Raw genomic sequence first — 271,678 nt, forward strand, 5'->3', positions numbered from 1 at the left:
GAACTAAGAATTCTGGTCCTCCCAATGAAACTTTCCTTTCCTCATAACTTCAATTGAGCATTTAGAAATACAGTTTACCCATCCAAAGAAAAGGAGCCGGCAGTGTTAAAGGAATGCCAACATAGCAAATATGATCTTTCTGGGTGTAGTTATTGTCTGAAATTTGGGGTCCAAAGCAACATTTCATTTGGAGCGAAGAATACTTATGTAAAGACAGTAGTGGTCTTTATCAACTGAGTGAAAAATAGTGGTTAAAACCATTAACACTGAGAGTTTTAGAATTTTAAATTCTCAAATGATACATACCTTCCAGCATTTCACAGATGACAACTGGAACATATAGTCAAGGAACATCAGAGTGTGGTTAAGATTTAAAAGGTATTATTGGGAGAGCCTGCAGCCTATTGTTTCTGACTAAGCCTATTGGAAAAAAGGCAAGATGCCACCCTCTTTTCTCCTCTCCTTCTCCCCCTTCTTCTGCTGGATCAACTGAGTGCAAGTTGAATTTCCATTTTGAACTCATTTTGCAGCAGTTGGAAACTGAAGGCAGAGGGAGAAAGTAAGAAGAGGAAAAAGAAACTGCTGAAAACAAGTGAGAGGAGAGAGGATTAATTGGGACCGTCCTTGGCAAATCAGGACAGTTGGAGGATGTGGTAACAGAACTGCAAAGTCCACAGTTCTGATGTTAGCTCTGGTGTGTTGATCTGAAACATCAGATCGGGCCATCTGTTAGGGGTGCTTTGAATGTGATTTTCCTGCTTCTTGGATGGCCCACAAGGTCTTTTCCAACTCTATGATTCTGCGATTCTATGATTATGAAGACACCTCTATATTGTTGTCTGTTTACCTTCAAAAGGTGACACCCATTTCCCTTGTTGTTGTTCATTCATTCAGTCACTTCCGACTCTTCGTGACCTCATGAACCAGCCCACGCCAGAGCTCCCTCTCGGCTGTCACCACCCCCAGCTCCTTCAAGGTCAAGCCAGTCACTTCAAGGATGCCATCCATCCATCTTGCCCTTGGTCACCCCCTCTCCCCTTTTCCTTCCATTTTCCCCAGTACTCATTTCCCTATTGGACTGGATAAAAATATTTTTCAGTGTCATTGATATGAAAACTCAATGCAGCTTAACTATAACAACACTTCCATCAAGAGTCCTAAATGAACCTTTGCTGTACCATAGTATCTGGATGTGTTACACTTGATGTAGGTAGCACATTTCCAAAGGAATAATTTTGCTTATGGGATGAGGTGCCATTAATAAGTAATTGAGAAAGCTCTAGCCCAGTGCAAAGCATGTCATTAAATGGAGCCCATAAAGCACCCTTTGGAAACTTTAGGAGACCTTAAACTGAAAAATATTAATTACAGTTCAGCTTTATTGAGCAAGTGGGCAAGCTTAAATAAAATCAGAAAATTAAAATTAATTTGAAAATAATTAAAAAGAAAGACACACCTCATGTGTTTCCAATGCTTTGAAATATTAACAGAGCCAGGCAAAGAAATGTAAAGAAATTTACTGGAAGCAGGTGTTGGAAATAAATGGAATAGGGAAATTTTTTGCTAAGAACATAAATGTCATTTCTAGAACTGTGTTCTAGTCAATCTGTTCATAAATATATGCACGCAAAACCATCCATTCAAAACATATGGATCTACTGGAAGGACATTTTGAACATAATTTTCCTTTCTTCCATCGTGTGCATTTGATGCAATTGAAATGGTTTTTTGTTCCACCTTAGCAGTGAATAACACCCCCAAGAAAAGAAAGATTTTGATATCTGCATGGCTAAGATGAGGCACATATCTAACAGTGAGACAAATGTTAATGAGGCATCCGGAGAACAATTCATTGAAGGGAGTACAGAAATATAAGGATTGTATAGCAATGGAAGTGATCATAGCAGTGCTGTGGCATTAAGGATCTCAGGAAAGGCATGTAACAAAAGGGAGCTAGATAGGGAAACAGTAAGGAACATAATATTTGAGGAGCACAGGTGAGGTATTCTAATAAGAAGTGAACATTATAGAAAGATAGGCAATGAAAGTGACTAATTCACCAGCATTTACATGAGCCTGTTCTTTTCCAATATTATTGAATGGCAGAATCCATATTTGTCAATTCACTTACCAGTGCATGGGAGGAAAATGTCTCTCTCTAGAAAATTTTGATGCTCTCCAAGTGTTTCTATGGTATATTCCCCTGGAAGGTACAGTAGACTTGCCTTGGAGGACCTAGCAAATTCTTAGTAGGTATACCTCTTTAGAAATTTCTAGGTTTTCCAATGTAATTTGATGATGCTGGGACTTGATGTCAGGCAATTCAATGATGTTCTGTCATATCTATAGTTTCACATAACTATGGTTTGATCAGGAAATTTTCCTCCGCACGTAGACACATTGCTTCTGGAATCAGACAAGAAGGCTAGATCCCATCCTAGTCTATGAGAATAATGTTGGTGGGAGGAATAGGCTTAGAATGAGGTGACCAGGACAAATTCTAGCCCTAAGGGAAACAGTAGCTTCTTCAGATGTAGAAAATGCCAAAAGTTTATCACTGAGTTATGAATAGCACCTCAGCAGCTGAACACCAATCTTAGTGCTGCAAAACCCATGACTTTCCTGACTGTCAGACTCTTACTGCTGTTCCTTGTATTCTGTAATCTTTGTTTGACTAAAATTGGCCTGTTGTTCAATTCATGGCTAGAATCTTTCCCAAATTTTCTATGCTTTGAGCTATAGACACTTATAGACATGGTTGTTCTTGCTGCTGTTCACTAAAAAACATGGCATATGGATTGTTGGGAGAAAACAGGACCCAATTCACTGATGCTTAAATAAGCAGCTGTTTGTTTCATTTGGAACCATTGTTATTATTTTGGTCCAATATATTTGATTCTTATTTCAAATAGTTTTCATTGAGATAGCTGGATTTTGGTAAGGTATAACCAGTTAATTTGCCATACACTATAGATAATTGTCTGCCTTGGAGATCTTCATTTGCTTTCAACAAGTCAATGAGCAATGCAACCAACTAGGAGTAAACAATAATATACTAAGGACCTCATTACATGGAGCCTTGATGTGGAGAACAGTGGGCAGATCTGTGGGGCAGTGAGGTGAATTCGTCTAGGACCTCATCACATGGGGAAAATTCCCCATCATAGAACACTTTGCCCACACAGACAACACAGAGCCCAAAATGTTCTATGATGGGGAATTTTCCCCATGTGATGAGGTCCTAAGTATGGTGTAATACAGTTGATACTAGCTAAGTTTATATCACTGTTTCAAATCAAGCTATGTTTTCAGATTCCTAAGAACTCAAAATGGTTTCAGGGTGTATATTTTTTCCTACAAACAAACCAAAGTAAGATGATGAGAACAGTTTGCATCATGCAACAAAAGCTGAATTCAGCTGAACAAAGTAATCTGATTTCAGCTGCTAGTGTTTAACATCTGATACTCCATTATGGTGACTGCTCAGATATTTTAACAAACCAATGTTCATTACCCAAAAATGTCTAGATACTTTTGCAGACAATAACTCATTCATATAATAAATAATAATTGCTTGTGATTCATTCACTGTAGCGGAATCAGGGATGTGATTCTGTTAGGGTTTCTTTGGTACTCAAACTAGAGCAGATGTCAGCTGGTTTTTCAAAACTAGGAGTCCTCTCTTGGCATTTTATCCACTGAATTCTATCTGACTATTTATATGTTCATAAAATATTCATGGCAGTATTTAACATCTAACGACACTTATTTTCGATTTTCAACAGGCAGCTTATGATATATTATGTTTTGAAGAGATATAAACAAGATAAAAGCAGATTTGAGGAAAACTTTCACATGGAAAACTCGAATCTTTAATCTGAAATCTAACTGAAATCAAATACACATTAAACAGCAGACCTTTACATAAACAAAGTTGTCATTTATTCTACAATAATCTGTGTACATAATTGCTATATTTTAAACAATAACAAAGAGTGTCTTAATCTATAAAACAATGCATTTATTACATAAGCATCCACACATTTCAGAGTCCTAAATCTATTTATGCCATTCTCACCCCCCAAAAAACTCTGCAACACGGAACAAGTACTAAGTGCCAAGGTCTGTGTTTGCAATGTGTAAAACAAAACTTAAAGCAGACCTGAGCATCATATTTACAGTTTATTACCTCAATGCATATCCATTCTAGTACTATAAACAGGTAGTAAATTGTTGATCTATAAGCCTTCATGGAAGGTGAAATAATCAGCCTAAATCCAGGGTTCTCAAAGCAGGAGATGGGATTCCTTTAAGACTGGGCTAATTGGTAAAGGGGTCTCAATAATTTTCCTCAGACTCCTTCTGTTCTCAATACATTATAGATAACTCCTAATTTCCAGTCATTCCTTGGATAGATGCCCAAGTCTGATGGTAGAGTTTGCACAATTCCCTCAATTCCAAGAATCACCTAGCCAATGTAATAACTTTTCCAAGTTGTGTTTTAATCCTGGTTAAAAAATCTTTTAAAAGTCTTTTTGGACTTTAATATTTGTACAATTTCAATACATATGCATATCTTTCATGTTAAGTGATTGCTATAGACAAGAGCTATTTATCCGTTGTCTCCTTGTTAGTGTCTTTATTAATAAATATTGGAGGAAAACTTATTTCTCACTTTGAGAACCTCTGGTCTAAATGTTCCTACTGTTGAATGCAATGTTAATCCAAATGTACATGGTATATAAAACACAACACCACTTTATTGTCAATGAACATGTGTTAAGAATCAGTATCCTTTCTCCCTGAGGGCAAACTGCTTTGTTTAAAAACCAGCATTTACAACACTTCTGGGAGCCATTTGTAACGAATATCTTCTGAATTTGAACTGAAAGCTTTTGTTTATTTGTCTCGTAGATGTATTTCTTAGGGCCAAAAGTCCTAACAAATAAAGATATTAGGTCTAGTTGGCATCAAGGGAATGATGGCACATATTTGTATTGTGCCATCAATGCTAGTTATTAACTAGCATTTAGTTTTTTAAATCTTTTGACAAAAACATGGGCCATAAATAAGTAATGATGATGCTGATGATGACTAATTTATTAACCACTTCCCTGTGGCTCAAAATAAATAGAATTATCTCCACCACCACCTCTACTGTATGTATCACACATCTTAGTATCTATCTTCTAGCTTTTCATAACTGAAAACTGAGACACATGTGGCTAAACAACACCAGAATGTGATCAAGATAGGAAGAACAGATAAGCTAAGAGGGGCTGCAGGAAGGACATGATTCTGGCTTTTTCTGAACTCTCCTCCCTACTCAGTTAATTGAGCGCAAAGTACTAAGTCTGCAGCCATTAAAATAAGATGAAGACAAAGGGGAGAAGTTGGGTAGATAAGTCACAACATTGGACAATTTTAAAGTGTCTGAAGAAATGGAGGCTTATTTGGGACTATCCCTGCCAAACCAGGGCAACTGGGTGATATATTAGTGAAGGAAAGATGGATAAAAATGTAACCATAGAATCATAGAATCAAAGAGTTGGAAGAGACCTCATGGGCCATCCAGTCCAACCCCCTGCCAAGAAGCAGGAATATTGCATTCAATAAACCAATAAAAACTAAATAAATAAATGTGGGCATGCATTAATACAATGGCAATTATCATGAGGGAACAAAAGCCTAAATCCAATTCTTAGGACCTTATCACATAGGGGGGCAGTGGAGCAAATCGTGGGGCAGTGGGGTAAATATGTTGCCCAGGGCCCCGCATAACTTGCATCACTCACTTGTCCATCACATGCCAGAAAGCGCACCTTTCCAGCGTGCTCCCGAATTATCCTCATTATTTCTTATCTGAACTTGGGTAGTCTCCCATGTTCAGATTTCTCTCTTGTAGTCTACTTTGTCAACACAACCGGCACGGAGCTCACCAGAAGCATATGTGCATCATGTGATGGGATTTGGCTGGCTCTATGCCATTTGTCTGGGCAAAGTGTTCTACGAAGGGGAATTTCCCCCATGTGATGAGGTCCTTAGTCTTAAATATTAACAAAATGACATGTAAATAAGCATTAAACTACCAGTCAGCAAATGATCTAATGATCATTTGCTTTTGTTAAGACAAAAAGTATATGTACAATACAATATGCCTAAATACCCTAAAGGCACCAAATCCTGATCTTGGAAGTAAACTAGGGGCAGCCCTAGTTAGTACTTAGAGGGGAGACTGCCAGTGAATACCAGGTGGTTTTGGTTATATTTCGGATGAAAAACTGACAAAAACAACTGTTGCATATTCATTGCTTAAGAAAGCACTAGGAAATTATTCGGATCAACATATGTTGACAAATGACTTGAAGGAAGATATGTATACGCTTAAGTAAGGACTGTAAAGTGATTGTGATCTAACAATTTCTAAAATATACACAATATACAGCAGTTTGCATTTATGCCTCTGGACATTTTCTAGTTATTTTAGGATTCTGAATCTTGACACATTTCCCTCATATTCATATCTTAACAAAAACTATTCCATACTGTTCCCACACTGAAAAAAACCGAACAATAGCTGTAGTCACTTCTGCTCATCTGTGAATATACAGCCAAATGTAGTAACTACAGCTTATAAAGTGCTCTTCAGACCCAACCTGCTCTCTGTCATCGTCATTCACAATTTTCCACAAATTTCAAAGCAAAACAGCAAAAAACCCATAAAAAACAAAAACACATATATACTGTCACACCCAATCAGCTTGATAAACCTAATAGAAAATGAGAAGTAAATAGATTCTGAAATGCAAGACCAAACCAAAAATTACAAACAATGATGACTATAGTATATTAGTTATAAAATTTAAAAGTCAGCTACAGTTAACCACATGCCATTCCAAATGCAATAAATATTGGCCAAGATCCTGTTGGGACATTGTATACTCATGAGTGGACTTGTGTGTGAGAGAAAAAGAATAGTGAAGATGTGTAACAGCTGTATCTGAAGACTGACATTTTGTACCTCTGTGGAGCAGCAGGCAAAAGGATTGATATGCAAAGGGACAGACACTAACTGGGACCGATTTGCTGCAGTCCAAAATGTGAATTGGGGTTTTATTCCCACTGAGAACCCTCTACATATTTGGGTGGTGGGATAACTCATGTATCAGGCACTTTTTTCAGTGTCCTTTTATGCATCTTTGCAATTTGGTAACCAGGTTTTGGCGGTGTATGTGGAAATAGTCAGGAATCTTGTTGCCTCTGCTGCATACAAATTGAGTGAATAGTCCTATAGGATTCTGACCCTTGAATAATATCTTATATCCCAGCAAGCCACAGTTTTCTACATCAAGTATTACTACAATCCGAAACCTTGAAATCAGAAAAGGGAAGATGCTTTGAACATGACACCCTAGTGAAAATAAACACTTTGACACTGTGGCAAGGGTCAGTATTATGTGCACGGAGTCTTTCGTACTACTTTCAACACAATCCACAATGTACTTCATGACAAAAAGTGCACTTATTCACAATCGACTATAAGACCAATTGTGAAGTACCTGTCTGTCTTATTAATGGATAGCTGGATCTAACTACTGCCAAGATTACTACAAGCTTTTGAGGGATTCCCCACTGCTGCTTCTTTTAAAAGGAGTATTTCAAACACAAAAATGTTGTGACAGTTGTGCCTATTTAGAGAATGACATATCTGTAAAGTCTGTCCCTCCAGACAGTCTCAATCCTCCACTTCTATTCTTCCAGTTTTATGCTGATCCATCTCATTTATTTTACAAAACGAATTCCATGCATATTGTTGTGTGTATTTTTTCAAATGAATGTATAACAAAAGCCTGCTCTTACTCTTTTAATAACATATGGTGTGTGTGTGTAATTGTTGTGAATTCCCTCCCATCGCAAACACTGACATTTTGTCAATCATAGTTTGTTTCCTTTCACTGAACACAGATAGCTATCCTGGTCACAAATTGCATATAGTTCCATTGATTCAGTTAGGTAAGTGCAGAATCAGGTCTAAAATGCTTGATAGAACCAATTTTGCACACATCCCTTCATTTGCAGTGAATAGTAAGTGGAAACTCAGCTGGTTGGTGCACTGCTGATACAACCTTTTTCAGATCAAGAGGGCAAAGTATTTTGAGGACTGCAATCTGAACATACTATCATCAGCAAACATCAGCATTTGTTCAAATCTCTGTGTGTCTTCTGATATGTTCACCTTGTTATCTTTTGATAACAAGGTCCAATGCACCCTCACATGAAAATAAGTCTCACCTTTTTAGAAAAACTATATTAATGTATTAGTGAGTCAGCATGCATAGGATTACACCATTAAAAGGAAACAATATACAGTTGTTTCATTCTACTGAAGTTCATGGAGACTGAGTGGAGGAATGACCAGGGACACATCAGCTATTTTCCTGTAGGAAGACACACTAGAGCAGGTATCTGCAGACACCATCTGAGGGCCTTGTGAGCTGTCTAGAAATAATACCTTTTCAGTACATTCAGTTGCATGAAAATAGTTGGATCCATCCCTAGTCATCCCCCCATTCCCAAACAACAAAGAATGGCTATGTTAAGGAGGGCTGCGTTGGTCGCTTGAGATATTTCATTTGTTGCATAATTGGAACCAAATTCCAATCTATTCAACAACCGTAAGAGTGTATTGTAATGATGTAAGCCCCACAAGGTTGTTGTGTGCCTTCAAGCCATATTCAACATATAGAGATCCTAAGATCAACCTATTAAGGGGTTTTTGTAGCAAAACTTGCCTTCCTCTAAGAGAATGACCTGATCAAGGTCTCTTTTGTGTGTGTGGTGATGGTTGTTTTCATAGCTGAGCAGGAATTAGAACCCTGGTTTCCAGCATTGTAGATCTACACTAAAGCCACTGTAACTGACTCACAACATCATAATTCACTAACAGAATGCTACCCTTGGAATCAGTGAACCATAATTGAGTATCTTGAGTGCATACTCCAATTCCCAGGGTTGCTACAAAATGGTTACAAGAATAGAACTGGAAAGCATCTTGTTTCAGGATTTGTTCAAGGTTAGAGTTGCAGAACATCTATCCTGTACCTTGACAACCCTAGCACATATACACAGAAATATTTCATGATAATGGATCCTCCAGTAATTAGCAAACTTTTATACTGGAGTAGTTCAAGGCCTAATCATTGTTTACAGGGTAATCTAGAAATCTGTGTGGGTGACATGTTGTGATGGATTTCAAGCTCTCTCTCTCTAAATGTATATATAGGAACAGATCCATAAATTTTCCAAGGGAAAGAAAACATTGTGTCTCAATTGGTTGACTATTATAAGCAAGGGATTGAATTCTGAAGACATGGATCAATCACATTCTGATTTTCTGGAAAGATCCAGGTCACTCCCTCTCCAGTGCCCCATCTCGGACCAAAATAGTGGTTAGAATGCTACAATCACACAGTTAGGTATATAAGTACATGCAGCTTATTCGTATGATGCAGAGAGGAAAATAAACATTCTTAATACTGGCACTAAAGTCTACACTGAAACCTAGTTCCACATTCAGCCTGCAGTTTTAGCTAGAGGAGAGATTAATATTTCAGAAAGTGTTGCACTTCTAGTAGAATAGCTGCTTAACACATCACTAACAGAGCTGGTAGCCTTCATAGTCATATGAAAAATATTGTGTCCATAATAATTGTTTTGTTATATCCTAATTAAACCAAATAATGGCTACATGTAGTATGAAAGAAGAACTCTGCCTTCCATTCCTAAAGAGTTTGATAGAAAAATGGTAGCGTTGCTTCCTTTTGCAATCATCAAGAAACTTTTCCATTTGTTCAGTCTTGACCATGAAGAGATTTTAGTAAAATCTTCAATTTCACAAAAAGATGTAAAATTCCATCCCATTTGCACTGGCAAAAATCAGTACTGCTATGGGATGGAGGTGGCGTTATCACTATTTGCCATCTCTGCATTGAAGATAAGAGGTCACTAAAAAGAGAGAGAATTCAACAGTGTGATGGTTAAATATTCAGGGAATCAAACCTATTTTTGAAGATCAAATTTCAAGGTCTAGATGGACAATTCCCTTACATTCATACTGCCCAAATGTAAATTCTTTTCTCCCAAATTTGCAAAATATGTTAAGTTTGGTAAAGTCTTATAAAAATGTAATTGAAACGAATCAACCTTTTGCCAAACAAATCAGGGCTCACTGAAAATGTAAAAGGGAATATTTTGTATCTAGATTTTATACAGGAAAATCTTATTTCAAGAGCCTACATGAGGGATTTCTTCATGACTCATGGTAGGGAAGTTTCATGATACATGATTTCTAAGCATATAATAATACGGCTAAATTCATTCCCTTGACAAGACATTGCTCCTACCCTATTTATTTTGATATATGACCCTTATGACCCATGTAGAATAACATCTTAAAGTCAATTGGCTCATCCTTATTGAGCACATCGATTATATCATGTAAAAGAAAAGGGTCAGTTTTAGTAGCTTGTTGGGCCATAGTGTTCCTTCTTATGAACCCAGTAGGGTTCACCACTTGATGAGGAGCCATGGTGGTACAACGGGTTAAATTTTTGTGCCACCTGAACTGCTGACCTGAAGGTCAGTGATTTGAATTCAGAGATGGGGTGAGCTCCCATCTGTCACCTCCAGCTTCCCATGAGGGGACATGAAAGAAGACTCCCACAGTCTGGTAACACATCTGGGTGTCCCCTGGGCAACGTCTCTGCAGACGGCCAATTTTCTTACACCAGAAGCGACTTGCAGTTTCTCAAATCACTTCTGACACAATGAAAAAAACAAAAATACTTTTTTGGTTGTGTTAATATTTTAAGGGCCAATATTTTAAATGTATTTTAATGTATTTTACTGTTGTTGACCGGTTTGTGGTAATTGTTGTGCTTTAACTGTTTCTTTGTCGGCATCTAATGATTGCCAATCGTAAACTGCCCTGAGTTCCCCTTCGGGGGTAGAGAAGGACGGGGTACAAATGCTTTAAACAAACAAACAAATAAATAATAAATTGATGACCAAATGTCAGAAGCACAGTGGCAAAAGGCACTGCATTTTAACTTTTAACCAATGTACATAGAGTGCACCAACTTCTAACCTAAATTGTATCCCTTTGCCACACAAACAAAATGCAGCAGTGGCAGAAGGATCACAGAGGATGTATGGGGATTACAAACAATGTCATGGGACTGCATTTGATTTATGGTCCACATGTGACCAAACACTGACATTAATGATTTCCAGCATTTACAAAGGACATTTTACATTTGCAAAGCCTATTATTTCATCGATTCTTACAAACAGGTACAACGTACTTCAGTTTTGTTTTCTGAATACTGAGATGAGGGACTAAGGCTGAGAGATAGTAGCATTTCTATGGCCACCAAACAACTGTGAACCAGGTATCTGTTATGAACCCACTAGGGTTCATATGTTTCACCGCCTGATGAGGAGCAGGAGTCCACTCTTTTAAACACGACATTATGCTACCCCTCTAATTCCAGGGGGCTATTTTGAATTTCTTAGCAACTTGCATTTCTTTTCCCACAACATTTGCACATTTGGAAGGGAAGACCAAAACACCTTCTTGTAAATTGCCTAAACTAACACATCTGAATTAAAACGATAGGGTTGTGCTACGTTGGGAGCACAGAAAAGGCATTTCAGGATGATTTGAAAGGAAGATTCCACTCAAAAGCATGGATCAGTTCCTTTTCTGGATTACAATTCTCACAGTTCATGCCAGCTGTGAGATTGTAAAAGTTGTAGACCAAAATGATTCATTTTCCCAAGCTCTGATTTGTTTGTGCCATTCACTGCTGTAGGAGATTGATTGGTTACCTTGGCAATCAAAAGCTGAAAAAGCACACATATTTTCCTCATGAGCTACCAGCTTGTTTTCAATGTGTTTCTTCAAAAGCAGCCATCTTCAAATCAAATTCAAGCTCTACTTGCTGAGCCGAGAAAGAGATTTGATTGCCTAAAAGGAAGTCCCTCCATTCTTTCAACAGCTGTCTGGAAAACCAGATATATCGGGCTGAATGACAATGATATGACATCGAACACACATGAATTCAGCCTTCAAATAGCAACACCTCCTTGGAGCATCCATTGAAAAGTGAGAGAAAGCAGGGGAGGAACGCAGTTCAATATGGCTGGGGTGCAATCCTGCAGCTCAAGTGGTGTTGGTCCACTGAGTAAAAGCCTCAGGTTCTCAAGGGAAGAAGGGGAGCGGATATCAAAGCACCAGAACTGCTGAATTGTATTTCCAAACATCATCGCAGTAGTGACCACACAGCATCTTCTGCAAATGAAAGAGGACAAAAAGTGGTTCAAGGAGCAGTACATTTCATAGCACTGCCATTCTACTGAATTTATTACAAAATCTGCAGTTGCCGTATTTGGATATCAGGTAAAATCATAGTTTGCTATTATAGTAACAAGTCTAATTTCTATCCTGAATTGTGAATAAATTGGAAACTTTCACCTCCATTTCAGAATAACTATAGTTAAGAACATCGCTCCAATTCAAAGCAGGACTTACTTTTTAGTTTGGCTAGTGAGACAAACTAGCTCCCTAAACTATGGCATTTTCCACTAACCAGAATTAAGATTCACTAGGATTGTCTACAATGGAATGATTTTGCAAACAAAAATTCAAATTTTCCTTTTTTTTATGCCCAATCTGCAGGTAGTGGTACAATTAATGATAGTCCTTGATCCCCAAAAGCAAGGCCTCAGTTAACAATCTAGGCAACAGGAAATGGTGAAGGAATGGCGAACAACCCTGGCATCATCACCGGAACCACTGTAGATAGGGCAAGATTCACTAGTCTGATAGAGTGAAGAAATTATAAGTAGAGTTAAGTCTTTGAAAAGCAGCTGTGAATGAACTAGGTAAGATTCTCAGATGTAAACATTTACCACTGAATACCAAAGTCATGATTTCCCAAGCCAGCATATTTCTAATTTCAGTATATGTATCTGAAAGCTGGATGAAACTTGCATTGTTGTGTACCAATACCTGCTCCAGTATCATATGTGGTACTGGAGTAGATTAATTACAGGGTCTCTTGGAGGGTTGTCCTTCATAAGCAGCCATAAGTCAAAGCCAACTTGATACCATCACCAGACCCTATTCTAAAAGCCTTGTTGTTGTAACATCTCCTGTACTCCATCACTTAATAATGATTGCACCAAAATCCGTTTTGGACCCAGCATGGTTTAACCAAAACATTTTTTGCGCCCAAATAATTATATATACATCTATCCCCTTAGAGTACCTTTATTTCACAGTAATACAGTTAGACTATTAGAAGTCAGAGGTAGCCAGAAATCTTAATGATTTGGGTTATTGAATCCACACTTGGTTTTAGGAGAACTAGGTAAAGGTTTTCCCTAGACATTAAGTCTAGTTGTGTCTGACTCTGGAGGGTGGTGCTCATCTCCATTTCTTAGTCGAAGAGCTGGCATTGTCTGTAAACACCTCCTAGGTCATGTGGCTGGCATGACTGCATGGAGCGCCGTTATCTTCCTGCAGAACCAGAACCTATTGATCTTACTCACATTTGCATGTTTTCGAACTGCTATGTTGGCAGAAGCTGGGGCTAACAGCGGGAGCTCACCCCACTCCCCAGATTCAAATTGCAATCCTTTCCGTCAGCAAGTTCAGCAGCTCAGCGGTTTAACCCACTGCTCAACCAGGGCGTAACTAGTCCATTTTGATAGAAGTTATCTAAGGTGCTGAAGCAAATTCTCAAATAAGTTCAGCATTTTGGACAGTTCCTATAAAACCCATAAAACTTAGCATGAAATCATCAACTTGAAGGACTATAGCTATTGATAATATCAATGATTGCTTTCTCTTGGCTCAGTTTTGTTTTTATATGACACTAGCCATCCCCTGCCACACATTGCTGTGGCCCAGTCTGTGTAAATGTGTTTTGTGTGTGTGTGTATATGTGTGTATATGTGTGGTTCTGCACATGCGTTGTAATGTATTTTTTTTTTTACTTTTTGGCTTTTTAAGTCTCTTCTGCTGTGTTTTTCTGAGTGATGGTCACTTGTTGGCCTGATAGGTGTATTGTGTCCAAATTTGGTGTCAATTTGCCCAGTGGTTTTTGAGTTATGTTAATCCCACAAACGAACATTACATTTTTATTTATATAAATTTAGGCTGGAAAAATGTTGGCATGCTACTAGGGAATTCGATGGTACTAAAAAAACACAGTGTTATATTGTGATACTTTCATTTTTAAAAGTACAATGACACAACTAGGCATGATTTTTCACAGGGAGATTCTTAAACCATCCAAACGTTTGACTTGAGGGATTGTCTCTTTTGCCATCTGTGTTCATAGGATTTATCCCTGCTAGCTTTTCTAAAGTGGCAATAAGATTCAAGACCTTGTAAAGTTGGAATCATTGCCTTGTTCTTGTCTGGAAAAAACAATGTTGTCTCTTCCCACAAATTTGAGTCAGTACATGGTTGCCGTGGTTTGGAACAATGTGGTTTTGGTGGCTTAGACATAGAGACATGGATGCAACTTACGGGAACTCATTACAAAGCAGAGGCCTTGGAGCTCTGCTAAGCAGTCTTTACAAAGCAAAGCTTGAGTTACAAACCACCCAATTATATTGGTTACCACACCATGTAAACTGTACATTTCCGCATGGACTAAACCTTGGTTCAAAATTAGCACTCAAATGAAAAATGGCATATTTCATATCTTCGGTCCCAGAGTTAATATTCAGGCTATGTAAAAACCACCAGATGCAGCTATTCTGAGTGTTTGCAAAATTCAGAAGGAGCTTTCTATAGATATTCCCTCAAGTCCCCTGAACTAGTTCCCACGGTGCTTTATTTAAAAAGAAAACACCCCTTCAATTTCTGTGGTAAAACAGGCTGTGCCAGCATTGATGAAGCAGTTTATGAGTCTGCCCCGAGGAAGAGTCCTGGTTAGTTGATCCAACATATTTCTGCTTCCTAAGTTGTAGAAAAGTCATCCATCTGAATTATTCTGATGGGATTGAAAACATGTTTGGTTTTGTGTTGTTGAAGGCTTTCATGGCCGGAATCGCTGGGTTGCTGTGAGTTTTCCGGGCTGTATGGAGCCCTCGGGTTGAACAGCTGACAAAAAGTTTGGTGGTTCAAATCTAGGGAGCGGGGTGAGCTCCCGCTGTTAGCTCCTGATTCTGCCAACCTAGCAGTTTGAAAACATGCAAGTGTGAAAGACCAATAGGTACCGCTTTGGTGGGTAGGTAAGGGTGCTCCATGCAGTCATGCTGGCCACATGACCTTGGAGGCATCTACGGACAACGCCCACTCTTTGGCTTAGAAATGGAGATGAGCACCACCCCTCAGAGTCAGACACGACTAGACTTAATGTCAAGGGGAAACCTTTACCTTATACTGTGGCCATGTTCCAGAAGCATTCTCTCCTAATGTTTCGTCCACATCTATGGCAGGCAACCTCAGAGGTTGTGACATTTGTTGGTATTAGGCAAGTGAGGTTTATATAGCTGTGGAATGTCCAGGGTTGGAGAAAGGCAAGTGTGATTGTTGCAGTTGGCCACACTGATTAGCATTTAATGGCCTTGTGAGAAAGGCAAGTGTGAATGTTGCAATTGGCCACCTTGATTGCAACATTAATGGCCTTGTAAATTCAAAGCCTGGCATGCCTCCTACGTGGGGGAATCCTTTGTGGGAGGTGTTAGCTGGCACTGATTAATTCTTGTCTGGAATTCCACTGTTTTTTTTTTTAGTGTTGCTTTTTCTTTACTGTCCTGATTTTAGAGGGTTTTTTTTTAAATACTGGTAGCCAAATTTTGTTCATTCTCATGATTTCCTCCTTTCTGTTGAAACTGTCCACATGATTATGGATTTCAATGGCTTCTCTGTGTAATCTGACATGGTGGTTGTGAGAGTGGTCCAGCATTCCTGTGTTCTCAAATAATATGCTGTGTCCAGGTTTGTTCATCAGGTGCTCTGCTATGGCTGACTTCTCTGGTTGAAGTAGTCTGCAGTGCCTTTCATGTTCTTTGATGCGTGTTTGGGCAATGCTGTATTTGGTGGTCCTTATGTAGACTTGTCCACAGCTGCATGGTATACGGTAGACTCCTGCAGAGGTTAGAGGATCCCTCTTCTCCTTTGTTGAACATCGCATTTGCTTTTACGTTGTGTTTTTTCATCAGCTTCCCTATGTTACAACCTACAATCTACAAAATATCTACAGCCCCACAAAGAAAATTCAACAAAGGCAGACTAATTCAAACTGAAAAGTCAGCCATAGCAGAGCACATTTGCATAGCTGTCTATCATACAAGGGAGACTTCCCAGGGTAGTGGTGGTGGTGGGGAAGGGGGTAAGAGTCACCTACAATTCAATATGTTTGCATATGTAAATACACTGGAATTTGAAAGGAGTTAAGCCTCAAAACTGGATCCAGATGGATAACTGAATCTGTTAATTTAATTTTCTCATGTAATAGTTTTTTTTCCTATTCGAGGTCATGTCCTTATTAGGTAGAAAATTGTGAATGCTAATAAATGTTCTGAACTTGAAGCAATTTTAAGGGTTATCAATATAGCAGCTACGATATGTGCTGCTATACTTAGTAATTAATATTTTTCATAGCTATGTTAGATCTGGGTACCAACCTTCCATTTCTCAGTGTTATGGAGCTTCGAGTGCCTGAGATGTGGAGGAAATTTTAGCCTTCTTCTGTAACAGAAAAAGAGATAAGGCAATGTCATAAGAATTGGATCCCAATGCCACTTTACATTCAAAACACCAAATACCTACAGGAGCATCACCATATAGGTGGGTATTTCTGCTTGGATGGACAAGATCACATATGACTATCATGCATTTTCTCTCTATATAAGAGAAATAGGTGTATTTCCTTTTCTCCTTCAAATGCTATTAAGAGGACCATATGGATGAAAGATCCTATGCATGCATAATTATTGCCATTATTTTCTCACCAAATAAGGAGAGATCATATGAATGGAGAATTGCATGATTAGATAGTAATGTTATTTATTTATTTATTTATTTATTTAAGATACTTTTACCCCACCTTTCTCCACCACGCGGACTCAAGGTGGCTTACAAAAGATAAACCATACAATGCAAAGGCTAAAAACATAGTTAAAATCACAAGTACATCGACCTCTTACCAGCTCCCCTTTCTGATCCCCATAATGATGTACAGATGACTGACCCGTTAAAACTAGTTAAACTTGTTAAAACTCAACCCAGCCCTGACACATTCCATTCCATTTTTAGTTAAAAGCTTTCTGAAATAGGAAGGTCTTCCGGTAACGTAGTAGGCAGCTCTTAGTTCTTCCGTAAAGAAGTTCCAACATGCCAGTGCCCGCCCTGAGAAGTAGCCTTCCCTGGTCCTGCTTAAGCACATCTTTAAAAGAGCCTACGTGGAGATAAGGGTCTCCCCATTTGACTTCAATGCTTGCCGCAATATATATAGGGGGACACGGTGCTCCACATATATAATATAAAGAATCCCTGTAATAAATGTGAAAGAGACATTCACATCTCCACTGTTAAAACCCCCTGCTGTCTGGGCACATGCCTGGGAAGCAAACTGTAAATTCCCCATTCATTTTTGTTTGTTTGGGTGATATATATCTCATAACCATAATTTACAAAAAACATATTGTATCTTCATTAATCACAGGTTCCCAGGTAAAGATGATTTTGGATTTCTGTCAGGAAAAAATCCATACACACTTCTTTATTGATTCTAAATTCATAGAAGTCTGTTTCTTAAATATATGGTCTCAGTGACTTTACAGTGTAATCATACTGAATAACTTATATATATGAATAATCTTAAACAGAGCTTTGAAAGATTCATTTTTTGCAACTCTCAAAATGCCTCACCTAGTGTGGTCAGTGGGAATTCTGGAAAATGTCATCTATCTAACTGTCTGTTTATCTATAACAAGGGTCCTCAAACTTTTTAAACAGAGGGCTAGGTCACAGTCCCTCAAACTGTTGGAGGGCCAGATTATAATTTGAAAAAAATGAATGAATTCCTATGGACACTGCACACATCTTATTTATAGTGCAAAACCCACTTTAAAACAATACAATAATTAAAATGAACAATTTTACCAAATATAAACTTATTAGTATTTCAATGGGAAGTATGGAGCTGCTTTTGGCTGATGAGATAGGATTGTTGTTGTGTGCTTTCAAGTCATTTCAGACTTAGGTTGACCCTGAGCAAGGGCCAGGTAAATGATCTTGGAGGGCCGTATCTGGCCCCCGGGCCTTAGTTTGAGGATCCCTGATCTATAACATTTGCAAGCTCTGACTATAAGATAGGAATATTAGAATGACAACTCTCTTCCCTGGAGTGTGGTGGAGGCTCCTTCTTTAGAAGCTTTCAAACAGAGGTTGAATGGCCATCTGTCAGGGGTGCTTTGAATGCAATTTTCCTGCTTCTTGGCAGGGGGTTGGACTGGATGGCCCATGAGGCCTCTTCCAACTCTATGATTCTATGACTCTATAAATGTGTAGCCCAAAGGACTGAGCAGTAGCACACTTTTTGAGATGACAACAATATTTTAAATAATTCAAAAAAGTGAATGAAAAATGTGTTTCTCAAGAGTCAGGAAACCTTACTTTGATGAGAATTATTGCTCCTATGACCTATTCTGCACTAAATTTGTATGTGATTTTTTGTGTAAAAAAAAAACCCACAGAATTTTCCTAACATAATATTTATGTGCATAAATTATTTTTTTCTGCGCAAAATTTGAATTTTGCACTGAATAGGTCTTGAGCTGCAGTCCTTGAAGACTTCATTAAAATGATAAACCTGTTAAAATTACTCATTGTTTCCTTTGAGAATAACATTGATGAAAAAAATTACAGTTCTAGTTGACCTAGGAAGAAGAGAAGAGGAAATTTTGTTTAGATCTACAGACCTGAGCGAGAAGTCTACTATGGAGTTTTTGGTCAGATAGCCAGGGATGCTTTAATGCTGCAGTTGCGCTTATCCTCCAACTAAAGGGAAGATATCAGACAGTTAGAATATGACATATTGACAGTGAATTGAGCACTGAAAGAGATAATGTGTTTGAAATGCACAAGTGATAAGTGAAAAAAGCAATGGACACCAACAGTCTGAGCTTGTAAATCAGCAAAGAACCCAATGGTTGATTATAGTGAATTAGTAGGACATGTTATCTTTCATGTCAGGGCAAAATCATACATTGCATTATCTCTCCAATATTTTGTAAAACAAAATTCCAATATTTAGTTGTATTTTGAAGGAATTTGTCTACACCACAAATTTGCTCTCCCCTGGCTGCTATAACCCTCTGAATATGCCAGTTATAGTGTTGAATTCTCATCTTTTAGAGAATTCAAAGAATAGTCATGTAAAGTGCTTTGAGACTAAAAACTTGAATAGAAGGCAGGGAAGAGTGTAGTGACACCTTTAAGAGTTTTTTGAGTTTCAATTTCAAGTATATTAATGGAATACGTATTCACATCCTTGGTATATAAACATGGGAACGTGTGAAATGCAACACAGAAAGACACAAAGATGACATTGGTCATAAACTCCAAAAAGGATGTGCGAGGAACAGCTAGTATGCTCTCTAGCTTATTACCTGTTCCTGAGATGGCAAAGAAACACATCTCTGTACTGAAGGCTTAATTAAATAAAGGGTTTTTATGAGAAGGGTTTTGAGTTTGTTGATGTTGTTGGAGCCCAACTATCTTCTGGAAAAGTGTTCCTCTTCCAGTATTACCACCTTGGCCCCAGGTTTTCTTCTGGAGGCCAAAGAATGGATGAGATGTTTTTTATGATTAAAAACAGTAAATATGTTACTATAGTGGGGATGGGAAAGTATCTATAAATAAAATATAAATTAATGGATTATATTATCTAATGCCCACATAGTTATAGACAACAGCATATTAATTTTGTCCTACTTCTCCTACACTGAATTATATAAAATTTCAATATTCTTAAGTTTGGGCATATTATACGTCTGTATGTTTGTTATCAGAGGTATGTTTTAAAAATCTTCATGTGGGTCTAGGGATCTTATATAGCAATATGTATAATAGTCCATCACCTGACATGTCCTTGTAAAAAGGAAATATTGGATAACAACCTTGGTTTGGAAAGTATAGTAAATGCAAAAAATAAAATAAATAAAAATATTCTCATGTGGTTACCCCTTTTCTTTGATAAGAAGCTTAGAGATAAAGTCCTTGGCGTCTTCAGATACTTTTGCAAATTCTTCATCGTCAAAGTCCCATCTGCAAGCAAGGATATTGTTCAAAGTCTCATTGTCATCTTCACCCAAAAAAGGAGATAATCCACTAAGCCTGTAGAAAAAAAAGAGATCAAATATATGTGCAATATAAGAAAATCATTCAAAAAAATTTGAGGGTCAACTTGAGCAGTTATCTAAGGATATGTAACATCTGGATATTGTACTTTCAAAAAATGGAGGAGAAATAATCATTGGCAGTCAAAAAATAAACTATAGCTTTATCCTTGGGGTTTATGAATATACAACAAGTTGTAATTTCAATAAAATAAGAGGCTGATCACAAGTAAAATGTTTTAATAATAATTGGAAATACTTTTTGGAATATATAAAAAGAACATATCAATTACATATAAAATATGGTTCTATGTACTAGAAGTTGTATTTATATGAAGTCAGTAACTTGCTGATCATATTAACTCTACATATTTATGTATAATTTAGAAATTTTAGTTTTTTAAAAAATTAACCAAAAAAAATGGGGCAACTTTTTCAAGGGTCAATATGAGTACTGTAGCTTAACTTCCATAGGCGAGTGGAAATCAGAATCTTGTCTCCAGAGTTGCAGTCTGGCACTCAAATCACACTGGCACTCTAACATTTGTTTATATATTTAAATTTGATTATTAAATAGTTTGTTTTTTAAAAGAAGCATTTATGTTTATTGTGTCACCTATGGGCTATCCAGATAAAAGAATGCTTTAAAAACGGATTTAGGGACTCTGATCAAATGAGCATCAGTTGTGAAAGTAATACTGCTAACATTTAGATCAGGGGTCCTCAAACTAAGGCCCGGGGGCTGGATATGGCCCTCCAAGGTCATTTACCCGGCCCTCACTCAGGGTCAACCTAAGTCTGAAATGACTTGAAAGCTCACAACAACAACAACAACAACAACAACAATCCTATCTTATTAGCCAAAAGCAGGCCCACACTTCCCATTGAAATACTAATAAGTTTATATTCGTTCAAATTGTTCTTCATTTTAATTATTGTATTGTTTTAAGGGTTTTTTGCACTACAAATCAGATATGTGCAACATGCATAGAAATTTATTCAATTTTTTTCCAAATTACAATCCGGTCCTCCAACAGTTTAAAGGACTGTTGGAGGACCTAGCCCTCTGTTTAAAAAGTTTGTGGACCCCTGGTTTAGACTTTAGCCCTACTTACAGCATGTAGGCAATGACGCCTACACTCCACATGTCTGTAGGAAAGGAGACAAAGTCATAGTTCACAACTTCAGGAGCAAGGAATTCTGGAGTGCCAAAATTGACCCTCAGCTTCTCCCTTGGTTTATATCTAATAAAGAACAAAAACAACATATATCAAAAAACATGACAATACCACCCAGAGTAATACCTTAAATCAGAGCTTTCCAAACTGTGTATCACGACACACTAGTTTGTGGTTTTTAGTCCCTTGGTGTGTTACATGGAAAATGCTCAGTCCAAAACAAAGACTGCCTGATTAGAATGGAGGGTGAGGGGAAAATGGCAGCAGGAGCAACCACATCAGTGGACATTTGGGTGGTGCTGAGCCCTAGCCTGAGCCTCCACTATCCTTCTTCTTGTCCTTAGCTCTATGCCTTACCCACAATAGCAGTGGCCCAAATAGTGGCCATGGTCACAGTGGGCGGGGGGGGGGGGCAGAAGGAAGAAGAGGAAGAGAGTGAGGATGAATAGGGGCTCAGAGGAGGGTGTTATGGCGGGAGAAGTGTAAATGAAAAATGTATATGAAACTATTATATTATGTAATATATAACATATATGTTATAGGATATATAGAGAGTATGAAACTCATATAAGGGTTTGGTTTAACCTATGGTTTTCAAGTAAAACTGAATTACCATATTGCAAAAGAATGTACGTCTGAAAAACATGTCACCAACATGAAAGGTTTGGAAAGCTCTGCCTTAAATGGTCACCTCTAGCACGTTTCAGGAAGGAAACAATAAAATTTAGGGAAATGGATATCTGTTTGGATGTTGTCAGGAATGACAACTATGGAATTTTCCAGGATATTATGGAGGGAAGAACTTGTTAAGAGACTGCTATTTAATGTGTATCCACCAAGGTGTAGTATGGTACTTCCCTTAAGGCATCATGAAAGACAAGGGAAAGCTTCCAAAGCTTTCATTTAGGCTACATGTTAAAGGGCATGTGGATGTTCTGAGAGCAACCCCAACAAAATGCAAGATAAATAGGAGAGCAATATCATCTATTATGACAGTCAGATGGTTTCAACACTTGAGGCAGCAACTTAAAAAAACACAAAACAATGATAGACATATATGTCTGTCTGTGCCTTTATGTTACCTGCTGACTTATGGCAGCCCACAAATTTCAGACAGTTTCCTTAGACAAGGCATATTCAGAGGTGGCTTTGCCAATATCGGCTTCTGAAGATAGCCTATAGCACCTGGTTTTTGGTGGTGGTTTCCCATTCAAGTACGAACTAGGGCTACCACTGCTAAGCTTCAAAGATCAGATGGGACCTCGTGCCATGATAAGATAAGCACATAATGAGAGGACAGGAAAGCTTGGAGAAGACAATGATGCTGGAGAAAATGGAAGGAAAAAGGAAGAGGGGCAAAATGGATGGATGGTATCCTCGAAGTGACTGGTTTGACTTTGAAGGAGTTGGGATTGGCCACGGCCAACAGGGAGCTCTGGCATGGGCTGGTCCATGAGGTCACGAAGAGTTGGAAGCGACTGAACAAATAAACAACAAAGGTAAGCAGAGCTTGGAGAAGAAGTTTCTGCTTTGCACTTCAACTCCCAGAGTTCCACAAGTAGCATGGCTGAGCTGTGGAAATATTCTTGACACAATCAGTCCATTGAATATGCTGAAAATCAATATATTATTTGGAGCCCCCGGTGACGCAGTGGGTTAAACCCCTGTGCTGGCAGGACTGAAGACCAACAGGTCACAGGTTCGAATCCGGGGAGAGGCGGATGAGCTCCCTCTATCAGCTCCAGCTCCTCATGCGGGGATTTGAGAGAAGCCTCCCACAAGGATGATAAAACATCAAAATCATCCAGGCGTCCCCTGGGCAATGTCCTTGTAGACGGCCAATTCTCTCACACCAGAAGCGACTTGCAGTTTCTCAAGTCGCTCCTGACATGACAAAAAAAATAATTATTTGGAAGGCTACCTTGCCTCTAATGATTTTTAACAGTCTATTCACATCTTCCACTGAAATCTTTGGAAAGAAGCAGAACTCCCTACCTAGATCATTCTTCTGCTACGTTAAGACATAGTAAGCCTTTTCAGTCTTTTATGAAGCCTAAAACTTCAAAACCTTTGGCCAAGACTCATGCTTCCAGAGTCATCCATACTTTTCAAGGCCATTCCTACCATGAGGCAGTGCCTTGCAAATTTCTGTTGTCATGAAAGGGTGGCAATTTTTTAGCTATTTTAACAAGAATGAGGAGAGGTGTTTGGGGGAATTTCTGCCCCATATGCCAAAATAACATGCCTGGATTCAATTACTCACAGGAATGGTGCCATTCGTTGCTGCACCTGACGCAGCAAAATGCCGAGGTCCAGCCGGGGGTGTAGTTACAAGGAAAAGGGAGAAATGAATAAATCCGTCCTCCCAAAGGAAATTTTCCTTCAATCCCTACATTTCTAGCACTTCAATAACATAATATTGCAGCTGAGCATTTGAAAATAGAGTGTAGGCATGTGAAGAAAAGGGTCAGGTGAAGTTACCAAGGGAATGCAAATATACATAGGAAATATAAGAGTTCTAGGTGTGAAAAAATGTTTAGTGCCTCATTCGCTGCAATGCTAAATACTGTATTTAGAGGCTGAAGGAAAATGTGGGGAGGCAATGTCCTTCCCCCCCAGCCCACTATGGCTATGCCCCTAGGTCGAGCCCGGAACAGACAGAAACTGCTTGTGTATCCATATCGAGTTCTGCCTACTGAGCCCCCAATAGACTTGTTATTCACCCATTTCTCCCAGTATAGTATCAGATTAATGTGCACTGTAAGCATGATTAAAACTACCTACCTTCTTGCCAGCCCAAAGTCAATAATCTTTATTTGATTTGCCTCTCTGTTCACACACAGAATATTCTCAGGCTGCCAGAAGAAAAAAAAGAGTACACATTTATGAAACATGGGGAATGAGCAGCAGTAGAATCAGCAAAAAAAAAAAAAATTACAACAGAGCTTAAAAATATTCATCTTGATGCCAGTGTCTCCAAGCACGTTCAACTTTGTGGCCATCTCAGACTATAATCATGTGGTCTCCATAGCTGGGAACACTTTGCCAATACAGCTTTTCCCTCACTGTGCCATTTCTGTTTGACATAATGCAGTGACTCAAGATAAAGAACTCATTAGTGGGGTTTCAGAAAGGAAATGCAGAGACTCTGACTGGACTTCAGGAAGTCAATGTTGTGATTTGCCGCCCATTAGGAGCTGACATGGGGAGATTTAAGAAAAGGCATTTTCACTGTTCTTTGAAATTTATCTTTCAACTTTAGGCACCATCGTTCACTGTTCTTCTCAATCTAGTGTCAGATATTCGAATGTCAGACCAATCAGCCGCACTAAGTGGAAAGACCTATAGGTTAAATACATCTAGATTACCAAAAGACAGCTTAGCCATGTTCTACTTGATGAGTTCTGCTGGGTAGAGTAATAAGGAATTCAAACTTCCTACAGCACAGCATCAACTGAGGTCATTTATTTAAATCAGAAGTGATAAACATGTCAACTTCCAAGATGTTGCTGGACTTCAGATCTACCTAACACAGCCAACGGTTTTGAATGAGTGGAAAACAATTCTCACATCCAACTTAAAACTTTTTGATAGGAAACACCAAACGTATCAACCAAGTTCCAAAGGGCATTCATGATGATTTTTGAAGTACATAATAATGTCACATTTATTATATCAGTGGTATTTTAAAAGCACAAACAACTAGCAAGATGTAGTGGTTTGAACCCAGTCAGGGACTCTGGGAGACCAGGATTTGAATCATTGCTTGGCCCTGGAAACCCACTGGATGACTTTCTAATTCAGAGGAAAGCAATGGCAAATTACCTCTGAATAAATCATGTTAAAAAAAAACCATTAAGAAAAACTGCAATATTTTTGCTATGGTTCATCTGAGCAGGGCAGACTATATACTGACATAGTTAGTTTAGCAAGGCATGTGGACAGTTCTATGTTAAGATATATCACTGAGCTAGGAAAAAACACAGATACAGCCTTCTTTTAAAACTCTCCAAGGTGGTCCACGCTCTTGTTACATCTCAAATAGACTACTGCAATACACTCTATGTGGGGTTGCCTTTGAAAACTGTTCGGAATCTTCAAGTGGTCCAATGGGTGGCAGCCAGACTACTCACCAGAGCAGTGTACAGGGACCATGCAACCCCCCTGTTATGTCAGATTCAATGGCTGCCAGTCTGCTTCTGAGCACAATTCAAAATGCTGGCTTTAGCCTATAAAGCCCTAAACAGTTCTGGCCCAGCTTACTTATCCGAACATATCTCCTTCTATGATCCACCTCAGAGGTTAAGATCGTCGAGAGAGGCCCTGCTCTCAGTCCCTCCTCTTTCCCAGGTGAGATTGGTGGGGACGAGAGACAGGACCTTCTAAGTGGTGGCCCCTCATGTATGGAACTCCCTTCCCAGTGAAATCAGATCAGCCCTTCACTCCTGACCTTCAGGAAAAAACTAAAAATGTGGCTATGGGACCAAGTCTTTGGACAGTAACTTTGAGCAGTGTAATAAGAGATTACGAAATAAAACAATGATGAAAGGAATAGCCCTGGCATATGATTTGGATTGCATGTTTTTAATTGATGGTTTAATAATTGATGGATTTAACTATTTTGAATTTTAATGTAATTGTTTATTTTATTGATATTTTATTGATATGTATATATGTGGGATCATACTGTTGCTTTTGTTAGGCTTCTCTGAGTCTTCTTTAGGGTTAGAAGGGTGTGGTACCAGTATGGTAAATAAATAAATAAAATAAATAGCCCATTTTGACTATGATCTCTTCTACCACTTAAAGTGGCAGAGGAGGTTATGGACATAACTAAAAGATGGAAACCTGGAAAGTCATTGGGTATAGATGGCTTCTCCTTTGAATTTATTCAAGTGTTTTGTTAAAAACTTAATTATCCACACGCAATTCTTTTAAAATAATGTCCTTAGTAGTGGAAACATTCCTAACTCGTGGCTCAAACCAAGAATTATTACAGTACAGAAACCTAAGCAAGTCTACACCCAGTCTTCCTCATGCACAGAATTAATTAAAAATAAAAATAAAATTATGACGGCAATAATTTCACTAGAAAACTGGTAAATCCTTTGATTTTAATATTTATTTTGAGGTTTTATTATTTCTCAAAATAAATATTAAATATTATGTACAAACATGCTGAAAACATATGTCTTTGAAACAAAAAATAAAACAAGGGAAGCAAGGCAAGCAAGCTACATGATAGATTACCCTTAAGGTTGCCATAAGTCAGAAAGAACTTGAAAGTACACAAACACAACAACAAAGTAATGCACACTACCTTCAGGTCTAAGTGAAGAATGTACATTTGATGCATATACTGAATGCCTTCACAAATTTGCTTTGTGAACAAAATGGTGTCGATCTCTGTCAAGTTGCAGTTCTCATCGATAATTCGATCAAACAACTCTCCTCCCTGCACACTGTGAAGAAAAACATTGTAATTGAAAATTCATTTTGCTGCAAATTTTCACAGTCAAGCATATATATATATACACACACACACACACACACACACAATGTACACACATACACCCTTCACAAATGTAGAGGTTTGTAACCTGTCCAGACTATTACATAAAGGTACCATGTCAGGTATAAAACCCGCAAACCTGCTTCCAAGACACAGGTACAACAGGAACATGGAAGATGCAGGCCATTGTTTATTTTTTAGAGGTTGGGTATGGACTGAAGGTATTCAGAAGAAGTCATTTTTCACCTGCATCCTTCCTACTCCCTTACTATCTATACTTTTGGGTTTTGTGGTACTGGGCACCAGAGCCGTAGCCAGGGAAAAAAATGGGGGGGGGGGTGAAACTTTTTTTAGCAAATCATGTAGTTCGATAACACAACAACAGCATTTTTAATACAGCCCAAAGACTCTTATTGCTCCATAAAAGGTATAAGATACAAGGTATGCAAGGTTAGTAAGGCCAAAAATAGCCCAAAAAGTTGTGTTTTTTTAACCTGAAAATTTTCAGGGGGAGGGTTGAACCCCTAACCCCCCCCCCCCCTCCCGGCTACAGGCCTGCCGGGCACATAACTACCACAGTAGGGAAGGGAGAGGATTGCAGCAAGTCTACTAGTAGAGAGACAGACAAGAAAAGGATGCAGAAAGAACATTTAGATGGATACATACTATTCCATGACAAGGACAATGTCGTTTTTTGATTCAAAAGCATCGTACAGCTGAATGAGGTTCACATGATCCAACTGATTCATTACATTGATCTCATTCTTTACTTCATCCTGTGAAGTATACAAAAAAACAGTGTCAAATACAGGATGAAATGTGAGTACTGATTAATATGAGTGCAGCTCCTTCATGATTTGATATGAAATGTTCTATTTTTTGTAAGACACTGGGATTTGGTATCTTCTTATAGCAGAAAAGAGGAGGGAGAAGCTCCTTCTTTCTCCGCTCCCTTCTCTTGTGTGAATACTCCATGTGCTGATTGGTGATCAGTGCCATTTTTATGCCTGGCAGGCATCTCAACTGCCAAGTTGACGGAGGCAAGATAAATAGGTTCTGATGGCACGTGGTCATGTGGTTGCCATTGGGTTACTGGGCTGGTTCAGGGCTAACCATTGCAGCCACCACCCAGCTTCCAAACCAGCTGCAGTTTAGCCTCTAGTGATGCTGGAGTGAGTACTACACTCCAGATCAGCATTGCTGTTTCTGGCCAGTGAAGATGCACCCTGAGTCTCCCCTCCCCTACCCAAATATTATTAACAGAAAGAAGATAGAACTAATCAAGTTATTTTGTTACCCCAGTTTCACAGGCAATGTAGTTATGTGCTATTGACCTCATGACATTGGAATTCAAAAAAGTACAAATGGGGGAAAAAACTCAGTGTTGTCATTGTATTGTCGAAGTCTTCCATGGCTGGAATCACTGAGTTGTTGTAGGTTTTTGAGGCTATATGGCCATGTTCTAGAAGCATTCTCTTCTAATGTTTTGCCTGCATCTATGGCAGGCATCCTCAGAGGTTGTGAAGACCTCACAACCTCTGAGGATAACTGCCATAGATGCAGGCGAAACATCAGGAGGTGCTTCTAGAACATGGCCATATAGCCCGAAAAACTTACAACGACCCAATGTTGTCATTGTTGTGTGCACAGATAGGCTGTCACCATTAACCAAGCTATTCTGTAGCTGAAAAATCTCTCAATCCATTCAGTGTAATAACATTCTAAGTGCTGCTTAAACAAGCAAGCAAACAAACAAACAATAATTAGTTTGCTTCTTTGTTTATATGACATCTTTCTCCCAAAGCAGCCACTTACATATTTGTTTTTTCATGTCAGGAGTGACTTGAGAAACTGTAAGTCGCTTCTAGTGTGAGATAATTGGCCATCTGCAAGGATGTTGCCCAGGGAATGCCCAGATGCTTGATGTTTACTATCCTTGTGGGGGGCTTCTCTCATGTCCCCGCATGAGAAGCTGGAGCTGACAGAGGGAGCTTATCCGCACTCTCCCCAGATTTGAACCTCCGACCTATTGGTCTTCAGTCCTGCTGGCAAAAGGGTTTAACCCATTGCGCCACTGGGGGTAATTTAGCTTACAGATAAAATTAATTAAAACAATATACTTTAAAAATTGAAAAGCAGGAAAAAAGGTTTGAAATAGATACAAAAATTTAAAACAGAAAAACCCCAGAGGGTGATTACATATTAAAAGCTTTACTTTATGTTATTTTCCTGCCACCTGAAACTGCTGACACAGTCAGAACAAAAGGTCTGGATAACTAAACCTCTCATGCAGGGATTCACTGCAAACTTTTCTTCACATTTTAGTTAACCTTACCTTCTCCTTTATATTTCTGGCTTTTATGATTTTAGCAGCTAATTGTATGCCTGTTGATTTTTCTTCACATTTATGCACTTGACCAAATCGTCCCCTGAACAGAGAAAAAAAAGAGAAATGTTGCTGAAGACTGATTTCACTTTTCACTGTTTTCAACAGACCTCACAACCTCTGAGGATGCCTGCCATAAATGCAGGCAAAATGTCAGGAGAGAATGCTTCTAGAACATGGCCACACAGCCCGAAAAACCCACTATTGCCATAGTTTGTAAGCAGCCCTGAGTCCCCTTCTGGGGGTGAGAAAAGTCAGGCATAAGTACAGTAAATATTCTTTTGTTTTTGATAAACATTATTTGTGTGGTCTCTTCTCTAGAAGGATTTTTTTCTGCATCAGGGCAAATAACATTCATGGTTCACCTTTAGGATAGAAGAAACACCCTCTTTTTGTATTATTGTTTAACTTGATTTAGTTGATCAAGGCTTCTGGAGAGAGGAAATCCCTTGTAAAACTATAGCTTCCAGGATTCTATAGCATTGAGCTTTGGCAGTTAAAGCGGTGTCAACCTGCATTCATTCTACAATGTAAATACACCCTGAGTCTAACTTTTACAGTGATGATATGATAATTATTGCATTGGAAATTAAATAATGATATTTCTTAGCTCTGGTTTAAACATTTTTCCTAGCACTGCTTTCAACAATACATGGAAGTTGCAATCAAAAGACAATTGTCCAGACTCTGTTTCAAACAGAAAAGCCCAAATATTTCCCAACTGTAATATTCTTGCTAGGAAGGATGCAAATTATACTCCTACATTTTTTATGCAAATGGATACTCTCAACAGATTGCAATACATTGGCCTCATTAAGATTCTAAGAAAGGTTTCCAACATGCTTCTAGTCTGAATTCAAAATGCAGATGATGACTTTCAAAGTTTAGGGTAGATTTCTTAATTGTTCCATCCTAGCTGTATAACTGCCTAATGTGAAAGACTTGGTTGCTTTCATTTCCCCACCTTCCACTGTTTGATGAAATTTCTCATTTGCTAACTATGGCTTTTATTGAACTTACCCTCCCAAAACTTCACCCTTGTAAACATGATAATAGCTATTGATCCCCATCCTTTTCGCTGAGACAATTCTATGGTCAAAAGGGGCTGGAGGTGGAGGGCTATCATCTGAAAATAAAAAGACAGAGAGGTTGTTATGGACACATATGGCACTAACAATTTCATTATGCGCCATCTTTAAAGATTTAAAGATGGGGTCAAAGTCAACCTTAAAAACTGTGGCATAGACACAGAGAATTGGGAAGCTCTGGCCTTTGAGCACTCTAGCTGGAGGTCAGCTGTGACCAGCAGTGCTGTAGAATTTGAAGAGGCATGAAAGGAGGGTGAAAGAGAGAACCGTGCCAAGAGGAAGGCGCATTAAGCCAACCCAGACCAGGACTGCCTTCCGTCTGGAAACCGATGCCCTCACTGCGGGAGAACAATCTTACTTAGTCAACGAGGGATTGCCTAAGTAAGTAAGTAAAGCACAATCTCCCCAATCCCCAACAGCAAAACAACACAGTCTTGGTTTTTAAAGAAATAATATTAATTTTGTCATGTAGATTAAGACCAGGAGTCAATTAGAATGATGATTCTCTATCTAGGTTCACTCTAGAAATGCTTCCCCACACTTGGTTGTTGTCGTCTGCCTTTAAGCCATTTCTGACTTTTGGTGACCCTATGGCAAACCTATCATAACATATGCTTGGCAAGATAAGTTCAGAAGGGGCTTGGCATTGCCGACTTCTAAGGCCAAGAGAATGTGATTTGCTCAAAGTCACCCAGTTGATTTCCACGGGTGAACCCATAGTCCTAATACTACAACCACTACATGGTGCCGACTCAAAAAAAAAAAATCAGCAATCCCTACACTTGAACTGATGAGAAAATGGTAGGCACTATAGAACTGCAGAGGCAAATTCTGGTTCTGTTTTAGTAATATTTTAATCAGTTGGGACTTGTATGGATGCAGGAATGAAAACATTTCATCACAACATGTTACCCATGCGGATAAATCTAAAAGGAGTTTATTAATAGTTTTATCAGGAGTTTGGGATCTAGCTCACTAGGTTATCTACAGGAAAACTGAGTGACCCACCCAACCATAACACACAAACAAACAAAAAGTCTTCTTTCTAGTAAACTACCATGCTATACCATAGATGCATGTTGTAAGTCACATGCGACTGTTTTAAAAATGCATTTGTTTTGCCAGGAGTTTTTATGTACATGCATTTTTAAAACCATTTTGTACCTATTATACAAGTCTCTTCTATGGATGTTTCTTGATGCTGTTCCTTCATCTTGGATTCAGAACCACACTCCCCTTTTTTGTCTGACACACTAGGCTCTACCTTACATGGTTTAATTGCTTCTTTTGGTTTGTGTCCGCCACTGATTTTTGTCATATCTACCCTGCTCTTTTTGTTGATATCTTTGGCAATTTTGTCATCATTCACACGACGCTTACTGCTAATGCTTTGTTCATCCTTCAGAAGAAATGAGGTCTTCCCACAGTCTTTATGCCTATAAGAAATAATGTACATTATTTTAGTGCCACATTTAGAAGAAAAGTGGTATGCACAAGAGAAAGGAGTCACTTGTGGTAAAACAGGGGAGTTCATGATTTTTAAAGAATTAATCCCATGATGGAAGGTCTTATGACCTTCATTGTACGGCTAGGACCTTTTTGAAAATAACTGGAAGCCTTAGGAACAAATGGATAGCATCTTTAGTGGTTTTTTTCATCCTCACTAGATATGCTATAGCCCCCTACACACATACCTACAGTGGAGTGTAAAATGCATTCCAGCTTCCGTAATCCTGTTTGGGGGCATGCACTAGGGAGGGCAAAGTATGGGTAGGGAGGGGTGATTTACATATTGGTATGGTTACTAGACAATGCAATCTGTGTTAATTGAGTGTGAAAGGAAAGGGGAGTGAGGATGATGTGTTTCCATTTTCACAGATTATTATTAAATGCTATTAGACCATGGTAAAATAATATCTTAGGCCTCCATCATGAAAGGCCGAACAGGGCATAGGGTTACAGCCTGTGTTGGATGGGGTTACACTCCCCCTGACGCCGCAGGTTCGCAGCTTGGGAGTGATCCTGGATTCATCGCTGAGCCTGGAACTGCAGATTTCGGCAGTGGCCGGGAGAGCTTTTACACAACTCAAACTTATGCACCAGCTGTGCCCATACCTTGGGAAGTCTGATCTGGCCACAATGGTCCATGCTCTTGTTACATCCCGAATAGATACTGCAATGCGCTCTATGTGGGGTTGCCTTTGAAGACTGTTCGGAAACTTCAACTAGTCCAATGGGTAGCAGCTAGATTACTTACTGGAGCAGAATACAGGGAGCATATCACCCCCCTGTTATGTCAGCTCCACTGGCTTCCGGTCCAGTTCCAAGCACAATTCACAGCGCTTGTCTTGACCTATAAAGTCCTATACAGTTTTGGCCCAGCTTACTTGTCCGAACGCATCTCCCCCTATCTCCCACCTCAAAGTTTATGATCTTCCGGGGAGGCCCTGCTCGCAATCCTGCCTCTGTCACAAACGTGCTTGGCGGGGACGAGAGAAAGGGCCCCCTTGCCTGTGGAACTCATTCCCCAGCTAAATTAGGTCAACTGCTTCCCTCCTGTCCTTCAGGAAAAAGTTGAAAACATGGCTATGGGACCCGGAATTTGGATAGTAGGTTGATAAATGATGAAATGCTATGGTAAATGGACTGTGGACAGGCTTCGGACTAAGTTGTTCATCATAGAACTCAGATTTAGATTTGGCCAACTAATTCAATTTACACTATTTTAAATGGTTTTAATTTAAATTAACATTTTACTTGTTTTATAACTGCTGTTTTATCTGTTTGTATATGGGGGCATTGAATTGTTGCTAGCTGTAAGCCACCCTGAGCCCCCCTTCAGTGGTAGAAAAGGGTGGGGTACAAATATTTGAAGTAAATAAATAATTTTATGATCAACTTCCACTACTGTTTCTACCAGATAATGCACAGAACACTCTTATAAAACACTTTTTTGAGGCATTGTTAAGTCATCCTGCATGTTTCTATGGTATTGCTTTGTTAGAAGTCCAAGAAATCATTTATTTCAGTAAGAAAAATAGGATTCCAAATTATGAAATAACTGTATTATGCAAGGAGTTCCTGACTGGATCCCTTGCATAATATGTTAGCCTCCTGTAAATAACAATCAATGTATAAAATCCTGTGGACAAATATGAAGTCATATGGTCTATTATATAAAACGTACTCCACATCTTGATCCTGGCTCTTTGATGGACCAACAGCTTCTGATGCATCTTCACTTTCAGGTGTAGTTTCCAGTGCTTTCCTTTCTTTATCGCTGCTGCTATCTGTTCCTTCAACATCTTTTCCCAATCCTTCTGAGCTTCCTCCACACTCTTCAGTCTTCTTTCCAATGCCCTTTGTATCATGGCCACTTTGTTTATTATGAGTTTCCTTAGAATTATCTTCTGCCTGGCTTTTTTCTGTGGTCTTCTGAAGAGGGGGTTTCCAGTGGCTTGCCACTGACTTTTCCTTTAATTCATGACTAAGAGATTTGGAGGAACCTCTCTGAACAAAAAATGGACTGGCCTTTTCAGCATTCTCTTTGTTGAGCTTATGAATCTTTTCTGTGTCATCAGATTCTTCTGGAACCAAAGAGAAAATACCAATGATCATGCAGCACCATTTTTGTAACTTATAGAATAGCTACCCTGTTTTCCCTCTGGAAAGCCAGGGACTTTCCAACCAAAACTATATTCTACGTCTGACCTAAACTGTCTGGTCAACCAAAAGTTCTATACATTAGGAGCCTAACAACATGTTATGTTAATGCATTTTTGTTGCCACTCTCTGTCTCTCCCTTTTTCCTGTTCATGGTTAGCTACATAACATTAAGGATGCAAAATGATTGCTTTCTGAATTGTTTTACTTTTTTCTTTTATTTTATAACTTTTGCTATCAGATTGTGGTGAAATTCTGAGCACAATCTCACATTTTGCATTTTTTGTTTTGTTTTGTTTTTTTGCTAACAGTGCAAAGCAGTATTTATATAGGTTAAGCATTCCTTCTCCAAAATTCTGACATCTGAATTGCTCCAAAATTCCAAATTGTCCAAAATCTGGAGTGTTGTGTGATGTCTGGGATCTAAGGCCATGTTCTAGCAGCATTTTCACCTGATGTTTCGCTTGCATCTATGACTGGAATCAACTGCCTTGAGACATCTTTTGTCTGGGTGGTGTTCACTAGCCCTTGAAAGGGAACGAAGGCCAGGCTACTTCTATGCAGATGCACTCACTAATTGACTAGGCTATCTTCGTGGTTACGCACATGCTAATGGGTGGTTCCCACTCAAATCTAACTTACGAAGCGCACCCTTTACACTTATTCAACAGAAAATGGTTCTTTTCTCCCATCATGGACATTCTACAGATATATAAACTCCACTTGTTTTACTACCATCAGATCCTCTGAAGATACAAGCCACAGATGCAAGTAAAACATCAGGAGAAAATGCTGCTAGAACATGGCCATTCAGCCCAGAAACCATACAACACCCCAGTGGGTCTGTCTGTGAAAGCCTTTGACAATACATTGTCCAAAATCTAATAGCAAAAGAAATGGAAGTGATACCTTTGATTTCTGGTGGTTCGTTGCATATAATTAGAATTCTTAAAATATTGTTTAACATTAACTTCATGTTCTATGTATAAGGTGCATATGAAACATAAACATAATCCACTTTGAATCTCCTTGTGGAGAGAAAACGTGGGGTATAAATAAACATAATACTGGCATTAACATAATAATAATAAGTGTATTTCATATTGAGCTTTGGGTCCCATCTCCAAGGTATCATTATGTACATATATGAAAATACAGATATTCCGAAATCCAAAAACAAAATCCAAAATACCTCTGATTTCATTCATTTTGGATAAAGGAGATTTACCTTGTACCTAGTTCAGGAGTGAGCAACTACGGGGAGCTGGGAGATTACACCAGGAGGTGTGCACCTACCAAAGGTATCCAACTTTTTTGCTTTAAGTCCCCCTAGAACATTTTAGGCCTAGGAGAGGTGTGTGTGTGTATCCATTCAAAAGCTCAGAATATATTCACATTTTGTCAAATTATAAATAAAAGCAGTTTCTCCGCATTTGCTTTTTTCAAATTATGAATTAACTAACTGTAAAGATGATTCTACATTCTCCCAACCTTCTGTAAATGCCACAATTTTTTAAAAAGAGGATTGCATGCACTACCTTGTTTCATTGTTGACTCATAATACAATTGTTCTAGGACCTTCTTTGAAGTGAACAAAACTAAGAGCCCTTCTACACAGCCATATAACCCAAAATATCAGGGGAGAAAATTGCACAATATCTGCTTTGAACTGGGTTATCTGAGTCCACATTGCCATATATTCCAGTTCAAAGGAGAAAATGTGAGATTTTATTCAGCTGTGTGGAAGGGGTCTATGTTACCCAAAGTATGCAAACAAACACAAGTTATGTCAACAGATAATTATGGCCAATCTGTGTAATTCCATCTCATATATTTAAATACTGATTGTGGACATTTCTAATGTGGTAAGTGGCTGATCTATATATAGGAATACATGGAGACATTGATTGCATAAGTATGGCTTATAATACAATGAGATGGTTTAGAGGTGTAGACTTGCCACAGATCCCATGGACAAAAGGCCAAGACTTAAAAAATCCATCCCAGAACGGCCCATGGTCAATAAAATCTACCACAAACAATAACAAACAACACACACACACTTTAGATGAGTCTAGTTTCTGTCTCTAGCAACAATATTGCATTATTGAAGGTAAAGATATTAGTTTATTGGTAGTTGAAGACACATAAAACTGACCTGAGGAATCAGGAGGTTTCTTCTTTTTGCTTATAGGTTTTATTCCCTTTGCAGTCAGACACGACTTTTCCTATGGGAAGAAAAACATACATTTTAGGTTTAAGATTTCATAACCAATAGCATTTGTATAATCTTACATTTTCTTCTACACATTGTTTTTCATTATATCGGATCAAAAGTTTGACTTGTACAATATCTACAGTGATATCATATTTTTATCACCATGATAGAATTCTGAAATTACCTCTTTGAATTGATAGGCATCCCTTTAAGACAGGTATATCCATGCATTTTTAGTTCCAAAAATGAGCAGCTATTGGATGGGAAAGTATGTCATGATTCCCATAAACTGTTACTTTTGTGGTCAATAACTTTATTCATTATTTATTGTACTGCTCTCTGTATTCCTCACCACAATGAAGATTTGGATAAAATTCTCAATGGAACATGTATTCTTGAGTAGCCTAAGAAACTCTGTTTTTACTGATTTTGTGTAATCAGAGGGATAAGTAAATTTTATGGTTTTGCTGTTGTGGCATAAAAACACATAATGAAGGAATCAGAAATAAATATGCTGCAAAAATTAAACTAATTTAAATTGAAAATATTTTGATATCTAACTTTGGTATTTTTTTAGCTAATCTGCTAATCTCTTAAAATATGTTGTAATGGCCAAATAGTGAACATTTTAATTTAATGCAAACTATGAATGGCTTCTACAGTAGGAGCAGCAGACAAAGAACAAAACTGCTCTGTTATAGTCAGTTGTGAAGTGCAGATGGTATAAAGCAGGGTATTTGCTTTAAACAACATTATTATCCACATATCCAATGTATGTTCACTTGAAAATAAAATTCAATAGGCACAACTCACAGGCAATAAAAAGTCTGGTTGGTTCTTTGAAATCAGTGTGTGAAACTTCAGTCGAAACTCTTTTTTTCTTTTGAATCCTCACAGTGATAGACAGTGGTTTCTAATTTAATGGGGTCATAGTGATCCCTGTCCTGTTATTTGGGGGATATGGCTCAGCACCTTGGATAGCTCTTTTAACACTGGCCTAAATATCCTAAAGGCACTAGATCCTATCTATTTTGGAAGCTAAACAGGTCATCCCTAGTTAGTACTTGGATACAGGGCTATCAATGGAAACCAAGTGCTGTAAGCTATATTTCAAAGTAAGGAACTGACAAAATCACTTCTGAGTAGTTCTTGCCTAATCAAATCTTATGAAAATTATTGGGTATGTATTGATAGCTTTCTCTCTCTCTCTCTCTCTCTCTCTCACACACACACACACACGCTCTATAACAGGGGTCCTCAAACTTTTTAAACAGGGGGCCAGGTCACAGTTGGAGGGCCGGATTATAATTTGAAAAAAAAAATGAACGAATTCCTATGCACACTGCACATTTCTTATTTGTAGTGCAAAAAACACTTAAAAACAATACCATAATTAAAATGAAGAACAATTTTAACAAATATAAACTTATTAGTATTTCAATGTGAAGTTTGGGCCTACTTTTGGCTGATGAGATAGGATTGTTGTTGTCGTGTGCTTTCAAGACTTAGGTTGACCCTGAGCGAGGGCCGGGTAAATGACCTTGGAGGGCCACATCCGGCCCCCGGGCCTTAGTTTGAGGACTCCTGCTCTATAACTGAGTTTGCCCAAAATTCCCCAGTTCTGGAGTGAAGCAATAATACTACTTCCATTACAGGTTCACTTTATTATGGTCAATGACCAGCTCAAGAGGAAAGGTCTAAGAGTCGAGAAACTTACTTCCATTATATATCTCATTTTGCCCATAGTGCCCAAGGTACTTTATTTAAGATTGTTGTATCATAACACATCATTCTGTTTATTTAACCTTTTAAAAACTCTAGTTTTTAGCGCTATCAGGCTCATTGAGAGTCAGTATGTTGTTGTGGATTGAGCATGACTCAGGAGACCAAGATCCAATGGAAATTGGAAACCCACTGGGTGACCATGGGGAAGTCACATTCTCTTGACCTCAGAGGAAGGCAAAGGCAACCCTCCTGAACATATCTTGCCTTACGGTCAGTATCAGTCAGAAAGAACTTGAAGGCACATAACAAGAACAATCTGTGACACCATTACAAAAATATAAATCAATATCCCTTCTATCTGTTTATTTCTTATTTGGATAGTATGCCATATATTTAATGTTCTAAACACAATCTGTCTTCCAGAATAACTAATAAACTTTCCAATGTTTTGCTTCACTTCCACCAAAAGAATAAAATCATTTGCAAAACCTTGAGATAGTCTGGGTTCCTGCTAATTTACAACAACAAAATTGATGCCCCAAATATGCAATTATAGATATCCCTCATGACCAGAATAATGAGAGCAGAATATAACAGCGAGCTTTTTTTCAATATTCCTAGCATTACAGATCTTCTGACAAGTTTCAGTTAGCTATATGGTCATGACTGGTAGGCATTCAAAAACAGTAACACATTTTAAAAGCTATAACCTACTGTTATAAAACATTGATGAAACATTACTCAGAGTTCTGAGTAAATTCATATGCCATGCTCGGTGGCACTACTTTTTCTACAATGTCACAGTGACACCTACAGGAAGCTTTTACTAATGGGCTGCTCACAGAAAAGCAGAACAAATATCGTAATGTTCTGAAGAGCTAGATAATACATCAAACATTTTAATAGATGTGTCTGTAAACAGAGAAAATACAAGTACCAGTCACTGAGATTAGAATTGCATGCATAACGAAACCGATTGGACTTAATATGATTTGATTCTGAGTAAAACATTTGGTTTCATGAAAATGCTTGCTTAAAAATAGGTTGAACTTAAATTTGTAGGAAAGAGGTAGCATTGAAATCAGTACTTGTAAGAATGTATGGCTTAGTAATGCTGTCATTGTAAAAATTTGCAAATTTTATGAATAATTTTATTGTTTTTTCTCCTCCTTGAGAAAGTTATAGAAAACTGGTATATTTTCAAAAATTATTCAAGTTTAGGATTTATACTGCACAAAAGAAATGCAAAAAGGTTTTTCTTTGAAGATAAAGCTACATTTTTGAACAGGCAACATTCTTTATTGTACAAAACTCTTTCTCAAAGTTAGTAAGTGTTTTTTTTTCACAGAAAGCTTATTTTCTGTTAACAAAATTCTGTTTTCTGTGTAAAAATGCTTTCTTTTTCTACAATGAGAATGCCTATGTTGCGACTTTACACATACACAACATTTACAATTCCCACTACCACCACCACCACCACTACCACAAGGATTATTTTATTTCACATATTAATCCTTTTTGAGGCAATCCTTTTACATACTATATAATATTTGTATCCTGTTTCTTATGGCCTGATTCATAATATAATTCTTGACCCGGTTCCATCTTTCTTCAACTTCTCGCATTCTATTTCCATTACCTTTTGAATCATTTAATTTTACATCCATAATTTTTGAATTACATTTGGTCCATCATATACTGATACATACTGCCCACTTTGATTTGTCTTTCCATCCCAATACTATAATTGCTTGTGTGCACTCAATTATTGCTTCCTTTATTTCCTATCCCTTTCTTTGTATTAAGACTGCCATTTCTTTTGTTACCACCCAATCAGTTCCTAATATTTGGTTTGACACATTTTGTATTGTCTGCCAGAAGTATTGTACTTGTTCATATTCCTACATCATGTGCATAAACCACGCTTTCTGTTTACATCCATGCCAGCACTGACTGCTCCCCTTTTTATAATAGTATACTAATTGACAGGGTGTACAATACCATTTATGTAATATTTTCCTCCTCATTTCTTCTTTTGTATCATCCCTATTGTCTCTACCACTTGTCTCATTTCTTGTTCTGTAATTTGAAACTCTGTTTCCCACATACTTTTCAACTCCCGTATTGTCAGAAAAACCTCACATGGCTATTTCATTCAGTAAAAGTTCTCCTATGTCAGGTCTTTGGTTAGGAACCGGAATCAAAATGCCAAGCACCAGTAGTGAGGGAGGACACTAGTGGAAGTACTCTCAGAGAAAATGACAGAGGCAAATAGCCAAGATTTAGTAATGCTGTGCAAAAGGAAGCCTGATAAACTCCATTTGAGTGTCTTTTACATCATAATTTGTTGGACCATTTATTGGTGGGACCACTTCCCCTCCAGTTTCATAAATGGTACAGTACCAATTTAATGGTACAGTACCAAGGTTTGTAATTCACTTGCTGTTTAAGAGCACCGTACCTTTGATTAATTCAGGCTTTCCTGACTTTAGTTCCCAGGCTCCTGCTGGTTTACTATCATCCCCAGCTGCCCATGGCCGGTGGTTTGAGATAATGAGAGTTATGGTCCAACAGTACTGGGGACTCAAGACTGGGAAAAGCTCCAGTCAAACCCAGCAAAATATTTGCTTTTAATTACTACTTTCTCAAAAGCATCCAGAGCACAGTGTATTTGGCAGCAGCAGAGCAGGTTGAATTCAAAGGGGAATGGGGGTTGTACTGTGCTTTGCAGAACAGAGTCTTCTTTCTCTAAGATCTCTGGCGGTTCCTTCCAGAACATAATATTTGCCTAAATTCTTGCTAGGGCAATATGTTCTTGGAGCTGCTTAGTCAGAAGAACTGTCTTTAATTTTGCTCATAATCAGTTTCCGACCTGGGCTGCCACAACCTTATCCAATGCTTGGAGGACATGTTTCAAAGATTATAGAATTTAAAGAAAAAGCAAAAATATGACATTAAGACATACATACTAGAAACATTGTAAGATTCAGATGAATATTAAGTGGGAGTTTTTTTATGAACACCTGACTTCTTTCATAAAAAGAAGTATTGAATTCCTTCTTTATGCCACACCAGGACTAACCTGGCAAGGTTTCTAATATTCATCTTTTGCTCTCCCACCCTTTTTCACCCAATAAAACCCTTTGATTTTCTTCCCATGCCAGAAGCTCTATAATAAAGGTTTTCATGGAGCTGCCTGAAGCATTTACTCTTTATCATCCCATCAGGTTGAATCTGGTGCCAAATGGAACTGTTTGATGGATTCAGTTCAACTGCACTTAACAGGAAAAATTATGTATGGAGTATATTATATACTACATATGGAAATGTGCGTTTGTGAACACTATATTATCTGCACACAAGTGTTTATATAGAGGTCTGCCTTGAAAATGCCCTGAGAAATTGATTAGGCTCAGATATCTCACATTAAGCGTTGTGGCTGAGTTACTTAGCCTGAATGTTGATGCTAAGCACTTCAGCATATCACTCCCAGCCAAACTAACTTCATAGATGGTGATATATAGCACCAAGAGTTGGGGGTTGTGTGTGTGTGTGTGTGTTTTCTGACACAAATCTTGTATAACAGTATCAAAATTTCAATATACTGATTAATAAAAAAAGAACTCAAAACATTACTAGAGTAAATATTCTTAGAAGAACAGCTGCTAAGGTCCTAATTTACCAAATTCCTTGTATCATTTGGCAGTTTCATTATTTTGTTTTGTTGTTGTTGACAGCCTTCAAAGTGATTTCAACAATATTCAAGCTCAAGGCTTCTTTTTTCCCCACTGCCTTCTATCTTAGCAATACATCTTCTGTGGTGAGTCATCTCATCTCAAAATATGGCCAAAGTATGACAGTCCCAGTTTATTCATTGTGACCTTTATGGAGAGTGAAGGCTTGATTTGTTCTTGGACCCATTTATTTATCTTTTTAGCAGTTCCTGGTATCCACAGAATGCTTTCCAGCATTACATCTCAAATGAGTTGGTTTTCTTCCTTCACAATCATACATAGAAATAAGGAATAGGATGGTATGGATCATTCTAACTTGAACACTCAATGAAATCTTTCTGCACTTCAGGATCTTATCTAGTTCCTTCATAGCTATCATTCCATGTCCTAGTCTTATGCTGATTTCTTGATTCCAGTCACTATGCTGAGTAATATTTCATTGTTTTCACTGTCTGCTTCAAAATTACATAAATTGCCTGTGGTCATTATTTGAAAATTTGAAAACAGTATTTATATGCCCAATACATATTTACATCTCTAGTAATTGACTTCATTAGATCTAATCTGACCATGTCTAAGTTTATATCAAAGCCACTGAAAAGAGATAAATGACCAGAAATCTTATCCCTCCTTCCAAATCAACCAAAACATGAGTGTCATCTATTGTTTCCATTTTTTGTGTAGAAAAGTTAAATGCAAGAGTTTGAATGGTTGTTGTTATTGTTGTTGTTGTTGTTATTATTATTAAATACTTGGGACAGTTTTATATAACATACAGTAAGTATTGGGAATATATCAATGTCTAACTACAATCCAACCAGGAACATGACTTAGATTTATAAGTAGTTCTGTTTTGTTTTGTTTTTGTTTGGTTTTTTTTTGTCTCCCAGTGGATAGGATGATGAGATTATAATTGCCAATTGTACTCAGAACAATGATAAATATCAGACCTAACATGATAGGATGTTTCAACAAAAGCAATAAATTAGTTCAGCTGAAGTTTTAACCAAGAGCATCTTTTGTTCCTTGTTCAGAAAGACTTGAAATATAACCAAGTTGCATCATACAGATGCATACTTGGCTTACTGAAAAGAGTTAATGCTGTACCTTTTTAAAAGAACAGTTGGATTAGTTCTGGAGTTTGTTGAAAACTGTATACTTCTGCCTGAGGAGTGGAGAACTTGTAACTTTCCGAATGCCACAGTAGCTCTATCAGCCTCAACTATCACACAAAGTGTGAAGTGTTATTATTGTTCATTGTATGTTTTCTCTTTCCCCATTCCCTTCCTTCCAGAAGGAAGCCCAACAACTAATAACAACACCACAAAAATAATGTCTAAAACACCTACATATCCAAAACATGGGTGGACAAGCTCCAGAGCCTAGAGAAATATATACCTAGATTTTTGGCTCTCTGCAACTTTAAATGACTCAAGTTGTGCTGTTTTGGTTGCCATTTTCTGTGATTCAAAAAGTAGGTTGCATACACTTTCTCGTTAATACATTTTCTCAACACTCTGATGTTGATTGGTGATATGTGTCCCAACTTTCACCTATGAAATCTTGGAGGGCATGCTTGGACTTCTTAGGGGCAGCTGGCTATTTCAGAATTGGCAGCACCCTTCCACCACAGAATGAAATAGACCTAAAAAGGATATGTTCTGCACTTTACACAAGGGTACAGGGAGGCAAAAAACACATATTTGGGACAAAGATGGGGATCATTTTGTTAGGGAAAACTACCCAAAAATATAGCAGAGCATCCAAAATATAAACAGGATACTTATAGTTGAGTAATCAGCTCACAGCAAGCAGAGCATGAAGTGCTGTTGGTTGTGGCTGTAAAGAATTTAGAGTTTAGGAGGCAAACATGCAGAGTCCAATCTTAAAAATCTTTAAAAACCTATCTCTTCTGAGATTCAAAGAGAGGGGGAAATCCCAATCACTACATCTCTCCTGACACACAAGCAGAGAGAGATCTCAAAGCACACAGCATACACAAAGATGTAAAAGTAGAAGTAAGAAGTAAAGGCTTGCAGTAAAAAAATATCCTTTCTACACAACCAATCAGAATGAGAGTAGAAACAGAGAGGAGAGAAGAAATAGATACATTCCAACTGTCATACAGGAGACATGGGGGGCTAAGTAACTTGTTCCTCATTCAGGACTAGAGATTTGGGCAGTGTGGGGTTGAATTCCAACACATTTGAGATTTGATTTAGATCTTACCAAAGGCCACGTTCACTCTTCCCATAATCTAAGACAACAAATTAAACAAGAGACCAAGGCATACCTAAGAAATGATTTAATAACCAATTTGCTATAATGAAATAATCTTTTATTTGTTGCATTGCTTTTAAAATGGTAAGCTGAGTTGAGTCCCAATTTTAGGAGAAAGTGGCATATAAATATAATAAGAATTACTATTATAGCAACAAGAAGAGTAAACAATTTTTAAAGTCTCGCTCTTAAGAATTTGGAGACTTATTTGGGGGCAATGTCCTCATCCTTCACCCACATCTAAAGACTAATTCCTGTTCGAGGCCCTGTGGTCCACTTTTTTGCCTTCTATCCATGAGCATAACCTACATCACCAACTTTTCAGTATCTTCACTCTTTTATTTGCATTTTTAGAATGGGAAGCAATGCAGACAGAAAGTAGGAAGAGGATAAAAATGTTTAAGAGGGTGCTATAGTTTTAATGGTTTTTAACCGGGATTTTTAAAATGCTGGTTATATTTAATCCTGTTTTAATGTTCTTATATTTGTATATTTTTAAATTGTTATGCTGGTGCTTTGTTGTTAAGCTGCTTTGAGTCCCCTTCAGGGGAGATGAAGCCAGGTATAAATAAATACAATAAAACAACAACAACAACAAAATGGGAGATGCTAAAGTATGTGAATGGTGTTACTGCAGAAACATGGACTCAGCAATTACCCAGTGATGTCTGCTATTGATATCAGACTTGCTAAATTTACAGCATCATAAATGCTCCCTCTTTTCACATCGTTCTCTGCTCACCAAGTCACTCAGCCAAGACTCCATTTTGCTATGCCTTAATGCATATAATACTGACAGTGGCTACTGAGATTAAAACCCAACATCCACAGATATATTAGGCACACTCAACCAAGATTTACCACTATTGATTTTCTTGAAAGAAGAATATATTATTTTTCTTTAAAAAGTAATTAAAACTTTTCACAAATGGCATGTAACAAAGATCAACTACAAGAGCACAGTTAAGAGATAAAAGCATTCTTGTCTCATGGTTAAATCAATGGGATATTATTCCAAATTAATTCAACAGTGGCTTCTATAAAAGTAGATGTGACCATTAAGCCATTGATGTATGTGAATTTATCATATGGTTTCCTGAGGTTGAAAATGTATTATTTGCCCAGTAACCCAGTGGGCTTTCATGGTCAAGAAGATCCTGATATCTGCAAGCACCTTATAAGCAAATGCTTTCCAAGGCTTCATTAAATGTTATATGTCATTTTTTCTATTCAGTTATTTTTAATTGACATGGTGCTTGCAAAGACATCCAGACACATGATGGAACCATGGGCTAAATTACTGAAAGGAAACACTTCATAAGCTGAATCCTTGCTGCTGACCCAACTGTCTTGGCCTTTATTGGGTTACATATGTTTACTCCAGTCATGTTTTCTGTAAGAAGAAAGTGAGGTTGTCTAAGGATAATGGTTTTGTAAAATGTTTGGCTCAATGGATTATATTTTAAATAAAGACTAGTCAATTTGATAGTGCCCAAGAGGATGATCTATGAGGCATCCAAGTCCTTATTCAAGTTTTCTCTCACCAGGAAAGCGGACCACTGTTGACTCAGTCCCAACATGACTAGAATGGAGATGACAATGAAGGCTCCCCCATAGAAATGTTTTACAGATTAGTGAGATAATGGCCAGCATCCAACGATAGATTCTACAGCAGGAATCCTCAAACCTTTTAAGCTGATGGCCTCAGACTGTTTGGGGTGGGGTGGGGGGACTATAGTTTTTTTAAAACTATAGTCCATGACTATAGTTTGCACATGACTTGTTTGTAGTGCAAAAAACCATGGAAGAACAATACAATATTTAAAATGAAGAACAATTTCAGCAAACATAAATTTGCCAGCATTTCAATGGGAAGTGTGGGTCTGCTTTTGGTTGGTAAGATATTCAAGTGAATTAGGATTGTTATTATTGTGTGCCTTCAAGTTGTTTCAGACTTAGAGTGATCCTAAGTCTAAAGTTTAGGGCAGGGTGAGTAGATGACCTTGGAGGGTCCCATCTGGCCCACAGACCTTAGTTTGAGGACCCCTGTTCTACAGCTTCGGTCAGCAGAAAATTCTCTCGGGCACCCTCATATGTGCCTTAAAAGTCACTTGGCAAGGCTAGATCCCCCTTGGAATAGTTTTTTTGAACCATGGAAAACAGCAGCTGGATGAAGAAGGGAAGAACCTACAGGAGAAAACAAGGGAGCCTACAGAATTACAGCACTGGATCCTAGCCTATGCATGTAGGTCTTCTGGGGCTCTTTCAAACTACATAATAATAGCACTATCGCCGCACTTTAATTGCCATAGCAACCCCCTATGAAAGCCCTGAAATTTAAAGTTTAGGAAGCAATATTTAAAATTTTCTTCCAGAGATGTTCAGTTCCTCAAAAGAATACAAGTTCCCAAAAATCCTATAGATTAAGCCATATAGTTTAAAGTGGAATCATAGTGCTAATACTGTGATGAGTGACACCTTGTCTGGAACACTTTACACATGATATAGAAATGTTAAATAGTACTGTGATTATCACTTCTCATTTCAGGCAATTATTGGTTCAGGTCACCAGTTTAAGGTGATCCATTTCATCATTGTCTCATTTCAGAGCCCATCTGAAGATGAAACGGCTCTAAAAAGATCCCAATGGCACATCCATGGTTTAGGGTTTTGTGCTAATTACGCCATTAGCAAGCAGTTATAATATAATTATAATAATTGACATTGCCCAGCACAAACAAATTACAGAAAGTGACTGCATAACTGGTTTCTGGTAAAAAACAAAAACAAAAAAAAACACCAACAACATGGAATTGGATTGGGAATTCTGCAACAAGTGCTACTTAGTGTTTGGTTAGAACTCATTTCGATTGAAATGGATGGAATTTTGTACAAGAAAGGTAACAAAACTGTTCCTGTAGTTATGCTTTTTTTAAAAAGTGCATTACAAATGGAACATTAAGAAAAAGACAACAGGTATCATTTCTTGAATATGACTTTTCATTGGTTACAAATTCTAATTTTGTGCATTCCTCTCCACCCAGATGCAAATCTGAATACAATGTCCACTGAGGTCAATAGAGAAAAAGCACTAATAGCAAGGCTGGGCTCACCTTTTCATTCCATTTGCAGAACAAGCTTTCTTTTTTGTCTGAGAATGTCTGCATGCGGAAAAGATTCCCCGATTTATCTTTTCTCAAATAACCACCAACTCTTAGGAGCTTACGAGGAGATTCATTTCTGCGCATTAGATCCACAATTGAAGAAGTCTTTAATTTTTCTACCAAAGAACCAAGAAGCTGATGCACACCCATCACAACATGCTCCAGTCCATCCAACCTTTTGGCTTGTTGTTCTGCATTCTTCGTCATATCAGAGAGCTTTTCATTAATTTCTATGCACAATACATTCACATCTAATTTTTCGGGTGTTGCAGTGGATACTCCAGAGTTTTTGTCTTTTCCCTTCAAGAGGTCAATGTTATTTCCCATTGAAGATATTTCTTGAGAAACACAATCCAGCTTCTGAAGAACATTGTCCTGCACTGTCAACAATATGTTTATCTTCTGATCCAAGGAAGCAACCTTCGCATCCAGCCCACTCATGTTTTCAGGGCTATTGACATCCTCCCTTATTAATGGGCAAGCAGGAGAGGGTTCCTCTTCATTAGGAAGACGCTGGCTCTGTAAAGCATTTGGGTCAAATATTTTGGCCAAGGAGTTTACCACTGATGTCTTCTTGTTGGAGGTAGTCATTGTGCCTGTTTATGTAGATGCACTGACAGTGGAAGAAAAGCACATCTTCAGATTCTTCTTCATCCAGTTTCCTAAGGGATTGGATGCCTTGCTTGCTAAATCTGTCTCATTCCATTCCAACAAAATTCCAGACAGTGGGAAAACAACCAGAACCATTGGTAAGATATATGGTAAAATATAATGAAAGTCCAGGGACACATTTGCAGGGCATCCTAAATGCACTTGTAGTTGGTGACGTCAGGTGTCAGGGGATGGCAGAAGAGGTATTTGCACCCAAGGGGAATTTGACACCATAAAGACTACGGGACATCTGAGAAACCAAAGAAGCAAGAGACACTTTGACAGCAGTGCGGCCACTTGTAAGAAATATGTATTTGGTATTCAATTGGATCCTATGTCTGAACAAAATAGGAACACCTAAAGGGGAAGCTAAATTTGGTTGCTTGAAATTTTTACAGCTTAATACTAATTGTTTGGATTAAAGTGCCAGTTGCCTTGCAAAACTTTTGTACACAGAGATGTGGTTCCCCACCATCACCACTAGCAAACATATTCTATGCAAATAGCTTTTATGTTTGGAAAGCCATCTGCATGTATACAGCGTCTACCCTTGTGGTTAACAAAATAAGAACTTCACTCTAAGTAACAGTGTCAAATCAATGCAAAAAGATGAATACAAGGATAGAATGATAGCACATATAGTTTGACAGAATGATAGCTCCTTTTAGCCTCGCTTTCTTTTGCAATTGGCAGCTGTCATTGTGGCACAGCTGTTAAAATCTTCTGAGTATAAAACAGCAATTATTCTTCACAAAACTTTCCATGTCCCATTTAACCCATGAAGTAAAGATAGAAACTCAGAGAAGAGATGACCCAGCTCTGTGTGTCCTCGGGGTTGCACACCACTGTCCCATGCACTCAGGATCCCCACTGACTATATATAGATTCCCCTGATACAGAAATAAATGGGGCAGCCATAGGGTTTTTAATTACGTGTTTTGAAATGAAAGCACAGACACACCCAGGTATATAAACTGAGTGGAAAAGGAGGATTAGCCAAGAAACACATAATTTCAAAAACTCATAAATCCTTATAAAATTATTATGAGGCCTGATTTAATTGAATGCCAATCTGGTGTAGTGGTTTAGCTGTTGGTCTAGGACTTTGGGAGATCAGGGTTCAAACCTCTGCTTGGGTGTGGAAACCACTGTATGGCCACTCTCAATATCAGAGGAAAGCAAGGCTCCCGCGGAATAAATATTGCCCTGAAAACCACATGATAAGTTCACCTTAGAGTTTCCATAGCTCAGAAGGTGTTTGAAGGCACACACCAAAAACCACAGCAGCAACTGATTTAAATGTGATAACAGGTTTGCTCTTTCCAGCAGTAGCTCTTCTAACCAAAGGTGACATCTTCTAACTGAAGGTGTCACATTTACAAGGTGGTCAGAACTTGTTATGAGCATGATCAGAATGCTATAGTACAGTGGTGGAGAACCTATGGCATGCTTGCCAGAAGGAGGATGCAGCACCCTTTCTTTTGGCATGTGCACCATCACCTGCTAGTCATCCAACTCTTGCTTGGCTGCCTGCTTGCTTGCTCGTTTGCCTGCCCCCCTTGCTCAATTGCTTGTCCACCACTCGCCCACCCACTCGCCCGCCCGCCCCCCACTTGTCCGCTTGCTCCCCCTTCTTGCTGGCTTGCGCATTTCTCACCCCCTTGCTTGCTCACCCTCCCCTACTTGCCCTCCCACCCCTGCTTGCAGTCCCACCCCTGCTCACCCCCCCCCCTGTCTCGCTTGCTTGCTCTTGTTTGTTGTGATGACGTTGACTACTAGCATGACAATTCAAATAAAAATTAACGTACTGAAAATGCATAATGGCTAATATTTTTCTTTGCTAAAATCTAGCCTGTATTAGTATGAATATAGTATCCAGATAAATCTGGAGCAAATCTGCTCCTCAGACTACAGTAAGAAATAATAGATTAAAATTACAAGAATAGAGACTACATCTAAACATAAGAAGAAAAAAACATCTTTACTACAATAACTGTTCAACATTGGAATAGAGTGCTTCAGTGGTTGGCGGATTCGTCTTTTTTTGACGATCTGTAATTAGAGGACCAATGGGCATCTTTCCTGAGTGCTTTAGCTGTAGAGAGGTTGCCAGTTTAACTTCTCTTGGGGGCAGCCACTGAGACAGCTCATTCCAATGTTCAGGGAGAATGTAATCCTGTAAAGTGCAGAGTGAATCCCTATTCCCTAACCAGCCTTTTGACAGACCAGGAACGCCTTCATCTTGTTTGGATTACATTTCCATTTGTTTGCTACCATCCAGTCCACTGTTGATGACAGGCCTCAGTTTAGGACCTATACAGCTTCCTTGGATTGGGGTAGAAAGGAGTAATAGAGGCACTGAAACCCAAAACCTCAGATGATCTTTTTCAGTGTATATGTTTTATGTACATGTTAAAAAGCATCAAGGCAGAACTAAGCCATACAAGACCCTCACAAACAGAAAGGTCAAATTGGAGTTCATCAGCACCCACTATTGGGTTTGCTCCTTCAGGAATGAATGGAGCCACTGTAAAATAGTGGTTGTCATAGAAGACATAAAGTCCTGAGCTGCCCCTGACAGGGCAATCTAAAGCATGTGTATTGAAATTCTGTAGTACTGCAAGATAGGCGAATTCCAACACCAGCTTTTCAGCTTGCTTGGGGAGACTGTTGAGCAGCAGGGTGGACATTACACCAACACAATCTATAATCTTTCCTGGAGACCCAGCTGCAGGTAAACACACTTGAACTCTGTAAACTGCAGGGAAGGGCACCTGGTCAGGGGGTGAAATTTCAATGGACTACTGCAACAGCACCTCCCTGACCCCTCAAGTCTCAGCAGTACTGAACAGGAATATTAAAATCCACAGCCTCATCAAACCAGGGTTCTGTAATACAAGTCAGGTCTGCATATGGTGGTGTGCAAAACAGGGATATAGGTTTTTTTCGTATGTGATTTATTTATTTATCGTGTCAGGAGCGAACTAAACAGTTGTATTGTATTTTTAAAAACCCACAAAGTTTGCAAACTTGGCATTCTATTAAATCTCCTTTGAGCAGTAGCTGGCCAATTGTAGTGCCTCTGGTGTTGCTATAAGAAGGTCCTCCATTGTGCTTGTGACAGAGCTCAGGTTGCACTGTAGTAGGTGGTCTGTGGTTTGCTCTTCTCCACACTCGCATGTCATGGATTCCCCATTTCTTAAGGTTGGCTCTGCAACTCGTGGTGCCAGAGTGCAGTCTGTTCAATGCCTTCCAAGTCACCAGTTTTCTGTATGCCCAGGAGGGAATCTCTCATTTAGTATCAGACATGGATTGAGGCGCTGGGTTTTAGCCTGCCACTTTTGGACTCTCGCTTGCTGAGGTGTTCCAGTGAGTGTCTCTGTAGATCTTAGAAAACTATTTCTTGGTTTAAATCGATGGCGTGCTGGCTGATATCCAAACAGGGGATGCGCTGGAGATGTCATTGCCTTGGTCCTTTCACTATTGGTTGCTACTTCCCGGCGGATGTCAGGTATCATATGTGATGATCCAATACATAATGGGAGTTTTTACTTTTGGGCAGAAGCTTGGAAGTACCTCTGTCCCCTCATCAATTTTTCAGATATCACAATGATCCTGATTATTCAGTTATTTTTAATGTCCTCAAAGTTAAATATTGTTATCTGTCCGATAGACTTGTAGTGCTCTTTTTGAATGTTCAAGACATTCCTTGCACTAGGTTTTCATTTGAATTATGGCAAAAAGTTTTGAAATGTACTCTTTCACACGGGCTGTTAAAGATACCTCTATGTTTCAGTCCTGATTAGCCTCATATTATATTGTTTTGTCTAATTCAGCCCATTTATTCATTTTTACTCCTATATTTTTAGTCCTACTTGAAAAAGAGTGTTTCTCAGAGCCCTGGTGAACCTAGCTCTGTGTGTCCTTTTAGTGCTGACAATTCATTGAGAACCAAATGTTTCTTCATACAGCAGTGGCTGAAAATAAAATTCAGATTGTGAGCCATGCACAGCTGTGACCTTCCTGGATTATGATTTTTTTTTCTGTACAAAACTGCAAGATTTAACACACAAATATACTTCAGCGATGCATTTGTGATACTAATTTAAATAAGTTTGATTTAAAAGCAAGCAAGTGAAAGAATGGAATGGAGGAGGTCCAGAGTTCAGGGGTCCCTATTTCAGTGAAAGAATAATACAAAAGGAATCTCTGAAAAGACCACAAAAACCAGAAGCAGGGAAGTTTCAGCAAGGAAGAGTTATGTTTAAAAACACTTGGGAATGTCTAAGCTGTGTCTGCTAAAAGAATAGCTAAATCCTCTTGATACTCTGGACATCTGCAAAAACAGCAAAGAACCGAGAGAGGTGTTTGCACCATCTGTAAAACAAGACAATTCTACAGAAACACTTATCTCTGAGGCATTTGGCGGCTCAGAAAGGATATGAGTGAAATAGGGCCACACATAATTCTAACACAGTCTCTTCCTCACTCTGCTTCTACATACCAGAGAACAAAATCTTTTCATACGTCAATGGGTCATGATGAAGGCATAGTAGACTACATGATTGAACAAGGCACAACTTTTTGATGGGAACATAATGAGAACAGGTAGTGCAGTGGGTTAAACCACTGAACTGCTGACCAAAAGGTTGGTGGTTCGAATTTGGGGAGTGGTGTGAGCTCCCACTGTTAGCCCCAGCTTCTACCAACCTAGCAGTTTGAAAACATGCAAATGTGAGTAAATCAATAGGTTCCTCTGGTGGGAAGGCAATGGTGCTCCATGCAGTCATGCTGGCCACATGACCTTGGAGGCATCTACAGATAATGCTGGCTCTTCGGTTTAGAAATGGAGATGAGCACCATTCCCCAGAGTCAAGGGGAAACCTTGACATTAAGTCTAGTTGGAACTCCCTTCCACTGGAGATCAGAACTGCCCCTTCTATCTTAACGTTCAGGAAACAGGTGAAAACTTGGCTTTGGGGACTGGCATTCGATGAATGAGCCATGATCCTGTGACATGGATGGATGACGACGAATAATGATTTTTGATGACAACTGACCACTGTAATTATATGATTGTATTTTGCTATTTTAATGTTTTAGTGTGATTTAGAATATGATGTTTTAATGACTGTCTGTAATATTGATGTTGGAAACCAGCCTGAGTCCCTCGAACGGAGATGAGAAGATCAGTATACAAAACTGCTAAATAAATATATAATATAATATAATATAATATAATATAATATAATATAATGAGAACCTTAGAAGATACAGGCACTAGATTCTGCCAACATTCTCTTTGTCCTAGCCTTTTGAGTCGCACATTTCAATTTATTGAAGAGAGATGTGAGAACCAACTGCTAACCAGCAACCTGGGACCAGATGCATAGTTTTAAGTAAGAACGGACAATGAGATTTTGTCTCCTGAGGTGTACAGCAAGATGACAGCTTTCATTTTCCATCTACATGTGCCAGCTGGGTTGGCAGTAGAATCTTTCTTTAGCATTATGATGGGACAGTGTCCTTCCTTACATGTGAGGAACATCCTGAAAAGGGCTCTTTGCCACAAGAGGAGAAAGCAGGTGGGGATTGTCTTCTTTGCATGGCATTTCATGGGGTTCTGTCTTTTAAAAGGATGGAGAATGTATTCACCCTCATCATACAGAATTACTTCCTCCCCTTTCTAGCTCAATCATCTCAAGGATACAGGCATCCTTTTTGAAACACCATTTTCCATAGACTCGTTTCCCTTAAGCTCCTACACTACAGGAGACAGGTATCCTTTCCTTTTGGAAACACCACTTTCCATGGGTCTGTTCCCCTTAAACCCCCACACTAAAGGAGACAGGCACTTCTTTCAGTGGGACCCACCAATGGAAACAGAAGGATCTTTAGCAGACTGCCTATATGAACACCCACACTGAAACATCACAAAGTAATCAGACAAATCCATCACTTACCATCACAAGTTTTTCTATGCACAGGAAAAGGAGCAGAATTGATTTCTTCCCATATTTGAAATCTTCCTGTTTCTACATGCTGCACAGATGGAGTCCTACGAGTAACTACCAGACGGAGTACTGTGTCATTTGATGGGCTCCCTGTCATATCAACCACTTCACTTCGACTAATGTTAGGTCTAGACTTCCTTTAGATTTTTCAGCTTCACCCTCCTATTTCTTTTCTGGCCTTGTGAATCACTTGTGTTTTCTACCAGCTTTGATAACTTTGATCACTGTAGCTAGTGGGTTAACCAGTTCTTCATTCTGATACCAAGCCCAAAATCTTAGCCTTCAGGGTAAACACTAGAGCTTGTACTTCTGCTCATATTAAAAATGGATTGATAAGTGGCTATTTATTTAAGAACTGCCAACTTATGATTAGCTTGGAATCCTATTATGAGAGAAGTAAATAGCAATCACAGTACAATAACAGCAGGATGTATCACATGACATTGTTCCACTTCTGTTGTTTTCCTAGGGGGAGACCATTTGAAGACAAGTCTCTTATAAAAGGAGGAGGTTAACAGATTATTTGTGTATGTATAAAAATATGCTTTCCAAATGATCTACTGCCAGGAGGAAAATAGAAGAAGTGCAATATCATGTGGTATGTCCCAGCCATCGATATTCTTCTGCAATTGCAATATACCCGCCTTGTGTGATTATTATTGGTCAAATCCTGGTGAAAGGATGCCCTAATGAACAGGCCACAAAAACAGCCTAATTTACCATGCATTGCAGTTGATCATTTGTAAGTCAGGGACCACTTTCTCATTAGGTAGACTGAGTCTGCTTAATGTTGTGAGAGTGCAGCAAGATATGAACTATTTAGTTTTGTACTACTATATTGTCACTACAAAAAGGGAAGAAATCCTTGTGTATTTTTATATCTCAACTACCTATAATAAAACAAAATAACAAACTATAATAAAACAAAAACATTGTTTAAAATTGACAATAGAATGAAAGAAAGATACAGTAAATAAATAAGAAAAAAGAGGAAAGATACAACAAGAAATAAAGAAATGGAAGATAGTTACACCCTGTGTAAGTTTGACTGGTAAGTGATGCTATTTATCGATGTTCTTATGTTTTAATGATATCTATTGCTCTGTTTTATTGTTTATTGTTTTAATTATTGGAATGCAATGTATTTTAATTGTGTTATATCTTACTTCTGTTTTTACTGGGCTTGGTCCCCATGTAAGCTGCCCTGAGTCCCTTCGAGAAGATGGTGGCGGGATATAAGAATAAAGTTGTTGTTGTTGTTGTTGTTTTTAAGTGAAAGTAGTGCATTTAAAACATTGTCCTCTTTACTTGGTAGTTTTCAAATTTCCTACATAGTTTTTTAAAATAACAATTATAATTTATGTTAAATCTGTTTTGTTATAATCTGAGGAGATCCTATGATAGATAATTGTCTCTAATCTGTACATAAAATAAAATAATGTACGGTATGAATACTGGATAATCTAAGGGTTTTGTTGCTGTTGTGTGCTTTCAACTTTTTTCCTGACTTATGGTGATCCTATGTCAATTCTATCACAGGATCTTCTTCAAGCTTTTTTCAGAGGGGGGCTGCCTTTGTCTTGAGGTTGGGAGAGGTTACCCTGTAGATTTCCATGGCTGAGCGAAAATTTGAACTCTGGTCTCCAGACTTGTAGTCCAGTGCTCAACCCAGTATACCATGCAGGATCTCTATTTGAGTTTTACCGCTAGCTAATTTGATACATAGATTTTAAATGGATTATTTATTATTATTTATTTTGGACATTTGTATCCTGTCCTATATCGACCTCTGCAGAGGGACTCTGGATGGCTAACAACCAGCACACCATGGTGCCCACAACCAAAAGCATAAATATACAATTTAAATAAAAACAATATAAAAACAGTATAAAAACATGCAAACAGTCGCTGATTTAAGGATGGTTGAACAAATGGATTCATTTATTCAACCATCTATCAGTTCTATACACCTTGACTACAAGATGAGGACCACAAATTATGATTTTGTCTCAGTAAACAAATTGTCATAGAACATACATTAGAAAAAAAACCTCTATAGCAATACTCTATCACCATCTCTAATTAGAGATTCCACACTTTTCATTAAAGAAGTGTCATGTTTGCTGTAATCCAACTAACTACAGATTACTTGGGAAGATACCACAAGTTTGTATCAGCAGAAAGCACAAACTGGATCTCCATTTTCCAAGACCTCTTGATTGTTGTTTTATTTTTTTACATTACAGTCCCGGTTGACCAACAAATTATTTTGGAGTACTTATTTGCTGAAGGCTCAGACTGAGCTTCTTATAATTTATGATCGCTGGCATCAAACATGACAAACAAGAGCTCAAACAGAAATATTCCAGTAGTAAATTCCAGCTCTGGCAGCGTGCCACATTTCAGAATACCCTACCATTCACAGACATGACCACTGTTTCACGCTATCATCAATGGCCCCCAAGTCATTGTGTATCATAATTCCTGAAAGGTTAATCTTTTCAGTTTCCTTTATCATTCTAGATTATTTATTCCTTTTATTACTTCCCCAGTTCCTTGTTAAAACCTCTACAACCCCTTGTAAAACAGCAGCACCTGCCTTGCAAGAATTCAGTCTGCACATCATGCTGAAGAAGTATATTGCTCTATCTTTTAATACTTGGAGAAGAACTATACTATAAATAGAAAACTGTTATACCAAACATATTCTTCTGAGATGTGTAGTTTTAAAAGGATGCTAGGAACTGTCTGCTAGAAATTGTTACCCTGTTTTCCCTCCAACTCCACCCCGCATCATGTAGCAGTTCTGAATAGACTGACATGTTAGACTGTTGTAAAAAAAAAAAAGGCAGTTTCTCTGGGGCATCCTAAAGATATATTCATAAATGCCATGGATCTCTGTGAACTATGTCCCACTGCTTCAGTTACATTGGCCTAAATCCAATATGGCCCTGGGCTTCCTGGACAAGCAAGATGGAAATGCTTTCTACTCCTCATCCCATCTTGTACCCCTTGAGATGCCTGAAAACAGTTTGAAAGAATTCACCAGGGAATATTTTAAGATGCATGAAGGGATAGCTGTGGGGATGTCCTTGTAGCCAGAGTTCAGTGTTGAATCCCATCCAAGAAGTGTTATACAGAATTTCAGCTATATACTGTCTACTTTCTATATCCATGGATTCAACTAATCCTAGCTTGATTTTTTTTAAATCTACAAATCAAACCTTTATTATGCCATTAGTCCAGCAGTGTTATGCTGATGTGTAGTAGCCTCCAGTTATTTCACAGATCCTGAGGCCCTCTCCAGCACTTGAGTTGTTCACCATTTTGTTTATGGGAAGCCATTTTTATTACGTCATCAGATGTAATGGGACTTTAGCATCCACAGTGGGTCCTGGAAATAAGCCCCAGTGGCGAACTATATATAGAATAGATCCAGCATATTGTAGTGGTCTGAGTATTGGACTATGTCTCCAGGAGACCAGGACTCAAATCATGGAAAGTGACTTTGGACCAGACACATTATTTCAGACTTAGAGGAAGACAATGGCCAACCTCCTCTGAATAAATCATGCTAATAAAACCCTACAATAATGTTGCCATAAGTCAGAGTTGACCTGAAGGCACATAACAGCAAATGAGCAGCAGCAATAGTGTGTCTCCAACCATACGTCTAGTGACTATCACCTCCTCCCAGGATGAATTATGACTGCAAAAGTCTTTTAAGCAAATGAAATCATTATTAACCTAGTTTGCAAAATTTAGAAATTAAATTTAATTAATTAATTAATATATGTATAAGTGTGTTGTGTAGAGACCTAGTGTGGTGTAGAGGTTTGAATGTTGGATTGTGACTCTGGAGACTAGGATCTGATTCCCTGTTCAACCATGGAAACCCAGTGTCAGTCACACACTCTGAACCTCAGAAAATCCCATAATGTATGTCAGAGAGGACTGGAAGGCACGCAACTGTTGTGTAGATATAATCTAATCCTGCACCCTAATTTTAATTCCACATAATCAAATGTCTAATTATATTCCCCAGCTATGCTCTTCTTTAACTCACTGAAACACTCCTTCTCCTGGGTCCATATTTCCATCTTTAAATAGTTATTGAAAAGGCATTCAGTAACTACAGCATTTTTCAGCAGAAGTACCATTTAACCACCTCCCTGCCCTATGATCAAAAGTCCAGTTTCCAAGACAGGAAGCCTGTAGGCAAGGGAGCTACTGTTCTTCACTGGCCATCTGCCTAAATACACAAAGAAGCAAATACTAAGGCCAGCTCCAAAGAGTTTATTTCAGTCACAAGAAATTCTTGATTGGAATAATCCAATGTTTCCAGTACAGTTATGTGATATTTTGTAGGCATTAACTAAAACAAGGGGTAGGGAGGGAGCACTAGCGGTGCCAAGTAGCTATGAAATAGCTACTGCTATTATCTTTGGTTTCATCCCCCACAGATCCAGGGGTCATAACATATTTTTATCAAACTTTAGTACTGATGTACAAACACATGCATACACGTTTATTTCAGAGGTGCAGCCAGGTGGCTCTACTACTCTACTACTTAGACAGTTTGGCCGAAGTTATAGTTATGCAGTTCTTGAGTAATTAGTCACTTAAATCCACTATCTACTGTAAACAGGTTTAACCAGTTGAGTGTGACCATTCTTGATACCTTATCTAAGCAACATTTCATCAGAAGAACAACAAATAAATATTTGTATTTCCCCTTTGGGTTCATTTTCATGGACACATTGTGTTTGGTCAAGATTTGCTATCATCAAATGTCCACTGTCTATCATATTGGCAATCCACAAGGCACATGCCTAGGATAAATGCTCTAATGTATTCTAAGATTTGCATACAACTATATTTCCTCAGTGATCCGCAACACAAAGCTGAAGGTAGAATAAGGATGTTATAGTATTTTGGGCCAGGACATCTCTTGTTGTCAGTTTTCAGTAATAAGATTTCTTTTTAGAAGAGGAAAACAGAAACTCTGTGTTGAAGATACAATATCTCACTGCCAGACAACTGTATAAAACCTAAAGAAGGTAAGATACTGTGTTTTATATGACATATAACTGCGGTGTCCTTAGGGTCATCCCAAAAAGTCATCTGGAACTCCATTCAGCTCTTTCTTATCTGCCCAAAGGAAATGACAACACGTAGAGTACACACAGAGAGATCGTTCTGGACACATACTCAATGAGGCGGGGATAAGGAATTTATGGCACCAATACGGTTTCTGTGCACAATGATTTTACCACCTGTTAATCAATTATGAATCCTGACCTCCCATACTAGAAGCTAACTGGCAACAAGGTGTTCTGCAAATCCCTTTAGTAATCAATCATGACAGGACACCTAATGTTCAATTACCATCATGTGTCTGGTGTAGTCTTTTGATAACATTTTCTCTGTCATGCAAAGCAGAGAAGAAGAGAGAGAGAGCCCATTGTGACTCATTATAAGTGGCACAACAGTTACAAGACCTTTATTGGATCACGTTTTCTTCCAAATGCAGGTGCAATGCTGTGTATTAAAAGATGTTCTTAGACAACTCCTCTCGAAAAGCAATTCAACCACTTCTTCTCGTTTCTTACAAAATTTTAAAGTAATGCCCTATAGCATGTGCCAACTGACTGAAATTACCCATGTTCCAGCAGGACCGATGGCTGACAGGTCAGCAGTTTGAATCCAGGGAAAGCAGGTTGAGCTCCTTCTGTCAGCACCAGCTTCCTATGCAGGAACATGAGAGAAGCCTCCCACAAGGATGCTAAAAAACATCAAACATCCAGGCGAACTCTGGGCAACATCCTTGCAGTTGGCCAATTCTCTCACACCAGAAGCAACTTGCAGTTTTTCAAGTGGTTCCTGACACACACACACACACACACAAAACCAAAAACTGATCCGCAAATGTTGGCAATCATGTATAGAACTGTGCAGTACATTTCTTTGTTGTTGTTTATTCATTCAGTCGCTTCTGACTCTTTGTGACCTCATGGACCAGCCCATGCTAGAGCTCCCTGTCAGCCATCACCACCCCCAGCTCCTTCAGAGTCAAGCCAGTCACTTCAAGGATACCATCCATCCATCTTGCTCTTGGTCAGCCTCTCTTCCTTTTTCCTTCAATTTTCCCAAGCATCCCAAGCATAAATTCCTAGCCCTAATGAAACAAAGGCTGGCTACACAACTGCTGCTCACATGCCACTCCTATTATCCTTGCTTTACATTTCAGTCTCCATGCTCTCTTTCATGTGATTGACAAGTACCACAGGATGAGGGATAATAGAGATATAAATTTCCATATATTTCATTCCAGCACCTCTGGATATCTATGCCCAAGGTCCCTTCCACACTTTCTCTATATCCCAGATGAACGTCTTATCTCAAATTATCTGGCAGTGGAGACTCATATAATCCAGTTTAAAGTAGATAATCAGGGATCAGATCCTGGGATATAGGGCAGTGTAGAAGGGGCCTAAGAAAACTCTATGACATTCATGTGGTCACTATTAATCGACAAGGGACTTGAAGGTACATGCTCAAACACACATGGACCAACTAATTTTTATATATTTTTCCCACCAACATAAGGAAGTATTTGAAAATTACACAGATTTCAATTATTATTCTTTCCCAACACCAATTCTGGATGTATTCTCACCAAAAAATTATCACATTTCAAAAAAATAAAACTGCATTTTCTTTGAGGAATGTCATAATCTGTGTAGAAAGCTTGTGTCCTTTGCAGAAAATAGCTTTCCGGGGCAGAAAATGGAACTCCTGTTAGTTGAAAAAGCTTTTTTCCCACTGATAAAACTTAAAGTAGTCCTTTCCGATTTCCAGTTCCAACAATATACTTAGGTGATACAATTGTCCCAAACAGGGCCAATACACGGTCCTGAGTTACTCAAAGTCAGCTTACAAACTAAACAAAATGTCGTTCTAGTCAATATACGATACATGTTCTAAAATCCATACTGCATAATTTCATTTCCAGTCGACAACAGGGAAACTTGTACTTAATGAAATCGAACAGACAGTTTGGGATAATATAAACCTTTGCTTTCCTTCTGTGAGTTGGAGGAAAATCTGATCGTGTTGAAGGACATGCTCCCCTTCTCTACTGTGAGACTTTCATGTTGTGTGTGTGTGTGTGTGTGTGTGTGTAAATAGGAGGGAAATTAGGGGTTGAGAGTAGAATTCTAATTACTTTCAGGTGCAAGGATATGTTAACTTGCATTTTATGAGCTGGCTGATGGTGAAGCTTCTCCCCACCCACCCACACATTTCTTTAAACTTTTAATAAGCAAAATTTCTGCAGTTTGAAAAGGTGCTTGAAGCCACAGTCAAAGTGCTGCAGCTTTGCTGGCACCACTGAGAAATTTCCTCTCACAGCAAATATCAACTTTAAAATTTTCCTTGGGACCACAAACAGGGAAGAAATCCCACTCCCTTCATAGCTGCTCTGATGCTATAAATTATCACCTGATTTAATTTGCATTGTTAAATATTGAGTCATATAAAGTGAGATGAGTGTTTCTCAGAGTAGAGAGTGGTGGGAATTTCTGTTCATGTAATTTTTAAAAATATATAAATTTGCCTTTTTCTGTATTCCTTCTTGCTTTAGATCAAACCAGGCATGTAGCCATACTGTTTAATCACTGGGAGAGGTCATCCAGAATTTTGGAGTATGGTGCCATGCAGATGACACCCAATTCTACTACTCCTTTCCACCTAATGCCAAGAAAGCTGTCCCTAAATCAGTGCCTGTCACCAGTAATGGACTGGATGAGGGCAAAAAAATTGAAAGTTAATCCAGACAAGACAGAGGTACTCCTGGTCAGATGGAAGGAAGATCAAGGAATAAGGATCCAGACAGTGCTACATGGGGTCACACTCCCACTAAAGACACAGGTTCACAGTTTGGTGATCCTCCTGGACTTGGCATTCAACCTGGAGGCCCAGGTATTGGCGGTGCCCAGGAGGGCATTAGCACAATTACACTTGTGCAGCAACTGTGTCCATTTCTTGAGAAGCCAGATCTGGCCATGGTGGTACATGTCTTAATTACATCCTGCCTGGATGATTGTAATGTGTTCTATGTGGTGCTGCTTCTGAAGAGTGCTTAGAAACTTCAGATGGTCCAAAATGTGGCAGCCAGGTTGCTGGGGCTGGCTACAGGGAGTGGACACACACACACACACCCTCCGGTTGCAGCAGCTCCACTGGCTGCCATTCTATATTCAAGCACAATGCAAAGTGCTGGTTATGGCCTTTAAAGCCCTAGATGGTTGAGGTCCAGGCTATTTGACCAACCACATCCCCTTGTACAAACCTGCCTGGGTCCTGAGATCTTCAGGAAAAACTCTATCTCATTGGTTGGTGGGAACGAGAGAAAGAAAGAACCTTCTCGGTGGCTGCCCCTCAACTCTGGAACTTCCTTCTTCCCAGGGAAGCTAGAACGGCCCCCTCCCTGCTGTCCTTCCTGTGGCAGGCTAAAACCTTTCTATTCAGACAGGCTTTTAAAGATGAAGGTTTTTAAGATCAATTCAGAGGATGCTGTGGCTTTTAACTTTGAATTCGTTTTAATGGTTTTTAACTGGGAATTTCTAATACTATTTAGATTAATCTGGGTTGTTGTAGGATTTTTTTGGGCTATATGGCCATGTTCTAGAGCAGGGGTCCTCAAACTATGGCCCGGGGGCCAGATGCAGCCCTCCAAGGTCATTTACCTGGCCCTCGCTCAGGGTCAACCTAAGTCTGAAACGACTTGAAAGCACACAACAACAACAACAACAACAACAATCCTAGGTCAAAAGTAGGCCCACACTTCCCATTGAAATACTAATAATTTTATATTTGTTGAAATTGTTCTTCATTTTAATTATTGTATTGTTTTAAAGTGTTTTTTTCACTACAAAAAAGATATGTGCAGTGTGCATAGGAATTCATTCATATATTTTTTCAAATTATAATCCAGCCCTCCAACAGTTTGAGGGACTGTGACCTGGCCCGCTGTTTAAAAAGTTTGAGGATCCCTGTTCTAGAGGCATTCTAGAATGTGTCTAGAACATGGCCATATAGCCTACAACAACCCAGTGATTCCAGCCATGAAAGCCTTCGACAATAGATTTAATCTGTCTTAATGTTTGTATATTTGTTTATTTTTAAATGTCTGTGCTGATGCTTTTATGTTAAGCCCCTCCGAGCTCCCTTTGAGAGAGATAAAGTGGGGTATAAATAAATATAAATATAAATATAAATAATATTTATAGTAAGAAGAAGAGTGATTGGATGAATTAAACTCTTAACTTCAGGTATCACTGTATTTCTAAATGTGGTAGGAAAGGCTTAGGATTTTGTAAAGGAAATCGAGCTGAGAAGATCCCTATTTTTTTACTTCTATTCTGACTGTTTTAAATATATTATTCCTGTGTGATCAAGACTTTAATGGAGAATGTTGAAGTATATTTAGAAATGATGATGGTTACAACTCTTTTCTCGTCGTCATCCCTACATGATGAAAATTCCTGCACAAACTAAGCAGCCCCTGAAATCATGCTTCTCTTTCTTTTCTTTCCTTTTTTGCAAATCGGCGTTCTGTTGCAATAATATTAACAAAATGACCCTAATTTCTCAAGGCAGAGAAATACAATGTGATAAATTATCTGCTAGCAGGGTACAAGCTTAACTCCAAAAGGTCCATTTTGTGAAAGGAAATTCCTGATGTTCAGAGGCGAAAGCCAGAGTTGTCATAACTCTGAAGCCGGGGAATGAAAGAGGCACTGTCTCCAGGTGCACCAGGCAAGAAGCTGGACTTCATTTCATTTTAGGGAGACTGCTTCAAATCTTTGGTTGCAATCCAAAGCTGTTCTGGCAACGAGCATCCTGTATTAAAATTTTATAAACCACAAAAGGGCCTTTTCTTAAAAGAAAGTTAATTCTGGATGGATAGCCTGAAAATACTTTAAAAGGGAGTGCAGTCAGGAGCAGTTAGGTGGAAAATTGGATGTGAGTAAAGGCTTCTCACTCCATCAGAATCAACTAAAAATATGGACAAATGTGATTTCATGGGAAGGAAAACTCTACAGGTCAAAATTTCATGTAGAAAGCATCAGGTCAGAGCTCTACAATCATCCTTTCAGTTGAGGTACAATAGTTTTGAACCAAGTTCTATTATATTGGTGGACATTCTTAAATTTATTTTTATCTCTCTCGTTCTTTTTTACAAAACTATCCACATATAATACTTTAAATGTACAGTTTAATCACAGCTAACAAATGAGCAATGTTTTATATTACCGCAGATTGTGTTATTTGTGCTGATTGCATATCCAGAGAAGGAAGAAGTCTTTAATTATAGGTCGTAGAATCTCCCTTCTCACATTGGCATTAATGGCTATATCAGTGATGCCATGGTTAATCTTTTAAAGAGACAGGAAATTTACTTCAACTACAAGGAATGTAGAGAGTGGCTTAAAGAGTGATCAAATGCAAGGTCCTAAAACACCTTTAGATTCTCTGCCAGTATAAATAATGACTATTGAATCTGAATAAAAGTTTTGGAATCATTCAGCCAAAAATAAACATACTTAATAATTGGATAATTACACTGCATTTTGTAAAGTAGAGCATAGGGACATCTAAGGCCCCTGCCACGCAGCTGTATAAAATGCATATTGAACTGGATTTTATGGCAGTGCAGACTCAGGTAATCCAGTTCAAAACAGATATTGTGGATTATCTATCTTGATATTCTGGATTATATGACTGTGTGAAAGGGCTCTAAGGGTGCAGCTACACAGTAAAAATAATGTGCTTTGATACCACTTTAATAGCCATGGCTTGATGCTATGGAATCATGAGGAATTGTAGTTTTACAGGGTCTCAAGCCTTCATTGCCAAAGAGTGCTGGAGTCTCACTAAATGACAATTTCCATCCTTGTATAGCATTGAGCCATATCAGTTAAACTGGAACCAAACTGCATTAATTTTACAGTATAGTACACCTCTAGATGAATTTGCTTTCAAACAATGCCCACATCGACTCTCTTTGTGTATATACATACAATATGCTTTCAAATCACATACCAACCTATATCAACCCTCTGAATTTCATAAGGTTTTCATAGGTAAGGAATACTTCCTTTGAATTTAGTTCACTGCACTTGATATTCCTCCGCTGTCTCCTATACAGGCTGACCCTACTTAGCTTCTAGGATCAGACAATCTGATGTCTTCAGGTTATTTAGACCCTATTAAGTGGGAAATATTATGAGATGAATATATATAGGGGTGTGTGGGCATATCATATCATATAATGTGTGCGCACACACACATTTCAAGTAAAATGTGTGTGTGTGCACGCATTATATGATATGATATGCCCACACACCCATATATGTCTATCATCTATTGATTTATCTGGTTGTTTTGTTATATTGATATAGTCTATTGGGAAGAATGGTAGCAAAGAAGAGGCACTAAATATTATCTTGTCTAAAAATATTGGATAGTAAATGGGTAAAGTAGGATTGGTTGGACTACCGAGATCCAGGCATTCAATATGGAGTTATTTTGACCAGCTTTAAACAAGGTGGGGCACAGTGGGTGGCCAGACTGTTTCTACAACTATAACATGGCATCTAATATATTTTACACCATTTTCCTATTGGAGGAAGTGGCCCAATCCAACACAGCTCGTCTTGTGCTCATATGTTCGCTCCTCCACACTATGCACCAAATATACTAATGGTGGTGGTGGCGGCAAATTATCAACACAATTCTGCTTTCATAGGATGTGTTGAAGTCCCATCATTTTCAGCTGGATTGGGAATTTGGAGGGAACTGTAACTTCTTTGTGTTTAATACAACTTTTTGGCAAATCTCCCAGAAGTCATGTCTGTCAAAGAGGATTGTATATGATCCTATAAATATTGTATATAGTATGAATCCTGTTTCTGCTATTTAGTAATTCCTCATACAAGACAGATTCTTAAATCTTGAAGTTTACAAATGCAACACATGTTACTCAGATAGGAGGGGGATTTTTTACTTATAATTTATATCATGTAGTAAACAAAGAACCAAGTTTACGATTTAGTTGAAGGATTATAGCTGTTGCTATTAGTTTGATGAAGAAAGGCAGTGTTTTTCACTTTCACTACCATGTTTCTCATCAAATTCTTTGTGGATATTTATTAACAAATCTGTAGTGGCAGCTCAAGAATTTCAATCAACAAATCAGATGGGTTTATTCAATTAATAGATTAACACATCAACAAATTGTTCCCCCACTTTAATTGTTACTTGGAAACCAAATAAAAATATATCTTAAAAAAAAGATTAAGCATGAAGATAGGAGGAAGATATCAAGTAAAATCCCATGTCCCCGGGCTGCCCAAACCCAGAGAGCATGGAGTGGCCATGTATATAAAGAGTTATGTCTTAGTTGTTTTAGTTTTTTTGGACTGTATGGCCATGTTCTGGAATAGTGTTTCTCAACCTTCCTAATGCTGTGACCCCTTAATGCAGTTTTTCATGTTGTGGTGACCCCCAACCATAAAATTATTTTCGTTGCTACTTCATAACTGTAATTTTGCTATTGTTGTGAATCGTAATGTAAATATCTGATATGCAGGATGTACTTTCATTTACTGGAACAAATTTAGCACAAATACCTGATACCCCCAAGTCTGAATACTGGTGGGGTTGGGGGGATTGATTTTGTCATTTGAGAGTTGTCATTGCCGGGATTTATAGTTTACTGACAATCAAAGAGCATTCTGAACTCCATCATCGATGGAATCCAACCAAACTTGGCACACAGAACTCCCATGACCAACAGAAAATACTGGAAGGGTCTGGGTTTGACCTTGAGTTTAGAAGTTGTAGTTCACCTACATTCAGAGACCACTGTGAACACAATGATAGATCTTCAACTAAACTTGGCACGAATACTCAATATGCCCAAATGTGAACACTGATGGAGTTTGGGGAAAATAAACCTTGACATTTGGGAGTTGTAGTTGCTGGGATTTATAGTTCACCTACAATTAAAGAGCATTCTGAACTTTATTAACAATAGAATTGGACCAAATTTTCCCCATAGAACCCCCATGGCCAACAGAAAATACTGTGTTTTCTGGTGGTTTTTGGCGACCCCTCTGACACCCTCTCGCGACCCCCCCCCCCAGAGGTCCCAGGTTGAGAAATACTGCTCTAGAACATGGCCATACAGCCCGAAAAACCTACAACAACCTAGTGATTCCAGCCATGAAAGCGTTCGACAATACAGTTGTATCTCACATGGGCCCAGAGTCTATTTTTGCTCTGGATTCTCAGTTGGATAGACAAACATTTGCCTTCTTTCATTCAATGGTCAAAAAATCTTACTGCTTTAAGATGCAATTTAATGTAGTTTGATACCACTTTAATGTCACACTCAAATACTATGGAACCATTGGAGTGGTAGTTCTACAATGTTTTTAGCCTTCTCTATCAAACAGTGCTGTTGCCTCACCAAATCCTAGGATTCGAAAACATCATTACATTGGTGTTAATTGGCGCTGCTCTGAGTCCCCTGCAGGGTGAGAAGAGTGGGATATGAATGAAGTAAATAAATAAATAAATAAATAATAAACTGCATTAATTCTACAGTGCAGATGCACCCACTGTTGTGTATGAATATGCATTTTGGGACTTCATCACAATGAGCTGAAGAAAACGAGGGAAAGTAGGGGAAAGATGGAATTTCATGGGGTTCTGTCTTTAAAGACAAAGAATTTACTTACTCCCATCACACAAGATTGCTTCCTTCCTAAATTTAATTCAACAATTTGCTTAATTCCCATCACATGGGCACATGATGACTCCTCCCATTTCAAGGATACCAGCACACTTTTAAAAGCAGACATCTTTTAAGGCAGCACTGCCTTCAAGACCCTTCCTCTGAAGCAGATTTAAGGTATTTTTCTTAAAATGGCATTTTCCTTATGGTCGTTTGTACTGAAGACCCTTCCACTGAAACAGAATTAAGCATCTTTCTTAAGGCAGCACTATCGCTGGTGTCATTTGCACTAGGATTTGTTTCTTTCCATTGTCTTTCCAGGATTTTGATTATATTATCTTTTTAAAAAATCAACCTGGATTGTAGAAAGTGGCTTATAATTAAGCCTAATTTTTCCAAAGCCTTTGCATTGGCGATTGTATGAAAGTGTTTTTAAATTAACCCTGATATTTCCCCAAGCGTCTGCATTGGCAATTGGGGAAATTGGCATTTTGGCTCCCCCCACACACCGAGCCATTGTTTTGTTTACAAGTAGATAACAGGGAAATTGACCATTTTGCCTGTCTCAATACAGGGAATTGAAAATGAGATTGAATCATTGGAAAAACAAACACTTTAGAAACAGCAAAATACCTCAACTCCACAGCAGGCATGTAGCCGGGGGGGGGGGGGGGGCTTGACGGGCTTCAGCCCCTCCCCCCCAAAAAAAATTCTCATGGTGGCTCGCGAGAACGCCTTACTGGTGCATTATTTAAACTGTTATGTTTATTCATATCATGATCTGATCACCATACTCAATATATCCCATATGCATGGGGGTATTGAGGTAACAATACAAAAGGTTTGCTAGGGTAGACCCTCTTTCACCCAGACTCAGCCCCCCCCCCGAATCAAACTCAGCCCCCCCCCCCCCCCCAAAAAAATCAAAATCCTGGCTATGGGCCTGCTCCACAGTTGAAGTTTGTGTAGTGTGAAGGGAATTGTGGGTTGCCGTTATGAAAATGTATAGAAACGCTGATTTTGCTGCATGTGATGAAGTCATTAGAAATCCCACGTTAGAAAAGGTCTAACTTGTGTTCATGTATATGCTTAACAAAAATTCATATCCTAGATATATGCTTTTACCTTTATGGGGAAAAAAATCAGCTCTTTTCCTATTTCTTCTTTTCTCGCTTTCTTTTTGTTTTTTTGATTACAATGAAATAAACTTTAAAGTCCAGTTTAAAAGTTTAAGAATCACCAAATTTACATTCTTGGTCCAGCTTTTCAACACAATAGGGATGAAATGCATGAAAATTTCAGTGTATGTGGTACAAAAGAAAAAAAGGGGGAGGGACATTTTAAAGTTTCCTAGACATAGAACCTGGGTTGACTGTGTAAACACAGTTGGCTTCTTTCACTGACTGCATAGTGTCATGGTAATTGTTATTCACTTTAATATTTGATGTTACATTTTCTTTTTTTAAAGTAGTTTTATTCAACAAAAAGCAGAAAAACAAATTTACAAACAGTCAATTATATAAAACACTAGATAACATACCAAACGGCGCTCCATGCGGTCATGCTGGCCACATGACCTTGGAGGTGTCTATGGACAATGCTGGCTCTTCGGCTTAGAAATGGAGATGAGCACCACACCCCAGAGTCATACATGACTGGACTTAATGTCAGGGGACAACCTTTACCTTTAACATACCAAAAGAGAGAGATCCATCTCCCAACCCACAAAAAACATACAAATTAATACAACATTGTCTACAATTATTATCCTCCTACAATAATGCACCCTTACTACTAAACATATACCACTCATACAACAACAGTGTCTAGCCTACTCTATGTGCTTCCTACTCTTTGCCTGACTGTTTTATCAAAGTTACATTTCCAAAATTTTGCAGAAAACCTCTCTTAGGGTTTAGTGTAAATCCTATCAAAACAATAAACTTCCTGGGGGAGAAGAATTGAAAGGCTATAAAACTTGCAGCCTGTATAATTCGCAAGGATAAATGGGAGAAAGGAATCTCTTTTTGAAAAAAGTAAAAGATGTGATTTTTGTGATTAGTACACTTTAAGCCCTAGTCCTTGTTACTGGCTTGGAAAAGACAAGAAGCAATGTGTTATATTAAATGTACTTATAACTTATATGATAAGTTGTTAAAATGCAGGAAATTAATTCAGATATTTCAAAAATATACATTTGCCCATTTATATTAATAACAGTAATTTTAAAAAATATTAATTCAAAATTGGTCTAGAATATTAAAGGAAGAATGACTGGCATCTTGACATACAAAACACCTGCCTTCTTAGTTAGTTATATGTCTGCTTGCAAGGCTGTTCTGATTTAAATTATTATTTAAATTGAAACCCTAAATAAATCACATCTTAAATCACCAGTGCGAAAGATTTCATTTAGCCATCATTTTTAGTAGAAGTATAGTATTGTTTTATATAGTCTTAATACATATTCAGAGATGTAGGTTTTATTAGCAAGGAACTATATGTTAAGCAATAATTCTGAATTGTTTTCAGATGAATTTTTAGTCCATCAAAAACGAGAGCACTTTCATTTATATTAAGACTGTTATTCTTGTGCATGCATACGCTATTTCTAAATTTTGTATTAAAAACCTTTTCAGAAAAAGGGAGGGGAGGAGCAGGCCCGTAGCCAGGATTTCGTTTCGGGGAGGGGCTGAATTTTTTTCAGGGGGGTTTTGGGGGGGGCTGAGTTTCGGGGGGGCTGAGTCTGAGTGAAAGAGGGTCTACCCTAGCAAACCTTTTGTATCGTTACCCCAATACCCCCATGCATATGGGATATATTGAGTATGGTGATCAGATCATGATATGAATAAACATAGCAGTTTAAATAATGCACCAGTAAGGCCTTCTCGCGGACCACCATGAGAATTTCTGGGGGGGAGGGCTGAAGCCCCTCAAGCCCTCCCCCCCCCCCCCCCGGTTACATGCCGGGGGAGGAGGGAGGGAAACTGCTGTTTAACTTTTCTGAGTCTCCTTTGCAGAGAGAAAAGGGGGTATAAATAAATAAACATAAACATAATAACTTATTAAAATATGTGTTGTATAATTCATTTTCATGATATCTGTAACCCAAATTCCTTTTGTTCTGATTGTTTTAAGAACATTTTGAAACTGATTAAAATAAATCTGATTTTTTTTTATTTCTTAAAAAATGATTAATATTTTTAAGAAATAAAACATTGGATTTTAGTAAGTCCAGAATAAAATATCCACATTTTAACTTTGTTCTTCTATATATAATATGAAATACAACATTTAGCAGCAAAGTTACCACCACCCTCCTCTTTCTTTCTGCTATTAATTGTCTTTATGCATACTTTTCTATTTGCATTTTTCCTACCTCACAGCAGACTATTACAAATGGGAGAGCTCACTCTTGCCAGGTACCTGAAATTATCACTTTAAAATTATGGCTGCTTCTTATCCACTCCTGTCTATATTAGTGGAGATAATCTACCATATCAAAATGTGTCTACATTATTTCACATTCTGACTTTCCCCAAGTATTCGGGTGTGAATTTCCTTTAGAAGAGACAGTACTAGATTCTGCACAATAGTTTTTATAATACTTTAGTACAGAGCTTTTAGGCATGAATCATTTCACAACACAGTAATTCGATTTTAGTAGCAAACCGAAGGTTAAACCAACATCTTATAAGAGATAAAATGAAATAACACAATGTATTGGGATACAAGATTTCTCATGAAAATCTTTCATTTATATTTTTTGAAACATGATTTCTTGCCTATTTCACATAGTGGTTTCTCATTAAGTTTGTGTAACACACCTACACACTGCTGCCAACACACCATTTATTTACTCCATTTATATACCGCTTTTCTCAACCCTCGGGTGACTCAATGCGGTTTACAGTAGCAAAATTGAATGCTTGAACATAAAAAACAGATTAAAACAATTAGAAACCATAGCACCAATATACAAACATTACAAAGTCAATACTACATAACTCATGGCGTTTCTTAGTTAAAATCAAGATCCAATCTCGTCATCCAGTCGTTTCATGTTCCAATGTTTGTTACACTGCCTTTTCGAATGCCTGCTCAAATAACCAGGTCTTAACTAATGTGTCGTGACTCAAAGACTAAATTTTTATGATGTTCTTTGCATAAACGTTTAATTTGCAAGCATATAGACTAGACCAGTAATACGAGGGTCAGATGGAAACAACAACACAGCACCAGCAATCCTAAAGTAACATCAAACCATCTCTCATCAAACTTCACACAACTGGTTTACTGTTTACAGTTGCTAAGAAGGCAAATAGATAGATAGACTGCTAAGGTGGGATTCAATAGGCAAATACCTGAGATTAAGTCCCAATGAAGTTCAAAGGGTTTATGAACTCTGAACTCAAATATCATTTTGCTTAGAATAGAATTATATTTCTTATGACTAAGAAAAAAAAACACATGCAACCAGAGTTTTTAAAAGCACAAAATACAGATTAAAAACAAAGTTTTCAGCAATGGAAAAAGCAACAGATAGATAATGTAGGCAATGACTATGGCAGTAGAAAAAAAAGGGAAATGGGCAGCTTTCAATTACTCAGATCTGGCTGGAAAGAACTAGTCTAATGAGTAATGATTTTGAAAATGTTCTTTCTTTTTCTTCATGAAAGAGTGGTTGTAAATTGCTGCCGTGTCAAGTGGTTCCACTCTTGGGATGAAGAAACCTGAGAAGAGCAGCGTCTTGTTATGAAACAGACTCTCCATTTACCTTAGAAGCCCTGTTCTCCTCTCCCCTAATTTGGCCCCATCTGCTCTCTCTCTCTCTCTCTCTCTTTTTCTTCCCCCTCCCTGCCTCCATTTTCTATTTCTAGAACTGAAATGATGCTACTTGAAATGACTTCAGCTACAATTTGTTGATACAGAAATCTTTGGGGAAATTCCATTATGTAGGATGAAGAAAGAACCTTGCTGGATGATTGTAACCGTGTCCTTGAAAGGCGTCAGAGAGAATCGGCCTCAGATTTTTGGAACACATTAAGTATTTGCAGGGATGGATAATAGGACCTTTCACCTTATAGTTATAATGCTATAATCCCACTTTAATTGTCACAACAACAATCTGTAGAGTTCTGGGGTTTGTAATTTAGTGAAGCTTGAGCTTACTGGCTGCAAATCCCGATTCCATATGATGTTGCCGTGGCAGTTAAAGTAGAATAATACCCCTATAATACTGTAGTCAGATAGAGCCCTTACTCGCCCCTAATAAAAAAAGTCATGGTAAAATTGGTAGAGTTGTGTTGTAATTTAGTTCTTTCTATTGCATTACTACCAATGGTGTGACTTGTCAGTAAGATCTAGTCTACCTAGACTCTCTGACCAGAAATTGGTAATATTGCCATTTGCACAATCTGGTGATCTGGTAGCTAATAGCACTCACTATATTTTCTGGTCCGAAAAGTTACCTTTCCATGCCCTATTATTTCTAAAATTCATCCGTTGGTATAAGACTTTCTTATGATGCCAAGGTAATCTTTTCTTCAGAATCTCAGCATAAAATATATGCATTAATGGCTGTGATTTTTTGAACCTATTAGGATTGGCCTCCTGGCTAATTAAAGCCAGACGTGGCTACATTTGGAATCAAAGATTTGAATCGACTGGCTATAGGAGGGAAGCCTAGTAAGAGCCACATGGCTGTCCAAGCCAACAATGCCAAAGCTAGTTCCTTCTTATGTTATCCCAGTGCTGCAACTCTTTATATGTTCGCTCTTTCACTGTTGTTGTTTTTGGACTCTGCAAAAGGCCAGTGCTTCACTATGTGTCCATTCCTTTGAGAAAATGCTTTCATTTGTCCTACAAAGGCAAGTACCCGCTGTTCTTTGGCTAAACTCCATTTAAATCCAGTAACTATGTTCTGGCTTGGCTCTGGATGTGAGTGTGATTTCTAATTAACCACTTCCTCTACACTAGTATGCAGAGCTATTTTTACAAAATATGAGTTCAACCTCTCCATCTTTCTAAAGGAGGAAGAGGACGCAATGCTATTTTTTATATGACATTTGGGGATGAGTATGATATACTTACTTACTTACTTAGGCGATCCCTCGTTGGACGAGTAAGATGGTCTTCCATTATGGATTTCCTTGTGGGTCCGTATGTGGCTGTGGAGCCCTATTCTTGCTCTGCATCTTCTTCCGCAGTGAGGGCATTGGTTTCCAGGTGGAAGGCGGTCCCGGTTGGGGTTGGCTTGACACGCCTTCCTCCTGGCACGTTTCACTCTTTCACCCTCCACTCGTGCCTCCTCAAATTCTGCAGCACTGCTTGTCACAGCTGTCCTCCAGCTGGAGCACTCAAGGGCCAGGACTTCCCAGTTCTCAGTGTCTATGCCAGAGTTTTTAAGGTTGGCTTTGAGCCCATCTTTAAATCTCTTTTCCTGTCCACCAACGTTCCGTTTTCCATTCTTAAGTTCGGAGTAGAGCAACTGCTTTGGGAGATGGTGGTCAGGCATCCGGACAATGTGGCCGGCCCAGCGGAGTTGATGTTGGAGGACCATCGCTTCAATGCTGGTGGTCTTTGCTTCTTCCAGCACACTGACGTTTGTCCGCTTGTCTTCCCAGGAGATTTGCAGGATTTTCCAGAGGCAGCGCTGATGGAATCATTCCAGGAGTTGCATGTGACGTCTGTAGACAGTCCACGTCTCACAGGCGTAGAGCAGGGTTGGGAGGACAATAGCTTTATAGACGAGCACCTTGGTCTCCCTACGGATGTCCCGGTCCTCAAACACTCTCTGCTTCATTCTGGAAAATGCTGCACTTGCAGAGCTCAGGCGGTGTTGTATTTCGGCGTCGATGTTGACTTTGGTGGAGAGGTGGCTGCCAAGGTAGCGGAAATGATCAACATTTTCTAATGTTACACCATTAAGCTGTATCACTGGCATTGGAGAGGGATTGGCTGGTGACTGCTGGAAAAGCACCTTGGTTTTTTCAATGTTCAATGACAGGCCGAGCTTCTCGTATGCTTCTGCGAAGGTGTATGATATACTATATGTGCTCAAGCATATCCTCCTCCCACCCACAGCCTTTGGACAATATTTCAGGTTATTTTCCATTCTGCTGTTTTCTTTTTCCGCTCACATCTCCAAAAGCTGAAAGTGCCAAAGAAGCCACCTTCTCTATATTTCTTCTTGGTACCATCAAGACTTAGGAATACAGAAATTTCCAATGTCTTCATGTTATCTACAGGGCCTTCACGTGAAAGTATGGCACGAGGGCGCAACGGTGGAGTGGTTATTTTGATTCACTGACCTCGGAGAGAGGGGACAGCCCTACAAAAGGTTATATTTGTGTCACCGAGTGGGATGCAGTGTCTACTTACTCCGGAGGGTTCTGTTACACTCTTACTAAGGACCTGTGTGACATCTGTTTTTAAACATGATTCTGTTCTAATTCTAGGTTCAGAGAACCAAAATTATATATTTCAAATGGGCACTTTTCTGTTTCTATTTTACAATGTACTAATTGCAATTCAATTTATATGTGTTGTTCATGTTTCAGTCTTTTTCACCTTCACTTGTAATATTTGTTATTTTTAGTGTTCCAAATTTCCCTCCCTTAGCTTTCTTGCTTGGATTTCTTATGACCCATTAACCCAGTGGTTCTCAACCTGTAGGTCCCCAGGTGTTTTGGCCTACAACTCCCAGAAATCCCAGCTAGTTTACCAGCTGTTAGGATTTCTAGGAGTTGAGGGCCGAAACATCTGGAGACCCACAAGTTGAGAACCACTGCATTAACCTATTCTTAAAACATGTGTTTTAAGTGAAGGATGAAAAACAAAACCTTTATTCATAATCTGCACAGAAAGGGGTGTTTGGTAATTATTTGGTTACTATCTGATAGGTTATTTGCCACTTGTCTTGGCATTAGTTGATTGATTACAGTTTGCTCATGACCTACAAGAGAAGATAATACAGTGTGCAATAATTTTACACTTGCTACTAAAACATTCCACCGCTAGAACGGAATTCTAAAGGACCTCGGCCTAGATTGCTTGATGATAGCATTGTAAAATTTAGAGAAGACATAGAGAAATATAATAATAATAATACTTCATTTATATTCCACCACCGCTCCTCAAGGGGACTCAGAAAAAAATATTTGTAGAAAGTTCTTAGAACTCATTAATTGCTGGACTACTGCATTATTCACAAACATACTGAATGCTTTAAAAAATATTTAAATTACTAGAATACACATGTCAGTTTGAAAAGTTATTGCTTTATGGCCTCATTCTTAATTTACTGCAAAATTATTCTATTTAAATTAACCAATAAAATCCTACAAATAAATAAAACCCCTTTCTTTCTCTCCCTCCTCCCCCAAGCTTCCCCTCCTCCACCTTTTATTTGGTAATTTACAATGCGGGGAAAGATGGAATTGAGGAGGAGGAAGAGAATGGGGTGAGGAGGGGGTGGACTATAGTATACGGATGAACAGACTGCCATTTCTTGAACAAGTTTGAGGTTAGGATAGTCATTACATAAAGCATGAAGGTGACCTCAAACCGTTTCCAGAATCTGCAGTATCCACAACTTGACAGTTGTGGAGAATGCAGGTTTCCCCCTATTTTTCAGGCAAGATGTGCACATGTGCTCTGGAAACACACAAGGTGGAAAAAAGAAGTAGAAAGTGACAGCAGTGGAGACATTATCTCAGAGAATCAGTGGACTATCTGCTACCCCGCCATGCCCTTGGGTATTTTTTTATCAGGTTACCCTTATGCCAAAGTTCACAATAAACATCAGTGTATTAGCTGTCCACAATGTGTTTTGCATCCTGTGGAGTCAATTTTACAATGTAATATACTTTATATTGCATCTGATCTGCTGCATGTTCAGGCTTATTCCAGACTTTTCCCTGATTTAGCTAAAGTCAACTTAAAACCCTTTAAACTGCACTGCAGGGCACTTCAGAACTCTGAGTAATATAACTTCAGAAGTTTGAAACTATCTTCAAACTTCATTAAATGGCCAGTGTAGATGAGCCTCTGGTTGCTGGAGAACTTGCATCCCAGTAGACAAGCATGCAGCTATTTTCCTACAGTTGAACACAGAGCAATTGCATAATATTATGGACCTCCATAGGATGCATGGAGGTCTTAGTAGGTGACTGTTACTAAGGCAAAAAGATAAGACATGTGTGTGCTGTTTCCCTGCTATCTAGTAACTATGAAAAGGTGGACATTAGGGATTTTCAAGCATATATTCAAAATACCACTATTTAGGAATGGTGTGACTGTGACATACTCCACACTGAGAGAGAAGCAGAACTACCCAGACTAGACAGAGCTCCTTTTACTACTCAAAATGTTATTTAATGATTCATTTCCATGATTCTATCAACCCCAGAAACTCAGATTTGTCATCTCAGTATCCCTAGCCAATCTCTAGAAGTCCCAAAGGAATTAGCATTTGTGTTTACTCAGGAATAGTTTTGCACACAGTTGCATTGCTTGCTGGGGATGGCCAGAATGAACACAAAACATGTGCCAAGCCTTTCTTGCTTTGGAATGAAAAACATATGGAAGTCTTACCCTGGAAATTTGCAACAAATAAAACTGTCTGAATGGTACTTCACCTGAAGACCATAAATAAGAAGCCAATTACAAGCTTGCATCACTCATTTCTGAATCACAGCTTGAAACCTTCACAGCACCCATCACCTGTTGCTGTGCTGACAGTGACAGCTTTCTAAATTTCCATGATGGGCAAATACTGTCAACAACATTTTCAAGGTCTATTCTCTCTCACATGGACTTGAAACCTGATGGCCATGTTATAACTGCACAGACCTTACAGGGAAAGAGGCACATGTTTAGCCCATCCAGGGCTAAGTGTCTTGGCCACCTTTTCTTCCTGACATTTACGCAGGTCACGTTTTTCTCTGCTTTGCCATTCTAATAAACAAACAGGCTATTTCTAGATGCCCCTTAGAAGCACTTAATTGGACATCAAAGCTATATCCTTAATTTATACACAACCTCTTGGGACTCCCCGGAGAGAGGTTACTAGGAGAGCAAGCAGGTGCTGAATGCCTAGCCAAGAAGATATGCAAAGGTCTACATGCTTTCCTTTTAGAGTTGGATCCTGCAATCTCTGTTTGGAACAATGGCAGTTCCAAGGAATTTGCTGGCATGCATTTGTGCGTGCACATTCACACATACAATATTCTAATACTGGTTTGGGAGAGGCAGAAACAATTGTGAAAGCTCAAAGTAGATACGTTTTTAACAACCTTGTCTGCTTTCCATGATCATTTTCAAAAGATGTGGCCTAATTCTAACAAACAATGAGGAAACTGGTGAGGAGTGCTCAACTACCCTAATGCTACTTTCCCATGCTTTCTTGCCCCAAGAACTAAATGCACACATTATGATGTCTGACTACACGGTTTTTGTTCCTGGATTATAAATGTAATTTCCTAATTGGTTCTATCATAAAAAATGGGAAAAGTTTATTAATTATCATGTAAGCCGCACCGAGTCCCCTGGGGAGATGGTAGCAGGGTATAAATAAAGTATTATTATTATTATTCTGCAAAAACTGTTTTTGGTGGACACCCTTCAGCACATTTTGCTATAGTTTTTCAACGAATAGCTCATTGAGTCTCAAACAATTGAACATAGTTTGTGGCAGCCACAAAAATGAAGATTCTGGAGTATTTATTTATTTACTGTATGTATACCGCCTTTCTCACCCCTGGGGCGGCTGAAGGCTGTTACAACATGTTAATGCCAAAAAATTAATGCCAACATACAAGAAAAACAGGAAATCATAATAACTAACCACTACATATAATAATGACTTAAAATAATTTAAACTATTAATCATATGACACAAAACAAAAATTAAACATTACAAGGAAGCATTAAAAACATCCTAGCATAAATATTAAAATCACATTTTAAAATTACTGCTGTGCCAGATATGATGATATACTGTTGAAATACAGGAATTCAATTTTTTGCCGTGTTCCCTATGACAAAGATTTTTTAAAATTCCAAATCTTTTGAACAACTCTGATGCATTCCTTTGTGAGACTGCTGCAAATTTTATTGTTGAGATTTTTATTTGTGACTTCCTCTTGTTGTGTATGTCCGTCCTGTGATTTTGCTGTTGTATGCCAATAAAGGCTGTGTGTGTGTACTTTCAAAGTAAATAACACACAACTAAATAGGAACTTTCAGACCAGGAACATAACATTTTTCAAATTTTGTTACATAGTCTTATTAATAGACTATACTGGACAGCATCTGGGCTTCTCAAAATGGGTCAGAAAGCAAGTTGGAATGGATGGCAGAGAATGGTATCTGAAATAACAGATTATAGGTAGGCAGAGGTTGGCCTATTTTTATTTTTAATAAGTCCAAAAAAGGGCACTGCAGTGTGAAGTGTTAGCCCCATGTTAATAGTACCATAATTTTTGATTTCATATTGCAGTTTCCCTGAACTTACTTAAAGCCTGGAGAACTCACAGCAACCTATTTACATACTTACTATATTTATAACCCACTCTTCTCACCCCAAAGGGAACTCAGAGCAGCTTACAAGTAGGCAACAATTTGATGCCCTATATGCAGACATAGAATAAAAATAAACATGTACACTAAAAACCATAAAATTAAAAACATGTAAACATTAAAAACAATTAATTAAAACCACACAATCCAAAATCATAGTCCAGGCATCATTCTGGGTATAAATGCATTTATTCCATATCACTTAGGCTAAAAAATGAATTCTTTTTAGTTCCAGGTTCTATTCCAGTTCCAATTCAGTGAATGATAGCACCCAGTCATTTTCCTGGGAGTTTATCAGATTCCATATGCTGAAAGGATGGCGGATTTCTGAAAATTAATGGAAGTAAGCCATTTGCCTCAAGTCTCACGATAAAGGACAGGGAAGGACAATTCTCTCAATATAACTGGGCTTCTGCTAGTTTTCAAATCAATGTATATCTTGTGATGACACATTACCTCGATCCAACTGTTTTAATTTGGCAGGAACAGTCCTGAACCCCATTAATGTGAACCCCATTTTTCAGTTACTTTTAAAATGTCCCAGTTTCTCTCTCTTCTCCCTTACTTCATTCACAACTTACTCCAGTTTCTGCAAAAAGTGCAGAATTAGTTTGGGTTGAGTCTACCTTGTAAGGTACAGTGGGGAAGAAGATCTAGTCAAAATCAAACAGCTACAATTTCCCTTAGCAAAACAGCAGAGGGAAAACAATCAGGGACATCTAATCACCTCTCAACAAAAGATTGCTCCAGGCAATGCTAATCAAGGTGGTCAGTTGAAACATTCACATCTAGCTCCAGCAGACAAGAGTCCTTTGTCCCACCCTGGTCTTTCCACAGATATATAAACCCATTTTCCTAGTTCCAACAGACCTCACTACCTCTGAGGATGCTTGCCATAGATGCAGGCGAAACGTCAGGAGAGAATGCCTCTAGAACATGGCCATATAGCCCGAAAAAACCTACAACAACCCAACTTCCCTTAGGTCGTCTGTTCTTTTGCATTAATATTTTAATATTGACCATACAATGTTGCTTGGCCATATTTGTCTTGGTTTTTCATGCAGGAAATTTTTGAGGGCATGGGTGGGTGCTATCATGAGATAACAGCATCATTGTTCAAACTGGACAGACAGAGTCCCAGCAAATGGTCCCATTGTATCTGGTTGGTAAGGCTTGACTGCTACATATGCAGGCAGTCTCCAAATTACGAACAAGAAAGGTTTTGTAGGTTTGCTTTTAAGTTGGTTTTTTGAAAGTCAGTGTATACTTACTTACACACACACACACATGTTTTGCATAGCCACAGGGAAGGATTAACACCTTCCCTGTTTGTTTTGCTGCCTGTGCCCCTTCAAAGCTCTTTATAAATATATTAAAACAGCAATACAATTGACATAATACAATTAAATAGCAACTTCATCTCACATAATGAAAGAAGAGCAGTAATATTTAAATCCAGCACAAGGGAAGAGAACATTGGTTCTATAGTTATTGCAGAATTGGCTTTTGTGTCCTTTTGTGGGACTTGCTCCCAGCAATATGAACACAGAACTGCAGCCTACACAGTTATCAAGGTTTTTTAAGAATATATACCAGTGGAGTTACATTTTCATTTGCATGGTTTTTTACCACTGGAGGTCGCTATAATCTTTTCATTTCTTCTCCAGGTCCCCAGATAGTTGTACAATTTCTGCTAAAATGTTTTGCGGCTACTATAAAGAAGCAAGGAGTATAATTTGCCACTCTGCTAAACCTGTCTTCTTGTATTTTATTATCCTTGTGCTGATCTCATGAATGGTAAAGGATTTGTCGATATTGATGAAACATATAAATAGGCTTGGGAAAGAAAAACAAGAGACCTCAGCTATGCTTGATGCTCTGCCAGCTGACTTTGTCTCCAAGAGTGTTGTTCCCTAATAAATTTATCAATCTGCACCTTTATTTCTTTGCTAACCCTGTTCCGGATTGCATTTTAGGCATTTTATTAGGAAAAAAATTAAAAATGAATTTAGACTCAATAAAAAGTGTGTGTTCTCTAGAACATGAATGAATATACCAATCAGTTTAAAAGAGGAGCTTTAAAAAAGACTAGTTATTTGAAAACGTATGTTGCTCAATCTAGAGAAACACTAATGTATTTTTTCCACTATGCTGATCCCAAGTCTTGCCCCTCAAATATTTTCAGTATTTTGTCATTTATTTTGACATTGGAGATTTTTTTTCTCATGTCAGAAGCTAATTAAGAATATACTGTAAGTCACGTCTGGTGTGAGATAACCAGTTGTCTACAAAGACATTGCCCAGGGGACACCCAGATGTGTTACCATCCTGTGGGAGGCTTCTCTCATGTTCCCGCATGGGAAGCTGGGGCTGAGAGACAGGAGCTCACCCCATCTCATGGATTTGAACCGCCAACCTTCAGGTCTTCAGGTCAGCAATGCGACCACCAAAGGGTTTAATCCAGTGGTTCTCAACCTGTGGGTCCCCAGATGTTTTAGCTTACAACTCCCAGAAATCCCAGCCAGTTTACCAGCTGTTAGAATTTCTGGGAGTTGAAAGCCAAAACATCAGGGGACCCACAGGTTGAGAACCACTGGTTTAACCCATTGTGTCACTGCAGCTCCCGGCATGGAAGATGAAAAGCCTGTAACATCCAGACCACTCATACGAAGGGCTGCTGGTAAGTCTTTGGCTTTGTGTTCTTTTTTGTTTCTATGTTAATGGATGTTACATCACATGAAAGCCTTGTGTGTCCAATATATGTTTTCAAATTTTTGTGTTTGTAGCTTATGGCAACAGTGATCGAGGCATGTGGGAAAACAAAATGGCGGAGTCAAAGGCAATATTCACAACAAATGAGAGCAGAGGAGTGATAAAATTCTTGTTTCTGTAAGGAAATTTGGCTAAGGATATTCATGGTGATACATCACAGACATTGGGGGATCAATGCCCTTCATATTCTACAGTTAAGAACTAGGTTGCCAAATTTAAAATGGGTCACTTCAGTACCAATGATGAGGAATGTCCTGGACAACCAAGAGTGGTTGCTGTTCCAGAAATCATCGATGCTGTGCACAACCTCATACTGGAAAATTGGCGAATTTCAGCTAAAGGAATAGCAGGCATCATGGGGATTTCTCTTGAATGTGTTTGTGTCATTATCCACGAACATTAAGAAGCTATCTGCAAAGAGGGTGCCCAAATGTTTGACAACAGATCAGAAAAGCATGCAAGTGAAAACTTCCCAGTCCATTTGCTAGTGTTTCCGGACTGATAAAAACTTCCTGGATTGACTGGTCAGTTGAGATATGAATTTATTTTTATCACCCTGAAATTAAGGAGCAGTCAAAAGAGTGGAGGCCCAGTGGTTCTCCTCATTCAAAGAAGTTCAGGGTGCAAAAATCAGCCAGTAAGGTGAAGGTGTCTGTGTTCTGGGGTAAGGAGGGCATGCTGCTAATGAACTAGCTTCAAAATGGTTCCACCATCAATGCAAGGTATTACATTGAACTTTTGGACCAATTGAAGGCAGCTCTAAAGGCCAAAAGACGCTGCAAGCTGTCCAAAGAAATCTTGTTTCTGCAAGACAACGCCTCTGCTCACACCGACCATTGCAAAACTGGTGGAGCTAGGCTTCCAGCTGTTTGACCACCCACCTTATTCACCGGATCTAGCTCCCTTCAACTATCATCTGTTTCCAAACCTGAAGATACACCTCAAGGGTACCAAATTTCACATCATTTCTGATGCCATAGCTGCTACGGATGACTGGTTTGAGGCACAACTAAAATCCTTCTTTTGCAAGGCTTACAGAACTTGGAATACCAATGTAAGAAGTGTTTTGATATCAGTGGATAGTATGTGGAATAAATGTAAAGTTTCATCTTCCTATCTTGTTCCTTTCTGGGTGAAGCCAAAGACTTATCAGCGGTTCATAGCATTACCAACAAGACTCAATTTAGCTCTTTCACACTGGAATGTAATGCATTCTGAAGATATTCAGGATCTTTCTAACAAATTGTGAATGTTGAACCGAATAATAGTAAGGCATTCCTTTCAGGCAGAAGAGCTAAGAACCAATATACAAAAGTCCATTGGGTTTTCTAACAGCATAAGAACAATTTGAAGTGGATATAAACAAGAGTTAAGTCGACTCTTGTTTATATTTTCTGGCTGCAAGAGTTGTGAAAAGTAAATGAAAATTGAGCAATAGAGAATGGATTGTGTTCTTTACTGTATGCAAGGGCTAGCCATTTGTTATCCCCCAGATGTAACAACTCTCATCATCCTTCACCAAACTGCCCAGTACTGATGAAAGTTGTAATCCAACAATCTCAGGAGGGGCCCAATGATCCACCCCTGCTTTAAACAAACAGTCGTGTATATAGAATGGTAACTTATAAATTGCTTAAAAGGGTAGAACATCACCAGAAAAGAAGACAAAAGTTGACATACCGGGCTAGAATATGTCTGAAAGTTGGAGAAGAACATTGGATGAAACCTGATTCAGGTTTACTCAGTAGACCAGGCAGGGGAATAATGTTGCTCCCTAGATATTTCTGGACTCCAACTGCTAGAGGAGATTTTGTTTCCTAGTGGACAGCAGAAGTAAATACTATTTAATTAAAGAATTAAACTCTAATTCATATCAACAAATCAGAAAAATTGTATCAGGGAGGGGTAACTTGTTGCTCTTTGGAGAATGGAAGTTTCAGTGTGACTTTTAATCTTCTACAATATGTGTTTATGTGGGGAGTACTAATCGCTGGAGGCTTGTGGTTTATCCAGCCATGAGAGATGGTAGATGAAAAAAGATAAGAGGCAATAAGAAGCCTTAGTATCAGAGTCACCAATTACATCATCTGTGCCAAGTTTCCCATTCACCCAGCACATATGGCTTTCCATCCTACTTATCAGTTTTGGAAAAGGAAGAGAGATCTGTATTATCAGTATCTGGGTCAACAAGGCCCTGTAATAAGCCACTTGGGAGACCGGGACTGCAGGCCACCTTTTGTCCATCTGTTGTTAAAGTGGCTTTCCAATGAAACTAGTTGCACAAAAATTTGGCAACATGGCAGAGAGATTGTGCAAGAGTATATCATTTTATTGTTGAAGGCTTTTATGGCCAGAATCACTGGGTTGTTGTAGGTTTTTCAGGCTGTATGGGCATGTTCAAGAAGCATTCTCTCCTGACCTTTTGCCTGCATCTGTGGCAAGCATCCTCAGAGGTTGTGAAGTTGTGAGGTCACAACCTCTAAGGATGCCTGCCATAGATGCAGGCAAATCGTCAGGAGAGAATGCTTCTATAGCATGGCCATATAGCCCGAAAAACCTACAACAGCCCAGTGATTCTGGCCATGAAAGACTTTGACAATAACATGAAATACTCTTGCACAATCTCTGCCATGTGCCATTCTAAAGATATATAAACCTCACTTGCCTAGTTTCCAACAGACCTCACAACCTCTGAGAATGCTTGACACAGATGCAGGCGAAATGTCAGGTGAGAATGCTTCTAGAACATGGCCATACAGCCCGAAAAACCTACAACAAACCAGTATATCACTTGCTTAAAGCATGGTTCACTTTTGGAGAAATGACAGATGAAAAAGATAAGAAGACATAATATGCCTTATTACCAGAGCCACCAATTATATCCCCTGTACCAAGCTTAGAGAAGAGATATCATATTTCATTGCAAAGTAGTCACACACAGTTTTTGTGGGTCCCTATTTTGGTATTTTAGGATTCCCTGCATAATAGTTGCACTCTTGTTTTACAACGTTCCCTTCCACATGTCTTGCTGCCCTGCTCTGAATAGCTTTATCTATACTCAATCACTCGCCCATCCACTTGGCCATCAACCCACGTGCTCACTGCTTCACTCTCACTCATCCACCCACCCACCCACTCACTTGAAGCATCATTCCTTATAGGGGGTGGCTGAGCAAATGGATGGATGTGCAAGTAGGTATGTGCATGAGCGAGTGGATGGTTGAGAACAGCACAGAGGAGTTCACACACACTCACACCAGTCTCCTGTAAATTAAGGAAATCCTGAGAGATGCTTTGTTCCAGGATCCTCAGAGATGGCCTTACTGACAATCAGAGTGAGCCTGTCATAGATGCTGGGGGACAGTGTCACAAACATTTCATTCTCTTGGAAGACTGAAATTGGTGTGACACAGAGTTTATCTTACAATCTACCAACCACAGCTGAACACAATGTGCCCGTGGTTTAAGGAACAATCTACCCAAAAGTTGGACATGATTCACCAAGCTCTCTGTGGAGTTGTGGTCCATGTGGTCAGTTACAGTTTGGTAAATGATCAGTCTAATCAACAATTCCCTATCATGTGAGAAACAAGATGCTGTTAGACTGCAACTCCTTTTGTAATATCCCAGTGGCTGTGCTACTCAGGGTGGATGGGAAATCCAGTTCAGAAATGTTGAGAGAGTGACATATTTCTCATCCTTGCTCAAATATAATGCACCAATATCAAGCAACATCTTTTTTTGGCAAGCCAGACTTGAATATACATCTCTAACCATTTAAAAACATCAGTCTTCTATCTCCTCCATGTTTGATATTTTTTGAAGATGTTTGAAAATACACTACATCAATGTAGCACACAACATCCATGAAAAATATAAAGGATTCAGTGATAGATCTGTTGAATGTTATCTGTTATCAATATAAACTGAATATTATGGAGTCAAGTTTCCTTAAAGGTCGTTGTCTGTAACCAGATATGAATTCATACTTTCGTGTAAGTAGAGAAAGGAAAGTAATAATGTTATCAAGTGATCATACACAAACATCTAGATCTGCTGGGAGTAATTAACAAATTCTTACATCTTATTTTTATTCAGCAGACGGATGGCTAATACATAAGAAGCCGGACATGTAACAGGAAACGGATGCCAAGCCCCAAGCAATGCAAGAAACATGCCTGCCCTCTAATTGACAAGCACATATGCAGAAGCCTGAGTAACAATCTTCCTTCTAGCAAAACACAGAATAAAAATGTATACGCTCTCTCTTTTTCACTATGTAGGCCTTGGAGATTGTTTTAATTTGTAACTCTCATTGGCCTAAATGCTATTTTACATACCTTTTATTTTCCTCCACTGTCACAAGATGCCATAAAACAGTTGTATTCTTCTAGTTTAGAATAAGAAAAGAGTGAAGATTTATGATCATATACAGCCCCCTCTGATGTATGGCTCATTATATAAGCCATGCGATCGTTATGGAAGTATCAGTATTCTCCAGGAATTTTGGGCTAACATGCAAAGATGTAATGCACACCAACATGAGAAAGAGTCTGGTATGCAACAGCACCCACTGGACCATTCTAGTATTTCTATTTGGATGACTATGCCACAGCAGATTTGGAAAGGGGGGGAAAGCAAGAGAACTCACTTTTCTTTCAACATTAGCTCCTTACAGTGCAATATTAATCATGTCACCTCATTGAGTTAAGTAGGACTTACAGTTAGGTAAGGAATTATAGGACTGCCTCTTTAATTAGTACTATATCTTCAGAAACCTGACAATGGTTGCACTGACCACCAATTTTGACAGCCATTTCAAGCACATTCTTTATTTATTATTTATTTATTTATTATACTTCTGTACTACTTTTCTCACCACTGGCAGGACTCAAAGCGGTTTACAACATAGTAAATGGCAAAGTTCAATGCCTCACATAAATACATCATATAGCTTTAAAATACCATATCACTGTGGATTAAAATCATAAAACTATAAAAGATCAAACATAGATATAAACATAAAATATTTTAAACATTACACCAGTTCCGAGGGTGTCATTTAACTACTTTATTGTTGCAATCACTCCCTGAATGCTTGCTTGACTAGCCAAGTTTTGAGTTATTTTCTAAACACCAGGAGGAAGGAGGCTGATCTTATTTTGCTGGAGCGGGAGTTCCACAACCAAAGGGCCACCACTGAGAAGTCCTTGTCTCTCGTCCCCGCCAGTCACATCTTTGAGGGCGGTGGGACAGAGAGCAGGGCCTCCCCAGCTGATTTTAGTGCTCTAATTTAGTGCTCATAGAGGGAGATGCGTTCTGACAGATAAGATGTACCAGAGCCGTTTAGAGCTTTATAGGCCAAAGGCATCATTTTGAATTGTGCTTGGTAGCAGACTGGCACCCAGTGGAGCTGATGCAATGGGCAGGGGAGGGGGTGTATGTTCCCTGAACACCACTCCAGTAAGAAATCTGGTTGCCCACGTTGGACTACTTAGAGCTTCCAAACGGTCTTCAAAGGCGACCCCATGTAGAGTGCATTTCAGTAGTCTATTCAAGATGTAACCACAGCATAGACTACCATGGCCAAGTCTTCCCAAGGTATGGGCACAACTGGCGCACAAGTTTTAATTTTGCAAAAGCTCCCCTGGCCACTGCCTAAACCTGAGGTTTCAGGCTTAGCGATGAGCCCAGAAGAACTCCCAAACTTTCAAGTACAAACTCTTCACTTCCCGATCTCATTTGCTGTAGAGGATCCAAAGAATTGCTGATTTAGCTCCACATGTCCTAAACTGTGTTCCCTCATGCTTTTGAAATAGAATGAATTTTAATGACATGAAGAATGCTGATTTTTTTTCAAGTGATGACAAATATGTATTTTTGACTCTCAATAGTGAGCCAGACTTTCTGATCAAGAATTAAAACTGATATTGCATATGGTATTGCAAACTTTGACACCAATATTTGATCTACCTGTAAAATGTTTCTGAGAAATATAGAGATTACTCTTGAGACCTCATCTCAGTCAGAGGGGGGGAGGTCATCACGAATTGTGGCAAATCTTTGGGGGGGGGGAGACACCCAAAGGGGATAAGCGTTGCCATCTGGTTTCTCCTCTTTGTTTTCAAAGCAACACTGGAAGCCTCTTACAAAACCATTTGAGGCACGGAGCCCCACCAGAAGTAGATCAATATTGTGTGATGGGAGCTAGTGGGCCCTGTGCCTCAAATGCAGCTGAAGTGTCGTAGGAGGGACAATTCTGCTCATCTGATGAGGTCTATAGAGACACTGTTGCTTTCTGGTAGTTCTCAGAAATCTCTGTCAGCTTACCATTTTAGGAATTATGGGAGTTGAAGTCAAAAACACCTGGAAGATAAAAGATTGAGTACACAACCTGTTTCATTAAGAAAATTATGAAGAATATTGTGTATACAACTATCTTCCATCAATGTGTATGTGTCAGGCCTACACAACCCGCAGCCCTTCAGGTGTTTGGGACCTCTACTTCCAGAAGCCCTACCCAGGAATTCTGTGAGCTGTAGGGTCACAGATTGTGAATGTATATGAAACCTACATGAATTTTGTGTTTAGATATGGGTTTCACCTCCAAGAAATCACATTATCTCTAAACATACAAATACAGATATTCCAAAATCTTAGAAATGGAAGCATTTTGAAGAAGGGATATGGAAGCATTTTGAAGAAGGGATACTCAACCTACAATCTCCCACTGAGCTAATGGCATTCCATAGTACTATCTGCTGTGAACTCAACTGTATAGTATCTTTTTATCTAGTGTATATTGATTCCATTCACCCCCCCCCCCCTTCAAGATGGTAGTTTTCTTAGTAGAGACAACTATACAAATATGTCATCATTGTTCTCATAGTACGTCTTGAACCCTGGGATGCTCTTTGTGAAGGCCATCTACCAACAATGTGGGGGCAACTTGTGCAGAGAGTTATTTCTTTTTCTTTGTAGCTCCTTGGTGTGTTAGCAAAGGTTTGAGATGAATGACATAGGTTAATTCAATTAGCATTTCTCATGCCTATATAAATTAAAGAGTAAATTATATAAATTATGAAGCTATTTTGGTGGTGTTTATTTGGCTCCTGGTTGAGAATTAGATCACAGCTATACTTTGCTGGCATTAGCCTTGACCATCAAGATGTGAGCATCCAAATGATTTTTGACTGCAATCTTAACCATCTCCATTGTGGGACGAAGCTCCTAGGAAGTATAATCCAACAACCTCTGGATTCCCCCCACATTCCCTATTCCTGCCCTAGAGTAAAGGTATCTTATTCACATGCATTCATTCCCCATGCCATCTGAAAGAATATAATAATAATAATAATAATTTATTTATACCCTGCCACCATCTCCCTAAGGGGACTCAGGGTGGCTTACATGATGCCAAGCCCAACAAAACAGCAATACAAATATACAACATGGGAATACAGCAGTAAAATATAAAGAAAAAATAAAATTAATAAACTATAAGAAACAATAGAAAATAAGCACAACAAACAATATAAAATTGCAATAATTGAACACAAAAAAGAAAGAAAGAATGAAAGACAGAAAGAAGGAAGGAAGGAAGGAAGGAAGGAAGGAAGGAAGGAAGGAAGGAAGGAAGGAAGGAAGGAAGGAAGGAAGGAAGGGGAAGAAGAAGGAGGAGGAGGAGGAGGAAAGAAAATTCCTTGCTATTATTTTTAAGTGAATTTCTCTCACAGTCCTTCACTATGAAATCAAAATAAAGTGATATTTAAACTTTGGTAAACCTGAAAATGGAGATCAGGAAATTTAGACAAGACTCTTGAATAATGAGAAAAGAGTGGAATGAGTTCCATAGCGATAACAACATTATTGCTTAAAATCTCTCCCAGTCAAAAGCAAACTATAGCTCAAATAATAACACCAATTCCAAGTGCAGGTGAAATCAGGTAGCATGATACTCACACAAGTAACACTAACAATTACTAATTTTGCCTCTCCCAGCAGAGGTCAGTACAAGCTGTATCATGGATTGATGAGCAGTAAGATTACCATACAGGTGAAAGGATGCAACATTTAAAACAGATGAGGATATGCAAGCAGTAGAGGAATGCTGTTACAGTGTTTATAGTATCTATTATAGAGTCGTCTATCTCTTTTTTTGTTTTCCTTTCTTTTTTTTAAAAAAGTGCTCATATATTATCATTCTTTTTTGAAAGAAAACAAACCTGGATTGACATACATGTTTAGAAAATGTAGGGAATGAATACAAAGCATGTCGTATCAAACCATTCCATCTTGTCTTTCCCAACCAGATGCATTCCAGATGTGTTGGATTATAATTCCCATCACCACAACCACCATGGCTGTGATGGTGGGAACTGCTGGCTGGAGGAGATAAGAGTTGTAACATATCCCACTTGAAGGTCACCTAGCTGCCTTAACCTACTGTGTATTTATTCCATTCTTGGTTCTGCATCATCCATCATGCCAATTCCATTAAAGGAACCCACCCTCTTCAAAAGCATTTCCACTACCTTCATGCCTTCAGGTGTTTTTATCTTCTTTGTTCTTCCATGGTTTAGCAGAGTAGTCCAGAGCACGTGCCAGAGGAATGAGGCTAAAAAGCAGAAGCTGTCACCAATTGAGAAAGCTTTTCCTTTCCAAAGAGGACCCATCTGGGGAAGTTTTAGGATTGGCTTTGGTTCCTTGGAATTACTGGAAATAATGTTTAGGGCACAGAGGGTGGCCTTAATTCAGTTCAGGCTGCGCTACCTACGCCAAAGGAGACATGGATATGCTGCCGCCTGAAAGAAATACTGTCACGGCCACCAACTGGTCCTCCTTGTACGTAAAAGGGAAGCAGGGTGATGGCCCAGTGACAAGTATGAAACAGGTGTCGAGGCCCACAGATAGAGAGCATCGCTTAGGAGATAATTCACTCTGACATTCTCGAATGGGCCAGAGCTGTGAGCATCAGCCCCAGCATCTGATAGTTCCTGCTGCAACTTATCTGCTAGCTCTTTTGCAATCTTTCAAATGGGCTACTAGCTAAAAAAGGGAAAAATTTAGATGAGATGCAAGACTGGTGGCAGTGAAGTGGCTCCAACTTCAGAAGAGTGAAAATGTATTAGCTGTTTTAATTGGGAGTTGTGTCTGAGACTGGCTTGATAAAAACTCCTTTACACTCTTTTAATCTAAGTTCTGCTCTTTATTTATCCATTCTGATTTATGATTATTTCCCCTTGTACTACTGAAACTATCCTGTTCATTGCATTATTCTTCCTTTATTTGAATTTACCAATATTTTGTAAGCATATAGCTTAAATAAATTATGGCACCAGATCCCATCTAATCTTGGAAGCTAAATAGGGTTGGCTTTGCTTCTACTTGGATGAGGGACCACCAATGAATATCAGATGCTACAGGCTACATTTCAAAGAAGGAAATTCATCTATGTCTTAATCTATCCATAACAATAATAATAACAATGTTTATTTATACCTCGTTTTTTCTCTCCACAATGAGAATGCAGATTAATTGCTCTAAAATGAATTACATGAGTCTTCACAGCCATATACCGGAGGGCTAGCAGTTTGAAGCCGCAAGTTGGGTTGAGCTCCCAGCTGTCAGCTCTAGCTTCTGCCTACCTGGCAGTTCAAAATCATGTAATGCAAATAGATCAATAGGACCGTCTTGGCGGGGAGGTAAAAGGATGCCCCATGGAGACGTGTTGGTAACACGATTGGAGAAGTCTATGGACAACAGGCTCCTCGGCATGGAAAAATGGATCAAGAGCACCTCCCTATGACTGGAGTGAGCATCGCCGCCAGAAACTGGAGGTGGAAGGGGAAGGCCTTTACTGCTGTCTGTGTATTGTATGTTGTTGTGTACTGTGTTAAAAAGGCATTAAATGTTTGCCTTATATATGTAAAACTGTAATCCACTCTGAGTTCCCCCAGGGAGATAAAGCAGAATACAAAAAGTGTATTATTATTATTATTATTAGTAGTAGTAGTAGTAGTAGTAGTAGTAGCATTAGTATTATTATTAAATACAATTCAGTATAGTTAATCTGCATTCAGAATCTGGATTACATGGTGATATAAATGGGGTCTCTATTTCCTGTATTAATATCTGGGACAAAACCTCACAAGAAAAAGAAGACATTTTATCAGAAATCCTTTAAATGTTCAGCTCATTTTACACTAAGCCAAAGTTAGTCCATTATTAGTTTTGCATTCTGGAGCCTCTGCAACATGCAGACAGGCAATTTTCTTTCTTCAAATCCTCCTCCACCAAAAAAAATATGAAATATCTGATTTGTAGAAGGTTATATAGAGGGCAAATATAAACTTGGCAATTGTTATTTTAAGTAGCAGCCATCTATCTATCTTGTATCTATATATCTTGTATCTACCTATCTGTTATAATCTATTTTTCCCACCTTCTCCCCAGCCCTTGGACTCAAGGCTTACAAAAGTTAACATAGATAGACGTTACACATTCACATCATACATAAGTTAAAATATGATTAAACTACAATAGAATTAAAAACATGACTCTTAAAACAATAGCAAGTGTAAACTATTCAGCATATTATGAAAGGCCCTTTCTTTCTGAACAATCAGCCTTCAAGGGCCTGGAGAAACAAAAACATTTTCAGCTCCCAACAGAAGATTACAAGAAGGATACCAATCTAATGTATCTAGGTGTATTTCCTTTACTTCAGTTCCCCTTGTAAGGACTTTTCCCTGCACAGAGCTTTTTGCTGGACTCCTCATCCTTCTCTACAGTAGAGCTATCTATAGAGACTTGGATACTGTCTGGAATCCTAGGCCTAGCAATCCGAAACAGGCATTCTTAGAAGCTGCTTCTGCTGCTGCTTTTAGCAATATTTTTCTAAGACCAGTCCAAAGGACCAAGGAAGCCTTTGGTCTGCCTAAGCTTCACAGGAAAGAAGATTAAGGCAGTTCATAACCATTGCCTTGGAACCAGTGGCAAAAGAGATTTTCAAAGACCCCAGAAAGATGTCTACAACCAGAAAGTTCTCCTTTTGTAATGTATTGTTTAAGTTATCCTATGATATGGAGCCCCCAGTGGCACAGTGGGTTAAAGCACTGAGCTGCTGAGCCAGTTGACCAAAAAGTAGCAGGTTCAAATCCGGGGAGTGGCATGAGCTTCCGCTGTCAGCCTTAGTTTCTGCCAACCTAGCAGTTCGAAAACATGCAAATGTGCGTAGATCAATAGGTACTGCTCTGGCGGGAAGGTAACGATGCTCCATGCAGTCATGCTGGCCACATGACTGCATGGTGTCTATGGACAATGCTGGCTCTTCGGCTTAGAAATTGTGATGAGCACCACACCCCACAATCAGACACTTAATGTCAGGGGGAAAACCTTTACCTTTACCTATGATAGTCCTGGATGGAGTTAACCCTTTATTCATCTTGTTACAGTAAACTCCTTTGCTTATCTTTTCACCTTGCCATAAAGTGCCTCTGTCTGCTAAGGATCTTAATCTTAACAGAAGTTATCACATAGCCCCTGAGTTTAGCCAGACACTATAGTTTCCCCTAAGGCTGGGGCGTGCCATCACACTAGGAAAATAATTTCAGAGAGAAGAGGTGTCCTACAAGATCTCAAAACACCAGGAAGACCATGTGTAGAAAGATAGTCTGAACCTAAGCAATATAAGTCATAACCAACACTTTGAATTATGTCCAGATAGGCACTCAGTGGATCTGTAGAACTAAAGCAGCGACATATTGCCTGGTCATGATTTGGCTCCAACTCTCTGGACCAGCTGAAGATTCCCGACATTCATGAAAGGCAGCCTCTTGTACAACATGTAACAAATACAATAGATTTACTTGGAAGTAAGCCAGGTGGATCATTATGGAACCTACTAGAGAAAGCCACACCATGAATGGCTTCTTCCTGTGATGTAATACAGAACAAACAGAAGTACACAGCAGTATTTTGTGGAGGAGGACTGTGCCATCTAGAGGAAAGTTATAAAGCTGTCCCTTGAATGAAATGAATGTCTTACAGCTCTCTTATTAAGCAGCCGAGCTGGGAGATCTTTTTAAAAGGATTGCTTTTGCCCTTTAAAACAGTCCAATATGTACAAAATACACATCATGTCAGCAATCTTAAAAATAGCAATTAAGATTGCACAATCTGTTTGTGCCAAATTGGTGCTGAATGATCTGTTCAGCTTGTTTTCAGCAAGCGGATAAGGGCCAGTGTGTATCTTTCCACAAGCTTCCATTTGTCCATGGCATATCCATTTCTACTGCACCATAATGGACCAAAACACATGGCAGTACTCAGCATTCAAAATAATAATCTGGTCCTTGACCAAAGTCAAAATGAAGGCTAATTGTTCCAGTGTGCCTTCCCAGAATAAGAAAACTCCCAGCAAACTTTATTAGTGATCTAGGATTGTCTGCACGCCCCATTCTTCTATCCTAGTTATATTTCACCTGGTCATGCTCAGCATTATTTTTAAATTTTTAACTATTACATTTGGCCCAGTCATAGGTTTTTAAACGTTGTTGTGTTATTGTTGATGTTTACTTCTTTTTTCTGTTTATGAGTTTTATTTTATTGTTTTGTATTACTGTTATTGTTGTTTTTGCTGAAGTATTGTGGGCTCGGCCTCATGTAAGCTGCTCCAAGTCCCTTGGGGAGATGGTAGCGGGGTACAAATAAATTATTATTATTACTATTATTATTATTAAGTGTGGTAGATTTCCATAATTGATTGATTTATTGTTTTGCAACACTGAATCCAGAATGACTTCAAAACCAAATTGGATTAATAAAACATATGCTTTACTTTTGCAAATAAAAATAAAACCATTTTCAGTCTAGGATGGTGAACGTCTTTCATCCAGAAAACCAAGATTAAGGCTGGATCTACAATGTCCTGTATCTCAGAATCAGATCCCAGATTATCTGCTTTGAACTGGATTATATGAATTTACACTGCCAGGTAATCTGGGATAAGTAGATCATTTGGATCAGATCCTGGGATATAGGGCAGAGTAGATCCAGCCTCAGTTTTGGGCCCCTTCAACACTGCCATATAAATACTTAAAATTATTCAGAGCTATATTATGAATATTTACAGCTTTGCTTGCCTTTTTTCTTTAGATGACAAACCTCCTTCTACACTGCCATGTAATCCAGATTGTCAACGCAAATAATCCACATTATCTTCTTTGAACTGGATTATATTAGTCTATACTGTCATATAATCTGGTTCATATCAGATAATCTGGATTGTATATCGCAGTGTAGAAGGGGCCTAATCTAAACTCTGCTTCCAAGTGCATTGCTGTTGTGTAAAATGACTGAGGTGTTAGAAATTTGAGACAGAAGAAAATTCATCTGGATGTCAAAATTCTTATTTTGAGGGGCAATACTTTCATTTAGTTATCTGTATCGATTTCTCACACAAAAGAGTGAAACCAAGGCCACACCTACCAGTGCCAGATAAAATCCAGATTATCTGCTGTCCTTCTGGCAGTGGGCTAAAACATTTTTATTCAAACAGTCATTTAAAGATGAAGGTGTTTAAGAGTTAGTCAGGGAGTGCTATGGTTTTTAACATTGAATATGTTTTTATGGTTTTTAACTGAACATTTTTGATGCTGTTTGTGTTTAATTATGTCTTAATGTTTGTATATTTGTATAGTTTAAATTGGATACCAATGCTTTGGTGTCAAGCTACTTTGAGTCCCCTTTGGGGAGATAAAGCGGGGTATAAACAAACAAACAAATAAATAATTGAACTAGATTTCATAAGTCTACACTGACATATAATTCAGCTCAAAGCAGATATTCTAGATTTTATCTGGCAGTGTAGAAGGGCCCCAAAAATGCCAGGTTATGGTCCCTTCCACACAGCTGAATAAATCCCACATTATCTGGAATATATGGCAGTGTGGACTCAGATCATTCAGTTCAAAGCAGATATTGTGGAATTTTCTGTCTTGATATTCTGGGTTATATGGCTGTGTGGAAGTACCCTAGGTTATCTGAGGTCCTTTCCACATAGCCCTATATCCCAGAATATCAAGACAGAAAATCCCATATTATCTGAGTGTGGACTCAGATAACCCAGATCAAAGCAAATATTGTGGGATTTTCTGCCTTGATATTCTGGGATATAGGGCTGTGTGGAAGGGCCCTGAGTCCACACTGCCATATATTCTTGTTCTTAAAGCTGTCTACTCTAGAGGAGAGGTGCTGTAGGCAGGCACGCACACACTTTCTCTCCTGGGCCTGCACCACACCAGCAATCACACACTCTTTCCAAGGCATTTTAAGGAGGTTTCCCACTTCTAGGTAAGGAAGAAGGATGACCTCCTGGAAGAGGAGAGGTAACTGGTAGTAGTTTTCAGAGAACGGGGATTTTCATTTTGTTTGCTGGAGGATTAATAAAAAAGATTAAACTGTGATGCTGAAAAGCAGAGGAGGAGTGGAGATCAGCTCCCGCTTGCTTTCGTGTCGGGCGGGTTTTTGTACTGGAAGGGCCCTTACCATTATGGGCTCCCGAAGTATTGAAGGTACCAAAGGTACCAAAGGACATGGAGGAAATGAAAGAAATTAATTCCGTAAACAAGTCTAGTCTCCAGGACTCTCTTACTTCTTCAAGTAACCTCACAATTCTATGTATAGAAACAGAGGATGTATTTCAAATCTACAGACAAAATAGCGTAGTTCACAATGTCTGAGGACAACTGGCTTACTTATAGGGCACACGGCAAGCCAAATAGTCCTTACGGAAATATCATCCAATAAACTCCCGCCTACCCAATACACACACACACACACCACTGGAGTGTTCGTGAACAGTCGTGGCATAGCATCTGGGCTATTCACAATCCATAGATAGCTTATCAACAATAAAATCAACACACAAGGTAATTGGCATCTGAAAGCATACTTTACAATGTATGCTTCTTGTTAAGATACAGAGAAACATATAAATGACAACATGACATAACCACCACATACCTCTTCATCAGATTTGAATTTCTGCACTGTTTCCAAGTTATGGAAGAAACCTAGTCGGTCTTCCCTGCTATTGTAGTACCGTGTGCTGATTTCTTCCAGCCGGTTAAGCTTAAAGAATTTGGAATGGCATCCCACTACGTGTTTATTCATCGAGGATCCACAAATCATTGAATAGGCATGTTCCCCAATTTCCCTTGATTGTTGTCTGCATAAAAAAAAGAAATAAAGAAATTGTAAATGTTGCTATAAAGGTACATTTAGTATTCAGAAAAAGCAAGGAATGATCAGTAGCCAGAGACACATTTTAGCTACATTTTTTTTATTCCACTCCAGTAAGATATACAGGCAATCCCCAAGTTACGAACAAGATAGGGCCTGTAGGTTTGTTCTTAAGTTGCATTTATTTGTAAGTTGGAACAGGTACATTTTTAAAGTGTAACTCTAGGCATATATGTGTATGTGCTTTGGGTAGCATAGGGGTTAACACTCCTGTGGTATTTGTTTTGCTGTCTGTGCTCTTTCCTGTCCCAGTGATAATTAGATTTTGAACAATGTTGTGGAAACAAGGATAAATAAAGCTTCAGTGGAAACACCTTTTCCCTCATGATAACTCCTCCAGCAGTGAATTTCCCTTCTGAGGGATAGATTTGTCTCACTTTCTGCTGACTCACCCCTGTTCTTAACTTTGAGTAGTTTGTAAGTCGGATGTCTGTAACTCAGTGGCTGCCTGTATACTATATATAACCATGAAATGAACTTCATTACTTACTTGTTCCCTAAACAACTGATACACATTACCTGAAAGGTAATTTGATACATAATAAATAAATAAATAAAACTTTATTTTATAACTCGCCACCATCTTCTATAGGGGCTCAGGCAGCTTACAACATAGCACACCAGGATGCCATACACTAAATACATAATGTTGTTGTTCATTCGTTCAGTCGTCTCCGACTCTTTGTGACCTCACGGACCAGCCCACGCCAGAGCTCCCTGTCAGCCATCACCACCCCCAGCTCCTTCAAGGTCAGTCCAGTCACTTCAAGGATGCCATCCATCCATCTTGCCCTTGGTCGGCCCCTCTTCCTTTTACCTTCTACTTTCCCCAGCATAATTGTCTTCTCTAGGCTTTGCTGTCTCCTCATGATGTGGCCAAAGTACTTCAACTTTGTCTCTAGTATCCTTCCCTCCAGTGAGCAGCAGGGCTTTATTTCCTGGAGGATGGAATGGCTGGATCTTCTCGCAGTCCAAGGCACTCTCAGAACTTTCCTCCAACACCACAGCTCAAAAGCATCTATCTTCCTTTGCTCAGCCTTCCCTAAGTCCAGCTCTCACATCCGTAGGTTACTACAGGGAATACCATGGCTTTGACTAGGCGGATCTTTGTTGCCAGTGTGATGTCTCTGCTCTTTACTATACATAATACATAATACATAAAATAAAATGTTTCAGCATTAAAACAACAACATTACATAAACCAGGTATATAAATTGGATTAAAAAACCTCTATTTAAGTAGAATCAGGAGTGTTCCTTAATTGGCGCTCGGCTACAGGCCCTGCCAGGTCTAGGCTTGGAGTAAGGAGCTCTGCTTACTTGGCGCTTGGCTGTAGGCCCTGCCAGGCCTGGGTGCATGGGCCAGGAAGCCTGTACTCTTAGGCCCGAAGTGCCCAGGCCTATGGTGCAGGCCTTGGGCCTACGCACTCGGACCTGGCAGAGCTTGCAGCCAAATGCCAAGTAAAGAGCGCTCCTTACTTGGCATTCAGCTGCAGGCTCTACCAGCCCCAGGCGTGTAGGCCAGGAAGTCTGTACCCGTAGGGCCAAAGTGCCCAGGCCTATGAGTGCAGGCTTTGGGCCTAGGCACCAAGGCCTGGCAGGGCCTGCAACCAAATGCCCAGTAAGGAGTGCTCCTTACTCAGTACTCGGCTGCAGCCCCTGCCAGGCCTGGGTGCATAGGCCAGGAAGCCTGCACCCGTAGGCCCAAAGCGCCCGGGTCTATAGGTGAAGCACCCCCGCCCCGCCCTCAGCCCAATAATGAAAATGAAAATAAATATCTGACCTCCCAATAATAATAATAATAATAATAATAATAATAATAATAAAACTTTATTTATACCCTGCCGCCATCTCCCCAAGGGACTCGGAGCGGCTTACATGAGGCCAAGCCCAACAACACATCAATAAAACAAGAAAGCAATAAACAAAAACAATACAATACAATATAGTTAATATAAATCACATATAAACAAGAAACGGTAATACACAAGGATTTCAGGGAAATGGGCCTGAAATTCACACGAAAATGGATCAGGGCCCCTATTGAAAGCCGGGACACGAAATGGATGAAGGTAAGACCCGAATGCACATGACTACTGTCTAGAAATTATCAAAGGCCTGCTAAAAAAAAAACCAAGCTGATGTTCTAAATAATTTTGAGCATGAACTCAAGCTTGTGTACCTTGAACTCTCAGCAGGCAAGGACGTGGCTCAGAGTGATGGGCCCCTTCTACACTGCCATATAATCCGGATTATCTGGTTTGAATTGGATTATATGAGTCTGCACTGCCGTATAATCCAGGTTATCTGGTTTGAATTGGATTGTATGAGTCCGCACTGCCATATAATCCAGATTATCTGCTTTGAATTGGATTGTATGAGTCCGCACTGCCATATAATCCAGATTATCTGCTTTGAATTGGATTGTATGCGTCCGCACTGCCATATAATCCAGGTTATCTGCTTTGAATTGGATTGTATGAGTCCGCACTGCCATATAATCCAGATTATCTGCTTTGAATTGGATTGTATGAGTCCGCACTGCCATATAATCCAGGTTATCTACTTTGAATTGGATTATATGAGTCCGCACAGCCATATAATCCAGATTATCTGCTTTGAATTCGATTACATGAGTCCGCACTGCCATATAATCCAGATTATCTGCTTTGAATTGAATTGTATGAGTCCACACTGTCATATAATCCAGATTATCTGCTTTGAATTAGATTGTATGAATCTGCACTACCATATAATCCAGATTATCTGCTTTGAATTGGATTACATGAGTCCGCACTGCCATATAATCCAGATTATCTGCTTTGAATTGGATTATATGAGTCCACACTGTCATATAATCCAGATTATCTGTTTTTACTTGGATTGTACGAATCTGTACTACCATATAATACAGATTATCTGCATTGAATTGGATTACATGAGTCCGCATTGTCATATAATCCAGATTATTTGCTTTGAATTGGATTGTATGAGTCCGCACTGTCATATAATCCACTTTGAATTGGATTGTATGAGTCCGCACTGCCATAAAATCCAGATTATCTGTTTTGAATTGGATTGTGTGAGTCCGCACTGCCATATAACCCAGTTCAAAGCAGATAATCTGGATTTTGTACGGCAGTGTGGAAGGGTCCATGGAATCATGGGATTTGTCATTTTAGTGAGGAGCCCTTGTAAAACTACAACTCCTCTGGTCCCATAGCATTGAGCCCTGGCAGTTCCAGTAGCCCACTCATACTACAGTGCAGACGCACCACGAGTGTTTATTCGGATCCACGTTTGCCTTGATATTATTATTATTATTATTATTATTATTATTATTATTATTATATTTATAGCCCCTTGGGGCAAAGCAGAGAGGAGTGAGCACCTGGGAAAAAGGAAAACACTGAGATCCAGCGAAATTAAACCGGAAAGGGGGTGAAAGTCCATATCCAACAACCTTCAGAGCGTTTAGGAAAGCAGGAAACTACAACTCCCGAGAGCCTGCTTGTTTAATGCGATGAACAGGAAGAGGAAGAGGAGGCGTGGATTGTTTTTTCCCGCCCGGGCATGTTTACAACTGATCTACGCCCCTTGGAAAGAATACTTTGAGGCATTAATTAGTGTTAATTGAAATGGAGATGCAGGAAAAAGACGAGGCTTCAGTTTGCTGCCCGGTTTGCTCGTCGGCGCTGCCAGCTGCGTCCATTAATGCACATCTGGACAGATGTTTGCAGCAGATGAGTGCATCGGGGTTACAACAGCAACCTTGCAACAAGAAAATGCGCCTCTCCGCAGAGGGCAGCCGGGGAGAAGAGGAGCCAAGAAGCGGTTCATCGCAGGTCTTCTCCCTTTTCCGCAAAGGGCGCCACTCCGGAGTTAAAATGGAAGAGAAGCCGGATGGAGGTGTGGAAGAAGCCAAGATCCCGGCGCCTGAGCTGAAAGGAGAAAGCCTGGCCCAGAAGTTGGAAGGGAAGCCCTTGGCGGACAAGCTGCGGCCCAACTCCTTGGAGGAGTACATGGGGCAGCACCAAGCCTTGGGCGAGAAGACTCTCCTGCGGTCCCTTTTGGAAGCCCACGAAGTCCCCTCCCTGATCCTTTGGGGGCCCCCGGGCTGCGGCAAGGTGAGTCCACTCCCAGGGCTTCCTAAATGATGCTCCCAGCAACTGTTTCGCTTTTTCATCCCACCCTTCCGCACTGGGTAATCTGTACCGCTCTGAGTCCGCTTTAGCTACCAAGGCAACCTCCTGGGATGTGAACGTTCCATTTGAACCACTTGCTTAGAGGAGGTCAGGCTGAGAATTCTAAGGCCCCATCCATACTGTCACATAACGCTATGGGCCCTTCCAGACAGGATCTGATCACAGGTTTTTGGCTTTAAACTGGATTATATATGAGTTCACACTGCCAGATCATCTGGGATAAACAGAAAACATGGGATTTACGGCCTGTCGCATAACACTATGGACCCTTCCAGGCAGGTCCTATATCCCAGGATCTGATTCCAGTTTTTCTGCTTTAAACTGGATTATATGAGTCCACACTGCCAGATTATCTGGGTGAAACAGAAAACCTGAGATCCGATCCTGGGATATAGGGCCTGTCACATAGCACTATGGACCCTTGCAGGCAGGCCCTATATCCCAGGAACTGATCCCAGGTTTTCTGCTTTAAACTGGATTATATATGAATCCACACTGCCAGATAATCTGGGATAAACAGAAAACCTGGGATCAGATCCTGGGATATAGGGCCTCTCACATAATACTATGGACCCTTCCAGACAGGCTCTATATCCCAGGATCTGATCTCAGGTTCTCTGCTTTAAACTGGATTATATGAATCCACACTGACAGATAATCTGAGATAAACAGAAAACTTTGGATCAGATCCTGGGATATAGGGCCTGTCTGGAAGGGCCCTGTGTGACACAGTTTTTGTTCCTGGGTTATAAATGTCATTGATGTATTGTTATATTGATGTAGTTGATGTAGTTGCCTTAGTTACTGTTTTAAATGCTAATGTTGTGCACTTTGTATATTGACCTGGCTGTAAACCGCACTGAGTCGCCTAGGGGGGGGGGGGGGGCGCTGAGAGAGTGCGGTATACAAATAAAGTAAATAAATAAATAAATAAATAAATAAATTTCCTAATTGGTTCTATTATCAAAACATGGGAAAACTTTATTAAACTGCAAAAAGTTTTGGTTTTGCGGGACATCCTGCAGCAAATTTTGTGGTAGTTTTTCAATGAGTATCTCATCCAGTCTCAAGCTATTCAAAGTAGTTTGTGACCACAAAAACAAAGTTTCTGGAGCATAATAAGGACAAACAGGATGTAATACTTTCAACCCGGGAACAGAACATTTCTTTCCAATTTTGTTACATAGTGTAACACCAGTTCAGTGCTATCGGATGAACATACACTGGGCCCTTCCAGACAGGCCCTATATCCCAGGATTGGATTGCAGGTTTTCTATTTATTCCAGATTATCTGACATGGGGACTCATGTAATCTAGTTTAATGCAGAAAACCTGGGATCAGATCCTGGGATATAAGGCCTGTCTGGAAGGACCCACTGACTTCATTATACGGTCCTGTAGGTGTGACCCAAGCACACTTTCCTAAATTGCAAATCCAAGGAGTCCATAGGATATTATCATGGCAATTTTGGTGTAATCATAGTGATGTGATTGTGTAGAAAGTATTTAATGGGCTTCATGGAATCATAGAGTTGCAAGCGACTCCACAGGTCGTCAAGCCCAACCTTCTGCCATGCAAAAACACAATCAAAGCATTCCCTGATGGCCATTCAGCCTCCAAAAAAGGAGCCTCCACCACAGTCCAGGGTAGAGAGTTCCACTGCTGAACAGCTCTCACAGTTAGGAAGTTCTTTCTGATGTTCAGGTGGAATCTCCTTTCTTGTAGTTTGAAGCCATTGTTCCAGGTCCTAGTCTCCAGGGCAGCTCCCTCCTCCCTATGACTCTCCCTCACATATTTATACATGTCTCCTCTCAGCCTTCTCTTCTCCAGGCTAAACATGCCCAGCTCTTTATGCCACTCCTCATAGGGCTTGTTCTTCAGACCATTGATCATTTTAGTTGCCCTCCACTGGACACATTCCAGCTTGTCAACATCTCCCTTCAATTGCAGTGCCCAGAATTGGACACAGTATTCCAGGTGTGATCTGACCAAGGCAAAATAGAGGGGCATGACTTCCCTGGATCTAGACACTACATTATTTATGCAGGAGGAGGAATCTCTTTCTGCACTTGGAATCCATTGCTCTGTGTCCTAGTCTCCAGAGCAGCAGAAAAACAAGCTTGGCCCCCTTTCTCAATGCCCCCTCTCAGCTTTTTCTTCTCCAAGGTAAACATGCCCAGCTCCTTCAGCCATTGCTTGGCTTCCAGACCTGCGATCATTCGCCCTCCACTGGACATTATTATTATTATTATTATTATTATTATTATTATTAAACTTTATTTGTACCCCGCTAGCATCTCCCGAAGGACTCGATGCGGCTTACAAAGGCCAAGGCCTCAATACACAACATAACAATACACCTAAAGCAAATCAAAACAATTAAAGCAGTATTAACAAAACAACAAGCAATAACCAATACATCGAAACACGATAAAACTGGGCCAGGCCGGAGTAAAGGGTACAGGATTAAAAGTGCTGATGTGACAGGTGATATGTAAGGATTATAGGATAACTGCAGTGTGCAGTGTGCGGCGATCTTAATTCTAATAAGGTGCTTCTGGGACTTGGTATTGGAGATTTCCTAATCAGGAAAGGCACATCGGACATGGTCCAACTTATTAATGCCCTTCTGGATCCAGTGTTCCAGATGAAGTCTGACCAAAGAGACTTCCCTTGATAGACACTACACTTCTATTGATGCAACTGAGAATTACATTGGCCTTTTGGGCTGCCATATCACTCAGTTGACCCATATTAAAATTGTGGGCTACTAAGGGCCCTTCCGGACAAGCCCTATATCCCAGGATCTGCTTTAAACTGGATGATATGATTCCCCACTGCCAGATAATCTGGGATAAACAGAAAACCTGGGATCAGATCCTGGTATATAGGGTCTGTCTGGAACGGCTCAAGGACTTCAAGCATCCCAGTTAACTGAAATTTCTGCAACATACAGCAACATTTGACTTATGCTCCACTAAAGTATCCGCAGGATGATCCAGGCCTATGCTGAAATCATTTAGACCAGGGGTCTTCAAACTTTTTAAACAGAGGGCCAGGTCACAGTCCCTCAAAATGTTGGAGGGCCGGGTTATAATTTGGAAAAAAAACATGAATGAATTCCTATGCACACTACACATATCTTATTTGTAGTGCAAAAAACACTTTAAAACAATACAATAATTAAAATGAAGAACAATTTAAATAAATATAAACTTATTCGTATTTCAATGGGAAGTGTGGGCCTGCTTTTGGTTGATGAGATAGGATTGTTGTTGTTGTGGTGGTGGTGGTGTGCTTTCAAGTCGTTTCAGACTTTGGATGACCCTGAGTGAGGGCTAGGTAAATGACCTTGGAGGGCCGTATCCGGCCCTCGGGCCTTAGTTTGAGGACTCCTGATTTAGACACCCTTTTAAATCTGCTGCCAGAGACCAGTGCATAAGGGAGCAATGTTTTGAAAAGGCAGGGAAAGAGATTTGACTGGAAAGATTAGGAAGAACTTACTACAGAGTGGCATAGGCTATCTCAGAGTGTGGTGGAGTCTCTTTCTCGGAGGCTTTTCTGTAGAAGCTGTCTATTATGAGTGCTTTGATTGTGCCTTCTTGCATGGCAGGGGGTTGGACTGGATTCTATATCAGGAGTAAGCAATACACTGTTCCCTCTCCTGTCCACCATCTCAACCTGACCAAGATTAATCCTTTTGGGATCCAAACATTTCCTGTCTTTCCATCACTTCCGTGGCGCAGTGGGTTAAACCCCTGTGCCAGCAGGACTTGAAGACCAACAGATCACAGGTTCAAATCTGGGGAGAGGCGGATGAGCGCCCTCTATCAGCTCCAGCTCCTCATGCGGGGACATGAGAGAAGCCTCCCACAAGGAAGATAAAAATATCAAATCATCTGGGCGTCCCCTGGGCAACGTCCTTGCAGACGGCCAATTCTTTCACACCAGAAGCGACGACAAAAAAAAAATCACTTCCTGCCTCCAAAAGAGAAGAGGAAGGGGAGGAAAGGGCAGAGAGTGGACTTGGGGAGAACCCCCTCCCTCCTGGCTGACCCACCCCGCTTCGGTCCACCATACGGCCCCAAGTTAGAAAGTTTGCCCATGACTTCTCCAACCTATAATTCTCTTCCATTTTCCCACAAGGCCTGCTAGCATTGAAGTTTTCTGGGCTTCAATTTTTATTTCTTAGATTTCCATTTTAATAATAATAATAATAATAATAATAATAATTGGAGGATCATCATGTACCAATACAACAACCAGCATAGTGATCTTGTTTGCTGTGTAATCATCTTGTTGTGTTTTAAAAAATAATACTTTATATTTTTATCCTGTCCTATCTCCCTGAAGGGACTTGGGGCAATTTAGGGTTTGTTTGTTTTTTTGCGGGATATCCCGCAGCACATTTTGCAATAGTTTTTCAATGAATATAGCACATAGTCTCAAGCAATTCAATGTAGTTTGTGACAGCCAAACTAAAAGATGTGTTTCGTATACTCACCGCGACGGTGATGGCCTGTATTAATTATGTGTTTATTAGTCGCATTTATATTCTAACATTTCTTCAATGAACTCAAGTCTGATGAGAACTGAAGACCAAAATTGCTGTATTTCATTGCACACTTCCTTCCCCTCCTATTTTACATGAAAAATGGAGGGGGTTGCGACTATTATGTGATGACGACTATTATGTGATAAAGTATGGTATTATAGACTGATGTTCTTTTTATTTAGAGCAAAAAAATTCTTTTTGTACCTCTTTATGAAACCTTATTTTAGCAGCTAGCATCCTCTTCATCCTATGTGTTTGCTCCAATTCCTCCTTTGAACAGTATCTCTAGAAAATGGAATAATAAGTAAACTGAAGTCAAGCTGCTTTTTCCTACCCTCTCCCTGGGGCAAGTGCAACCATTGTGCTGGACTAGATTTGATTCCTAGTCCAGCAATCCAAATACCAATGAGGTTTCATGCAGAAGTACAAAATAATTTAATTTAATTCTTAATACAAAGAGCGTCAGACTGGGAAGGCATCATATAGTTTTGATCCCTAGTCAAATTTATAAGCATATGAAGTTTGAGTTCCCAAACATTACATATGAGTAAATTTTAAAGCCAACCATCTTTTGGGGACATAACAAAGATCTCTGGTGTTGCTGTGAGTTTTCCAGGCTGTATGGCCATGTTCCAGAAACATTATCTCCTGACGTGTCACCTGCATCTATGGCAGGCATCTTCAGAGCTTGTGAGGTCTGTTGGAAACAAGGCAAGTGGGGTTTATATCTCTGTGGAATGTCCAGGGTGGAGAAAGAACTCTTGTCTGTTGGAAGGAAGTGTGAATATTGTCATTGGACAGCTTGATTAGCATTGATTTAGCCTTGCAGCTTCAAAGCTTGGTTGCTTCCTGCCTGGGGGAATCCTTTGTTGGGAGGTGTTCTCTGGCCCTGATTGATTCCTGTCTGGAATTCCCCTGTTTTCTGATTGTTGCTCTTTATTTACTGTCTTAATTTAGAAGAACAATCAAATGCTGGTAGCCAGATTGTTTTTATTTTCATGGTTTCCTCCTTTCTCTTAAAATTATCCACATGCTTGTGGATTTCAATGGCTTCTCTGTGTACTTAAGACATGGTGATTGTTAGAGTGATCCAGTATTGCTGTATTCTCAAATAATATGCTATGTCCAGGCTGGTTCATCAGGTGCTCTGCAATGGCAGACTTCTCTGGTTGAAGTAGTCCGCAGTTCATGGAGTTGTGTTTGGGCAATGCTGCATTTAGTAGTCCCTTTGTAGACTTGTCTCCAGCTGCATGGTATATGGTAGACTCCTGCAGAGGTGAGAGGATGCCTCTTGTCCTTTGCTGAATGTAGCATTTGTTGGATTTTTGTAGCAAGTCTGCAGATAGTTTGTTGGTTGTGTTTCTTCATCGGCTTCCCTATGCAGGCAATGGTTCCCTTGATGTATGGCAAGAATACTTTTCCTCTGGGTGGATCTTTGTATTTACTCTCGTGGCTTGTTCTTGGTCTTGCAGCTCTTCTGATGTCTGTGATGGAGTATCCAGTTTAGAGCCCAGTTTAGGTGGTTCCATTCACCTTGGAGGAGGTGGGGTTCACAGATTCTTTTTGCATGGTCTGCCAGGGCTTTAATTGTGCTTCTTTTTGACCTGATAGTTTATTTTAATTCTTAATACAAAGAACATCAGACTGGGAAGGCATCATACAGTTTGGATCCCTAGTCCAGTTTATAAGCATATGGAGTTCCCAAACATGTTACATCTGAGTAAATCTTAAAGTCAACCAATAGTTTCCTTACGATCCCTTGTGTCTTAATTTATTATTATTTATTTATTTACAGCTTTTATATTCCGCCCTTCTCACCCCGCAGGGGACTCAGGGCAGATTACAGTGTACACATATATGGCAAACATTCAATGTCAATTTTGACATACAACATATACAGACATAGACAGAGGCTATTTAACTTTTTCTGGCCGCCCGGGGAGCTGTCGCTTTCATCGTCCATCTGCGACACTGATGTACTTCCGCATTCCCCGCATGCTTTTTGCTGAAGTCTTTTTTTATGGCCTCATAAATTAGTTAATTTAGCCTCCCCACACTTTAAGGTGGTACCTTATTTTCCTACTTGACAGGTGCAACTGTCTTTCGGGTTGCAAAGGTCGACAACGGGCTACACAGTTGGTTGGAAACCCACTCCAACCCAGGCTGGCTTCGAACTCATGACCTTTTGGTCAGAGTGATCTTAATGCAGCTGACACTCAGTCAGCTGCGCCACAATCCCGGTGCCTTAAGTAAATAGACCCTTGCTATTTACATGAAGGTAGATTTATTTTCTCAAGTGCTTCTTTGTGGGAAAAGCTGGAAGTCTGAATCCCTTCTAGGTCCATCTTCTACCAGTCCTTCCCTACACAAACTCTTACTTCTGTAACAGCCCTAGCCCCCATCTATTCTGAAACTTTTACAATTTCCTTGGATCTTTTCACAAAGTGGTTAAATTACTCTTTCGTTCACTGGCTGAAGCCTGACTCATAGTTACTGGAACATGACACAGAGTGACATTATTATACTAAGCATATGATGATACACAGTCGGCACTCAACATATTAACCATGGATTAAAGATGCAATTTTATACAGCCTTGACTGAGAATAGGCTAATGGAATTGAACTGTCAGGGATATTTAGGATTATTCTCTAAGTAGCGTAACATCATGAGTTTGTGTGTGTGAATGTGAGATACATGAGTTCCAAACCCAATGAACGCACTTACTGGCTTCTGAGTGATGCAAAATACATTCCTTTTCCCTCACAGTCATACCAGCACATGCCATTCTTTGACTTGCATAATAGCCAGACCTAAAGTAGAGGGTCATACCATGTGCTTTGGGATCTAACTAGTGTGCTGTACATTCATGACTTCATGTGTAGTTTATTTTTCATGTGGCACCATGGCATTTCATTGTTGTGTCTGTGCTGAATTATGATGTCTCAGTCACATCATTTCTTTTCTAAACTCTGTGTCTAAAGGTTTTCCTGTATTGGATGAAATAATCTATCATTACAGATGCATTTGGGGGATTAAATTTCAGAACAGTAATTGAATTGGCATATATACTGTACTTTTATTTTTTGATGTGTTAATAGTGGTTGTTTTAATGTGACCCATAGGATAAGATGAGGAGAATTTAAAAGAAACATTGACCATGTCTCCTCTATGAACAGAGGCATCAAAAATCCACCACTGCCATTATCCCATACAGGCATTCAAAGCAATGTTCAGTGGAGAAAACCTGCAGGTTTCACATTTTGAGATGTCCAGTTAAACAATTAAAATGCTTTCCTATGTCTTATGCTGATATATTCCCCTTCCTAGGGGTACAGAAGGGACACTTGAGTTGAACTAAACAAAATTGCAACTCTTGAGCTAAATTCAGATATCTCAGTTAGGCTCCTAAATCCAGAATTAATTGTTGAAGGCTTTCATCGCCAGAATCACTGGGTTGTTGTGTTTTTTGGGCTGTATGGCCATGTTCTAGAAGTACTCACTCCTGATGTTTCCCATGCATCTATGGCAGGCATCCTCAGAGGTAGTGAGGTCCTCACTACCTCTGAGGATGCCTGCCATAGATGTAGGCAAAACGTCAGGAGAGAATACTTCTAGAACATGGCCATAACAACCCAGAATTAATTGTTTCAGCATCTATTTCCTGTCCCCATACTTTTAAACAACATGCAGGTGCTGTTAGACCTTCTGTAATTTGTTACTAATGCTAAACTTTGATAGAAAGTTCAGAACCAATTAGTTATTTTAATTGTATTGTGCAACTTGAGCCCAGCAAATCACTTGCGAATCATAAAGGAACATCTGTCCATTAATGAGAAAAGGATCTATTCACATAGGGTTTCCACACATACAGAACAAAGGGGCTAAAAAGCTTGGGTTGATTAGTCATGTAGATCATAAAGGAGCTGTATGGACTAATGTGACTTGCATGGCCAGCTTCTATAGAGATTGGGATTGCTGACCCAATATAAATGAATCTGGAGACTAACATCAGGAGTGTGTCCAAGGACAAGCAATATGACCCAGTGGGCATCGATTTCTTCAGCTTGTGTGCAAATTAATTTTTTTAAAGGAGGTTTCATGACTGTCTCTCTAATGGTCCAGCTGCTTGAACATAAGCTTGCAACCTGAGTAAGCTGTGCTATGATTTATGACCCTTTAATGGGCGAGAGTCAGATTTTTGCCTGTCTGCCATGAAGCAGCCAATTTTAGTCGAGAGAAATAGCAAGAGAACATCTACTGCTGTAACCCAACCGCTGAATAACTTGGGGTCTGTAGATGAACTTGGGAGCTTCCATACTGAACATTTGATATTTGCAGATGGGCTACTCTTACCCAACTAAATATGTTGTTTAACACACTTGCAGAAGGGCTAGATAAATGAATGTCATGCATGTTAGTACCTTTTTTAAAAAAAAAATCACCTGTTATGATTGCAGACCAACTGTTCTTGGTCTTACATGTGCAGTCTTGTAGTGTGTTAATATATGTATTAGATGACGGGACTGTGTTAACTTCAAAGCAACATGCTGTCTTTGCAGTTGGGATTGAATTTCTGTGGTCTTATTTTTGTCTTTTCGCTATCTTTGTGTTTTACTCCGAATGTCATAGTGACATGACAAATGTTTTTGTAGTTTGGGCCTGGCACGCAAACACATGTACATACACTTCAGGTTTTGAACTTCAAACATATTAGATCTTGCACTCTTTGAACAATATGGTTGCATTTAGAAATCTTCTCATACAACCCTCTTGTTGAACACTTTACTTTTAAAAAATCTGGAAAATGTAATCATTCCCCCCACCCACCTTCCTGTACATTAATGCCTTAAAAACCTTATTTGTATATTTGGTAGTAGATTTTAATAGCTTCCTACTTGAGTTGATAGTGCTGAGTGTATAGGACTTTTACCACCAAGATGCAAGGATATGTGATTCTTCTAGCTTCCTCAGGATAGTTCCATGCAGCCCTTTAACCGGGGAGCAATCGCATTTCAAAAACGCAATTGTTTCCGGGTTGTAGTCCACCCCACCCCCAAGAAAGCACATGCGTTTCTGGGAAGGGGTGTTCACATGCTCTGCCAAGCTTTCCAGCAGGGCACTAAGACATACAAGAAAAGTCCTTTAAAAAGCTTTTTAAAAAGGAAAATAACTTACCCGGCAGCTATTTTCCCTTCTCTGGAGTTTTCCTGGCTCATACCAATGATATGCCAAGAGAAATGGGGGGAGGAGGAAAATCATTTCTGCCCCTTCTTCTCTTGGCGCATCATTGGTACAAGCCAGAAGAGCTCTGGAGAAAGGGGAACTAGCTACCGGGTGAGTTATTTTCCTTTTTTAAAAGGCTTTTGAAGGGGGTTTTGGGAAGGGGTCGAGGTTGTCTTGGGTTTTTTGGACTCCAGAAACCCAAGAAAGATGTGTAGATGGGCACTGGAAGTTCCCCAGTCCCATCTACACAGCACCCAGAGCTGGAATGACCTGGTTCTTTCCAGTAGACAAATTACCTCGATGCAAAAGACGCCCTAGGGGAAACGCGAGAGGGCATGCGTTTTGTACCCTTTTTGGAAGGTAGTAAGACCTGGAAAAATCAAAGAGGAAAAGCACATAGCAGAAACGACGTGGAGTTCTTCTGGAAGACATGCTAGTGGCAGAGCTATATGCTATACTAAAAAAAAAAATCTCAGCCCTGTGTCCAAGGATTCACTCTAGAGTCTTGGAAATCAGTCCTCCACATTTGCTAAAATTAAGGGCACAAAACCCCCATGAGTGAAAATCTATAAATAAAGAAATTGCTGGATTTTTTTTACCCAAGAGATCACCTATGTTGGAATTTCTAGCATGATTATACAGTATAGTCAAATTCCACTGGCAGCTGGCGACAGAATTACAACGAGTAGCCTTGAGATTGCTAGATAGATGTTCTCTCTAGAAATTAGGTCCTCCAACATAAGTTGACAATAGAGTCACACTGGGGGACCTAGAGATTCCTAGAGATACTATTGTAATAAAATCTGTGAAAAGTAAAAATGCAAAAGTTTTTAAAAATGCAATAATGGAAGAATGACTGTAACATCATTAAGTGTCCCAAAGCATTATAGTGTACCTTCACTAAAGATAAGCAGACCCATGATTTTATGACATGTCAGACATTTCTGTGGGAAGTCAAGCTGAATATCCTGTCCAAAAACATGTTTAGAATATTCTTGTAAAATTTAAGTGTTCAGATTCAATTAGAAAAAAGTTGGTGATTTTAGCAAATGTGCTGCCACTGAAAGAGTTTTTGTTTCCAACTGTCCACAGTATAGGATACTGAATGAATGTACAAATTGAACTGAATGGATCAATAGGAGCATAGTGTCTAGATCTAAGGAAGTAATGCTACCCCTCTATTCTGCTTTGGTTAGACCACATCTGGAATATTGTGTCCAATTCTGGGCACCACAATTCAAGACAGATATTGACAAGCTGGAATGTGTCCAGAGGAGGGCGACTAAAATGATCAAGGGTCTGGAGAACAAGCCCTATGAGGAGCGGCTTAGGGAACTGGGCATGTTTAGCCTGAAGAAGAGAAGGCTGAGAGGAGACATGATAGCCATGTATAAATATGTGAGAGGAAGCCACAGGGAGGAGGGAGCAAGCTTGTTTTCTGCTTCCTTGGAGACTAGGACGCGGAACAATGGCTTCAAACTGCAAGAGAGGAGATTCCATCTGAACATTAGGAAGAACTTCCTGACTGTGAGAGCCGTTCAGCAGTGGAACTCTCTGCCCCGGAGTGTGGTGGAGGCTCCTTCTTTGGAAGCTTTTAAGCAGAGGCTGGATGGCCATTTGTCAGGGGTGATTTGAATGCAATATTCCTGCTTCTTGGCAGGGGGTTGGACTGGATGGCCCTTGAGGTCTCTTCCAACTCTTTGATTCTATGATTCTATGATTCTATGAATTGTAATGTGCCAAAGAACCATGAGCAGGAATAACTCTACTTGCCAAAGAACTAGCAGCTCTTTGGCAAGCAGAGATTTCAGTGTATTTCTTAATCATCGTAATTTTGAACAACCTTATAACCAAATGACTGTGCAAAGAAGATGCCATTTTGTTAAGGAATGGTTCATTTAGAAGATGAGTAAAGAATGTGTCGCCTGTTAGATGTCACTGGGCTACAACTTTTCATCTCCCTCTCCATTGGATATGTTAGCTAGGACTGATGGGTGTTGCAGTCCATTTGTAGGGGCATACATCCCCATTCCTGATGTAGAATTTACTGGCTTGGCTCTTAAGTTAACGAGGGTAGAGGTGATGCTGTGTGAAATAGTCAATCAGTTATGAAACCTTTCCCTCCCTCCCCTTGTTTATTGACACAGGCGAGCTTGAGTAAGAGTAATAGAATCTGACTTGACAGGGGTCAGTTACTGTTTAATGGATATCTCAGTTGACGCATCCTCAGTGGAGATCTGGTATAGCAGAGCAAGGACATCCCTGTAGAAAACCTCTGTTCAAGCCAAAATCTTGCTTGGGCATCGCTCATGGTTTATATTCATGGTCTACAAATAGCTGATATGAGTTTTTGATGATGGAGCCATGGATTATGTGATTGAGCCAAATATACATTTATTTCTTCTATATTTTCCAGTCTATCACCACTTATTTCAAGTGGCAGAAAAAAAAGGAGTAATGAATTGCATCGTGTTGCAACAGCCTGGCACTCTTTGAGCAGTTGTGAAATGCAACATATAATTGTCACAGCAGAGGTCCTACATATTCTAAAGCAGGCTTGTCTGACCCATGGCTCGCAAGTGGCCCAAGATAGCTATGAATGCGGCCCAACACATAATTGTAAACTTACTAAAAACATTACTGTATTTTTTTGGGTTTTTTGTTACTTGATTGCGCAGTCTTCATTTGCATATTGTGTCAATTACAGCTGAATAAAATAATCAGACTATGTTACCTCCAGAAATGCTGGAGAATTATATATATTTTACATTATAATTGCAAACAAGTTGACCGAAAGAAACCAAAAACTTAACATTTAATGATAAAATAAAGAGGAAAATTTGTAAAAGAATTCAAGTGCATATTCTGTATTAGGTATAGCTCCACCATGCGCCATACACTCTCACTATTTGTATGAATGCATGACTTTGTTTTATGGTGGTGTGAAACCCAAGGCAATTCTTCTTCCACTTGTCCACTAGATCTTGTCTGAATCTCGGCAAGATCAATGCTGGTCAATACTTGGATAGGAGACTGTTGATGGATAGGTGTTGTAGGCTACATTTCAGAGGAAGGAACAGGCAAAAACACCTCAAGAATATTCCTTGCCTAGGAATATCCTATGAAACTCATGGAATCATCGTAAATTACCAGATGACCTTAAAGTGCAAACCCACACCAGACACACATTGCTACAGGGGCTAATTATTGTGATGGGACACAGGTTTCCAGTGTAGTGCCTAATTTAGTTCAGTGCTCCTTTGGTTTTGGAAACCTCCATCCTACAGAATTGCGTTCACAGCTGGTCTTCTAGGAATGTTGGCAGTGGGAGTGGTGAAATGAATGTAGCTCCATGCTCTTGGCTGTTCAGCCCCACCTTCTTAACTGGCGACAAGTGTTTGTATTAAATGCACTTCCCTGTTCTAAACCATCAGCGGGATAATGGCATGAAGCACATTACACCACATTGGCTTAGTGTATTACTAATGTATTATGGGTTGAGCACCTCTTATCCAAATTCAAAATATTCCGAAGGCCAAAATTGCCACATGGGTGACTGAGATAGGAACATCTGTGGTTCCTGGAGGTTCAATAGACATAGACATTGTTCATGCACAAAATTATTTAAGATACTATATACAATTACTTTAAGAGTATGTATATAAGCTGTATGTTAAACATTCATGCATTCTATGTTTAGATTTGGCTCCCATGTCCAGGATATCTCATTATGTATGTATATGCAAATGTAGGTATTACAAAATATGGGGAAAAAATCCATAATCTAAAATACTTCCAGTCTCAAGCATTTCAAATAAGAAATGTTCAACCTCTATAGGGGCCACGGTAGCACAGCAGGTTAAACCTGCAGTTTGAAGCCATGAATTGGGAAGAGCTCTCGACTGTTAGTCCTAGCTTCTGCCAATCTAGCAGTTTAAAAGCATGCAATGCAAGTAGATCAATAAGTATCACCTCAATGGGCAGATAAAAGTAATGCCCCATGCAGATATGAAGACATGCCAGCAACACAGTTGGAGAGGTCTATGGGCAACAGGCTGCTCGGCATGGAAAAATGGAACAAGAGCACCTCCCCATGGCCGGAGTTGAGCATCACCTCCAGACGCCGGAGATTGAAAAAAAGGAATGCCTTCCCCTTTGTCTGTGTTGTATGTCGTTCACTATGTGTAAAAGTCATTGAATGTTTGCCTCATATGTGTATTGTAATCTGCTCTTAGTCCTTCCAGGGAGATAACGCAGAATATAAATAAAGTGTATTATTATAATTATTATTTCCTATTTTATTACAATTACTTTTAAAAAATGAGATGAAAAAAGAATGCCAGAGAAATTGTGCTCATCCAAAACAATATCTGAGAAGTCATGAATAAACATTTCTTGTGTTAACTAGTTTTGCATTGTATTGTAAAAGAAATATTGTTACATCTTAATTACCTACCAAAGTTAATGAGTCCTCAGCTATGCTCTTGCTATATATACTCTGTGTAACCCTACCTGTTTAGTAGGATGAGCTAGTATTACATTTAACATGCCAAGGAAAGGAGTTTATGTCTGCTCTGTCCCATCCAGGAATCCCAGGGATTCCAAACATTTCTTGAGACAGATGTGACTTCTTAACATATTATTGTCAAAGTAAGTAGGTTCTCCACCTTAAGCCATTTAAGAAAAAATGTTTAAGAAAATGTATCCAAAGTTTGAACAAATCATGTTTCTTGGAAGTCGAAGTCCTATAATCTATTTCTTAGAAGTGTCTCTTAGCAGAACTGAGAACATTAGCTGTCATACAGCATACCGTGAAAATCATATCAGCTTTCAAGCTATTAATGTATCCTTTCATTTTTTTTAAAAAAAATCTGGTATTCTTATATCTTAACATCTGTTGGTTGTATTTAAAGCTCCAGTTTTATACAGAGACCTGAAAGTAAACCCTACTAGATATAATGGAAGAATCATTTGAACAAGCGTGCAAGAGTATCAAGCTATATGTTACAGATGATAAAGAAAATGGTGGGGAGCTCATTGCATTTTGTGTGATTATTATTTCCAAGTTCAGTTCTGAAAGCACTAAATGTCGTACAGAGTTAGTAAGCTCTGATATTTTCTCAGTGCCAAAGATTAGCTTCATTTTATCTGGAAATCTTGTTTGCTATTTGTGACATCCCAGGAAAATACAGAGTTGGTTTTGGATTTATGAACAGACTTTCTTGTGAATTCATTAAGATATTTTGAATAGCCTGGTTTTTTTTAAAGTTGCATGGGTTTAGCAGAGACTCGTATATTTTAAGAAATATACTATACTTTCAAATGAGATAAATTAGCACAATGTAGTGGTTTGAGCATTGGACTGTGACTATTGAGGTCAAATCCCTGCTCAGCCATGGAAACCCACTGAGTGAACTTGGGCAATTCACACTCTCAGCCCTCAGAGAAAGGCAATGGCAAACCTTCTCCAAGCAAATAGGTTCATCATAAATTGGAAATGACATGATCACCCACAATATTCTCAACTGCTTCATCTCTCCTGAGGGTCCTTTGACCTACTTGTAATTAAAAGTAGAGAAGGAAAAAAAGATCTGGAAAATATTTTCCAGCTCTCATGTATGGAATGGTGCACGTGTGAATGGGTATGAATGATGTGTGCATAAAATAGTTACAAATGCAATAATGTGAATAGGACTGGGGGAATTTGAGAGATAGTCTCAATATGAAGCTTTCCAGATACTTAAATTGCACTGATTAAACCTAATTTCATATCCTGATGGTTGGTACTGATTAAATCACAATTTCTGGATTCAAGAATTGTGAGAAATTGTGACTTAACAAGTCAGGACTGAATTGGATAGAAGGTCATTAAACCATAGGTTACCAATTATTATGACTGTACCAAGTTCTTTCTACATTCTTTCTCTTCAAGAAATCTTTCAGAGAATCTGGAGGTAAGGGTCTCTGCTTTCCCCTGTCATTTGTTGGGTTTGTAGCATCTTTAGTAGTTAATTACATTTGGAAGCTCAGGCTACAATTTATTTTACTGAATCACAGCTACTCCAAAATCAGAGTGAGGAACCTGTGGCCTTTTAGATGTCGATCAACACATTTTTCTATGATGGAGCCCCTTAGGCCTACCCAATGTCTTACGAATTAGTGGTATTTAGAAGTGTAGGGGGAGGACAAGGGAATGGAGGTAGTAAGGGAATGTAAGGTTAAAAGATATCTAAACAATTGCGCAATGTCAATGCAATGAAATTGTATTTTTAAACTTTGAAATTTACCATAATACCTCTGTTTATTCTCAACTACCAGCAAAAGACATGATATTATCAAAACTTAGCCATACATACTTCTCGAATAACGTTAATGGATTAAATTTGCCAAATAAAAGAAAAAAGATATTCAAACAAATCCAAAAAGAAAAATATCATAGTATAGTGCTACAAGAAACACATATTACCCAAAAACACCTTGCACATTTAATTAAAAAAATTAGGGAAATAATTTTATTCATCTGCACCAGAAAAGAAAAGGTGTGTGGTTCTGTACATCTCGTAAAACATACCAGCTGGAATAGCCTTTAAGGATGAAGACAGGAGAGTAATAGGAGTCTTGATAAATATAAATAAGGAATTATATATATAAGGAATATATATAAGGAATTTGATGACCTGATAATCATGGGAGATTTCAATGGAGTTGTTTATAGTACACTTGACAAGAATAAACAGAACAAAAAGAGATTTAGTGATAAATTGGGCCAACTACTGAAAATCTTCTTAAACTTACTTCAAGATCTTAATATAAAAGATGCCTGGAGAATACACCACCAAGAAGAAAAGGACTTTACCTTCTCAGATCGCCATAGTAGCCTGTCCAGAATTGACATGATTTGGATGTCAAACACTCTAGCGACCAAAGTAGGAGATAGGAATCCTTCCTTGCTGGCACTCAGATCACTGTCCAATGATAACCATATTAAATAAGACAAATCTACCTCAACATTGGAGATTAAATGACAATTTGTTAAAATCGGAAAAAGATATCCAAAAAAATAAGGAAATATTGAAGGAATCTTAAAAAAATCAAACCATTTACATTACAACAAAACTAGAGTACACTGTTGTGAAACAGTAGGTCTAAATTATGACATTACATCAAAATAATGTAAAAGCATTTAATGAGCTATCTATGGCTGCATTTCTTTTTTTCTTTTTTTGCAGAGTGGCAAATTTAACTTGGCGAATTTCCATTCGCAATGTAATTTCTAGTTTTCTTATTCTGAGTCTATTTTTTCTTATTCTTTAATTTTATTCCATTTCTATTTTTTATTTTACTTGAGCGATTGCAGAGCCCCTGGGAAGTGCAAGTGGAGCCTTTAGAGCTCTAAGGAGCACAGGTTGAGAACCATTGTCCTAAACTGTCTGGTGGCTTTAGATACCATGGAAGGCTCTGTCCCATCACCAACATTGAAGAAAGATTTAGCTGCCAGTCCATTTGGCTTCAGTAAATGGAATGGGAGGGATGCTATCTTGAGCTTTGCCTCAGGGAACAAATCTTCTTGTGTTGGCCCTCATTTTTTGATGATAGATTTCCTACCCTAGGATTGTCTTCCCAGGGGGTGGCTGAAAGGCCAAGGGAACAGAACAAGAGAAGAAGAAAGTGTGCTGCCAGCGAAGGAACAACCACAATCTCCTCCTATTGATGTGAATCCCCAAGAGATACAGCTCTGACTCAGAAGCTCTGTCTAGAAGGGGATCAGTTTCGGAACACCTGCTGTCATAATCCTGATCTTTGGCATATCTTGTCACCATAGACTTGTCACCACCTGCCCTTGCCAGCTGCTGAGGATCTGCATGTTCCTTTTAGCCTTCTGGGTCCAAATGGCTATTATGAGGAAAAGCTGTGAGGAACTGTTTCTTCAGTTCTTTTTGGGAGGTGTTTTTGGGTGACTGCTGTCAGAAAAGGTGAGGATGTCTGGAACTGTTTCTGCAACTCTGGACAAGTCAATTCAATTGGCAAAATGAATAAATGCTAATAAAAATTGCAGTCACATCTTCAAATTTGCGTGTTAAATATTCACAGTTTGATTATTTATGGATTACTACATTACCATATCACTATATTTTTTTAAAAACTTGTGAATGCTCTTTTTACTTAGGAGTAACCTTCTCCCCAGTGGTGCAGTGGGTTAAACTGCTGAGCTGCTGAACTTACTGACCGAAAGCTCGGCACTTTGAATCTGGGGAGCAAGGTGAGCTCCCACTGTTAGCCCCAGCTTTTGCCAACCTAGCAGAAGACATGTAAATGTGAGTTACCTTTGTCAGGAAGGTAATGGCGCTCTATGCAGTCATGCTGGCCACATGACTTTAGAGGTGTCTACAGACAATGCTGGCTCTTCGGCTTAGAAATGGAGATGAGCACCACTCCCCAGAGTTGGACACGACTAGACTTAATATCAACCTTCTCTAAGCATTTCTAGCACATTCTTGTTGTCAATTTCCACTGGAAGTAGACCATATAATTGTGTTGGGGGACCTGGAGATGCCTAGAGAACGGCTCTCTAAGGTTAAAAAATGTGATTTTTATTTATATTCATTGTCTTTTCACTTTTGCTGGAAGTGTGTGGCCCCTAAAACCCTTGGAAGTTGGAGGCTGGCTGTCTAGTTGTCAGGCACAATCTTGGAAGACAACATGAAAGTGATAGGGATCCAGATTTATTAGTATTCATATGTTTTGTATGATCCCTCGGCTCTAGCTTTTTCACAGAATGGCAACTGAGGGTAATATCACATTGTTGTTTATCACAAATGTTTCTCTTGTCCTTGGCTCTGCACAATACTGCATGTGCCTAAACTTCCCCAAAATGGTTTGCATAACATATCTAAACTTCCAGATGCACTGCTCCTTTTACAAAAAAAGAGCACGTATTCCTGTTTTATGAGTCCTGGGTTGATTGGGATGGACAAACATAGATTTTTGCTTCTGACAGCAAGCTAATTTCTTAGTAGGTTGCCATTTGTGTAACAGGAGCCAAATGGAGCAAAGAAGGTTATTTCACAGTGTACATCTTGCTATGGTTTTCCAGAATGTGAAAACATAGCCACTGAATGATAGCCAAGAATCTATCATTAATCTCTGGCTCCTCTCGTCTGACTAATTTTAGGTAGATAGGTGAGTGACTGCTTAGTGGTTTGATCTATCCAGACTTGAGCCCAAATCCAGCTTTCACCCAGTACTATTTACTCTATAGTAAATAATTTGTAGTAATTCCTATGTGCTTTTCAGCCTGAAATAGGTTTTTGTTTCAAAACTCATCCTCTGCTACCTAAAAGTCTATTGTTAGTTCATCATATTGTTTTTCTCCTGTATTGTTGTCTTTCAGTTCTTATGATTTTAATTCTTTTTAAGCTTATCACCTACTAAAACTTATTTTAATTGCTTGATCTATCTTTCAATTGATTTTATTTCAGATCAATTTGCTTATTATGGAATATCTAGATGGTAGTTTTTTAAATAAAAAAAGATACTGAAAAGTGTTTTACAGGCATGGAGACATCTTGCAATTCATTGTTAGAAGGAAAAATTGTCTTCAGTGATTTTTTTTAAATTTCACATTCTCAAGCCATTTATCACTCCATATTTTAAATGCATAATGGAATGAATCCTATGGCCACAACTGCCTATGTTGTTTGTTGCTATTAGGAAAATTACGGCAGCCCCTCTGACAGATTTTATGAAATGTCTGTTATCTTGAAATAAAAATGGAAAGACAACACGTCCAAAGTTTTGCTCACCCAAGAAATTGCCATAGTAGTTGCTGTTTAGTTTCTGCTGGTTCTATTGATTGTGTGGCAAATTTTAAGCCTTCATTAATTGTGGGACAACTTTTAGAATTGTAAGACACACTTGACATTTTTGTTTTAGTTGATGAATGCTGATTTAAGCTAGTGGAGAATGTATCCCTGGATTTTAATGTTTTTGATGGTATGTATGCATGTATGTATGCAATATTTACATCCAACATATCCTGGATATGTGAGCTCAAGACATTATGCATGCCTCTCCTCAGTGAGCTCAAGGCAGTATGCATGCCTCTCCTCTCCTCCATTTTATTATCCGCCCAATTACCCTGTGAAGTTGATTAATCGGAATAGTATGACCACTTCAAGGTCACTCAGTGAATTTCATGACTCAGTGGGGAATTGGATCCGGATCCCCTAAGTCCCAGGTCATTACTTCAGCCACTACATCAGGTGTGAAGTTTTTAACTTAGTGGTTTTTCTATACATTCGCTTCTGACACGATAAATACCAAATTGCCTCTGAGGCAGCTATATCTGAAAAAGTAAAAGATTGTTTTTGCTTTGGGAATACTTGTGTTTTTTTTAATACAAAATAACTAGGAGACAGACCCAGTTCTAAAGTCAAGATTATTTTATACTTCAAATACACTTCTTACATAAATTCTGAAGATATTTTTTACAATATTTAAAATAATGTTGTGCATAAAACAAAGTCTGTAGATACTATCTCAGTCACCGATGCGGACAATTTCAGATTTTGGAGTGTTTCAGATTTTGGAACTCAAGGTAAGGGATGTTCAACCTGTGCAACATGACAACTAATGCTGCTCAGCACTATTCAGTTAAATCCGTGGTTGAGATATATTATTAGTCTGATTTACATCTATTCTGTGCAAATCAAGTCATATGACTTAAGCTTGCCATGGAATAAGGATAGCGATGCTTTTTTTTTTTAGTTAAGATGGAAAGTGGAAACACAGTTTTCAAATATCTGAAATTTTGTAAGGCTGGTACTCTTGCCATATTCCTACATTTTTCTGCTACTGTACCTCTCCCAAACCTTTTGAAGCACATCCTGTCCAGACAGCTGTTTGCTGCACCTGTTCCATTGAAAATCCTTCCTACTAAGTTATGGAATGTCGTCTTCTTGCTTTCACTTGAACTTCTCTGGAGTTGAAAGAATAAGACCTTTGACTCGTCTATAGAAAGTCGGGGTGCCACAAACTTTCTTACATCTACGTGATCCAAAATATGTTTCTTGTAATTCTTTTGCATTTTTGTGTTGTCCCTATTGTCTCTCCATTTTTCACAATATGTTTTATTGTGAAAAACACATTTACTGTATTTGATTTGTAGGCTGAAAGCAGCTCACAACTCATTGCTGTAGTTTTTGATGTTGTTGTTGACAGTGGAACATAACGCTTCATTCCAAGTTATATAGCTGTTTCATCTAGCTCAGGACTGTCTGCACTATTTGAAAAAGTCTGCCAGGTGTTCACACGGATTTTTCTCCCAGCTTGTCTTAGGGACCCTACTAAAGCTAGGATCCTCTGCAAGAAAAACACAAGCTATACTGTTGAATTTCCTTCCTTGTTCCTCTTTTGTTTCCCCTTTTACCTCCTTTCAGTCCCTCTGCCATTGTTTTCATCTTCCCTCCCATCCTGTATAAAAACTGGGCAGTTTCTTCTTCTGTGTAGGAGACCTGATGTGTAAATGTAACTTTATGAATAGGAAATGGTGGGCCATTTTGAAGCAAGTGCACACTTTTAAAAATATGTGGACACTGATATGGAGGTTATGAGAAAGCAAGAAAACAACAGCAGTGCACTAAGAGTGTGGGCATGGTGAATAGGAGCAAGGTGAGCATTTTTGAGAGGTTTTTTGGATCTGGGGAAAATAGCTCAATTGCTTTCTCCTTCTGTAAGTTCCATTTCGTAAAGGGAGGATTATGGACATAAAAAAGATGGGCTGCAGTGGTTCTCACCCTGTGGGTCCCCAGGTGTTTTGGCCTACAGCTCCCAAAAACCCCAGCCAATTTACCAGCTGTTAGGATTTCTGGGAGTTGAAGGCCAAAACATCTGGGGATCCACAGGTTGAGAAACACTGGACTAGAGAAACTAAATTAGGAATCAGTAAGTCCCTACTTTGATTTTGCATTTGTTACGGAACTACTGGGCAACCTTATGTAAGCAATGCATGCTCAATCACCTTCTATGATTTTAATACTGTCCTTATCTTAGAACAAGGAGCCCCCGGTGGCGCAGTGGGTTAAACCCCTGTGCCGGCAGGACTGAAGACCGACAGGTCACAGGTTCGAATCCAGGGAGAGGCGGATGAGCTCCCTCTATCAACTCCTCGTGTGGGGACATGAGAGAAGCCTCCCACAAGGATGATAAAAACATCAAATCATCCGGGCGTTCCCTGGGCAACGTCCTTGCAGACGGCCAATTCTCTCACACCAGAAGTGACTTGCAGTTTCTCAAGTCGCTCCTGACACAACAAAAAAATAATAATCTTAGAACAAGGTAATGCATGTGAAGCAGTATTCAAACATAAAAGGAATACATATGCTGTTCCATGTTATATGATGAAGGTGCTTTCAAGTGGTATTTATTAAATTGCTTTTGTTGATGTTGTTAGTAAATTTGATAATACCGGATGTGGTATCAATATGGTTCTTAGACCATTTCTCTACAACTACTTACCTTATTGCCATTTTTTTTTAAAAATGTGATGTTCTGCCAAAAATATTTTCTATATAACACCTTAAGGGTGTACTGTGTAGTGTGAAAAGATCTCTCTCGCATGATCACCCTGAGTGCATTCCATGACCAGCATACAAAGATTTACATAAAACACAGCAAGGGTACATTGCTTGAAAAAGATTAAAAAAAATCTGGATTATGGTTCCAAGGTTAGAGGAATTCAGGAAATGCAACCTGAAAAAATGTGCTGTTGAAGGAGATAATGCTTCTGGAACATGGCCATGCAACCAGGAAAACTCACAGCAACCCAATCTAAAAAAATATTTCTTCTAATATGTGATCTGCTCAGCTCAATAACCATGTGTTTCTCTGCCACCAGGAGAGCACTAGCACTCCTGTTTCTTCTCCATGTGCAAGTGCTTCACTTCAGACTATGAATCTAGGCGGCTGGAGGCAGCATTCACCTTGTCAGGTCACAGTGTATAGACCTGTCACAAGGAGGGCTCAGAGGTCCCCATAAATAACGGTGGCCATAAGGTAATAATATGTCCTGTCAAGAGGGCAAAGAGAAGAGGTCAAAAGGACCACCCTTTAAGATAAATCAACAGTTTGTCTGGCAGCCAATGAAGTGCACTGATTATATTTCATTTGTAGAGGCAGAGTGATATTAACAAGGAAATGGCTTAAGGCAACACACAGAACCTTCGGATTAGCATGTTTATTGCAATAATTAGTACTAAATGTAAGGTAAATACTTCTAATATTCATATGATGCCTTGGGCATTTGGAGAGCTTCACTTTCATTATCTTAACAGGCGGTAAAAGAGAGCTGTGAAGTAGTCAGTATTATTTTCACCTTGATCAGAATATAGTCGTCTTGATCAGGATTAGGTGTTTGCTTTTGAAAAGACCAAGCAAGGATGAGTTTCTTGGAGGCAGATCCTTCAGAGATCCACAGAACTGGTCCAAAGGGAAGGACCCTACAGAGAGCTATAATAGACGCTCTTCAGCAAACGGGAAAAGAGGAACAAGGATTTCTCCCATTGCCATCCAACTGATGAACTTACCATCTCTCCAAAAATACAATTCTAAAAGTTTCAGGAATTCCCTCCTACATTGCATTCGGTATAAGTATTAGGGAAAGGAACTTAGATGGATATTCTGCAGAAATCCAAGATCTGTCCCCTTCTCCTTTCATAAGCACTCCCATTGAATCCAACTCAGAATTATTAATAAAATGAAGCACAAATTTATGATTGTATAATATTGTGTTTATCAATAAAGCTATTTATTTATACTGGAAAATTCAAGGCCCAAGTACTGCAAACTGATGTTAGTTTTGAGTAAGTCCTCCTTCAGAGATTGATTTGCAAATGGCTTTTAAAACTGCATGGACCTTGGAAAACAGCCTGTGAAACTGCATGAGGGTCTGCCGTCCAAAGGGAAAGACCCTCCAGAATCCCACAGAGAATGCCGACAGGCTAAAATAGCTCTTAGGATTCCAGCCAGAATATAGAAGATTTATTTCTCTTTGGCCTGAGCTAGGATGACAGTTCTTTCTAAACAAATGTCACATGGATTTTCTATTTATTCACTGGGATAAAGATTACATAAAAGTGTAAGAATTATCTAAACTTTGAAGCAGCCATGGAAAGAAACCAGGGGTTGTTTTTTTTTTTTGGGGGGGGGGGGTTAAAATTGGAAAAATTTGACAAAAATGCTATATTGACAATTTTTACAGAACCCTTACAGATTGAAAGTAAGTTTGCTATTTTAGTAATATAAAATGTGGTACAAATTGAAAGTAAGTGTGCTACTTTAGTAATATAAAATGTGTTACAGACTGAAAGTAAGTTGCTATTTTACAAATAGTGCAATAAGGCAATAACAGGAAACTATCTGGTATGGCTGGTTTGAGATGGTTTTAACAATTTGATTTTAAATGGAAAGAACCAATTTTAATGTTTGTGTATATTTATAGTTCGTTTTATTCCAGCATTGAATGTTTGCCATATATATGTTGTGCTCCACCCAGAGTCCCCTTCAGGGTGAGATGGGTGGAATATAAATGCTTCAAATCAATATAAAATGTGTTGTGTATGACTTGGTTTGTAGATTTTATCAAATCTACAGTTTATTTACAAAATAGGACCCCCTGGTGGTGCAATGGGTTAAAGCCTTGAGCAGAAAGGACTGCTGATCAAAAGGTCAGGGGTTCGAATCCGGGGAGCAGGGTGAGCTCCCATCTGTCAGCTCCAGCTTTTCATGCGGGGACATGAGAAGCCTCCCACAGGATGGTAAAACATCCGGGCGTCCCCTGAGCAACGTCCTTGCAGATAGCCAATTCTATCACATCAGAAGCAATTTGCAGTTTCGCAATTCACTCCTTTATTTGAAAAATTTTTTAGAAAATGGTAAAAATCACTTTTTAAAATGTTATTTTTCTCATACAAATAAAGCTACAATGTCCTGAACCATTATAGCTTTATTTGTATGAGAAAAATAACATTTTAAAAAGTGATTTTTACCATTTTCTAAACTGAACCATAAACTGAAAAGAACCTTTTTGATTTCACTATTTTATAAGAGTCAAGGGCAAAAAGGAGGGAAAAGCAGAAAAAGCCACCAACATTAGTAAAGCAATGCTTTTTCCTCTTCTGAACTTTCATGGTGTCAAGCATGTATAAAGCATTCATTCCTGCAAAACGAATGGTAAAGAGGAATCCTCAAGAATCACGATGATCTGATACTGTATATCAGTGCTTCCAAGTCTACCTGATGTGGGTGAATAGTTCAACAATATTATGTTATAATATAAAAAGCATCAATATCATATTTGTATCCATTTGCTACAGCCTTTTTTTGTTTCCTGTAAAATCACCACGGACTGGCAGCTGATGTCTCACATAGTATCTGTGGTGTATAGATATTGAATAGCGCTACTGCATGTTGTCTTACATAAGAGTCTACCTGATACATCATTTTGAGAAATAATTTGGGGATGGGAAGATAAATCTATGAATAGCTTGTATTGAGACATTTTAACCATGAAAGAAAATAGTCCAGCTTCATTCATTTCTCTGGAAAATAAGGTTCCAGGAAAAAGAGGAGGGGAATACCTTTGAATTTTATTTTCTTGGACTTTCATATTTCTAGACAAAACAGATAGAGAGCATCTGTTCTATAAGGCAAGCGGAGCCTTTGTCTTGGTGTTGTTATCGCCAAGTATTTCCTTACTCCTCAATATCCTGTTTTCTATTCTGCAAGCAAAATCAAACAGCAGCATCCTTTATCTCTTGGTTTCAGACTACCTTGGCGCACATCATTGCAAACAACAGCAAGAAGAAGGGTACACGGTTTGTGACATTGTCAGCGACAAGTGCCAAAACCAACGATGTCAGAGATGTCATTGCTCAAGCCCAAAATGAAAAGAGACTCTGCAAGAGGAAAACTATCCTCTTCATTGATGAGATACACCGTTTCAATAAATCTCAACAGGTATTGACAGATATCCGTGTAGTCATCCTGTTTAGAAGTGAATGTCTCTTGTCAGAAACATTTTAGGCCGATATTGTTTTGAAGCCATACTGATACTTTTTTAAAAAACACATTTGTTTGTCATAAATGCATCATATTCTTTCTCGAATTCTCATGTAGTAATGTGTGTTCATTCCTCTGAATCTGCTAGAATAGAATAAGTAAGGCTTAATGTACTGTTGAAGGCTTTCATGGCCGCAATCATTGGGGTGTTGTGTGGTTTGTGGACTGCATGGCCATATTCTATCAACATTTTCTCCAATGAAAAAATACAGCCTGGAAACCACACAACACCCCAATGATTGCGGCAATGAAAGCCTTCAACAGTACACACAACCCCAAGTAAAGCTGAGGTCTGCCCAGTATATGTCCTACACAAAATTTACTGTGCCAACCCTCCACAATAGTCCACCCAGACATATTTATTTTATTTATTTACTGCATTTATATATCACTTTTCTCAACTGTGAAGAGACTCAAAGCAGTTACCAACGTAATGCTAAATTCAATGCCATACATACATGTGAAAACTAAAGCATAATATCTAGACAATAACGCATACCTATAAATTAAAAACATTTACCATATTAAAGCATAAAGCATAAGCAACATTTAGACATTAAAACATAGAATTAAAACATAGAATCAACCTTACAGTAACATTTATATTAAAACCAGCCCATTAAAACAACACAATTTAAAAACAATTATTAAAATCACGCCATCTGGAATCATAATCCGAAGCTGTTCCATTGATCTGTTCACTATTCATTATTCTCTTGTTGCACTAAAAAAGTTGCTATCCAAAAGTTGCTATCCAAAAGTTTGGTCACATAACCATCTTTTTACTTTCTTCCTGAAGGGCAGACTACAAACCCTATCATCCTCCCAAAAAACAGTATTGTCTGGAGGATATGTGGGATGTAAGCAATCACATTTAGAAGGCATCAGCATCAACAAGTGGAACTCAACAGCATTGGCTGTTTGCTTGATTTCATGCATTCTTTAAAACAATGTTTCTCAACCTGGGGGTCGCAAGAGGGTATCAGAGGGGTCGCCAAAGACCATCAGAAAACACAGTATTTTCTGTTGGGCATTGGGATTCTGTGTAGGAAGTTTGACCCAATTCTATCATTTGTGGGGTTCAGAATGCTCTTTGATTGTAGGTGAACTATAAATCCCAGCAACTACAACTCCCAAATGTCAAGGTCTATTTTCCCCAAACTCCACCAGTGTTCACATTTGGGCATATTGAGTATTCGTGTCAAGTTTGGTTCAAATCTATCATTGTTTGAGTCCACAGTACTCTCTGGATGTAAGTGAACTTCAACTCCAAAACGCATGATCAATGCCCACCAAACCCTTCCAGTATTTTCCGTTGGTCATGGAATTTCTGGGTGCCAAGTTTGGTTCAATTCCATCATTGGTGGAGTTCAGAATGCTCTTTGATTGAAGATGAACTATCAATCCCAGCAACTACAGCTCCCAAATGACAAAATCCATCCTTCCCCAACCCTTCCTAGTGTTCAGATTTGGGCATATCAGGTATTTGTGCCAAATTTGGTCCAGTGAATGAAAATACATCCTGCATATCATATATTTACATTATGATTCATAACAGTAGCAAAATTACGAAGCAGCAACAAAAATAATTTTATGGTTGGGGGTCACCACAACATGGGGAACTGTATTAAGGAGTCGCTGCATTAAGAAGATTGAGAACCACTGCTCTAAAATAAGATTTCTATTTGGAAAACACATTATATCTTTGCTTAAATCATTTGAGCTTTAATTTACATTAATAAGAACATTGTAGTCCAGTTGAAGCTACTAGCGTGAGATTAAGAATTTGATGGACAGTAGTTTCGCAAAAAGCCAAAGCATCTTTTTCAAGTCTTGGAACACTAAAGGAAGAGGCAAAAGGACTCTACTCTTTAAGAAATCATTAGTCAGTTCATGTTTGATTTAATTTATATAGTTGGATTGCTATTTTAAAACTGTATATCTGGAATTGAAGAGAAAGGTGACAACTCTTGACATAAGTGGGTGCTGAAAATTACAACACATTTAGAGAATGGTAGGTTGCTATGAAGGATGGATTAAGGCAGATCTTCCAAAGATGTATATAATGCTTTATAATCTCTCCCAGTCATCCTTTTGGTGAGTGGAAGAGCTACTAAAGACTTTTTGTAGCAATGTTGCATGCTATTTGAGATGGTTCAATCGGTTTTTTCAAGTAGGTAAAAAGTACAGACGCAAGTAACACCATCCAAATATACTAAATAATATGTTTCATTGTTGGTAATGGATACAACTGAGATGATCTCCAGAACATACACAGTGGGAATGGAATGAATGAAGTGGTTAATCCTCATTCTTAGGATAAGTGATCAGCAAAATATATCCAGCTCACATTCCCTGTACCTCCAGACAAATAGAAACCATTAAAAAGGGTTGGATTTTGAAATGTTTCACTTACATGGGATGCCTGGCGTTTTCACTGATTGGGACCAATTTCTTCTGTTTTCCGCCCATGGCCAGGACACGTTCCTCCCACACGTCGAGTGTGGAACTGTGACTCTGATTGGAGCAACCACGGAAAACCCTTCCTTCCAAGTCAATTCTGCTCTTCTGAGCCGATGTCGTGTTATTGTTCTTGAAAAGTTGTCAGTGGAGGCAATGGAAGCTATTCTGATGCGAGCAGTCAAGTCCTTGGGGATCCAGATTCTAAGCCAAGAGGAGCCGCGCGCTGGCTCTGTGAATGGCAGCAACAGCAAGAGCTCTGAGTAAGTATGCTTTGCGGACTGCCGAGAGTTACACACACCACCCGAAGAATCTATTGACTGCCTGCCAGAGCAGAAGTGAGAAAGGAGGGATGGGAAAACTTGAACTACTTTAATAGGAAAAGAAAGGCAGCCATTGTATACATTCAGAGTAAGTGGTAGGGGGGAAAATAATGAAAAGCCTCCTGCTCCCTCACATTTTAAATATTCCTCATTCCGAATCACAGAGGAAGTTTTGTGCTAGCAATTATAATTTCTGGTTTGCCCAATCAAGTTGGATATTTATATCCTTAGTGCAGCTTAGAGTTTACTTTGGAGTTACACTACCTTTTATGTGCCGTAATTTTGGTGCATTCCAAATTAAGTCTATTCCAGTAAAGTCTTAGCCATGACAACATGATTCTATCAGTCAGAAACGTCATTGTGGACTGAGGTTTTTTTTCCAAATGGCGAATTTGACTAATTAATCTGTTGTTCCCACATAACAATGTTGCATGTCACGTTTCCAACAGGGGGAGGTATCATATTTACCTCTTAACTCATATATCTCACCCGTCTTCCATTCAAGAACTTGCTGCTGCAGAATTTGCCACTCTGCAACTATGCAGTAGCAGTCAAGAAACTCATAGGTTTAAAGCAAGACATATGGGGAGCTTGCACCTGGCTTTTGAATAGAGTAGTATGACTGTAAGCAAATTTTGGTCTTAAAACAAGGCACGTGTGCTCCAAGCTTCTGACTTTCAAAATGATTTTTCTTTTTGCTCCTTTTACACTGCTGAAATTCTGTGGCAGGGTCCTACAAAGTGGAACTGACTTTTCTGCATTACTAATATTTCATTTCAATAGACACTACTACATATATGTTGAGGAGGCAACAAGACTTTGCCCCCACTCACAGAGGTTCTACACTTCTGTTTTAAATACACCAGTTGTCCATTTTACAATCCCACTGACTCCAAGAAAGGAATCAGCTACATACAAATTTCCAACTAAAAATATTGCTGCTGCTCAAAGTTTACCAAGCATTTCATGTTGGTGATATACTTTTTAGATGTGCATCATTTTATGACACAACAATTCAGTTTTACTAGCAAACGAGAAATTAAACCAACCCCTTACAAGAGATAGGTAAAGGTAAATGTTTCCCTTTGACATTAAGTCTAGTCATGTCTTACTCTGGGGGGTGGTGCTCATCTCCATTTCTAAGCCAGAGAGCCATAGATGCCACCAAGGTCATGTGGCTAGCATGGAGCGCCATTACCTTTCGCAGAAGCAGTACCTACTCACATTTGCATGTTTTTGAACTGCTAGGTTGGCAGAAATTGGGGCTAACAGTGGGAGCTCAGCCCATTCCCCAGATTTGAACCACCAGCAAGTTCAGCAGCTCAGCAATTAACCCGCTGCACCATCAGGGGGCCCTGTTATAAAATATATGAACAAATAAATAAATTGTAATAACAAAACATCTGGGGGTACAACATATCTCATGCAAACGTTTCATTTACATATTTTTAAATATATATGTTTTATTGCTATGTCACATAGAACACAGAGGATTCTTGTTATGTTTGTGCAACACACCTACACTTTACAGCCAACACACGAACATGTTGCAAAATACTACTTAGAAAGCTCTGTGTTGAGCTCATCCAAGAAGTTCTGAAGTAAAAGAAAATCATTATTCAAGTTGGAAATACAGACACTGAATCAGATAGTCAAAATCTAAGAAAAAGTCAAATATATTTTACTGATTGACTCTAATTCAGAGAATATGACTGTGCTTCATTACCATGAAATCATTAGGAGCCGTGTCTAACTTGCAGTTCCAATGTTTCAGTATGTCTTTATAATTAACATTTTGTGTGGGTTGTTGTAGGTTTTTTCGGGCTATATGGGAATGTTCTAGAGGCATTCTCTCCTGATGTTTCGCCTGCATCTATGGCAAGCATCCTTAGAGGTAGTGACCTCATTACCTCTGAGGATGCTTGTCATAGATGCAGACGAAACGTCAGGAGAGACTGCCTCTAGAACATGGCTATATAGCCCAAAAAAGCCTACAACAACCCAGTGATTCTGGTCATGAAAGCCTTCGACAATACATTTTATGTATTTTACCTTATGTTAAATTTCTAAAAGCATAGCCCGTTGAATGGAATATGTATAAGAAGACATGTGTGCCTAACTAGTTGGATTAAGTTGGGAAACAAATGAAAGAACATAGTTTCTGTATTTAGGGTGTTGTGTCTGTATGGGTGTTCAGTTGTGTAAGTGGTCGGTTAGAGGGCTGGGACAGAAGCAACATTCCTTGACAACTTTAATGTAATGTCACAGCTGTGTTTATGGCCTGACTTGTGGAGGCTTTTGTTTCTGGATGGAATGTTAAGTAAAAAGATCCATTTTGCTTCTCTCCATCGGATCAAGGTTTTGTGTTTCATTATACAGATATATATGAGTTAACTATGTAGCTGTGTCCCTGCACATTAGTAAGATTGCTACCAGAAGCAGAAATAGCATGGAAAAAAATAGGATACGTTCCTTCATTGCAAAAAAAAAAAAAAAAAACAACCCCAAAAAAACCAGTTTGACATGTTTGAGCAAACGTTTATTTGAAAACGAACAATAAGTGTGCATAAAATAAATCAGCCAGGTCAGGTGAATCTTGCATTAATAGAAAATATCTTCTAGAGACCACTTGAAAATGTTTTCCAGAATATATCCAGATATTTTTTTTATTTCATCTGTTTAACTTTTGTTATGGTTTCTATTTTGGTGGCTAAATTTACAGATCTGGGCTTTTTAACGTGCTAGTTATAGTAGGTAGGACAGGTTTGTCTGCTGTCCTAGTTGCTTCTGAGTTCATACAAGTTCTGAAAGAGATTTTGGAGGCAGCTGCTGTTTACTTTCCCTGTTGTAGGCAGGCACACACAGCTAAGGTAAATTTCAGTATTGCTCAACTCCTTTAATACATTATTTGCTGTAAACAAATCACTGCAAACTGACACAGAAGTATGTATTATAGACTCTCCCCCTCCCCACTTTACCTTGTTCCTAATATTGATGTTGTTTAAAAAAATTTTAAAAACCAACTAGACAGACAAGCAGAAAGAGGACAGAGTGGACTCATAGAAAGATTTTGTGAAATGGAGTTTTGTTAACAGAAATATGCCTCTACCTTTTTGTTTTGTTTTTACAATCTTCCTGGGTATTCATTGAGGAAATCTTGAGATACAGTGATGGCAACGCATTGGGCTTTTTGGAATCTATTGTAGTGTTTCAGGCTCCTTTCACACTGCCCCTATGTCCCAGGATCTGATCCCAGATTATCTTCATATTGGAGGTTATCTGGCAGTGGAGACTTGTATAATGCAGTTTAAATCAGATAATCTGGGATTAGATCCTGGGCTACAGGGTAGTGTAGAATGGACCTCAGAGCTTGGGAAAGCGCTTCAGTGAACATAGCTGATAACTATGGGATTCCAAGTTCCCTTTCTAAAACTAGAATCCACAGATTGAGCAACAGGAACTTTGCATGCATTTTCTCCCTCCACCTCATAAATTTGATGGGTTTTATTGTGTTGTTCCTCTATAATAATTCTAGATGAAATGAAGTCAAAAAGTCTGATGACCATTTATATTTTATTCTCTCAGCTCTCCCAAGTAGAATGTAGACTTGTAAACATAGTCACAGAAAGGTTAACAGGGCTGCCCAAGGTCACATAACAAGCAAAAGACAGAGCCAAGGAATAGCAAGACTCCCTGGACTGCCCTTCATGTGCTAGGGGGTTTCTTGCTGTCATTTCATTCCACAATTCACCTCTCTGTTTTAAAAAAAAAACTATGATCAAGTGAAATGTCCTACCCAATTATTCATTCGGCTGGGCAGCAGTTGCAATTTTCCAAAATCACAGAGAGCTATGTGATGGAGGCCACAAAAAGTGGGCTTCTGGCTATAACACAGAGAGGTTTTCAACTCTGACTTACTACAGTTCAATTCATTCATTTTCAAAGTGTGCTTAATCGATCCATGAAGAGGAGAGGCATATCGGCCCTGTTTCTTCAGGAGTCCAGAGCAAATGATTCTCTCCAGTAGACAAGTCTGAAAGAAAAACCTGCCCTATACATGGAGATATTGGGAATACCTAGAAGAGCCCACCTGTCCAGAATCAGAGACAGATCTAAAGTGCCCTATATCCCAGGATCTGATCTCTGATTATTTGCTTTGAACTGGATTATATTAGTTTGTGGATTCGTTGTACAAATATGCAGATCAATATACAGTGATACCTTGACTTGTTCGATGACTGAGCTCTCATTTCAAATTGTTCTGATCTCGGAGCATTTTTTCCAATTGAAATGGTATTAATCCATTCCAGCCCCACCAAAAACCACACTATTTTTGTTACATGTTTTAAAGTAAGAAAAGTATACTTTATAAATCACAAATAATGTATAAAATGTACAGTACTTTTAAGAAAACAAAAATCAACACCCTTCCAAACCAGATAGACAGGAACTGACAGGAGGTCGTTTGTACCTTATTTCCCCACGAATCAATGCCTATGTTTACTAGATATTGCACTTCAGAGCTATTTAGTGAAATGGGACAGTGAAAAGAGAGTCAAAAAAGTCATATAGTTTATGTAATTTATCGATTATATTTTGCTAGTGACAAAAACCACTACCAGATATCTGGAGCCATCATGTGCAGCAACCATGTACGTTTGGGAGATGGGTAGAGGGGCAATCTGGGAGTTTTAGATCAAAACAGTAGCCTTTTCAGCTATTTCCTCATAGTGGCAGAATTGTGTTTTCAAATGTAGGGGTCTACTGAAAACCTCTAAAGTGGAGTGGAAACAGAGAACCCTTCAGACATACAGTTTGGCTTACTAGCCTGTTTCATGGGGTCATGCATTATAAAATGAAATCCTTATGTGCTATTCTGAGCTACATAGAGAAGCATATACTATATAAATACAAATACATGCACTCAGATTGTGCTCAAAGCCTTTTATTCTGGAGGCCACTGTTGTGTGAAACCAGCATCTCTAGCACTTGACTAGAGATCATCATATATATCCATCAGCAGCCAATTCCTGTTTGAAGACAGGAATAAGCAACAATTGCTTTCATGGTGGGCCATTGACATAACTGCAGTCTTGCACTGAAAGATGTGTTCATTTTGGCTAGCACCACTTGCGTTGTTATCATTATTCGTTCACTAGCTGTAGCTTTCCTTTACCTTTTAGCTGTCATACTAGCCTAAGGTCAGCCGGTGTTTGGCCCTGGGTTGTCCTCCTTGCCTATGTGTTTATATTTTTGTCTCTCAGTGTCAGTGGTTACAAGGTACAAACATCAAGGCTTGGTGTCTAATATGTCCTAGGTTTAATTTTGGAGACTGGCAAAAATACGAAATGGTGCAAGTGTAAGATGAGAATATGGATATCTTAAGAGCTTGGAAAGTCGGTTCGTTTCCTCCTTTGCAATTGTTACCTCTTGTAGGTTAAAGGGATAGGCTTATATTATTGATTGAGAAGAATGGAAAACTTCTTTCTGCAAACCAGGTACTTCATAACTATTGAGAGATGTATTTAAAAGTAAATGGGACAATTTACTTGTTAACACTGAAATTTTCACTACGGGTGTTCTGTTACATTTTACATTTTCTGTGTATATTGTTTTATATGTTTGGATGTTTTACATTTTAATGTTATGTTGTTTATTTTATTGCAGTTTGTACTGTTATATTGTAGTTTGTTGTTCGGGCCTGGCCCCATGTAAGCCGCTCCGAGTCCCCGTTGGGGAGATGGTGGCGGGGTATAAATAAAGATTATTATTATTATTATTATTATTATTATTATTATTATTACTACTACTACTACTACTACTGTGATGGAGAATTGGCATATAATAAATATCATATATTTATAATGCTTACATATTATCCATCTGTCATATGTCGTTATATTTAATTATATTTATTCCTGTTTGTATAGAGAGTACATTGGATATAGTGTTACATTGAATCTGGGACAATTTGAATCCAAATCCATGCAGAGCCATGAATCTCAGTGGATAGGTTATATTTGGTAACTTTTACTTACCCAGGATTGTTGTGGGGATGCACTTCATGCTCCCTTGAACTCATTGCAGGAAATGTGGGATATATGTAACTAATAAATACATGAATATATTCAAATTACCATATGCAAATAAAAATATCTATTTTTTAAAAAAGATGATATTTCTACAAGCTCACAGCAAACTTCCCTTTCAATCAAAAAGGTGATTTTGGGGACTATGAGTGATGGAGGGGGGAATGTTTATAGCACAGGGGTGTTCAAAACATTGTGTTGAAACGATTCACATTTGCATCTAAATTATCTGTCCCCTATATTTGTTCTGTTAAATGAGCATGGTGACACTAATAACTTTGGTAAGGATTGATGTGAAACCGTATGGATGTTATGATGGAAACCAGTAGCTTTTCGGCTGCGTTCCAGTGAACACGTGGATTCCTAGGAGGCTTAACAGGGCTGAGGCAGCTAAGAGGGGGAACCAGAGCTTAGTGACTTTGTATGAAGGGGTTCCCAGATTTCACTCTGCAGCAACTGAGGTTTAGAAGGGTCTCTATTTGTGGCACGGGGTAAAACTTCTGCTTGACACTCTAGTCAGATGAATCAGCACTGGGCAAGATGAACTAATGGACTGACTCCGCGTAAGGTGGCATCAAATGTCCTCTAGAAGCAAGTTTGCCTGGAACTGCTAATCTACCACTGCATTGCATGATTGCTGAACATTGGGTGTGCCCAAGAGTGAACTCTCACTTTGCATCGCATGATCATAAAGTTTTTCCAGGTCTCTGTAGGAAGCAAGTTTGCTCTCTAGACATGTGCAAGATCCTTTGTGATCACTTAAGTTTCTATTTCATATTAGCAAAGTTAGAGAGGCAATGGCAATTCACGTTTTATTCTTGTTCACATCATTTCTTGCTCTCTGAATGCTGTTACACATTATGACTGTGTTTGCACATTTTTCAGTCATTTTTTATTTTATCCTGATGCCTTTTCAGTGGTTACTTGCATTTCTGCAGATGAGAGCGTCCTTGTTTCTAATCATTCCGCATGGAAGCCATATTTTATGACACTTATCATGGGTACTGCTATGATAGTCTTTGTACAGAACTGCCTAGTATTTCATGCAGAATATTTTTTCTCAAAAATTTTGTTGTTTGTGTACAAAATGTGATCGCTACTTTATTATTATTATTATTATTATTATTAAACTTTATTTGTACCCCGCTAGCATCTCCCGAAGGACTCAATGCGGCTTACAAAGGCCAAGGCCTCAACATAACAACAACAAACAATAACAAAGCAAGCAAATTAAAAACATAAGCAATAACACAACAAAACATTACACTATTACACAATAAAATCAGGGCCGGGCCAATGATGGGTACAGGTTAAAAGTGCTGGCTGGTTGAGGTGATATGTTGGAGTTCTGGGAAAGTGCAATGTGCAGAGAGTATTAAACTCTAATAAAGTGCTTCTGGGACAGAGTGCTGGAGGTTATCCTATTCTGGAAAGGCACATCGGAATAACCAAGTCTTCAAGTTCTTCCTAAAGACTGCCAACATGGGTGCTAGTCTAATGTCTTTGGGGAGGGTGTTCCAAAGTCGGGGGGCAACCACAGAGAAGGCCCTGTCCCTCGTCCCCACCAAACGCGCCTGCGACGCAGGTGGGATCGCGAGCAGGGCCTCTCCGGATGAACGAAGTGAGCGCGTGGGTTCGTAGATGGAGATGCGGTCACACAGGTAGGCAGGTCCCAAACCGTTTAGGGCAGGGGTCCTCAAACTAAGGCCCGAGGGCTGGATACGGCCCTCCAAGGTCATTTACCTGGCCCTCACTCAGGGTCAACCAGAGTCTGAAACAACAACAACAATCTTATCTCATCAGCCAAAAGCAGGCCCACACTTCCCATTGAAATACTAATAAGTTTATATTTGTTAAAATTGTTCTTCATTTTAATTACTGTATTGTTTTTAACTGTTTTTGCACTACAAATAAGATATGTGCAGTGTGCATAGGAATTCATGCATGTGCAAAAGCCCTCCCAGACACTGCCGACGCCTGAGCCTCAAGCGTAAGTGATGAATCCAGGAGGACACCCAAACTGCGGACCTGTGACTTCAGGGGGAGGGTAACCCCATCCAGCACAGGTTGCCACCCTATACCCCGGTCCGGTTTACGATTGACCAGGAGGACCTCTGTCTTGTCGGGATTGATCTTCAGCTTGTTCTTCCTCGTCTAGATAGCCACAGCGGCCAGGCACTCGTCCAGCACTCGAGGGGCCTCCTTGGAATTTGTTTTTGGTTTAGCACAGAGATAAGTAAAATTTAAAGAAAATTAATTACAAAACTTCTAGAATTGGCAAAAATAGGCACATTATCTTGCTTAATAAAGGATAAGTCAACTATAACTTTTTAAAAGAATGGAAACTGTTTATATAATTTATAAAGAAAATGTAAAAATGCTTGCATGTTTTGAAGATTAAGTAAAACATTACAATAGCAAGGTGATGATGATAATGATTATTTATTTATTTATTTATTTCATATATTTATATCCCGTCCTTCTCCCCACAAGGGGGACTCAGCGCGGCCTCACATGAACATCAGCATAAATACCATAAAAATTACAATAAAATCATTTAAAAGCTTTGTACATCTTCAGTAAAATTGAACAATAAATTAATAGATTAACGTACCAGTAAAAACCAAGCTGAGCCGGAAGAATCCATGTCACGAAATCCAAATTTCCTTTTCCTATTGCCGCTGACCTTTAATCAAAGGCCTGGCCCCAGAGCCAGGTTTTCAGTTGTCTTTTAAAGGACAGGAGGGAGGTGGCCAACCTGATGTCCTTAAGGAGAGAGTTCCACAGACGGGGGGGGGGGGCACTGCCGAGAAGGCCCTGTCTCTCGTCCCCACCAACTGCGTTTGCGAGAGTGGTGGGATCGAGAGCAGGGCCTCTCCTGATGATCTTAAGCTTTGTGATGGTTTATAGCAGAAGATACCTTCGGACAGGTAATCTGGGCCAGAACCGTTCAGGACTTTAAGGGTTAAAACCAGCACTTTGAATTGTGCCCGGAAGCTAATCGGCAGCCAATAATAATAATAATAATAATAATAATAATAATAATAATCTTTATTTATATTCTCCTCTGGGGGACTCAGAGCTTATTACAGTATTTACATACAGAGGCAAACATTCAGTGCCTTTACAATCATATACAATGAAACACACAAAAAAATGCAGAGGCTTCTCCTTTCATTTCCGGCATGTGGAAGCAGTACTCCTCTCTGGCTCTGGGGAGGTGCTTTTCCCCATTTTCAAGCTGAGGAGCCTGTATTGTCACCTCCTGGTTGTGTGACCAGTAAGATTGCCAGGAGCATCTCTTTGCCTTTTCCTGCCGAAGTGATACTTATTTGTCTACTCACATTTGCATGTTTTCAAACTGCTAGGTTGGCAGGAGCTGGAGCCAACAGATGGGAGTGCACCCTACCTCGCAGATTTGAACTGCCAACCATCAGGTTAGCAGTTCAGCAGCACAAGGGTTTAACCCATTGAGCCACCGCAGCCTCCTAGATACAATAAAGAAACTCTTAAAATAAGAGATTAGTTGGATTCCATTTAAACTTTTTAATTTTTTTATTTTGATTGTTGTTTTTACTTGAGAGTCTGGGGGGAAATCTGGTTTTAAATTGATGTATGTAGCGATGTAGTTTACATATGGCAAAATTTGTATAACAACACTTATATTTCTTTAAAAGATTGATAAATATATACATATACCTGAAAAATGGGGGAAAATGAATGTTCAGGGGAATCTCAAACTTTGCAAAAAATAATAATAATTAAACAACTAGGACAGCACAAGAAAACCCCAATCCCTAGTTGAGGATTAACCTTTTTCATAGCCTTTCAATACTGAGTGTCTGTTGTGGGATAATACCAAAAAAATGGTTGAAAGGGTAATGGAATATACCAGTCATGGGCAACCTTTTGAGTGTGGTGTGTCCAAATTCGCCAAAAAACTGAGCATAATTCAGGTCGTGTGTCACTTCAAGAAAAAAAACATAATTTCGCAATATTTAGTTTAAATAACAAAAAATATATAATTGTAATTCCCACGTTCTCTCTTATCATGTTGTTCTACCTCTCTTTATGTAAATAATATCCTTTTTGGAGTGTTTAATAAAAATATAATTTTAAAAACCCAACAAAATATTATTTATTTTTAATTTAATTTAAATGTATTTCTAGCATTTAATATGCTATTTAATGTATTTCTAATAATAATAATGCAATAACAATAAAGTAACATTGCAAAAAATATTTTGATATTTAATTTACCATTTCATTTAAGGCATATATATATATATTAAGGCATATATTAAAAATATTTAAAATGCATTAAATTAAAATGCATTAAATTAAATGTCAAATTAAAATTCAATTTACCATTTCATTTAAGGCATTCTGAAATATTTGAGTAATAGAGCAAAGTATTATTTACCATTTAATTTAATTTAAATATGTAACTTCTTAATATTTAGGAAACAATGCAAAATAATATTCGTTTACTTAATAATTAAATAAACCAATATTATTTTGCAATGTTACCTAAATATTAATAATATTTAAATATTTTTAAATTTGACATTTAATTTAATGCATCATAATATTTGAATAATATAGCAAAGTAATAGTATTTATCATTCAGTTTAAATATGAAACTCCTTAATATTTAGGTAACATTGCAAAATAATAATTTCTTTCCTATTTATTTTTTAAAATGGCATAAAATAAATAAACAAATAATATCCAGCGGGCGCGTGTCAGTAGAAATGGCTACGCATGTCAGTACTGACACGTGTGTCATAGGTTCGCCATCACGGGAATATACTATGCTGGAAGAGGGGATAGTTTACCAGAGCCTGGACAAATTATGGTAATTTTTCCTAGAATTCTCCAGCTAGCATGGCCACAGGGAAGTTTTGCAAGCTTTGGTTCAGACAACATACTAGGAAATCTCTTCTGTAAAAAGTAACAGCTTTTTGGGTACAGAATCTTGATGATATAATTTATATTTAAACTATTGGTTTTAAATGTGGCCTTAATGACATGCAGTGACCTGAGGTGTACTTGCTCAGCTCGCTTTCCTTTTAAAAATAACCTTTTAGTCAGCTTCATCTCATTTACAAACATTACAGCATTGCTGAGAACTAGCAGAGACAACAACCCAGTGATCTCCAGAATTGCTGTTGAGCAAATAGGAATGCTCACTCTGGAGAAATGCTGCTGTGTTCATTATTGTGGGATTTACTGTACTTCTTCCCAAATTGCTTGTGAGGCTCCAGCTACCTTGGAGAGTACAGCTGTTTCAGCAGACCTAACAGACAATGATTGTGATGCAACATTTTCTTGGCATCAGCAAATGCTGAAAACAGGCTTATCGCAGGATTGAAAAGGAATTGGCGGGATGAAAACTGACTATTGCATCATTTTCTCTTTGCATAACACATATCTAGCAGTGATGAAGTTTGCCTGGATAGCAACATTTTACAGATGTATTGTTCAGCTGACACAAATACACACCCTGCATTTATATGACGCATCATCTGAAACTTCTCCATGATGGTATGCCATAACAGCTGGTTAGCAGTTCCAGCAGAATGGATGGCTTTCTCTCTAGTAATTTGTAACTTGGCAATTTCCTCCATGAGACACTGAGGTCAGAATTCCAGCTGGCAATACAGATGATCTGTGTTATCTACATGGATAAATAATTCAGAACTTGTTGAGTGCTGTTGGAGCTCTGATTGCTAGAAACTGGAGAACGCATTCTGTCACTGTTCTGTAAAGTTGGGAAAGCCGCAGAAGTGAGAATTCCAACAATGTATTCATTTGGGAGATAGTGGACAAACGACTGCCTGATTTTTCAATATCTGATATCTTTTTTTTTTATTTCATGAGGGCTAGTTGCAACTTCCTGTTGTACCTCAGAGTAGATTCACCTTGCTGAAGACACCAAACCACACACAACCAGAAGTCTTTATAGTTTATTAAAGATAAAAGGTAAAAAGTTCTTAAAAGCAAAGGTTAATGTTCCAACAGAGCAATATCCTAAAGCACTTGAAGCTTAATCCAAAAAGACACCAGCAAAGCAAAAACCCAAGAGAACATGACAAAGTCCTGAAACCATAAACACAAAAACTTTAAGATAAATCCAGACAAGCATAGGCAAACTTCTTAGTTGAAAGCAAAGTATTTTTACAAAGATTTGGTCTCACACACATGGCTTAATACCCTTTGCAAAACATGGTGGTGTTTCTTTGGCCTCTGGCCTCCCTCTTGTTAGTATTCTTTGACTCCTTCGGACTAGGAATTCCAAACGGTCAGCCTGATCTAAGGTTCCCATTTCGTCAAGGTCAGTCTGTTTGTTAGTGTCAGCCTGTTTCCATGCTTGTTCATTATCAGGCTGAGAACTATCCTCCTTCTCTGAATCAATCTGCACCTGCATCTGACTATTTTCAGTATCAACACTCTCATGCCTTGCTGTGGAAAACTGCACTTCTTCATTGTCTATAACAGGGACGTCTATCACAGAGACATCTTGAACCAAACTGAACCTGAGTCCCATCATCCTCATCAGAGACAGTCTGTGATTCCAGCTGAGTCACAACACTTCCCTATTAATCGATCTAAACATCTTTCCTTCTTATAATCTGTTCGATATTTTTTTTGTGTTTTTACTTCATTAGATTTGTTTAATTAGATAGTGTTGATTAGGCTTGGTTGATCAAAAAAATGGTTCAAAACTAGTTTCAGATGAAGGAGGCACTGGTGGTTCAATTCTAAAGTCACTTGAAAAAAAGTCGAAACTTTCAGAAACTTTTAAAACTTCCGAATCACTTCATTAATGCCGGACGTGATTGCACAATATGTGGAAAACAGCACTGACATTGGAGAAACTCCAGGGCCTTCTCCCTCTCTCATTTTTACACCAATCTTGATGAAACTTGATATATTGTTACAACACATCCTCCTCTGGTAGCATACCAAATTTCAACACATTCAGGTGATCCACCAATTTTAAAGAATTTTTAGAAACAATTTTAGAAGTAATTTATTAAAATTAAAATAAAAGAGCTACCTCCTTGAATTTTTAACTTAGAAATATGGTCTAATTAAAACTGTCAGTATTGCATTGCCCTCTTATAAATCTGTGATGTGGCCATATTTGGAAGCCTATGAATAGTTCTGGTCTCCACATTTGGAAAAAGCTATTGTTCAGCCTGATCAACAGATTCATAGTTAGATAGTATTCCTTGATTCAAAAAGTCACTAAAGGTCTCAGTGGTGAGGAATGTTCCAGTTAGGTCTGTTATCGGTTATGCCATTACTGGACTAGAATAATAGGATGGCAATCTATATTCTGATTAATTTATTCTTATTGGACTAGTGACATGCATTATACGGTTTCCCTTATAGATGTCTGAAGGCTGCAGATGGTACAGAAGACCATTGGTACAGAAGACCATTGGCATATGACACCTGATTTGACATGCCCACCAGGCAGCAAGGTCTATTGTTTTGAGGACTGAACTATTATCCTAGAGATCATGGTTCAGTTTCCCACTCAGCCATGCAAAGCAACATTACCCAGAGATATGAGTGTTCTTTAAAATCTCTCTAGTGTCTGTCCTATCCTTTGGTGTCTAGTGTCTGTCCTATCCTTTTGGGGAAGTTATTTAACTTCACCAAAACAACCAGAACTAGCTTGGTGCCTTCCTTCCCTAATCAGGAGATAAAACCAGGGCTCACATGGCAGAGGGAGAAGGTGGTGCTGGAAATATCAAACATGGTCTTTTGTTTTACTCTGAGTGACAACACTCGGCTGTGATGAGGAGGCATTACATTGAAAGCTGTATCATACATCATAACCTTGAAAGGGCATCCATGTGGAAAGGCTTGGTGATATGCAGATTTATTTAAACAAAAATATAATTGAAGGGTGTGATGTAATCCTGTTGACAGCTTCACTTCAGAGAAATGACCATAAATTCTTCCGTGAATGAAGTGCCAAACACTTGGCACTATTACATTTATTTCCAGTGCCAATGTATTCTGTAAGGAATTGCTGCTCACCTCCGTCTCCCCATAGTAATCCCTGGTGGATAAAGGCATTGAGTCTATTGCTGGAAACAGCACAGTCAAGGGGCTGCACATGCCAGATTCCTAAGCATGGTACCTTCTCCCCTTAAAAAGAAGTTGACTGTACAGTGTACAGTATTCCTCTGTTAGTGAAAATGGATGTCAGAATATCAGATGAAGTTTTGGTAGGCTCAAGACTTCATTCTACTATGAAACCTTTGGGTGGTCTTTTGAAGGTGTGATGATAAAGGGGGCTGGAAGACAATAATATATATTATCCTGAGGTGCTTTGAGGAAGATCAGAATAAAAATAGAGATGGGAAAAATAAATATCTGTTACAATGGAAAGCCAGTTCTTTGGATGTACCATAACAGAGTAAAATAATAAATGGAATAATAACAAAAATAAATTGAGAAAAATAAGAAATGTGATAATGATAATAAAGAGCAAAATAATAAATGGAATAAAAATAATAATAAGAGTAAAATAATGTAAATGTAACAATAATAACAATAGAGTAAAATAATAAATGTAATAAAATAATAATAGTAACAGTTTAACAAGTAAATTGACTCATCCATTGTTTTAAATTGTTTTTAAATTGTGTTAGATTTTAGCCTGTTCTTGTAAGCCGCTCCGAGCCCCAGGGGAGTGGCGGCATATAAGTTTGAATAATAAATAAATTTTAAAAAGCCGAGGGGGGCTTTTTCAGACTAAAAAACAGCTGAAAAACTCGGCTTATACTCGAGTATATACGGCATTTGTTTGCATTAATTTAAATCATATAGAACCTTAAAAGAAGTATCATTTCTCCATTTTGGTTAGCGTTTAATTTCAGCATTCCTGCCACTGACTAGCTCATCTGTACATTGTATTTATTTTATCTCCTTATCTCTTTTTTACCTTTCCCATGTTTCTGTTTCCTCCACCCTTTTTGGAAAAATAATTACAAGAGGGCAGAAGAGCATGAGGCCTTCTAGATGTTAATTTTGCAATGCCCATAACTGCTCATACTTGGTCATGCTAGCTGGGGTTGGTGGGAGTACATTGCACAACATCTGAAATATCCACCTATGTTTTACAGAGTGTTTGCATAACACAGTGGTTCTCAACCTTTGGGTCCCCAGATGTTTTGGCCTTCAACTCCCAGAAATCCTAACAGCTGGTAAACGATAGGTCAAAACACCTGGGGACCCACAGTTTGAGAGCCACTGACATAAGTCATGAAATTTGTTTTTCTTGGTGGTTGGCATGTAAGTGCTGAAAATGTTATGTGACTCTTGCAAGTGTTTTCAAACACTTGAGTTGGGTTATTCATGCCATAAGTAAGACCATAAGGAGATATTAGTAAGGCTCCTTCTTTCCTGCCTTTCCTGTCTATTAGTTACCGAGACCTATGGGGCAGCTTACTTCTTGGGAGGAGAGCAATGACCAATCTCGATAAAACAGTGAAGAGTAGAGACATCACACTGGCAATGAAGATCCGCATAATTAAAGCAATGGTATTCCCCGTAGTCACCTAGGGATGTGAGAGCTGGACCCTAGGGAAGGCTGAGCGAAGGAAGATAGATGCTTTTGAATTGTTGTGTTGGAGAAAAGTCCTGAAAGTGCCTTGGACCACGAGAAGATCCAACCACTCCATACTTCAGGAAATAAAGCCCAACTGCTCATTGGAGGGAAGGATAGTAGAGGCAAAGATGAAGTATTTTGGCCACATAATGAGAAGACAGGAAAGCTTAGAGAAGACAATGATGCTGGGGAAAATGAAAGGAAAAAAGGAAAAGGGCCGACCAAGGGCAAGATGGATGGATGATATCCTTGAAGCGACTGGCTTGACCTTGAAGGAGCTGGGGGTGGCCACGAGAGGAAGCTCTGGCGTGGGCTGGTTCATGAGGTCACGAAGAGTCGGAAGCGACTGAACAAATGAACAACAACAAATGCTTAAAAGCTTAAAGCAGTGTCTATTGATTGATAAAGCTCCTTTAATGTTTCTCCACTGCAACATTGATAATCTCATAAGAATAACCTTTAAATTTTGTTGGTGCTCAGTCTTCATTGCAAAGAAATCTAAGTTTTGAACAATATGTACTAAATTCAGATAACATATGTCTTTTAAGAAGCAATGTGGTATCATTTTATTTCAGGTCATGTGTGTGCATTGAGAGAAACGCTATCAACACACTTGCATATCTCTGTGACGGTGATGCAAGAACTGGATTAAATGGACTCCAGATGGCTGTTCAAGCCAGATTAACTAAACTCACCCATCAGAACACTCTTGGTGACTCTTCCATTCAAGGCTTGGTCATCACAGAAGATCATGTGAAAGAAGGTCTCCAGCGGTCCCATATTCTCTATGATCGAGCCGGTGAGTATCTAATAATGCACTGAATTCTGATACTTAGTTCAACTGCGAAGTTTTGCATGATGGATTTAGTTTATTTTCTTTGTACTGGGAAACCACAAAGAGATAGCCATGCCCATTGCAACCAAAACAAAACATCTTCTTTAAGATTATTTATTTATTTATTTGGTACACTTGTATACCGCTAATATCTCAGCCTGTACGGCGACTCATTGCGGTTTACAACATATTTAAAACTACAATATTCAATTTAAAAATATAAAATAAAATATAAAATACATACTTATACATACATAGTATTGGGCCACCAATACAGACCGGAACATCTCATAATTAAAGTCGTAATCCAATTCGTTATCCGTGATTGCTAGTCCATGATCAAAACATCATCACATCGGAATTAGCCGAAAACTTGCTGAAACATCCAAGTTTTCAGTTTTTTCCGAAATGCCATTAGCGAGGTGGCTGATCTTATTTCAGTAGGGAGGGCATTCCAAAGCCGGGGGGCCACCACAGAAAAGGCCCTATCTCTCGTTCCCGCGAGCCGCACTTGTGAAGCAGGCGGGATAGAGAGAAGGGCTTCTCCCGAAGATCTTAGGGTCCTGGTGGGCTGATAGGCTGAGATACGTTCGGATAGGTATGTAGGGCCAGAACCGTTTAGGGCTTTAAAGGTCAAAGCCAGCACTTTGAATTGGGCTCGGTAGCTAATCGGTAGCCAGTGGAGCTGGTACAGCAGAGGAGTTGTATGCTCCCTGCGCCCTGCTCCTGTTAATACCATGGCTGCCGCCCGTTGGACTAGTTGGAGCTTCCGGGCGGTCTTCAAAGGCAACCCCACGTAGAGAGCATTGCAGTAGTCAAGGCGGGATGTAACCAGAGCGTGGACTACCGTGGCCAAGTCAGACTTCCCAAGGTACGGTCGCAGTCAGAATATTATGTCAGAATATCATTTAAAATAGGGTTTGTTTGTTGTTTTTCAAACATTTTTCTCTTTGAAAGAAAGAAATGCTTTGGACATAATGGTTTAGACTCAGTTTCGAGAAAATGCTAAACCATAATTCAGTGCAGTGTGAGTGAAGACATAAATCCTTGGCCTCACCCTCTCATCTCTTCTTTTAGTCTAGCACAACCATCGTTAAAAGATCAGAAATGTCTGCTTCTTGCTTTAAACTAATTAGAATATATGGCTTCTTCTGAACTGGAAGCATTTCTTACTTCAAAAGTATGTTTGAAGCAAGTAACAATCTTAAATGTATTCTTGACATGTGTCAATTTGATCTTGGCTTGTTTTAGACACAGCTTAATAAAGATTAGGAGCCTATCATAATCAGACTCTTGTTTTATTAGGAAAACTAGCTTGGGTACCCAGCATTGTCAGAGTTATTTGTATAAAATGTATAAGGTTGTGTGTGAACTACAACTCATATTATGCCAGGTTAACCTCGAGAAACTTCATCAGTACTTAAAGTTTGTTATGTTGAGCAAGTTTGCTCTAGTTGCATCATCGGTGGTTTTTCAATGTTCTCTCTGGCTGTAGGGTAAACTACAACTCCCACTATGGTGAGTCAGTCCCTTCAAACCCCTCCAATAGGTTGAGTTAGTCATGAGGGTTCTGTGTGCCAAGTTTAGTCCAGGTCCATCATCAGTCGAGGTTACAGTTTCTCTGGTGGTGGATGAACTACAATTCCCAGAAACAAAGGTAGGTTTCCCCCAAAGCCCTCCAGTAATCAAATTTCAGCATATCAGGTATGTGTGACAAGTTTGGTCTACATCCATCGGTGTTTGGGTTTGCAGTGCTCTCTGGCTGTAGGTGAACTACAGCTCCCCCAAATCAAAGTGAATTCCCCCCCCCCCAAAGACCTCCAGTATTTTTTGCTGGTCATGGGGGTTCTGTGTGCCAAGTTTGGTCCAATTCCATCTTTGGTGGATTGCAGAGTGCTCATATAAATCCCAGTACCTACAACTCCAAAATGTGCAGGCCAATTCTCCTCAAAATCCACCAGTATTCAAATTTGGGCATATCGGGTATACATGCCAAGTTTGGTCCAGATCCATCATTGTTTGGGTTCATAGTGCACTCTGGATGTAGGTGACTACAACTCCTATAAATCACTTCAAATACCTCCAGTATGTTTTGTTGGTCATGGGGGTTCTGTGTGCCAAGTTAGTTTCAGGTCCATTGTTGGTGGAGTTCAGCATGCTCTTAGATTGCAGGTGAACTATACATTCCCAGTACTTACAACTCCTAGAAGTCCCAAACATCTCTAGTATGTTCAGTTGCTGATCAATCCCCCTGTTTAGTGTGTGCCATTGAAAATAATAGGAAAGGGTTTTGGGAGAGGCAGTGGGTGGGGTCATGCAAATTCCACACCAATGGAGAGAGTCAGAAACATTGGGATGCATGTGGTGGAGGAAACATAAAATCTGGGATAAAATGGTTCCCATATGAAAACCTTCACTTGGATGGTGGGCAGTATGGCGTTTGTGGAGGACATTGGCAGGACTCTTATACATGTTCATAGTGCTCACTATAACCTGCAGTGTCATTGGAGAGAGGGTCATTGGTGTCTCCTGAGTAGTGGGATCTATAGCTGTTTGTGGAAGCAGGAGCTTTTATGTGTAAGTAGACACTCCAGCCACACACATGCATTTTAACTTGTATTATGTGTGTAGATATGCTGAATTCCGGTTCATTGCAATTGAAATGAGGTTTTACTTGGAGAATATCCTGAATTGTATTTTAGTGTAATGGAAATAAGGCTAGTGTTCCACCAAAATCGTTTTATTTTAATATTTATTCTAGAATGTATGCCCGGCATTTCTACCAAATGAAATTGTGCTACATAATGACAATACCAAAATAAAACACACATTGATTAAAATACAAAAAGAGAAAGCCAACCATAAAAAAAAAATAGTATTTTCCTTTATCCTGTCATAAGAGAAAAAATAGCTGTTGTTCTCAGGAGATCATATCTATCTTCTTCCTGAACTTAACCAGGCCAAATTCTTCATTGCGTCTGCACCTGTTCCAACAATAGGTGTGAAAAATGTGAAGAAGCTGTTCAGGAAGATGAAACTAACAAGAAGCAATTGGCAGTGAACATGCTGTGAACTCACAAAGGGGACAACTTTTAAAGATATAGGATAACACATACCAGGTCTCCGCAGGGACAGTGTGGCACTTGAAGAAAATGTCTTTGTGCGTGACTAAGAATAGCTGGTGGTTTTTTTCCTATATTATTCTAAAAGCACTTGAAAGAATACATTATGATGGCAAAAAGTCATTTCAAAATATATACATTAATATAGAGTGGTTGTGCTTTTTATATACAAGTCCTTTTGGTGTTATGATTTTGTAACATTTCCTTCCAAGCAAAAAATCTTTTTTCTTTACTTTACTGGTAAGGATGAGTTTCCATAATCACAAAGATCAAATGATGAGGCTTTTCCTGATCTGGACCACCGCACGCTACACCTGGGGGCAATGTGTGGGGTGTGTATGTCTGCTTGAGTGCCTCTCCTTCTATTTATGCACAGAGAGGTAATATGTTACAGTAAGTCATAGCAAATTCAAGTGTGTGTTAAAGAAAAACCTTATGATGTTAATTATTATGTGCAGCTGGTAATGTAGGTCAGCTAGCATGTTTGGGCCACACCCAGTGGGGTATAACTATATGGATTTTAGAATACAGTTTGGAGAAGTAATACACTACTCTGTAATACTGCTAAGCTCTAACAGCGATGCTCTTTGCTATGGTGGAATAGCTATTTACTCAAGGTTTATGTTTTGCTCTCTCATCTGAATGGAGATGAAGAAGCCTTATTCTGTGTTACTTACAAGGACTATGTAAGTTTATTGCACTGTTTGATTTTGTATGCAACACTGCAAGTTTATGCCTCTGCTGATAAGAGTAAAATTTTTATGTTCCTTTTTTTCCTCTTGCCTGTGTTTCTTTTGTATGGGATTTGGCTAAAACACGCTCTGCACAACACAATATTCCTCCAGCAGCCACACGTACACATGCATCTAAAGAATTGGGACATGTGTACATGAATACTCATGCAGAAGGGGCACCAATTTAGGGGTATGGACTCACCAGCACTTTAAATGCACAAACTTAGGGGTCCCCTCAACGGCCCAAGTAGCTGTGCAAGGAGGAGGCCATAAGTTGGATTTTTACTACAGAGGCTTTATTGTGGGCCTAGCAATAACAACAAACATGCATACAGGAATGCAATCAAAGGGTTTGTCACACACCCCAATGGGGCTGCAAATCTTTTCTCACTTTGGCAGTAAATTGAATACACGTTCTCATTGGTGTTCAAAGATCAATCATTTCATTGGTCTAAGCGGGCTATAGAAATGCTTATTGGCTCTTTACAATTTTGACTGGCATGTAAGCACACGTGGGACCCTAACAATGGCACAACTATAGTCTATTGTTCTCTAACCATAACTGTCTTAATGAATCAGTCTTATCTGTTCTTCTGTTGCAAGCATAACTCCAAAAGGGCTGGGAAACTTGGAGAATACTAACTAGCCACTAGCTCGCCAGTTTTGTCCTGGCGAAGAGGAAGAGGAACTTACTGAAGAGGAAGTTACTTTTATCCTTAAAAAGTAACTTCTTCTTCAGTAACATTTTCACAAATGATTAGTGTTTTTTTTGCAAACAAAGGCCCTCTGCAGAAGCAGGCCAATAAGTCAGTAAATCAGGATATATGGGCATTGGGAACATCTCTGAAAATTCCCTTTTAAAACTACATCTCCCTCAATGCTATAGCAAATCTGTTCATCCTAAAAGCACCATATGACTAGTTATTTAACTAGGTAGGGGGACATAGGCTGGACACACTGCGTGTAAAAAAAATTAGAATATTAGGCAAGTGGAATTGTCTTGACTTTTCCCTTGGTCCCCCCCCCCCCCCCCCCATAATTCGGAAAATGTTTGACATCAGGGTATTTTGAGAAATTTACACACACACACACACACAGAGTAATAATAATAATATTAATAATAATAGTAATAGTAAACTTTATTTATACCCCAATGGGGACTCAGAGCGTCTTACATGAGGGCAAGCCCAAACAACAAATTACAACAGAGTAAAACAGAAAACACAAATTGAAAACGTGAAACAATTAAACAACAACATCATAATTACATAAAATATGTGAATACATAACAATATAAAATTACAATAAGCACAAAGACAATGACAATGGGCAGGCTACATGTAATGATTAAAAGAAAAACTAATTAAAAACTAATTAAAAACTCGGGCGAGATAAAAGAGAAGCAGTTATTTGCGGAGGAGGGCTCATTATAGCGGGGGTTGTGGAATCAAGCTTTCCCAGGAAAGGGGGGGGGGACATATACTCCAATGACAAAATGTTGAGGCTAAGCAATAATGTGAGATTGTGTACCTACTCACCAAAGACACAGCGGAAGAGCCAGGTTTTAAGGTTCTTTTTAAAGAGTATTCTTGCCACCTGCCTTGCCTGTATTGGTATTGATGTGAACATTTTGAGATCAACAACACAGTTTGCCTTCCTCCCAGTTGCAGTTCCTCAAATCCAGGCAGACCCCATTACAAACATCCAAGTTAACTGTAGTTACAAATGGGGGCGAGACAATGGGAAGTGAAAGGAATTCTACCCCGAAGAAGGGAAATTCACTTTGGTAAAAGTTATCATGGAAAAAAGATGTCTCCACTGAAGCATTTTCATTCATGTGTTGTCGAAGGCTTTCATGGCCAGAATCACTGGGTTGCTGTGAGTTTTCTGGGCTGTATGGCCATGTTCCAGAAGACTTTAAACATTCTAATTATTTCTTGTTTCCAACTCAAAATTTTCGAAATCCAAGTGGCATAGGGATAGAAAATGAGGTGAAATCCTCTTCACAGAGAGCAAAACAAATGTTACAAGATTTTTACCCTTTCCTATGCTAACTAATACTAAACATAAAATTGGCTGGAGTTACATTTTAAAAATGTTCCCATTCTGACTTTCATATAAATTAAACCTAAGAACAAACATCAGAACTTGGAGACTGCCTGTAAACCAAACCTCTTCTTTTCTTTATCTTTCCCAAAGAATGTCACCTCTATGTATTTTTAAAAGATGAAAAGATCTGTTCTTATATGCCCCTTATCAATCCATGGGTTAATGCAAAATGCTTTAAATCCTACTCTTGACTTGTACATGAGGCTGACTTACATATGCATTATGTATAGATACCAGTCATGCTTATTCCCACATGATTGACCCCAGTATTACTGTTTAGATCAATATTTAGTTGAAATTTTCAGTGAACTCTTATTTTTGGCATTCCTTTTTAAGGAAATGAATTTTGCAGTTTGCTTATGTCGGTCTACTTGCGTATGACTATGTGCAAGGATTCCTAATTTGATACCAGCTCTGGCTAAATTCGTGACTTGGCACCATTGCACACCCTGCCCATTTATGTCTGTCTTTTGAGTCTGAGATTGGAATTGGAGATTGTGCTTTGAGGACTAGATTTATCTCCTTACATTTAACTAGTTATGTGCTCATCCTTAATTGTACTTCACTATGGTTTTTTTCAGTGTCTTGGAAGTCTTGTCTCTTACGAATTTTTAAGAATGTTTTAGGTTGCATTCTGTGACAGAGCAATAGATGCTACAATTAAAACGTATGTTGTAATAGAATAGAACTCTCCTTAAAATAAAAAGTGAGCTGTGACACAATACAATCCTCCCCTGTTGCCACAAGCATGGCGGTATTAATGTAAAGTCTTAACCATGAGAATTATTATCTTTCTCCTTTATAAACAATGAAATACAAGCTGGCAGAATTTGACCACACATCTTTAGCAGCACTTTGCTCCAGATACTATGAAGAGTTTGTGTTCAGTCTCATTTTCAAGTGCCTAATATTTGGGTTTAATCCTTGGCATGAAGAGAACGAGAAAGATATGCAGAGAGTATATTTGTGTGGGTCTTATATGTATGGAGTAGAACAACAAGGGGGCCTTCAACACAGCTCTATATAGCAGAATATAAAGGCAGAAAATCCCACAATATCTGCTTTGAACTGGGTTATCTGAGTTCACACTGCCATATATTGAAAGGAGATAATGTGGGATTTTATTCAGCTGTGTGGAAGGAGCCTAAGAAGGTAAATCTTAATTTATTTACTACTCAGACATAAGGAAAAATCTCCCCATTAGTTAAAATTTGGGTATTTTTCTATTGTTTTCAGTATTTTTTTTCATCAATATGACAGAGATTTGAGAAACTTTGGAGGGGGGGGGGATATCATTTGTACCACAAAAAAATGTGTCTAAATTATTGTTCCCGCAAACCCCATGGTGCACCAAATTGATGCAGATCAAACATTGACTACAAATATGTAGATTCCTTTTTTCTCTATATATTTATTAATTTGTTTCATCCATGTAAGTGTTGTTAGGTTTAACATTATTGTATTGTTTGTTTTAATAATCGATATTGCTGTGTTTTATGGAGTATTTTATTTAAATTTAGTTGAGCTTTTATCTTTTGTCAGTGTTGTTTTATGTTATTTGATTTGTTATTGTTTACATTGATGTAAATTACTTGTATTTTATTTGTTTATGACAATGATATGTGCTTTCTGTTATTATACAATTTTTAAAGACAATAATTTTCCCACATGACTTACATAGCTATATACACACTAATTTTCCCCACCCTCCCCAGTAAGGAACAGTAATCAAAAGGATAACCTTTTAATGTTATCCTTTTGATTATGGTTTCTTACTGGGGAGGGTGGGGAAAATTAGTTTAAATTTATAAGTGTTTGTGTGTGTATAGACATGTAAGTCATACGGGGAAATTATTGTCTTTATAAATTAAAATGGATTTCTCAAACATTTTTTTACATTTTCCTTTTTCTTTATAAATAATATAAATAATTAACATTCTTTTTAAAAAATTATAAATTGAATGTATTTATTTATTTATTTAGAAGTTTTATATACCGGTCTTCTCACCTCCAAGGAGGGACTCAGGCCGGTTCACAACATGTGTTCATACGGCTAATCAAACCGTCTTTATCAAACAAGACAGCCTGTAAATATCTGCCAATTCTAAAACTTTTGCAATTTTCGTTTTGGGGGAAATACGTAGATCCCTGATAACCCTAGGCATTTGGCAAAATCTAGTTCTTTCAAAACTCATGCAGCAGCTAGGTACCTTAAACACATTTTCTGGGAAGGATTAGAGGACTTTTACACACTCATATTACAGCTGGAGCTTTTCTGAGTTGTAGCACATTCAGATTGGGCTATAATCCATTGGTGCTTCTACTGCATCAAATTTCATACTCTTTAAGAGGCCTCAAGTAGGGATGTAAGTCTTGGAATATTTCATCTTGTGAAAGCAAAAGGGACTATAGGAGGCCACTTAGCCTTTAAGAAATTAATAGTATCCTCATCATAACATTAGATGATTTCTTTGAGAAGAATAGCATTTGCTGTTGCAAAATACAATAAAATATATTGAAAAAGAGCGAGTAGTAAATGTAAGGGAATTAGAACAAATGAAACACATTCTGATCTTTTTTGTTTGCTTCCAACTTTTGAGGTTGCTTTTTAATTAAGATTTTTTTCAAATATAAAAGTATTTTTGCAAAATGGCTGTGCATGCAAAATGTTACTAAAATGAGCGGTTTGTTACCTTGTGTCACTTTAAAACCACATTCTGACATCGCCTATGAAGCTTATTATCATAGTTGTTTAATTTTTTGTTAACTTTTGTGAACTAATATTTGTAAAACAATGCTTTTGGGTTGGAAAAATTAGCCATTTACAAGGAACATTGCCCAGGGGATGCCCAACTATTTTTACTCAGTCTTCGAAGAGGCTCTTTCCATATCCCCCTCTATTATGCTTCTTCTATTTTATCAGTTTTATACTTATTTATGCAAAGTTTTTGACAGAAAATAAAAATAAACTAATATTTTAGCTTAATCCTTTTTCAAATTATCATACAGTGAATCCCGTGTCGGGAGAAAAATGAAATATAAACTCAATGAATTAATAAATAATGTCATTTAAAATACTTACTTGTTTATTAAAGTACTGGCTTATGTAAATGAAAAGAGAAAAAGCAGTGTTTTAAAAACCACGTTTCAACATGCGCCCGTACATTGAAAACAGTTACAAAGCAATCCTGGTTTTAGGGCCTGCAGCCTGCCAAAAGTTGAAAGGAGATGGAACTAGTCTGAAAAGGGATGTGAGACTGTTCTTGATATGGCCCACTAAACAAAGATCATTCCAAAGACTTGAGGCTTTTAAAATAAACAGCGTTCACAGCTGACACAGGAAATCAAAATAAAAAAGTTTTCGGATTTACAAACATACAGAGGCTCATCCTGCTGGAGGTTTCGCTTTCTCCCCATCTCGTGTTTTAAAATGCCTTTAAAAAAAAAAGAGATGGGAAAATTACTTGTGATGTTTGAAGATTTATAAGAAACAAAATAAACTAGAAGATTGGAGAGATCTCATATACATAGTACAATAGAGTCTCGCTTATCCAACCTTCGCTCATCCAACGTTCTGTATTATCCAATGTAGACTGCCTCCTGCTCGGATCCACAGCTGTTTCAATATATTGTGATGTTTTGGTGCTAAATTCGTAAATACAGGAATTACTACTTAACATTATCGTGTATTGAACTGCTTTTTCTGTCAATTTGTTGTAAAACTTTATGTTTGGTGTTTAATTTGTAAAATCATAACATAATTTGACATTTAATAGGCTTTTCCTTAATCCCTCCTTATTATCCAACATTTTTGCTTATCCAAAGTTCTGTCGGCCCGTTTATGTTAGATAAGCGAGACTGTATATTCAATGGGGCTACACATAAGGATCCATTTAACATGTCTGTGGCCCCATCTATACTGCCATATAATCCACTTTCTAAATCCAGATTAACTGGATTATATCACAGCGTACATACATATAATCCAGCTCACATCAGATAATCTGGATTCAGAAACTGGATTATATGGCAGTGTAGATCCTATCTTTGTGCAGGGAAGCAGGAACTCAATTTGACTTTTTAAATTATTATTAATTTTAAAACATATTTGTAGTATAATGGTAGATGTGAGGAGTATTTGTTTCGAGGCAAGGAGAAAATGTATAAGTAAAATTAAAACGTTTATTACATGAAAATATGTGCTTCACAGTGTGTAAAATTGAACATTTACATATAAATAAATAATCATAAAAATAAAAACTTTATTTCTAATCTGCCCTTTCTCCCTCGAAGGGACTCAGGGCAGCTTCCAAAGCTGAAGGCAAACATGCAATGCCTTCTCAATAAAAATATTTTAAAAGCACGCCTTTTTTGAAGTACCTAGACCCAATTATTATTTTTATTCATAAAAATCAAAGTGAGTTATGTAGATGAAGAGCATTGCCCCATTTACACTGTTGAGAAGACAAGCATATTATTGTAGAAACTCATCGAAAATGTCTTAAAATTTTATAAAATATGCAGAAATTAATTGCAACCTTCTTGATCTATTTATTTATTTCTTTACGGTATTTATATTCCGCCTTTCTCTACCCCGTAGGGGACTCAAGGCAGCTTACATATATAGGCAATGACTCGATGCCATGTAGACATACATACATAGTAAAATAAGCATGTACATTTAAAAAGTCATTAAAACATATCAAACCTTAAAACCTACTTATCAAATCCATGGTTTGGACCTTTTGATGTGATGAACATATGAAGGGAAGTGTAAGGCTATTTTCAAACAACAATCTCTTTAAATGCAACCATATTTGTGCTCTTGAGCATATGTTATATCTCTTGTATGTGTGTGTTCATGTGTCACAGTGATTGTCAAAGCAATATGTTTTTTATCATAACCCATTGCTTTGACAATCACTGCCACACATGAACACACACAAGATATAGCATATGCTCAAGGGCACAAATATGGTTGCATACACTTCCCGGTATCCATTGAATACTGAAGGAAACCTAGTGGATTATCACACAGAGCCGCAAGAATGCCAGCTGGAAAAGATAAGCTATGCTTGCCTTTTCAAATATTTAAAGGCCATCTTGGGTTTTGTAAAAGACCAAGCGACGCCATTCCCAAGACTATGACGAGTCTCCCAGCTGCCGGTTTTATTGCCGCCAGCTCAACTTGAAAGCCTGAATGCTGTGACAGAGCAGAGACACGCTGTTTATATTGGCCCGATATCGATGGCATGCCAGTGGACTCTTTGTGTGGAGCACTATTAAAAATAGCTGTCTGCTGGCTTTGTATGTCTTACAAGAGACCACCCTTGTGAAATACGGATGAGCTGAACTTACAGGAAATCCCACTTAAAGAGGGACACATGCTTACATGCTTCCAAATGAAAATACAAAATGTTTTGCTTTTTGCAGCAGAGGGAGAATGATGCAGACACAGATATTGTTATTTTGTAGACTCTCAGTTAACTGGCACCCATGGGTTTGCTTGAGAGTTACTATTAAAATAGACCTAATACTATCCGGGGATGTCCAAAGTTCAGCCCATGGGCCAACTGCAGCCCTGTTCAAATTTCCACTGGTCCTCTCTCTCCAAGCTTCTCTTCCTTGCTTCTTTCCTCCCTTTCTTTCTCGATTTCCTTTCTCTCTTTGTTAGTTCCTTTCTTCCTTCTTAGGGATCAGGACCCCAGAAGAGGGAGGAGAGAAAGAGAGATGACGGCCTCTTGCGTCCCTTCACTCCAATTAAATGTTGTCTTCTCCGGTGGCTCCAGCCTCGGCCATCTCATCCCAGTGGCCCCTTGACACTCTCTCTTCTCCTGCAACATTTTCTTTATTTCTTTGTGTAAGCCCAACAAGGAATCTGGTCAAAGGGTCCTGTGTTCAATTAGAAACTCCTATTTTTCATTGGAAAATCCTCGCTGGCAGGGTTTTTCAAGATCTTGATGGTGGTTCCAAATATAATGCCATTTGTGGACATTGTCAGACCTTAACGGAATATAGAACTTGGATACTTTGCTGACAAACCAGATTCAGTAGTGAAACAGAAGATTGTGCTCTCCAGATTCTTTCATATACCTGCTAAAATATGCTCTGCTACACAGGGCCCTCTCCAATTTTCACTTTGATGATTGTTATAGTGATTACTTTAAAAAAATAGATTATGATTTCCAGGCACCCATCTTTTAGTTTTGATCATGAACATCTTGAGGACCCCATGTTTCCAACCTATGTCCTTGTCCAGCTGTGCCTCCTTTGCAAGAAAGACATGATTTCGTTGATCTGGGGGTTGATTCTGAACTTGCATGGTTTTTTTTTTTTTTTAAAAAAATTGTTTTATAGTGTATGTAGAAAACAGAACAGACAAAAGAAAGAAAAAAGAAAAAATATGCCAAAGATTTACAAAAGAGTGAATATTCAGTGCTCATTAAACATATGAACAATCAGATTTGGTTGTACAATTATTTATACCTTAACATTTCTTAACCCTCTATCCCCCACCCGTGAACCCCACCCCCTGAACTTGCATGGTTCTGAAACCTTGCTGTGAAGTCTCAGGGCCAGGAAAAGACAAACTGCCATAAATTTATGGCATCCTTTTTTAAATCCATCCAAACTAATGACCAGGGTGTTGTGAAGTGTTTGATGTATTTTATTTTTTTAATGGTTTCCCTATTTCTTTTTAATAGTCCTTTGTTTAATTCTGTTTTAGTATTTATGTGTTTTAAGTTTTAAGCTGTATGTTATATTGTTTTTAGTATTACTCACCACTTTGAATCTTTTTTAAAAGAGAAAAATGGAATTTTTAGTATTAGTATCATTGTTAATAATAGTAGTAATAGTAGTAGCAGCAGTAGTTCACATGCTAATTAGGTGCCATGAAGAAGTAGTTCTTTTTGTCTTCTTGTCTTTTTGTCTTGTGTGAACTGCTAGTCCAGGGAGAGGCGGATGAGCTCCCTCTATTCGCTCCCTCTATTCGCTCCAGCTCCTCATGCAGGGACATGAGAGAAGCCTCCCACAAGGATGATAAAAACATCAAAAATCATCCAGGCGTCCCCTGGGCAACGTCCTTGCAGACGGCCAATTCTCTCACAACAGGAGCAGTTGCTCCTGACACGACCAAAAAAAAAAAAAAACTGCTAGTAAACTTTTTGGATGGCCGAGAACTAATGTAACTTTCTGTCTATTTCTAAACAGGTGAGGAGCATTACAATTGCATCTCTGCGCTCCATAAATCTATGCGAGGCTCTGATGAAAATGCTTCTCTTTACTGGCTTGCTCGAATGCTTGAAGGCGGTGAGGATCCACTGTATGTGGCAAGGAGGCTGGTGAGATTTGCTAGTGAAGATATAGGTGAGTAATTCAAGAGGGCTCCTTGACAATTTTCTCTGTTTTTTTTTTCTTTTCAACATTATAATGTAGATCTGTTTCAATATATGTGTGTGTGTGTGTGTGTGCGCGCTTGCGCTTTTTGAGAGAGATTGAGAGAGAGAGAGGGAGAACTGCTGACTGTTGTTACTACTGTTCTTTCAACTTGCTCTTTCCAGTTGGTCTCAAACTGTAGAGTTGCAAAGAAGACAGGAAAATAGACATTTGTACTTCTCCATATTTTCTGCTTGTCACTGCTTAATACGGAATGAAAGAAAGGAGGAACAGTAGCAAAGTCAAGGGCCTCAGGGGTTCACAGTAGGGTTCCTAATAAGGAATGACCTCTGCCAGAAATACTTTGGTTGTTCATTTGGGGGAGGGGCGGGATTGGACCGAATAATCTTGTGATCTCTTCCAGATCTATGATTTGAAGTCTCCAGTGATGCCTAGCCCTATTGTGAGACTGAGGGTTCTTTCATACAGGCCCCAAAATACAGGTTCTGTTGGGCTTTTAACTGAAGGGTCCGAACGATACCTCAGGTAAAAACAAATTAATTCAGGACAAAGCAGGTAAACCCTGCTTTGTCCTGAATTAATTAGATACCCCATTAGATCCGGGCTGTCCTGAAAGCCTGGGTCTAATGGGGTATTGGACCTGTGGGGACTCATCCCCAAGTACTCCAGGAGTGAGTCCATAGCCATTTTGTGGTGCCCACTCCTCCCCAACCCCCCTCCCCTCCAAGCCCTTAAAAGAGGGAATAATTTACCAGGTACTATATGAAGGTACTGCTAGAGTCCTGGGCATAGAAATGACATTCCAGGAGGGGGGGAGGCAGGAGTGATTTTGCTCCTGACCTCCCCCTCGGTCTCCTGGATCATCATTTCTATGTTCCAGGAGGACTCCAGCAGTACCTTAATGGCTGCCCGATAAATTATTTCTTCTTTTAAGAGCTTTTGGGAGGATTGGTCCCATGCCATCCAGTAGTTACACACACCCCCTCCCAGGAAAGCCCGGGTTGTGGAGATGGGGATTCAAATCAAAGCGCAGGATTTGACTGTTATCTGGATGCGCCCTTTTTCTTTCAGAAGAGACTTGATGTGGCACATTGCTACTATAATAAACTCTTTTAAAATTGTTACTCTGTTTTGGTTGTAGGATTGGCAGATCCCTCTGCACTAACTCAAGCTGTTGCTGCTTATCAAGGTTGCCATTTTATTGGGATGCCAGAGTGTGAGGTGAGGTAGCCTATGAATTCACTCTTTTGCACTTTTGTGGGGGTCCCGTTCCCTTAACCACAATAAATGTAGAAGGCTGGTTGTATTCACTGATTTTCCAGAGCTTGACTAAAGTCTTGGGACTCAAGTTTGGGTTTTTTTCAGGGTTACGTATAGCTCTGCCAACATCATGCCCTCTAAAAGAACTACAAATCATTTCTGTTGTTTTTTTCTCTTTTGGTTTTCCAGGTCTTACTAGCTCAGTGTGTTGTCTATTTCGCCAGAGCACCAAAGTCTATAGAGGTGTACAGTGCTTACAACAACGTCAAGGCCTGCTTGAGGAACCACCAAGGACCCCTTCCACCAGTTCCTTTGCACTTGAGAAATGCACCTACCAGGCTCATGAAGGACCTTGGCTATGCTAAAGGCTATAAATATAACCCTGCATATAAAGAACCTGTGGAGCAGGAATACCTGCCTAAAGAACTCAAAGGGACCAATTTTTTTACATAGTAATTATTGGGGTTTTTTTTCCCCTTACTCTGCTGCTCCTGTTTTGGTATTACTTTTAGATTTTTTTTTATTTCAGTTCTGCTTTACAACCACTATGTAATCTGAGCTGACAGTACTGAATTATGTACTGGGCTCATAGTGGCACATACTTCTATAGACGTGTTAATTGGCAGGCCTCACCTGGCTTAAAGTGAACTGTTTGCTTTAGAGAGGAAGATACCCCAGATCTTTGGGAGAGGATATTGCAAAATGCATAACAGTTTGTCAGATCAGTTGAAATCATTGAATTTAAATGAGCCTATCCGAGTCAGATAACTTTATTAATTGCAGAAGGGGTACGGTCTAGATCAAATTAGGCACTTTCAATAACTTAGTGCTCTTGGTGCAATCAGTTGACTTAAAAATGCCTAATTTTAATCTGACCATATCCTTTGTTTGCAATGTTGGCATAAATTACTTAAAACTGTGAAAAGGGACTGGGAAAGAAAGATTGTTATTTGCACCTTAAAATAGAAAACATATTTGTATAATATTTGTCTGATATTTTGAAATAGTTTAATTAAAGTTGATTTCAAAATGTATTGGTCTGCATGTGGTAATGATGGTGGTTTGGATGCGTTGCTGCTCCACAAAATGAGCATCCTGATATGCTGTTGTTGAGCAATAGCTAGCAATGACAAGATTTCTCAACAGGTCTCTGGAAATTATATGGATTACATAGCTGTTAATAAATCTGTGCTGTACACCAGGGACACCCAACTGGTGTGGTGGGGCTAGTGTTCCTCAACTTGAAAAGTTACATACTTGTGAACCTAAAGTACGATTCTGAAATGGTAGCTGACCAGTCTAGGGATAGCAAGAATGTTTGAAAATATTCAAAGAATGATTGGAAAACTTGTTTTTCAAATGTTGAGAAATTTTGATAGGAAGATTCTCGGATTGACAAGAATCTTTGCAGTTTAAGATTTCTACCCAAAATCCACACATTGTTGCTTTGTGCAAAAGTCTGAATTTTCTGCATGGAAATTGATATATCTACACAGAAAACATTTTTTTTGTCAGGAGCAACTTGACAAACTGCAAGTCTCTTCTGGTGTGAGAGAATTGGCCATCTGCAAGGACGTTGCCCAGGGGACACCCGAATGTTTTGATATTTTATCATCTTTGTGGGAGGCTTCTCTCATGTCTCCGCATGGGGAGCTGGAGATGACAGAGGGAGGCCATCCACATTCTCCCCGGATTCGAAGCTGCAACCTGTCGGTCTTTAATCCTGCTGGCACATGGGTTTAACCCATTGCGCTATCGGGGGCTTCACTGAAAAACGATATTTCCTGGACAAAACAACCACTTGTGAATTTTGTGTAGAATAAGTCCAAAACTGGAAATATATTCTCACGCACACACCGTATCCATCATTTCAGGTAAACCTGGCTTGAAGATGTTCCCCCAATAAAAATGCAAAAAGCACACCTGGATTTTGCCATTTTATATAAGGGCCATTATTTTACTATGACATTGTATAAAATGTTACTTGAGCATACACAGATTTTGGTTTCTCCAGGGATTCTTGGAATCAAACTCCGGTATATGTGTGTGTGCGTGTGTACACATTCACACACACATATATGCATATATGTGTGTGTGTATATATACATGCACACATACATATATACCTATTTGTATGTATATATACATGTACATATACAGATACACATACATACACACACTGGAGTTTTCCAGATTATGTTGTTTTTGAAAACCTCCTATCTGGAAAAACATTCTGAAATTACTCATTTCTGCCTTTGAGAAGAAATTTAGTGAGGAATTACATTTTTTTCAGTCTGGTTGTTGTTGTTGTTGTTACTACACTTCCTCCTACTCAGCCTCCACTTGGATAGGCTTACCAGGTAAAATACATAACACGACTCCTTATATATATATAAGATTTGGGTAGAAAAGGGACTTTATCTTCTATATGAGGGAAGGAGGGAGGGAGATGATACACAACTAGTTCTCAATAGTTGTGTATCATATTAGGTTGTATGGATACTACTGTTTTCTTTTAGGCCAAAAGAAGAAGTTATTCTTGGTAAGCATCCAAATGGCAGTGTCATGGGTAAAGAGCAAAGCAATCTATATTTCACAGATGCTCAGCTAAGCATGCCTGCACTATTAAACATTTGGAAAACATTGCCTGCCCATTGAGCATGCTCTGTGGCTTAACACAACTATGTAGCATTCTGCCCTTAGTAACCCGACCTTGTGTCTTCTCATTTTTAGCCCTTCTTAATTCCTCTAAAGAAAACTCGTAGGGAAAAGCATGAGCAGCCAGTATGGGTTAAAATTGGAAGATGAGAGAAAATCAAAATCTTTCCTGGTTTCATTTAAGAAATGGTATCCTATCTGCTTTTTTACTTGGGCACTCACTGAAAATCGAAAGTGCATTGGCAATACAAATGTCAGTCCAGGTGCAGCCATCTGTGCTGATGGATAAATAGCTTCACTATAAAACATTTTTGAGTAGTGAGGGGTTAGAAAGATGTACTGTCATACTTAAGGAAGCCCATGATGACACCACATTTTCATTAAAGCTTAGAACAGTGGTTCCCAACCTTTGGTCCTCCAGGTGTTTTGGACTTCAGCTCCCACAATTCCTAACAGTTGGTAAACTCACTGGGATTTTGGGAAGTTGAAGTCCAAAACACCAGGATGGCCAAAGATTGGGAGCCACTGGCCTAGAAACTTTAGTGTTAGAACAATATTCAGAACCCGCTATCCAGCATGACTGGTCCAGACAAGGAAATTTTCAAAGCTCTGGTCTACATACATATTCAGAAGTGAAATACTTTGAATAACCCCAAGTGTGGGTGTCCAAATTCAGATCATTCTGCCTTCATACTTGCAAAACACTGCTTTCATTTCCAGATTAGAACCGACTCAGAAAGTGATGGAGAAGATGTAGCTGATGGTAAATCCTTTACTTTCAGCAAAACCAATCCAAGACGCCACAGAAAATGGCATCTTTGTGCCACAGAAAATGGCACAAAGCAGAAAATCCCACTAATTCTTTGTTTCTTTCCCTGGTGGAAATATATATATAGATTGACTCTCCTTTACCCAGAATCCTTAAATCTAAAATACTCCAAAATCATTTATGTGGTAGCTGAGATAGTGACACCTTTGGTTTATGGTGGTCCCATGAATAAACATGCACAAAATTATTAAAACATAACAGTCTCTAGAATTCCCTTCATGCTATGTATATAAGGTGTGTATGAAACATAAATATTGTGTTTAGATCTCCAAGGTATCCCATTATTTATTTATTTATTTATTTATTTACTTTGCTTATATACCTCTGTATCTCAAGCCCGAAGGCGACTCACAGCGGTTCAAAAACAGTAGAAACAGCAGTGGTTCCATACAATATATAACAATTGACTTAACACATTATCCATAAATTACCAATAAGCAATTACAATGCACAATTATTACGAAAAACAACCGTACCCAATCTTCTCATCATCCAAGCGTAGTCCAGGTTCGTCGTCCATTGTTCCATTCCTATGTTCCATTACCAGATTGCACTAAATTACTCAAACGCCTGCACAAACATCCAGGTCTTCACCTTTTTATGTACATATGTAAATACAGGTATTCCAAAATCCAAAACACTTCTGGTTCAATCATTTCAGGTAAAGGGGATTCAACCTGTAAAAAGAAAATGGAACATTATTTTCCATGATATTCCAAATTAATTGAGGCCACCATCTTACTCTGCCTAATTGTCTTGGGGGTAAACAACTGGCGAACTATGTATGATCATGATTCTTCCATCTTAACATTGAGAGGTGATTGCTGTCTTAATCAGCCTCCATTCTAAATTTGAAAAAAAAAAAACAAAGGCAGACTTTGCAGAGTTGGTAATGTTTCACTGTGTTAAATTCACATATTGCAAAGTTAAATTCAGGCAGACATAAAATATCAATATTTTTTCTCCCAGTTTGAGCAGGATGATGAAGATAAGAGCTTAGAAGATATTAACGTAGTGGTCCTTTGAAGGCAGGTGTCAAAACATGCAACTTTGCAAGACATTTGAAAGCATTTGGTACCTGAATATTAAAATTACTTTATTTCCATAAACTTGAATGGGCCTTTCTCCATTGTTGGAAAACCACAGGCTGTTATGTCAAAACACAGGTTTATGATGACACATTACACAAAGCATTCTTAAGGAGGTTAGGCGCAGAAAAGCTTTGTGGAGTGTTCTGTTGCTTTCCAGGTATAGTAAAAACTCAAAGCTGGGACACACCTTAGATTCTCACACAATGAACCAAGCATATCTCTGGCTTACATAAACAGCAGAGACATGTGCATCCTGGTAATGTTAAGGGAAGACTCTTTAATTTTATTGCGACAATAAAACTCTATCCTGGATTAATGCTAAATGTCATTGTGATGACCCTGCCATTGATCCTGATCATTTATGCCACGCGACTTCCTGGCACTGCACATTAAACTCAGTTTGAATATGCCAGGTGCCTGGCTTTATATGTCATCATGAGAGATACATTTGCAGAAGGATGATGTGTTTTGAACAAAATCTCGGACTGGCGTGGCTTTCAGGCTAAAAGAGACTGTGATTCAGTGAGAAAACTCAGACTCTATTAGTTCATGAACTGCTGTTGCAATTATCCTTTACTATTGTGGATGATAGGAATCAAAGTCCAACAGCATTAAGAGCAGACATTCCTCAACCCTGGGATAAACTATTCGGTCACAATTTGGGGACCAGAGCTCAAATCCACATTTTGCAATAAGCACACTGAGTGTGTTGCAAATTTTCCCTATTATACGTACTTTGCAAAGATGCTGTGAGTATAAAAGCACATCACACTAGACTAGTTGCTCTAAGTGCTGCCTTGAATTCCTTGGATTGAAGGTGAGTTAAAAATCCAAGAAGTAAACTTTAAAAATGCATTAGTGATAAGCCACCACATGGTAAGCTTCTCTAGCAAGTAACATTTTAAGTTTTAGGTAAGCTGTGTTGATAGAAATAAATGCAGCAGCTTCAATCGGCCTTTCACATCCACTGATTCCGTATCCACTGATTCAACCAAAGAAGAAGAAGAAAAGAAAAGCTTGATTTTGTAATTTTCAATAAGGGACAATATTACTACACCTTTATATATAATGAGAGCATCCACAAATTTGGTGTGGAACCAAACCCCAGTGGATACCTAGTACCCACTTGAAAGCTGGGTCATACTTATAACTGACCACTCTTGTATATGTGTGTGTGACTTCAAGTTGCCTGTTGACTTGTGATGCTCCCATGAATTTCATAGTATTATCTTAGGTAAGGAACACTCAGAGGTTGCCCCTTCCTTCCTCTGAAATATGACATCTAGTAATTATGATTCTCCTTCCAATTTTTTGTGTGCATGTTAGGAGCGACTTGAGAAACAGCAGGTTGCTTCTGGTGTGAGAGAACTGGCCATCTGCAAGGACATTGCCCAGGGGATGCTTGGATGTTTTACCATCCTATGGAAGGCTTCTCTCATGTCCCCCCATGAGAAGTTGGAGCTGAAAGATGAGCTCACCACGTTCCCTGGATTCAAACCACTGACCTTTCAGTCAGCAGTCCTGCTGGCACAAAGGTTTAACCCATTTCACCACTGGGGGCTCCACCCATCAAAATACAGATTGGACATCCCTCATCCTGACTTCCAAAATCTGGGTGGCTAAGATTTTTATTTTATTTATTTATTTACCACACTTTTATCCCGCCCTTTTCAGCCCAAAGGTAACTCAGGGAGGCATACAGGCTGGCAACAATTAGATGCCAAACACACATAAATACATCATTTAAAACAGGTTAAATCACATAATAAAATTCATATAAAAACAATTTAAAACTATTAAAATCAATGACTTCTGGGTTTAAATCCATGTCCATTTGCCAAGATGTCTTTTCCTTTCTGATGGTTCAATGTATATAAAGTTTGTTTCATGCACAAAAATTATTTTTAAAAATATTGTGTGTAACATTACCTTCAAGATCTGTGTATAAGGTGTGTGCGAAACAAATCAGTTTCATGTTCAGACTTGGGACCCATCTCCAAAGTAACTCATTATGTTCATATTTGCCAATACAGGTCCTAATTAGCTTCTAAGGTCAGGCAGGATCTGGTGCCTTTAGGGTATCCGGGTCATGTCAATAATCTTGCAACAGTAAAAATACTTGGGAAATTCAACCAAAGCACAGCTCAATAAACTGTACACTGTTCCTTTTTAAAAGCATGGGTGTGATTTAATTTCATTGCCAGCAGCTAGCAACAGATGGAGCTCCAGAGCAAACAAATTGCTAATAGCTCCTTACTCTACAAACTTTTTAATGGGGTCTAGATAGTTTTACCAATTCTTTCCTCTGTAAAGAAGTATTACATGGGGAGAAACTGAGAAATGTAACCTTCCTATTGTAGATTATTCATTTTGTCACCGTAATCTGCAGTAAGGTTCAACATGCAGGCAAGAGTGGTTGTTGTAAATTGCCAGAATGGTTCATATGTCCCTATTCTAACACATTATAAAGGGAACAGTGAAACACTTCCTTTGAAGGGACACTCTGTGCGGCTCTAATCTGTGTTACAGCTTTGTTTGAACCAATATAACAAACATTGGAAATATGCTGATGCTGACCAATCCTTCATGTTTCTATAGTTTCCTAATCCCATATGAAAGGGAAGCTGTACAGGCAGGTATAGTATGTTTTCTTGATCATTTGTTCCCAAATTGGATGCAGAATTCCCACTGTTGTGCAAATATGATAATTAATCATGTTCTTGCCTCATGTCTTCACAAAGGACATGTTGCAATACGTTTTCGTCCTAGGATGGCCTTCCCTCATCCATTATCAAACTTGCAAGCATCTTTGGAAGATTACAACATATTACTCAAGCCAGAATATAAATAGTTCAATCTTGTTTATATTGTGCATTTTTTCCTTGGACTGTATTTGCCTATTTCACTGTATGTGTTTATCTAATCGAGCAATGTGTGCTCAAGGACTGGCAGATTGCATGAACATTACTCTCATTCAGTTTAAAACCTTTAATGGGGTATTAAAGTCATAGCTGCATGATAACCAAAACTGTTAAACACTGAAAGATATACAGAAAATAAATAATAGTATAGGTGAAGAGTTTTTTTAAAGTGTGTGTTCATAGATTGTCCCACAACACTGTGCGAAGCTACTTGAAAAATCAAATAAGTCAAATTCACAGCCAAATCTCTCTTAATATTTAGTTATTCAGAGAAGAACAAGTTACTTTTACCCATACAGGACTGTATTGTCCTGTATGGGTAAAAGTAACTTGTATTGTCTGTATTGTCCTGTATATTTGTAAACTATTCATGCAAATATAGAAGCCGCACTTTTGACTCCCTCTATATTTTGCAGGACTTGGGTCCGCATACTACACTTGGAGTTATGACAGCATCTAAGGCAGCATTTCTCAACCTGGGGGTCCCAAGGGGATGTCAGAAGGGTTGCCAAAGACCACCAGAAAACACAGTATTTTCTGTTGGTCATGCGGGTTCTGTGTGGGAAGCTTGGCCCAATTCTATCATTGGTGGGGTTCAGAATGCTCTTTGATTGTAGGTGTACTATAAATCCCCGCAAATACAACTCCCAAATGTCAACGTCTATTTTCCCCAAACTCCATCAGTGTTCACATTTGGGCATATTGTATATTCGTGCCAAGTTTGGTACAGATCCATCATCGTTTGAGTCCACAGTGCTCTCTGAAAGTAGGCAAACTACAACTCAAAAATTCAGCATAAATGCCCTTCCAGAATTTTCTATTGGTCACGGGAGTTCTATGTGTCAAGTTTGGTAAAATTCCATCGTTGGTGGAGTTCAGAATGCTTTTTTGATTGTAGGTGAACAATAAATCCGAGCAACTCCCAAATGACAAAATCAACCTCCCCCCCCCCCCAACCCCACCAGTATTCAAATTCGGGCTTATCAGGTATTTGTACCAAATTTGGTCCAGTTAATGAAAATACATTCTGCATATCAGATATTTACATTACGACTCATAACAGTAGCAAAATTACAGTAGCAATGAAAATGTTATGGTTGGGGGTCACCATAACATGAGGAACTGTATTAAGGGGTCAGAGCATTAGGAAGGTTGAGAGGCACTGGATACGTTTGGCATTGATTGGGGCCCTCCATAATAGATAAAGCAGTGAAGGTACTTCATGCTGAAACATTTACTACATTGATTATTTATCAATGGATCTTTGGTACAAGTGGCTTTGTCTCACCCTGATCAACCATGGATCTATGTCAGTGTAGTGGCTACATTCAAGTGCCATGTTAACTCAGAAAATTTGAAAGATTTTTTAAAAATCATCACTAAAATTTGTACTCAGTGAATATGATATTTTATAAGAGAAAGCAATCAGTTATATTCTCTCTAACTCAGGCATAGGAACTCAAGTCTATGACATAAGAAATACAGAGTAGACAACAGAAAGGGGATGCTGCATGAAACTTTCTTTACCTCTATTGCCCCCTTGTGGCACCTAGTTGCTTAAGCATGGATGTTTGCACCTCTCTTCACTTCCAACAGTCATAGTGGGCTCTTGCTATTCACTGGGTCTTGCTTCTAGGGATCCTCTTGGCTACTAACACTTGGGGTTGCTTAAGTTCCCACAAAACAATGGAGTATGCAAATGTGGTCCTTATATAAAGGTAAAGGTTGCCCCTTGACATTAAGTCTAGTAATCAAGTCCAACTCGGGGGTTGTGCTCATCTCCATTTCTAACCCAAGAGCCAACATTGTCCGTAGACACTTCCAAGGTAATGTGACCAGCATGACTACATGGAGTGCTGTTACCTTCCCGCCTGAGCAGTACCTATTGATCTACTCAAATTTGCATGTTTTCGAACTGCTAGGTTGGCAGAAACTAGGGTTAACAGTGGGAGCTCACCCCGTTCTGCCGATTCGAACCACTGACTTTTTGGTCAGAAAGTTCCACAGCTCAGCTGTTTAACTCACTGTGCTACCATGGCCCCTCATATAAAATAGCAAAATCAAAGTTTTCTTTTTGCAATTTCTTTGGAATATTTTCAGGCCACGGATTGTTGAATTCATAGATATTGACAGCTGAGTGTAGTTATTTCTCCTCTTTCCTTTATGTCTCAGGAACAGTTGAATTGATGCCACTAAAAACTCATCCTGGAAGTATTCTACTGTTTTAAGGGAAAAATTGATTCACTATCCATATCATGATATTTAACACCTATTTCTATTTGCTACACTACAGTCCTCCCCCATGCACTTTAGATCTATTCTGCCTGGTATTCTGAGTCTAATCTAGGAATTACCAAAGGAGGAAGGGGGGGGGGAGGAGGAAGACGGCAAAAAGAGAACAAAAAATGCAAACTATAGCATATTTACTGTCTTACGTTATATTGAATAAATGTCTAAAATTGTAATTGCGTTTTTCTGAATAGGTATTCCAAAGTATTTCAAATTCGTTCATGAGTAATTGACATACAGTAGTTACGCTTTTGTAAATAATTCAACATACTCATATTTAAATAATGTGCATGAAATTATTTTTAGGATACGTGTACAAAGTGTATAGCAGCCATAAATGAGTTGTGTGCTTAGAGATGACTCTCATCTGTAATATATATATATTGTTATATACATGCAAGTATCCCAAAATGTATATAAAAATCCTGAAATACTTCTAGCCCCAAGTATTACAGGCTGAACATTGCAAGAATGGGGACATGAGAGAAGCCTCCCCGTCGGATAGTAACACATCTGGGTGTCCCCGGGAAACATCTTTGTAGATGGCCGATTCTCTCACACCAGAAACAGCTTGTCTCAATTAGCTTCTGACACAATAAATAAATATTGCAACAACATTCCTTCAAGAAACTGCCTTTATTAAAGCAATAAGCATCCAATTGTTTTTCAAGGGAAGACAGGATTCCATAAATTGTCAAAGACTTTGTGGACTAGGAGATCAGTAGGTTATATTATTGTTGTTTTACTTCTCATGGAGAAGCAAATCTCCCAAAGAAAAGAATAGTACTTGTTGGGTTATGACGAATAAAGAAGAGGAAGGGGTGGTCAGCATTAAAGTCTTCTTCCATGGGCAGGCTGCATAACATCACTGCTACAGCTGTTGCTGCTGCTGCTTCTGTCCCCTCTTCATTCACTTCCACAAAGGACTTGTGAACTATTTTGGACACATGGAGGTCACGGGCTCCCGACATGCCAGATAAATTTGCCTTGCCAGCATCAAAGACATCTCTCAGTCCCAGTGCTGCCAAATATGTCTTAAGATCATAGCTCTCTTCCAGCTTAAATTTAGGCAGGTGTACATAGACTTCATTGTGAGAATACATATTTCTGGGCTGTGTCCACTCCTGGAGCTTGCCTAAGGTGATCTGCTTCTCCAGCTACAATAATACAAGACAGACATATTGAAATCATTCTCATTGTGGCATAGTGGAGAAATGTGTTACATAAAAGCTAGACATGTATTTCTTATACACATGACCTGGTAGAGCTGGAGAACGATTCTTTCTGCCAGGACCACTACCAGCCAAAGTCAATAATATTCTGACACAAAAATACAATAAAGGTCTTGCTCAAAATAAATAAAGTTTTGGAAAAGTTCCCATTGAATGTCCATGAAGAATTCTGTGAACTGTAGATTAAACAAGTAACTCCTTTGAGCCCTGAAGCTAAAGCACTTACACTGTTACCCACTTTCAAGTATAGAAAAATATCCTGTTAGACTTCTGAATCATCAAAGTTTTTAAAATCTAAAACATCATTTGGTTCAAAATGTATAGAACTACTCATGCTTAATTTTTAGTTCTGAGAAATTCCAAAAATGTAGTGAGCACTTAGGCAAGTGCAGGATGAAAAGCATCCATCCTACTGATGCTGCCTATCTGGTTCCAAAAGGAAAATTACTTGTATCCAAGATCCAGTTGACTTAATATAGTAGGTACTGGGTAATTTCCACAAATGCCATAGAAGAAGACCAATGGATTTACCTCCACAGAGAGTTAGACAAGGGGAGTGTTTCCTTGTTGGTTCTCTTGGACATCTCAGCAGCTTTTGATACCATTGACCATGGTATACTTCTGGGGTGGCTCTCTGGAATGGGTCTTGGAGGCATTGCTCTGCAATGGCTCAGCTCCTTCCTGGAGGATCGCACCCAGTTGGTGAAGTGGGGGGACTCCTGCTTGGACCCCTGGCCATTGACCTACAGGGTCCTGCAAGGTTTAATTCTATCTCCAATACTTTTAAACATCCACATGAAACTGCTGGGTGAGGTCATCTGGAGTTTTGGAGTTCGGAGCCATCTATACACAGATGACACTCAACTCTATTACTCTTTTCCACTGAATTCCAAGGAAGCCTCCTGGACCCTGACCTAGTGCGTGGCAGTCATGATGGATTGGTTGAGGGCTAACAAACTGAAGACAGAGGTCCTCCTAGTCAGTTGTGAGACTGATAGGGGTATCAGGTAGCAACCTGTGCTTAACGAGCCTTTTCAGCAGAGGCTGGATGGCCATCTGTTAGGGGTGCTTTGAATGCAATATTCCTGCTTCTTGAGAGGGGGTTGGACTGGATGGCCCACAAGGTCTCTTCCAACTCTATGATTTTCATGTGGTGTCCATGAACATTCCTGCGGGACTATGTTTTACAAATACATGTAAGTGCTTCTAGGAAATGATGCTTCATAACTAGAAACACCGTGTTTTGTATCTGCAGACCAGTTTTTATTGAGGAAAGGAAAGGGGAAGACATCAGACTCACCTGCTCCAGGCCAGTGGAATCATCATTAATATCATCAGGCAGCAGGATAATCATGCTAAGCTCTTTCCCCTTATAAGGTAGTTCCAACACTCGACATTTGCATTCTTCAATATAACCAAAAGGAAATTTCTTTTTCATGAACATCATTTTCACATTCTTCTTTTCCTTCTGGATGGTTTCAATAATATTATAGAGATGATAATACAGAATGAAAAGGTATGTTAATAGGGATATCGATACAAATCAGATTTGGTGGGAAAAAATTCAGAAATACTTGCAAAACTAGCAACACTTAATATCATGCTTTGTAACATTATATCTGAGTCTTACTAACATGGAATTCCCATTCTATTAATTGGGTCTCATTTCCAAGGTAGTGGCACAAAATGGTCAGCTAAAACAAACTCAGGCTGGATCTACACTGTCATATACATTATCAAATCAGACAATCCAGATTATCTGCTTTGAACTTAGTCTACAATGCCATATATTCTAGTTCAAAGCAGATGATCTGGATGTTATATGGCAGTTTAGATGGAGCCCCAACAGAATATTCAGTTAGTGACATACTTTAGTCAGATGGGATAAATATTGAAACAAGATTTGCTAAGCCCTTCTTCAAAGTTGATTATTACTATTACTACTACTATGTTTATTTATACCCTGATTTTTCTCTCCACAAAGGAGATTCAAAGCAGCTGCGATTGAGACTATTAATCTAAACACAAACTATTTCAAAACAAAAATTTTGGTTTAATTTAATTGGGAAAGATGTCATGGATCAAGAAATGATCCATCTGTATTCTTGACATTTCTAGTTATTGCATGGTAAACCAGTGGTTCTCAACCTGTGGGTCCCCAGATGTTTTGGCTTTCAACTCCCAGAAATCCCAACAGCTGGTAAAATTGCTGGGATTTCTGGGAGTTGTAGGCCAAAACACCCGGGGACGCACAGGTTGAGAACCAAACCTTTTATGTGCATAGAAAGAGTTTATTTTGGCGGGTAACTAAATAATTATCTCTGTCCAACTACAGGAGGGTCAAGTAACTGCTGGGTGGGCTGGGAGAAGGCAACTTTTCACATCACTACATTTTTGGCTAAAATGAGACCTGGTGGCAATTTTTGATTTGCACTTCTGGAATCTTTCAAAAGGTTGCAGCACTCCAAAACAAATTTTTGAGAGGAGTCTGATAAAGGCAGAATCACTTCAGGTGCTTTTCTGGAGCATCTGCTCCAGAGACTTTCACTTCAGTAAAGTTGCCAATATATGATTACAGCTGCCAGTATAGAAAACATGAGAGTATGAAACACCCTTCAGTTACCTTGCTGAGCCTAAAAGGCATATCTGTAGTGTCCTCTTCTTTAAACTTCTCGTCCCAGCTACCTTTAAAGTAGATCGCATTCACCAGAACCAGTTTGGTCAGTTGGTTAACAGAGCCTTCAGATAACAATTCACGAATCTTGCCTAAAAGAAATGGTGCAGAGCAAAAATCTATATAAAAACGATGTTACATAAATTACATATAACCAGTGTGATGTAGTAATCTCAGGTCTTGACAGGGATTTTGTGAAACCGGGGGTTTAACTCCCTGTTCAAGCATGGAAACCTACTGCATGACCTTGGGCAAGTCACACATTTTCTGCTTCAGAACAACCCAATAATAATAATAAATAAATAATAAACTTTATTTGTAACCTGCCCAATCTCCCCGGGGGAGGGGACAATAGCCAACCCCAAATAACTAAACTGAATCTAAAGTTGACCAAAAACTGATTCATTACTATTTTGGCACTAATGTTGGAGAGTGGTCCCTGGTCAAAGTGGTCCCTAGTCAAAAAAAGGTTGGGAACCATTGGTTTAGAGCTAGAGCTAATAAGAAAGTCCTGCTATTCTGATGCTCCTGTTGAGTTTTCCAACCAATCAGATATCTCATTTTATAAGATATAACTTTTTGAACTTTACTATAGCATCCTGCATATTTTAGTCTCCTGTTTTTTAATCTCCTGCTTTTATCAGTTCTTATATCAAAAATGCAATAAGTGTTTTTCAAGCATCTCTCACCTTCAGTCTGCCCCTCAACCCACTGGTTAATTTGTTTTCGCACACTTTCTGCAGCATTTAGGAAATCTACTGTGGATAGCTCTGCACCATATAGCTTCTGAGTGCTAGTCAAGTACTCCTAAAAACACAAAAATAAAAAGATATAAGCATCCATGCACATTTAACAAACAAACAAAAAAGTTCACACTTCAAAAAAATTCACCTAGCATATATAAAAGGTAAAAGTTTTCCCGTGACATTAATTCTAGTTGTGTCCAACTCTGGGAGGGGGTGCTCATCTCCATTTTTAAGCCAAAGAGATGGGGTTGTCCGTAGGCACCTCCTAGATCATGTGGTCAGCATGACTGCATGGAGCACCATTACCTTCCCTCTGAAGTAGTACCTATTGAGCTACTCATATTTGCATGTCTTCAAACTGCTAGGTAGGCAGAAGCTGGGGCTAACAACAAGAGCTCACTCCATCCTGAACCACCGACATTCCAGTCAGCAAGAAATTTTTAAAAAAAACCAGGAACAACAATATACAGTTTGGAGACACATTACCTATTCAAAGCAAATTTGGACAGTCTGGGGGATTTCCATGCAGTAGAGAGAAGCATGAGAGTCGGCAGAAGAAGAAAGCCTCTAGGGAGAGATCATGTCCCCCAAATGATTCCCACTCCTGTACTATAGTAATTAAGAAACAACATTAATGACTAGACAGGATCTAGTAATTAATTTTTTTTACATGATCTCATTCAACTTACTTGCAAAAAGGTATAAGTTTTTTCTCCATACAACCTATTAGCAAGCTTCAGTACGTAAGGGACATTGCTCCGGTTTATCGTACTACTGAGTGCCTGGAGTCTTGTATGAAAGTCTTCAACATCATCAAAGTGAAATGTCTGCATTGAGACAAAGAGGTTACTTGAGACATAAATATCATGACAACAAAACAGATTCATCCAGGGGATACACAACAATGGCTGTTCAGAAAATGTCTCATCACGAAATGGGAAAAGCACACCAGTGCAAGATATATACAGCCTGGCATGGCACATAAAAGGAAGTATGCAAATGTGTGTGTGTGTGTATGTTTTTCATTAGGGGATCGGAAAACCATGGGGCACAGCAAACAAGAAGACCAAATGTTCATCCATTTAAGGCTAAAGAGAACGGTATTACTATTACAATCTTCTATGGTTGCCCTTCAGCTCCCCACCTCCAGCCTGGGAGAATGAGATGGCTATGAGAGAAGGTAAAAGCTATAGACTTCCAGAATCCTTTTTCAACTCCCTACCTTGAGGGGAAGATGCGTGAGAACTGAAAAGGCTAGTGAAGGCATGGGCAAACGTTGGCCCTCCGGGTTTTTTGGACTTCAACTCCCACAATTCCTAACAGGCTGTTAGGAATTGTGGGAGTTGGAGTCCAAAACACCTGGAGGGCCAAAGTTTGCCTATGTCTAGGCTACAGCCTCTGCACAACCAACTTAGTGTCGTGTCCCCCCCCCCCCCCCCACATGTTTGCCTGTACTTGATAGGTTCCATATGTCACTGACATACGTCAAGCTCGGCCTGTCATTGAACATGGAGAAAACCAAAGTGCTCTTCCAGCAGTCACCAGCCAATCCCTCTCCAATGCCAGAAATACAGCTTAATGGTGTAACATTAGAAAATGTTGACCATTTCTGCTGCCTTGGCAGCCACCTCTCCACAGAAGTCAACATTGACACTGAAATACAACACCTCCTGAGCTCTGCAAGTGCAGCTTTTTTTCTGAATGAAGCAGAAAGTGTTTGAGGACCAGTACATCTGTAGGGATACCAAGGTGCTTGTTTATAAAGCTATTGTCCTCCCAACCCTGTGAGACGTGGACTGTCTACAGACATCACATGCAACTCCTGGAACGATTCCATCAGTGCTACCTCCAGAAAATCCTGCAAATCTCTTGGGAAGACAAGCAGACAAATGTCAGTGTGCTGGAAGAAGCAAAGACCACCAGCACTGAAGTGATGGTCCTCCGCCATCAACTCTGCTGGACCGGCCACATTGTCCGGATGCCTGACCACTGTCTCCAAAAGCAGCTGCTCTACGCCGTACTCAAGAACGGAAAACAGAATGTTGGTGGACAGGAAAAGAGATTTAAAGATGGGCTCAAAGCCAACCTTAAAAATTCTGGCATAGACACTGAGAACTGGGAAGCCCTGGCCCTTGAGCGCTCCAGCTGGAGGTCAGCTGTGGCCAGCAGTGCTGTAGAATTTGAAGAGGCACAAATGGAGGGCAAAAGAGAGAAATGTGCCAAGATGAAGGTGTGTCAAGCCAACCCTGACCAGGACTGCCTTCCACCTGAAAGCCAATGCCCTCACTGCGGGAGAACATGCAAATCAAGAATAGGTCTCCACAGTCACCTACAGACCCACAAGTACACTGACCTTGGAAGACTATCCTACTCGGACAACAAGGGATCACCTAAGTAAATAAGTATTTGTATGCATTATTGTGAACAAGAAAGGAGAAAAATGCTCACAATGACCATCCTCACCTAACAACATCTCTGTCATCAACCTAGAGGTAAAGGAAAATGGTAGCCCTGGGTGGGCCAGTTCTTAGTCCTTTAACAGAAACAGAAGGAAAAATCCTCAGTTCTGTTCAAGCCTAAGAACTGGTCTGTATTATTATATTGTTCACAATCACAGAAATGGCTATTTGTTCCAGCATTAGAGACTACACAGGCAGTGGTGTGGCATGACTCACTGTTCATTCATTTGGGGAGTGAGGGAAGTGATCAACTATATATTTTTGTATAGCATGGGCTTTTGTTCAGACACCGCTCCCCTTTCTGCTTTCAAGGATTCCACATGGGTTGGGCTGTTTACTTAGTGTGTTGGCACACACAGCTGACAAATTTCTGTGCAAAGTCTAAGCCTTGGAAGGAAGGGCAATGAGCTTTATTGTGTTCGTGTTTTTCTAATAATTGCAAAACCACTCCCTATAAAAGCCTGGGCCATAAACTGCTGTGAAGGGATTATTTATTGCAGAAGCAAAAAATTCAAATAACTTCACATCATATTGGGTGGGATATTATGAATGTATGTTTACCTGCTTTAAAATATAATAGCCAGAATCAGCATAAATATTGCAACACAAAATGAGCAAATTTGCTGACCTTTGAGAGTTGTGTTGCGGTGTCACCTTTGGCCCCTAAAAAGACCATGGCGAGTGCAGAGGTCATGCTGATTGGAGAAAAGAAGATATTGCCTGTTGGGTTGGCTTCAGTCAACTTTTGGAAGAGATCAAGGGCAAAATGGGTGTTTGCATTGGCTAGTTGATCCATGGTGAAGGTCTGTAAAATGCAATACAAAACAAAACTATGGAGTTAATTATATTTTTATTTTTATATAGCCATTTGAATCCAAAACCGCCTCCAAGGCAACAGAAATGTATTTGCTACATTAAAATATAAACATCAAATACTTTACAAAGAATATCATAACAGGATTGCTATAAGTTTTTTGGGCTGTATGGCCATGTTCCAGAAGCATTCTCTCCCGAAGTTTCACCTGTATGTATGGCAGGCATCCTCTGAGGTTGTGAGGTCTGTTAGAAACTAGAAAAATTAGGTTTATATATCTGTGGAATGTCCAGGAATGGAGAAAGAACTCTTGTCTGTTGGAGCTAGGTGTGAATGTTTCAATTGGCCACATTGATTAGCATTTAATGGCCTAGCAGTTTTCAAAGTGTGGCTTCTTACCAGGCCCGTAGCCAGGATTTCATTTCGGGGGGGGGGGGGGGGCTGAATTTTTTTTCAGGGGGGGTTTCGGGGGGGCTGAGTTTCGGGGGGGGGGCTGAGTCTGAGTGAAAGAGGGTCTAGCTTACCAAACCTTTTGTATCATTACCTCAATACCCCCATGCATATGGGATATATTGAGTATGGTGATCAGATCATGATATGAATAAACATAACAGTTTAAATAATGCACCATTAAGGCCTTTTCGCGAACCACCACAAAAATTTCGGGGGGGGGGGGGGGCTGAAGCCCCCCGAGCCCCCCCCCCCCCGGCTACATGCCTGCTTCTTACTGCCTGGGGGAATACTTTGTTGAGAAGTGATTAGCTGCCCCTGATTGTTTCTTGTCTGGAGCTCCCTTGTCTTTATTTGGTTGGTTGGTTGTTTGTTTACTGTATTTGTACACTGTGCCCTTCTCAGCCCGCAAGTGACTCAAGGCAGTTTACAGAGGCAACAATTCAATGCCCAACAACAACATAAAACTTTTAAAAACATTAACATATAATATAAAACCATAACAAGATCAATAAAACATAAATCATTTGCGTCTCCTAGTTAAAAACGTTGTCCAATCTCATCATCCAGGTGCTCCATATTCCTATGTCTGTTGCACTGCATTTTCAAACACTTGCTTAAACAGCCAAGTCTTGACTTTTTTTCTGGAATGTTAAAAGGGAGGGGGGCGATCTAATGCCCCTAGGAAGGGTGTTCCATAGCTGAGGGGCCACCACTGAAAAGACCCTGTGTCTCCTCCCCACCAAGCAAATTTGTGACGCAGACAGGATCGAGAGCAGGGCCTTCCCAGACAATCTGAAAGTCCTAGATGGTTCATAGTTATGTTATGATTATAGAGGTTTTTTAATACTGGTAGCCAGATTTTTTTTTCATTTTCATAACATTAAATAAAGACAGGGGATTCCGGCCATGAAAGCCTTTGGCAAAACAATATCGTAACAGCAAATTAAGGGCGCAAACTATTAATAATTTACATTTCCAAAAATTTAGCCACATTAGTCTGTTGCAGCAAAACCCATGAAGTCACTTGTCATATGAAAAGATAACAAAGTTTGTCTGGTATCCTGTTGTTTAATCTCAGCTAAAACAGATCCAGTCACTGAAGTTGAAGGATGAGTTATGACATAGGAGATTCAATGAGTCTCCACAAGTCTAAAAGAGAATTTGCTCTTTGCATGATATAAACACTCCTGGACCAAAGACGGATCTGCTGTCTATGAATGTTTACGCCACATAAAGCTGTTTGGATTGTACTCATTAAACTTTAAATGCAATCCATCAAGTGAAAACAACTCAAAAAACGTGCAGAATGCAAGGCTTTTATTGGCTGTTCTGGTTGCAAATTTTCATAACTGGGGTGCACACCACTGAAAAGACCCATTTATCAGCCTCCTCTTTGGGTACAAATAATGGACTATGAAACAGATTTTTTTTCCTTTTCTCTTTTTCCATTTCTCTTTAAATTGTTTACTTATTTATTCAAATAGACATACATTTTCAAGGGTTAAACACAAATTTTAAAATGACACCACAAATGTACCTTCTGAATATGCCCAACGAAGAATTAGAAATAAAATTTGGAAAAATCTTGTTTTACACAATAGTGGCAACTCAAATAGTATATGCCAGATATAGGAAAACTCCAGAGATACCTCCTTTAGAAGAATGGGAAAAATATATTACAGATATGCTGATAATTGATAAAATAACTGTAATATTAAGAGAATTATAAGATAACTTTGTTAATGAATGGCAACCAATGATTCAACATCTCAATGTAAAATTAAACTAAAAATAAATACAGAGGATGCTATAAGACTGTAGATAAGGAGGAAGCAGATGTTAAGCAAGAGTCTATGATACTTTTATATTATCTGAGAAATTATTATGGAACAGTAATAGATGGAAAGTACTGCACTGTATGAAACAGATTTTAACATGGAGTTACGTTATGAGAAGGGGCAAAGTGGCACAGCGGGCTAAACTGCTAAGCTGCAGAACTTGCTGCATGAAAGATTGGCAGTTCAAATCCACCGGACAGGGTGAGCTCCCGTTGTTAGCCCCAGCTCCTGCCAACCCAGCAGTTTGAAAACATGCACATGTGAGTAGATCAATAGGTACCGCTCTGGCGGGGAGGCGGAGTTTGAAAACCTATTGTTCTATTCACATCTGCAGTTTGAAAACATGCAAATGTGAGTAGATCAATAGGTACCGTTCCGGCAGGGAGGTGGAGTTTGAAAACCTATTGATCTACTCACATTTGCAGTTTGAAAACATGCACATGTGAGTAGATCTATTGGTACTGCTCTGGTGAGGAGGCGGAGTTTGAAAACCTATTGATCTACTCGCATTTGCAGTTTGAAAACATGCAAATGTGAGTAGATCAATAGGCACCGCTCCGGCAGGGAGGCGGAATTTGAAAACCTATTGTTCTACTCACATTTGCAGTTTGAAAACATGCAAATGTGAGTAGATCAATAGGTACCACTCTGGCGGGGAGGTAATGGCACTCCATGCAGTCAAGCCGGCCAAATGACCTTGGAGGCGTCTACGGACAACGCTGGCTCTTCGGCTTAGAAATGGAGATGTTTTCTCCATTGCATGTTTTCAGACTGCTAAGTTGGCAGAAGCTGGGGCTAACAGTGGGAGCTCACCCCACTCCCCGGATTTGAAATGCCAATCTTTCAATCAGCAGGTTCAGCAGCTCAGCGGCTTAAGCCACGGGGGGGGGGGGGGGGCTCCAAGAATGTAAGAAACTATCTTGTTTATAACTTGAGGACTGCCTGTAATATCATACATTTCCAAGCGGTTTGTGTGGGTGGGTGGGTGGGTCACTTCTGGCTAAGGCCACCCAGCACACCTACACACTGCAGCCCACACACTTTGAAAAGGCTCAGCTTTATTCGAAAGTGGTGGGAGCCTCAACACAACAACTTCCCTGAGCTGCCAAACCCAAAGCAGCTGTTTCTAGCAACTCTCCCACTTCTGAAATGTGTTGTCCTTTTGAGTAGTGCTCATATAAGACTCTGGAGATCATGGTTTCAATTCCCAAATCCACTGCAAAAGAAAAACAACAACAGCAACAACCCCTGGACAGTTCAAACACCCCCCCAACCCCCCCCCCCCCCAACATAACAGCAGAGGCTAGATTTCTGCATCAGAGGAATGAGATGAAGCTTTTGCTCCCCACTTCCATGTCTTATCCACTCTCATAGGCGCTACTAATGCCTTTCACATTGTCAGCATAACACAAACAGAATCTCGCCAATAGTTGACATTTTCTCACTTTCTCTCTGTGCCCTCCAAGCTTGACCGGTGCGGGAATACAGCTCAGTAGGTCTTGGGTGCCTGAACTTGGCTCCAGGGGCGATGACTCGGAATTGATGCCTCTTGGGTGCCTCACCCTCCAACGCCTCCTTCCCAGCAACGCTCCGAGGCGGGGCAAATGCCGCTGTCTCCCGTGGAGCAGTTCTGCCTTCGGCTTTCCTCATCACACTAGAGATTGAATCCACTTTAAATCCGGTTGCTGCCTCCTGCAGAATTCTGGGGTTTGTAGTTTAGGGAGGAGCCTTTAACAGCCTCACTGGACTACAACCCGCAGGATTCTGCAAGATTTAAACCAGAGTGGATTCATTCTAGTGGGGTGAAAATCCAAACAAAGGCGTTTCCCCTTTAACTCCCCCCTCCCTTCCCCAGCACAGTTTGTTTTGTTGCAAGGAGTCTATCTAGGGCTTGTGCTTTTGTGCAGAGGGTTGCAAGTTTGATCCACTGCTCGTATTGTTTGCCATTAGATTGATTTCGATGAATGAAAGATGCCCAAGGATGTATCTATGTTGTATTTTTTTATTATTATTTATCATGTCAGGGGCAACCAGACCATTGTATTACATTTCTAACAGAACAAAACAAGCAAACAGATAAAAAAACACAAACTTTGCAAGCTTGGTAGTTGATTAAATGTCCTTTGACCAGTATCTGGCCACTTGGAGTGCCTCTGGTGTTGCCGCAAGAAGGTTCTCCATTGTGTATGTAGCAGGGCTCAGGTTGCATTGCAGCAGGTGGTCAGTGGTTTGCTCTTCTCTGCACTCGCATGTTATGGATTCCACTTTGTAGCCCCATTTCTTAAGATTGGGTCTGCATCTCGTGGTGCCAGAGCGCAGCCTGTTCAGCGCCTTCCAAGTATCAGCCATTGGTTGAGGTTCTGGGTTTGAGCCTGCCACTTTTGGACTCTTGTATGCTGAGATGTTCCGGCGAGTGTCTCTGTAGATCTTAGAAAAGTATTTCTTGATTTAAGTCATTGACGTGCTGGCTGATACCCAAACGGGATGAGCTGGAGATGTCACTGCCTTGGTCCTTTCACTATTCGCTATGTTGTAGAATGAGTGTATTTTGAGTGATCCCTAGGTTTTGATGATCTAAGACAGTGGTTCCCAACCTTTGGTCCTTCCAGGTGTTTTGGAATTCAGGTCAAATAACTCCTAACAGCTGGTAAACTGGTTGGGATTGATGGGAGTTGAAATTCAAAACACCTGGAGGACCATCATTATTAGATCATCTAAGCCAAGGGTCCTCAAACTAAGGCCCGGAGGCTGGATATGGCCCTCCAAGGTCATTTACCCAGCCCTCGCTCAGGGTCAACCCAAGTCTGAAATTACCTGAAAGCACAACAACAACAACGATAATAATAATAACACTTTATTTATACCCCACTACCATCTCCCCAAGGGACTTGGTGTGCTTACATGAGGCCGAGCCCAAAAATACAACAGTACAAGCAATAACAACAACAATACAAGGAATTTAAAACAACAAAACAATAAAACAATAACATGAGCATTATCAAATAGGACAACACACTTTAAACAACAATCCTATCTCATCAGCCAAAAGCAGACTCACACTTCCCATTGAAATACTAATAAGTTTAGATTTGTTAAAATTGTTATTCATTTTAATTATTGTATTACTTTAAGTGTTTTTTGCACTACAAATAAGATATGTGCAGTGTGCATAGGGATTCGTTCATGTTTTTTTTTTTATTATAATTCGGTCCGCCAACAGTTTGAGGGACTGTGACCTGGCCCTCTGTTTAAAAGGTTTGAAGACCCCTGATCTAAGCAAAGTCTTTGCTATGATCTAATAATGATGATAATAATAATGCTATGTAACAATTTTAGGAGCCCCCGGTGGCGTAGTGGGTTAAACCACTGAGCTGCTAAATTTGTTGACTGAAAGGTTGCAGGTTCAAATCTGGACAGCGGCGTGATCTCCTGCTGTCAGCCCCAGCTTCTGCCAACCTAGCAGTTTGAAAATATGCAAATGTGAGTAGATCAATAGGTACTGCTCCGGTGGGAAGGTAACAGCGCTCCATGCAGTCATGCTGACCACATGACCTTGGAGGTGTCTATGGACAACACCAGCTCTTCGGGTTAGAAATGGAGATGAGCACCAACCCTCAGAGTTGGACACGACTGGACTTTATAAACCTTTACCTTTACCCTATGTAACAATTTTAAAAATTGCTCCTGATTTGAAAGTGTTATTTCCTGTTTAATTGTGTGATACTTACTTTGGAAGTAGATGTTATACTTCATAAGCTTTGTTTTGGTGGCTGCAGTTTAGTAAACTTTTTGCAGTTTAGTAAACTTTTTCTATGTTTTTTAAATGATAAAACTAATTAGGAAAATATATTTATAACCCAGGAACAAAAATGGTGTTAGATAGTGTAGTAATAATAATAATAGTAGAAAGAAGAAGAAAAGTAGAAAGAGGAAGAAGAGGAAGAAGGAAGAGGAGGAGGAGGAGGAGGAAGTCCCCTCAGGGGAGATAGGGTGGCCTATAAAAAGTATTATTATTATTATTATTATTAATAATAATATTATTAATATTAATAGCAGTAGCAATAATACATTTTATTTATTACCCAGCTCAAACACATATACACGTGTGTGTGTGTATGTGTGTGTGTGTGTATATATATCTCCTTGTACCAAACACAAATGCAGAATTGACATATAAAATGTAATAGAATGCAATAGAATGTAAACCATAACTCATGATTGGATAGGCCTGCCGGAAGAATTGGGTCAACTGTCTCTTAAATTCCAATAGATGATTTAGCTGTCGGATCTCTTCTGACCGGTCATTCCAGGCTTGGGGCGAACAAGGAAAAGGTCTCTGGGTGACAATTGTCAGTTGTGTTCTGGCTGGTTGGAGTAAGTGTCCTAAAGGTCAGATTGTTCAGAATTATGTATTTATTTATTGTATTTCTATACCACTCTTCTCACTCTTGGGGGGATTCAGAGCAGTGTACAACATGTCAAAATGACAAAAATTTAATGCTGAACATACATATAAAAGCAATACATGACATAATTAAATCAATAACATATAAATATGAATTAAAACCATTAAAACTATACAAAAACGATCCTGTAAATAACCTTTCCCCAAATGTCTTAATACTGAAATATATCCAGAAGAGTATATAAATGGTTCTGGTCCAACTTACCTGTCTGAACGCATCTCCCTTTATTAGCCAACTAGAGCTTCAAGATCTGCTGGGGAAGCCCTGTTCTCGATCCCACCCTCGTTGCAAGTGTGACTGGTCGGGACGAGAGACAGGGCCTTCTCAGTGGTGGCCCCTTGGCTGTGGAACTCCCTCCCCAGTTACATTAGATTGGCCCCATCCCTCCTGGTTTTTAAGAAAAAGCTAAGGACCTGGCTTTGTGTACAAGCATTTGGAGAATAGGGTAATGGTATTTGATTTTAACCTTACAGTTCAAATAATGTCCATGGGAAAACTTGAAACTTGGAAATTATGACTTGGCACTTTATTATGTTTTAATCTGTTTTATTGTTTTATATGTTTTAACTGTTTATATGCTTTAGTTGTTTCACAATTTAATGCGGTCTATTTAAGTTATGTGTACGATACAACACTGAATTTTTGCTGTAATTTGTAAAGCCACTCTGTGTCTCCTTTGGGGTGAGAAGGGCAGGGTATAAATAAAGTAAGTAAATAAATATAAATAGTAGTCAGCAAAGCTGAAGAGTTCCCTCCACCCAAGATAGAGCAGTGTGAAACATCTATGGCATCTATCACACTATGTAACAAAGTTTGAAAAATTTTCTGTTCCTGGTTTGAAAGTGTAATTCCTGTTTAATTGTGTGGTACTTGGTTTGAAAGTTCTTGTTATACTCCAGAAACTTCATTTCCGTGGCTGCTATAAACTATGTTGAATTGGTTGAGATGCAATTGGATATTCATTTAAACCCTATAGCAAAATATGCTGCAGGATGTCCTGCACAAACAAAGTTTTTGCAGTCTAATAGACTTTCTCTGTGTTTTTATGATATAACTAATTAGGAAATGACATTTATAACCTAGGAACAAAATTGTGTTACATAGTATTATTTACTGACACATCTTTGGCACAAATGGGTTTATCTCATCCTGAATAACCTTGGAGCTATTTTCAAATGGCGGCCCCAATCAATCACCAAGTTGGCCTAGCAAATATAAAAACTGAATTTTTGAATCATCTTTTATAAATTACCTCTAACTCAAAGATGGAAATGTGTGCTTGCCAGCAATATGAATGGTGACATATATTAGGAGTTGCAATTCAGCAACATGATTCCTAGTCCTGCTCTCAGTGCATGACACACATAGTCAGAAATAGACAAGATGAGTCATGGGAGGAATTGAAGTCAAATGACTCAAATCTGAGAATATCAGTCTAGATGTAAGAAGGGAACAAGCGACAGGAAAAGAGATTCCATCTAACCAATTAGGTTAAACCTCCAAATGGCAAAAGCCATTCAACAATGGAATAATCTTTTAAGCAGAGGCTGGATGGCCACCTGTCAGAAGTGCTTTGGTTGTGTGTTCCTGCATTGTAGGGGGCTGGACTGGAGGACCCCTGTGGTGTTTTCCAATTCTATTAGTCTATGAACAGAACAGACACAAAACATGAAACTCTCAATCTTCACCAATATTGCCCCCCGACCTCCCAGTGGCACCTTCTTACTTCTGCATCTGTGTCTGCATCTCTCTTCACTTCCAAGAGTCATGATGCATAATGGGATTGTGGCGCAGCTGGCTGAGTGTCAGCTTCATTAAGATCACTTCTGACCAAAAGGTCATGAGTTCGAAGCCAGCCCAGGTCGGAGTGAGCGCCCGACCAATTGCGTAGCTTGTTGTCGACCTTTGCAACCCGAAAGACAGTTGTAGGAAATTTAGGTATCACATATGTGTGGGGAGGCTAATTTAACAAAATTTATGAGGCCATAAAAAGACTCCAGCAATGCACTCCAGCAAAATCATGCGGGGAATGCGGAAGTACTTCATAAGTGTCGCAGATGGACGATGAAAGCGACAGCTCCCCTGGCGGCCAGAAAAAGTTAAAATAGCCTCTGACTGTCTTGCCTATGTTGTGTGTCTTGGCACTGAATGTTTGCCATATATGTGTACATTGTAATCCGCCCTGAGTTCCCTGTGGGGTGAGAAGGGCGGAATATAAATACTGTAAATATGATCTGGCCGGGGTGGTCCACGCCTTGGTCACCTCTAGAATGGACTACTGCAATGCGCTCTACGTGGGGCTGCCCCTGAAGACGGCTCGGAAACTTCAATTGGTCCAGCGGGCAGCAGCTAGGATGCTAACTGGGGCACCTTATCAAGAGAGGTCTACCCCTCTGTTTAAGGAGCTCCACTGGCTGCCTTTTATTTTCCGAGCCCAATTCAAGGTGCAGGTGCTTACCTACAAAGCCCCAAACGGTTTGGGACCACCCTACCTGCGTGACCGCATCTCCATCTATGAACCCACACGCTCGCTTCGATCATCTGGGGAGGCCCTGCTCGTGATCCCACCTACGTCGCAAGTGCGCTTGGTGGGGACACGGGACAGGGCTTTCTCTGTGGCGGCCCCCCGACTTTGGAACGCCCTTCCAAAAGATCTCCGACAGGCCCCTACTCTAGCTGTTTTCAGAAGGAATCTAAAAACATGGCTGTTCCGTTGTGCCTTCTCAGATTAGGAATCCCCACCCCAAGTCCCAGTAGCACCTTAGTATAACTAATCGTCGCCGCACACCGCTTTTAATCCTACATGCCTCCTGCCTTTTCAGCACTTTTAATCCTTGTACCCCATTGCGCCGGCCGAACCAGTTTTAATAATGTCTTGATGTACTGCCATTGTTGTTATTTTGCTTATTGTTTTGATTTGTTTGTTATTGTTGTGCTATGTTTTCTATTGTATTGTGTTTTGAGGCTTCGGCCTATGTAAGCCGCATCGAGTCCTTCGGGAGATGCTAGCGGGGTACAAATAAAGTTAATAATAATAATAATAATAATAATAATAATAATAATAATAAATATATAAATAAATAAATTTTGACAAGGGACCACTTTGACCAGGGACCACTCTCCAACATTAGTACCAAAAGGGTTACTGATCAGTTTTAGATTTGGTTTGGTTATTTTGTGTGCTGACTCAGAAAACTGCATTGGACAGACCACATCAGCTCTAGTTTCTGATGCAGAACATATGCCATCCAGTACTTGCCATCTGCTCACTCACAGAAAATCATGTTTAATAATCTAGAGCTGATGTGGTCATAGTAATCTTTAGTGGGCAGTCAGCCTCTCCCCTCCTGACATTCCTGTTGCCTCGGCACTATAAGAGGGTTTCGCAAGACCAGTCACTCTCATTGCTGCATGGTTTTGAGGCAACAGTGAATTGTGAATTGTGAGGCAGCGGACCATATTTTTGTTCTTGCCAACCACTGGTTGTCCACAGACCATAGGTTGGGAACAACTGCCTTAAAATAAGTAAAAACTTATCAGGCTGGCATTAACCTCTTCTGGCAGCCTCATGGTAGATAAGTTATTTATTTTAAGGGCTTCTTTGGGGGGGGGGGGAGTAGGAGGGGATTGGTGCCCTCTACCTTCTCATCTCTCCGCAAGCGAGATGGAACATGGGGACTGACCCCTGGAGTCAGTCCCTGCAGATTACCCAGGAGTCAGTCCCTGCAGATCCCATGCCCCATTAGACCCGGGCCATTCAGGACACTGGCTTAATTTAGACTAAATAATTATTTCATATTCCAAAATGAGTATCATTTATCCAGAATTCTGAAATCCAAAATGTGACCTGCTTTGTCCAGAAACAATTCTCTTTTACCAGAGGAGTTGTTTGGATGCCTCTGGTAAAAGTCTGACAGGTTCCACATTTTGGGCCCTGTCTGTATATGCAAGTATTCCAAAATCCAAAAAATCAAAACTTGATATATAAACACGACTGGCTCTAAGTATTACAAACTGAGCACTGCAGGAACTCTCTTTCAATTAACCATCTTTATTAAAGTAGGAAGCACCCAAATGGTTTACAAAGAAGAAGATAATGTTGCATAAATGGTCAATGACTCAAAATTACGTTAATGCAGCAGAGGGATTGATGGTTGTTTGTGAAAAACTTTCAGCATTGGAAATAATTCTGACCGTATGTTCCCTTTAACAAAACAGGAGAGAAATGACACTAATTTTGATGCAAGCAGCCCAGTGGACTAGGACATTGGCTGTTATATTGTTAGTATATGGTTTTTATATGGAGTGAAATGTTGCTTATAGTTTAAACAGTGTGAAGTAGTAATGCAAGAGTTAATGCACAGAGCTGTGATGTATTGCCAGAGCATAACTTAAGACAATTCCTGTAGAATGCTGAAGAACTGATAACATTGGGATGTGTTTCTTGCGGTGTGTGCAGATGTGAATGCACATCAGTTATAGTGTAAATAGTATATATTGGAATAAAGTTAAGTGCCGCTTCAGCCTTGAAGCAGAATTCAAGGAGTCTGCTGCATTATTACTTTGTGCCTTTGAGCAGATGCTTGAGAGGTAAAGGAAGATTGACATAAGAGAGGCAATTTATCTTGATAAATCAACATATATTATGTTGTTTTACTTTTCATGGAGAAGCAAATCTCCCAAAGAAAAGAATAGTATTTGTTGGGTTATGACGTATAAAGAAGAGGAAGGGGTGGTCAGCATTGAATTTCTTTGGCATGCTATTCGTTGCCACAGCTGCTGCCGCCGCTGCCGCTTCTGTCCCCTCTTCATTCACTTCCACAAAGGACTTGTGAACTATTTTGGACACATGGAGGTCATGGGCTGCCGACATTCCAGATAAATCCGCCTTGCCACTGTCAAAAATATCCCGCAATCCCAGTGCTTCCAAATAAAACTGAAGATCATAGCTTTCTTCCAGCTTAAATTTAGGCAGATGAACGTAGACTTCATTGTAGGAATGCATATTTTGGGGGGATGTCCACTTTTGGAGCTTGCCTAAGGTGAGCTGCTTCTCCAGCTACAATAACAACAAAAATACACATTTAATTCATTCTCATTGTGGCACAATGCTTCCATTGGATACATAGAAAAATGTATCAAGCAAAAGCTAGAATCAACAGTTCCTACTGTTGTCACCCAGTAGGCCTGGAAAATGCATCTTTCGGCTAAGACTACAGCCAGCTGAAATTGGTAATACTCTGGCACTAAAGTAGACTTAAGGTCTTGATCAAAGTTAACTAAATCTTGGAAAAAGTTTTTGATGCATGACTGTACTGGCTGGGGGAATCCTGGGAGATGTAGTCTTCTGAGCTCATGAACATTTATTGTTGCCCACTTTCAAGGATCCTGTATGGACTTTATCACACACTGCCCCCCCCCCCCATCATTTTAAAACACTTATCCATGGTTTATGACAGAGCCCTTCTTATAATGCAGGCAAACTTCCTGTCAGCTCTATCATACTTTTGTCAGGGAAATATCTGAAACAGTCCAAAAAAGGGAGGGAAGAGAAGACTATCAGAGATCGTGTCAGGACACAGGAACCAGGATATAACTGGAGAAAACACCCAAAACCACATGGGATATAAGCTGTTGAATCACCTGGGTTGAATTGGTTCAGTAATAGGGAGTGAAGGTTGTTCCTGCTAAGCATTGACATTTCTCTCCCAAAATCCTGCTTCATGAGCCTGGCATGGTATTTTTTTTTTAAAAAAATTAATGTAATCATTCAAAATACCGACGTTTCAAAATATCTTTGTTTTTCCTGTCTTCTAGGACTTCTGCAATGGATAGTATTGAGAAGCCTGGTATTCCCAGAGTGCTGTGTCTTTAAATCTGTGCCTCTGCAAAGCATCAGGATGGGAGGTGGGGGGGGGGGGGGAGAAAGCTGATATCTCCAGTTATTCCCCCCAATGTTTTCTTTTAAATAAAAATGGAAGGAACTGCACTTGCTAAATTGATAAATTTGAAAATTTATTAATTTGGAAGAAAAGGCAAGAAAGAACAACATATAAGGTATGACAAATGGAACTATGTGCTTTGTAACTCTACAGGACTAGACACCATGGTAATATGATCCATCCCCCCCCCCCCCACTCCATGGGATAGAGTTCTTAGTTTCCAAAATCATGTCATTTTTAAAAAATTCAAAACTGTAAGAAATAGTTCAAAAATTATACATCTAATCCCACTTTACTTGTGGTTGTGGGAAACTCTGGAAATGTTGCAAAGTGCTGAATGGAAAGGATTCATCCTACCAATCTACCCTTTTAGACTCCAAGGGGGAACATGTTTCCATTCCAGACCTAATTAGACAGATTTTGGATAATTTCCAGGATGCCAGAGAAGCAGAGCAATAGTCTAACTAGAACTTTCTCTGCATTCTTTGCATTTTAGTAAACAATACTTCATAATACAAGGTGCTCTATGTGTTATGTTGCCAGTGAACACTCTGGCAGATCTGTGTTTTGTAAATACAGGCAGTCCCCAAACGAGATAGATTTTGTAGGTTTATTCCTGTTGAATTTGTATGGAAGTCGGAACATACAAATGTAACTCCAGCCAAACATACACACACACATGCTTTGGATAGCATAGGGAAGGGTTAACACCCCTGTGGTGCTTGTTTTTCTATCTGTGTCCCTGGTTCAGACAATTTCACTTAACTTTCTGTCCTGTGATAATTGGATTTTGAAACAATTATTTTGAAAATAATGATTGGTGACAAAGTTTCAGTGGAGACACCTCTCCATGATAACTCTTTCAAGAGTGAATTCCCCTTCCTAGGAGTAGATTTCTCTCACTTCCTGTTGTCTCACTCCCGTTTCTAACTATAAGTCATTTGTAAGTCAGATGTCTATAACTCGGGGACTGCCTATACATGTAAGTTATCCATTTGCATCTGCAGCTGGGCTTGATCAAGGAAAGAAAAAGGGGGAAATGACAGACTCACTTGCTCCAGGCCAGTGGAATCATCTTCAATATTATCAGGCAGCAAGAGGATCATGCTAAGCTCTTTTCCCCGGTAAGGTAGTTCCAGAACCCGACATTTGCATTCATCAATATAACCAAATGGTAGTTTCTTTTCCATGAACATCATCTTCACATTCTTCTTTTCCTTCTACATGGTGTCAGTAATATTACAGAGATGAGCATAAAGAATTAGAAGAAAGTAAAAGTGTACATTTTACAGATGTTATATGTTGGGAGAAATTTCAATGAAAGAAGATTTTGCGAAACCATGTCAACCATGTGTACAGAAGTGTTTATAATAATATGCTTATAACTGTATTTATGTTTGAATTGGTTGCCCTGAGGCGGGAGCGGCCTAGCTGTGAGAAATGTGTTACCATGGAAACAAGGCAGAAGAAGAAGTGGGAGGAGCTTAGAGAGTAAAGGTTTTGAAAAGTTCAGTTAGGGAGAAGACTCTGGGAGAGCAGGAGTCAGTCAGGCTTAAGACTCTGAAAGAGCAGGAGAGTTAGGTAGAAGACTCTGAGAGAAGCAGAGTCAGGTTTTTAGACTCTGCGGAGTGAAGAAGTGAAGAGCCAGGTTTTAGTGTTCGTGAATAGTAGAGATTTCTTCAGCTAGGAAGCTGAAGGGGAAAACCTTGTTAGTGGCTTTAGTTAGAAAGAACTAACATAGGTTTGATAGGATCGCCAGTCAGGAGGAAGACTGGAGAACTGTGATTTGATCAAGTATAGATCAAACAGAAAGACTATTCATTGTAGGGAACACTGGTTAATAAAGCGCTTCACCACAGCAAGAGTTCATAAGTTGTAACATCGAAAGTCTGAATTGTATCGCAACCAAGTTATATGTAACCATCAAGTATTTGCCAAGCTTAACATCTTCATACTGCAACCATACTCTTTGTTTAAAAATAAACTTGTTCTCTTTGGTTTTTAAAATTGCCTCATCTCCATTAATTCTACGTTCGGTGCACCCACTCTACCAAAAGTACCTCACAACATAAATAGAGCTTTAATACCAGAGCCATTTACAAATCAGTGGCTCCTCTCTCCTAAACCTAGGCGCTTCCTCACTAATTGGTAGCGTCTCTTTATAATTTGGTGGCAGCTTCGTTACCGTTGGTGAAGAAGGTGCCTTTACACCATGCTTTTAAACATATGATTCTTATTAACATGGAATTTCCACTCCGTTAATTTGTGGAACATTATGAAGCATGCATAGAACAGACAAGGAAGATATTGTAATAGACTAGGAGGCTGGACACTGAATCAATGAGCTGATAACAATGGGGTATAAATATAGCAGATGCCATTTGTCCTTTCTTTTTGCTCTTCTCCCTTGCAGCTGACGAGTAAGAGTTATTGCAATGAATGAAATGTAAATAATAGGGCTGGGCGGTTTCGTTTCGTAATTTCGTAATTCGTTAAAAATTTGTTATTTTTTTTGTTACGAAGCGATAACAAACCATTCAGGAGCATCTAAAAAACGAAACGAATTTTTCAATTCGTTTCGTAATTGCTTCGTATTCGTTTCGTATTTGATTCGAAATTGTTTCGAAATCGTTTCGTTATTATTTCCGCATGTCTGGGGCAAGTTTTATAGCTGTTGTTTGTTTAATCAGTGAAAAAAAATATAAATATCACACCAACAGTCAACAACAGAGGGAGAGGGAAGCTTCAGAAGTTCCCCCTGTCCCATATGGAGGTTTTTTAGTGTATTGCGCGGTCGCGTCCGCCATTAACGAATCGATTCGTATTTGTTTCGTATTTGTTTCGTAATTTTACAAAATTTCGTAAATATCGAACTTTTTTAAAGAAAAATTTCGGAATTCTTTTAAATATTGAAACGCAAAAACCCCCAAAAAACAAATTGAGTTTAGAAACAAATTTTTCCGTGGTTGCCCAGCCCTAGTAAATAAAGGTAAGAGCCGCTACTGAAGTCAGATAATTGGACAATAAGAAGCAAATTGGCCAGCAAATTGCACTGATAAGGTTCACTTTTGGGTGGCCATAAATTGGAAACAATTGAAGGTATGCAGCAAGAAATACCTAGAGTGAGTTTATTGTCTGATAATTTAACCACTGTCATTGTCCCGCTAAAGTAGAGGTAGGTTACTGTTGGACAGGCTAGAAAAAGCAACTTTGCATCAAATTACTTCACTTTTGGCTGAAAATGAGACTTGGAAGTCACTTCTGGTTTGCACTTCTGGGATTTTTCAGCTAGTTGAAGGAGTCCAAAAAAGTTTTTATGAGGAGGAGTGTTTCTGGCAAAGGTAGTATTACTCCTGGTGATGTTATGGAGCAGCTTATGGTTGCATATCACTCCCAGGCAGTTCTTTCTACTACTTTAGATGAACAATTTAAGACAGAAGAGAGCATGAAACACATTCCAGTTACCTTACTAAGCCTAAAAGGCATATCTTTGGTGTGTTTATCTTCAAACTTCTCTTCCCAGGTACCTTTAAAGTAAATTGCATTCACTAGAACCAGTTTGGTCAGTTGACTAACAGAGTCTTCAGATAACAGCTCAGTGATTTTACCTAAAAGGGAATCATACAGAAATTAAATCATACATTAAATCATACATTAAATAATCCCACTACTGGAAAAATATTACTTTCTTTTGTTTTCAGAACATGGAAACCTTGGTTACTAAGAAGTCAGTCCCAGGTAAATATGTACAAGATTACATCTTTAGGGCTCTTTTACGCGGTCATATAACCCAGAATATCAAGGCAGAAAATCTCACAATATCTGCTTTGAACTGGGATATATGGCAGTCTGGACTCAGTTCAAAGCAAATATTGTCAGATTTTCTGCCTTGATATTCTGGGTTTTATGGCTGTGTGAAAGGGCCCTTAGTTGTATTCATCTAGCTATCCCTCTTCCCTGAACCTCTTTAACACTGCCAGATACACTCTCACAGAAAACAAAATTCCCATATGATAGAAGCAAAGTTATATTAATGTTTGATGTGTTAACTAATCCACTGCAATAGACTCCAAATATGCATGCTTATGAGACTGACAGGAATTGGAATACAAAATCCATCCCAAAAGAAAAATCAGGGTCGTAGTTGTATCAGTTCTTGTTTTTAAGGACATTATTTGTAAAGTTTTTGGAAGTCACAGAAACTTGAGAGGCAGAGAAATAAATCTAACCTAATATTGCCTCTGGAAAATAACCTTCCATTCTGCTTCTACCCTCTGCACTTTTATTGGTTGTTAATCAAGATTGAGATAAATGTTTTCCAAGCATCTCTCACCTTCAGTTTGTCCCTCAACCCATTGGTTAATTTGTGTTCGTACACTTTTTGCAGCATTTAGGAAGTCTACCATGGATAGTTCTGCACCATACAGCTTCTGAGTACTGGTCAAGTAATCCTAAAGAAATAATAAAATATAAACATAAACATATATTTTTGGGAAAAAAGGCCACATATTGATGAACTACACATCTAACATAAATACTAGTGCATAAGTCAACCTGTATATGTTGAAGGTAGATTTGAGGGGCAAAATAATGGATTCTGGTATGACCTTTAGATGAATTAAGGATCATTCCATAGCAAGGGGAAATGTACAGAGGGCTGGTCATTGGCTCTTTTTAAATTAAAGTTCAGGTACTTACTTACATAGCCCCATTGATAAGTCAGCTGTGGCTATGGGGGTTGGTTTTTGAACTGAAATTTTGAGACATATAAGTATTCAAATATCACTTATGCATTTTGACACATTTGAGGTAATCCTACTTGCTTGCCTGAGATTATTTTTACACAAGTCTTCTACAGTAGAATGGAAGTGGGTTAGCATCCACAAATAGGGGGCCTTTCTCCATGATTGATGCCATTTTGTTTTTTACTCCTAATGTGATCTGATTGTGTTTTTTTTTTTATTCAAAATGACCCATTTGTCAGACTTGGCCATCATGTTGGCTTTTTAAAAAACACTTTTTTCATAAAGTGGTACAAAAGATATCTTTCACCAGTATCTAGCAAGGAAAAAAAAGACACTTAATCTTTCGTCTGGTTAAAGATATTGTCTCCAGCATAACATTTCTCTCATAAAGAATTTCACAGAAATTCACTTTTTATAGTGGCTCGGTAGCTATTTGACATCTCTGGCCCATCCTCTGTTCAGTATCAGCCAGCAAGCCAATGCCTTAAATCAAGAAATAGCTTCCTAATATCTACAGAGATACTCACAAGTACACTCCAGCAAGCAAGAGTGCAAAAGTGGCAGGTTAAAACCCAGAACCTCAATCAGTGGCTAATACCAAATGAGAAACTCCCTCCTGGGTACACAGAAGGTTGGGTGACTTGGAAGGCATTGAACAGACTACACTCTGGCACCACAAGATGCAGAGCCAACCTTAAGAAATGGGGTTACAAAGTGGAGTCCACGACATGCGAGTGTGGAGAAGAGCAAACCACAGATCTACTACTACAATGCAGTCTGAGCCCTGCTACATGCACAATGGAGGACCTTCTTAAAGTGACACCAGAGGCACTCAAAGTTGCATGCTACTGGTTAAATAACATTTAGCATAATGCCAAGTTTTTTAACTTTGTTTGTATTTTTTTTATACATTGTAACTGTATTTTCAATTTGCTTCTGACATGAGAAATAACACTATCTGTCTTAACATTATTCAGGATTCATATCAGGTCAAGAAATACTATGTCAGAGAATATTAATAAATTCACTAAGAAATCACATTCAGAGGTGCAAAAGTGACAACAGCCAATTTTCACTCCTACCATCAAATGTTGTTTTTCCAGTTTTTAGCCAGATATCACTTCTGCATTTTTGAAAATTCAAGCAGCTTAGGAACGAGGAAACTGCTTTAAGATAAGCCAAGGAGCCAAGAATCCCCGAGGAGCAGAAATATACTGTTTGGAAACTGAATATGGTCTCCAATAAAAAATTTAAAATCACTAAAATAATTAAAACCCCGGTGGCACAGTGGGTTAAATCGGTGAGCTGCTGAACTTGCTGATCAAAAGGTTGGCAGTTTGAATCCAGGAAGCAGGGTGAGCTCCCACTGTTAGTCCCAGCTTCTGCCAACCTAGCCATTCAAAAGCATGCAAATGTGAGCAGATCAATAGGTACTGCTTCAGCGGGAAGGTAACATCATTCCATGCAGTCATGCTAGCCACATGGCCTTGGGGGTGTGTATGGACAATGCCAGTTCTTTGGGTTAGAATTGGAGATGAGTACCACCTCCCTGAGTTGGGAAACCTTTGCCTTGATTTACCTATTAAAAAAATGGGGGGGGGGGAGAGGGGGATTTCCAGATACTGGAGGGAATCCTGGGAGGAGCAGAAAAGTCTTGGCGGGGAGGGAGCTACACACTTCCCACTCCTGTTCTATCACAATTAAGAAACAATTCTAATGTTTAGACCATTTTCCCATTTTTACACAATCTCAGTCAACTCACCTTCAGGAAGCAATAGGTCTTTTCTCCATATAATCTATTAGCAAGCTTTAGTATATAAGGCGCATCACTTCGGTTTATCTTAGCACTGAGTGCATGGAGCCTTACATGAAGATCTTCAACAGCATCAAAGTGACATGTCTGCATTGAAAAAAAGCAGTTACGTAACTTATATCTACTATTAATATTTAATAATAGCAGATCTATCCAGGAAACACACAACAATAACCCTTTAAAATATTTCTGGTCACAGAATGACAAAGAAACACACGTGTTCAAAGTGTAATATATGTATGCAAGATGTGCCTGGCATGCCACAGATTAGAAAGGTGATCCTGCATATACTGAATTTATTCCCTTTATATGTACACTAAATTTACTCAATTTAATTTTACAAGTGGCACGGCTCTAGCACAGTGGTTCCCAACCTTTGTGCCTCCAGGTGTTCTGACCTTCAACCCCCAGAAATCCCAGCCATCTTGCCAGGAGTTAGGATTTGTGGGAGTTGAAGTCCAAAACACCAGGAGGCCCAAATGTTGGGAACCACTGGAACCACCCTAGCATCTTTGTTTACAGATAGCGTACATACAGTAACTTACCAGAACCCAGACCTGTGGGACAATGTTAGGTGATTTTTTTCCCATAGCCTCACAACCATCAAGAAAAGTGGTGATTGTGCATGCATGAGCTATTTGGGGAATTAGGAGCTGCAGTTCAAAATTGCCTCCTTTATTCAAATGGATATTAAAAGCTAGGAATAAAAGAGAAGACTAGAAGTTTATCCAGTCAGAGCCAAACTGGGTATTACAAAGCAAGTATCTTCCATCAGCCTCCCTCAGCTCCTGCCCCCTTTGTAACATAGGGAGAATGGGATGGGTTGTGAATGAAGATTAACGTAATTGTATTTGAGGGTCCATTTTATATACTCATGTAGAATTTGACCTCATACATTTTGGTACTAAAATCGATTTGGATTTACATTGTACACAATGGCCTTTTGTTCCCAATACCACTCCTCTTTCTGCTTTGAATAATTCCACATGGGTTGGACTGTTTACTTAGGATGATGGCACATATATCTGAAAAAAGTCAGTGCAAAGTCCAAGCCCTCGAAGAAAGGGCAGTTTTATTGTCTAAGTGCTTTCCTAATAATTGCAAAACCAGGGTCATAAACTGCTGTGATTTACCTCCTTTAAAACAAAATAACAAGACCTCAGCATAAAAATTGCAGCACAAAATGAGCAAATTTGCTGACCTTTGAGAGTTGTGTTGCTGTGTCACCTTTGGCCCCTAAAAAGACCATGGTGAGTGCAGAGGTCATGCTGAGTGGAGAAAAGAAGATATTGCCTGTTGGGTTGGCTTCAATCAACTTTTGGAAGAGATCAAGGGCAAAATGAGTATTCTCATTAGCCAATTGATCCATGATGGTCTGTAGAATAAGACAAGACAAAACTATGCAGTCAATTATGTCTATTTATAAATCACCAATTGAATCCAATTGAGTATCTTGCCATATTAAAGGCTAACAAAGTTCATCTGGTGCCCCATTGTTTAATCCCAATGAAAGTAGATCCATTTAAACAAGTTGAAGGATGAGTTGACACACAGATAAATCTAATAGATACAATTAATCTCCTGTAGTTGAAACTAAAATTGGACTTCTATTTGGTATAAAATTTCATGGACTAAGTCACATCTGTAGTCTATGAATTCTTATGCCAAATAAAGCTGTTGACGCTTTACTCCTTAAACTTTAAATACAGTGGTAAATGTAAGCTCACAGCAGCCGCCCCCAAGAATGACACAGGATGCCGATCCGTAATCAATCAGGAAACTTTTACTACTGGATATGCATACACAACGAAAGCCAGGATTGGCATACAGCCGCAAGTCAACCCTTATATACCCTCCCCCACATTTGAATCCCCTTTTCCCGCCGACCCCGGATCCCGCTCAATATTCCCCGCCAACCACCAACTGCTCCTCCCAAGGCCACCAGCTGCATATCCTTATCGGCTCTCCATGTCAGGATTCTGGTTTTTTGCGCCAACATCCAAGGCCAGGAAACCGAGTCCTGACAGGTAAATATGAAATTCATCAAGTGATAGCAACTCAAAAGTCATGCAGGATGCAGTACTTTTAAATAGCCATTTTGAAACAAAGAAGCAACTAATCCAATGGCATTGAACTCCAAAACTCCGGATGATCTCTCCCAGTGGCTTCATGTACATGTTATCCACAAGCCTTGTATATTCAAACGCCACTCTCCTGACTAAAAGCAAACCACAGGTGTTACTTCCATCAGCGCTAGTAATGATGTCTAATGATGAGGGAAAGAGGAGTTGTAGTTCAGCATTTGGAAAGTGACATAAAATGCCATGGCAGGCTCTATGAGATAATCATTGAAAAACTAGAATAATAAAACTATAGTAAAATATGCTACAGGATGTCCCACAAAACAGTTTAATAAACATTTTCCATGTTTCATGATAAGATCAATTAGGAAATGACATTTATAACCCAGGAACAAACAACATGGATTGTTGTAGGTTTTTCAGGTTGTATGGCCATGTTCTAGAACCATTCTCTCCTGATGTTTTGCCTGCATCTGTGGCAAGCATCCTCTGAGGATGCTTGCCACAGATGCAGGCAAAATGTCAGGAGAGAATGGTTCTAGAACATGGCCATACAACCTGGAAAACCTACAACAATCCAGTGATTCCGGCCATGAATGCCTTCGACAATACGAGGGTTGAATCAAAAGTAATGCCTCCACCTTTGTTACTTGGGTTTGGATGGGAATATTTTAATAAATCAAACGCAAAAATAATCCTTAGAATGTGCTCTTTAACTACCACTATTCACTTTTCCACATAATCACCAGACAATTGGATACATTTCTGCCAACGATGAACAAGTTTTCTGAAGCCGTCATGGAAAAAGTCGACACTCTGTTTCCACAACCAACAGTTCTCTCAACGTCTTCTTCAGAAGCATAATGATGTCCCCGCAGATCTTCTTTCATTATCAGGAACAGATGGAAGTCAAAGTATTGTCAAAGGCTTTCATGGCCGGAATCACTGGGTTGTTGTAGTTTTTTTCAGGCTATATGGCCATGTTCTAGAGGCATTCTCTCCTGACATTTCGCCTGCATCTACGGCAAGCATCCTCACTACCTCTGAGGATGCTTGCCATAGATGCAGGCGAAATGTCAGGAGAGAATGCCCCTAGAACATGGCCATATAGCCTGAAATAACCTACAACAACCCTGATGGAAGTCAGATGGTGCTAAATATGGACTGTATGGAAAATCGTCCTGAATCAATTTGTCAACCTTTTGCTTGTGAAACTCGGTGGCTACTGTCACAGGATGTCCAACTCTTTGTTTGTCAAGCAAGTCAGATGTTCCCACCTCAACATCTTTAAACTTACTCGCACAACGATGCACAATATCTCACATCAACACAATCACTATAAACAGCTTGCATACTCTGATGAATCTCCTTTGGGGTGACACCTTCTGCTGTCAAGAATTCAATGACTGCACGTTGCTTAAGTTGCATTGACCAACTGTCTGCACAGGGTTCCATACTTCGCACTCTAACAACACAACAGTTCAATACTAAGGCTTTTCACCAAAGTGGAACTGTAGAGGAGAGTCTACTGAACAAGCCAGTACCTGCTGCATACTAGTACTACCATCTGTTGAGGTGTTACAAAGGTGGAGGCATTACTTTTCATTCAACACTCGAACAACAAACATGTTACATAGTGAATCCAACACAAATACCTGAGAGTGCCAACTCCTTTTCTATCTGATACAAGCGTCTGCTCATTTAGGGCCCTTCCACACAGCTCTATAACCTAGAACATCAGGGCAGAAAATCCCACAATACCTGCATTGAACTGAGTTACCTGAGTCCACACTGCCATATATTCTAGTTCAATGCAGATAATGTGGGATTGTATTCAGCTGTGTGGAAGGGGCCTTACTGATGCAGATAGGACAGGGGGAAATCTTCCTCCCTCCATCCTCCACTCTAGAACAATGTCTCTCCAATAGCAAAACACAGACATGAGACTGCCCATTTGTTGGAAAGCACCCTTTGCCTTCCAGGAAAGTTTCCTACTTAACAGCCCTGTAGGTTGCAACTACAAGCTAGAGTCAAGGCATGCAGTCCCGCGGATTGTAGGCGCTCTCTCACTTTCTCTCTCTCTGTCCTCCAACGCGGATGTCGGTGCTCTGAATCAGCCCAGCGGGCCCTGCATGCCTCTGGAAGATGACTCTTTTGGGTTCCCGCAAACCGCGCCCTCCTCTTTCGCCAGGAAAGGGAGGAGGAGCAGCCACAACCTCCCTCCTCTCCTGCCTCTCCAGCTTCTCTTCAAGGAGAGGCAAACCTCCTTCTCTCTCTTTGTAGAATTAATGCATTTCGACACCACTTTAATCATGGGACTTGTAACCTTTAGCCTTCTCTGGCAAATACTGGAAGTTCCTCAACAAACTCCAGAGGGGGGTGCCAAAGGGGTCGCCAAAGACTATCAGAAAACACAGTATTTTATGTTGGTCATGGGGTTCTGTGTGGGAAGCTTGACCCAATCATTAGTGGGGTTCAGAATGCTCTTTGATTGGAGGTGAACTATACATCCCAGCAACTACAACTCCCAAATGTCACGGTCTATTTTCCCCAAGCTCCACCAGTGTTCACATTTGGGCATATTGAGTATTCATGCCAAGTTTGGTCCTGATCCATCATTGTTTGACTCCACAGTGCTCTCTGTTTGTAGGTGAACTACAACTCCAAAACTCAAGGTTAATGTCTACCAAATCCTTCCAGTATTTTCTGTTGATCAGGGGAGTTTTGTGTGCCAAGTTTGGTTCAACTCCATCATTGGTGGAGATCTGAATGGTTTTTGATTGTAGGTGAACGAGAAATCCCAGCAACTACAACTCTCAAATATCAAAGTCTATTTTCCTCAAACTCTACCAGTGTTCACATTTGGGCATATTGAGTATTCATGCCAAGTTTGGTCCTGAGCCATCATTGTTTGAGTCTCTGGATGTAGATGAACTACAACTCCCAAACTCAAGGTTAATGTTTACCAAATCCTTCCAGTATTTTCTGTTGATCAGGGGAGTTCTGTGTGCCAAGTTTGGTTCAATTCCATCGCTGGTGGAATTGAGAATGCTTTTTGAATGTAGGTGAACTATAAATCCCAGCAACTACAACTCCCAAATGAAAAAAATAACCACTCCCAAACCCCACCAGTATTCCAATTTGGGCATATCATGCCAAATTTGGTCCAGTGAATGAAAATACATCCTGCATATCAGATATTTACATTACGATTCACAACAGTAGCAAAATTACAGTTATGAAGTAGCAACAAAAATTATTTTGTGTTTGGGGGTCACCACAACATGAGGAACTGTATTAAGGGGTCATGGCATTAGGAAGATTGAGAACCACTGTTTTAAGGAGTGTCTGTTGCCTTTTTCCTTTTCCTTGAGGCTGAGAGAGTGTGACTCATCTATGGTCACCCAGTTAGTTTCCATAGTGGAGCATGGATTCATAGTCTGTTCTTCAGACTCCTAATCCAACACTTAACCACTATACTATACTATCCTGTCATGGCTCTAGGTCACTAAAATCAAGAAACAAACCTGCATGGTTGCTAATGACATTTTAATTCTGCAGAATACTAATTAACAAGATGAATTCACCCCTTCCTTGGGGTGTGGCATGCACTGATTCATTCACTCAATGCATCACTGGTTTCAGAGCTCAAAGGTCAATGGTGCCAAAGCTACCTCAATACTCCAACTTGGCTCACAAAGCTTTTTGAAATCTTTTCTCTTAAAGATCGATAGTGTTAATTTTAGACTCCAAAGAGGTCCTCCAAAATGGCCACCAGCCAAAAAAAATGTTGCTCATGCAAAATTCTGGTGCTTGTAGTTTTAGTGGGACTCAATACCTCTTTGGCATAGTATTTTCAAGTCCTTTCTCCTAAACTACAAGCCCCAGAATTTTGCATATATGCTCAAATATGTACACTGGTGGAGTTTGGGGAAAATAGACCTTGACATTTGGGAGTTGCTGGGATTTATAGTTAACTTCCAATCAAAGAGCATTCTGAACCCCACCAATGATAGAATTGGGCCAAACTTCCCACACAGAAACCCCATGACCAACAGAAAATACTGGAGGGATTTGGAATGAATTGACAATGATTAAGGGAAGATGTAGTGTATATACTCGAGTATAAGCATAGTTTTTCAGCCCCCTTTTTAGGCTGAAAAAGCTCCCCTCAGCTTATACTCGAGTCAAGGTTATTTATTATTTTACTCTATTATTTGTATTATTTTTATTTCATGTATTATTTTACTCTCTTTATTATTATTACATTTATGGTATTTTAAATTATTATTATTATTATTATTATTGCATTTATTATTTTACTTTATTATTTCATTTATTACTTTACTCTATTATTACATTTATTATTTTACTCTATTATTACTGTTATTATTGCATTTCCATTATTTTACTTTATTATTAATAATAATAATATTTTTATTATTACATTTATTATTTTACTCTCTTTATTATTGTTGTAAGGATACGTAAGTACATTCACCTTGAAGAAGGTTAGACTAATGATTTAATCAGAGTTGGGCAGTTTTATCTCAAATTACAGTTTTATGTAAATATTCAAAAACATTTCACCTCCTGATGCCTCAATTAATGTAATTTTATTGGTATCTATTTTTATTTTGAAATTTACCAGTAGTAGCTGCATTTTCCACCCTCAGCTTATACTTGAGTCAATATGTTTTCCCAGTTTTTTGTTGTAAAATTAGGTACCTTGGCTTATAGTTGGGTCAGCTTATACTCGAGTATATACGGTATATGGGGGCATCAAATTGTTGCCGGCTGTAATCCGCCCTGAGAAGGACGGGGAACAAATATTTGAAATAAATAATAAAATAAGATGTAGTTCACCTACATCTGAAGAGTACTGTGAACCCAAACGACTATGCCAAACGGGTTCCTAAGACCATCAGAAATATTTATTTTCTTATGGTATATGCAATAATAAAGTAAAATAATGGAAATGCAATTCAAGGTGCAGGTGATTGCCTACAAAGCCCTAAATGCTTTGGGACCTGCCTACCTGCGTGACCGGATCTCCATATATGAACCCACACGTTCCCTTCGATCATCTGGAGAGGCCCTGCTCATGATCCCACCTGTGTCGCAAGCGCGTTTGGTGGGGACGAGGGACAGGGCCTTCTCTGTGGTGGCCCCCGACTCTGGAACTCCTTCCCCAAGGACACCAGACAAGCCCCAACTGCCAACTTTGGCAATCTTTAGGAAGAGCCTGAAGACCTGGCTGTTCCATTGTGCCTTTCCAGAATAGGAAACTCCTGGCATCATGTCCCAAATGCACTTTGTTAGTTTTAGGATTGTCTGCACATTGCACCTACCTCCAAAAAACCTCTACATATCACCTGTCAAGTCCAGCACTTTTTAAATTTTGTCCATTACATTTCCTGGCCTTTAGGTTTTAAATGGTGTCATTGTTTTTAGTGTTTTATTGTTTTGCTTGATGTTTTATTATTTGTTTATGAGTTTTATTGTTGTATTTGTATGCTGTTGTTTGTTCGTGGCCTTGGCCTTTGTAAGCCGCATCGAGTCCTTTGGGAGATTTTGTGGGATATAAATAAAGTTAATAAATAAATAAATAAATGGTCTTTGGCAACCCCCCCCCCCCCCAGGGGCCCCTCACTTCAATTCACTTCACTTCACTTTATTTCTTAATTAGTCGCTCTCCACCAAGGTGCTCTGAGCAACTTACACTTTAAAATAACATTTACACAATATAAAAACATTCAACTGTGACTATTTGGCAAATTAGATCTAATTACTTAAATGCACAAACTGCCCTGACCCCCAGTTTGAGATACACTGCTATAAGCTCTAGTGTGATACTGGTGAGTAGCTGTGGCAATCAAAGGCAGGCTGTCCCCAAGTTACAAACATCTTCACATTCTTCTTTTCCTTTTGGATGGTGTCAGTAGTATTACAGAGATGACTATAAAGATTTAGAAGAAATGTAAAAGTGTACATCTTACATATCTTATATGTTGGCAGGAATTTCAGTGAAAGATTGCTTTTGCAAAACCATGACACTGATACTATGCTTTTAAACATGACATATGATTCTTTTTAACATGGAATTTCCACCCTGTTCACTGGGTCTTACTTCCAAAGTAGTGTGCACAAGACGGTCAGCTAAAACAAACTCAAATAAGCAGAGTCAATTAATAGCATACTTTAGCCAGACAGTATAAATATTGAAACAAGATTTGCTAAATCCTCCTTCAAGGTTGAGACTATAAATCTAATCCCCCTAATCAGAGAAAATAAAACGAAAATTGCAGTCAGTCAGTCAGTAGCCTTTATTTTGGTCAATAACTCTTCAGCTGCAGTCAAGTGGAAATACATATGTCATTACAACATTTGGATCATAAATAACGTCAAGTTCTGACTTATGGTTTAACGATAATAAAGATAATAGAGATAATAATAATAATAATAATAATAATAATAATAATACACTTTATTTATACCCTGCCACCATTTCCCCAAAGGGGACTGGGGCAGCTTACATAAGGCCAAGCCCAGTGATACATTACAGCAAAATAAAATACAGAACAACAAAAATAACATCACAATAAAATAAATACAACATAAAAGTAAAATAAATAGTGCAAAATAACATCATGGCAAATCAAACACAATGAGAGGACCAAATGAATGACATAAAATGATAACACTCTGGATGAGATAACAATGAAAGATTGTGATGGAGAGGCTTGTCTCCAATTTCTAAAAGTTGAGTAACTTCTTTGTATCATAGGACTAATTGAAGTTCTAGATTAAGTCCCCTAGGTAAAGGTGAAGGTTCTCCCCTGACATTAGTCTTCTAAGTGCTTGTTATTATTCTTCCACTGTTACAAGTTGCTCATGAAGCACTCGTGGCTTTTGGCTGCTGCAAAAAAGAATTTAGCCATCTGCTTTGTCACCTTCTATCAATCTTATTTTAATTTCATGGGGAAAGGTTTCATGGATGAAGAGCTGATATATCTGCATTCTTGGTTTCTAAAAGTTAAGATTCTGCTATACCTGAGTGTGAGCATTTGTTAGTTGATTTGAATGTACAAGCAGATAAGAACAAGATATGTTCTATAAGTAAGGTAAAGTTTTTCCCCTGACATTAAGTCCAGTCGTGTCCAACTCTGTGGGTGCTCATCTCCATTTCTAAGCTGAAGAGCCGGCGTTGTTCAAAGAAACCTCCAAGGTCATGTGGCTAGCATGACTGCATGGAGTGCTGTTACCTTCCCGCCAGAGCGATACCTATTGATCTACTCACATTTGCATGTTTTCGAACTGCTAGGTAGGCAGAAGCTGGGGCTGACAGCAGGAGCTCACCCCACTCCCCAAATTCAAACCTGTGACCTTTCGGTTAGCAAGTTCAGCAGCTTAGCGCTTTAACCCATTGCACCACCAGGGGTTCCGGTATGTTCTATAGGTTTGTTTTTAAATTGAATTTGTATGGAAGTCAGAACAGGTGCATTTTTAAACTATATTATTTATTTATTTTATCATGGTTCAAAACATTTGTTATATATCGTTTGTTATGCAGCAGACACATAATATTCAATATTTAATACAAGCTGCAAGACATTTTTTGCATCTTCTGTTATTTTCACACCTATATACGTTTCTATCCCGTACCACTATGCTCCCCTCCACCCAAGCCATTTATTTTATACATCATCTGTCCAAAATTTCATTTCCTCTTGTGGAGGTAATTTTCCATCCCTTTTCAATAAATCTTCTCCATTCGTCATCAAAATTATTTTGTTTCCATATCCCACTTTTAATTTACATGTCAGATTATAATTGCCAATTTCCATACTTCCTTATACCATTCCTCTATTTGTATATTTATTTCCCTATAAGCAGTCTTGTTATTGTTAATAAATTTGATAGCACATACTTTTCTTCTTCTTTTCAACTGTTTATTATTATACGATAATGAAACCATACTAGGACTTCTTTCTATTTTGATATTCATTATATCCTCTATCTCTTTAAATATCTTTTCCCCAAATTTACTTACATAGTTACATTGCCACTACATATGTAAATATGTACTTATTTCTTGGCATCCTCTCCAACAATTTTTGATTAGTTTTTTGTTTATATTTGCTATTTTTATTAGTGTTATATACCATTTCCATATTAACTTATAATTTTCTTTAACTCGTATGGATAATTTTTTCAAATGTCTGTCTCCATAACTGTGACCACTCCATGTCATTTATTGTTGTCCCTAAATCCTCCTCCCAGCCAAATAAATACAGTGGAACCTCTACTTAAGAGTGTCCCAACGTAAGAGCATTTTGAGTTAAGAACTTCTGCTCGGTCTGGGATTTGCTTTAACAAAAGAGTAGCATTTTGAGTTAAGAGCAAGCCCCAGAGGAAGCACTAGCACCAGAATACAGAGCTTTAGGGCTTCAAGGGAGCAGCCTCTGTGCCTTGTGGTCTTCTCTGCTTTGGGAGACTGCTGTCTGCTTTGCTCTCGTCTGCTTTGAGGAACTTTGAGTTAGTTGATTTTGTGTGGTATTTATTCTTGGTATGTCTGGTGTGATGAATCGCATACCTTTTAAGTCAGAGTAAGCTCAGGGAACTTCAAGGGTGCCATCCATCCATCTTGCCCTTGGTTGGCCCCTCTTCCTTTTCCTTCCATTTTCCCCAGCATCAGTGTCTTCTCTAAGCTTTCCTGTCTTCTCATGATGTGGCCAAAATACTTCATCTTTGCCTCTAATATCCTTTCCTCCAGTGAGCAGTCGGCCTTTATTTCCTGAAGTATGGACTAATTGGATCTTCTCGTGGTCCAAGGCACTCTCAGAATCAAAAGCATCTACTTCCCTCACTCAACCTTCCCTATAGTTCAGCTCTCACATCCATAGGTTACTTTGGGGAATATCATTGCTCTAACGATGTGAATCTTCATTACCAGTGTGATATCTCTACTCTTCACTATTTTATTGAGACTGGTCACTGCTCTCCTCCCAAGAAGTAAGCGTCTTCGGATTTCCTGGCCACAGTCTGCGTCTGCAGTAATCTTTGCACCTAGAAATACAAAGTCTGTCACGGCCTCCACATTTTCTCCCTCTATTTGCCAGTTATCAATAATTCTTGTTGCCATAATCTTGGTTTTTTTATGTTTAACTGCAACCCAGCTTTTGCGCTTTCTTCTTTCACCTTGATTAGAAGGCTCCTCAGCTCCTCCTCACTTTCAGCCATCAAAGTGGTGTCATCTGCAGATCTAAGGTTGTTAATGTTTCTTCCAGCAATTTAAACCCCAGCCTTGCATTTATCCAGCCCCGCACATCGTACGCCTTTCCCAATCTTGAACCAGTCTGTTGTTCCATGGTCAGTTCTTACTGTTGCTACTTGATCCTTATACAGATGCCTCAGGAGAGAGACAAGGTGATTTGGTATGCCCATACCACCAAGAACTTGTCACAATTTATTATGATCCACACAGTCAAAGGCTTTAGAATAGTCAATAAAACAGAAATAGATGTTTTTCTGAAATTCCCTGCCTTTCTCCATTATCCAGCAGATATTGGCAATTTGGTCTCTCGTTCCTTTGCCTTTTCTAAACCCAACTTGTACATCTAGAACTCTCTCTCCTTGTATTGCTGGAGTCTTCCTTGAGGGATCTTGAGCATTACCTTACTGACATGTGAAATAAGGGCCACTGTATGAAAGTTTGGACAAGTTAAACATGAGCCAACAATGTCATGTGGCCACAAAAAAAGCCAATGGGATTTTGGCCTGCATCAATAGGAGCATAGTGTCTAGATCTAGGGAAGTAATGCTACCCCTCTATTCCGACTTAGTTAGACCACACCTGGAATATTGTGTCCAATTCTGGGCACCACAATTCAAGAGAGATATTGACAAGCTGGAATGTGTACAGAGGAGGGCGGCTAAAATGATCAAGGGTCTGGAGAACAAGCCCTGTGAGGAGCAGCTTAAAGAGCTGGGCATGTTTAGCCTGAAGAAGAGAAGGCTGAGAGGAGATATGATAGCCATGTATAAATATGTGAGAGGAAGCCACAGGGAGGAGGGAGCAAACTTGTTTTCTCCTTCCATGGAGACTAGGACGCGGAACAACGGCTTCAAACTACAAGAAAGGAAATTCCATCTGAACATGAGGAAGAACTTCCTGACTGCGAGAGCCATTCAGCAGTGGAACTCTCTGCCCTGGAGTGTGGGGGAGGCTCCTTCTTTGGAAGCTTTTAAACAGAGGCTTGATAGCCTTCTGGAGAGTTCAGGAAAACCCCTTTGCTAGAAGAATTTAAAAAGAACCTTAAAACCTGGCTCTTCCGTTGCGCCTTTGGTGAGTAGGTGCACACCATGACATTTTGTACCCCTCAATGCTTTTTTGTTACTGGAGTTTGTGCCCACCAAATGGGAAGTTCAACCTCATAAATCCCCGTAAATGTCTTGCTCCTATTTTATCTCATCAGTTTTTAAATTGTTTTATCCTGTACATGTGGCCTGCCCATTGTTATGGTGATTTATTTATTTTTGTTGTGTCAGGAGCTACTTGAGAAATTGCAAGTCGCTTCTGGTGTGAGAGAATTGGCCGTCTGCAAGGACATTGCCCAGAGGACACCTGGATGATTTGATGTTTTTATCATCCTTGTGGGAGGCTTTTCTCATGTCCCCGCATGAGGAACTGGAGCTGATAGAGGGAGCTCATCCGCCTCTCCTCGGGTTTGAACCTGCGACCTGTCGGTCTTCAGTCCTGCCGGCACAGGGGTTTAACCCACTGCGCCATTGGGGGCTCCGTTATCGTGATTGTGTTTATTAGAATGTTATTTTAAGACTGTTTTTCTCTTATTATTATTAATGTACTTTGATGCTGTTGTTTGTTGTTTGTTTTGATTTTATTGCTGTAATATGTTGTCCGGGATTGGCCCCATGTAAGCCGCTCTGAGTCCCCATCGGGGAGATGGTGGCGGGATAGAAATAAAGTTTATATTATTATTATTATTATTATTATTATTATTATTATTATTATTATTATTATTATCTGTCGGGGGTGCTTTGAATGCAATATTCCTGCTTCTTGGCAGGGGGTTGGTTTGGATGGCCCATGAGGTCTCTTCCAACTCTATGATTCTTTAGCATTTCCCTTTTTTGGTATGGGGATATAAGTTGATTTTTTCCCCCCAGTCTGATGGCCATTCTTGTGTTTTCCATATTTGCTGGCATATGGCATGCATCACCTTGACAGCATCCTCTTTCAAGATTTTAAACAGTTCAGCTCGGATCCCATAGCATTGAGCCCTGGCAATTCAACTGGGCTCAAATTGCTGTGATATGGGAGCAACTACAGCTCTCTCTCTCTCTCTCTGCATAGTAACAGCAACCCTGGAGGCGAGGCGAGGCGAGACGTCCACCCCCGCGGGTGAGCCATTGCAGCTGAGAGTCTTTCCCGGAGGCAGAGCCAGAGTCCCGGAAGAGGACTGTGAATCAGCTTCCTCAGTCCTTTCTCTTTCCTTCCTGGTCTCATCGCAGTCTCTCTGACCCAGCCGCCTGCTGATTGACTCCTCTTTCTCCTCCCTGGTCCTTACTGCCTTGTGCTTCTCTGCTGCCGGTTTGGAAGCCCAAGATCTCCCTTCTGTTGCTCAATCGCACTGCACAGTGCCGCTATTCTGCTTGAACTGCCGGGTAAACATATGTTGCATTCCTCTCTCTGTTCAGTTAGAATACCTTTAGCACACCCTCTCTGTATATGTTTGTGGCAAAGGTACTTTGGCAGCAAGATCAATCTGATGTCTCCCTTTGGTATCTTAAAGGCTTCCAGACAGGCCTTATATCACAGGATCAGATCCCAGCTTTTCTGCTATAAACTGGATTATATGAGTCCACACTGCCAGATAATCTGGGATAAACAGAAAATTTAGAATCAGATCCTGGGGTATTAGCCCTGTCTGGAAGGGGCCATATTTATATTAAAGGCTCACATACTCTTAATGAGTAATTTTAAACTTCCACTCTTTGTCTGACTTTTGTTTTGTGTGTTTTAACATGTGTTTTATGGAAATGCTGTTTAAATATGTGTATTCTACAGAGTGTTTTTAAATAATTGTGTGTTTAAGCAGTGTTGTAAGCCGCCTCTAGCCATGGGGAGAGGTGGGGAAGAAATAACAATAATGATAATAATAATAATAATAATAATAATAATAATAATATAGCACTCTATCTGTGTGTATAGGTATATGTATAATGTATATAAATAAAATTATATGTGTGTATAGTAGAGGTAGTGTTACAGCAAAATGCACCTAATGTTTCCCATTGGTATCTTAAAGACTTATTTATACACATGTGGGTGTAGGTATATGTATAGTGTGTGTGTGTGTGTGTGTATGTACAGACACATAGACACATACATACGTACATACATACTAGCTGTCCCCTGCCACATGTTCCTGTGGCCCAGTCTGTGTATATGTGTTTTGTGTGTGTATATATGTGTGTATATTTGTGTATATGTGTGGTTGCATATATATGTGTCTGTGTGTGTTTGCACATGCATTGTAATTTTTTTGTTTTTGTTTTTTGGCCTTTTAAGTCTCTTCTATGTTTTTCAGTGTTTTTATGAGTGATGGTCACTTGTTGGACTGATAAGTGTATTGTGTCTAAATTTGGTGTCAATCTGCCCAGTGGTTTTTGAGTTATGTTAATCCCACAAACTAACATTACATTTTTATTTAGATAGATAGATAGATATATGAGAGACAGTGTGTGCATATATATGCATCTATATAAATAAAAATGTAATGTTAGTTAGTGGGATTAACATAACCTAAAAACTACTGGACAGATTTACACCAAATTTGGTCACAATACACCTACCAGGCCAACGAGTGACCATCACTCATAAAAACACTGAAAAACACAGTGGAAGAGACTTAAAAAGCCAAAATGAAAATTAAAAAATACATTACAACGCATGGCCAAAACCACATATATACACATATACATAAATATATACACACACATATATACGCACACAAAACACATATACACAGACTGGGCCACAGCAACGTGTAGCAGGGGACGGCTAGTTATGTACATAAGAACAAAAAGAGAGCCTGATATGTGCTGTATACGATGCTATTTCATTAGACGCCATTTAGGTGACAGCTTATATGTAATGTAAATTTATTTCCTATATATACTGTATATAATGCTATAGTGTCCTAACTTAAAAACAAAAAAATAAAGGAGTTATTCAAAACTGAAACCCTGGTGTCACTTTAGGTCCCGTTTATGTATAATGTTGTATATAAATACAGTTATATGTGTGTGTGTAGCAGAGATAAACTGGCAGCAAAACGAATCTAATTGTTCCCTTTGCTATCTTAAAGACTTATTTATATATGTCTGTGCAGGCATATGGATAATGTTGTATATAAATAACATAATATATATGTATTGTGTAATGCTTTCATGGCTAGAATCACTGGGTTTTTGTAAGTCTTCCGGGCTGTATAACCATGTTTCACCTGCCCGAGGATGCTTGCCATAGATGCAGGCAAAACGTCAGGAGAGAATGCTTCTGGAACATGGCCATACTGCCCGGAAAACTTACAAAAACCCAAATTATATATATGTGTGGTTATATATTCATAAGAACAAGGAGAGCCAGAAAGTCACAAAGGGGTCTGATTTATGCTGTATATAAGGCTGGATCTACACTGCCCTGTATCCCAGGATCCAATCCAATATTATCTTCTCTCAGATTATCTCCAAAAGTGTAGATTCCAGATTATCTGCTTTGAACTGGATTATATGAGTCTACACTGTCAGATAGTCTGGGATAGCCAGAAAATCTGGGATCAGATACTGGGATGCAGGGCCGTGTAGATCCAGCCTTAATTTGCGCTGGAAATTTCTATGTAGCTATGGGATGTGGGGAAATATGGTTTAATCTTGAAGCGACAACAAACAAGGCACGTAAAATGTTAATTGGCTAACCAATTAGGATGTGTCCAGGCATGTAGCTGGGGGGGGGGGGTTTGGGGGGCTTCAGCCCCCCCCCCCAAATTCTCATGGTGGTTCGCGAAAAGGCCTTACTGGTGCAATATTTAAACTGCTATGTTTATGCATATCATGATCTGATCACTATACTCAATATATCCCATATGCATGGGGGTATTGGGGTAATGATACAAAAGGTTTGCTAGGGTAGACCATCTTTCACTCAGGCTCAGCTCCCCCCCCCCCCGAAACAAACTCAGCCCCCCCACCCCGAATCAAAATTCTGGCTATGGGCCTGGATGTGTCTGACTTGTTTTCTGCTCTTTCCTTCTCTCCAGGGACAATCTTGGCTGATTTGTAACTAGGTGATACAGTCTACGGTGTCAGGTAAGCTTTGTGTCCAGGGTGTGGCACTTGCTGGAGACTCATACATAGGGTAGGATCCAGGGCTGCATTTTGCAACACCCTTCTGTGAGTACAGAAAGCAAAGAGAACAGAAGACATCCCCCCCCCTTTTTTTAAGAAAAAGAAGGAAATGCTATAATATAAATCCTGAAAATTGATAGAGTGTTTTCTCAGGACCCATCTACACAGGCCACTGAATGCAGGGCTGGACCGGAGTGGCAGTACTCCAGACCTTTGCCAGAGGTGGCTGCATTGTGCGTCTCCATCCCTCTGCAGTGGCAGGATGGAGTCTCGACCACCCAGTCGGGCCAAACCTTATTTGTTCCCACTGGATGACAATGTTTCCCTGGGACCATTTTTTGGCACCGCAGCAGCCACTGAACTCCAGAGAGCTCCTGGCCATTGCTTTCTATCCTCTGCAAAAATAGATCTGCAAAATAAGTGGTTTCCTGGTTGAACAAATCAGCTCCTATAAATATTTTGGTATGCATCTTATAAAATGGGCAAATGGGTGGTTTTTATTTATAAGAGGATCACAGTTCTTGAAAATTATCTCACTTTTTTCTGACTAAAGGCAGTGGGTTTGTTCCCATTTTCCCTGTCAAAGATTTAAGGACATAATTTGGTATGGGATAACAATGTATACTTGTATTCCTCTATTGCAAGAATCTGTTTTTTATTTTTGAGGTCTGTTCTTAGTAGACTTTGCTGAATGCTTGAGGTGGTGGGAAAAGCTTATCTTGTAGTCTAGTTGTGAAATCCTGTGTGCTTTTCTTCAAGTTGTCTGTCAATGTACAAGGACCCCATCAACTTCACAGGCTTTTCTTATGCAATAAATTACTCTGAGGTGGTTTTGCCAGTTCCTTCCTCAGAAATATAGCCTACAGCACCCGGTATTCACTGGTGATCTCCCATCCAAGTTCTAAGCAGAAGCGATCCTGCTTAGCTTCCATAATCAGACAGGATTTGGTAACTCTAAGTGCCTTTATGTCTCATTTTGGGGGAAAATTCTGATATAAAAGATTCTTCCATTTCTTTTATTGACAGGCAAAGATGTTTTAACTCAAAGCAGACTTTTAATATGCAACCACTTACATGGAGGTTTGATATAGGGGGTCTTTGTGTTTGTGTGTATACATATATATACATATCATTTGCTAAATAATGTTATACTGTTTAAAATGGTTATTTTTTTTTTTAAAAAAAAGGTTAGGCTTTAATTAATTTTATTCATGAGCCACTTTGGAATCCATTCCGGAAGAAACATGGCCTATACATTCCTAAAATTAATAAACTAAATCAAATGTGTTGTCAAAGACTTTCATGGCCGGAATCACTGGGTTGCTGTGAGTTTTCCGGGCTGTATGGCCATGTTCCAGAAGCATTATCTCCTGGTGTTTTGCCCTCATCTATGGCAGGCATCCTCAGAGGGTTTGTTGGAAACCAAGTAAGTGATGTTTATAAAGGTAAAGGTAGTCCTCTGACATTAAGTCCAGTCATGTCTGACTCTGGGGTGTGGTGCTCATCTCCATTTCTAAGCCGAAGAGCCAGCGTTGTCCGTAGACACCTCCAAGGTCATGTGGCCGGCATGACTATTTATTTATTTATTTCCGTCACTTTTACCCCACCCTTCTCACCCCCGGGGGGGGGGGACGACTCAGGGCGGCTTACAAAGGAAGGCACAATTCGATGCCTTTGTCACATATACATACATATATAAACAAATTAAACAGTTACAAATTAAAATTAAAATCATCAATACACAATAATACAATAACACAGTAGTCGACTAATCCTGACACAGTAATCGACTACATGGAGCGCTGTTACCTTCCCGCCGGAGCGGTACCTATTGATCTACTCACATTTGCATGTTTTCGAACTGCTAGGTTGGCAGAAGCTAGGGCTGACAGCGGAAGCTCACGCCGCTCCCCGGAGTCGAACCTGCGACCTTTCGATCAACAAGCTCAGCAGCTCAGTGATTTAAACCACTGCGCCACCGGGGGCTCCCATAGTGATGTTTATATATCTATGCAATGTCCTGGGTGGGAGAAAAAACTCTCGTATGCTTGAGGTTCATGTGAATGTTGCAGTTTGCCACCTTGATTAGCATTTAATGGCCTTGCAGTTTCAAGGCCAGGCTGGTTGCTACCTGGGGAGATCCCTTTTGGGTGGTGTTAGCTGGCCCTGATTGATTCTTGTCTGGAATTCACCTGTTTTTTGAGTCTTGTTCCTAATTTACTGTCCTAATTTTAGAATTTTTTAAAATCCTGGTAACCAGATTTTGTTCATTTTCATGGTTTCCATCTTTCTGTTGAAATTGTCCACATGCTTGTGGATTTCAGTGGCTTCTCTGTGTAGCCTGACATCGTGGTTGTAAAGAGTGGTCCAGCATTTCTGTGTAGCACCCCAACACAAATCAAAGAATACGGAAGGCACTGCAGACTAATTCAACCAAATTAGTCAGCCATAGCAAAGCACCTGTGGAATCAACGTGGTCACAGCATATTATTTGAGAACATAGAGATGCTGGACCAGCCAGGCCTTGAAACTGTAGACCATTAAATGCTACTCAAGCTGGGCAATTGCAACATTCACATGTACCTCGAGCAGACAAGAGTTCTTTCTCCCACCCTGGACATTCCACAGATATGTAAACATCACTTACTTAGTTTCCAACAGACCTCACAACCTCTGAGAATGCCTGCCATAGATGTGGGTGAAACATCAGGAGAGAATGCTCCTGGAACATGGCCATACAGCCCGGAAAACTCACACCAATGCAGTAAATCAAAGGTGTCCTCCCCTTATTCTGTTTTCAGCAAGAGTTATGCGGAAATAGCAGCTTGCATGTTAAATCTTGATCAAGCAGGGATTTTTGGCAGCTGGCAGAGGATGTTAGCCCTGTCCTCTTCTAATTTGGGGATTAACTGTTCCTCCAAACGATGACTATATTTTCTGTCTAAGCAACACCGTGCCCTTGGTGATGATTGAAGAGGGTTTTCATCATATTCTCTGCATCTAGTGTTTTGTCCACATTGCTCAGGCCTGTTAATATCATGATACACATCCTTGTGTGCTGTTATTTTTTTGTTATGCTTGGCGGAAAGTCTACGTTATTTTACCTTGCTCTTAAATATTTTCCTTGTATATATCATTCTGCTCTACGGAACGTATGTTTACATGGAAACAATCATCTAGATATTGATTATTTTAGCAGATTTTAAAAAATACTATCATTTCTATTGGATCTAAAATATGTATTGATCATCTGTGGTTAGAATCGGTCTTGCAATTATTATGTCAACATTCCATGCCACAACAGTTCACAGTGTTTACTTCTTTTTATTTTATTCTATTTACATTTTCTTAACCTCAGAGAAAGTCAAAGGCAAGTCTCCTCTGAATGAATCTTGCCAAGAAGACCCCATGATATGTTCACCTTAGATTTGCCATAAGTCACAAACTACATTAGAAAATCAGTGATTTTAAGTGAAGGAATAAACAGTATCACATAAAATAGGGATGGGTGGGGGGGGGGGGGATTCAAGTAGAATATGTGGGGATTTGTAAATAAATAAATAAAAAGAAAACACCAAGATGTGATGGGTTGACTGGAAAGGCATGTGTTGGCAGCTGATTGACTGAGCATGCTAGGAGACAGAATTCTGATTGGGTACTGTCTCTAGCTTCCTCTGAGACAAACGGTTTTAACTGCCACTTTCACCTCGAAGAGTGAAGAGAGCGCTGACCAGAAACAGCTAGGGAGGAAATGGCTGCCAACTCTCTGAAGCCTGATCATTTCTAAGGCATGAAGCATATTTTAAAGACTATTTGAAAGGGACTGTTTATTCTTTCTGTTCTCTGTAAGAATTCAGAGAGACTACTGTATATATTGTTGCTCTGTTTGACCTTTTGAACTGAAGTAAAGTTACTGTTACTCGTTACACAAATCTGAGTGACGCATTATTATACTGCAGGGTATATTTTGGTAAAGCTTCAATTTATTCATATCTACAACTCCAAACAGAATAGAGAGATTTTCAGTGAAATTAAGACAGGTGTTTTTATATCACTACCTTAGACTCTAGCCCTTTCTGTGAGCTCACAGCAGCCGCTCCCAGAAAGGACACAGGACGCCAATCCGTGATCAAACAGGAAACTTTTACTACTGGACGCATATACACAATGAAAGCCAGGATTGGCATACAGACACAAGTCAGCCCTTATATACCCTCCCCCACATTCGAATCCCCTCTTCCCGCCGACCAAAGATCCCGCTCAATGTTCCCCGCCAATTCACCAACTGCCCTTCCCAAGGCCACCAGCTGCAACCCTTATCAGTCCTCCATGTCAGGAATCTGGTTTTTTGCGCCACCATCCAAGGCCAGGAAACCGAGTCCTGACATAACGTCCCCCTCCTCCTTCTCTTCTTCCTGGAAGGGAAACACATATTTCCATCATGTCCCTTCTTTGTCCAGTGGGCCTTGGTATTTCTTCAACAGACTACAATGGAATGTTGGATGTACCTTCCCCAAAGTCTTTGGCAGTTTCAAAGTATATGTCACCTCATTTAATTTGCCAGAAATCCTGAAGGGACCAATGTATTTGGGAGACAATTTCCGAGAGGGGGTATTTAGCTTGAGGTTTTTGGTGCTCAGCCACACTAACTCCCCTTCCTCCAATCTATCTCCTTCCCTCCTTCTCCGGTCTGCGAACAGTTTGTATTTTCGTTGGGCTTCTCGGAGTGATTTTGTCACTTCCTCCCAATTTGCTTTCATCTTGTCTGACCACCCTTCCTTTCCCTCTAGTTCTTCCCCCCAACTCGGCAGCTTTGGTAAAGGGGTCACTTCCATGCCGTATACTACCTCAAAGGGGGATTTCCCTGTGGATGCGTGACAAGCTCCATTGTATGCAATCTCTGCAAACGGGAGTAGATCGGCCCAATCGGTCTGGCATTGGTTTGTGTATGTCCTTAGGAACAGCCCTAAAGTCTGTTGTGTGCGCTCGACCCCCCCATTGGTCATGGGATGGAACGCTGAACTCAGGGTCCTTTCCACCCCCATCAACTGCATGAATCCTTCCCAGAATCGGGCTGTAAATTGTACCCCTCGATCACTAATCACCTGTTCCGGGCAACCATGCAACCGGTAGATATGTTTGATAAACAATTCAGCCAATTTTTCTGCAGATGGCAATTTAGGCAGCGCTATGAAATGTGCTTGTTTTGAGAATAAATCCATCACTGTCCATATATAGCGCTGACCTCTGCTGATTGGGAGTTCGCCCACAAAGTCCATAGCAATCACCCTCCAAGGTTTTGATGGCTCTGCCACCTTTTGCAATAACCCCGTTGGCTTTTGTGTGGTTGCCTTACTTTGTGCACACGCATTACATTTGGATACATACATTTTGGTGTCACCCCTCATCCCGGGCCACCAACACTGACGTGCCAACATTTTCAGGGTCTTCGTTACTCCCCAGTGTCCCGCTCCCTTGTTGCCATGGCATCTAATCATCATTTTTTCCCTTAGTTTGCCTGGGATGTATAACTTCCTGTGCACAAATCCCAATCCATCCTTCCATTCCACCTTTTCCTTATTTTTTTCCAGCCACTCATCCTCCCTGCATGCTTGTCTTATCTCCTCCTCCCATCCCCCGTCCTTACTCTCAACCCCCACCAGCCTTTGATTGCGCTCCGTTTGCGCTCGAGTTTGTACCGTCATGCCACACTGTTGTTCTGAGAATATGCTCCCTTTTGGGCCTCGCCCCCTCCCTCCATCCTCTGGCATTCTCGACAACGTGTCTGCGACCACATTTTGTCTCCCCTTTTGGAAACGCAGCTTAAAATCAAATCTGCTGAAATACTGCCCCCATCTTATTTGTTTCGCTGACAATTGCCTGGGTGAAGTGAGGTATTGTAAGTTTTTATGGTCAGTCCACACTTCAAAGGGGATGCCGCTTCCTTCTAATAAGTGCCTCCATGTCTCTAGGGCCCTCACTACTGACAGAGCCTCCTTTTCCCATACCGGCCAGTTTCGTTCAGTTTCGCTGAACTTTTTTGAGATGAACCCGCATGGTTTCAGCCTCCCTTCTGGGTCCCTTTGCATCAGGGCCGCTCCGTAAGCCCAATCTGACGCGTCACAATGGATCACGAACGGTTTGGTTAAATCGGGGTGGATTAATACTGGTTCTTCAGTGAATCTGCGTTTCAGTTCTTCAAAAGCCCTTTGGCACTCAGTTGACCAATCTAACTTTGCTCCCGGGGATCGTACCTTTACCGTTTCCCCCTTTCCCTTTGTCTTTAGCAGATCGGTTAAGGGCACTGTTATCTGAGCAAATTCCTCTATGAACCCCCGGTAGAAATTTGCAAACCCGAGGAATGATTGCAACTGTTTGCGCGTTTGGGGAGGGCTCCACCCCCTGACATCCTCCACCTTTGCCGGATCCATTGCTATCCCTCCCTTGGAGATTCGGTATCCCAGGAAATCTATCTGCTCCCTATTGAACTCACATTTTGGCAGCTTTGCAAACAATTTTGCCTCCCTCAATTTCTGGAGCACCTCTCTCACCAATTTGACATGAGATCGCCTATCCCGGGTAAATACAATTACATCGTCCACAAAGCAAAACACCCCGCGATACAATAATGGATGTAACACCTCATTGATCATTTGCATAAATGCTGATCCAGAGCCTTTTAAACCGAAGGGACAAACGGAGAATTCAAAATGGCCGAGCGCACAGGTGAACGCCGTTTTCCACCTGTCCTCGGGCCTTATACGCAGCTTATGATAAGCTTCGATCAAGTCAATTTTCGTGAACACCCTTGCTTCTGACAGTCTCGATAGCAAGTCCTTAGTCAGTGGCATGGGGTAGTTGTTGGTGGTGCTCACTGCGTTCAGCCCCCTATAGTCCACGCACAGTCTTAATGAGCCATCCTTTTTGTGCCTAAACAGCACTGGGGCCCCCAAGGGTGATTCGGAGGGCCTTATAAACCCTCGGGCCAAGTTTTTATCAATATATTTCCTCAGTTCCTCCATCTCCTTGACCGACATGGGGTATAATCTACTCCTGGGCAGCTTAGCGTCCTCATTGAGTTCAATTTTCACCTCGACCCTCCTAGGAGGGGGAAGCTGATCTGCTTCCTTTTCGTCAAATACATCCCCGAAGTCTCTGTACTCAGGGGGAATCTCCTGCACATTGCCTGCCGTGCCTTCCTCCCCCTTGCAACACTCCCCTCCTTCTTCGCTCTGGAATGTTATGCTGCCTTCCCTCCAATTGATTTGTGGGTTGGCTTCCTTTAACCATGGCATCCCCAGTATTATATTGTAAGTAGCCATAGGGGATACCACAAAGGTTATGCTTCCTTCCCAGCTCCCCACTTTACATCTCACTTCTCCCACTTCGAATCGCGCCGGGGCTCCAGCCGCCACTGATCCATCTAGCTGCGAGAATGCTATGGGGCTCCGCAAGGGGGTTTTCTCACATTTCAGTTCATCTGCTAACTCTGGGGCCATAATGTTCCTTGAGCAGCCGCAATCCATGAGAGCTTTGCAGCTGGCCCACTTCCCCTCCCCTTCTAGCCTGATCGGGAATACTAGCATTCCTGGGCTGTGACTCACCAGATCTCCCACTGGGGCCCTAGAAGGGGGGTTCTCCTCCGCTCTCTTCCCTGCAGCCGGTTTGAACTTTGGGAAATGGGACTCTCCCCCTTTCCTTTGTCGGCAATCGGCGGCCCGATGGCCTAGGCGACCGCATACATAACAACCGCCCCTCTGCTCCTTGGGCCCTCCAGTTGGGGCTTTCCCGACCGTGCCTCTCTCCGTCCTCCGACCCTCCTCCTTCGCTCTCGTCTGCTGCGGCGCCGCTCCTTGATGCCTCTTGACCTGTGCCAAGGTCGTCTCGACGCGGCCGGCCAGCTCAATCCATCCGCCTATCTCCTCCGGGTCGTCGCGGTGCAGCGCCCAGGTCAAGATTTCCTTCCGCAGGCCCTCTTTGAATATCTGGACTTTGGTGGTGTTGGACCACTCTGGGACCTTCTCCGCCCTCAACCGGAATTCCTCCACGTATTCGGACACGGAGCGATGTCCTTGGGCTATCGTCTGCAGCTTTTCCCTCGCCCGGATCCTCTCGAGCGGATCCCTGAAGCGTGCCTCCATCGCAGCCAGGAATCGCCTCGTGGATCCCAAACATGGGTCGTGCCTGGCGTGGAGCTGGACGTACCACTCCGCTGCTCCCCCTCTCAGTGCTGCGCCCACTGCTCGCACTCTGCTTGCCTCCGATCCGAAGGTAAGGGCGTTGTCTTCTAGATATCCCCTCACCATAGTTAGGAAGTACGCGAGGTTCCCGGCTTCTCCTCCAAACTCGATCCTCAGCTCCTCCCTTCTAGGTTGGTAGAGAAGGGGCTGTCTCTCCCGGTTCTCCGCTCGTGGTGGCCCTCCCTGGAGCCCTCGCTGCTCCGGGGGCAATTCCTGACGCCCTGTGCCGCGCCCGGCTCCGGCCGGGGGCACCAGGAACGTCTGCTGGGACGCCAGTCCCCGGGGTCGTTCCTCCTCCTCATCGCTTTCCGCAGCGGCCCTCCAACTCGCCAGCATCTTAGGACGTGCCCCGGGTCCCCGGTCACTCCTCTCCTCCGCGCTCCACATCGATTCCCCTCGGGGTGGTGGTTCCTCTAACAGGGGGGCCAGCCGCTCCATCACCTTTGACATCATTGCGAGGGTGGTCTCCATGGATCCCATCTTTTCCTCCAGGAAATCCAACCTCTGCGGGGAGGGAAAGTCTAGCCCGCTGCTTTCTCTCGCTGCTGCCCCTGCCCCCTTCACTCGCCTCTGTGTGACTCCGTTGGGCTGGGCGTATGCAGTCGACGAAGCCAAGGCATTCACTCTCTCCAGCTCCTCTTCCGCATTCTCGAAAGGGGAGGCTGGTTCTCCCCCTTCCGTTGGATCTTCCTCCTGTTGCATAGGGGTACCTCACCACAGCCGTGGGATGGCACCGAAGAATCCTGGCTTAATGTGAGCTCACAGCAGCCGCTCCCAGAAAGGACACAGGACGCCAATCCGTGATCAAACAGGAAACTTTTACTACTGGACGCATATACACAATGAAAGCCAGGATTGGCATACAGACACAAGTCAGCCCTTATATACCCTCCCCCACATTCGAATCCCCTCTTCCCGCCGACCAAAGATCCCGCTCAATGTTCCCCGCCAATTCACCAACTGCCCTTCCCAAGGCCACCAGCTGCAACCCTTATCAGTCCTCCATGTCAGGAATCTGGTTTTTTGCGCCACCATCCAAGGCCAGGAAACCGAGTCCTGACACCTTTCTACACTACCATATAAAATCCAGATTATTTGCTTTGAACTGGATTATATGGCAGTGTAGACTCATATAATCCAGTGCAAAGCAGATAATGTGGATTATCTGATTCGATAATTTGGATTATATGGATAGTGTAGAAGGCCCTGGTCTATGGAAGATGAACAAATTAAAAATTGCCAAATACAGTGGGCAAAGGATATAGGGCACAACATTCTCACTGATCAATGGGAAGAAATTTGGAATAAAAAACGGCCGCCAATGACCTGAAGGAGAATTGGTATAAAATGCTATACCGCTGGTATTATACCCCCCAAAAACTTGCCAAATTTAATAAAGGAATATCTAACGCCTGTTGGAAGTGTAAAGAAGAAAAGGGAACTTTCATACATGCATGGTGGACATGCAAGCATATCAAAAAGTACTGGAAGGAAATACACCTCATGACCCAAAAATTCTAAAGGCCAAATACCCCCTAAAACCAGAGACATACCTACTAGGTATATCTGAAGCTAAATTAACCGAAAATCAGGATAAGATGCTTTTTCTACTCAGCACCGCAGCCAGACTACAAATTGCAAGATTATGGAAACAAGAAGAAATCCCCAGAGTGGAAGACTGGATAATCAAGGTATTCGATTTGGTGCAAATGGATTGTTTAACACAGAAGCTGAACAATGCTTCAAAAAAAAAAAAACGGACTGGTCAGGCTTTAGAGACTTCATTACATCAAGAAAGATACCACTTCTGATTGATCTGTCCAACCTCTGACAAGAGAAACAGTATTCAAAGTGACTATGAGAAGAACAAACTGAACTATTTTAAAGCAAACCAAAAGTTATTTAATTCTCAGAAGACTTTGGGAAGTTCTACAAAAATCACTTTTTTATTCAGCGGGGGGGGGGGGGGGCGGTGTCGGTGTGTTATAATCCTTTTTCTTTTTTTCTTTTTTTTGCTGCTGTTGTGTATGTCACGGTTGACTTTACCAGGTCTCTTCTGTTTCCACTTTTACCTTCCACCTCACTTTTTTCATACCAAAATGCACAATAAAAATCTATTAAAAAATAAAGATAGTGTAGAAGGCCCCCCTGCTTCTTCCTATCACCTGGCATTTCAAAGAGTGTAAAAACTTGGGGAATGATGATTTGATGCCACTGTGACATGGGATTTGATAACACATGTTTAAGTATCTCTTGTAAGAGGTGCTTGAGTTTTAACATCTCATTGTTATTCTCTTCTGGCCATCCATAGGTTTGAAAGATGGATAACCTCACAGCAGCCAACACTATATTTGCTCTCAATCTTTTCAAGAAGCTAAGTGAAAAGGATACAACAAAGAATATGTTTATTTCTCCCATGAGTATTTCTTCTTCTCTCTCCATGGTCTTTATGGGAGCCAAAGGGAACACTGCTGACCAAATGGCAAGGGTAAATCCATATATATATTATTAGGTGGGGAAAAAACCTGTTTTGGTTTTGAGTAACTTCCATTTTATTATAATGGACATTCTGTAAAGAATAGGGATAATCCTAAGTTTAAATTCCTGTACAGGCTTGCCTTTGCATTCTTCCTAAAGGCCAATATAGATTAAAGATATTCTCTCTCTCCCAATGTCATCAATCTTTTTGTCTTGTGAAATCCAGAAGAAGAATTGAAGGATATGTTTTTCCTCTTAAATTATTTTTCCTTTTCCTTAAATAGAAAAGCTATGGTAATGAATTAAAGAAATAAAGGGCTTGTGACCAATGCAGTTCCATGCTGAAATGCATTATTTTTAACTTTTTGGGGATATCGTTTGCTAAATATCTCTAATCAAATCTGAATGCAACATAAAATGTAACTGACAAACTATCCTTTTTGCAGGTATTATCTGTGCCCAAGGGTGGAGAGCTTCATCAGGAGTATGGGAAACTTATTTCTGAAATCAACAAGCCAGGCACCAAGTATTTGTTGAAACTAGCCAACAGGCTTTTTGGAGAAGAGACGTATGAATTTCTTGCAGTAAGTAACTTACTACTAGTGCAGGAAACCCTCCAAAATACCCTTGACAGACGACCATCAGGTTTCTGTTTAAAGGCCTCATAAATACCAAATTAATCCATCCAACTGTCAAACAACTGGTTGCTGTGAGTTTTCTGAGCTGGATGGCTGTGTTCCAGAAGCATTCTCTCCTGATGTTTCACCCACATCTATGGCAGGTGTCCTCACAACCTCTGAGGATGCCTGCCATAAATGTGGGTGAAAAGTCAGGAGATAATGCTTCTGGAACATGGGCATACAGCCCAGAAAACTCACAGGAACTCAGTCATTCCGAGGCTAACAGCAGGAGCTCGCCCTGCTCCCCAGATTCGAACCCCAAACAAGTTTAAAATTAGATTTAAAACCTCAAAATTATGGTTGCTTGGAAATATATTTCATTTTCAAGCTGGAACTTCAATGGCTAGTAGTTACCAAAGGCTCTCTCAAAGTGAAGTATAGCTGACTTTAGATCCACGTATGTCTTTCTGCTGGAAGGAAGCTTCAGATAGAGCTCAGTGCAGAGTCTTTACAGTAGCTTTCATTCAGTATTTCATACATGGGCAAGGCTTTTCTTCCTGCCCAATGAACCATGTAGCATGTCATCCCTTTCCGCCATGGATTATATTACAAATCATGCACCTTCCACTTCCACTTATTGTATTGTTTACTGTGAGAAGTATTATCCAGGCATGTGAATTATAATTTGCTGTAATGCTACTTTTGTATATGGGATTAATCATGGAAGTGTGATTCCCCTATGTCATTTTTAAGGACAGAATTTCCTGTTTCCATAGGAAATTCAGTAATGTTATGCGGATCATACTGTGCTATATATATTTTTGAGTAGAGGATTTTATGTTGGCTCAGGTACATAATAATTTATTTCATTTTAACATAGATACTGTAAATCAATGTCTAGGATTGTGCTGGACTTTCTATCAATGTGAACTTTACTAAAAGTCTTTAGAGTAGTAGGTTAATAGCTTTTCCAGGTCCATACAATACTGAATAATAATAGTAACAACAACAACAACACTTTATTTATATTCTGCCCTATCTCCCCAAAGGGACTCAGAGTGGATTACAGTATATACAAACACAAACACATGCAAACATTCAATGCTTTGATACAATTAACAGAAATTCACAGAGATACACAGACAAAGACAAAGGCTTCCCCTTTCATCTCTGGCTCTGGAGGCAGTGCTCAACTTCCAGCTCTGGGGGAGGTGTTCATCTGAATTTCCAAGTCGAGGAGCCTGTGTTGTCCGTAGACACCTCCTGGTCGTGTGGCCAGCATGACTGCTTGGAGCGCCTGTTTGCTTTCTCTCGGAGGTGGTACCTATCGATCTACTTACAGTTGCATGTTTTTGAACTGCTAGGTTGGCAGGAGCTGGGGCTAACAGTGGGAGCTCACCCCATCCAGCAGATTAGAACTGTCAACCTTCAGGTCAGCAAGTTCAGTGGCTCAACGCCACCCACGGCCCTACAGTACTATACAATACTGAATATTGAAATCAGTTCCTTTCTTTTTTTTACAGTTTGTGACAATGTGAGAGCATAGTTTTTATATGATACATAAATTGTAATAGGTTTTAGTAATAAAACATCTTCATTTTTTATTTAAGCCATTTATAGACTCCAGTCAGAAATTCTACCAAGCTGGTCTAGAGAAACTGAGTTTCACCAAAAACTCAGACGATTCCAGAAAACATATAAATGCCTGGGTAGAAGAACAGACGGCAGGTGAGTAAATCTTGGACTTTTTAAAGAAAGGGAAAGTGGAATTCAGCGAATGCTTAACTTGATTGCATTACTGTAAATGAGAAACAGCTACCTGTATTAAACAGCTTTTTCATTCCTCCTAAAGGTAAAATTGCAAATCTCCTTGCACCAGGAATAGTTAACAACCTGACAAGGTTGGTCTTGGTGAATGCTATCTATTTCAAGGGAAATTGGGCAAGTCAGTTCCAGAAAGAACATACGATGGAACGACCATTCAGGATTAACAAGGTATGGAATTGAAACAAAGATTTTAACAACCCTGTTGCAGATTCTGCTTTTTGAAAGTACCTCCCCGCTTCCAACATGTTGCCTTCAAATGATGAGTCCCACTATTTCACATTATGATACTGGGAAAATATATGAGATGATTTTTTAAAAACTGATATGGTTCAGGCACGAAGAAATATGTAAACCCTACATTTTAACATAATTTTTTATCTCTGTGTTAGTAGCATTCTTGCCTTTTATCCCACATTTCAAATAGACACATTTGAGTTTCAAACGGATGTGGATCTAATGTAACTCCTTGCTGACTTATACATTAAGTCTATTCTTTTGTTTTTCTTCAGTCCATCAGCCTGCGGCTTCTCTCACCAAAGCTTCTCACACCAGGCCATCCTCACACTCTGAGGTCTACTAACTCTGAGGCCTACCTCACACTGAAGTTTACCTCACACTGAGGCATCTCTCAGACTGAGGCCTCTCTTAGACTGAAGCCTCTTCATACTGAGGGCAACTAACACTGAGACATACTAAGCTACAGGGACACCTGCTTATATTGAATTTTAGCTTTTGCTGAGCCATTGCATCCATTTAAGTATTGATATTGATGTTTAATGATTTGTGGTGCTATTGCTTTTAAATGCTTAATGATTTTGTATTGTGTATACCTAAATTGTTGTAAACCGCTCTGAGTCGCCTAAGGGCTGAGAAGAGCGGTATACAAATAAAGTAAATAAATAAATAATAAATAAATTTAACCCTTTCAGTGCTTGATTCACATTTTTGTAATTAAAAATACCTAGTTAATTTTTAATATATAATCCAGTTTAAATAAGATAATCTGGGATAAGATCCTGGGATATATGTAGAAGGGGCCTTCGTCTCATAGATGCAGTGAGACTCCTCTAGTTTGTACAAACATTGGTTCCATGTAATGTAATCTAGGCCTTACATTCACACACAATTGGGCACAGATGCATTTGCTACTATGGTCTACTTTGGCATCACAATGGAAGGCTCATCCTCTAGTTTTTCAGCAGCACCTTTGTCTTTTTTTCCTAACACACCTTCCCCCTTCTTTCAGAATGAAAGCAGGCCAGTGCAGATGATGTTTAAGAAAGCAAAATACAACATGACCTATATATCAGAGTGTCGGACCAAAGTTCTGGAGATCCCTTATGTGGATAATGACCTGAGCATGATTATTCTGCTTCCTGATGCAATTGAAGATAATTCCACAGGTCTGGAGAAGGTAAGACTGCCTGCATATTAGAAATAAGCAGTGGTAGTCACTGTGTACCCCATCAACTGTTATCATTAACATTATCCTTTGTAGTAACGGTGATTATGTGTCTTATATTATTTCCAACTTATGGTGACTCTAAGACAAATGTGGCACAACGTTTGCTTGGCAAGATTTGTTAAAAAATAGTGTGCCATTGCCTTTCTCTGTGACTGAGAATCTGTTGCTTGCCCTAGGTCATCCACTGGACTAGGATTTTAACGTTGGTGCTCCAGCATCCTAGTCAAGCCGTCAAATCACTATGTCAGACTGTTGTGTATGTAATATGTCTTATTTTTGTAAATGTGGCTTGAATGCTGTGCCCTATTTCAAGTCACATCAATTCCTGGAAAGCAGCTGGTTTCTGGAATTCTTTTTTCCCCATCCTAAATTCATTATTTGTATAGTACAAACTCTGTATCTGCAAGACCAGTGTATGTGGTTTGACAAAATGTATCCTTCTCAAGCTTTTTTTTAGGTCCTCCACTGTGACTGTATCATATTCTTGGGCCAAAAGCCCTTCATTTTAATAAGCTTTGCTATTACTTGTGACTTGGACCCCCGATGGCGCAGTGGGTTAAACCCTTGTGCCGTCAGGACTGAAGACCGACAGGTTGCAGGTTCATATCCGGGGAGAGCGCGAAGCTCATCCGCGCACTCCTTGCATGAGCTCCCTCTATCAGCTCCAGCTCCCCAAGCGGGGAACATGAGAGAAGCCTTCCAAAAGAATGGCAAGACATCAAAAACATCCGGGCGTCCCCTGGGCAACATCCTTGCACATTCCCAATTCTCGCACACTAGAAGCGACTTGCAGTTTCTCACGTCGCTCCTGGAAAAAAAAAAACCCTGTGACTTTGGTTATCCATGTAAAGTCCAGGAAAGTATCCCCAACGGATACAGTTACACCAGTGTTTCTTAACCTGTGGGTCCCCAGATGTTTTGATCTTCAACTCCCAGAAATCCTAACAGCTGGTAAACTGGCTGGGATTTCTGGGAGTTGTAGGCCAAAACACCTGGAGACCCACAGGCTGAGAACCACTGAGTTATAGTAATGCACACAGACAGGTGATAAGTCTGCCAAGCATAACTTATGGACAGCCTGATGTTATTTACCATCAACTGCTGTGTATATTGGACAGTTTGAGATGCAAGTGCCAAGACACAGTTTTCAAACTTTTTGGCATTTTTCTTATTTTGATCAGGCCTTAGCAGTGTGAGTTCCAGTTTCCCATTGGTCACGATTCTATAGTAGCTACTTAAATCCATAACTACATAGTTTCATAGCTAAGTAACATCTCCCAGCTTGATCTCCAACCCTCCCACCAAATATTAACTTACAGGGCAACATCTAATGCAATAGAGATCTGACCTCCTCCTGTCAATTGGGACACAGCAGACTGACAATTTTGTGGTCTCCTTCAAATAATCATTAGTGTGATAGAAGTAGAATCCCTATTCCTTCTTGTATTGGAGATCATTCACAGGAGGGTGTGTGGAAATATAAATCTGCTGCCTCCCATTTGAAATGAGAACAGATTCTTATCACTTGCTACGACTGCTGCAGGATTTTACAGTTCCTACATATTCTCTACACTATTGAACATAGAGGGATCACTAATACAGATCCGTTATAGATGCATAACCTTATATTTATGATTGTGGATTCCAGTCATATTCAGCATCAAATGAGAAACAGACCTTCCCATATTAAAATACAATAATATTATAATACAACATTATGTCTGGGCCTTTCCCTCATCCTTTATCTCCAGCACAGGCAATTACTGCCAAGCCATATTTAGGGTGTTTCTAATGACATTGATGTAGCTGCTGTAGGTAAAGGTCAAGGTTGTCCGCTGACATTAAGTCCAGTTGTGTCCGACTCTGGGGGTTGGTGCTCATCTCCATTTTTAAGCCGAAGAGCCGGCGTTGTCCGTAGACACCTCTAAGGTCATGTGGCCAGCATGACCGTTACCTTCCCACCGGAGCGGTACCTATTGATCTACTCACATTTGCATGTTTTCGAACTGCTAGGTTGGCAGAAGCTAGGGCTGACAATGGAAATTCACCCTGCTCCCCGAATTCGAACCTGTGACCTTTTAGTCAACAAGCTCAGCGCTTTAACCCACTGTGCCACAGGGGGCTCTGCTGTATGGAACAGAATACTAGAATTGGTGGATCTTCTAGAAAGTATATCCTGCTAACATGACACGTGTTAATTTAAAATTTCATTACATTTTAATGGAATATCGTAGGATTTAGAAGAGCCCTCTCTGGTTTTTTTTTTTTTGGCTGGAGGACAGATTCCAGAAGCACTTTGTGTGCCTACTCCTGAATAACATTTTCATTCCTTTGGGATTAAACCAACATGAGTCAGACGTATATCTGTAAGCAGGTTTATCCTTCTTCCCTTAATATTTCATACTTATTTAATTTCAGTTGGAGAGAGAACTGACCTATGAGAAACTCATGGACTGGATCAATCCAGAAATGATGGATCTAACCCAAGTGGAGCTGTCTCTGCCCAAATTTAAACTGGAAGAAAAGTATGACCTGAAGCCTGTTCTGATTGGCATGGGGATGTCTGATGCTTTTCACGAGAGTGAGGCTGACTTCTCAGGAATGTCACCCCAAAATGACTTAGTCCTATCTGAAGTTGTTCACAAATCCTTTGTAGAGGTAAATGAAGAAGGCACTGAAGCTGCTGCTGCTACGGCGGCTATTATGATGATGCGGTGTGCTATGATTGTCCCACAATTCACTGCCGATCATCCATTCCTCTTTTTAATTCGACACAACAATACCAGAAGCATCTTGTTCTATGGTAGGTTCTGTTCTCCGTAAAAGTTGCATATCAGGCAGGTACAGTACAAACACCAGTTGTTGTGGCTCATTTGGCAATTTATCAAGGTTTTGATTTCATATCAGTAATGTTTCTACTAAATAATGCTTGGTGCTTTAACTGGTGCTGTTGTGCCTGAAGCAGGCTTTTATGCTACTGTTAATATTTGACAAATGGTTATGTCCCCAGAGATCACTCCAAAAGATGGGCCAGTGAAGGCAACTATGACCTTATTCTCAGTCCTTCTGCTGAGACACATGGATATTTGTTCATATTCCTTGTGTCTTGTTCAATACAGGATACAATATTGCACGGACTGGTGCAGAAGATCAGGCAAGCCTTGCTAAGTGCACTTCTCTTAATCTTTTGTATGTAAATTATTCAAGAACAGAGGGCTTTTCAAGTGCCTTGAGTCCACTTTTGTGATAGCTTTTCCATTCTTGGTCTTCCTGTTTCCAAGGGGTAACTATCACATTTTCTTCACCTGAATGTATTCACTGGGAGCATGGGGATAAAACACTAGTTTACTTTTCTACCTCTGATCTTTTGCTGCTATTGTATCTTAAAATATTTTTCTAGAGAAACAGCATGATTGGCATACCACATTACTTACTTACTTTACTTACTTACTTAAGCAGATACCACATAAGCAGATATCCTCAGATATACTCTTCATTGCTGCTTATTCATACCCACTTTCCAATCACCTGCTGTCATTTCTCACAATTTCTTTTGAACAATCACACTAGCCTAACCCAGGACACTACACATGTACTCATTTATCCATTTCTGGATTTGCACCTTGCTTTCTTTACTCTAAAATACCAAGTAATAATATAGAATACCAAAATCACTCAATAATACAAACTTGTCTATGCATGTAAAACAGGTAAAGCACCATAGTGACATTTAAAAAAAATCAACAGGCAAAGTCACAACAAAATATTTAAAAAGAAAGTTCAAGACATTCCTGGAAAACCTTTGAAAGAGTTATGATTTCTGAATGTACAACATTTGACTTTGCAAAAAATTATTCTGAACCTGTTGTGAAAGACGCTACTATATTTGCCTTTTGGATGGACTATTTAACAAAACAGTTTGAACTTTATTTTAGAAATGGCATCCAACCTGGTTTGATTGGAATAAAAGCTAAAAACAAATCTATATGAATTGTTCCGTCTCATATGTTTGCTAATTATGATGTTACTGCACTTGTTAAAAGACAGACTTGTTGCTGGTGTTCCTATCATCATACATTGCTGAAACCAGTGGTCGGTTCACTAAAGTCATCCAAGAGCCTGGATGGGAAATGTAGAGATAATCTTTCTCCCAATTCAACTTGCCATTCCCACTGTAGATGTCAGGCAGCAAACTGAAGGAGTTATGAGGTGCTGGTGAACAGGGTGCTGAAGGATGACAAATTCAGCCCCTTCTCAAACGTGGGCAATGGTGCAGGAACCAAAAATGTGAATTGTAAAATTCATAAATGTCACAAATTTGGCTTATGACATTGTCAGTACTGAATAGGATGCCAGCCAGCATTTTAAACCATCAGAATGCTACTTAATACACAAATTCAGATAAACTCAGCGGTTAAAGTTAGTTCATTAATTTAGCTGAAGAGCTGACTGGACTGTATATGCTAACAATCAAGGCTGTAGCCAAGGGGACGGTTTAGGGGTTCAAACCACTTCTGAAAATTTTCAGGTAAGAAACCCCCCTTGTTTACTCATGAATTTTAACTTGTTAACCAAATCTCCATGCCAAGTCTATTAGAAGAAAAAATTAGTGTCCCTTCAGACCTTCAAGCACTATCTCAACCATATTTTGATTATTCACACTATCAGTACCTACCTTTCTACCAATTTACATTGCAATAGCTGACATATTGGAAGCGACCAAGTTGGCCTTCCCGCAGCTGACAGGCAAAGCCTAAGGTACATGGTGGTGGCGGGTGAAGGGAGGATTTGACCTGGGTTGCAGATGGAAACTCTGGAAACAGAGGTGTCTATCACTGGTTCATCTAATCCAAGCCTTGTCAAAGAAACAATGGAATAGGAGCAAAGACAAGACACTTGTCTTGTTAGACCTTGGACTTTATATAAATAATACTGTTGACCAAGTGAAAGCTCAATTAGCACAAAATCCATGGACTCCATTGCCAGGATATGTGTTTCTTGTGGATAATAAGGGGCATCAAAGATTTCAACCCAAATGGTTCAGCGGATTTCCCTGGTTAGCCTACTCATGTCATGTGCAAAGTGTGCTCTGTAAGTACAGTGCGGTGTTTGGAGGAGAAGTTGGGGGTAAAGGTGGTCATCAGAAGCTTGGTGCATTGGTTACTAAACTATTTGTGTGATTGAAAAATGCAATAGAAGTCTTCAATAGACATCAAAAAACAAAGTATGATCAGAACGCCTTGTACTTGGCTGAAAACTTATTAATTCACAGTGGAAAATGTCTTGATCTACCCCTCATCATGTTAAAGGAGAAAACAGAAAGAAACTTCTGCCAATTGTGGAAACTATTGTCCTTTGTGGCCGACAAGAACTGACTTAAAGAGGGAACAATGATTCAGGACCTATTACCTGTGAAGAACCTTTGAAAAGGATGGTAATTTCAGGGCCTTGTTGAGATCTCGTGCTAGATCAGGAGACACTGACCTGAAAAGTCATCTTGGGGGAAAAATCTACCCCTTCCAAATATATCTATCTATCTATCATCTATCTATCTATCTATCTATCTATCTATCTATCTATCTATCTATCTGGTTACAGGTCTGCTAACAGTAGTTCGACTGCACTGTTCTTGATGTCTAAGCAACCTTAAATGTTCCTGGATGGACACTCTTTTTTAGTCCTTGATAGTAAGCTTATCTGAATGTGAAAGCATGCTACTCCATCAGCCCTGCTTCACCCACCAGTGTAATCAGCTCAACATAATTTATAAGACCAAAACCTCTGCAGATGTGTTAGAAAGGTAAGAGTGCCCTAAAACTGATGTTTACCCCAGCACCCCAAAATCACAAATTAGACTGGAAGTTCTGAAATAAATCACTCTTCTGCTCTTTCAGTGTCTGAAAATATTTTGTTCAGGGCACAGGAAAAAATTGCAACAATAAAGCAGAAGAACCGTTTCTGTTGATATTTCTGTTTATGTTACGCTACACCTTGGAGTACCTTGTAAGCCACCCCAAGTCTCTTTTGGGAGATGGTAGCAGGATATAAATAATGATGATATTGATGATGATGATGATTATTATAGAGCTTCAGTTCCTAAGAACCTCCGCAGCTTGGCCAATCATGAGGGATCATGCAAGTAATAATTCATCAGTTGTTGGGGATCAAGTTCCTCAGCCCTGCAGTATAGTCACTTTAGTAATTTTGTTAAGTATCCCCACATTTCACTTATATTTAGATATGTGTAGTTTCACAAAAATCTTAGTATGCCAAAAGTAGCGGGACATTTGAAAAAAATGCTTTCTGGTAGAAAAAGGTTGGTAAATATTGTACATATAAGTAAAAAGACACATTTAGATAAAAGATTAAAGACCTAAAGAACAAAATCTCATGGTGTATCCTGGTCTGTAGTTCCAAGTGACAAAAAGAAGAGAAATGCATCCCTTTTACAAAAGCTTGTTTTCAGAACTGAGTTTCTCATCTTACCCAAAAAGATAACCATTAATGACATCCAGCATAAAGCTTACAAATCAAAATGCTTTTTTGAGTTACAGTGCCAATTGATCTTGTATTATTTATTTATACATGTATGATTACTAACATTTCTAAAACAATAGCTAGACATTCTACAACACTCGTTCAATCAAAATACAAAGTATAAAATATGAGTATAATAAAGACTAAGAATTATCAAACAACATTAACAAGAAATGGCTAAACATTCATTTTCAAATCATACATGTGCCATTATAGCACGAACCCAACTTTCCTATGTTTAAAAATTAAATGTTATCTCATAGCATCTAAAACTTTCTATGCATGTATACGCTATGCTTTGAGCTGGGATATATGGCAGTGTGGACTCAGATAACTCAATTCAAAGCAGATCTTGTGGGATTTTCTGCCTTGATATTCTGGGATATAGAGCTGTGTGGAAGGGCCCTACAAAGCTATCTAGTCCCATCCCTTATGTTTTTATTAACTACTTGAGTGTATTTTGAGAACTAGGTGGGGCATTGTAGCTCAAATCTTAATTGTAGGTTGCAGCTAAATTGTAAGTTGCACTGAAATAAATGGGAGCTTGGTAAATAAGCACTTATGCCATTTCCATTGATTTAATGGTTCTATTCTACTTGAATTTAACAATGGGATTTGGACCTATGTGAGTTTCAGCTGTCCACATTTTCTACATTGAGCCATGACACTATATTCTTAAGCCCCAATTCATATTGGGAGGCGAAATGCACTCTATGATTGTATGGAAGGCAGACATGCAATACACAGAAATCTGGCCCATGCAAAATAGATGCTTTGAAACATTGTTTCTCAACCTGGGGGTAAGGACCCTTGGGGTGCTCATGGGGGGGGGGGGTCAGAGGGGTCACCAAAGACCATCAGAAAACGCAGTATTTTCTGTTGGTCATGGGGTTCTGTGGGGAACGTTTGGCCCAATTTTATCATTTGTGGGGTTCAGAATGCTCTTTGATTGTAGGTGAACTAGAAATCCCAGCAACTACAACTCCCAAATGTCAAGGTCTATTTTCGCCAAACTCCACCAGTGTTCAAATATGTGCATATTGAGTATTCATGCCAAGTTTGGTCCAGATCCATCATCATTTGAGTCCACAGTGCTCTCTGGATGTAGATGAACTACAACTCCAAAACTCAAGGTCAATGCCCACCAAACCCTTCCAGTATTTTCTGTAGGTCATGGGAGTTCTGTGTGTCAAGTTTGGTTAAATTCAATCACTGGTGGAGTTCAGAATACTCTTTGATTGTAGATGAACTATAAATCCCAGCAACTACACTCCCAAGTGAAAAAAATCAATCCCCCCAATCCCACCAATATTCAAATTTGGATGTATTGGGTATTTGTGCCAAATTTTATCCAGTGAGTGAAAATATTGATGCATATCTGATATTTACATGGTGATAATTTTATGGTGGAGGGTCACTACAACATGAGGAACGGTATTAAGGGGTGGTGGCATTAGGAAAATTGAGAACCACTGCTCTAAAAGAGCATGGCCAAAAAGGCCACAAAAGAAGAGGACATCTGTCTCTTGTTTCATTTTACGAAATGAGACCCTCTGACAAATGGAATTGGTTAACATAGATATTTTTTAGAGATCAGGTAGAAAAGCTTATGCATTATGTTCTTAAAGCAACATAATGGCTTAGCTATAGTATGCATAATATTTGCATCTTATTCCTAAACATTTTTTGTTCTGGCACAATCCTGCTAAGGTCAGCAGACCATCCAACCTCCTGAGTGCACTTCAAATTTCAGGCTTTTAGTGCAATCTAGAAGCTACAAAACATTCTATGGAGAACAGAATCTGCCAAAGAAAAGGATGTTTTTGTTTTTGTTCTCTCTGATGAAGAAGAGAAAAGGATGGTCTGCTACGATTTTTACAGGCCGCATTGATGACCTTATTACAACCACAGCCCCGGTGGCAGCTGCTGCCTCGGTGCCCTCTTCATTCACTTCCACAAAGGACTTGTGAAACACCTCTGACAGAAACAAATCATTTTTGCTTGAGATTCCTGAGAAATTTGCTTGGCCTTGACTGAAGGCATCTTTCATCCCCATTCTGCTTAAGGTAGACTTGAGGTCATATCTCTCTTCCAGTTTGAATTTGGGCAGTTGGAGTTCCACTTCTATGTTCTCCATCATTTCTGGACTCGTCCATACCGATAATCTTTCATATGTTAGTTCTTTCTCCAACTAGAGTTAGAAAAATGATTAAGGTAGCAAAACTGGAACGGGCCCTTTCATACTACACTATTATAGGACTACTTCAACTGAGGACTTTAGATGCTCCTCCCAAAACTGCAAATCTTAAGGTCTTGTAGGGTATTGCCATGACCGTTAAAGTGCAATCACCGTGCTATAATTATGTGATGTGAAAGGACTGTAGCTTTTAATGGGCCAGGAGAGGAAGGACTGTAGATCTTCAAACTAGTGGCCATGTTCATTGTAAAATTTTAAACATGAAGATGCAAGACCACAAAATACAAACCTCTCCTTTACCTTTCTAGAGAACAATCCTATTCTTGGCCCCAACTACACTAGACCAATGAAAGCAATGGCCACTTGATGATTTGATATTTATGTAAATTTGAATGGGCTTAAACAAGTCGAGAGTGACATGATTTAAGCTACAGATTATCTTAAAATATTGTGTTCATCAGAGGTGGACAACCAGATAATGGTGGACTGCAACTCCTATCAGAGCAAGCTAACAGTAAGGGAAAGTTGGAGTTGCAGTCCAACATATATTAGGCCACGCTTTGCCTTCCCTTAATACAGTGGTTCTCAACCTGTGGGTCCACAGATGTTTGACCTTCAACTCCCAGAAATCCTAACAGCTGACTGGGATTTCTGGGAGTTGTAGGCCAAAACATCTGGGGACCCACAGGTTGAGAACCACTGCCTTAATATATACACTGAGCTACAACTCAATTACTGTACTTAGTGGTTCTTTACATCTAAATCAATGGTTCCCAACCCTTTTTTTTGACCAGGGATCACTTTGACCAGGGACCATTCTCCAAAGGGTTATGAATCAGTTTTTGATCAACTTTAGATCCGGTTTGATTATTTGGGGTGCTGATTCAGAAAATTGCATTGGATAGACCACATCAGCTCTAGTTTCTGATACAGAACATATGCCATCCAGTTGTCGCCATCTGTTCACCCACAGAAAACCATATTTGATAAGCTGGGCACTATAAGAGGGTTTCGTGAGACTAGTTACTCTCATTTCAACTGTGCAGTAACAGTGTGGCCACGGACCATATTTTAGTTCTTGATGACCACTGGTGGTCAGTGGACCACAGGTTGGGAACCACTTATCTAAATAGGCAGGTCTTGAAAATATACAAACAAAGCAGTGGCCCGACTTAACATAATAGGATGTGTTGTTGTTGTGGTTGTTGTTGTTATATTTATTTATTTATGCCCCGCTTTATCTCTCCTGAAGGGGAAATCTTGCCTGTACAATTGCACTATGGCAAACGGGAAGGAGTTAAACAAGCCTATAATTTATTGGATTCCTAAGCCTTCTCTGAGAAAGTGGAAAAATTAAATCATCTTTTCTCTATCTGCATCTGATCCCATACTTATAAACGCTAACCAAGTCCCCTGAAATATGAAAATAAATGCTTTACCAGTTCTAAACCAGTAGACTCATCTGTGATGTCTTCTGGCAGCAGGATAAACATGCTGAGTTCTTTGCTAACATAAAGGAGCTCAAGAATAAAAACTTTCAGAGTGTCAATGTAGAAAGCTGGAAACTTTTCCTTTAGAAACATCATTTGCACAGGCTTTGACTGGATCTGTAATTTTTTTTTTAAAAAAAATAGCATGTTAGTAGTTTTTCTACATAAATTAACCACCTTCCAGGATTGGGAAATCACAGGTTTCAACAGAGATGTGTTACATGTAGGCCTTCTGGGGTCATTGGACTGCGATTCCCATCAATCTTAGCACAGACGATGATGAGAATTGATGGGAACTGAACTCCAACATCCAGATCCATAACAAGTTGCTTTGCATTTCTCTTTTCAAAACAGCAAAATGTGAGAGAGAACAAGAAAGAGCTTCATTTTCCTTATGTAAAGTCAGAAAAATGATGTTTTTATTTTTGTTACCCATGGGCTACAGCATTATCACTTCCCAGATGGGATTCTGTATTCTCACCACAGGGCAATGGAGTCGACACTGCCATATAATCCAATTCAAAGCAGATAATCTGGATATTATATGGCAGTGTAGAAGGGACCTCAGTTAACACTTGTCCCTGACAAAACCTCTAAGAACATTAAAGTTCATGTTTTACTATATGAAATAAGTGCTTTTTAAGCAAGCCTTCTTTGTAGACAATGCTCAGAGTTACAAGTAATATTATAATAAATTAACACCAGTAAAATTTCCCCATGTTGTTAAATTACATTCTTATTTTTTTATTTACAGATGCTTACCTTACTGAGTCTGAAAGACTTCTCTGTAGTATTTTCTTTTTGAAATTGTTTGTCCCACATTCCTTTGAAGTAAATGGCATTTACTAGGACCAATGCAGTCTGAGAATCAACAGCACCATCAGGCAACAGATTCTTAATTTTGTCTTTTTCAAAGAAAAGGATAGTATAAGTATTGATATCGCAAAACCACTTTGTATTTTGAGAAATAGCTTTCTACTAAGTCAGATCATTGTCCCATCTAAGTTCTTCATCTCGTACTGCCCCTAGAGTTTGCTTTCTTGCAAAAATAACATGATATTTGTGTGTGTGTATCTGGAGCAACTTGAGAAACTGCAAGTCACTTCTGATGTGAGAGAATTTGCCATCTGCAAGGATGTTGCCCAGGGGATACCCAGATGTTTTATCATCCCGTGGGAGGCTTCTCTCATATTCCCGAATGAGAAGCTGGAGCTGAAGGGAGCTCACCCCGCTCCTGAATCAACATTACTCATTACAGAAGAAGTAACATTAGCAGTTACTACATTGTCACCCCCACCCCCATAAAAATCAGGTATTATTATTATTATTATTATTATTATTATTAATAGCCTGCTTTATCTCTCCAAAGAGGATTAAAATAGGCTTGACATAAAGCATTATTATATAATTTAAAATATATAAACATTCAACCATTGGTGATGATGCTCTCACTTATCAAAAATGTAACATGTTACAGATAACAGCATTACTTTCAATGCAATACTTTCAAGTACTGATACTGGGGAAGTGAATCTTGGCTGCTGAAAAGGCTTTTTTTCATGATACTCTAAAAGAGGGAGGCATCTGATAAGCTAAATTTTAAGCCTCTCAATATAAATCATGTACTTTTCAAGTTTTAAACAGAGAAGTATTTCCCTCCATCAAGAAATATATAAAACATGAGGTAAGTTGATAAAGAACACTCCACATCTTACCTTCAAATAAGATGTTTTCCCACATACCTCACTTTAGAATAGGGTGTGCAAAATACATCCCACATATACCCCCAGTATACCCCCCTCCAGTTTGTAAAACCAATTTATAATACAAATTACAGTATCCCTTCCTTATCCATGGAGTTGATTAAAATAATCAAAGGTCTGGAGAACAAGTCCTATGAGGAGCGGCTTAAAGAGCTGGGCATGTTTAGCCTGTAGAAGAGAAGGCTGAGAGGAGACATGATGGCCATGTATAAATACATGAGGGGAAGTCATAGGGAGGAGGGCACAAGCTTTTTTTCTGCTACCCTGGAGACTAGGACGTGGAACAATGGCTTCCAACTACAGGAAAGTAGATTTCATCTGAACATTAGGAAGAACTTCCTGACCTTGAGAGCTGTTCAGCAGTGGAACTCTCTTCCCTGGAGTGTGGTGGAGGCTCCTTCTTTGAAGGTGTTTAAACAAAGGCTGGATGGCCATCTGTCAGGGATGCTTTGAATGTGATTTTCCTGCTTGGCAGGGGGTTGAACTGGATGGCCCACGAAGTCTCTTCCAACTCAATTAGTCAATGATAATGGATCCTTGTTTCCCCTAGAGGCTTATGGGGGCAATTTTGTCACAGGTTCCCCAAATGATTTTAGCATCACTTGCCCCGATATTTAAAAATTAGCTGATTCTAGAATCCAAAACCGACCCGCATTTTTAATAGCCTGGCTTGGGGGCTGTGTTTTGACAATGATGTCTTGTTTTGACAACGATGTCTGGCAATTAAGGAAAATATAACAAAAATATGTTATGTGTATTGCTTTATAACCAAGCAAAGTTTGTTAAGTGCTTCATAAAAAATAAATTATGTGAGAACTACGGGCTTAGGTTTATTCACATGACTTCTAAAGTGGTTTTCGGAGAAGCTCAGATATCATTAATTAATTAATTAATTAGCTTACTGTCAGTTTGTCTTTCCACCCAGGAATTGATCTGGCCTCTGACTTGTTCAGCAGCATGCAAAAAATCAACAGATTGCGGCTCTGCATGGTAATATTTCTTAACAAATTGCAGATATTCCTGGAATGCATAAATGCAAATTATTTCCCACCTATACTCATGTATAAGTCTAGAAATTTTTGTCAAAAAATTAACCCAAAATCTTGTATCAACTTATCCATGATCAATGTCGGTACTGAACTTTCACTTGTATTTATTTTTTAAAGGAACCATCCTCTTATCTGAGTAAACTGGCAAAAGGTGAGAGCTTAGTCCATTCCAGAACAACATGAAAGAAGCATCAATCCACTCTACTCCCTCCTTCATGGCTCCATCTCTGGTCTTTTTGGATTCCAGGGTGGGAAAATGGCTGCATATCTCTCCATGGAATGACCTCCAAATGATCTATGTGATTCCAGCCATGAAAGCCTTAGACAATACATTAGCTTTACATTATAGATTTGCCTTCCAACAATCAATACCATTACACTGCATCTCTGGTTGATAACTAAAGCAAATTATTTAAAGATAGCACAAGTGACTATCCTAAAATCTCAGGCCCCATCTACACTGTCATATAAACCAGTTGCTTTCGACTGGTTTATCTGGCAGTGTAGACTCATATAATTGAGTTCAAAGCAGATAATGTGAATTATTTGCTTTGATAATTTGGATTATGTGGCAGTGTAGAAGGGGCCTCATATTTAGGCCCAGAAACCTCTAGGATGAACTAACAACTCTGAATTCCTAGAGGGGATTGTTGGGTCTACTCTCAACAACCCCTTCTCCACAGTCCTTGTTAAACAAAAAGGGCTGAATGAAGCTCTGTAATCATCAGCATCTCATTCAAAAAGTTTATGGCCATACCCAAATAATCTTGGAGGTTGGGCCATTATCTATATTAAAGAAATTCCATTTTAGATATTAATGTTAAGTGTAAATAATACTATACTTACATCAACAAATGTGAAAGTCTTTTCTCCATATAGTCGGTTGGCAGTTTTAAGCACGTAAGTCCTCTTGGGTTGGTTGATTTCAGAGATCAATTCCTTGAACAGACTATGAATGGTTTCACCTTCACTGAGATCTTGTTCCTTTCAGAGAGACACCATTGCCTATCAAAATCTCAGTTGTGTTTGATGACACACAAGCAATTCTGAACATGAGCACAGCTAAGAAAAAGGTAAGACTAAAACCTTGAATGTGGAGTGGCACTTAAGCATCACTAAAAAGAAGAGACACTTTTCTAAAAGAGTGCATGAGATGTTTGCATAATATTTGCACGTACTAATACTGTAGAAATTGAAACAACTTTTAATATAATCACTATGTTTTAATGAACAGCAAATTCCATTTCCCCAGGGGAGTATAGAGACTGTGGTGATCAGATGAACCATATGCTTTCTTAGTGTACTGTACACATGCTAAATTGTAAAAGGCAACATCAAGATCTCTGTTCCACTTTCTTTAAACTGGAGTTGGACTGGAAAGCTATATAAAAAGATTACCATATTTCGATGCCCTTCAAATAGAGAACTGTGCCTCTACAACCTTGTTCTCAGTTATCCTATTCAAAAAGGATGGTTGAAGGAGATACAAGCTCTACCACAGTGGTTTCCAACCTTATCCTCAAGGTGTTTTGGACTTCCACTCCCACAATTCTTAGTAGCTGGTAAGATGGCTGGGATTTCTAGGAGCTGAAGTCCAAAATACCTGGAGGACCAAAAGTTGGAAACCACTGCTCTACTAAAAGGACAAGGTTTGGAGAATAAGTGGTATTTTGAATTAGCTAGCTTCCATCTTTCATTTTGGGGTGCGGGGACAACGACTTATGTTTGAAACACTGATATCTCTAAGGTTTGACTGTAGTTGGTCAATCTAGCCATTTTACAAGGTGATTTTAATTCTTCAGAACTATATGCAGGATTGCTATTTCTGTTTTCCATCTTTTCCCCATTATGGTATGATATTACCTCTGAAGATCTTTCCATTCCTTTTGCCATAATGAAATGAAGCACCTGTAAGTAGAGTTGTAAAGACAATAATTGCAAAGTTAATTACATAATAGAGAAACAGAATAGTAGTAGGTGTATGGTATATGATATTAACCAAACTGAAACTATACAAAATAAGATAAATTTTATAGCTGTAATACTTGTAATACAGTAATACCTATTGTGACAACAGCAAGGATGAAACTGCTGCAATCCATACTTTACTAAGATCTTTGATCTAGTATGGAAAGCTATATTTTAAAACAGTACAACAATTTCTTCTTAATGACCCTTTTCAGTGGTTCTCAACCTGTGGCTCCCCAGGTGTTTTGGCCTACAACTCCCAGAAATCTCAGCCAATTTACCAGCTGTTAGGATTTCTGAGAGTTGAAGACCAAAACATCAGGGGACACAGAGGTTGAGAACCACTGCTTTAAGTGAAATAGCATTTTGAAAATATCGAATCAATATTCAAAATAATGATCAGCTTTGTTACTCATCATAGTTTTGAAAATATCTTCAATCCTGAAACTGCACAAAGTGTGTTTAACTGCCTTGTTCATAACTGACTGTTTATATCGGCTTCAGAGGTTTTTCAATGTTCTTGACCATCATTTGTATTTATGATGGTCTTATGTGAAAGCAGCTAACACAACAATTTCCAGTTAGTGAATCCTAAGATGTTGTAAAGCTACTACTTCCCTACATAGAACAAAGTTGAAGTCCTACAACATCCAAGGCTAAAAACCACTGGATGAGTATAGTATTGTATTAAATCTATAAATTATGTGAAAGATAGAACTCTTTTCCACCGTGTATATTGTCATAAAAAGATCAAACACTAAACCACGCCCAATAGAAGAACCTACTTCAGCCATCTGGGTGGCAGTGTTGTTTCTTGCTCCCATAAAGACCATACCCAGAGCAGACATGATACTCCAGGGTGAAAAGAAAATGTTTTTGCCTTGAGATGATTGATTCAACTTTTTGAAAAGATCCAAGGTGAAGTTGCCATTGGCTGTTGTAAGGGTGTCCATTGCTGAAACCTATGACAAATATAACAAAGAAAATAATAATATGGAGAATGATGGGTGTCATTTTTCTTTCTTTGAACCTATGCATAATAATGGGGAAGGAAAACCTGATGGTTTGAACTGGTTAACTCCCTGATAATCTTGCCTTTGAAGTTTTCTCAGTTGTGCCATTAAAGCCAGCAAACAAGTTATTGGTATTGTTGAAGGCTTTCATGGCCGGAATCACTGGGTTGTTGTAGGTTTTTTCGGGCTATATGGCCATGTTCTAGAGGCATTTCAAATGCCTCTAGAACATGGCCATATAGCCCGAAAAAACCTACAACAACCAAGTTATTGGTAACTGAAAAATAAAGTGATATCTTGTTGGAGGGGTCTGAACAGGGTTGTTGCACAGGAATGACTGTTCCAATGTGTGAAACTTTTAGACCTGCAGCAATTGGTGAATCACGTGAATGCAATGAGAAACCTCTGAACCTGTGTAAAATGAGCATGTATTAATGACATCATTGATGTTAGTTTTAGTAACACATTGTTATTCATAAATGACAGAAATCTTAGAAATGTATGCTATTATACATCATATATTTTTTAAAAATATAAATGAAAGGTTTTCATACATTTCATTATTACAACTTATATATGTGTCTTTGGGCCCTTTTACACAGCCATATACCTGGAATATCAAGGCAGAAAATCCCACAATATCTGCTTTGAACTGGGTTATTTGAATCCACACTTCCATATATTCCAGTTCAAAGCAGATGTGGGATTTTATTCCGCTATGTGGAAGGGACCTCTTATCTCTTTTAAGAGATTGGTTTAACTTCTGGTTTGCTAGTCAAACTGAATTATGGTCCTGTGTCATGAAATGATGCATGTCTAAAAGTGTGTCACCAATATGACATGTTCGAAAAATTCTGCATTAGATTTTGCCTCATTTTGCTGAGAATTGTCCAAAATGATCCCGAAGCCTTTCTACAACTCTGAACTTGATAATAATATAATAACATAAAATCTTCATGTCAACTCCAGCTTTTGTTGACCATATCCTAGGGCAAAGTTTCATCAGAGCAGGTTTACAATTGCCTTCATTAAAGCTTGAGAGAGTGTTACTTGCACAAGATCACTTACTGCAGTGGTTCTCAACCTGTGGTTCCCCAGGTGTTTTGGCCTTCAGCTCCCAGAAATCCTAACAGCTGGTAAACTGGCTGGGAATTATGAGAGTTGTATGCCAAACCACCTGGGACCCATAAGCTGGGAGCCACTGACTTAGTGGGTTTCCAAGGCTCCCATCTCTCAGAGTCCGAATCCAATATTCAAACCATTACACCATATCTCCAGTTGAGGGAGCAATTCCACATCTTTGTAATTGTTTTGAAGTTATGAGAAAATACGCCATCTTTTCTTCACTTGTCCATAACTTGTAAAGTTTCAGATGCACAGTGGCTTTCCCATAGCTTGATTTATTACAAGTGAGTTTTATACTCAAATCTTTTGTGTAGAATGACACCTAGCATAACAATATCTTAAACATTGATACACAAATGATCAAAGGCAGTTGGTGCCCATTATTGGCAGGACGAGATGGTCAATGGAAAAAACTAAAATCAACAAGACTGTGAAATAGGCAGGACTGACTGGTTTGTAGCTAGCCTGGTTTTATGTTGGTAGACGGTGTACTCTACTTGTCCTAATGGACCAATGTCCACAAATCTTAATATTGACACATATCCAATCAATAAAATAAACCCTTCTGGGTTTTTTTTACAATGTTAGCATTGTTAGACCTTCTAAATATTGTTGAATTAAAACTCCTAGAAATCTTAACCATCACAACCAATGTAGGTGGAGTATTTCCTTTATCTGAAACATTTAGGAGCAGAATTTTTAATTTTTTTCTCCAGATTTTGGAACACATACTGAAGAAGGCATGTGGGGAACAGGGGCTAGTCACACATTTAGTGCCTACTGAGTTTACCTTCAAGAAGGGGAAAGAGAACAGGAAGAAGGGGCCCGCTTATCCCCCTACCAACCCCAGAGATTACTTCGGTCCGAAGACCAAAATTTGCTTGAAGTCCCCAACATCCGGACTTATCATCTGTCCTCTACTAGGCAGAGAGCCTTCTCAATTTTAGCCCCTTATTTATGGAATGCCTTGCCAGTTGAAACTCGATCTATCCGAGACCTACTTGCTTTTTGGAAAACCTATAAAACCTTTCTCTTCCGACAAGCTTTCGACGGGTGAATAACTTGGGACTATGTCTGCTCTTGTTTTTATTGTATTTTAAAATTAATTGTATTGTTTTAATCTGCTGTAAACCGCTCTGAGCCAAATCGGGAGTAGCGGTATACAAGTCAAATAAATAAATAAAATAAAGAAGGGCTCTGCTCAAACAAGACTCCTGTAAAAAGCAGATACTTCTAGTGCTTCTCCAGCTGTCAGCACTTTCCACCCTTTTAGAAAAGTAGCTTGGAAGGAAGGAGAAAATCCTCACTGACCATGAGCCGTTCTCATTCTCTCTGGCCTGGATACAGTCAGCAGTCAATTGGGTTGCTCTGTGCACTGCCCATTGCCATTGGCACACAATGGATATGTGAATCTTTAAAAAGTATTTCAGACTTCTAGTTAAGGGAAACTCAACATATAGTGAGAAATGATGGACTAACAATTGTAAAATCTGAAATCCAACTATTCCTCCACTCTATTTTTGAAACAGGCAATCTATTATTCATTTAATCCTGCTAAAGTTTGAGGCATACTGGAGTTGCCCTTTGAAACCATTTATAATTCAGTTGTTCCCCACACACCCTGCTTTAACATATTAATTCATCCTTTCATACTCTTGTTGTTCCTTTAGAAGAATGACAGGAAAAATCTGCCACAAGAAACTACTTATTCTACTATACAAATGGCAAAAAACAAAACACCAACCTGTAAAATAAATAATAGCAATTCATAACTGACATTGAACATGTAATAGTTCATAATTGACATTGGGACTTTACAATACCTGGAGTTGCTCCAATTTATGTGCTTCCTCAGACTGGCTTGCATTTGTTTGTGGGGCAATCATTTTGCAGAAATGTAAAGCAACCCTTACTTCCCTTTTAATTACACCACTCAGGTAAACATCCTGTTCACCCACAAATGTCTGCTGGCAAGTTCAAGTTTAGCTGTGTTATACTTACTATCTAAAACTATAAACTTCATTTTAAATAGTAAAATATATGTGAATATAATTACAAGAGCACTTGTTCTGGAAGTCGTGAAGGGCTCACCCTCAAACACTCAATACCATTACACTGTTGTTAAGGCACTGCTGTCTATTAGATCAACTGTGGATATTGAAAAGCAAGCTTTGGAATCAAACTGAACTGTTGAATATATATTTGTAAGTGTGGGATAAAATAAACTTCTTTGTATATTACAGTTGTCCCTCTGCATCCACAGTTTCTGCATCCACACATTCAACATTATTATTATTATTATTATTTCGATTTCTTCTACCCCGCCCTTCTCACCCCGAAGGGGACTCAGGGCGGCTTACAATGCAAAGGCACAATTCGATGCCCACATCACATAACAGTCAAAAACAGACATAGCATCAATTCACAGTTAAACAACAATTCCTACATTACAACTATAAAAACCAATAAAACCAATAAAATCAATAAAACCAATACAAACCCAATTCCTCCTCATAAACGGTCAGCGTTCGCTATCTCATAGTTCCATTTTCAATTCCACATTGTCAGTCCTGGTCATACTCATCTGATTATCTTCTCTAATTGTCAGATTGCCCAAAGGCCTGGTCCCACAACCACATCTTTACCTTCCTCTTGAAGGAGAGGAGGGATGATGATGCCCTAATTTCCTCCGGGAGTGAGTTCCACAGGTGAGGGGCCACCACTGAGAAAGCCCTGCTCCTCGTCCCCACCAGCCTCACTTGTGACAGCGGTGGGGTCGAGAGCAGGGCCTCCACAGATGATCTCAAACTCCGGGGTGGGACATAGAGGGAGATACGTTTGGACAGGTACACTGGACCGGAACCGTACAGGGTTTTGTAGGCCAAAACCAGCACCTTGAATTGTGCTCGGAACTGAACCGGCAGCCAGTGGAGCTGGCACAACAGGGGGGTGGTGTGCTCCCTGTATGTTGCTCCGGTGAGCAATCTGGCTGCCGCTCGCTGGACCAGTTGAAGTTTCCAAACAGTCTTCAAGGGCAACCCCACGTAGAGTGCGTTGCAGTAGTCTATACAGGATGTAACAAGAGCATGGACCACTGTGGCCAGATCAGACTTCCCAAGGTACGGGCGCAACTGGTGCACAAGTTTCAATTGTGCAAAAGCTCTCCCGGCCACCAGCGAGACCTGGGGTTCCAGGCTCAGCGATGAGTCCAGGATCACTCCCAAGCTGCGAACCTGTGTCTTCAGGGGGAAGACACACAATCAATGACTTAAAAACAGTTTTAAAATCCAAAAAGCAAACCTTATTTTGCCATTTTATATGAGGGGACACCATTTCACTACACCATTGTATATAATAGGAATTGAGGACCCATGGATTTTGGTATCCACAGAAAATCCTGGAAACATAACCCAGTGGATACCCGAGGGCCCACTCTACATTCTTATAAGCAAGGGCAAACAATTTCACCGTTTTCCTCCTCATAGCAAGAACATTGTTAAAACTGTATAGCTTTTGAGGTCCATTTTAACTTCAGGATCTATTCTGCCAAATAGAATATTATTTATTAGAATATTATTGTTAATGATGATTATGATTTTAAACTTTTTTTCCGTGTAAAAAGGTTTTCTCAGCGGAGAAATTTATTTTCTGTTCAGAAAGCCCAAACAATTAAAACATGCTGAAACATGTAGAAAATATCATACATGTTTTTGTGCCTAATAGATCTTTAATGGCAAAGATCATTGTCCATCCAGGATTCTTCTCAACATTCAAGACCTGGGATATTGATTGGAATTCAACATCATGCATATGGATGCCTAATTGGGAGTTATGCTTCCATAACTGATTGCATTACTGATCATTAGTCATGGTTCCTATGTAGGTTAAAACATGACTGCCCTGCAACCCACTCTACCAAATATCAGCTATACTGAGATAAGAGTGCCCATTCTGCTAGTGATTGGGGTATTGGTGGACGGCATTTCCAATTCTTTACTGCCAGTGAGTGGGGCTCCAAGAACCAGAAATTGTTACAGCCTCACCTGCATCTATGGCAGGCATCCTCAGAGGTTGTGAGGTCACAACTTCTGAGGATGTCTGTCTTAGATGCAGGTGAAACGGCAGGAGTGAATGCTTCTGGAACATGGCCATATAGCCTGAAAAACTTACAACAGCCTTTGTGTGTTTGCATTCGTTGGGGATGTGGGGAGATGTTAGGTATTTCTTGACTTGTTGAAGCAACTTCTAGGAAAAACTAAACTTTATTTCGCTTTGAGTCAGGAATTGCTCTCAAGTTTATTTTCTATTTGTTCAATGTATATATTTATATATAAAAAAACACCCGAGCCTCCACCCTGTTTTTGCAAGGTAGTTTTTATTGTTTAAAAGGATAGTTAAGTGATATCAACAGATATCTAAAGAGGAACATGAAACATCACTGCAATTCTTGTGCAAGGAATTTACACAATATATCTGAACTTATTTGGAAAACAGAATTCAAGTTCTTTGGCAGCTCCGTCAAAGTTCAGATTCAAACCCAGTGTAGATCCTCTGCCTTACTCATGGGGAAGCCCTCAGAAGACACCTCATGTTTATGCTTTAATAAGTAGCCCATGCTACTTACTCATATGCTACATTTATCTATTACAACATACAAAACTGACAAAGAGACTTGCACACATATTATTTCAAATATCCTATCCTATCATATTTGTCATCAATCCACTCCTTTGGTCTTCATGCAAATCTACCATTTGCCAAAATATACAATCCTGTACCTTTTTTTTCTATTTCTGGCTGAATAGCTTAACCATGGTTTTGTCCCATTGAGTATGAGGTCTGCCCAAAGGCCATACTTAATTGGTATCCAGTTCATTGGTTGACATGTCCATCGGTTCTCTTTTGTTCATGCTATATGCCTTGCCCATCTTCTTTTTGCCTCATAGATTTCATAGACCAGGTCCTGTACCTTGGATCTTTGACACAGCTTTTTATTGCTGACTTTATCTTTTGTCACACCACACATCCTTCTTTCCATCACTCTCTGATTCACTGCCAGTTTTTCCAATATACATCATTTCTATGCCACTTTTCATTTAAAAAATTCCAAAGAGTTTTACAATACTACCATGCTAAGAAATCATGAAACACAATCACATTTTTAAAATAAAATAGGAACGAGACAAAACATAACAATACATTACAATAAATTAAGACAACTCAAAATGGGCTCATGTTTATAGTACTAAATGTAACACCAAGTGTGACCATCTTTAGCTTACAACAATATAATCAGGAGGATGTAAATTGATTGATTTCGAGGAAAACTTCCATTAATGTTTGCAGTTTGAAAAGGATTATATCATGCTTCTTACTCTAGTTTGTATTGGTACTGAAAAAGCAATTTAGGAAAGACATGATAATTACCAAAAAGAAAATGCAAATTGTGTTGTATGTGGTTTTGGAGGTTTTCTGGATTTATTTTAAAACAGTGACTTGACTACTTGACATATCAGTTGTAGCCATATGTGCTTTCTGCCTTTCTCCATACATATAGAAAAGTGAAGAAACCTCACCTTATTTAGACATATTTCAACAAACTGGCTATCTTGTGTAAGTTCATGCCACAGCAACATCCTTCCTGTTTGCTAACTGAAAAGCTGAAATATTTTAGGGATGACAGAACCGGCCAAAGAAGAGAATGCTCTTGGTTTTATTATGCCTGATAAAAAACAGGAAAGGGTGGTCAGCTGCAAATAAAATGGCACCATGATCACTTCGTCCATCAATGCTAGCAGCACTTGAAGCGGCGGCCTCAGTGCCCTCTTCATTAATGTCAACAAAGCACTTGTGAAAAACCTGGGACAGGGCCAGCCTTTTTTTCTCAGACATCCCAGTGAAATCAGCTTGGCCTGAGCTGAAGGCATCTATTACCCCCATACTACTCAAAGCTGATTTGAGCTCATAGAGGTCTTCTAACTGAGCCTTAGGGAGATATACGTTGGCTTCAACTTCTTCCATTTCTTCTGGACTAGTCCACTTGGATAAGGACTCATAAGTCAATGCTCTTTCTAGCTGCAATTATATAGAAGGAAAAGACACACATTGTTACAAATCAGATCCTCAGATTCGTTCAATTAAATGTGCACAACTGTATTTTCTGGAATGTCTAAGAGAACAATGACAGCAGGACAACAATAGTTTTCCCTGGGAGTATGACAATTCAATTCTCTCACACCTGGAGAGCAGTGAAAGCCTGGAAAGCATTTCTTTTGCAAACAAAAATAATCCATTAATGATTTCCTTGTGAAAAAGCAATGTCTTCCAAGGTCTCCTCTAGGAGAACAACAGAAGTCAATGACTCCAACTGGTAAATTATCCTGCTGTGATTGTTATTTTCCTGTCTCATGTGATAAAATCCTAATCCTGACATCTTTTTGTCTTTGTGATATCTTACAAAGCTCCGAAACAATGCATTCAATTGTAAGGAATCATAGTAAAAGAACAATCTTCAGGGAAAACATCATAAATATATGCAACTGCAAAAGGCAGGAGAAAGCATGTGGAATTTTATATATTTATTTATTTACAACATTTCTACCCCGCCTTTCTCCACCCTAAGGGGACTCAGGGCAGTTTACACTTAGGCAACTATTTGATGCCTTCAAAAACAATGTACAATTAAAAACATTTAAATAGAAGTATAAAACACATCAAAACATTTAAAACATATAAAACAATACCTTCACTGTTAACCACGTTATCCAAAGACATAGTTTGGTCCATTCCAATAGTCATTGCACATAATTCCCTATTTAGCTATTTTACAAGATCTCCAAAGGCTTGATCAAAAAGCCATGTTTTTATTTTCTTATGAAAGGTCAGGGAGGAGGGGGCTGATCTAATATCCCTGGGAAGTGAATTCCATTGCCAAAGGGCCACCACTGAAATGGCCCTGTCTCTCATCCCCATCACTCCTGTGAAGGAGGTGGGACCAAGAGCAGGGCCTCGCCAGATGGTCTTAAGCTCCGAGGTGGTTCATAGGGAGAGATCAATTTGGATAGGTAAGCTCGGTTGAAACCATTTAGGACTTTGTAGGCTAAAGCCAGCAATTTGAATTGTGCTCGATAGCAGTCTGGCAGCCAGGGGGTTTGACGTAGTAGGGGGGTTGTATGTTCGCTATACGCTGCTCCAGTGAGCGATCTGTCTGCCACCCATTGGACTATTTGAAGATTCTGAACAGTCTTCAAAAGAAGCCCCACACAGAGCATGTTGCAGTAGTCTATATGGGATGTAACCAGAACGTGGACTACCATGGCCAAGTCTGACTTCCCAAGGTACAGGCACAACTGGCACACAAGCTTTAATGGTGCAAATGCTCCCCTGGCCACCACTGTGACTTATGGTTCCAGGCCCATTTTATTTTGGAGCAGATTTGGTGGTGATCTAGTTTGGGCACAGTTTGCTTCTCGGTTTTCCCCACAATTTCTGGCACTTTTCTCATCATCTACATGCTCTAAATAAATCTCTCAATTTTAGAACAATTTAAACATGACAAAACTTTAACTTACCATTTCCAGACCGGTGCTTCCATCATTAATGTCATCAGGGAGTAATATAAACATGCTGAGGTCATTTTTGATATATGGAAGCTCAAGAATTTGAGTTTGTAATTCCTTTATGTAGTTCCAATTAAATATATTGTGCTGGAACATCATCTTCACTGGCTTACTTGTGTTCTGAAAGATAATAAACACAGCTTTTATGTTTAGTGGAATATTTTTTTTAACATGCATGCGCTTGGGACTGTCAGGATCATGAGTCCTGCCATGTTTATTTGACACATATCATGTAGGTATTTTAGCCAATTCTTTCATTTTTTTTGTACTTGTTATCTAATAGCTTTGTTATTCTGTATGTTTTGATGTTGTTGTCTGGAAACTGCCGTGAGTCCCCCCCCCCCCCGGGGAGATAGAGTGGTATATATATAAATTATTATTATTATTATTATTATTATTATTATTATTATTATTATTATTATTATATAACAGGTATGCACATGTATTCTAGATGATAGATGTTGCCATGCTTTGAACATGTCAATACATGCTTGCATTTACAAGGGTCTGTGGGGAAATCTCTTCCTAGTGAAGAAATGTTTATCTAAGCCTAGAGAATTATTATGCTGCTGAAATCAGGAGTCGTATTACCAACCCAGACTCAAAGTCATTCTTATGACAGAAAAGACTAAGGGCTGGGCTAAGGATCAATGGGGAGAAAGCCTGTGCAAGATGAACTGAAGCTTCATCTTGAAAAATGAGATGACAACCTGTGTAATACAGTGATAAGTTAAGAGTTAAGAGTCTAATTTGTTTCATCAGTGAGCTCTTAATTCAAATTGCTCTTATCTCAAAGTGAATCTTCACATTGAAATGCTATTAATCTGTTCTGGCCCCCCAGACCTCCCTTCCCCCAATTTTTGGTACACTTTTAAAAATAAGAAAATGTACTTTATAAACAAATAATGTATAAATCCACATTCACATGGAACAATAAAAAAGAAAGATCAACTTTAAAATGGTAGAAGCACAAAGTTGTGGCAAGGAAGCACAAAGCAAAGAGGCAGAAGCATTATTTTCTTCATACTGTACTCCTCCAACCTCCCTCCCTCTCTTGCTCTCTGCATTAAGCCAAACATACCAGGAATAAAAATCACACAAAATCAGCTAACTCAAAGTTTCGCAAAGCGGAGAAGAGCAAAGCAGATAGCAATCTCCCAAAGCATACAAGAGCACAGGGCATGGAGGCTGCTCCCTTGAAGCCCTAAAGCCACTAGTGCTCCCTCTGGCGCTAGCTCTTAACTCAAAACATGGCTTGCATGTCAAAACAAAACAAGGGGTTGACCAATGGTTCTTAACTCAAAATAATCTTAATTTGGGATTATTTTAAGTCAAGGTTCCACTGTATTTTAACTGTGCAACATAGAAATGTATTATGCAATTACTATTTGCCAGATCTGACATTGTCCTTGGTATACCTAGCAACTTTGTTATCTGAAATAAAGTTTCTATGTTTTTGAGGACATCATCTTCTGAACTGAGTATGCATGCACTTGAGAAGGATCTTCCTTATAGTATCTTGCATAGTTGTTGAGTGATGAACTCAAGTGCTTTATTGCTTTTTGTTCATTTAGTATCATATAATTCCATACCTTGTTCAATCTGAAAGGCCTTTCTGTTGTGTCTTCTCTCTTAAATGGTTTCGACCAGTTTCCTTTGAAGTACAGTGCATTCACCAAGATCAGCTGAGTCAGTGAATTTACAGAGCCTTCATTTAACAGGTTCTTTATTTTACCTATCCAGGGAAGGATAGAAAAAGCCATTTATACATTTCTGCAGTGTTACTCATTTGGAAAAAAGGGAAACGTTGGTGTTGAGATAATCACTTAAAAGATGTGACTTCACCATTAACATTGTTGTGTGGTTTTGTCCAGTCACAAGATCAGGCCAAAATCGCATCTAGTTCATTGTTCTAATCCCATAGTTGTTGCCCAGATGCCAAGCAGAGCATGAGAAAAATACCATCCTCCTGCTTTTATTACCTAGCAGCATTCTATAGTACTGGAAATGGTGTTTTGATGCCATGATTATATAGAACTTACAAGTATTTCTCTCTTGTTTTCAAGATTTTTTGAGGTGTAAAATTTAAATCCTTCTGTTTTGCATGTGCCGTCCAATAAAGATCAAGTCATATAAAAAGTTTTCAGCTGCATTTGGATACAGCATGTATTCAACTGTAGTATTAGATACTAGAGAGTGGGAAATACTAGGCCTGGGTAACAATGGAAAAATTTGTTTCTAAAATTGATTTGTATTTGGGTTTTTTTTTTGTTTCGATATTTAAAATAATTACAAAATTTTCCTTTTAAAAAGTTCTATATTTACGAAATTTCGTAAATAGTAAAAAATTAACGAATCGATTTCCGAAACAATAACGAATCGATTCGTTAATGGCAGATGCGACCGCGAAATACGCTAAAAAACCTCCAAAACCTTCTGAAGCTTCCCTCTCCCTCTGTTGTTGACTGTTGGTGTGATATTATAATTTTTTTTTCACTAATTAAACCATAAAACTGGCCCAGACATGCGGAAATAATAACGAAACGACCTCAAAACAATAACGAAACGAATACAATATCGAAATACGAAGCATTTACAAAATGTTTTTGAAAATTCGTTTTTTTTAATAATTGCTCCAGAATGGTTCGTTATCGTTTTGTAATTGAAAAAATTAACGAATTATTCACGAATTACGAATTAACGAAACGAAACCGCCCAGCCCTAGGAAATACATCTAGTTTCTGCACAGCATACTTTGTTACACCATGCTACCTCCCCAAACTAAAAATCCTAGACAATGTTGCATATTCTCAAAGCAGTCTGTTGCAATCACTTTATTACTTCGTTTATCTTCACCAATTGTACTATATTGTGTTAACCAGCACTGTACACAATGCTTTAAATTAATTTTCACCACAGATTCTGATAAAGGTGATATGTTATTGGCAGTTTCAATTTTAGTTCTGTTGTTTTTTGAGCATGATATCTGTGGACCAATATTTCCAATGAGCTGCTGCCTTTGTTGCTGTTGTGTGTGTCTTCAAATTGTTTCCAACTTATGGTGAACCTAAGTTTTTCTTAGTAGATAAGTGGAGTTACAGTGCTGTAACTGTAGAGTATGAAAGGACCCTTTGTCTCCCCAGTAATTCATTTCCTTTTGTTTTTGTTGTGTGCCTTCAAATCCTAGTCCAATACACAAACCCCTTCATCACACTGACATTCTTTTTTCAATGAAGTATTAACTGTAGTCTCTAGATCCCTTTCCTGTTAAATTCTATATCAGAAAAAAAAACATTTGGCACTTACCTTCTGTCTGGTGTTCAACCCATGCATTGATCTCTTTTCTAACTTCTTCTGCAGATTTTTGGAAGTTTACTGTTTGTGGTTCTGTGTTATAATATTTCTTCATTGATTGTATATATTCCTGAAAAGTAAAGCGATGTTTTACGTTATTTAACAATATGTCAAGGCCAAATGGGGAGATAAAAAGCTTATCTATGAGTTGTCGAAGGCTTTCATGGTGAGAATCACATGGTTACTGTGAGTTTTCTGGGTTGTACGGTCATGTTCCAGAAGCATTCTCTCCTGGCATTTCTCCAAGGTGCTGAAACTTATTCTTAAAGTCTTGGCTATCTCCTTTAAATTTATCAAAATTCTAGAATAGATTCACCACCTCACTTGCAGAGAAGACATTAGCTGTTATTGCAGAGAAGGTAGCATTACAACTGCAGTTTAGTGGCTACCAGGTGACTCAAGGAATCAACAGAGTTTCACAAAGCCCCAGACAGCTTCTTTGTAGCACTTGACTTGTCATACTGAGATCTTTTTCAGATGATCTGTCCCAGGATGCATCCACACCGTAGAATTAATGCAGTTTGACACCACTTTAACTGCTATGGTTCAAGACTATGGAATCATGGGAGTTGAAGTTTTACAGTGTCTTTAGCCCTCTTTGCCAAAAAGTGCAAATGCCTCACCAAACTACAATCCCCTTGATTTCACAGCCATGGCAATTAAAGTTGTGTCAGGCTGCATTCATTCTTCAGTATAGATGCATCCGCTGTCTACTATCTAGTCCAATGGTTCTCAACCTGTGGGTCCCCAGGTGTTTTGGTCTACAACTCCTGGAAATCCCAGCCAGTTTACCAGCTGTTAGGATTTCAGAGACTACTGCAATGCTGTCTACGTGGGGTTGCCTATGAAGACTGCTCGGAAGCTACAAATGGTCCAACGATCGGCAGCCAGGTTGTTAACAGGAGTGGCACTCAGGGAGCACACCACTCCTCTGTTGCGCCAGCTCCACTGGCTGCCAATTTGCTACCGGGCACAATTCAAAGTGCTGGCTTTAGCCTTTAAAGCCCTAAACGGTTCTGGCCCGACCTATCTGTCCGAACACATCACCCCCTATGAACCAGTTAGGACATTAAGATTGTCCGGGGAGGCCCTGCTCTCGATCCCGCCAGCCTCACAAGCATGGCTGGTGGGGACGAGAGACAGGGCCTTCTCAGTGGTGGCCCCCCGGCTGTGGAACGTCCTTCTCGCAGACATTAGATTGGCCCCCTCCCTGCTGGCATTCAGGAGAAGAGTAAAGACCTGGCTCTTTGAACAGGCATTTAATTAAGCAGTGCAACCAATTGATTGATCTTGGAACTTGGAATAATGGACGAGGAAATCGGATTATGACTTTACTGATGAGACGTGATGGATTAGTTATATGGATGTATTGATGTTATATTGATGTATTGATGTATTGTTATATTGATGTAGTTGGTGTAGTTGCCTTAGTTACTGTTTTAAATGCTAATGTTGTACACTTTGTATATTGACCTGGCTATAAACCGCACTGAGTCGCCTACGGGCTGAGAGAGTGCGGTATACAAATAAAGTAAATAAATAAATAAATAATAAATTTCTGGGAGTTCAAAGCCAAAACATCTGGGGATCCACAGGTTAAGAACCACTCTGACCTACCTGCCTTCTCAAGGCCACTAAGATATGCAGTGTTGTTGCATTGGAAATTCGTGGTAAGGAAAAACAAAGATATTCTAACATGTGGCTAATGAAGATATAGTTGAGAAAACACAGGAAAGAGTTCAGACTATATTGACAAACAGATTCTAACAAACGCAGTTCTAGTTTTTGAAATCCAGAAGCTACAAACACCACAGATTCAATATATAAGAAAACCAAGCCTTACAAGAAAATCTATGACTTTCTAGAGCATATTTACATACATTTGTAGAATATACTTATGCACACTTTTTCTATTCCGTAATCAATGAAAAAAGCTCACTTACTGTTTGAAAAGGCACCGATCTGTCTCCATAAAGCTGATGGACACTTCTCAGCAAAAAATGTTTTGAAGGTTGGTTGATTTCTTGGCTAAGTGCCTGGAATCTTGAATGGATGTTGCTTGATGGTTCAGCTGGTAGTTTAAACTTTAAAAAAAACACCACCCTACATTACACGTATAATCTTGTCTATATATTTTCTTAAATGTCTCATTATTTCTCATTAGTCTCTGCACATGATATGTGACCCATCAGATATCCTTGTGCTGCAACTCCCATCTTCTACTGCCAATGGAAGATTTAACAACCTTTAGAAGAACATACATTCCCCACTCAATGCTTTCTATTATTTTTTCGTATTTCGAATGAATGATTTTATTCTGAGATTGTCAAAATGATTAGATTCACCCAACAGTCCATTCTTTTCCACCTTGTTTGGCCTGAAAATAGAGCCTGTGGCTTATTTTCTTTGACATACAACTTTCATTACTAGCATTGCATATTGAATCTGAATTCATATCAGCTGCTTTGGGAGGTTAGCTTTGCCTGAATAATGAGGCTAATGATCTATAAAATGTAATGTTTGTTTGTGAGATTAACTCAAAAACCACTGGATGCATTGGCACCAGATTTGGACACAAGACACCTAACAACCCAATGTATGTCCTTCACTCAAAAAAACATGCTTTTGTCATTTGGAAGTTGTAGTTGCTGGGATTTATAATTCACCTACAATCAAAGAGCCCCACCAACGATGGAATTGAACCAAACTTGGCACACAGTTCTCCCATGACCAACAGAAAATACTCGAAGGGTTTGGTGGGCAGTCTTCTTTGGTTTTGGAGTTGTAGTTCACCTACATCCAGAGAGCACTGTGGACTCAAACAATCATGGATCTAGACCAAACTCTACATGAAAACTCAATATGCCCAAATGTGTACACTGGTGGAGTTTGGGGAAAATAGAATCTTGAGATTTGGGAGTTGTAGTTGCTGGGATTTGTAGGTCACCTACAATCACAGAGCATTCCGAACCCGACCAACCGTAGAATTGGGCCAAACCTCCCACACAGAACCCCCAGGACCACCAGAGTGGGCCACAGCAACGCGTGGCAGGGGACAGCTAGTATATAATAAAAATGGTAATGAAAATATCAGATAAGCACAAAACGCTGTGATAAATTCATGGACACTCTAGTTTTCCCCAAGATCAAATACAATGTTTTATGGGATGAAAGTGGAGTACATACAACCATCCAGATTTTTCTGATCTATGTTTCCTTTCCCCCCTGCATTCACTATTGGCCAAGTTAGTTAGGGCTGATGGGAGATATAGTCAACAGCCTATCAAAAGTGACATGTCTCCTACTGGATTTAAGAAAAAATGGGATAAAAAATTAAATCCTAACTACAATTATGCAATGGATACTTTAACAACTCTATATGTCTCAGGCCCCTTCCACACAGATGAATAAAATCCCACATTTTCTGCTTTGAACTCAGATATATGGCAGTGTGGACTCAAATAAACCAGTTCAAAGCAGATATTGTGGGCTATTCTGCCTTGATATTCTGGGTTATACGACTGTGTGGAAGGGCCCTCTGTGATTACTTCACATTGCAGGATTGATCAGAGAAAGAGAACCATGTTTTCACTGAATTTCTTTAAAAGATATAAAAAATGCATACAGTTTCAGCTGAAAATGGACAACAAAGTCACATTTTTTGTAAATGTTCAATTCCTGTGGGCTATATTTTATTGTCTGACTTGAGTGACCCGTTTAATCTTTAATGGAAAGACATGAAGGCTTTCATTTGAAGAACTTTGTGCAAACAAGTGTGTGTAAACTAGGAATCATGCAATTCTCATTGCTTTAAAATGTACAATTCATTTTTTCAAAGTCAGTTAGAAATGTTCAAATAGCTTATTAAAATAGTAATTTGGGGGGGGGGGGGGGGTGTTTGTCAGGAGCAACTTGAGGAACTCCAAGCCGCTTCTGGTGTGAGAGAATGCCAGGGAATGCCCGGATATTTTACCATCCTATAGGAGGCTTCTCTCGTGTCCCCGCATGAGAAGCTGGAGCTGACAGATGGGAGCTCACCCCACTCTTCCAGATTCAAACCCCTGACCTTTCAACCAGCAGTCCTGTTGGCCAAGAGCTTAACCCATTATGCCACTGGGATATCCAACCTTACTATTATTTCCATTCAGTGTTAGAGTATCCAATTTTTTTAAATGCAGTTTTTATGAATGAAAAGGCAAATATACATTCAATTTAGCTATGTTCAGTGTTTGTTTTAAAGATGTTACCTTTTGAATAGAGATGCAGGGGTTGTACAACAGCTCCTCAAATCTGGAATACGCTCGTGTTTTTCTCCTAATTTGCATGGTCTCAATGCCCCCAGCTTTATCAAAGTGAAACACCTGCAATTTGGATAAATTTGGGGGAAGAAATTAGACTTTTGGAGCACTTTATGCATCAATCATCTACCCGTTGTTGCCTTTCTAGGGTTTTTTTTTCTGTTTCTTCCATATTTTTTTCTTTACCAGAAACATATTACAGAAAGAAAGAGAGAATTGGTGCAGAACATCTCTTGAATGGAAGCCCCAGGAATTCTCTGTCTAATGAAAGCTTTGAATAGCCACCAGAAACCAATGAGTCATTATGATTTCTAATATGCTCATAACTCATGTCTGTGTCACGAGATTAAGAAAGATTAGATGCAATTTATCCCTAGACATTATCATTGTCCAAGTATCTGCCTGTTCTACTGTGTTCTAAGTACCACAATCTGGTTCCACTCTAAACTCACCTCAGGAAATATTTAATTGAGAACAAGGTGATGACCCAATGCCATACCACTGTTAAAACATTTCTCAAATGATACACTGTACCAATGTTGAAAGGGAAAAGAATTGTCTTGACTCTGTTTACAACGCCCCCCCCCCCCCCGTTGAATGCCTTCTGTACAAGTAGACAAAGAAAATGTACCCATGCAGCATGAACTCTGGATCTCAAACATAATAGGGTGTGTGTATAATACTTATATGTACTAAGAGAATGCTGACTTTGAGTAATTGTAAAAAGGGCATCTATAACATTAATTGACCTGATTTTATTAGACATGCAAACCCGATATTAGTCAACAAAATGAAGACCATTGTAGATCGTGCTTGAAACCTGTGTTGGTATCTACACAAATAGTATACAATTTGTTGAGGCAACTGAATAGATGCATTCTGACACTTATCTTAGGACTTCATCCCACAGGCTTAGGTTTCTGTTTCCCTGCATTTTGGAAATGGAGCTCTACAAGAGTCCCATGGAGGCCATATGACTTAAAGGTGTTTTCGGTGGGACTCTGTTTCCATGGTGCATGGAAATGTAACCCTAATCAGTCTTCAGGAGTTGGGTGTTATTCAACTTCAAAGTTACTCTTCAAGTTATTAATTAGACTCAGTTATGTATTTCACAATGTAGCATGCACAAAATTAAAGGCACATTGATTCCTCACCATGTGCTTTAATATTTGCATTCTAACAAGTTTGAATACCAGTTCAACCAATTTTGAAAAGAGGGAGAAAAGTACAAAAAACAAAACACATACACACACAGCTAAGTAATTCCTACATTAAAACTGACCCAAAAGACGCAACTGTAGAATTTCAGTTTTTCTTTTGTTATCTTACATAATCCAGGGAAACCATCATTGTTTTTGCTTTTGTTGCAATTTGTAGGGAGGAAAAAAGTATTACTTTGAGTACTGAATGAAGTGTACCTCCCATTTTAATCTAAACACACCTCCCATTTTTATCCAAACACACAATGTAATAACCATTGAATGATTGGGAGTCATTGCTGTAGTTCACAAATACCTTTCTATACAGACTACTCAAGTTACACACAGTAGAAGCAGGAATTCTCCTCAGAAGTTTTAAGTTATAAATAAGTACAAATATTACCTTTGCAATCTGCTCTGCAGTACGGCCTTTGGTTCCAAGATACACAGTGATCATGACGGATGAAATACTCCAGGGTGAAAACAGGATATTTTTGTTGTTTTCATTCTTGCATATGCATTTGAAGAAGTCAATAGCAAAGCCAGTGTTTGCTATCACCAGAGGCTCCATTTCTATTTAAACCTATTGAAATTAGACACAAAAATACATTTTAGCGTATTTCTATTCCCTAGGAACAGTTATCCAAGCCTTGCTATTACAGATACTCTGCAAATTTTGAAAAAGAAAAGGAAAAGAAACAGGCAACTGGCCTGAAAGATAAACTTTCTGAAACAATGAATCAGTCATTTTGGACCACAGAAAATATATCTCCATCATTTTGGACCACAAAAAGTATCTCTCCCACATTTTGTCACTAAGCAATATGACATCATACATTATTTTGTGGCTTCAAGCCTTTTCCTGTCAACACTGGGGTTTTTTTGTGATGGAATCTTGTCTTTGGTCTGTGACATTAAAAAGATTAAGACCAAATCTTATTGGTAGACCCAGGCACAGGGACAACCAACCCTTGCAGATTCAATAGAGCTACCCAAACTAAGGCCTCTTCTACACTGCCATATAAAATCAAGATGATCTACTTTGAACTGGATTATATGGCGGTATAGACTCATATAATCCAGTTCAAAGCAGATGATCTGGATTATCTATTTTGATAATCTGGATTTTATGGGGTCCAAGACTTGTTTAGGGAAACACAAACCAGAGCTCCCAATCAACTTCAAGATCACGGGGTCCCCAAACTAAACCTGTGAACAGATGTGGCCCTCCCAGGTCATTTACTTGGCCCTTGCCCTAAACCTTAGACTTAGTGTTATCTTGAGTCTGAAACAACTTGAATGCAGACCACTACAACAATCCTAATTGGTTTTACTCTGACAGCCAAAAACAGGGCCACACTTCCTATTGAAATTCTGGCAAGTTTATGTTGGTTACAACTGTTATTAATTTTAAATATTGTAGTGTTCTTTTATGGGGGTTTTTTTGCACTAAAAATAAGATATATGCCATGTACTGTAGAGAGTGTTTTCAGGATCCTTTTGTTTCAGTGGTTTATTTGTCTACTCCCAACAATAGTAATTAAGGTCTAGTCTTGTCTCTCACCCTCACAATAATTTTCTTAAAAACACTTTCATAATTCCACTCCTTAATAATCCAGTTCCACCCAACTGAGCCACCTACGCACAATACCATGTCCAATTTTTCCCAGGCCACATTAATACTTGTCAATGTTTTTAGGAGACATGGCCACCTTTACACATTAATTAGGATGAGATGTTGAAAAAGGTAATGGGACCTTTGGTGACCGGTGGTCTGAACAGGAAGTGCTCCTCATTTAGCCACTGAGGTGAGGAGTTGTGTCCCCACAGTTGACCCACAAACCACTACTGCATAGAATAGATGATGTCCTCAAAGCTCAGTTGATCCCTGTTATCATGTCATGGTATTTATGCATTGTGTGTGGAAGATTGCATGTAAATCTGTACATAAATAAGCTTTTGTGATCTCTATGGCAAAACCAAATATACAGCACCTACTCCCAGATGTCCTTTTCAAAGACCCACTTCATTCATTTAGCATGGGAAAGGGATCATCATGTATTCTTTTACTGCACTTATATGTATGAAAGCAGCTAATACCAAGAGGATTAAACTGAGACTGTCTTGCTTTGACCATATTATGAGAATACATGACTCAATTGGTCAAATAGAAGGCAGAAGGAATAAAAGAAGACCACATTCTAGATAGATAGATTCAGGACCTCATCAGATGGGGGACAGCGGGGAAAACAGTGGAGCAGCATATCGATTCATTCCTTTGCCATCACACAACCTTTTATGGCTGCCCCCGGTTTCCTCCGACGCTGTCCCTGGCTTAGTGAATCAGAACACGTATAGTCACTCATGTTCTCAGGGCTGCCTCTGGTCATGCTGTGGAGATACAGCCAGGATGGAGCTCCACCAGAAGTAGTCCTTCTTCATGTGATGGACTCCGCCCTGGCTGTGTCTCACTAGCATCCTAGGATGGGGAAAAAGCCCCATGTGATGAAGTCATCAACCAGGGAAATCATGGCCTTGAGTCTGAAAGAACTGAATTGGGCTGTGGACAGGCATGTAGCGGGGGGGGGGGGGGGCTTGGGGGGCTTCAGCCCCCCCCCCAAATTCTCATGGCGGTCCATGAGAAGGCCTTACTGGTGCATTATTTAAACTGTTATGTTATTCATATCATGATCTGATCACCATGCTCAATATATCCCATATGCATGGGGGTATTGGGGTAACGATACAAAAGGTTTGCTAGGGTAGACCCTCTTTCACTCAGACTCAGCCCCTCCCCGAACCAAACTCAGCCCCCCCCCCCGAAAAAAAATCCTGGCTATGGGCCTGACTGTGGATGATAGGGTGACTTGGAGGTCTCTCATTCTTGCAGTCACCATAAATCGAAGTTGACTTAATGGCATTTAATAACAATAACAATATACCACAAACCAAAGATGATTATTCATTACTTGCTGCTTCTGAAATTCAGAAGTGTAGACCCGTAAATGCAGAAGCAGCATAATCCAAAGAAAAAAAGACAGCATCACAAGGTTTGATCTGGTGCCTTTAACAATAGCTTGGTGAGCAAAAATCTATAGGTGATGTCATTGTTATGTACCTTAAAATCATGTTCCCCTTGGACTGGTTGCCTCCTCCTAGCGAGCTGGCTATTTAAACTCCACTACCCTTGGTGGGCTTTTAGGCCGATTTCAAAGTTCAACTAATACATTATTCTGGACCAAAATCATGGTGATTTTTGCAATTAAAAAAATTGTTGTATGTGTTCAGACAATTTTATGTGCCAGTCTATACATTTTCATGGCTGCTAGTCCTTTTAAATAAGAGACTCCCTTGAAGGTACAGTTGATGTTCTGTGTCCATAGATTTCACCATCAATAGCTTCAAAATATATTTTAAAACATATTTTAAAATCTAGATTTTGACTACACCCCTCTCCCGCCACTGGCATTTGTGCCCACCCTTTAAGGAAGGAAGGAAGGAAGGAAGGAAGGAAGGAAGGAAGGAAAAAGCGATATAACATTTCAGTGAAATATAGTCAATTCTAGTTATGATATAATACATTTTAGATTATTACTCTATGAACGTCAGATGTAATCTTATGCATATCTTCAGAAACAGGTGTCACTGAAGACAGCAGTGGATAAACATACATCGTTAAACGAATTCACATTGAATTATAATATAAAGTACATTTTTTCTTAAATTAACCAGTATAAAACATGCAATTTCTATCACTGCCCTATTAGTATATTACATATATTTGTTGTGGCAGCATCACTGTGTACTGAAGATACAAATCTTGACATACCTTGTTGAATCCAACAGCTGAAGCAGGTACTTTACCTTAATGTACTTCTGAGGGCATGCCACACTGTTTATATAGGATTTCTTACCACTCCCAAAGAAACTCTTCCAGTTTCTCAATGTGCATGAGGCAATATGTCCCTGTGGAAAAACTGAAGCATCCTAATGCCATCATGACCTTAAAAGTATGTAAGAATGACACAATAGAAAGGCCAGTTGTTCCTATCCTGTAAAATTGTTACAGTACGAATCACAACTTTTTGCTGTTGTCATGGGAAAAGCCCATGAACTTGTCACCTATCCAGTATTAAGACTGAAATATATTTAGGTGTTCAGATAATGCATTAAATAAACCTTTTTAATATGTGAATGACTCATGCCAAAAAAGGCCTTATAGTTAGACAAATTTATCAAAGAGGAAATTGTTTCTTACTGTAAATGGTCAACTTTCCTTTACTTCTCAAGACCTTAGATCAGGAGCCAGCGATTTCTTTATGTCCGGTTGTGTTTGGACCAAAACTCACATGATCCTTACTATTAGGTAAGATGAGTTGGGTGAGCATCTGCACCGTAGAATTAATGTAGTTTGATTCTACTTTAATTGCCATATCTCAGTGCTATGGGATAATGGGGTTCTTGGTTTGGTGAAGAAACAGCATTCTTTGGCAGAGAATGCTACAGATTTTGTAAAACCACAACTTCCATGATTCAATAGTATTGAGTTACGGCAGTTAAAGTGGGATAGAACTGCAATACTTCAATAGTATAGATTCACCCGCAGTCTGCTCGCATTTGAAGAACATCAATTTGCCTACCTTTGCTTTAGAAAATTACACAATTTTAAATTTTACTCCGTTAAAAACATCCCAGTTCTATACTTGCCATTTCCACAAATATAGCATATCACATGCGGGACATAATGCCTGCATGTTTTTATATACATTATGAACTAAAATAGAAATATTAATAAATAATATTAATAAATAAACAATATTCAACAATTCTTACAACTGAGCTGTCAACATCCAAAAGTATATTGTTGTTGGAAATCTATTACTAGAGGAAAAAATAACATCACAAATCAAACAATTAGATCAAGTCATTATTGGCTTTTGTGTTGTGAGCTGCCCCGAGTCCCTTGGGAAGAGGGGGTGGGATATAAATAAACATCATCATCATCATCATCATCATCATCATTATTATTATTTTCCATATTTCAAGAAGATAACAAAAATTTGCAAAATAAATAATTGGGAGACTGCCATGAATACCAAATGCTGTAGACTATATTTGAAGGGAAGGAACTGGTAAAACCAACTTTGAGCATTCTTTGTCTAAGAAAGTCCCATGAAATTCATGGAGTCACCATAAATTCGGAAGATGACTTAAAGGTGCACGCATTTAATGTGTTGTAGCAGACCAGATATGTGTTGTATCTGGAAATCTAAAATCTCAAAAGCTCCGAAATTGTCCACGTGATTGGTTGAAATAGAGACAAAAATGGTTCAACTTATACAAATTTTGTTTCATGCACATAATTATTAAATATTTTGTATATAAAATTATGGGAGCCCCCAGTGACGCAGTGGGTTAAAGCACTGAGATGTTGAACCTGCTGACCGAAAGGTCGCAGGTTCGAATCCAGGGAGCGGCATGAGCTCCTGCTGTTAGCCTCAGCTTCTGCCAACATAGCAGTTTGAAAACATGCAAATGTGAGTAGATCAATAGGGACTGCTCTGGTGAGAAGGTAACGGCGCTCCATGCAGTCATGCCGGCCACATGACCTTTGAGGTGTCTACGGACAATGCCGGCTCTTTGGCTTAGAAATGGAGATGAACACTAACCCCCAGAGTTGGACACAACTGGACTTAATGTCAAGGGAAAACCTTTAACTTTACCTATATGAAATCACTTCAAGCCCTGTGTATAAGGTGAAGATGAACCATAAATGAACTTTCATGCTTAGACGTGGGTCCCATCTCCAAAATATTTCATTATGTATATGCAAGTATTCCAAAATCCTGCCCCCCAAATCAGGAATACGAAACACCTCTGGTCCCATTGCAGAAACGGACCAAATCCAAAACACCTCTGGTTTCAAGTATTCCAGATAAAGAATATTAAATCTGTATTACCTATTACCTATACATTCTGAAGCTCTAACCTATGTCTATCGAAACTAACCTGTTCTTTAATTTTTAGAATCTGTTTGGTATAATTTGGGATTGTGTTAACATCAGATTTTCCCATGAAGAGTGTTTATTAACTTGTCACTAGGTAACAGGTAGGCATCAAGCCCACATTCCAATTTGTGTGTAAGTTCACCGCCCTTGTTTGCACCTGCCAAGCCACACCTGTTTTTCCTCTTTGACAAACAGAGCACTCTTGAACTTTCACTATGAAAATCTCAGCTCTAGAAGTATGCACATTCTAGATTCTGAATAACCTTTCACAGCAGCTTTCAACTATGATTCATGCTTCCACAGGAAAAAAAGGGATTCTACGTATGAAAAAGTATAGTCACTGTCAGCTTTCTGAATAAACACATCTGTGGGTGTAGCTTAATGTGTGTAATGTATGAATAAGAGCTAGTTTTTCTCTCTCTGAGATGATTCATTCAGTTTGTAGCTAATTGAATTCAGATCGCTATTATTGTGTGTCTGCCCCAACAATAAAGGGACTTGGTTCTTGTGGGTTTTTTCGGGCTATAGGGCCATGTTCTAGAGGCATTTTTCCTGACGTTTCGCCTGTCAGGAGAAATGCCTCTAGAACATGGCCCTATAGCCCGAAAAAACCCACAAGAACCTAGTGATTCCAGCCATGAAAGCCTTCGACAATACAATAAAGGGACTTGCTGGTAGCTGAAAAGCCTGTGTTCTGTGAAGGTGTGCCAAAATGACCAGCGTTATAAGCTTTAGGATCTCATTTCATTGAGGTCCTAAAGCTGGGGGACAGCAGGGTCATCAGTGGGGCAGCAGAGCAAATCTGTGGGACAGTGGGGGAAACTGTTGTCCCATGCCCCACATTGCCTGCATCACCGCCTTTCTCATCACATGGGGGAAAGGGTTGCAGTCCCTGGCTTAGCTAATGGGAGCATGGGGAGCCACTCATGTTCTTAGGGCTCCATCTTAGGACAGTTCTAAGATGGAGCCCCACCGAAAGTAGCCCTGCATCATGTGATGGGATCCAGTGGGTTCTGGAAATGTCCTAAAATTGAGCCCAAGCCTCATGTGATGAGGTTCATCTATATAAATAAAAATGTACTGTTCGTTTGTGGGATTAACATAACTCAAAAACCACTGGACAAATTGACACCGAATCTGGACACAATTAAAAGCCAAAAAATAAAAAGTACATTACAACACATGTGCAAAACCACACACACACACACACACACACACACATATACGCAAACATACATATATACACATATACACAAATATATACATGCACACATATATACATAGACTGGGCCTGTCGGAATCCAGATGCCTTAAAGAGCCAGACACAGGAGTATATCCAAAACAATAGTTTATTAAGGCAAAGTAAACAGGATTCCGAAACACTTGCTTCAGTGCCTCTGGTCAAAACTTAAAGTTTGCAGCGATTTGCAGCTTGAAAAACAAACTTGGAAAATGAACCGGATTATACTGGCAAAAAATCCGGATTAAATATGACCTCTTCCAAAACACACCAAAATCACACAGTTCAAAGATAATGAGCAAACAAAGAGCCGTGAAGAGAAGCCGTCGTCCAGAAGCAATCCCAAGTCGAAGAAATCCCAGTTGAAAGTCCCAAAGTCCAAAAGGCAGCATCGTTGTCAGAAACAGTCCAAAGTCAAGGAGAGGGGAAATCCGCACTTAAAAGAATCCAAGCCAGTCAGTACACAAAGAAGCAGCAACTTACAGATCCAGGACCCAAGTCCAACAAGAGAAGCGGCAGCAACAAGACCCAAGGCACAAAATCAACATTTTGCCTACTGCAAAGTTCTATCACTGCAGTGCCTTCATTTATCTTACAACTCATCATCTGATGATGAGCTGCCTTCCAGCCCGTCCTCATCACTATCAGCTGGCTTAGCCTCTACAGCTGAACGCCAATGCCCATCCCTCCAACTCTTCCACCTTTTGTCAAGACTTAGGTCTCCCCACGATTCCATGGTATCACCAGACTGCCAATCCCCACCACCAGAAAACCCCTCAAAAGTGTCACTGGACGTTGGTTGCACACACACATTCTTAAGCTCCTGGACATTGGTCCAACCCAGTGGTTCCTCTTCATCCCCACTACTCCCAGACCCATCACTTCCAGTAAAGCCCATGAAATCCTCTTTTTCAGTGGGAGCAGTAAGTATGTCCCGGATCTTCTTTCTCTGGTGCTCCTCGTCCTGCTCCCGAGTAATCCTCTTGATGCCTCTATTCCCATCTCCTTACTCCTCCTCACTCATTTCACTCTTGGAGAAACCTTCAAAGGATTCTTCGTCAGTGGTTGACATAAGTATCTCCCGAATTCTCTTCCTTTGCTGCTCCTCATCTCACACCTGGGTGCCTCGTTTC

At 39.4% G+C, this 271,678-nt stretch overlaps 7 protein-coding genes across 10 annotated transcripts; 2 read left to right on the forward strand and 5 right to left on the reverse strand.

The window, feature by feature from the left end:
• Positions 1–3,837: 3,837 nt before the first annotated feature.
• MYLK4 (myosin light chain kinase family member 4) lies at positions 3,838–130,105 on the reverse strand. 2 transcript variants are annotated; one of them, XM_067467520.1, is made up of 15 exons: positions 130,024–130,105; positions 97,227–97,431; positions 36,410–36,479; positions 33,776–34,175; positions 31,753–32,024; positions 30,521–30,626; positions 29,450–29,543; positions 27,781–27,890; positions 26,923–27,064; positions 24,387–24,457; positions 21,540–21,668; positions 20,270–20,422; positions 19,006–19,084; positions 16,708–16,771; positions 3,838–12,352 (listed from the first exon to the last, which is right to left on the reverse strand). In XM_067467520.1, exons 1-14 carry the CDS (start codon positions 130,077–130,079, stop codon positions 16,724–16,726), a joined length of 1,935 nt encoding a protein of 644 aa, XP_067323621.1. In that variant the 5' UTR covers positions 130,080–130,105; the 3' UTR covers positions 3,838–12,352; positions 16,708–16,723. The 2 variants fall into 2 exon arrangements, with proteins under 2 accessions (XP_067323621.1, XP_067323619.1); XM_067467518.1 differs by lacking the exons at positions 97,227–97,431; positions 130,024–130,105 and adding an exon at positions 47,322–47,963.
• WRNIP1 (WRN helicase interacting protein 1) lies at positions 100,973–162,605 on the forward strand. The gene is made up of 7 exons (XM_060774737.2): positions 100,973–101,631; positions 127,314–127,505; positions 130,086–130,330; positions 146,689–146,912; positions 160,126–160,281; positions 161,453–161,532; positions 161,761–162,605. Exons 1-7 carry the CDS (start codon positions 101,143–101,145, stop codon positions 162,022–162,024), a joined length of 1,650 nt encoding a protein of 549 aa, XP_060630720.2. The 5' UTR covers positions 100,973–101,142; the 3' UTR covers positions 162,025–162,605.
• A 9,371-nt stretch (positions 162,606–171,976) lies between these two features.
• LOC132774543 (leukocyte elastase inhibitor-like) lies at positions 171,977–183,100 on the reverse strand. The gene is made up of 7 exons (XM_060774734.2): positions 183,021–183,100; positions 179,099–179,275; positions 176,701–176,838; positions 175,955–176,072; positions 175,215–175,357; positions 173,892–174,059; positions 171,977–172,516 (listed from the first exon to the last, which is right to left on the reverse strand). Exons 2-7 carry the CDS (start codon positions 179,264–179,266, stop codon positions 172,109–172,111), a joined length of 1,143 nt encoding a protein of 380 aa, XP_060630717.2. The 5' UTR covers positions 179,267–179,275; positions 183,021–183,100; the 3' UTR covers positions 171,977–172,108.
• Positions 183,101–190,072: 6,972 nt separating this feature from the next.
• Positions 190,073–202,830, reverse strand: LOC132774542 (leukocyte elastase inhibitor-like). Its single transcript, XM_060774733.2, has 7 exons — positions 202,693–202,830; positions 199,743–199,916; positions 198,491–198,628; positions 196,317–196,434; positions 195,449–195,591; positions 193,036–193,203; positions 190,073–191,100 (listed from the first exon to the last, which is right to left on the reverse strand). Exons 2-7 carry the CDS (start codon positions 199,908–199,910, stop codon positions 190,702–190,704), a joined length of 1,134 nt encoding a protein of 377 aa, XP_060630716.2. The 5' UTR covers positions 199,911–199,916; positions 202,693–202,830; the 3' UTR covers positions 190,073–190,701.
• A 9,235-nt stretch (positions 202,831–212,065) lies between these two features.
• Positions 212,066–233,670, forward strand: LOC132774541 (serpin B6-like). 2 transcript variants are annotated; one of them, XM_067467521.1, is made up of 8 exons: positions 212,066–212,316; positions 214,968–215,016; positions 225,607–225,783; positions 226,220–226,357; positions 228,004–228,121; positions 228,246–228,388; positions 229,467–229,634; positions 232,104–233,670. In XM_067467521.1, exons 3-8 carry the CDS (start codon positions 225,616–225,618, stop codon positions 232,506–232,508), a joined length of 1,140 nt encoding a protein of 379 aa, XP_067323622.1. In that variant the 5' UTR covers positions 212,066–212,316; positions 214,968–215,016; positions 225,607–225,615; the 3' UTR covers positions 232,509–233,670. The 2 variants fall into 2 exon arrangements, with proteins under 2 accessions (XP_067323622.1, XP_060630715.2); XM_060774732.2 differs by having other exon boundaries at positions 212,066–212,310.
• Positions 233,671–237,599: 3,929 nt separating this feature from the next.
• Positions 237,600–248,686, reverse strand: LOC132774540 (serpin B10-like). Its single transcript, XM_060774731.2, has 8 exons — positions 248,651–248,686; positions 245,475–245,651; positions 244,585–244,629; positions 243,568–243,705; positions 242,575–242,692; positions 240,672–240,814; positions 239,859–240,026; positions 237,600–238,413 (listed from the first exon to the last, which is right to left on the reverse strand). Exons 2-8 carry the CDS (start codon positions 245,640–245,642, stop codon positions 238,009–238,011), a joined length of 1,185 nt encoding a protein of 394 aa, XP_060630714.2. The 5' UTR covers positions 245,643–245,651; positions 248,651–248,686; the 3' UTR covers positions 237,600–238,008.
• Positions 248,687–251,190: 2,504 nt separating this feature from the next.
• LOC132774538 (serpin B10-like) lies at positions 251,191–267,284 on the reverse strand. Of its 2 annotated transcripts, XM_067467522.1 has the most exons (8): positions 267,127–267,284; positions 263,701–263,880; positions 262,048–262,161; positions 259,744–259,884; positions 257,753–257,870; positions 256,039–256,181; positions 254,399–254,566; positions 251,191–252,902 (listed from the first exon to the last, which is right to left on the reverse strand). In XM_067467522.1, the coding sequence occupies exons 2-8, from the start codon at positions 263,866–263,868 to the stop codon at positions 252,498–252,500; spliced, it is 1,257 nt and encodes a 418-aa protein (XP_067323623.1). In that variant the 5' UTR covers positions 263,869–263,880; positions 267,127–267,284; the 3' UTR covers positions 251,191–252,497. The 2 variants fall into 2 exon arrangements, with proteins under 2 accessions (XP_067323623.1, XP_060630711.2); XM_060774728.2 differs by lacking the exon at positions 267,127–267,284 and having other exon boundaries at positions 263,701–264,035.
• Between the last annotated feature and the right edge of the window lie 4,394 nt (positions 267,285–271,678).

This window comes from Anolis sagrei, chromosome 4 (genome assembly GCF_037176765.1).
Source record: "Anolis sagrei isolate rAnoSag1 chromosome 4, rAnoSag1.mat, whole genome shotgun sequence".
Taxonomy (NCBI): domain Eukaryota; kingdom Metazoa; phylum Chordata; class Lepidosauria; order Squamata; family Dactyloidae; genus Anolis; species Anolis sagrei.

Bases quoted from the DNA above. Each gene is read 5' to 3' on its own strand.
- MYLK4 (XM_067467518.1), bottom strand. From the start codon at position 47,963: ATGACTACCTCCAACAAGAAGACATCAGTGGTAAACTCCTTGGCCAAA. The intron at 36,480-47,321 runs GTGAGCCCAGCC...TTCTTCCCATAG, and splicing joins TCTGCAAATGGAATGAAAAG to GAAAAGTCGTGTCTGACTGC. The intron at 27,891-29,449 runs GTAAGGTTAACT...TATACTTCACAG, and splicing joins CCAGAAATATAAAGGAGAAG to GATGAAGTAAAGAATGAGAT.
- WRNIP1 (XM_060774737.2), top strand. From the start codon at position 101,143: ATGGAGATGCAGGAAAAAGACGAGGCTTCAGTTTGCTGCCCGGTTTGC. The intron at 130,331-146,688 runs GTAAGTATGCTT...ATTTTATTTCAG, and splicing joins AGCAACAGCAAGAGCTCTGA to GTCATGTGTGTGCATTGAGA. The intron at 146,913-160,125 runs GTGAGTATCTAA...ATTTCTAAACAG, and splicing joins TATTCTCTATGATCGAGCCG to GTGAGGAGCATTACAATTGC.
- LOC132774543 (XM_060774734.2), bottom strand. From the start codon at position 179,266: ATGGATCAACTAGCCAATGCAAACACCCATTTTGCCCTTGATCTCTTC. The intron at 175,358-175,954 runs GTGAGAGATGCT...CATTTCTTTTAG, and splicing joins GGTTGAGGGGCAGACTGAAG to GCAAGATTCGTGAATTGTTA. The intron at 174,060-175,214 runs GTAACTGAAGGG...GAAACCATCCAG, and splicing joins TGCCTTTTAGGCTCAGCAAG to AAGGAAAAGAAGAATGTGAA.
- LOC132774542 (XM_060774733.2), bottom strand. From the start codon at position 199,910: ATGGATCAATTGGCTAATGAGAATACTCATTTTGCCCTTGATCTCTTC. The intron at 195,592-196,316 runs GTGAGAGATGCT...ATTCCCTTTTAG, and splicing joins GGTTGAGGGACAAACTGAAG to GTAAAATCACTGAGCTGTTA. The intron at 193,204-195,448 runs GTAACTGGAATG...GACACCATGTAG, and splicing joins TGCCTTTTAGGCTTAGTAAG to AAGGAAAAGAAGAATGTGAA.
- LOC132774541 (XM_067467521.1), top strand. From the start codon at position 225,616: ATGGATAACCTCACAGCAGCCAACACTATATTTGCTCTCAATCTTTTC. The intron at 225,784-226,219 runs GTAAATCCATAT...TCCTTTTTGCAG, and splicing joins CTGCTGACCAAATGGCAAGG to GTATTATCTGTGCCCAAGGG. The intron at 226,358-228,003 runs GTAAGTAACTTA...TTTTTATTTAAG, and splicing joins AGACGTATGAATTTCTTGCA to CCATTTATAGACTCCAGTCA.
- LOC132774540 (XM_060774731.2), bottom strand. From the start codon at position 245,642: ATGGACACCCTTACAACAGCCAATGGCAACTTCACCTTGGATCTTTTC. The intron at 240,027-240,671 runs GTAAGCATCTGT...AAAAAATTACAG, and splicing joins AGTCTTTCAGACTCAGTAAG to ATCCAGTCAAAGCCTGTGCA. The intron at 238,414-239,858 runs GTAAAGCATTTA...TTCTAACTCTAG, and splicing joins AGTCTACTGGTTTAGAACTG to TTGGAGAAAGAACTAACATA.
- LOC132774538 (XM_067467522.1), bottom strand. From the start codon at position 263,868: ATGGAGCCTCTGGTGATAGCAAACACTGGCTTTGCTATTGACTTCTTC. The intron at 262,162-263,700 runs GTAATATTTGTA...TCCAAATTGCAG, and splicing joins CTGCAGAGCAGATTGCAAAG to GTGTTTCACTTTGATAAAGC. The intron at 259,885-262,047 runs GTAACATCTTTA...TTTTTTTTAAAG, and splicing joins CCTGCATCTCTATTCAAAAG to TTTAAACTACCAGCTGAACC.